The 280,587-nt window shown below is 39.6% G+C and overlaps 26 protein-coding genes across 40 annotated transcripts in view; 16 read left to right on the plus strand and 10 right to left on the minus strand.

Annotated features, from left to right (window-relative positions):
* Nucleotides 1-35,046: 35,046 nt before the first annotated feature.
* On the plus strand, nucleotides 35,047-43,727 carry anapc5 (anaphase promoting complex subunit 5). 2 transcript variants are annotated; one of them, XM_086074989.1, is made up of 17 exons: nucleotides 35,047-35,521; nucleotides 35,594-35,673; nucleotides 37,265-37,374; nucleotides 37,457-37,700; nucleotides 37,790-37,856; nucleotides 37,938-38,039; nucleotides 38,113-38,303; nucleotides 38,376-38,457; nucleotides 38,544-38,636; nucleotides 40,113-40,294; nucleotides 41,195-41,330; nucleotides 41,435-41,509; nucleotides 41,588-41,709; nucleotides 41,781-41,888; nucleotides 41,981-42,128; nucleotides 42,211-42,373; nucleotides 42,742-43,727. In XM_086074989.1, exons 1-17 carry the CDS (start codon nucleotides 35,324-35,326, stop codon nucleotides 42,963-42,965), a joined length of 2,325 nt encoding a protein of 774 aa, XP_085931115.1. In that variant the 5' UTR covers nucleotides 35,047-35,323; the 3' UTR covers nucleotides 42,966-43,727. The 2 variants fall into 2 exon arrangements, with proteins under 2 accessions (XP_085931115.1, XP_085931116.1); XM_086074990.1 differs by having other exon boundaries at nucleotides 42,745-43,727.
* Nucleotides 43,728-46,140: 2,413 nt separating this feature from the next.
* On the minus strand, nucleotides 46,141-52,028 carry ggt1a (gamma-glutamyltransferase 1a). Its single transcript, XM_086076860.1, has 12 exons — nucleotides 51,862-52,028; nucleotides 51,643-51,773; nucleotides 51,476-51,565; nucleotides 50,911-51,103; nucleotides 50,526-50,686; nucleotides 50,262-50,411; nucleotides 49,731-49,867; nucleotides 47,616-47,803; nucleotides 47,081-47,208; nucleotides 46,773-46,885; nucleotides 46,583-46,696; nucleotides 46,141-46,486 (listed from the first exon to the last, which is right to left on the minus strand). Exons 1-12 carry the CDS (start codon nucleotides 52,026-52,028, stop codon nucleotides 46,340-46,342), a joined length of 1,719 nt encoding a protein of 572 aa, XP_085932986.1. The 3' UTR covers nucleotides 46,141-46,339.
* Nucleotides 52,029-55,129: 3,101 nt separating this feature from the next.
* lrrc75ba (leucine rich repeat containing 75Ba) lies at nucleotides 55,130-69,272 on the plus strand. The gene is made up of 4 exons (XM_086076861.1): nucleotides 55,130-55,747; nucleotides 60,678-60,806; nucleotides 61,980-62,092; nucleotides 66,123-69,272. The coding sequence occupies exons 1-4, from the start codon at nucleotides 55,463-55,465 to the stop codon at nucleotides 66,715-66,717; spliced, it is 1,122 nt and encodes a 373-aa protein (XP_085932987.1). The 5' UTR covers nucleotides 55,130-55,462; the 3' UTR covers nucleotides 66,718-69,272.
* A 1,504-nt stretch (nucleotides 69,273-70,776) lies between these two features.
* On the minus strand, nucleotides 70,777-84,684 carry ggt5a (gamma-glutamyltransferase 5a). Its single transcript, XM_086076415.1, has 12 exons — nucleotides 84,400-84,684; nucleotides 82,967-83,094; nucleotides 82,777-82,872; nucleotides 79,505-79,706; nucleotides 78,701-78,861; nucleotides 76,639-76,785; nucleotides 75,134-75,261; nucleotides 73,302-73,486; nucleotides 73,132-73,223; nucleotides 71,371-71,477; nucleotides 71,172-71,282; nucleotides 70,777-71,091 (listed from the first exon to the last, which is right to left on the minus strand). Exons 1-12 carry the CDS (start codon nucleotides 84,567-84,569, stop codon nucleotides 70,945-70,947), a joined length of 1,674 nt encoding a protein of 557 aa, XP_085932541.1. The 5' UTR covers nucleotides 84,570-84,684; the 3' UTR covers nucleotides 70,777-70,944.
* Nucleotides 84,685-86,733: 2,049 nt separating this feature from the next.
* On the plus strand, nucleotides 86,734-95,586 carry asphd2 (aspartate beta-hydroxylase domain containing 2). 3 transcript variants are annotated; one of them, XM_086075864.1, is made up of 4 exons: nucleotides 86,734-87,059; nucleotides 88,709-89,861; nucleotides 92,213-92,326; nucleotides 92,448-95,586. In XM_086075864.1, exons 2-4 carry the CDS (start codon nucleotides 88,997-88,999, stop codon nucleotides 92,576-92,578), a joined length of 1,110 nt encoding a protein of 369 aa, XP_085931990.1. In that variant the 5' UTR covers nucleotides 86,734-87,059; nucleotides 88,709-88,996; the 3' UTR covers nucleotides 92,579-95,586. The 3 variants fall into 3 exon arrangements, with proteins under 3 accessions (XP_085931990.1, XP_085931988.1, XP_085931989.1); XM_086075862.1 differs by lacking the exons at nucleotides 92,213-92,326; nucleotides 92,448-95,586 and having other exon boundaries at nucleotides 88,709-92,205; XM_086075863.1 differs by lacking the exons at nucleotides 92,213-92,326; nucleotides 92,448-95,586 and having other exon boundaries at nucleotides 86,744-86,841; nucleotides 88,709-92,205.
* Nucleotides 95,587-97,210: 1,624 nt separating this feature from the next.
* Nucleotides 97,211-104,967, plus strand: cabp1a (calcium binding protein 1a). Of its 3 annotated transcripts, XM_086075861.1 has the most exons (8): nucleotides 99,654-99,795; nucleotides 100,116-100,203; nucleotides 102,957-102,987; nucleotides 103,116-103,259; nucleotides 103,336-103,445; nucleotides 103,527-103,601; nucleotides 103,688-103,760; nucleotides 103,853-104,967. In XM_086075861.1, the coding sequence occupies exons 2-8, from the start codon at nucleotides 100,162-100,164 to the stop codon at nucleotides 103,876-103,878; spliced, it is 501 nt and encodes a 166-aa protein (XP_085931987.1). In that variant the 5' UTR covers nucleotides 99,654-99,795; nucleotides 100,116-100,161; the 3' UTR covers nucleotides 103,879-104,967. The 3 variants fall into 3 exon arrangements, with proteins under 3 accessions (XP_085931985.1, XP_085931987.1, XP_085931986.1); XM_086075859.1 differs by lacking the exons at nucleotides 99,654-99,795; nucleotides 100,116-100,203 and adding an exon at nucleotides 97,211-98,098; XM_086075860.1 differs by lacking the exon at nucleotides 99,654-99,795 and having other exon boundaries at nucleotides 99,840-100,203.
* Nucleotides 104,968-105,986: 1,019 nt separating this feature from the next.
* On the plus strand, nucleotides 105,987-116,018 carry mlec (malectin). 2 transcript variants are annotated; one of them, XM_086077011.1, is made up of 6 exons: nucleotides 105,987-106,209; nucleotides 106,535-106,784; nucleotides 109,336-109,514; nucleotides 109,592-109,768; nucleotides 111,111-111,168; nucleotides 112,554-116,018. In XM_086077011.1, exons 2-6 carry the CDS (start codon nucleotides 106,574-106,576, stop codon nucleotides 112,796-112,798), a joined length of 870 nt encoding a protein of 289 aa, XP_085933137.1. In that variant the 5' UTR covers nucleotides 105,987-106,209; nucleotides 106,535-106,573; the 3' UTR covers nucleotides 112,799-116,018. The 2 variants fall into 2 exon arrangements, with proteins under 2 accessions (XP_085933137.1, XP_085933136.1); XM_086077010.1 differs by having other exon boundaries at nucleotides 105,990-106,209; nucleotides 106,516-106,784.
* Nucleotides 116,019-117,068: 1,050 nt separating this feature from the next.
* LOC147174145 (uncharacterized) lies at nucleotides 117,069-119,196 on the minus strand. Its single transcript, XM_086076687.1, has 3 exons — nucleotides 118,679-119,196; nucleotides 117,584-117,728; nucleotides 117,069-117,494 (listed from the first exon to the last, which is right to left on the minus strand). The coding sequence occupies exons 1-3, from the start codon at nucleotides 119,094-119,096 to the stop codon at nucleotides 117,191-117,193; spliced, it is 867 nt and encodes a 288-aa protein (XP_085932813.1). The 5' UTR covers nucleotides 119,097-119,196; the 3' UTR covers nucleotides 117,069-117,190.
* Nucleotides 119,197-120,801: 1,605 nt separating this feature from the next.
* On the minus strand, nucleotides 120,802-127,637 carry hps4 (HPS4 biogenesis of lysosomal organelles complex 3 subunit 2). Its single transcript, XM_086077160.1, has 12 exons — nucleotides 127,327-127,637; nucleotides 126,795-126,885; nucleotides 126,563-126,706; nucleotides 126,377-126,484; nucleotides 125,949-126,065; nucleotides 125,284-125,378; nucleotides 125,072-125,141; nucleotides 123,691-123,809; nucleotides 122,776-123,340; nucleotides 121,557-121,683; nucleotides 121,301-121,412; nucleotides 120,802-121,140 (listed from the first exon to the last, which is right to left on the minus strand). Exons 1-12 carry the CDS (start codon nucleotides 127,356-127,358, stop codon nucleotides 120,969-120,971), a joined length of 1,752 nt encoding a protein of 583 aa, XP_085933286.1. The 5' UTR covers nucleotides 127,359-127,637; the 3' UTR covers nucleotides 120,802-120,968.
* A 1,915-nt stretch (nucleotides 127,638-129,552) lies between these two features.
* Nucleotides 129,553-131,222, minus strand: LOC147174147 (uncharacterized). 2 transcript variants are annotated; one of them, XM_086076570.1, is made up of 5 exons: nucleotides 130,500-131,222; nucleotides 130,228-130,291; nucleotides 130,075-130,157; nucleotides 129,939-130,007; nucleotides 129,553-129,868 (listed from the first exon to the last, which is right to left on the minus strand). In XM_086076570.1, the coding sequence occupies exons 1-5, from the start codon at nucleotides 130,518-130,520 to the stop codon at nucleotides 129,731-129,733; spliced, it is 375 nt and encodes a 124-aa protein (XP_085932696.1). In that variant the 5' UTR covers nucleotides 130,521-131,222; the 3' UTR covers nucleotides 129,553-129,730. The 2 variants fall into 2 exon arrangements, with proteins under 2 accessions (XP_085932696.1, XP_085932695.1); XM_086076569.1 differs by having other exon boundaries at nucleotides 130,228-130,296; nucleotides 130,500-130,923.
* A 2,953-nt stretch (nucleotides 131,223-134,175) lies between these two features.
* cox6a1 (cytochrome c oxidase subunit 6A1) lies at nucleotides 134,176-136,353 on the minus strand. The gene is made up of 3 exons (XM_086076218.1): nucleotides 136,216-136,353; nucleotides 134,533-134,675; nucleotides 134,176-134,454 (listed from the first exon to the last, which is right to left on the minus strand). Exons 1-3 carry the CDS (start codon nucleotides 136,319-136,321, stop codon nucleotides 134,365-134,367), a joined length of 339 nt encoding a protein of 112 aa, XP_085932344.1. The 5' UTR covers nucleotides 136,322-136,353; the 3' UTR covers nucleotides 134,176-134,364.
* A 500-nt stretch (nucleotides 136,354-136,853) lies between these two features.
* LOC147174149 (C-type lectin domain family 4 member E-like) lies at nucleotides 136,854-138,732 on the plus strand. 2 transcript variants are annotated; one of them, XM_086077161.1, is made up of 8 exons: nucleotides 136,854-136,992; nucleotides 137,214-137,294; nucleotides 137,375-137,458; nucleotides 137,547-137,615; nucleotides 137,696-137,743; nucleotides 138,047-138,186; nucleotides 138,268-138,383; nucleotides 138,463-138,732. In XM_086077161.1, the coding sequence occupies exons 1-8, from the start codon at nucleotides 136,989-136,991 to the stop codon at nucleotides 138,614-138,616; spliced, it is 696 nt and encodes a 231-aa protein (XP_085933287.1). In that variant the 5' UTR covers nucleotides 136,854-136,988; the 3' UTR covers nucleotides 138,617-138,732. The 2 variants fall into 2 exon arrangements, with proteins under 2 accessions (XP_085933287.1, XP_085933288.1); XM_086077162.1 differs by lacking the exon at nucleotides 137,214-137,294 and having other exon boundaries at nucleotides 136,918-136,992.
* Nucleotides 138,733-141,692: 2,960 nt separating this feature from the next.
* Nucleotides 141,693-144,379, plus strand: pla2g1b (phospholipase A2, group IB (pancreas)). Its single transcript, XM_086076504.1, has 4 exons — nucleotides 141,693-141,839; nucleotides 141,911-142,067; nucleotides 142,176-142,303; nucleotides 144,222-144,379. The coding sequence occupies exons 1-4, from the start codon at nucleotides 141,773-141,775 to the stop codon at nucleotides 144,344-144,346; spliced, it is 477 nt and encodes a 158-aa protein (XP_085932630.1). The 5' UTR covers nucleotides 141,693-141,772; the 3' UTR covers nucleotides 144,347-144,379.
* Nucleotides 144,380-144,381: 2 nt separating this feature from the next.
* On the minus strand, nucleotides 144,382-149,945 carry prkab1b (protein kinase, AMP-activated, beta 1 non-catalytic subunit, b). Its single transcript, XM_086076503.1, has 8 exons — nucleotides 149,569-149,945; nucleotides 149,056-149,195; nucleotides 147,933-148,102; nucleotides 147,756-147,849; nucleotides 146,592-146,706; nucleotides 146,396-146,529; nucleotides 146,245-146,313; nucleotides 144,382-145,538 (listed from the first exon to the last, which is right to left on the minus strand). Exons 2-8 carry the CDS (start codon nucleotides 149,176-149,178, stop codon nucleotides 145,461-145,463), a joined length of 783 nt encoding a protein of 260 aa, XP_085932629.1. The 5' UTR covers nucleotides 149,179-149,195; nucleotides 149,569-149,945; the 3' UTR covers nucleotides 144,382-145,460.
* A 2,141-nt stretch (nucleotides 149,946-152,086) lies between these two features.
* msi1b (musashi RNA binding protein 1b) lies at nucleotides 152,087-177,096 on the minus strand. 4 transcript variants are annotated; one of them, XM_086075920.1, is made up of 15 exons: nucleotides 176,809-177,095; nucleotides 176,536-176,576; nucleotides 176,061-176,142; nucleotides 175,838-175,922; nucleotides 170,184-170,225; nucleotides 168,465-168,557; nucleotides 163,535-163,583; nucleotides 162,953-163,035; nucleotides 161,570-161,687; nucleotides 159,691-159,771; nucleotides 157,121-157,177; nucleotides 156,877-156,936; nucleotides 154,821-154,954; nucleotides 154,026-154,071; nucleotides 152,087-153,946 (listed from the first exon to the last, which is right to left on the minus strand). In XM_086075920.1, exons 1-14 carry the CDS (start codon nucleotides 176,865-176,867, stop codon nucleotides 154,030-154,032), a joined length of 1,026 nt encoding a protein of 341 aa, XP_085932046.1. In that variant the 5' UTR covers nucleotides 176,868-177,095; the 3' UTR covers nucleotides 152,087-153,946; nucleotides 154,026-154,029. The 4 variants fall into 4 exon arrangements, with proteins under 4 accessions (XP_085932046.1, XP_085932045.1, XP_085932048.1 ...); XM_086075919.1 differs by having other exon boundaries at nucleotides 154,821-154,975; nucleotides 176,809-177,094; XM_086075922.1 differs by lacking the exon at nucleotides 157,121-157,177 and having other exon boundaries at nucleotides 176,809-177,096.
* Nucleotides 177,097-182,063: 4,967 nt separating this feature from the next.
* hnf1a (HNF1 homeobox a) lies at nucleotides 182,064-189,657 on the plus strand. Its single transcript, XM_086076731.1, has 10 exons — nucleotides 182,064-182,594; nucleotides 184,189-184,388; nucleotides 184,488-184,668; nucleotides 184,993-185,195; nucleotides 186,543-186,685; nucleotides 186,773-186,914; nucleotides 186,991-187,173; nucleotides 187,247-187,359; nucleotides 188,650-188,734; nucleotides 189,191-189,657. Exons 1-10 carry the CDS (start codon nucleotides 182,314-182,316, stop codon nucleotides 189,319-189,321), a joined length of 1,662 nt encoding a protein of 553 aa, XP_085932857.1. The 5' UTR covers nucleotides 182,064-182,313; the 3' UTR covers nucleotides 189,322-189,657.
* On the minus strand, nucleotides 189,478-192,924 carry c5h12orf43 (chromosome 5 C12orf43 homolog). The gene is made up of 6 exons (XM_086076732.1): nucleotides 192,797-192,924; nucleotides 192,595-192,622; nucleotides 192,268-192,366; nucleotides 192,109-192,176; nucleotides 191,941-192,028; nucleotides 189,478-190,035 (listed from the first exon to the last, which is right to left on the minus strand). The coding sequence occupies exons 1-6, from the start codon at nucleotides 192,915-192,917 to the stop codon at nucleotides 189,717-189,719; spliced, it is 723 nt and encodes a 240-aa protein (XP_085932858.1). The 5' UTR covers nucleotides 192,918-192,924; the 3' UTR covers nucleotides 189,478-189,716.
* Nucleotides 192,925-194,876: 1,952 nt separating this feature from the next.
* Nucleotides 194,877-198,966, minus strand: unc119b (unc-119 lipid binding chaperone B). Its single transcript, XM_086076909.1, has 5 exons — nucleotides 198,463-198,966; nucleotides 197,681-197,794; nucleotides 195,972-196,080; nucleotides 195,679-195,851; nucleotides 194,877-195,576 (listed from the first exon to the last, which is right to left on the minus strand). The coding sequence occupies exons 1-5, from the start codon at nucleotides 198,695-198,697 to the stop codon at nucleotides 195,464-195,466; spliced, it is 744 nt and encodes a 247-aa protein (XP_085933035.1). The 5' UTR covers nucleotides 198,698-198,966; the 3' UTR covers nucleotides 194,877-195,463.
* pop5 (POP5 homolog, ribonuclease P/MRP subunit) lies at nucleotides 198,426-201,410 on the plus strand. Its single transcript, XM_086076910.1, has 5 exons — nucleotides 198,426-199,120; nucleotides 199,199-199,341; nucleotides 200,307-200,456; nucleotides 200,885-200,968; nucleotides 201,211-201,410. Exons 1-5 carry the CDS (start codon nucleotides 199,101-199,103, stop codon nucleotides 201,309-201,311), a joined length of 498 nt encoding a protein of 165 aa, XP_085933036.1. The 5' UTR covers nucleotides 198,426-199,100; the 3' UTR covers nucleotides 201,312-201,410.
* Nucleotides 201,411-202,143: 733 nt separating this feature from the next.
* On the plus strand, nucleotides 202,144-211,472 carry rnf10 (ring finger protein 10). The gene is made up of 17 exons (XM_086076775.1): nucleotides 202,144-202,701; nucleotides 203,765-203,949; nucleotides 204,076-204,281; nucleotides 204,361-204,451; nucleotides 204,538-204,722; nucleotides 204,808-204,944; nucleotides 205,143-205,297; nucleotides 205,675-205,812; nucleotides 205,904-206,138; nucleotides 206,307-206,440; nucleotides 208,129-208,246; nucleotides 208,608-208,709; nucleotides 208,792-208,929; nucleotides 209,321-209,409; nucleotides 209,944-210,001; nucleotides 210,414-210,575; nucleotides 210,669-211,472. The coding sequence occupies exons 1-17, from the start codon at nucleotides 202,551-202,553 to the stop codon at nucleotides 210,740-210,742; spliced, it is 2,358 nt and encodes a 785-aa protein (XP_085932901.1). The 5' UTR covers nucleotides 202,144-202,550; the 3' UTR covers nucleotides 210,743-211,472.
* A 797-nt stretch (nucleotides 211,473-212,269) lies between these two features.
* Nucleotides 212,270-242,084, plus strand: LOC147174158 (uncharacterized). Of its 3 annotated transcripts, none has more exons than XM_086076221.1 (13): nucleotides 212,270-212,595; nucleotides 213,708-213,870; nucleotides 216,482-217,703; nucleotides 217,792-217,882; nucleotides 221,051-224,851; nucleotides 226,064-226,189; nucleotides 235,726-235,832; nucleotides 237,883-238,030; nucleotides 238,134-238,296; nucleotides 239,978-240,111; nucleotides 240,219-240,355; nucleotides 240,424-240,509; nucleotides 240,578-242,084. In XM_086076221.1, exons 3-12 carry the CDS (start codon nucleotides 216,496-216,498, stop codon nucleotides 240,497-240,499), a joined length of 5,991 nt encoding a protein of 1,996 aa, XP_085932347.1. In that variant the 5' UTR covers nucleotides 212,270-212,595; nucleotides 213,708-213,870; nucleotides 216,482-216,495; the 3' UTR covers nucleotides 240,500-240,509; nucleotides 240,578-242,084. The 3 variants fall into 3 exon arrangements, with proteins under 3 accessions (XP_085932347.1, XP_085932350.1, XP_085932348.1); XM_086076224.1 differs by having other exon boundaries at nucleotides 240,424-240,499; XM_086076222.1 differs by having other exon boundaries at nucleotides 213,777-213,870.
* Nucleotides 242,085-242,348: 264 nt separating this feature from the next.
* LOC147174159 (beta-crystallin B3-like) lies at nucleotides 242,349-243,824 on the plus strand. The gene is made up of 6 exons (XM_086076961.1): nucleotides 242,349-242,467; nucleotides 242,633-242,723; nucleotides 242,799-242,917; nucleotides 243,046-243,178; nucleotides 243,239-243,381; nucleotides 243,453-243,824. The coding sequence occupies exons 2-6, from the start codon at nucleotides 242,649-242,651 to the stop codon at nucleotides 243,706-243,708; spliced, it is 726 nt and encodes a 241-aa protein (XP_085933087.1). The 5' UTR covers nucleotides 242,349-242,467; nucleotides 242,633-242,648; the 3' UTR covers nucleotides 243,709-243,824.
* A 1,729-nt stretch (nucleotides 243,825-245,553) lies between these two features.
* Nucleotides 245,554-249,351, plus strand: crybb2 (crystallin, beta B2). The gene is made up of 6 exons (XM_086076836.1): nucleotides 245,554-245,625; nucleotides 246,517-246,604; nucleotides 246,696-246,814; nucleotides 246,931-247,063; nucleotides 248,789-248,931; nucleotides 249,024-249,351. Exons 2-6 carry the CDS (start codon nucleotides 246,542-246,544, stop codon nucleotides 249,190-249,192), a joined length of 627 nt encoding a protein of 208 aa, XP_085932962.1. The 5' UTR covers nucleotides 245,554-245,625; nucleotides 246,517-246,541; the 3' UTR covers nucleotides 249,193-249,351.
* Nucleotides 249,352-252,010: 2,659 nt separating this feature from the next.
* Nucleotides 252,011-254,281, plus strand: ctu1 (cytosolic thiouridylase subunit 1 homolog (S. pombe)). The gene is made up of 3 exons (XM_086076480.1): nucleotides 252,011-252,181; nucleotides 252,814-253,314; nucleotides 253,409-254,281. The coding sequence occupies exons 2-3, from the start codon at nucleotides 252,819-252,821 to the stop codon at nucleotides 253,942-253,944; spliced, it is 1,032 nt and encodes a 343-aa protein (XP_085932606.1). The 5' UTR covers nucleotides 252,011-252,181; nucleotides 252,814-252,818; the 3' UTR covers nucleotides 253,945-254,281.
* Nucleotides 254,282-254,831: 550 nt separating this feature from the next.
* On the plus strand, nucleotides 254,832-274,472 carry LOC147174162 (uncharacterized). Its single transcript, XM_086076744.1, has 14 exons — nucleotides 254,832-254,983; nucleotides 262,653-262,855; nucleotides 263,915-263,997; nucleotides 265,093-265,232; nucleotides 265,309-265,495; nucleotides 265,634-265,748; nucleotides 265,839-266,990; nucleotides 268,441-268,707; nucleotides 268,815-269,201; nucleotides 269,316-269,474; nucleotides 271,652-271,825; nucleotides 271,903-271,984; nucleotides 272,060-272,208; nucleotides 272,301-274,472. Exons 1-14 carry the CDS (start codon nucleotides 254,971-254,973, stop codon nucleotides 272,565-272,567), a joined length of 3,378 nt encoding a protein of 1,125 aa, XP_085932870.1. The 5' UTR covers nucleotides 254,832-254,970; the 3' UTR covers nucleotides 272,568-274,472.
* Nucleotides 274,473-274,689: 217 nt separating this feature from the next.
* dgcr8 (DGCR8 microprocessor complex subunit) overlaps nucleotides 274,690-280,587 on the plus strand; it is a 13,027-nt gene continuing 7,129 nt past the window's right edge. Inside the window, exons 1-5 of one of the 2 annotated variants that reach the window (XM_086076157.1) lie at nucleotides 274,690-274,824; nucleotides 275,115-276,062; nucleotides 277,649-277,811; nucleotides 278,489-278,631; nucleotides 278,797-279,124. In XM_086076157.1, coding sequence (XP_085932283.1) covers nucleotides 275,388-276,062; nucleotides 277,649-277,811; nucleotides 278,489-278,631; nucleotides 278,797-279,124 — 1,309 coding nt within the window. In that variant the 5' untranslated portion in view covers nucleotides 274,690-274,824; nucleotides 275,115-275,387. Of the gene's footprint in view, nucleotides 276,063-277,648; nucleotides 277,812-278,488; nucleotides 278,632-278,796; nucleotides 279,125-280,587 lie in introns of both variants that reach the window. The other variant, XM_086076158.1, reaches the window with a different exon arrangement.

Here is a 280,587-nt window from a genome sequence, read left to right on the forward strand (position 1 = left end):
CAATATCGTCTTCGACATGTCAAGATATTAAAAGCAGCGCATCTGTTGAAAAGTTTAATTTACATTTGTGCAGGTCTAGCACCCTCTGGTGATGACAATTTTTTTTGTGCAGTTTAATTTTCAGAAGGGATGTTTTGGCCCATCTACGTTTAAAATCCACACTAAAGTGTGTCAACATGTGGAGGAACTCAAAGTGTGAAATTAGCATTATGCATTGCTGTTATGTACAAAAGCACAATATTGTTTTGGGGGGGATGGGTGGGGTCACGTGTCAAAAAACAAAAAACAAACACAAAACAAAAACACTTTTACATATGTTGGGGGATTCATCGTGAAAGATCTAATCAAGAGCCTCAAAGCTGAATAGAAGTCTCCCCTTGATCAAGTTGTATCAGTCTTTTAATCAAGAGTGGATTAAAACCAGACGGATTAAAAAGAGGATGCCACTATTAGAACTCAATCTGATGATGAGTTATTTGTGTGTGTGGGGGCGGGGGGGGGGGTCAGTTGTATTTAGTAAATCAGTACACCCGTGCCAAGGGAAATCCATTAGAGACATGGGTGCTAGGTGCACTAATGTCTCCGTGATCACTATTATTTGAAACCATTTTGAATGTCCTTTTCAACTGGCTACATTTAGCAACATCACTCTAAAAACAAAAAGTCATAATTCATTCAAAAATGAAAATACAATTTTTGTAATCAGCACATGCCTGCACATACAGAAAATAAATAAAGTTATAAAATGGTAAATATGTCATTTGCTGTTCAATTACATTGTGCATGATAATGTTTCGCCTCATTGTACTTGTATTACATTTTAATGATTTGCTGGCTTAATTAATCTATTGCCAAACTGTCGCTGCTGTGTTGACATGAGCTACACAATTAATTTATTTTCAAAAGATTGTTCTTTTATTTGACGTTTTCTTCAGACAACGCCAGCCCAATAGATATAAGTTCTCTTTTCAGGCTGTTAAATGTTTGTTTTCTCGTCTGTCTTTGCTGGAGTGTGTTGCTTGTTTGTAAGGCCCAGGGGCAGAGTGTGCGCGGCTGTAAAAACTGATGGATTAAATAGTTTTCTTCACAACAGCTACAAATATCCAACGCAATGCAAGAGTCGGTCTGATGGCACATAATGATGAACATGTTCTTTCACAACATGCATGGCAGGCATGACACTGACACATGCAGCAGACACGTTATTATTGATTTAACATCATTTGTTTTGATTAAGCAATGAAAAAAACATCTTGAATGGGAGTCAAGTGCGCACTTGCTCTTGATTACATTTTGCCGTCTGATTCTCCATCTTTTCTTAAGCGCAGGGGAGAAGATGATGAAAAATCCACACTTCACGACTTCAATTGATATAATAATGTGTGGCAAAACAGCGACTTTTTTAAGGATTGGAGTTTTAATCTAAGTGGCGTTTGCATTTTCGTCCCTCGTATCCTCTCATAAGATATCCGAATACCTGAATATTCAATATTACACTCTAAAAACAGTCATAAGTACCCCAATTATGTATCAAAAATGGACCGATCCAACTTTCAGGGTTGTTTTATACAAAATGACCCAATTTTTTTGACCCAAGTAAAGGATCTGGCCAATATTTATGAGTTGTTTTACGCTGAAAGACCCATTTCTTGACTCAAAGTTGGGTCAAATCGACCCAAATAGAGCATCGGTCCATTTTGACCCATGGTTGGGTTATTTTTGACCCAATTGTTTTGAGTGTAAGCATTTACAAACAAGCTTACTAAAATAACTAAAAGAGCATTGAGTGCAAAATCAAGATTTTGGAAAACATGATTTAAGAATTACAAGAAAAATTCGACAATATTAGTAGTTAGAGCTGTCAAAATGTATCGATTAATCGAATGGTAATCGACAACTATTTTAATAATCGAGTAAGTGTTTTTTATTTAAAATGGTCCAAATAGTCTGATTTCAGCATATCAACAGTAATTGTTGACTGATTTCTGTAGTTCTTAATGAAAGTAGACTGATTATCTTGTGTTTAATCAAAATAAGACATTTGCAAACATCTCTTTTTACTTTGTAAAACAATGGCCGAACCAAAATAAACACCAATCGCTGGTTACTAAACAGTAATCAGGGGGAAATGCTTTTGTAATAAACTTTAAAGCGAAATTAAAATACGGTAATCCGATTAGTCGATTAATTGATTGAATAATAGATAGATTAATCAATTCTAAAAATATTCGATAGTGACAGCACAATTAGTAGTGAACAACAAGTTGGCTTTACTTTTATTAAAGAATAAATGATGAGCATTTTTGATATCCTCAAATAAATCATCAATGAATTCATTGTCCCAAAATACTAGTGTTTCTCAAATTTAAATAAATGGAGCAGTCCAGAATTAATCAGAAACTAATATGACCATTTTATGCACAAGTAGAGAGAGAAAAAACGTCTTTTTAATGATGATTTTTGGAGTGTGAGTGCGTGTCATACACAGGATTTTAGAGTACTTGCAAAACCATATTTAGAAGTACAGTATGTCTTTGGCGGCTGAACTTTTTTTTTTTATTATTCGAAAAGACTAAATCAAGTCTCCACCAAATGAACGCCGGTGTCACGCAAACCGACTGATGGTCAAATATTTACTTGTACATTACAAACATGCGAGTTGCTCATTTTGTCCATTTTGAAAAGAGGGAAGAATAAACTAAATAAAAGAAAAACCTGCTCAGACAGAGGGAGAAAATCCCTTTGTCTGTTGCATTGTATAATCTATTAGGATGTTCCCACACAAGCTGCACTCTGACACCTGCCTGCTTCAGCGATCACCCACACAATATGTGCATTTGTCTGTCTGCCCTGACTAACAGCTCAACAGCTACGCGGCGGGCTGCGACTCTGCCTCCACGGCCACCCAGACCTATGCGCATCCATCATAATTATGTACTGCAGCGACTGAAATAGCAGCTCTTGGTTCTTGGAGAGCGAACGTTGCAGCATTCCCTCTCAATTATATTCCACACAACATTTGGAAGGAGGTACAAAACTCATCTGTGGCAAATGTGTTTTTCTTGTTACCTGTGCGGGAGAGGTCACCTTTCCTCTGACAATTGTACTCATCTTCAGAGGGATTTCAAGCTGGGCTTCCCTGCCAGCATCATGTCCTCTTTCTCAATTGCATCTGAGACTCAGTTAACCTACAGGCAGCCTGCACACATAAATCTCACAGCTTCTCACAGGTGTAAACACACATGGTGAGAATTGTTAGTACTCTTCCATTTCAGAAACAAAAAACTGTGACTTGCTGTGTCGGAAATCTCGGTTCTAATCATTTTCATCCATCCGTCCATTCATTGCGACCGAGTACCCCATGGACTGGTTGCAAGCCAGTCGTGGGGCAAAACAATGAGTTTGGCGAAATGCGCCGGGACCCGAGGCTATGTGAAAGGTTGCACAACATATCCTATGATACTTTTTACTAATGTCATATCAATGTTGAAGCAGTAAGTGGACTTTTTTATTTTTTTATATTTTAATAACATTTAATACTTCTGTATCATTAACAGCATTAAGCCACATTAGTTTTGATGTGCTCATCTATTTCATGTGTTTCTTGGCTCACGAATTTCTTTCTTTTACTTTTTATTTTTTTCAATAACAATATTTTTATCTTTTATAAAATATTCTGGATAATCTATTTTTTTTTTTGCTATTTTTAATTACATGATTTATTATTTTCCCTATTTCTTGTGTGTTGCTTTTATTCTGCTCTAGTAACGCATGGTAATAATCTTTCTTACTTGTCCGTATAATATTCAATAGTTTATTTTTGTAGGTCTTGTACTTTATTTCAGCTTCCATAGTTCTCAATAAAGTACAAGACCTACAAAAATAAACTTTTGAATATCATACGAACAAGTAAGAACGATTATGATTATGATTAACATACTGAGCGTGTGTCCAGCCCAGCAAAGCTTTTTGGGACAGTCTCTGTGGTTTATTTATCACAAAAATGTCCAAATCTGTGATTATGAGTTTTGCTATTTGATGTGTTTTAATGAGGCAAAAACATGCTAATTTGTACTGGCAAAATGTGATGCAAAACCACTTATTTAAACCTTACAGGGTAAAATGCCAAATAATCTGTAATTGTTTCCCCTGAAGATGGGATTATTGTCCATTTAATTTCCCTCTGATCCCTTTTTCTATTTCTACAAGGGACATACAGTTGTTGCACGAGACTCACGATTCGCAGACCGTCCCTGGCATCTTCCAGGATAACGTGCCCCAATGTTACCCTTGAGGCCACTTTCTGACATCGAAGGAAATGTAACGGAAAGGAAGAGGAGAATCGTAACCATAAATCATAAAGTTTTAACTCCTTGGAAGAGGAAGGCTGGATGAAACTCAGGGGAGATTAAGTGAGATTAAAAATGCTTAATACCTGGCAGGCTCATCATTGGGCAGCTTTCCATGAAGCAGTGACACCAAAGGTGACTTTGATGCGAAGAGCAGAACTGTGACACCCTGTCAAGAGGGAGCGGGGCTTTTCGGCCCCGTTCAGCATGAAAACAGAAGAGGACGAAGCATTTGAAACTCGGGTTATTTTGCTCGCCACTTTGAGTAGATATGGGTCTGATTTTTGTTTTTTTGTTTTTTTATTTATGTATAAAAAAAAGTGTGCTTTTTTGGTTCATCAACTTCATTGTGTGCATTCTGTCATGTGGAACATCCAGCATAATAATTTAGAAACATTACAATACAACAATCGTCTTTAAATGGTTAAATGAGAGCTTGTTTTCTACTCTACACAGTCTCACCTCAAGCAACAGATTTCAATAGAGGTGACCATTAGTGTATTGTTCACAAATCATAAATGTATTGTGTCGAGTTCAGCCTCTTTATCTCTTCTCAAGAGCCTTTTAACCAGAACACAAGGCTATTATTTAACATCTAATCATCATTTTTGCCATACTATTAATCCTGCTTACCCCCACCGTGGTTCCTTATAGTCAGAAGAAATAAATATTTCTCAAATGATGTCATTAATCCAGCAGAGAAGCAGCCTAGCAGATATCTAAATACATGAACGGAATTAAAGTGCAGTAATTCCCTTTTGTCTGACTCCTTTTTCCCAACATCTTTAGAGTAGCCGTCATTTATGTTCTTTATTCGATTTAATAAATCAGCAGTTGTAGTTTAAAAGTGGTTGCTCTGTACTGCCACGTCGTTTAAATGTAAAGTCGGCGTTTCATCGACTCGGGCAAAGCTCATCCATGTTCAATTTCCTTCTCAATAATGTGCCCTTGAATTGAATTGGCTTGTAAAATTGAAAATATAGGAAACCATTTGGTGCGATGAAATTATATTTGGTACACTGCAGAGCAAAGTCTGCGCGCGCTTCGAAGTGATTTCAGGGGTACGAAAATCAATATCTCTTTGCCGGCATTTCTGCCAACTCGATGGAGGCGGTTGAACTACAGGTGGAGGGAGCAGGATCAAGTTGGGAATCAATTCCGTTTCAAAATATTTCATCTAAAAGGCGGGGAAATGCAGGGCAGTGAAGGGAGAATGAGTCAACTTGAAAAGGTTCCATCGTGGTGGAAAAGTGTGCGTCATCTTGTTTGTCAGGTAATAGGAAGGTTGGAGTGAAAATGTAGAGGGAAGACCTTGGAGTTTGGAGTCTTAATTGCCAGTCTTCTATGTTGTGGATTGTCTTTTGAATATGATAAAACATTAGTCGTGCTTAATCGAACGGTACAGTTGGAATTAGGATTGAAATGGTGAAAGCCAGTGTTGTTGTTTTTTTCCTGTTGCAAAAGACAAGACAGATTTCTTGTCCATCTGTTTTGTTTTGTTGTATCTGCAACAAAATTTCATTTTGCTCATTATTCTTTGTGACCTCTATGCACTTTTAGAGGAACAGAAGGATACTTGTAAAATGTCACATTCCGGCCTTTGATGACTTCCTATTTTATCGCTGAAAGAAGTATTTATTTTATTTCATGCTACTTGTGTAATTATAACACACACGCACACACGCATACAAAATTCAATAATTTCCTAGGTAATTATCAGCATGCTGCACAACTTTTTCCCAACAAAAAAAAAACAGAACAACAGCATAGACTTGTACAAATAATTTGTGTATATTTATAGTCACAACAAACAATAACGTCTTTGAGGCGCTCCAGTGGCAGGATTGGCTGTTTATTTCAAAAGAAACAAAACACAAATAAAATGAGAATTAGTATAAATTGGTGCCCCGAAATTACAGACATTATAACTAGAAGAGATGTGAGTTAAATGACTATGATTTCCAAACGTCATCTTAAACAAAAGTCTCAAAGTCTGCTACGGCACCCAATTTGTACTACACTATGTCAACAACCACTAAATGATGCGACAAGAAGCTCACATTGCATAAACAAAATGGCTGTTTTTGGAAATGGATAATGAGCCCTGCTGTATTTGTGCAACGACATAATCGTCCCGTTACCATATCTTCCCAGGTGAGGTTATCGATTCTGCACTACTTGTGTCCAGAACTGCATCTGTGTCTTAAAACATGTGGCAGAGAAGACATCTGACTGAGAATGAGCTTTTCTTTGAATCCCTAAGTTATAATTAATTTTCAACATATTGTAAAAAAAAGAGTGCACTTTGAGTGCACTTAAAAATTGACTGTAGATAATCCTTACCCACAGTTTCAGTTCTAAGGAGGCTGGGGGCCAAGTACCCTCCCCCACCCCCAATCCCAATATATATGGTGTCCATAAAAGCCTGAGTACATGGTACAAATAAAAAGCATACCTCTTAAAACAAAACAATTTTATCCAATTGTAATACTCATTCAAATTATACTACATAAGAGAATGCATTACCAGTTAATGTGCTAAAATAGATGATAATAATAATAATATGGATACTAACAATTATTATTATTATTATTGTTATTATTATTGTTGTTGTTATTATTATTGTTGTTGTTATTATTATTGTTGTTGTTGTTATTATTATTATTATTATTATTATTATTATTATTATTATTATTATATAACATGGAATCAAAACGGTCGAAGAATAGCAACCCGGCATATTATTTAGGCATGCATTCATCCGAGTCATTATCATTTTTAGTACTCCAGATGTCTCATCCTCATACATTAGTGCTAACATCTCGCCAGTGTAATCGCTATAATAGAGACATATCATAAAACATAATAAGTGCAAACAAGTACGGTACATTATTTTTAGATATAGGCTTTGAAATCGCAAACTTATATACCAAAAACAAGAACCATCTGAGCCGGTGATTCCCAACCACGGTGCTGTGGCGCTCTTGTGTGCCACGAGAGAGCATTGGAGTAAGAAATTATCCAATTTGACTTCATTTGTTAAAAAATTATTTAGCAATTAAAAATATATCGTTGTTGCTGTATCTAACTGTGACCTGTAGTAAATGGCAGAACAATTAAATTAAGGTAAAAGCAAACCAGTGTATCCAACCATTATCTTCCGCCAATGTATCAATATTTAGTTCAATAACTAGGCCCAGATTTCACGTCATACAGGTCAATTTGTGAGTAAATTGAAACGAGATCATCATTATTTCAATACTCATACTTTTTGTGACACCTTTATTTGGTGTTGTGTCGTAAAATTGTTCTCACCGCAATAAAGTTTGGGCAACTGATCTGAGCTACATGGGGGTGAGTTAAGTGTGGACGTGTTTAAACTGACGGCAACATTGACATAAAAGAGCAGCCTTTGAATCACGTAATGTTTTAAAAGCCTTACACCTGCTCACCTTCAAATAATAGGCAACGATAATCTAACACCTGCTGCTGGCTTTTTGCTCAGCTGCGCTACTCGATGATTCTCACTGAGTGGCACACTAATATCCTCATCCAGGCATTAGCGCATGCATAAAATGTCAGCGTGAATCCCAACATGTGGAACTAATGTTCATGGCCAGTCTCTTTCATTTTATTTAATTACTTCCCATCCATGAAATAACTATAAGTACTGTACATTAGGGAGGGGGAACTTCAAAAGAGCATGGGCATTTCTCACTCATGAAACTTCAAATGTGTCTTCTTGCTTTAGAGGCCTAAAATTAATAACATGTTTCCAAGGCAATCCTGTTAGCACCATCTAATCCGGCTCAGACTGAGAGACTTGAAGACTGGTCTCATAGGCAGTTGAAGGATTACCCAACGTCAATCTTACAGACAACGTTTGTCTGTTGTGGCTGGAGACTGCAGAAAAACATATCAGTTGGAATGACAGACAGAAATTTTGAGGTCTGGCCCGGACTCTTCATTGTCACGTATTCAGGGCTGAAGTGATGAAAGAAGAGCACAATACTTTGCTACTAACACCTCAATGCATGCATAACAGGTAGAATGATCCATTCACTTGCAGTTGTGGGTTTTGTGGTCACGTACGTCTTCTAGCAACCTGTTATCCTTCAAGATTATCATTATTTTTGATTTTACTTTTACATTTCCACTGGGTGCTCAGCACACAGGCGTACACTTTTGTCTTCTCGAGCTTTGCGATGGTGGGTTTTTTTTTTTTTTGCCTCTACACTCCATTAGGACAGTTAAAAATGGCACAAAGTGCACCTGTCGTTTTGTCACTTAAGGCTGAAAGCCGTTCATAGGCAAATATCTAAAACTTCTTACACATACACAATATCACCATTTCTCTCAAATATTGTTCACAAACCAGTCTAAACCCAGACCCTCCCCCAAATAAAAGAAAACTTCATGTTTCAGAGTGGCCTATTATTGTGGGCAGTCTAAGGCACACCTGTGGTGACAGTAATGAGCCACACAAGTTCCACCATAGAAGTTTTCTCCATGTCTGGCATGAGCCGCACAACAAGTAAGATTTAGGACTCACACAAGTTATAAAAATTGGTAATTGTCAGAATCAGAGGTGCTGTAACAGGGCATGTAAACCAGGCATGCCCAAATACAGTTTCCCCCGTCTACCCCTCATATACACACACACACACACACACCCCCACACACACACACACACCCCCACACACACTTTTACAGCCATTGAAACAATTAAATTCCTTTATGACATGTCGTTCCACGTATTTTCAAGCTACTCTTGAAGGCATCATAAACTGTGATTCACACACGAGTAATCACACACATGGCAGATGTCTTGATGTACATTATTAAGCTGGTCACAGCAGCAGAGCTGATCAAATGCTCAAAAAACAAGCCATAAAAACTGAGAATAATTGTGACATGGTGATAACGAAGACAATTTATTAGGTAATGTAAACGTTCAGGGATGTCAAGTGAGTCATTATTATGGAAAATGTGTGTCAGAGATCCAGCACTTTAAACTATGGACATTTTGATACAGCACATTATCTATCATTTGGTTAAAATCAGAGTCTTACGCTCAAGCTGATTTTGTGACCTACCGACCTTGCTAGCTATTTTAATCATAGAAACTAAGTTCTAATTAGTTTCTGCTCATAATTTCTGAGCACTGATTTTTTTCTATTTATCCTAGTCTCATGTGCTGGTCAGGGTTGTGATTTGAGTTTTTGGAGTGCCTCAGGAGTTCAGTTTGGGCCTTGTCAATCGTTTGGAAATACCTAGGTTAATGTTTGAATTAAAACATGTCAGAAAATAGCAAAAAAAATATTGTATGTGTCACGGTGTGGTCACGGAGCGGCGTGGTGTCTGTCGGCATGTGAAGTGGAGGACCCAAAATGCAGGGAGGCAGGAGAACCACACCAGGAGTGCGAAACTGGGGTGCTTTATTTTACAGAAAACACTAACCAGGGTACTGGTTAATGCTAACTAAACAACAAACTGAAACGATACACAAATCAAAATGACAGACAGAACTCCGGTTGTGACCATGACAAGCAGCAATGATCCCACACCGACTGAGCACCACCCGGGAATTAAATACACTCACACTAATTGGGTAACTAGCCACACCTGGGGCCAGGCATAAGTGGCTGAGGGCCCGGATTGGTCAACCCGGAAGGGCTGGAACCCACTCAGGACCAATCGGGACCCTCAACCAAAACCAGATCTTCCCAGACATGACAGTATGCTTTTAGGAGTAAGGAAATCAGCAACAATTCACATTTGACTGAAAATCTAGGATTTTATTTAAATATTTGAAAACCTTTACTATTCCCTTCCATTTTGTGTGCTATAATCCTTCTGTCAAAATGTTGCATATTTTTTTTTTGGTATTCAGTGTTGCCATTGGGCATTTGGTTATCTGGTGACTCGTGCTTTACTGTCATTGTGTTTGAACTCTTTCATTAATGCATTTTCCCCTTCATGAGAATGGTTTGGTAAATTTGGCATTCAAGAGTTATAAATGCATTGTTGAGACTTTTTAACTGTATTATTGCACTACCGGATATGAGTGGGTACAAATATTGATTCATCAATGTATTGCAATATTCTCCTCCCCAGTTCAATATTGATTATGCAAATCCTCTCAATCAATGCAAGCTCCTGGCCAGTGAGGGGCGCTTTACTTGTGAGTCGGGTTGTATGGATGCAACTTTGCAACATAAGGTCATCAAATGTAATATGCATCAGATACATTGCTTTCCACCTCTCATCCACTTAGCAGGAGACATCGATGTGTAGAATGCATTAAAGTTAATTGAGCATTTTTGCCTTGTGATATGTATTAACTGAAAAGGCATCACTCCAAGACATGCACCAAATGAGCACATTAAATGTCAACATTATATTTGACGTACTTCCAGAAGGAGAAGTGCTTGACAAGGCCTCAGTGCACTCTTAAAATCAGCAGACAAGCACTGAGCTCATGTAGGTGGCCGGGTCTAAAGTCCAACAAAGAGTTGCTGGCACCGGTCCTAATTGTTGCCGAATGGATTTTCCATGTCATGTGATCCTATTTTTGTTTCTATTGACTTTCGTGGTCTTTTTTCTTATTTATTTATTTAACAAATTCTGAAAATATGTTTGTGGTCTTTTGTTAACAGGAAAGAAATAGAGGCGACAAATATGGAGCGGTGGAAGAAGATGAGGCACTTTAAGATTCTCTCCCATCAATCCCCCTTAATCTACAAAATGAATTAGAAGCATCCCGTCAATGAGATAAAACATCCTTCCTTCCTGCTCCTTTGTGTTAACCTGAAACTTGCCTCCATATTTGACATCTGCCAGGCAACCATTCACTCATTAAACACTGAGTAAATCGAATGTAGTAAGGAAGGGATTGGGAATAAGCTTTAATATCAGCAAAGTTTGAGGAAGAGGCATCACAAAGACCAGTGTAAGCAGAAAGAGTAAAAACCCAACTCTGGGGCAAAATGACAAAACACAAAAATACTGACTCCACATTAAATGCATGATAACAATAAACTCACAAAATCGAGTGTGTTTTCACATGAGTTGGAAAAGTGAAGTGCATAGCTGAAGCTATTGGCTTATGGCTATAATATTATAATAACAACACATATTGTATAAGGGCTTTCCAAATAAGCAGCAAATATGGATGTTTACTACTTACAGCAATGACTCACTTCATGAATCCATTCTAAGTCGATATCCTACAAATGCATACAAGTGTGTTCTGCACAAATGGTGGAAACTGTTGGAATCAAACTTAAATGGGAACTAAGCACAACATTTTTCATACTAGTACTTCCATACTAGTCAGAATACGGTAATCTGATTAATACTGCATTTGCGGAATAAGAATTAACAGGATGATTAATCAACTTCAGGAGGATGCCATGTTAAGTGAAATCATCATCAGCCGTAGACTGTAAGTGATGTTGGAACTAAAGTCACATTTTTTAATTCAGCACATCTGAGTAAGCCTGTTTTGTTGTTGTTGTTAAAAAAAATGGAGTGGTAAGGAACTGCAGCTGTGCCTGGATGTCAGCAAAGTGAGTGTGCAGAATAATTTTCACGTATTAAAAGGATACTTTAAGCTTTTCACTTTTCAGATTTTCAGCAATAAGATAATTATTTTGTAGCCAGTTTCAGCAGTAAACAATCAATATTTTGTCTACAATTAGTTCGATTAGTTGCTTGCCGCTCGCTAGGTCCAGACTGGACCTCGCTTGCAACAGTCGCCGGACTATTTTTTTAAAAGACGTTTAAAGGGATAACCAGTTTCAACAGTAAACAGTCAATATTTTGTCTACAATTAATTTGATAACTTCATGTCGACTGTAGATGACATCACCCGTGCTCAGGAAACAGTTAACAACCAATCATGGCTTAGTTTTCTAACAGGTGAGCCGATACCTGTTTCCTGAGCACCTGTAATGTCACTTACAGTCGACAGCAAGTGACAAAATGTGTTTTTAAAAGTATTAATTGTACATGGAAAATAATGATGCTATCAAATTAGTTGTAGACAAAATATTGACTGTTTACTGCTGAAACTGGTTATCCCTTTAAACTTCTTCTAAAAAATAGTCCGACGACTGTTGCAAGTGAGGTCCAGTCTGGGCCTAGTGAGCGGCAAGCAACGAATCGCTTGTCGCTAACGCAAGCTAGTGTCGACTCGTATTATACAATTTTAATCACTGATGGCATCCATAATTCATTCCATCCATCCATAATTTAACGTATTAATTTAAACCTATTAAAAGCGATTGAAAATGATTCAAATGGTGTTGTGTTGCTGAATATTTACCAACTTTGTCTGTTTTTTTTTTCATAAATACAGCTGGCAGAACTGGCGGATACATGTCACACTCACAAATACACACACTTGCGAGAGTGGAAAGACTTAAAAATGGCGCCCCCACCTGGGCAAGAAAATACAATGTTTTAAAAGTATATTCAGCAGCAACAGATAATGAAGATATCCACATTCAGACAAACAGTGTTTACATCTTGGGTTGATTTCCCCGTTAACAAGATGGTACTACAACATGATTTACAAAAAAAGCAATCAACTCTGTCTCACTTCACAATACCAACCAGTCCGATTGCTAGAAACTTGGGAACCTGCTTCTATTCTTTTTATGTCAACAACAGTATGTTATGCCACGGGGGATTTTGAAGCAGCTCTATCTTGTCTAGTGAATCCATCCGCTGCAAATTCATCAGTCTGCTTTGGGGCTGACAAACCGGACAACAGCACACCACAGCAAACATTTAAGACAGCATGGTAAAAAAAATATCATTGCTGCTCCGTGTCCAAGTGCCCAGACTTCAAGAGCTTGAATATTTCTAAGAGGAGGCGGGAATTGAGGATTCCGAACACAGGAGCAGTTTGTGTCCTTGTGTGTCACCCACATAGTAAATAACACCCCCAAAAAATCGGTGATGCAACTATTACTGTGATTTGTTCACCAAGCTATTACACTGATTCACATCACAAGGGACTCTACACAAGAGGCGCCGAGCAGCATGCTCTATTTCGTTCTAGTATGTGTTTTATAATTAATACAGAACGGTGAGTCAATTGCATAATCAGTATGAATGAACTCGCCTTGCATCACAGAAGGTGTGAGGCAACTTGCATCCTCCCCGCCTCTGCATGCTGCATGTTTTCAGTCATTCTCAACTGGTGGGTCGGACTCGAAACCCAAAATTGGTCGCGGAGTTGTTTGGTGGCCACAGTATGATGATGTGGTACTGCATCAAACCGCAATGTCCAACTCTCACTGGAGCGGTTCTCAGCCGAGTGTGAAGCGGTTGGGATGAGAATCAGCACCTCCGAATCTGAAACCATGGCGCTCGGTCAGGAAAGGGTGGGTGCGCTCTTCAGGTTCGGAAAGAAATCCTGACTCAATTGGTGGATGAGTTCAAGCATGTTGGGGACTTGTTAAAAAGTGAGGGAAGAAAGGAGTGGGAAATCAAGTGGCAGATTGGCGCAATGTCAGCAGAGATGCCGACTCTGTATTGGTCTGTCATGGTGAAAAAGCAGCCGAGGCTAAATGCAAAGCTCTCGCTAGAACAAGATCCCGGACACAAATGGCCGAAATGAGTGTCCTCCACAGGGTCTCCGGGCTCTCCCTTAGTAATAAGGTGAGCTCAGTCATCCGGAAGGTGCTCAGAGTCGAGTCGCTGCTCCTCTGCATTGAGAGGAGCCAGATGAGGTGGCTCAGGTATCGGGTTAGGATGCCTCCTGGACGCCTCCCTGATGAGGTGTTTCGGGAATACCTTGCTGGGAAGAGGCCCCGCGGACGACCCAGGACACGCTGGAGAGGTCACAGTATATCTCCCAGCTGCCTTGGGAACGTCTCGGGAGAGCTAGACGAAGTGGCTGGGGAGAGGAATTCCTCGGATAAGTGGAAGAGAATGGATGGACGGACCTGTGCATGTTCCTAACAGGTGGGTTTTTTTGTTTTGTTTTATAAGCATTCCTCAACTTTACCTTTTTTTTGTATGTATTGTAGGCATCAAATTGAAATCCAAAATGACAAAAATCCTTGCACAAATGAATAAATAAAGATTAGCATTTTGAACATGAAATATCTTGTCTTCGGAAATTGGCACAGCGGAAAGTGGAGGACACAATTTAAATAAAAAATCTTTATTCAACAGTGTTGTGAAAAAATGCAGTTTCTTGTTTAATTGTAGATAGTTCATTTGCATTTTTGCATATTTAGAAAATCTCTACAGGCATTATATGAAAGAAATTTACTAGTAGCAACTGTCATTTTTAGCATATGCCGCGGACCACATAAAAATGGACAGTGGTCCAACAACGGCATAGTATGGACACCACTGTTGTAGTGTATGCAATTGAATATTTGTTGAAAAGGATTTCCAAATTATGCAATATCCCAACTTCATTTGAATATGGGTTTGTTTGTATCACAAACTCAGCTCATCCATCGCTTCGTTGAGACTACTGACGCAATCAAATATTATTCAGGTTTTGAAAGCTGCACTTGAAAAGTTTATGTCACCGATGGATCAAATGGCTCTGAAAGGGGGGAAAAAATTACTCTGAGGTTGCAGTATCTCAGCTTTATAGTGGATTTTATTGTTAGGGTTTACTCATTCCCAATGCTCCCATCAACATTGTTTTCAGCGGTTTTATTTCCCCCCAAAAAAAGAAAAAAGAAAAATCCATATAGTATTAAAAAAAAAAACAGCTGGCAAAGAGTCAACAAACTCGTGGACATAATGCTCTCAAGAGTGAAGTGCAGTCCAAATTAGAGTTCAATAAATAAATAAGACACACATATGTTACTAGTACATCCTAAATAGTTGTAAAAATGGTCATCATACATATTGAGGGTAGCATATATGCCCCGGCATCAATGTACCGTGCCTGAATCTCAACTCCTTCCTGCATGCATTTTCTCTGGGTTTTGCAGGCTTCCTCCCACATTTCAAAGACTTGCATGGAAGGTTCATTGAAGATTCTAAATGTTTCATATGTGTGAATAGCCAGTAGTGAGTGTGAATGGTTGTTTGTTTACACAGAATATGCCCTGCAATTGGCTGGAGACCAATTCTTGCTGGAATAGGCCCCATGTCACCTATGATCCTAAATCAGGTAAGCTATGGAAACTGAATGGATGGATGTTTTTTATTTTTTATATTCCCAACCAAAAAAAAAGCGGGTCATTGCATTTTTTTTACCAACTCTGTATATGTGTTGATAAGGATAAGGATACCATTTGGGCTTAACAAAAAACACTGAAGCCAACAGAAACGCTGAGGTTCACAGAAATTTTTTAGATTGTAATCCGGTTATATCAGGCACTCTGCGCTAATAAATGAAATCATCTGCTGCAACTGGCAGGTTGCCAAGTTGACATAAATAAATTAAGCAACAGATTTACTCCAACCTCCTTCGGTGATTGCACCTGGTCTCTCTGAGCAGAAACCAGCTTAATTCCACTGATAAAGAGCTCAAAATAAATTGCATTTAGACTAAATTAATTGCAGCCATGTCCATGTATTTATTTGTATATTGGTAAATTGATCAATGAAGACTTATCCTCTTTATATTATAGCTGTGTGAATTTGTCAATGAATGACTGAAATTTGCCAGGACTAATCAAATGAATTAAAATTAAGATGACAGGCACTGCATGAGATACACCTACCCACTAACTCTAAAAAAAGACAACAGTAAAAGTATTTCAAAAACATACTGACTTTATTTGGCTGAATGAGAGGAGCCAAATATGAACAACCTTTGCTGTGATACAGTGTAGTCCTACACCATTGCACATATCAAACACAGCTGTATCTCTGCCATAATAAAAACAAATAAAAATACAAAAGGATATGTATGATGTGTGCCAGAGTCCAGAAAACCAAGAATATTGTGCTGCTGTTTTTGTGGGTCTGGCAAAGGTATTCAATTGCACTAATCATTTCATACTACTCATAAGATTGTGAAATATTGACCTCTGTGAGAGCTGTGCCAATTTCTTTAACAGCTACTACTCCGGGTGCATGCAATAAGTGAGGATGGGCTCAAACCTGTTGCCACTTGTCAAAGATGTCCCACAGGGTTCTATACTTGGTGCTACACACTTCAATATTGATACCATTAACAATATTCTTTCATTTTGGATTCTGCTGTTTATCATTACTCGCTACAAATACCGGATAATCTAGCTTCACATTTCACTTACATTTATAAACACACTCTCTCAGGTTAAAACAACATTAGTCTCCCTTTTTATTTTTATTTTTTCTGCCCCAAATGCCTGGAAAATCTTTGGCTGGATAAGATCCACCCGCAGTAAGGCTCTGGATGTTGTAGGGTTGTCCTGGTTGGCGTGCCTATGCAACAATGCGTGAACATCGAGGGCATTGCCTCTGGATTCGTAGATCAGGATAATGGTCCCACTTTTTTTAAGAAGGCTGTGTTTCAGTTACAACAGGATCACACTCCTCAGCCTCCTTGGTAAGGTCTATTAAGGGATGGTGGAGACGAGAGTCCATCAGGAGGTGGACTCTCAGATCCAGGAGCAATGGACCTGCTCTACACCCTTGGCAAGGTCCTCAAGGGTACATGAGAGTACACTCAAATGGTCTACATGTGTTTTGGGGTCTTGAAGAAGGCTTTTGACCGTGTTCCTTGGGGAGTTCTATGGTAGGTGTTTCGAAAGCATGGGTACCGGACACTATTAATGCGGTTGTTTGGTCCCTGTAAGAATGTTGTCAGGTTTTGGTCTGATTCATTGGGCTGGGTTGCCCTAGGCCACCAATTCTGTTCAGATCTCATATACATGGTTTGTAGGTGCAGTAGAGGCGTTGAGGGGTTCCGGTTTAGTGGCCTTAGTATTACATCTGTCTCCTTTTTACAGATGACAGATGGTTCTGTTGCTTCATCAAGCCACAATCTCCAACTCTCGGTTTGCAGCCGAGTGTGAAGCTGTTGGTATTTATAAGCACCTCCAAATCTGAGACCATGCTCCTTAGTCGGACAAAGGTCGAGTGCCCTATTTAGGTCGGAGAAGAATGGGAACAGGAAGGTGGATGCATCTGGAGTGATGCGGAGTCTTTATTCATCTGTTGTGGTGAAGACGGAGCTGAACAGAAAGACAAAGTTCTCAATATACTCTACCCTGACCTGTGGTCACGCACTGTGGGTGGTGACCGAAAGAACGAGGTCACGGATACAAGTTTCCCCTGTTGTGGGGTGTCTGGGCTGTTCCTTAGAGATAGGGTGAGAAGCTTTGTTATCTGGAAGTAGCTCAGACTAGAGCCGCTGTTCCTCCACGTTGAGAGGAGCCAGATGAGGTGGCTCGGGCATCGAGTTAGGATACCTCTTGGACGGCCGCCTGGTGAGATGTTCTGAGCACGTCCCACTGGCAGGAGGCCCCGGGGACGACCCACGACAATCTGGAGATACTATGTCTCCTGACTGGCCTTGGTATGCCCCACAGGAGCTTGAAAAAAATGGCTTCCCTGCTAAAACTGCATGCCGCGACCCCAAATAAGCAGGAAAAATGGATGCATGGATGGACCAAGGATTATCTTATTTGAAAAAGATATACACACTATATAAAGATATAAAAATTTTGCTGCCATCAAGATTCTTGAATACACATTGTTTGAATCATCTCTAAGTGAACAAAAGGGATGGCATGCTGTTAAGATGTTCACACAGCCTTGCACATACACGAATACACGCACAAACTCACGCTCACACTCGTCAGTTATCAAAGAGGGAGTACATAACAATGTCTGGAAGAGTTAATGAGCTTGAGCTTCAAGGCAGCTGCCTGTTTGAGCGGGGAGCGGTAATAGTGGAGGCTCTCTAAGTGTGGATGGATGGTGTTGTTTGATCGCTTGTTATCCAGGTGTTTTACTCCAAGGTCGCTGTGTTATTGCATCTAGTCTAATTATGTTAAGTCAAAACCAGAGACATTCCACATTTGAATACATTAAGTTTGGCAGGGACCCTTCCCCTCAGCAAGACCATGAAAGGGCTGAAAATTCCTTGCAAACAATGACGTTTACATTTCTACAGTTAAAGCCATAGTGTGTAATAATTAACGACATCCAGTGGTGAACTAATAATTTTAAAAACCCACTGTTAATTTCAATAATATGCACAAAAAATGTTCTACAATATTAACTCATTCACTGCCATAAATTCATAAAAATATATATATATATATTAAAAATTAGGGGTGACAGGCGATAACAATTTTGATGATTTCACTAATTAACTCACGAACTCACAAATGTTATGACTGTTCTAAATGTATTTGTTAACAAGTGTGGAAAAAAAAGTTGAACTAATAGAAATAGTTCAAATGAATTTTCAATGGCAGTGAATGAATAAAAAATAGATTAAAAAAAGATTATTAAAAATTCGGTGCGTCAGGCGATTACGTTTTTTTAATCGTAAGTAATCGCATGACTTCACGAGTTAACTCACGATGAATCGCAAATTTTATATCTGTTCTAAATGTACAATTAAAAAAATCTAGATTTTCATACTCTTGTTAACAAGTGTGTGGGGGGGGGGAAGTACTAACACTAATAGAAATTGTTTAAATAAATTGTTGACATTTATAGCCGTCAATGGCAGTGAATGAGTTAACATACATTTTTTATAGGTCTAGTAATCGGTAATTCTATTACATTGCTGGAGCCTCACCTTAGAAGAGGCTGACATGTTTCGCCACCATCTTCCTGCTACGGATGCCCAAAAAGACAACTTTGTGAACACAGTTAGCTTACTACCTTACAGCTGGTGTCCGACCCAATAGATCGACCGCCGCTTACCTTCCATAGCGGGGGCCTGCAGGTGGTCGTCGCTGAGTCACGTGATTCAGGCTCCCGCCACGGCTTTGCTTTCACTAGCTTCTACTAACTTCTTCTATTGCTGTATAAATAAAGATGGCTTGACTAGACTAGCCACTCTAGTTAACCGCTCGATCCAGCCCATGGCTCAGCTAACTCTCACTATCCGCTCTTGTTAGCTGCTCCGGCTAACTCCAGTTCGCTCAGTCTCTCGCCATTGCTTGCCGGGGTTCTCCCTGGCTGCCAAATCACTGTCACCCGCCGAGATGCTCCCTCGCTCACGCCAAATAATAATATTGGTGGTAGGCTGGTAAACTTTGGTCTTTCTGAGTCACCGTAGTTTGTGGGCTTTTATATTATTTGGTGACATCTAGTGGTCAATTATTACACACTGAAACTTTAAAGCATGTTACATTTCGTTGCTTATGTTGGGGGAGGGGGCTGGGGAAGCTGTACAGTACATGAAGAATTATGTCATGTGTTTATCAGGAAAATCATTATAAATCCTTCAGTAAACTTAATTTAAAACGAGAACTTTATTGAGAAAAGGATTATTCCAATTAATGGCCCAGAAATTAAAGGCCTTTCATCAAATGTGTGAAATGACTGTGCCGCGTCATTCCCTTCATGCAGATGGATGAGTCTTTTTCTGTATCAACCTCAGATTAATGCTCATCTGCTCGCTTGTCTTTCACTCTTTCATCGGATCATTTAGTGCAGACGAAGATAAACATTGCCAGAATAGCAGAGGAAACATTTGTGTCCTCCATTGAAATGGATGTTTGTGTGCTTGAAACGTGAACTTAATTACAAGTGTAAACACTTTTTTTTTCTTTGTCCTACCATGCACAACTACAGCAAACATGAATTAATGATCCCAAATGTTTTACATTTTAATTATGTTATTACCACATGCGAGTACAATTAGTTAATCTGAAGGAGTTGATGATTTCTAATGGCCTGGCTTTGTTTAATCATTCTGGGGCTGCAGGAAAAACACCTTGTATCAGGTGGATGACATTTAAAACCAGAAGCTATTTATAACTGTGATTGTGTGTGCAATTTACCTGAAAAGCCAATGTACTTAGCATAAATTTTGCATGGAATGCTGAACTAAAATATTCTCATATGAAAGATGAGCCTGCGAGTTAATTTTCAAGCCATAGTGCTATTTTCTTCATTGAAAACATGAAATATGAAATCAGCCGCAAATTAATTGAAGATTTGGCCGTGTGATTTAGCATAAACATTCCTGCACAGAGGTTCTAGTCAGGATGTGCTGTTTTATCACCTCCAGTGATGTCTTGAAGCCATAGGTTTGTTGTGATCAAGTGATGTATTGCTTTACTGATACCTATGCCGTGACATCAATACCTTTGACAGGTTCACGCTTGTCGGGACACCTCGGTGATATCCAATGGGTCAACTTGAAATTGGACAGGTGAAACCGTATGTCATCCTGACATAACGACAATGAGGACAGGATGAGCATTCATAGGAAGAAAAATTGGATTCAGGTGCACCCATTTTAGCAGATCGGAAGCAGCATTTTCAGGAAAATAGAATGTGCCTGTTCACTTTGTTGTTTACTTACAGGAGTTCATTTTGTTTGTGGAACTGAATAATATGTCAATGTGGTGAATGAGTTGTGTTAAAGGGTTATATGGTTAGGGATTCCATTTTCAACCACAGGACACATCTCATGAATTTATGGTTAGTTACAACAACGCCAGGACTCAAGTTCTAACTTCAGGATTTTTCATACAATAAAATAAAAAAAATTAAGCATGTGACTTTTTCTTTACAGCATCATGAAATGCTTTAATGCAAACCGTCTCAAATTCAGTGAACTTTTGACACATTACTATATTGAATAGGATGAGGAATAGCAAAGAGAATTCAGCTTTATATATTCAAATTCGAGCCAACTCACTGGCCTTCGCTTTCTCGTGCAGCTAAATAAATAAATAAACGGGACATATTGGGTGGGCGGATTACTTTTTAATGGGTTATATACAAACAGTTGAGTCTCTGGAGAGCCTACCCACTAGGGATGGGAATCTTTGGACACCTCACGATTTGATTACGATTCTGGGGCTACGATTCAATTATGAAACGATTATTGATCCATTTTTAATTTATGTATATTGATGCACTTTTTTACAACACACATTTCTATTCATCTCACTAAGTATTAATCGCTTAATTTATTTTATAAAACACTTGTTCCCATTAAATAACAAGCTTCAACTCAAATTGTCAAAAAAATTCAATTTAGAATGTATACGTACGTACACAAGCTATATTTGATTGACATTTTAATGGGTAAAAAAAAATTGTATAAAGAAAATGAGGATGAAAATGATTCTAATTATCTTTTCTTTGTTTTCTTTTTCTTTTAAGAAAGAAAAAAAGCCTCAAACTGCAATTTAAGGCACATACTCCTTCTACATGGAGAGTGAATGACAAACTAGCCGATGTTCACATCATTGAAAAAGAGACAAAGAAAGAAAACAAAGCCACAGTTGTCCGACTACAGGTACTTTAAAAGCAGACAGCTGTGCACTCAATGCTAGCAGCTAGCGACTAGCCGCTAACACCGGCCACGTATGCCCAATCACACAATGACGGCGTAATAAACTAGCGGTTTCTTAGCGCCCTAAATTAGCAATTGATTTGATTTCGGGATGGCGACGTGTTGATGCTGGCATGTTGTAATGGCAATGAAAAACTACGATAAGGCAAGTCAAAATGTGTAGAAGACAAGTCAAGCTTGCCGTCAGCCGGTCACGCCACCATGCAGGCCAACTTCAAAATAAAAGCATTCTAAGGCTATAGCATGGCATCAACGTAATCTTTCTTGAGCTTTATGTTGAAGTTAGCCTTTGTTCAGGCGGCATTTCACTTTACTGAATATTTGTAGCATTCTTGACAAGTTACAGCGGCAGCGCAATGTTGCCAAAATGCTCCCATACATGCTACTTACATGATTGATAAGGTTTTTTCTCTGCCATCACAATGAATGTGGACTGATCTTGTTGCGTCACGTGAACGTGCTTTTAAATTAGAAGCAGCTTTTTGGATCTCACGACAAGGTTGGCATCATCCATGTTTGTTTTCGTCTGTGCGCGGCGTGTGACGTGTGTGCTACCCAAAATGTCCGGGAGATGACGGTACAGCGCTTCTGAGTTCTGCAATATTTTGAACCTTCTGTATACCTTTATTAACATATTTTACTAATCGAAATGTGGACGTTTGTGGCTCAATTCATACTCGTCCATGTCTGAATCGCGATGCATCTAAGAATCGGAAATTTCCCCCACCCCTACTGTTAGATGGAATAAGAATTCCACTTTTGTTTCAAGTTCAGACCACTTTATTCCATTGCGCTCTGCTCCCACCACCTTTACAACCACCGCCCAACACTCGCTCTCCCTCAAGAGCCCACTTGGCATAAAAGAAGTAGCACTGCCCCCTTGCGGAGTGGCATGTGAAGGTTATTAAATTGAACAATTTCAGTCTCTTCAAATAAAAAAAAACAAGAAAACAATAACCATTATACACATGTATAACATAAAGATGTTAGATGCAAATACTGAACTGTGTAACCATTAACCAATAAATTGGTTGTTAACTCAATTTTCCAATGCCCTTCCTAGAGAGCCTTGAGTAACATTGCTGAAGATGCTCCCTTTTTAGTCAGACAGTCTGCCAGTTGATCTTTGGTGTCTGACCACCTTTTCAACCCCCCCCCCCCCCCCCCCCAATGAGCTCTTTAATAGAGCTGATTTCTAAATGAAGCCTTTTTTTACCAACACATTTAGTCGACTTCAGTGCATCCATAAGAATGATTATTAGTAACACAGATTATTGGTACAGGTTGCTCAGTACTACCAGCATAGAGTTCAGAGAATAATGTTGACATAAAAATGGCATTGTCAGTTCCCTCAGACATTGCTAGTGTTTCACCTGCAAGTGTACTCCTGACAATTCTCTTGATTCACATTGACTGCCAAGAAATAGGAGAAAACAGTCCGTTTTCACCCATCAAAACAGTGAAGTGGCCATCTTGAGTACCTCCATCTGAGAGATTTGCAAAAGATGCAAAAGATGACTTCAGGCTATCATTTTTCCCAAGGGGTTGAAAGTTCAACTCAACTGTCTTAGTTTTGATTTTAGACACAACTCTGTTTGCTTCGTGAATGGTCTAGATCATAGGTGTCAAACTCCAGTCCTATTATTTCCGTTCTCCAACACAGCTGATATACGATCAGCTCATCAGCAAGCTCTGCCTGATAACGATCCTGCTGATTGGAATCAGCTTGTGTTGGAAGAGGGAAACCTCCAAAACCTGCAGGACTGCAGCCCTCCAGGACCGGAGTTTGACACCTATGGTCTAGATCAGAGGTGGGCATCGAGGGCCGGAGTCCTGCAGGTTTTGCATGTTGCCCTTCTCCAACGCAGCTGATATATGATCAGCTCATCAGCAAGCTCTGTATAAGCCTGATAACGATCCTGTTGATTGGAATCAGCTTGTGTTGGAAATGAGAACCCTCCAACACCTGCAGGACTCCGGCCCTCGAGGACCGAGATTGCCCACCTCTGGTCTAGATGGTAGCACATTTGAGATTTGATGCCGGATTACTGGCATCAAACTTGACATCAGGTCTGCTTTGTCTAGCAACCCATAAACGTTGCCCTATCTTTGATCTGAGCTGATCCCTCTCTTCCTCCTGATGTATTTTCACTCTTTTGTCAGAAGTTACTAAATCGACACCGACAAACGAAAAATTGTCATGAGCTTCACGCCCAATGCTGAACCTTGCTTTGAGATCTGCCATGACATAATTTCAAACATTTGAGACCCACCCCAAATGAAATCATTAACATGATAGGCGGTTACATTTTTGTCACTGTCCTGCCAGTGGAGAACTGCTGGGTCTACTTTGGATATAATCATTATCAATCCATCATTATATTCTTGACTCAATACAGAGAGGCATCAGCCAAGCCATACACACACTTCTTCAGCTTCTGCTTCAGGAGGAGGTTTGACAAAAATGTCTCTAGACAGTTCCATACCCTGTAAAAAGACTGACTTTATGTCCATCGAATGAAGTTGACATTGTCTTCGACAAATCACTGCTACAAGAAGCCTCAGTGACCCGGACGCGCAGGTTGGGGAGTCTTTTTGTTGCTCTGTTACTTGCAGCTCCTCAAATCCTGTTGCAGCAAGCCTTGCTTTTGGTACTAATCCAGTCACTGTCTCTTTCAGAGTGCAGACCCATCGTGTGGATATGCGCTTTTTTTGTCCCTTGTCCTCAACTTCTTCAAACACATCATTTTGTCTCCAGTTTTGTATTTCACGTGACTTCGCTTCATCAAATGAGACATCTTTTGTCACAAGTATGTCCTCAGGCATTTCCCGAAGATCCTCCAACTGTGACACATCTGCAGATTCGTTGGCGCCAGCCACTCGAGCAGCTCCAAATTGTACCAGTTTATATATTTTCCTGTCACTTTTCCAGCAAGTCCCAAAACTTTTGTTGAATGCCATTTTCTGGATTTTGGAACGTTACAATCTGACCAGCCTTTAAATTGACACTGGCGGGCAATAGATCATTCTCACCACGTTCATCATGTGCCTCTACTTCCGGCTCATCTGTCATATCAACAGCAGCGGGTAATCTGAGAGTCGTAATCATAATCCTGAGTAACTTTTTCAGTCTGAGTTGATGAACTCGAACACAGGTGCCTCCATGTCTGACAAAAACAACTGCACCATTCTGTCCAATGACCACTCTTGGCCCTTTCCATTCAAGACAGTCCACTCTTTTGTAGTAAACCTTGTCACCGAGTTCAAACTTCTCATCTGTGTGACGCATCTGTTTCCATAGTGCTCTTCGTATTCTCTCCGAACATTCTGTTTCAGTAGAAGCCTTTCTTGCTGCGTGCACAGCTGAAATATGCTTGGCGACCCATTCACTTTTTGTGGTACCTTCTAGAGCAGGTGCTTGGTCAATCAACACAGAAGGTAGATTGGGATTCTGTTCAAATACCAGCGGATGTGGACTGTAGCCATTAACACTTTGCATGCAGTTATTTGCCATCAAAGCTCAGTCCATAGCAGTGCTCCAGTTGCATCCAGTGCTTGTTTTCACTTTGATTACAATATGGTTTTACAATATTTACAATATTATTTACAATATTATAATATTTTTGACACACTTCACATTGACTTACTACCTTCTGTAGCAGGTCGACACATCAAGTGTCCTTGTTGCCGGAACTGCTCAAAAGTCTTTGTAGCTTGTCTGCAGAGGCAAGTCCAAATTGTTTGTAAATGTATTTTGTAAATCTTCTCATCTGTTTTCATTGTTTCCGTTATTGTCAGTATTTCTTCCTCAGTAGCTGCCATGTGCTCCGTATCGTAAAATAATGTCCAGAACTTGTAAAATCCAGTTTGACAAGCTGCTTGAACATTACTGCACTGTCACGCTCCATGTTCAAAACTGTTCCTGCTCTTTTTAGGGATGTCTTGCTTAAGAGCAGTGGGATGTCAACAGGTACAACTTCAGCTTTCTATGTTACACTTTGTGTGCCCAATTTTAGCCGGTATCTTCACGCTTTTCACTGAGTAGACCACTTTTCCATCGCCAAACTTAAATGGCCTACAACTTAGTTTTTCATTCTCTCTCATAGCACTTTTCCGTCAGTTTTCTGTCGAGGAGACCTTTGCCAGGCTTTGTTTGTTTTTTCCTAGCCGATAGCTTCCGTTACAGAACTCACACTAACAGACAGATCTGCGATCAAAATTCTCAGCGCAGACTCCCGGTTGATTCCAAGCTCCTAACTTCGCTTGCTTGGGCTGCGGACAACAGAGTCTCTGACTGCAGCAACGTTGTGAGGTGTCCTTGATGATTTCGGTCGTCCAGAGTGTGATTGTCTGTTAGTGTTTTTACCATTGAGGTTATGCACAGTCCCATGGATTCTGAACTTGTTGACCCATCTGTAGATCATTGAGTGGACAGGAAATTCACGACATCTGAACCTTTCTTTGAATTGCAATTGAGCTGCGTGGATAGACTTCAGCCAAAAATATGCCTCAACTATAAATGTATTTTCCTCAATAGTCCATGGTATCTGGAAGGTCAAATTTGGTAGACTTTTAGAACACTAAATATTCTTGGTAAATCTGAAAAATTAAAATAATTGAATTATTATTTCTAAAGTTATTCAAGTTCAGGTGATGACCGTTTTTGTAGTTGGGATATTTGGAACACTTGGCTGACAGAGGCACGTTCAACTGCAAGCATGGTCGCAGTCAACGACGCATTGAAAACATGGACTGGATTTTTACTAAGGACGTTTTCGACATGATTAGGTGGAATGGATTGGATAATGACACACGAAAAGCGTGGATGACCTTACACTTGGAAGTAAAGGGAAACCAACAGATTTATGACTATATTTACATGAATAATGAGGTGAAGGGCCTGAATATTTAGTTCATTTCGCTTTTTGTATACTAAATAATCAAGGTTTTTTTATTTTTAGTAAAAAAAAGCATTTTCTTCGAGGCCATCTGAATCTAACCTTGCTCCCTGTTATTACTTTGTATTTTTTATATAAAGTCTCTGTTTCCCAGATCCCGTGTCTTGTCTGCATTTGGGTCAATTGCGCACCTCAAGTGACATCAAATGTAAAATTAAACAGCCAAAGAAATCTTCTTTTTTTTTGTTGTTGCCTATTTCAAATAATTTGTCTGTTTGGCTGACATTCGAAGTTTGGACATATTTTGATGTAGCAATAGCCAACATCATAATAGGGCACCCACACCAAATTTCTCAATCTATGACTTGGCAGCTACACCAAGCAAAAAATTCCGCCATTTTCAAACGACACAGCAGCACTATGATGTCGAAGCCTGAAGTGAGAATAAAATCATGCTTTTACCTCAACTTTACGGAGGCTCCGGTTTCTCTTTATACTCTGTTTGAGAACAAATAACTGCTCACCTAGTAGCAATGCCCTAGCGCTGACCCTAGTTGTCATGGTAACAAAATCCGTACTTCCCATTGTATAGACAGGTGAGATGAGCAGTGGCTTGATGTTGATACAGAAAAAAACCCTGGCAAAAAAAAGAAGACATTTCAACCAAGTATATGTTAAGTGTGTTGTAATTATTTGTCCTTTGTGCTATTTGATCGAGAAGGAAGCCCTATTATTAGGACACCCAGGACCTGTTTTCATTTATGAAAAAAAAAATGCATATGTTTATTTTAAAGCAGGGATAGGGAACCCTGGTCCTCGAGAGCCACCGTCCTGCCTGTTTTTCATGTCTCTCTCAAACACAGCTGACTCAACTGATCAGCTAATCAGCAAGCTCTGTAGAAGCCTGATAACGATCTTGTTCATCAATCAGGTGTGTTGATGGAGGGAGACATAGAAAACCGGCAGGAAAGCGGCTCTCTAGGACCAGGGTTCCCTCACTGCAAAAACTAAAATCTGAAGTAAGATATAGTTTCTCAAATTTAACCCAAATTTGCTTATTTTGATTTGACAAGTTATTTTTACTGAAAATGAAATTGTCAGGCAAGATAATTGTGCTTATTTTAATATACTTTGTACTTAATTATCTTATTTGATCAAGCAGTCTTGGCATTGAGTGTTAACAGCCAGTTTTGAGTACTGTGAGGATTAAAACAAGCATTTCTCACATTTTAAGATGACAACTAAACAACATCAAAGGCCCTGAACCGGGGTTTCATGAGTTTTCTTATTTTAATATTTTGCATTATCTAGTAATAAAATAAATGGGGAGGGGAACCGACGAGTGCAATATGGTTCATTTCGTTATATTTACTAAGCTCATTTTTCCTTGCTTTAGTGCCAGCTCATTAGTCTAGTGGTAGAGTGCCTACCGTCAGACTTGAAGGTTGTGGGTTCAATTCCTGGCTAGGTCATGACAAACAAAATGGGACCTGTTACCTCCCTGCTTGACACTCAGGCTAAGTTATCCAAGCGTGAAAAAAATACTAACATATTTTAGGAAAATAGTTATATTTATTACAACTTGAAAGAAGTACGAACAGCAGTGGTTGATATGGGCCTAGTATTATTTACTTATTTTTCAAAATCTTACAGGTGAATCTAAGTAAGTCTAAGTGGGTTTTTCTTTGTTATGGGTGTTCTTGTTGTTTTTGTCTGTGGTTGGTGTTTTTTGTCTTGTGTTCCTGGTTTCGTTCCTTGTCTCATTATATCTAACCACGTTCACTTGTGTGTGTCTTCCCTTCCTCAGGTGTGTGTCTCATTAGTGTTGGTGTAGTGTTTGTCCAGTCGGTGTGAGTGCGTCTACGTTATGTGTGGAAGTTCATGTGTCAAGTCATCGCCACAGCTAAGTAGCCATTGTCACAGCCAAGTCGCCCTCATCACAGGTAGCTTTCTTTCTGATTTGCTTCATATGGGAAGTGGCTATGTGTTGATAAATTATATTTAAAATCTTTGCTCTCACAATAATGCTCTTTGCTCTTCACTACTACTGAAATGATAATGAATATAATTGATAGCAGCAGATGAATTTCTCTGTGACAGTCCAACCAAAAATCAAAACTGGGCTTCTTTATTAACGTCATCAATGCAGACGTTTTCATACAGCTGAAATATCGGATCACATTAGAGTGTTGAGAAACAGGACAGTATCGTACAAAGGCGAATAAATTACTTCAACTCACTTAGAAATTTAACTTATTTCCCGTAATTTTTCAGGATTCCCTTGTGGCAGCATGTCTTTTTGGCTGCCTCATTTTGATCACTTTGAGGACTAATTACTTCTTTTTTTTTGCAGGAAGAGTAAGCAACATAATTCAGATATGCCAGGCATGAATAATACTTAAGTTTGTACCTTATTATAGTATAGTATTTTAATCAAACAGCAAAGCACATTCCATGTTCTCCAACTGTTCAAGCTCTTTGGCCTCATTATGTTTGAACATGTGTTTTCATGAAAACCAAACCTATCCATCCATATTCTATAGTACTTGTCCTCATAAAGGTTGAGGGTGACCGGGAGTCACTAACCACAGGTCCAGATGGAATACTTAAAAGGTACAATTTTAGGATTTTATTTAAAATCTAGCTATGTGTAATTATCTCATATTCCATACTCCACGAGGGATACGGTTGAACACGTTCTCCACTAGCTGCCTAACTTTGCTCCCAGACTCCAGTCACCTGCGGTCCCCTTTTGTCATTAAACGCTAGCTCAACTCTTATTATCCGCCTCTTCACTTTCGAGTCCACATAGAGAGAAATTAAGTCAGCCGTTATCGCTTGTTGGGAAATGAGTTGAGTTGCCTGCCACAATACAGCGCTCGTATCACAAGGTTTTGCTCACAAGACAAAGCAAAAATAAATAAAAAATCTGCAGATCAACAGCTTGTATCTTAAAAACACAGTTTGGTCACCCGTATCTCAAGGCACCACTCTAATTTGAGTGAGAGCTAAACCATCACATTTAAAGTGTTTATTGATCTATTATGCAGAACACTGACAAATAACATTTATTAAGACAGTGAAACTGGAAGAATCTTGTAAAAAAAAAAAAAGGCTGAAGTTTAGACATTTGCATCAAAGAATGTTGGCCTAGAAATAATTTGCCAGATGAATTTAATTGAGAAATATAAAAGAATATCAACAGCAAATAAAAACAAGCAATTGAAAAAGACAGATTGAATGTGACAAGAGCTCTCTAGATGAAAGGAGAGACCCTCATTGTTGAATATTAAACTTGGCTGCTTTCATTTCAAGTTTTGTCTTCAAGTACCTTGTGATGTTTTTCCACATGGACGATGGGAGGCTGCTTCTGTGACATGCAAATTTTCTAGGTTTTCAATGTCATTATGTTTCATGGATTGTTTAGTCATCATCAATGAAATGTCAACATTATCAGGTCTGAAAAGAAATTGGTCATGACTGAGGTCTGATAAGAAATGGGTCTGTTTAACTGACTATTTAAAAAAAAAAAGATTTAATTGTTCAAATTCAGATTTGGGCGTATTTGCCTACTGATAATCAAAGTTTTGTTTGTTTGTTCATTTTTACAAGTTCAAACAACTGGTTAATGGTTGCTTTGTTTTGTTTATATTAAATGAATTCCATAAGCAGTCTGTAACATCCATTTTGTGCCATTGTAGATACAAATCAACAAGTGGGCAGTTTGATAAGCAGCCTCTTGCTGAAGTGAGAGAGAGTGAAAAATATACGTCCATTCAGAAAAGCATTCTGTGCTCATCTTTTATTAAAGGACTATTGACGAGTCCTTTGAAATCTGTGGCTTGTGAGCATCCACACCAATCTCTCTTTAGAAGCGTTGACGCTTCGAAGCTCCACCTGACACTTGCAGCTACATCCTACGTCTACTCAGGAGATGCTGGCAATGCTGCATTTGTTGAGTAACCACATACATCTTGTAGCTTAACAAGATGGATTTGTGATTTTATATGATGTAAATCACAACGTCAGCTACTTAATAAGGTTGGCAAGCAGGACAAAGTGATTCCCTGAGTTGTGTCTCAGGCATCTATTATCAAATCACTGAACTCAATTCTTCAGTTAGTACTTGAAGCATAGAGATTGTAAGATTCACCCTAAACGTTTTCATAAGGTCTCTTAAGTCGGTGATGGTTTGGTCGTGCTCGGTTATTAAAATGGTCAATAGCATGTACCTTGAATATAGAGGGGAAATCTTTATGTGGCCGTTCTGAACTTCCAGTCTAATAATGCTGCCTTGAGTAATTGTCATAGCATGATCATGGCTAACTTTTTGAGACTAAATCAAAAGTGCTTCTGCTGGTTGCAGTCAAGCAGAAAACAGATTTTTTTTTTTCCTCAATTGCCATCCACCACCAATTCCACAAAAGATATGTTAATCAAACATTCCTTTCCCCCCAAAATAGGTTCAAAAGGCTAGTCAGAGGGGAAGCATGAGCAAATTTTACGATCCTCGAGGGCCTGAGTCCTGCATGTTTTCGAGGTTTCCCATGTTCCGCACAGCTGATTCATATTTAAGCTCATCAGCAAGCTCTGCAGGAGCCTGATAATTATCCTAATCATTGAATCAGGTGCGTTGGAGTAGAGAAACAATGAAAACATGCAGGCACTCGTGGACCGGATCTTGACACGTGCTCTAGAGATACTCCGACTTTTAAAAACATGCATGTTAGATGAATTGGTGACTAATGTTTTTTGTCTATGTTCCTTATGATTAACTGGCGACCAGTCCAGGTTCACCTGAGATAAAGTCAAGCTCAAACAGGATAAACAGTAGAAAACGGATGAATGGATGGTCAAGATGGTCATCGAAAAATCGTTTTATGCTCTTGGAAAAGGAATTTCCCCAAATTCTATACTGAAGTGTTCTTGTAAAGATAAATGCAACGATACACACATAGATATCAATGTGCGAGATTTAAGTGACATTCAAACTACTCAAAACTGTATTTATTACATAGTTCACTTTTTTGTCTGCATTTGTTTGCTGTCACAAACCGCAGTAACAGTTACACAGTATCCTCATGGTATGAAAACACCCACTCATCATCACATTTGAGGTATGCAGACTATGCAAACACACACACACACACGGGCACAAGTACACAGACTGATCAAACCCAAACACTCTCCCCAGAAGAGAACATGTGCAAACAAGAAAACAACTGACATGTTTTTTTTTTGGTCAGACTTCTCTGCTCCTCCAGCCCAAAGTGACTTCACAAAGAAGCACTGTGATTGAGATCAAGGTCAATCCAAAGAGAACTGGATCTTTGCTCTAAACACGTGGAGACCACGGCATGTCACTCATGTGCTTCCTCTCACGTGAAGTTAAAAAGCTTGTGGTCCTTTTTCTGTCTCTTTTCAAACCCATTAAGTCCTCTAGATTCACCAGTGTTTGTTTTTCATTCTTCTTTATCAGCCTTTGGTGTGGAGGAAAGAGAGGTGGGTAGATCGGAGACAACAATAGAAACCTGCCAAGACATTAAACTGGGCTTCTTAATTGTCCTACCTCCCATCTGTTATGATTGACATGATAAAATATAATTTTCACTTTGGAGTCCATTGAATCTATTTTTACTCACGCACACCTTAATCAGCGAGGGCATGACCATGTCCTCGATGAGAAAATGGAGAAAGAAAGATGCAATAAAAGCAAAGTAAATCCCTCTGATACCGCTTGGCAGACGGTGGCTTGATACACCTCAGGCTGGATATTAAAAAATCTCCGATGGGCCGTCCAACTGACAACTTAATCCATTTAGAGTCTCTGAGTAAGCAGCAGGAAGCTGAGTCAGGGTCAGCGTACACAGAGGTCTGTCATTTCTCACACGAGGCGCAATAAGTTTACAGTATCTCTGCTAATCTATAAAACACACTTGAGACACAAACAGCAGAGAGGCAGCAGGAGGAGAATGCAATCATCCTGTTGATATCATGATGATTAAAAGGTGCCCCGACGCACGAGCCCTCACAGATGGAGGTCACACAACAAGTGCTTGGAAAGAATGGCGCATATTTTTTACGCTTTCACACAGCACCAGGAACACTGAACTGTATATTATATTATTATGCAAAATGCTTCAAGTGGGTAAGGTAGAAAAGATGACCTTTCAAAAAAGTGAAAGTCAAAAAAATGTTAATTAGAAAGGCCATGTTCCAACCATGCAAAAGATCAGCGCAGGGCAGTGGTCTCTCTGACTTTCTTATTATCATCGCAGGTAGAATAGAAGGTGACATTTGCAATACATTTTAGAATAGAGTTCTGGTGTGCCCGTGACATGAAAAAAATAACATTTATGTGCTGTTAAGAGAGAAAAGCTATGTGACTTCTAAACAATGACTCAACTGCTGAGTGGGATGCCAGACATTAGAAAAGCACTTGAATCTGTTAAGTGAGCGCTATTTGATATTACTTATACTGAATGATAACTTAGCAAATTGCATTTTGCTGAACTGATCTTAAACTATAGGAAACCATCGTTTATTTATGAAGCTATAATATTATTTACTCAGCAGGACTTCCTCTTTGTGAGTTGAAATTTGTACTTAAACAATAATAATTAAAGATGTTCTGAAAACATCCAAATACACCATATGTATCAAACTGTTGAATCAGGTAGGAATTCAAGTATGCACTATAAGCCTCTTGATAGGTTCTTGACTGTTCAAATTCCAAAAAAATTTGTATTATTTAAAGATTATTGTGATTATTTGCAGTCATGTGTGCAGCTTTCATGAGCAAATTGTTGTATCTGTGGAGTTTTTGGAGGAGAATACATTGCCTTTTTTTTCTTTTTCTTTTTCTTTTTCTTTTTTACAATTTAGTAAAATCCTTAATATATCAAACCCTAGCAACTGCAGCTGGTACTGTTAGCTCACTGTGAGTCATATTGACAGAAGCATTTACAGACAGTTTAGGCTTTGCAAAGAATGTCAACTCTGACAGGTGTCAGCCTAGTCAACTGCAATGTGCTCCACAGACAGAGAAATGGAATGATGAATGCCCGCGCGTCCGTGCGCATGCGTGTATGTAAAAGCTCATTAAAGTAAATTAAAATCCAGACATTGAGTTGACAGTGCCATAGTGCCATCTCCTGGATAATTACCGTCCTGTCATCACGCCAAACCTGTCGGGCGTTCACAGTCATTATTATAGTCATTATTATAGTCATTATTATTGTCATTATTATTGTCATTATTATTGTCATTATTATTTTCTTCTTCTTCCTCTGAAGCATATTTTTGCCTTCTTAGCCTTTAATTGACATATTGTGATTGTATACAATTGTTGCTATATATAGCTCTATAACCTCTGCGGAACTGATTACTGTTAATTACTGTACAATTTATGATGATAATAAATATTGGTCAATAAATGGATAGAGTCCAGTTATTAAATAAAGATTAGATTATTCTAGATTAGTATTTGTTTGTGCTGTACCTTTTTGCATATGGAGCTTTTTGACTATTTCTACATGCATGCATGGACTATGAAGCAAGGGTCACCAAAGTGGTGCCCGCGGTTACCATGAAGCCCCCAAGGACCACATGAGTAGCTGGCAGGCCTGTTCCAAAAATAGCTCACCAGTGCTGGAGCATTGTCATTTTCTAGGAATGCTGTATAAATGATTATTTGAAAATGTAAACAGTTGAACAGATTTATAGAAATAAATTGTTGCATATTGGTATGTATCTGCTTCCTGATTATTGTGAGAAATATTTAACATGATCAGTGAATTTACATAAATAAATGTTATTAATTAGAAGTAACGACTAAGGCTGTCAAAAAAAAATTATATATATATATATATATATATAATTGATTATCCTATCGGGTAATTGCCCCCGTTTTGAGGCAGAAATGTTTGTGTCGAAAGATTTTTTTTCTCTCCTCTTAAACAATAACATACAATAATGTATAATAGCATTTGATTAAATGTAATGTGAACAAATTTGTTATTTCAGAAGTTTGTATCAAACTGGGAGCCCTTCTTACGTATCCAAGAAGTAACTCTCAGTTTCGTGTACTTTTTAAACTGCAATTATTCTTTTAAAAAAGAAAAAAAAAGAAAAAAAAGATTGCTTATACAGAATATATTTTTATAGACATTGTGATCAAAATTAGTTTATAAAATGAGTAGTGGAAATGTGTCAATTGCGCGTTATGACATTATTGTACTGTTATTCACGTTCCAACTGTCGAGAAATATGTTGTAAATAAAGTTATTATACAAAAAAAACATGCGTCACTGTGACGTATTTTTAAGTGGACTGAAGGAGGGTTGTTTGAAAGTACAGTAAATAGCTTTTGTTGCTGTGTTTATTATTCTAAGATATATGCATTAAATGACGAGATAAAAGTATATGATGCGATGCCTTATTTTTAAAATTAACACTCAGCTAAAAAAAAGTCATGCCTTTCACCCGAGCTAACGTTAAGAAGTCGCTTTGATAGCTTGCTAGCAAGCTAGCCACTGCTATCTGCTCGAAGGCTGCTCAGTGCTCGTTCGTCCTCACGGAGATATCGGCAAACATTTGGAAGGATGGCAAGTGTACACGAAAGTTTGTACTTCAACCCGATGATGACAAACGGGGTGGTCCATGCCAATGTTTTCGGGATTAAAGACTGGGTCACTCCATATAAAATCTCCGTTCTGGCATTACTGTACGAGATGACATCGTCTAAAATCACTCTGCCAGAAAGAAGACTCCTGAACAAACTCATCTTACCTCTACAGCAGGTAGTCTTGAATTACGTGGACATATTACAGTCGGCACTGGTGGGAATGTGCTTGTTTGATGCTGTGTTTCAGAGCTCGGACCTGTCTCTTGGCCAGTTCCTCAAGACCGTGGCAGAGTGTTGTCCAGACGCTGCAAATTCCGTCAAAATGAGGTTTGCTCCAAACAGGACAAACTGTCCCCAAACCTGTACAACCTTTAATATATTTAAAATATTTTGTCCCTATCATGTAACTCAATAGAACGTTGGATATGTAAATGTCTAGGATGCTTTGTTTTTTTTGTGTTTTTAAACAATAATAATTCATACAGAAACAATAATATGTAATACAACAAACAATGTAATGTACACAAGCTGTACACAACATTTACACAAAACACAATCGCACACATAATAATAATAAGTGGCGTGTCTAGGTGCGAATGTTAAGAGTGCATGGTTGTTTGTGTATAATATGTGCCCTGCATTTGGCTGGTGACCAGTTCAGTGTGTACCCGGCCTCTCGCCCAAAGTCAGTTGGGAAAGGCTCCAGCACACCCGCGACCCTAGTCAGGATATGCATGGGTGGATTGATGGATTTTAATAACAATATTAATAATAATACAATCATAAACAACCACACAAAATGTTTTTCTCCAATCTAAACACACCATAGCTCCCTTACACCAACATTTAGCTATTAGATGAGAGTGATGAGAGAGTTGTCTTTGACAAGTATGAGTGTGCTTGGATGATAGATGTCACAATGACAGCGTGCATGACGTCACTCACGCCAAGCTGAGTTTGAAAGTAAACAATCAACTGCAGTCCTCCAACAGCCAATATTTTGTACATTGGCGAGCAATGCACACACAGAAACATTAGTTCTAATTTGAATGTACCTAGACTGCATATTTTGTCAGAATAAGGTGTGAAAGAAGAAAAAAAACTGTCCCTAAACCTTAACCCCCTTTAATACAGTTATAACATTTTACATTAGAAACCTCTCGGCGCAATCCTGCAAACTACATTCACAATAATACATATTTTTTAGAAGAAAATAGAAACTTTTTGACAGTGTCAGTTATAAATGCGCATTTTTTTACTTTGTAAAGGCAGAATGTGCGGTACTGCTCTTGTATTGGACCACATTATCTCTCATATAGCGCTATAGTTATGTCGGTTGTAGGACAACATTTGCATCCTACACGGATTTATTTTTTATCTACAGTATACATGGACAGGTTTTGCACATCATATACACACTTCTACTTCATTTTTTGTCATTGGTCTTTTATTGTTGCAAAAAAAGCAATTTACTGCAGAATCAGTATATTTACTTCCATCCATCTACTACCCACTAGCGCTTGCCTTTGTTAAGGTCACAGGTGAGCTGGAGCCTCACAGTTGATTTTAAAAGAGATACAGGGCACACCCTGGTCTGGTCATCAAACAATTGCAGGCCACATACAATAAAGACAGAAACCATTCACACTTAAAGAACTTTGATGGATAATTTTATTGTCGTCAACCAAACTAACTTGAAGAAAATCCATGCAAAGCACAGGCACATGCAGAACATGCAAACACCACACAGGTGGGCCTGAGATTCAAACCCAGAATCTGTTGATTATGAGGCAGACATGTTAACCACTTGTCCTTTTTATAATTATATCTGAAAATCAAAATGTTGCTTCATGTCCGAATAAAAGCAAGATCTGTGTAAATATCTATCTTATATTGTTGTTGTTTTTTTCATTCGAAGGCTTGATGAAATGGTCGACGGAGAGCTGAAAGACATGGAACATTTCTTCTCTACTCTGCTCACTCCCTTCACGGCTTTTGATTCGGAGGCGTATAAAACCAGTGTTGTGGGTGGGTAGCACTGCAAAGCAAAAAAATAAAAAATTACAATGGAAGTTATCAAGCTTTCGTCTCTCCTTTTGCTGTGTTTTAGGTCTTTTCATGAGGCACATGCTCCTGGCCTATAACAAGCTTTCCTTCAGTCAGGTGTACAAGTTGTACAAGTCTGTCCAACAATACTACCACAACCTGTACTCCAAGCCCACGGAGGGCCAAGTGAGTTTGGTGTCATGTCATATGGATTTGGATAATATGGATCTCACCAGCAATGAAGATACAGTTGGAGACCGACTAGACAGAGAGGAAGGGGACAACTCTCGAGACGGCTCTGAGATTCCGTACGTGTTTTGACCTGTTTTACTCAAAGTATAAATTTGTGTTTTGCTGGAGATATCTGCTCATTTGCATCACTCCGATGTTATTTTAGGCCGGAAAACACTCCAAGCCGAGGTCCCCTGTCACAAAAGCAAGCCGAGTACTTTCTTGCGAAACAGGTGCGTTTCTAACTTGAGCAGTTCGTTTCAAACCAGTTTGCATTTGTGTGATGCGCATTTGGTGTGTCCGCGCGTCCTCAGGCGTACCTTCTGAAGAACGATGAGAACAAAGCTCTGAAGCCAGCATTGCTGCAGGAGGAGCTCAACAACATGCTCAAGTTTAACCCGGACTTTGCTGAAGCAGTGAGGCTCGTCTTCGTCATCATTCCAATTTCCACCCTTGGATCGTTTCATGGATCGTGTTCTTGTTCCTCAGCACTACTTGAACTACCTGAACAGCATCAGAGTACAGGACATCTTCCTCTCGGCCCACAGTCTCTTACATTATTTCGACCGCCTCATCTTGTCTGGAAATGAAGGGAAAAGCAGCGGAGAAGAAGGCTATGGCAGGAATCTTCGCTATGCCACTCTAAACTTGGCCAGCCTTCACTGTCGCTTTGGGCACTAGTGAGTCCAAAGCAGTTGAACCCAGCAGACAGCTCTTTGGACTACCTGAATGTTTCTTTTTCTGTCCTCTAGTCAGCAGGCTGGTCTGGTTCTGCAGGAGGCCATCCGCATCGCACAAGAGTCCAATGATCATGTCTGCTTGCAGCACTGCTTGGTAAAACCAACTTCTATTGTTTCGTGTATGTGTTTTTTGTACAGTTATTAATCATTTCCTTTTCTTCTTGTGCCCTGCATCATCAGAGTTGGCTCTATACACTGGAACAGATGAAGGGATGTGACAGCACTGCTCTAACGGAGGATTCTGTCAAAATGGCTGTTCATTTCTGCCTGCCGGTGGGTGTAACATGGCCCGAATTAGGAATGCTATAGTGAAGAGTGTCAGAAGCCTTATTTTAACTGTTGAATTTTAATCAGCGGCTTCAACAGATAAGATTTGAAAATGGCGGCGTCAATGTTTAGTCTGTGACTAAATTAAGTCACATTACTGTTCAACATTTTACACAACACTTAAAAGTTATAAAAAACAACACGGACCTGCTATATGGAACTTTTTTTCCCCCAAAATACAGTGGAACCTCGGAGTTTGAACGTCTCGGAAATCGTACAATTCGGACTTCAACCAAAAAAATCTGAGTAAAAAATGCCTCGGAGTTTGAACTCATTTTCGGAGTTGGAACACCCAAGCTCAGCCGAACGTACCTTGAAAACGGGTAGCCGAGCGAAGTCGAGCAATGCCGAATGCTCACGTTGCGGTAGTTGAGACGATGCACTGCTCATTTCCAGTCAGATCGTGAAGCCCCCAGAGGTGCTCCATACATTCATGAGTTTATTTTTATTTTTCCAAGACAATTTTCTTCACCAAGGGCCCAAAAAAAGACAACAGTGCCAGTGGCAGAAAAGAAAAACATACAGTGCTACGAACCACAGCGGAAATAGGAAGGAGATTATCGCGCAATTGTAATTACCGTGACTACTTCTGTAAGCAATGGCACGAGGATCCCCCCTTAGCTGGTCAACAACGTGCCTGACGTTAAACAACGCACGCAAGGACCGTTTAGTAGTCTAACAATATGCCCAATGTAAAATACACAAACTCAGCACTGAATTAAAGCTAGCATTAACATAGCATTTATCATCCACTGATGCCATCACACCACAACAAAAAAGGTAAGGTATTTTTTATTGTTTAAAATACTGTACATAGTGTACATGTTTTTTACATAAATAGAAATTAAAATGGGAATTTCTGTTTTTGGAGCTTTGGAATGAATTCATTGTATTTTCATTATTTCCTATGGGAAAAAATGTTTTGGAGGTTGAACAATTCGGACTTTGAACATTTTGCAGGAACGAATTATGTTCAAACTCAGAGGTACCACTGTATAGTCTTTTTATTTGACCATTTATGACTGAAACATCTTCTAATTAGCAGATTAACACCTTGGCTGTTCACAATGGGTACTCCTGCAAGGCTCTCCTCAATAGTTTTCAAACTGGATTCGGGTTTGAATTTCCTGCCCTCTGTCTGTGGAGTGTGTGCAGTTAAATTTTTCATCAACAGGTGGCGGTAGTGATTTGAAATGGAATATTTTACATTTAGCAGCTTTAAATACATTCTGTTTTAAAGCTTCTGAAAGTTAACAAAGATTAATGACAAATACATTCAAGAAAACAATGTCTGTATGACATCATCATCATCTGGTTGCTCTAACTCCCATCACTGCAAAGTATTCTGGGAGGTTGATCCCTTTAAGGCTGTCCTGTCCGTCCGTCCCTGCTGATGTTGACCAACTCCTCTCTCTGCTACAGTACCTTGCGTCGCTCGGCATCCAGTCTTTGGTCCAGCAAGGGACAACACAGGGTAAAACGGCGCACAAGTTGATGGACGCGCTAAAGGACACAGACATCCTGCACTGGAAGCACAGCCTGTCGGAGTTGATCGAGATCAGCTTGGCTCAGACTACATCCATATGGAGGATGTACGGCAAAAGGTCGGTTTTGTTTACCTTGGAAGGCCGGCACAAAGTTTACGGTGCACTTCATAGTAGAGCTGAACAAATAATCACATTCAAATCGACCTTGCAATGTAGTAGAATGCAATTTTCAAATCGTAAAGGCTACAATTTGTGGAGGGAAGGGCAGCGCTGCTTCATTTTGGCCGTCGGCAGGCTTTATTTATTTATTTTTGTTTATAGTGTGTAGATAACAAAAGCCAGTTGTGGTGCAACAAAGTATTAGTGGAGCGTTCTTTCTTTTTTTGATTCCATAATTTTTCCCTCTGAATCTTTTCCTTTCCTTGGTCTAAACAAGTAACTGTTACCGTGACTACCATCATTTTTCCACTTTTTGGGTTTCCTAAAATGTTTCTTAAAGCCAGAAAGTTGTCATTTGAAGTGACTGGTGATTTCATAATTTTTGCCAGAGGTTGTACTGGTACTTAGTTACTTTTCTTCATGCTAGACTTGTTTGGCAGAAAATTATTATTATATATTATAATTTTGTAAAAATGTATATAGTGAATGCTTAAAAGATCACAAGTGAAAGTGTTGAGTAAGTTAACAACTTCAATGGAAGCAGATAAATAAACTACTTTTCATCTAATTTGTGGTTCAACTTCATTAGCCTCTATTTTAGCATAAGCCTTACTTATAAATCCAAAACATGTATGTATAAAGAAAAAATGATATTGTAAAACAGATTCATCTATAGCTTATGTTTGGGAAAAAAAAATACCTGGGAAGAGGACCTTGAAAATATAATCACATATTAAATCAAAATTGCAATACATTTGAAATGCTCTAAATAACGTAAAATGAGGATTTAAATGACTCAATAACATCACAATCTCTTACAATGAATTGTTTTACTCCCATTGTGTTTCCAATGTGCAGCACCATGGCTGTGCAGCAGGCCCAACTGCTTCTCCACATGAGCAGCTTGGAGCCGGTCAATTATGGAGTCCAGCAGAACAACACGGAGGCCTTCGCCGTGGCTCTCTGCCATCTGGCTGAATTGCATGCCGAACAGGTTGCACTTTGGATCTTGTATACTGTACCTGTGATGATTTATGCCCTGCTGTTACATATCTGACGTGCACAGCGGTTCACATTCTTCCTTTGCTTGTGCTGCAGGGTCTGTACGGTGCCGTTTCAGACATCCTCCAGCATCTGAAAGATCAGTTTCCTGCTCACACACAGCAGGCCAAGGTGTGGGCTCTCACCCACAAAATCATTTCTCCATAAATCATGTCCTGCGTTCAGCTTGTTTTTCTTTTCCCAATGCAGCTCTGGATGCTGTGTGATCTGAAAATCCAGTTTCAGATGTACATGAATGAGGGGAAATACAATTTGGCAGATCAGCTGATCACCTCTATTTCTGCTTTAAACAAAACGGAGGGTCTCTACAGGTGATGCGTGAAGACACGCGTGAAGTTAGTTCTCCCAATTGGAGTTCAAATACTCTATCTGTCGTTGCCAGGAAAGTCCAAGTTTTAAAAGTTCTCAATCGAACAACAGAGGCTTACAGCATCTTGCAGCGACTGCAGCTGCACTGCGAGAAGACCAAATGCACAGAGATGGTCATCAGGTAAAAAGGCAAACCCCGTCCCAATGCAAAATTCTAACATTTCGGAAAAGTTGGTTTTGTTGGAGGAATCATCAGTGTTTTGTCTGCTGCAGAGTTATGCTTTCCACCGCTGAGCTCCACTGGGAGTCGTCCGGCTTCTCCACAGCACTTCCTCTCCTCTTCCAAGCTTTGGCCCTGGCCCGACAGCACCACCTACAGGCGCTGGCCTCAGAGACCCTCCTTCACCTGACCTTTACGCAGGTCAGTCCAGACCCATTTGCCCTCAATTGTAGTCAGTACAAACACACAAATGTGGTTTGGTTTTGTTTATTTCTTGCCGCAGTTGATGTTGGGCGTACCTGAGCAGGCTCTTCTTGTCCTGCATGAAGCCATCGAGCCTGTTCTGGCCCACGGAGCGCTGGTAGACAAAGGGCGCGCCCTGCTGCTGGCAGTCCGCTGTCACATGGCTGTTGCTGGATTGTGGCCAAATAGACGAGGACAAGCAGGTAACACTGTGCCTCAGACACATTCCTCCGGGAGTTGCTCTTCAGCCTCACACGCAGCCCAGTACCCTTCATGTCTGTCTTAGCAGGTGCTACTAGTTCACTACTACTGGTGACATTAGAAACTTCTCATGCTCAAATCTAGCACTTCACAAGTACTATAAGCACACAGATAAACTCGTGCACAGGTTTGCCTCACTTGTAATATTTTGTTGTCCTACAAATATGCCACAATTGTCCTACTGAAAATAAAAATCATACTAGTAACCTAAAAAAAAATAGCATACTAGCACATAGACCTTAAGTTTGATATCAAGCATTTCAAAATGGATACCCAAACTGCTTTCCATAAGCGGCTGATTGTCTCCCAGCAGATTTGCATGTTGCGTTGTCGGCGGTGGACATGCTGAACGAGGCTGCAGTTTATTTCTCCAAACTGAACTGCAAGGAGCGCATGCGAGAGGTCCACTACCTGCAAGCTCAACTCTACCATTCTCTGGGGCAAACAGCCCAACGCAACAAAAGTGCCATGCTCTTCCGCCTGTTGGACCAGGAGCTGCAGTCACCGGCACCGCCACTCTCCATGCGCCTCTGACTCTTTTCTCTCATTTGGATCTTTGAAAGGAAGCCCGGACTGGCCACTAGATGGCAGTAAGGCCCTGTTCTGCTTGGGTCTGCTTCCAGCGCCTTCACCTTGAACATTCATTTATACCAACTAGAGGACAATGTCAATCACCTTCTGTTGTGTTACTGCATGAAGCAAATACACTCAGCACTATCAGTTTCTAGCTCCAATTCTCAAACCACTATTTCTAGTGGTGTTCACGTAGCCTGCAGGTTTGAACGGTTGCACATTGCTAAACATAACGTGGTTTTGACTTGCAATGCAACAGTAGCCCAGGTTTTGTCAGACACGGCTAGAAATGACGAAAGTTTCATGAGCTGTCATTCTGCTGTGGTTTCTGTAGCGGCTTTTTGATGAATGGAGGTAATCTTACAGTTTCACTGAGCTGGATTATTCACAGTCCGCCAGGAGAATACTGATGATGAATCCACAGGAGGAGATTGTGATTGCATTTATAATGTAGGAGACCTGCCATGACATAACTAGACTGTCCGGATTCCACTCAGCTTTGACATGTGAAGACTAATAACACCTATGTTCTCTGACAGGACATCCCCCCACCACCACCAAAAAATATATGAATAAATTAGTTTGGTCAAATAAGGATGTTTTGTTTTTGTTCATCTAGTGTGAAAGATCTTGAGACCACTGGAAGCACTTGACATACACTATCCGCCGTGGAAAGGGTATGACATCAAACGAGAAATGCATTAAAGGCTTACACCTGCCTTATGCTAGGCTACTGTGTTATTGACCATGAAATGAGCTTCACTACAAAAAAAAAAAAAAAAGCAATTGTCCATTCCATAGCATATTTTTTAGAACAATCGTGGGAATGCATATACCACACATACAAATCTAATTTTCAGCCTACAAAAGAGCCAATCAAGTTATAAGGAATACATACATAGAGAATACATAGTGGTCATCAATTCGGTTTTCCTTGACTGTGACAGGTCCCCAAACCGTTCTGTTCCCACATACAATTGACTGGAAGGTCTTTAATTAAGATTCCGGAGGAACCAGAAGTCAAGCATCTGATTAGAAAAGTGTCTTCCTTTTTATGTCCGACGGTTATTTGTAAGTGAATCCTTGAAATGGGGACAAATAACAGCAGGTAGCTTTTCATTTGGCTCTATGGTGTTAGTGTCTTGTTCATTTAGGGCACTTGCATGAGTGAAAATAAAAACCCCACTATCAGCAGTAACCCAGCTAAAAGGCTGCTATAAATAGCCTCTTCTCATTGCTCTGAAATGTAATGAAAAAAGCAGCCTGACATTTTGGTGGGTGATGTTAGTTCGGAGCTTTGATTAGCGAGATTTATTCTGTGGATGAGCGATACGGATGACAGATTTCTGCTTTGAAATGAACCAAAGTGACGGTTCTGTGATAGTGATGAATCACACTGTAAGGTATTGGGAAAAAAATTAATCAGCCTGCACTGGCAAACTCCGTTTGTGACTGATGTGTTCCTTTTGTAAAGATTGTCTGGCATTGTGCAAAATAATGTAGGCAGGGCATTTTGACCTGGACATCTTGGTACAGTTTGAAGAGGGCATTTCAACAGCCAGCTCGGAACGTTAATTTCCCTCTCTACAAACAATCCAGGACACTGATTAAATTTACAGCAGTTTTAATTTTAGACTTCTTTTTTTTGTTTCCTGTTAAGGTTCATTTCAATCATTCTGACACCCAATTGTGCCTTTAAATAGTTGCAGTTTTTAAATACTGTTTGTGTGGCTTGTACTTAAAAGAAAAAAAAAACATCAAAAAGTTATTTTACTGTGTGTGCATGAACAGGACCATTCAAAAGTAATATTGTGATGGTTAAGCATGAAATACACCATATGTCATTTGCTAGCAAGCTTCACATGTTATTTTAATGGTTTCGGCTACATGCTATTTACAGTACAAACCTCAATTGCAAGGAAGTTGGGACGATGCGTAAAAAAAACTGAATTCAATGATTTGCAAATATTTTTTAACTTAAATTCAATTGAACACACTACGAAGACAAGATATTTTATGTTCCGACTGTTTCCTTTTCTTCACAGAAGTTACCCATGCCATGGGCACTAACACACGGCCATAACATCACAGATGCTGGCTTTTCAACTTGGTGCTGATAACAACATGGATGCTCCTTTTCCTCTTTGGCCCGGAGGACATTAAGTCCATAATTTCCCAAAACAAATTGGAATGTTGACTCGTCAGACCACAGCACTTTCCCACTTGTTGTGACTTTATGTATTGTATGTCCCTGCGTATATATACAGTAACCTCACCGCCACCATGAGCCACTCATGTTGACATCAGCTACTCAAGGAACCGTTTATCTCCTCAAAATTACCAAAACTTCACCATGATGGTGGCCACTGGCCAGTTTCTAAATTGCTTCATTAACGATTGGTTCTTGCTTACGTTTCCAATCCAAATGTAATAATAATTGTTCACAATCATTGTTTAAAAAAAAAAAAATAATAATTTGACTATTGGAAGACTTTAATGACAAGGCTGGTCACAAAGAGCATAAAAACAATGTGTTTTATAAAAAATATATATACAGATGTTTTCAGGATCGACAATACATCAATTTAAAAGCTAATCTATATAAAACATGTACAATTTATTGTAAAGTAATAAGTTAATGCTTCTGTTTGTGGTAAAGAAAGAACATGGTTATCTGTCTTTAGACACTCAGGATAACATTACAGATCTGATGGCAGACATTTAACAACCTGAGTTGTCTTTATTTTATGAAGAGAAGCTGCTTGCAAGTCTGGTTTTATAACCACTTGCAGCGTTAGATGTCTACCAATAAAAAAAAAATTAATAATAATAATAATAATAAACATTTGTCCAACATTCATTGTCAGTTATTTTGAGCAACACTTCACAACTTGTCACATTTCAACTCAACATATTCTATAACTGTATTTTCCATTATCATCATTTGAGATGTGTATTTTGAATATATATATATATATATATATATATATATATATATATATATATATATATATATATATATATATATATATATATATCCAAATCAAGTAAGCTTTACTCACCATCTTTTCCAAATATTGAAAACATCACCACCATCCTCTCACTTAAATACTGAAAAACATCAGTGGCAGTTTATAATAAACGTTTCATAACAAATGCAACTTCTTACTTCATCAAACAAAGTAAAAAAAATAAAAAATACCGAACTAAAAAGGCAGCAATGCTGGATATGTATAGTTTGTCTCACAGAGGTATTAAAACTGAGTCATTCCTTGATATGTTTTTTTTTTGTTTTGTTTTGTTTTTAGGGAGGGGCGGGAGTTCTGGAACCACATTCAGTATCCGGCAGGGTATCCTCCTTTCCTGGGGTCCGATTCTGCGCAAAGATGCTCTCCCTGTCGCATGACCACCTGAACCACAGAATCTGGATTCTTCTGCAGGTGCGTTACGTGGTTCTTCCAGATCAGGCCTTCTAAGATCCTCTGGTAATCACACACAGGCACGCAAGTCTCACCATGTGCGGTTGAGCAAGTGGTTGTAGGTGATTACCATTTTGCAATTCGCATCGCATCCCTCACCTTTTCAAAGTCCTGCTCCACTACTGTCATATTTGGATTGAGCTGATTGTGCACTCGCGGCTCAGTCACCGCCTTTCTCAAGTCGTACTTAAAAAACAAAGAGTTGAGGATGACCTGTGCACGGGACAAAAAAGGGACATGCAAGTTGAAAAAAGTAAATAAATGAGACTGCATGGGGGAGTGGTCTTACCAAGGCAGTAGCTGTGGTGATTTTTGTGCCCCCAGATGCTCCGACAACCATTTTAACTCTTTTGTCTTTATCAAAGATGATTGTGGGACACATGGAAGACAGAGGCCTCTTTCCTGTAACAGATGAACACAATGTGAACAAAGGTTTATTACAGAATGTCTCCCTCAGCTTCCCGGAGAAAACAAAAGCACAAAAAGTGTACAAGGACAGTCGTTGTCAACAACTGAGCCCCGTAAGTCCTTCGTAGCGACACGCTACAGTAGCGCGCGCACTCCATGATAAAGACTTAATGAGGACGCTGGTCTCACCTGGTTGGATGAAGTTGTTAGGTGAAGGAGGTATTCCAAAACCATTGGTTATGTACGGAGAGCTGAAGTCATCCATTTCATCGTTGAAGATGATTCCAGTTGATTGAGACATGACTTTTGACCCAAAGCTGGATGCACAAAAAAATAAGCATAAATTGAGCAACAAGCCCAACATTATTCATACATTGGCCACATTTTGATTATTATTTTTTTATGGATGTCTTTTGGCTAGAAATGTATATTTTCATATCCGTCCTTAAGAAACGCACATGCTCTAAATTTGCAGTTGATCAGAATGTGTCAGATTATGCAAATGATTCCTCCAAAATTGTCAGCTGTCACAACTTCCCAGTGTTTTCTTAATTCCGCCTAAAAGTTATTAATTCAACCATGTGAAATTCTGTATAACTATGTAAAATGTTGGTATTTACTGCATGTTCTACAAATCTATGGGCACAGAAACACTCGGTTGACAATGTAGGTCAAGTAGAAGTGAATGTTTGGATTTATTCCGACAGGCAGATAAGAATCTTACTATAGATTAATGGTGCTGGTGGCTGCCACGGCGCTTCCGTCTTCAGCTATCACCGACAGATGAGCTGTTCCGTGGTTGTCTGGGACAAAATAATCCGGCTCATAGTACATGTCGGGATGAGTGGTGTCGTCTGTAATTTTCTTCCTTATGCCTTCGGCGAAGAAGGCCGATGTCATGTTTTGGATAAGCTGAGAAGAGACAAACAATTGTCGCAGTTAAAGACTACGACGGAAGCAATAGAGCAATAGAATTCTCAATCGGATCAATGTCAAAATCAATCCTCTGATTTGTTGTCATAAAAACATTTTGTATGTTTGTGTTCAGGGTTTTGACATTAACACCCGCCAACACATCAAATGCATATCAATTTCGGCATTGTGGTTAACGCCACCAATCCAACGCGCCATACGACCGATGTCAGTTTGGTCCGCATTGCCGGCAGTAAGTCGAATTTGTTTCCTGTGAGGGTTGGACTCCGCCAAGGTTGCCCTTTGTCACCGATTCTGTTCATAACTTTTATGGACAGAATTTCTAGGCGTAGCCGAGGCGTTGAGGGGGTCCGGTTTGGTGGCCTCAACATTGCATCTCTGCTTTTTGCGGTTCGCGACCGAGTGTGAAGCGGTTGGGATGAAGATCAGCACCTCCAAATCCGAGACCAAGGTCCTCAGTCGGAAAAGGGTGGAGTGCCCTCTGCGGGTTGGGGATGAGGTCCTGCCCCAAGTGGAGGAGTTCAAGTATCTTGGGGTCTTGTTCACGAGTGAGGGTAGGTTAGAGCGGGAGATCGACAGGCGGATCTGTGCAGCGTCTGCAGTGATGCGGACGCTGTATCGGTCCGTTGTGGTGAAGAAGGAGCTGGACCGAAAAGCAAAGCTCTCGATTTACCAGTCGATCTACGTTCCTGCCCTCACCTATGGTCACGAGCTGTGGGTCGTGACCGAAAGAACAAGATCCCGGATACAAGCGACCGAAATGAGTTTCCTCCGCAGGGTAGCCGGGCTCTCCCTTAGAGATAGGGTGAGAAGCTCGGTCATCCGGGAGGGACTCAGTGGCGAGCCGCTACTCCTCCGCGTTGAGAGGAACCAGTTGAGGTGGCTCGGGCATCTGGTTCGAATGCCTCTTGGAAGTCTCCCTGGGAAGGTGTTCCGGGCATGTCCCACCGGCGGGGACGACCCAGGACACGCTGGAGAGACTACGTCTCTCGGCTGGCCTGGGAACGCCTTGGGATCCCGTCGGAGGAGCTGGCTGATGTGGCTGGGGAGAGGGAAGTCTGGGCTGCCCTGCTAAAGCTGCTGCCCCCGCGACCCGACCCCGGATAAGCGGTGGATGGATGGATGGATAAAATAAAATGCTAGCTAATGTTGTGTTTTAAAAGTAAACTCTAGCTAATGTGTTTACAAACTGCAATAAACAAACCTCCAGACTCTACCCCTTACATTTGTGAGGAATCGAAGTCTTTCTTACATGATTTAATTTGTCTATTGTCCTGGGTGGATGAGAAAACTTGGAAGTGAACTAATAGGGTTAAAGAAACTTTAGAAAGAAGACACAAAAAAGTAACACTTTCTTACAACAGGGCTGACTACCTGATTAACATTATTTATGTGTTTGCGCACTGTGCACATTTAAAAAGCCTGTAAATGTAGTTCAAATAAACTTTAGTATGCCATAGTTAGTCAGCTTTAATCATATTTGCGATGAGCGTACTTCTTGTGTATACTGCGATACCTAGCATAGCTATTGGCAAGATGGTTTGAACTCGAACTTGCTAAAATTTTGTTTTTTCTTTACATCTTTTATTTACTTATGTACCAAATGTGGTAAAAAGGAATCTTGGACGTCTATAGGCGTCTGTGGCAGTGAATGTGTTAACAACATTGTGGCTAGTGAAAATGCTCTGTCGATGTGTTTCAGTAATGTTTCGGTATCATCTTTCCTGGTTTTCTTCAGTCAAGTAAAAATTTACTATTTGCTCGTCACGACCCATTATGGCTCCATGCTATTTATATTAGCATTTGCTTGGTAAAAATCAAACAAAAAAAACGATAGTCTCCTTAAGAGGACAATTGCCACTCATTGAAATATCAGCTTGTGAAAGGCAACGAGTTGAAGGCTTACATCTGTGATATTGAGGAAAAGCGGGTCCCCGAGTCGGCTCCTCTTGGCGTAAGCAAAACGGAAAGCCTCTATGATGCGATGATACGTTAGGGTTTTCCTCTCGGTGGTGGAAACACTCGTGTCTGTGAAGTTGTACCCTGAAAAATATCCACAGAGACAAAAGTCTGCACTGAATAAACAATCACCTTTTCTTGGCCATATTTAATGAGGCTTCTCCCTCAATGTGTGAAAAGCCAATAGTATACGCATCCGCACATTGGCACATTATGAAAGTGTTCACTCGAGTCAAACAACATGGATGACCCAGAAAGAAAGAAAGAAAGAAAGAAAGAAAGAAAGAAAGAAAGGAAGGAAAAAAATGGATGAAAACCGTATACATTCAATTTAACTCGAAGTGGATTCTCATTCCAACACAAACTTGAGCAGTTGCTTCGTTTTCTGTGACCAAACAGAAGGACCGACCACGAGGAAAGCTGCCGTCCTTCCTTGTGCATGACTGCACAAGAGCTTGGCGAAGGCCAGGCTGCTCACCATTGACTATGTTGAGAATGAGCGCCAACACTGGGCCACTGGAGGGGGCGTCTGGCACATACATGGCGTATTCCCCAACACTCAGCTTTAAGGGGTTTTCATTCAGTACTGGCTGGTACTCCAATAGATCATCCAAGGTGATAATCCCACCTAAAATATTGATAGAGGAACATTCAATTGATAATGAGTAATTATCCTGCCTCGTGTTTTGCCAGTTGTGCATACGCATGTTTTTTTCATTTGTTATCGATAATTAAACCAGACCTGCTGCCTGGATGTCATCCACGAGTCTCTGTGCCATTGAGCCGTTATAGAACACGCTAGGACCCTCTTCTGCTATTCTCCGGTATGTGTCTGCCAGCTTTGGGAATCTTACGATGTCGTTTTCTCTGAGAATGTTTTTTTGTGAATCACAAAACACTTCACTGTAAGATGAGAGGAGAGGAAAACACGTTTAGTATAGAAAAGTTCAATAAAAGTCAAACAGGACTTGGATGCACAAAACGAATCACAGCCAAAGGACGTCTTGCTCAACGTCGCTTTAAATATCACAAGTTATTATACAGTATGTTCTCTAAAAAACAACGCAGCTAGCATTCCAGAATTAGCGCGCCACTATTTATGTCGGCTGGCGCCACATTATCCTCACCAGAGGTTAGCGTTTCCTTGAATGAAATCCTTGCTTTTAAAGATGGCATGAGCCAAGGCTTTCCCGATCGGAAAGCCTTCACGGGCCAAGGCGATGCTTGGCTCAAACAGTTCTTTCCATGGCAGCCTGCCATGTCGCTTGTGTGCCATCTCATAGCCGCGGATCTCCCCGGGGATGGCGATGGACAGTCCACCTGTTATGTACAAACATTATTAGCGTTTTGAATATCATGGCTGTTTTTTTTGTACCATTACGTAACATCATTACCGTACCAGCCATATTGTCGATTAAGTCCTCAGCCAAGTGCCAGGAAGAAAGAACACGCCATTTTGGATATCCTCTAATTTACTCTTTGTTTTGTTAAATTGCTGCTTTTGATTAATTCATTGGCAGGTTATACTGCCCACAAGGCTGAAGTGGTCGTTTCCATCCATCCTATACGTCCTGTCACAGGATGCCCAAATAAATAGCACTATTCCAAACCACATTGTGGCCAGTTGTGCCACTTTGTTGAAAACGTGGCCACCGTAAAACTCGACTGACCCCATTTGACTTGTGATCGCACCTGTACGGGAAAGTTGTGTGTTGTTGCCAAACATGTCCTCAGTGGCGTTCTTGGGTGCCGTCTCCCTTGCGTCAATGGTTTCTACTCTCCCTGTTGAGTAGAAAATGCGGTCAGTTTTGCTCACGAAACGTCACTTTGATTTTTAGAAAATAATGAGTCGCACCCACCCGAAGAAGCATTGTAGATGGCAAAGAAGACCCCTCCTCCGATGCCCATGCTGTGTGCATTAAAAAGGCCAACGCAGAGCAAGGCAGCAATAGAGGCATCCACCGCTGAACCGTTTTTCATCAAAATGTCCCTACGGACATGGGAGAACTTCATATTTATGTATGCACTCGTACAAACAGACTATAAATAGCACATTTGATAAACAAACACCTCCTTACCTTCCAACTTCGGAACACTTTCCAGCATCAGCAGCGACAGCGGCCCTTAAGTACAAGTGGCCTGAAGGGGGAGTCGTGTTTTTCTTCCCCATGCCTACGAAGAGCAGCAGACCCACGACAACCCCAAAAATGACCACCAGACCAGCAATCAGAGGTTTTGCGACCATTTTCCTGTGAATCAGACAACAACGATCATTCATTGTCAGACAGAATTTGGTGACAGAGACAGGCCCGAGATGCTACACGCGGCACTTTAACCCCATCATCGAGTCACCTTATTTGATATTGTGTATTTTGTGCTCTTTATTCTTATACTTTTGATCCTCTTTTAAATGTAATGCTGCTCATTTGCTCCCAAAAACATATTTTAAAAAAACTTTTTTATTTTAAATATTGCCTTGATCCCAAAAACGTATGTATAGGTTTTTTTGTTGGGGGAGTTTTTTGTGTGTTAGAGCATATACAGAAGGCTTTGATGCAGCCTCTGACCTGAAGAGGTCGCTTAAAGCAATGGTACTTATAACAAAAAAATGGCCAGAAGGTGGCAACAGAGTATAAGAGATCAACCAGGGCCATTTTGCAACAAGCTTTTTTCCCCAGTGTTTTGAACTTAGCTATATTCTAATGCTAATTACTGCAAAACTGAAACAAATATACAATTTTTTCCTGATGAAAGAAGAGACTCTAATCTTTCTTTTGGTGGGGTCCATGTCTTATAGCAATAGAAGAAAATATTCTGTGGGCCTTGCAAAATCTGTCAAAATCCAGTAAAACAGCCCGGGAGCAAAGGGGGTTGCTTCAGTGAAAATGGCTGGGAGTGAATGAGTTGCCTATAAGGGATAAATAAAGTTAGATTTAATTGATCAGATGTGCTGTGTGAAATGATAGCAGAACGTTTATTTACCTTAATCAAAGATAGATCTACAGAATTTAATTAAATTCAACAGTTCCGGTTTATAATCCTGTGACAATCTTGACCAAAATCAAGCGTCATTATTTTGTATAACTATTGGTAGACTGTGGTATCAGATCTCAGTAGATGTGCAAGTGTACCTTATGTGCTGGCCCATGAATGCATCAATGCCATCATTGAAAACATTTAATCTTCGTTTTGAAGTCAAAACGAAGATAAATGGCATCTGCTCACAAATGCAGCTTTTCCTTTGTGTCATTTCCTCAGCCAACAGAAGCATGCTTGCGATGTCACAGTCATTTTCGCGCTGATTCTGTTCTCATCACGCGCCAAGTCATACATGTTACGCTGCATCCTTCAGCCCTGCCAGGATTTATGACGCAAGCTTCTCAACAGCATATTCCCTTACGTGTTACCTCATCTATTCCCCGTTTGTACCTCATGCTGCTGTTGTTGCTGCTTTGATTGCATCCACGAGCAAATCTAATCACAATGGTCCTGTTCTGAATCTTCCAGGTTCAAAGTCTGCCACAGAAATGCCAAGGATCATTCAAGAGTGCAATTCGACATGAGCGTTACAGATGACCAAACTTCTCATTTGCCTCTTTTGTGCACATACCTCTGTCAAATGTTAGACCTTTTCTTTCCTCCACATGAAATTACAAATAATCCACACACAAAATACAGAAACATGCACAATTGCACTTGCTGTGTAAATTATAGTTGTCCTGACTCCTGAGGCAAACTGTAGCTACAATTTAAGTGACTCCTAAAGACATTATATTTAAAATAGCCAATAGCTCTCTCTTGATGATCAACTTACATATAGAACCGATAAAATAACCTTTCTGTCAGCCTTTCTTGGTACGATTTTAGTGGTATGTCTTGTTTTCGTGGTGATTGCTAAAACATTTTGTTTTATTTCAAAGTAGCCTACTCTGACGTTGTCTCTCAACATGCACGCAAACTTCTTACTAAAACCTTTCCAAGAGCAGTGATTCTCAACTGTTGTCACCCCGGCACCCGTGTTTCCCTTTTGTTGCAAAGTTGTGAACGACCCACTTTAATAAAAGTTAACTAAATGGAGTGTACTTTGTATAGCGCTTTTAATTGTGGAGCTAAAAAAACAACAACAACAAAACAACGCTTAATAAGAACAAAACATGTTTTGATTAAAATAGCCAACACATTTATTGACAATTCCGAACATCCGGACATTCCTGATATTTACATAATTCTTCATTTCCGTGGCGTATTGTATTGCTTTTGCCTATGACAGGCATATTGTTATAGTAATCAAAAAATATTTTATTACATTTTCAAATCTAAGCGTCCTTTCACCGAGGATAAATGCTGCATTCCATGAACTCTGACCCACTCGGATTGTGTCAATTCTGACCTCAAAACTTTCGAGGCAAATATAATTATGACATATGCTCACGTGACACAACGTGATTTGGAATGACTGTGTTAAGAACAACAACGAATGTATCGGAATCAGCCTGTTTTGTTGTTTATATTTGCCTCAAACGCTTTGAGAGCAGAACTGGGGCACTGCGAGTTGGATAAATCCGACTACAAACCTTCCACAAATGCAGCATAAGACCACCATTTCGACTTGTCACGTAAACTCGGAATTGTAGTTTATGGTTTCAAAAGGCAAATGAGTTTGCTAAACTGCGAAAAGCATAATAATAAAAACATCTCAAATCAAACGCTTTATATAAAGCATGTTTTGTTTAAAATAGCCAACACATGTATTGACAATTTCCGAACATCCGGACATTTCTGATGATTACATAAAGCTTCATTTCCATGGCGTATTGTATTGCTTTTGCCTGTGACAATATTGTTATAGTAATCAAACAAGATTTTATTACATTTTCATGTACATTACATGACCACGCCCACAAGACAGCCGAGGCTGAGCTGCACTATACTTAATACTGAATTAAAATGCGAGGAAGCTACACCTCCTGTTGCTTACCTATACAGGTAGGTAAGTTCCATGTGGGACCTTTCTGTTATTTGTCCGCGACCAGCGGTTGAGGATCACTGCATGGTTACTAGACTCTAATCAGTGATTGTCAACTGCTGGTCACTAATCATTAGAGTAAGAGGGGGGGGGGGGGGGGGGGAAAGTGAGATATGTGTCTCAGTGGAAATGACAACACATACCCCCCCCAAAAAAAATTATTTTTTAAATGGTCGTTTTTTGGTGGTTGACCGTTGTGTCTGATGTATACTGTCTGTAATTAATCAGACGGCTTTCACCATAATAGTCCTGCACTTCACGGTGTGGGTCGCGGAGGAGGGACAAACAGCGGGATACGTGTGCTGCGATTGGTCAGACGATCCACGCTGCTCAAACCTAAACAGCAGCGTAAAACAGCAGACTATTCCTGATAAAGCAGCCGGAGCTTTGTGTCCTGGTCGTTATCATCGCCGTCATCACCTGAGCTTCAAGCAAGGTGGGACACGTCAGAGCATAAATTGATTAAATGAGAGTAAGGAGAAAGTGTTTTGGTGCACATCGGAGGCTTTAGTGGTGACCGGCTGCAGAGGCAGACAGCACGACGCCGTTGTTAAAAAAGGAGGCTGATCATGGGTCAGCCCTGCTGCTAATCCGTTCGATTTAGAACAACAACAACAACAACAAGGCAGCCTGCACCTGCGCCACGCATCGGCATGGGCTCCAGACTGAGCAGACAGAATAGCTTGGACAATGAGAATTTCTCCAAAAAGCGACGCAGGCTCCTCGGTGTCGCGGCGGAAGGCGACAATCGAAGCGGCCGGGCAGGCGGGGACTTCCTTTTCGCCCTGATGCTGAAGACGGACAAACTGCCTGGGATGCTGCGTAGGACCAACCACAGCCCCTACATGAGACGGGTGGCGTGGATCAGGGAGATCCAGAAGCTGCTTCGCGATCGCCGGATGGAGCAGGCAACCGACGTGCTCAGATTACTGAGGAAGGTGAGGATGAAACAACACGGGAGACTTGCTGTGAGATATGTCAAAGCCTGCTGCTGTCCGATCTTGGGCCTGTTCTGTCCCTGATACAATCCAAAAGCAACAGATGGCCACCATGGACGGGATGTATGTTGTTGTTGCATTGCTGTAATGACCACTGATTTATTATTATTATTATTATTATTATTATTATTATTATTATTATTATTATTATTAACTGTTCACATATGGTCATTAAGATGTATTTGATTATGTACAAGTTGTTGTTGATTAGGGCAGCAAAGTTAATGTTGCATCCTTAATTTATTTTCATATACTGCATTTCTATAATTGATGGCAGATTTTTAATTTCCCATAGCAGGGAAAGTGAGTGTGAATTCTAACTCAGCAGGTCAAATGCTGTAGAACACGGATGGGTGGATGTTGGTGTAAATGTGATGCAATGCATGGCATATTTTTGTAATTGGTATTTCTGTGAGGAACCAAATTTCTGATTTGAAGTATTAAAAAAATAAATAAAGGGAAGCCCTCCTATATGAAACCGGCTTTACCATCCAACTTCATCCTCCTAATGATGCAATGTGCACACGTAGCCACTTTCTGATGTGTTTATTGTTATCGAAAGTAGGCCACTGACACAGTGTGGCGTAGACACATGGTCAAAGTAGCATACACAGCATGTGACTCACCACAGCGGTCACTTTCACTCTCAGTCAAAATGGCAGTGTTGAAGAAAATGCAGAAATGCATTATGGTCTTCAACCAGACAGTTCTCTTCTAATGAGGACAAGGTTTTCTCACACCATTACCCCTCCCCAGTCCTCTCTTGTTTTGTCCTGATTTCTTCCACTTTTGTTAGGCTTTTCCGACATGTCTGTCTTGACTTCAGCACTGCACGCGCGCCGTAATGGTCTGTACTCTTTGAAAAGAAGGTCACTGACAAGGGAATGCCCTTTTATACTGCTGTCTGCGCTGATGTAGTGATGTCAAATCATTGTCATTTGTGATGACCTATCCAGTTCTCCACCAAATGCAATATGTTTTGTAATAAGCCGTCAAAGTAACACACAACAGTAGTACACGTCAACATATACTGTTTGTCAACGTGTTGATGTTGTGGCATCTTCTAGCTTCTAGTTGGAAACAATTAGCCACTGTTTATGTGTTTGCTTCGCTAGCATCAATCCTGGCATTTCCCCAACCACCCCCAATTTATTTATTTTTGCTTGCAATATGGATTTCGACACATTTGTGCTGATGTCATGTGGTGGATCGAGACACCTCTGACCATAACTTCTACAATGTTACTTCAAAATGGAACAACTGCAGTCGTGTGATTAAATTTCTAATTTAGGGAAAATGAGGTCAGGCAACCAAAGGACTATTCCGCATCACGCATATAGTATTTGTAGGAGCAAGCCAGCTCATTTGCTTGCTTACAGTCTTTCCTTTCATCTTTTCGAATTGTGACCTATGAATCGTGATACGAATTGAATCGCCAGGTACGAGGCAATTCACACCCCTAATGATGATGAAATTCTGTATCTACGAGTAATAATACAATGAAATCTCTATGGATGCTCGGTTTTAGTGAAACTTAGCTTTTTATGAGCGAGACTTAGTGGAATGCTCCTTGAAGTTGTTGGCAGTGGGTGTCTGCCAATGTGTGTCTTGGGCACTCGATTGTTTTGCCACGCTCTGGGTTTTGCTTTCCCCAGTATGTACTTTATATTTATACGCAAGCAGCCGGATGCAACGACCACTCACCGCCAAGCGAGGCGGAAAAGGACACTGCCAAATGCCAGCAGGAACATAGTGGTCTGGCGCAGTGCATGAGACAGACCCAACACTAATGCAAGCTGATGTCAGTGGCGAGAAATATGCTGTAAAAATGTATCTATAATTGTTGATGATGGGCATATTTGGGCAAAAGTATGTCACAAACACCTGGGATCTGTTTTAAATTGTGAAAAAAAATGCATGTCTCCTGACGTCGGAGTGAGATTGCCCCATTGATTTAAAAAATATAATAAAGATTAGAATATGTTCAATGAAATTGATTAATTCCAAAAGTTTGATGCATGCTGTTGTCATATCTTTGAATGAAATACGATGTTCTCACCACACGTGCCCGTAGCTCAGCTCAGAATGTGTTTGCACCTCGATCAAATTCACCAAAATCATTACTCTACCTGCGCCACCACTTAGACTTGTTTCCAGATGGTCTGAAATGTAATCTACTTTTAGCCACCAAATTTGCAGGTGTGCCGGTAGCGTTTAAAATGAATGTCTTTGGTCTATGAGAACAGCCAGCACGGTGCAGGCCAGTCTACCAAATTCGCAAGCATGCTAAATGAGGCTTACACCCACACTAAAATCAAGATGCGCCAGTTTTTACACCTGAGCTTACGTGTGCCGTCTGTGCATATAGAGCCTAAGGATTTTTATAGTTGGAGAGGAATTGCTGCCAGAGGTTACATTACACCCCCCCCCCCCTTTTTTTTTTGGCTGGCCTATTTGGCTGGCAATCATCCGGGATTACAGCCATATAGTTCATCTAAAATATGTTTTGAGTAGCTCTAAAATGGCTCCCATTAACTTCTAATTAAATGCATTCTTTGACTGCAACCAATGAGTTTTATCAGCACTTGCACTTCTGATGAAAATCATTGTTAATGATATTAGATTCAGCCCTGGTTAAATCGTCTTAGTTTTCCAAACAAGTGGATAGTAAACAAAATCACCATATAATCAAAAGAATATGGTAAATACAAACACATTTGAATACAAAATGCTTGTATACAAAATTATTGAGTCTTCCTTCAAAATAAAATTTAACTGCACGGCTAGTTGTTGAAAAAGGCTCCAGCCATTCATCTACGGTGGATGGAAACAGGTTTTGCGAAAAAGAGACTCCAAGACCGGATATACATCGCACGTTTTGACTGATCTACGTCACACGCACGTTTGTAGTCACAATAAATGGCGGATGATAAAGTAAGATATATTTGGAGAGACGAAGAAACACGATTCTTTTTATGATTAATTAAATAAAAAAAATATTAATGCAATTTTAAAAGACTTTATTAACATCAGCTCTCAATGTAACGACACATTTCACTTACATGCGGGAGGAAAGCCAACAAGACAAACTACTTCCGTTCAGTCCGTCAAAACCAACATTCCCACCTGGAACTCCCCATTGTCCCACAGTTCCTTCACTACAACGTCATCTCGCGGCGCACATTCGCAAAAGAAGAGCGGATGGAAACGGGCAGGAAAAGTCCATGTCCGTTTTTACAAAATTCGCATACATTTGGATGGAAACCTGACTATTGTTACTTTCAAAACACCGTTGGCTTCTACTGCAATATTTGAAAAAACATTTTTTAGATATATTTTCATTATGTAGAGTTTCAGAACATATATCTAGCATCTATAAGAATATACCGCATATATTGTACAGTATATAGATGGAACACAAACAAATAGTGCCTATATATTACGATTTATCACTTTCTAAGGAAAAACAAAACTTTTTGGCTCATTTAGCATCACAAATGCAAATCCTTAATCTCACAGTCCTCACTCCTTGTATTTTGTCATTATTTTACACTGAAGACAGGGTACCAGTAAGCTAATAATAATAATACCGGTAATAATAAACTCACAGTATCTTATATATTATAGATACTAGGTTTTCACAAAGCTTCTGATGTAGTCAAAGCCTTCATGTAACATTAAATGTGAGACTAATGTTTGATAAATCCATCCTACTTTGTGAATCGGCCTTACTCGATTAGTCTGTCCTAGTTCAAAGGAATGGTAATTATCTTATGTTTTAGCCTGTCATTGTCGTAAAAGAGTGGAGATGAATGGCATTTTGTTGATGTTGTATATATCAAGTCTTTCTCCAAATACAATGATCCATTCTCCCGTCACGTGTGTGACATTCTCACAACAGTTCTTATGTTCATCTGGGCTTCAGGTTTCGACAATAATTGAGACCGTATAAATTGTAGGATATTTATTGTCTTTGGTTAGCTCTGTTAGCATATTCAAAGTAGTTTAGCTTTTTGACTTTTCTTTTCAGATACACTGAGGCAAATGTGCTTTGTCACGTGTGTGACCATGTGGACATTGACAGACTAAGTCGCAATAAATATCCTATAATTTATAAGATCTCAATTATTGATAAGATTGAAGCCCATCAGAATAGTTGGCAGAATGCAGGTTGTAATCTGTGGTTGACTTCTTCACATTTTATTCATTGGACTGTGACCCACAGTCAAAAGATAGCATATTGTATTCTGTAAACTCCATTTTGTGCAGATGCTGGAAAGATTCTTGGTTTCAAGTTGGTCTTGCACGTGGCATTTTTAAAATCCGTAAACTCTCTTCTAGTTCTGCCTGTGTACCGTTGCCCTTGTTAAGAGGAGCCGGTAACGTGGAGCTGCCAGCCTCCCACTCAAACTGTCTCAATGCAATCGATCCATTGTGCCATGGAGAAAACAAATGTGCGTGTATCTGTGTCTTCAAGGCTTACTTCTCATTAAAGTTGCATGCACCGCCCAAATGCTTGTCATTGCAGTTTGCCTCATTAGGGCTTGCTGATGAGGGCACTTGCGCAGCTGTGTCGCAACTGACTGTTGCTGTTCTCATTGCACTCAAAGACCACAACCTAACGCAGAGATGCACAATGTAAAATTCAATAGCAGTGTATAATGTATGTAGAATTCTGCTGTGGCAAACACTCCTTCATTTTGTATGTGTAATTAGTTTAATTTGTAGTTTTCAGAGGAGTGATAATTAATATTTATAATTTTTTAATATATGCACTTTAATCTAAAGTTGACAATACTGCTCAATTATTTGAGTTTTACCACACACTTTTGGCTGTAAATTAATTTATTGTTTTCCTCCTTTCTTTTAGGATCTGGGCCTAGAAGGTACCTCCCTAAATGACATCTTGTACAAGAACGCTGCCTTCCTCAATCTGGTGGATCCAATTTCGCATGAACTGCTGCTGAGCTTGGCCCGTGAGATGCAGAATCCTAAGAAGGTCAGCCCTTTTCCCCCTTTATAAAACAGTGCTTCTAAATTATTTTGTGTTACACCCCCCCCCCCCCCCCAAGGAAGAAGATACTATTTTGTGCCCCGTCCCCAACTCTCCAATGGACTACACAGTAAATAATATCAATTCCCTTTAAAGTTGTTCTAAGTACAACTCTGCATAACATTCTATCCTTATTAATGAAAAATGTAAATATAAATGAAATATAGATCAATTTAGAACAAAACATGTTTTAGTCTATAACAAAAAAAGATTTAAAGTGCACCAATTTGCCTGAAATGGAAAAAAATAACTTTATTTAAACAAATTTTTTTGAATGCCCAATTGAGCCATTTGATTATCACCGTCTTTGCACTTTTCATCTCTGTTAAACTTTTTGTCATGGTGTCTAAAGGATTTGTTAAAAAAAAAAAAAGATGGACTCGCCACCCCCCTGTCATCACACCGCGCCCCCTGTCGTACTATTTGAGAAGGACTGCTTAAATTAATGAACCCCGATGCAAAATCCTGTTATAGTTCAAGAACTTATTTATGGTCCCATATTGGTTTCCCATTGTTCATACTTATAGATTGACAGATACTGTAAATAGATCTAACAGAAATAGAAATTTCGTTTATCTGCTTATGATTAAAAAAAAAAAATACACTAATTCTGGGAGTCGAAATGTACCATAGAGAGAGAGAGAGAGAGACAAAATATTATCTGTCTAAAAAAAAACTCTTGAAAAAGTAAACCTCTCATGTTATACTCAACCTTGTCAAATGCAAAATGACCAATAGTACGAAGGCAGACATTTGATCTGGTAGGGTCTAGTCTTTACATTTATACTGTTTATACTAATTACGCTGATTGCGTCAAAGCCATCTATGCTATTCAACATCCAGTACAATATTTGAAGTTGACAGCTGCAAAGAAAATAAATCGAGTCCCCCAACTCCACAAAAATGAGGCTTTGTGTCGGCTTGACACGAGCTTCATGTTGGAATCGCTTGTTCTGATTACAGTGTTGTAAAAAAGTGACCATGAAAAAAAGTTTGCTGATTAAAGTGTAATAGTGAGTCGTTTAGTGCTGGAGATGAGGCGTATCGGCTAAATGGAAATAACATCAATTCCAAAACAGCAACTTGTGTTTGTATGATGTCTACTATTTTGGTCCACAGGATTCTGACACCATAAAGTCATCCGATAAAATTTGCAGACAGCTGATCTACCACCTGACCCCACATTCAAAGTGGCTGAGGCAGAGCATGTCCAGGCGGAAATCCCAGGCATGGTAAGCCCTTGTGTCCAGACATCCACTAATAATAACAGTGATAAGAAATCTGCAGCCCAGTTCAACACGTGGCAGGGCACGGTTTCATGTCGAGCTGTAGAGATTTCCATCTCCATAGCTGACATTGAATTAGGACAGAGCTGGCCACAGGCCGACCTGATGGGGAAGCCATGGTGACCGCAGCTGTCAATCATCTTTCCCTTTAAGCGCTTGATCACGTGCATTGCTCGTCTATTGCCGCGGGCTTCTCCCGCTCTCTCTGTCACACGCTCTTCAAAAATGGCACTGCAATACATTTTCTATCCGTCTGATGGCAGGGATCAAATCAGGAATACAAAATCAGCTCCTTTGTGTATGTGTGGCTCATGTGTTTTAATCATGACAAAGCTACTGTAAATATTTTGCACATTGATTTTTTTGAATCCGAGGATATTTTTGGTCTGAAATAAAGACACCATTTGACGATGGACAAATGCGATATAAGCCCTGGCAGGATCATGTAGTTCACTGCGAAATTTACTGTTGGTTTATACGGCTCAGAACAAAAATAAGAAAATAAAGAAAAAGAAAATATTTACATAACTCTTCTGATGAAACATCGACTTAAAACTAGTTGAATGGTACCTTTGCCGTGGCCTGATGGGGTCTGTATCATTTTTACTGCCACTAAGCAACTTTGAGGAGGATGGTGGGTAGGGGTGGGAATCTTTGAATGTCTCACGATTCGATTCCGATTTTTGGGTGTCCGAATCGATTAAGAAGGATTTTTGATTCAAAATTATTTGATTGACAGTGATTTTTGCTTCAATTTATAGATGTTCAAGGAATCGTAATGATCTACTCCCGTCTGACTTGCTAATGCTAACTAGTGCGCTAATCGCGGCACTTTTATCACTCAAAAAAACGGTTCCACGCTGCAAAAAAACAACTTTTATTGGAATAACTTCATCGTGACTTTTTCCTTCTACTCTCTAATGTGGTTATAACTTAAGTATATCAGACCGCGTGGAGCCACACTGCCCTTAAGTGGCCAAATCGGGTACAACATTAACAGCGCTCTCAAATAAAGGCATACACAAAAGTGAAGACAGTATAAAATAATTTAAATAAAATCGATTTGGGGACATTCAAAATCGATTCTGAATCATACTAAATGAGAATTGTGATTATTGTCGAATCGCTTTTTTGGGGCACACCCCTAATGGTAGGAACACTGACACACAAAAAAACTACAAATGTGCTGACTGCTTTATGGCCTACGTCGCTCCTCATTTCCACTAGTTGGTATGCTGAAGAAGAATGATGTCAACTACAGGATTAAATGTGGGGGGGGGGGGTTCTAGGCTGTCTACAATTAATATAATGTTTAATTAATCTTTATAGTTTGCTCTGTCCAAATGTAACACAATGCCAAGTTGGCCAACTTTCTGGGGTCCTTCACCACCTAAAAACAATAACAAGACTTTAGGAAGTCTCGCCAACCCCACAGATTCTGAATGGTAATCATTTTAATATCAGACAGCTGGCATGAAAACATTTGTGTTGTGCCTAGATCAGTGATTCTCAACCGCGGTCCTCGAGTACGCCTATCCAGCCTGTTTTCCATGTCTCCCACGGCCAACACAGGTGTTTCAAACAATCAGCTAATCAGCCAGCTCTGCATGGAGCCTAATAACGATCCTCAGATGTGTTGGCTGAAGGAGACATGGAAAACAGACTGAATAGGGGTACTCGAGGACTGGGGTTGAAAACCACTGTCCTACATAACTGCTAGTGCTAATGCAATTATGATGCAGAATAAATCTTATCTCTGGTCCGAAAAGATTAGACTGGATTGCCATCTTGTGTTTATGAAAATGTCGCATGCCATATAAAAATAAGCTCTCAAACTCCGACTCTCAACTGCATGGATACAGTTGTAATGCAACCAACACAACAAAACAGTCATGCATGTTGAGCAAACATCTATAAGACTCAAATCTTTGACATTGTCACGTCATGAAAGCTAAGCTACAGTAGTTTGATTGTCATCATGTTTTACGGTGCTTTTAAACTTGAGATGTACTATCAGAGTTGGCGAGTGTTGCGGTTACTAATTAATTTAACTTGGCAGCATGAAATATATTCGACTTTCGAGATCTGGTGTATATTTATGATAATTACCATGACAAGTGATGTTATTGATAAACAACAAATCCAGTTTTACCTTAAATTAGATTACTGATCCTCACATGGTTACAAGACCTGATTTCTTTATTATGGAATTTACATTTAATTGAAAGCAGAGTTATGTAATGGATGTTAAATAAATGACATCAATCAACGGGTAGTTTGCTGAGCATCAGTAATTCCCTTATAGCGATTATGTCATTTTTAATCTCACTTCAATTCTGTGATTATTTCCTAACCTTGAGATCCTGAGTTATATTGTATATACTACATACTTTCCTTTTATACCAAGTTGTGATCATTTTAAATAAACTGTATTGTGGTGTTATGAAAAGATTGCGAAAAAAAAGATCTTTGCAACACGGTCGTCTAACTGCAGAATAATCTGAAAGAAGGATAAAAATGGCTTTCTAACAGGATCACATCCATTTTTCATGCTTGCTGAGCTCAAAAAAAAGGCAGCGTGGGGGGTTGGAGGGAGCAGCGTGATCAAACACAATTCACTCAAAGGCCTGCGCCAGCGATGGACATTTTGCTGTGAAGTCCAGTAGGAAGTTGAAGAGCTTGTAATTTAATAATTAGATGGATAGATGATTACATGTTTAAAAACATGTTGAACTGATTTTTTTTTTATAGATTTTAATTTAATTATTATTATTTATTTTTTTACATTGGCCTTTGCTTTCTTTGAACGTGAGTCACTCAGGACCCATTTGCGAAGCTTTCCTTTGTCATTGTGGTCATGTGTCACTCGAAAGCATCAGAAGTGACCCGTACGGCAGCGATGAGTGTTTCAAAAAGGTGCTTACCATTTGTATAATTCAAAAGATCCATCGACGAGCAATGCTAGTAACAGCTTAAAATTAACACACTCTGGCCACAGTGAGAGGCTATGAATGGAAGCGGCCGTTTCTCAAAATAAAATAGTATGTATTTACATGAAATAGCGATTAAAAAAATAATAATTCTTTGTGGGCAACATAAATCGTTTGGGACCAAGGTTATTTTAGTTTACGAAAACTAACGAAGAAATTAAAATTCTAAAAACTATTTTGTTAGCAAAATGAAATAAAAATGACAATGCTTTTTTTTTTTTTTTAAGAAAAATGAAAACTAACTGAAGCTTTAGTCTTTGTTAATTTAATGCACGAGTCTTTAGGGATGACTTTACATGTGATTTTAAGTATATTTATTTCGGAATAAGGACGTCTGAAATCATGTCGCACAGAAGTGAAGTCATCCAGTAGCAGTCAATTCAGATGACGTCACTCCACCGTGCCGATTTTGCATGTTTGACTTTTGGCTCCAATGGCTCGGATCGCCTATTTTTTCATTTAACTCAGCCGAAATGCAACGCTAGGTAAGAAATGCATTACTTATTTCATTTGACCATGGTGTTTATTAAATATTGTGCACAAGTAATACATTTTTCTTTTAAAAAGAGAAGCAATACTAAAACGAATAAAAACGAACAGAATCACCCTGAAAACTAATTAAAAACTAGACTCAAAATGAAATAAAAAATCAACTAAAATGAAAATTCCAAAACTATAATAACCCTGTCTGGGACTGTGGCCGATTGATTGATTTGTGTATTGTCATTAGCCGCGTTTGCCATCTCTTGTGTCATAAAGATGATTGCGCTGTTGGCTGTCGCGGATGTTTTGGCTCATCTGTTTAGTCAGTGGCCGTGCTACAGTCTTAGTCAGCCGTTTGCCCCGAGCCCATCCATTCACTCCCTCCGTTACGCAACACAACAAGCACAACATGTTTCCGGATCAGTGGCCCAACGAACACTTGATTTAGTTTGCTGATTTGTCTTTACTTTAATCGTGTTCTTTCCGTTCCTGTCACTTTACAGTCTCAAGACAACCCTCCAGAAGAAACTGTCCAATGACACTGTGGACTTGTCAGGCATTCCTCTGTCCACCCGAGATGTCCGTCAAGTGGCCTTCTACCTCCAGAACAACCGAGACAGTGTGGTGTCTGTGGATATCAGCTTTACCGAGCTCCAAGATGAAAACCTGAAACTTCTCCTTCCTCTTCTTGCCTCACTACCCAAACTCAACACCCTGGCCCTCAACGGGAACCGCCTCACCCTGACTACGCTCAAGGACCTGACCGAGATGCTGAAAGACCCCAAGAAGTTCTCCAGCCTGGCCTGGATCGACCTTGGCAACAACGTGGATATTTTCACCATGCCGCAGCCGCTGTTGGTGGCTTTGCGCCGGCGCTGTAGCCTGAAGAGCAGCCTACCGACCATCTACGAGTACACGGAGGGGCAACCATACTGCTACCGGATGGAGACTTCCATCGAGGAACCCAGCCACTATGAGGAAGAAGAGGAAGAGGAAGATGCAGAGGACGATGCGGGTAACAAATATGAGCTGGAGCCGTGGGGCTTAGGTGAGAAGCAGCTCTCCAAAGACTTCACGCTTCACTACTGTGAGAGGTGATCAGGTGTTTCCCTCGGAGTGGCTGAAATGTTCTCACGCGGCAATCTGTTAACTTCCTTCGCTCCACCAACCTCACACCTTCCAGCCCAGTCACCCTTGAGGCACGAGGGAGACCACATTGTCCAACACCCAGTAACACCAAGATGTCTCGGAATGAACCGGCAGCGGAGACTTACTGTGTAGGTGGATGGCGCTCTTGGGAACAAAAAGTGGAGGACTGGATTCATCGGAGAAGCGTCTCTCTCTCTCTCTCTCTCTCGCCCTCTCGCTCCCCTTTACTATTTATCTGATTGTAGCAGCAAAGAAGCAAATCCAAAGGAGATTTCGGTCAGTTGTTTGGCTGAAGAAGCAGCATTTTGACAGTATTTCGAGTGGAAGGCGAGTTCGTTTGGAACCAGTGGATCCCCCCCACAGCCCCCCCCCCCCCCCCGAATTGTCGACCAGGACTGAGACGATCTCCGGCAGGCAGAGCCTCGCTCCGCATTGTGTGTTCTCTGTTAATCTCTCAACAAAAGCTATGACACAAGTTCAACAGACTACGCAGCCGACGACCTGTCACATGACCCTGGCAAAACTGCTAGGTCAAGACTTTTTCGCCCCTCCCTTTCCTAATGTTTACTTGTGAATGCCCATGCTGCCCTTGTGTCAATGTAAATGAGGAGACAAAACGTAGCTCTGTTGTATTACCGCTCACTCTTTTTTTTTTTTTTTTTGCACATTTGGTGAGCAAAGCAATCTTAGATGACAACAAGTAGGAATAAACAATGGTAGCTGTGACTAGTTGTTTATATTCTTGCTTAAAAACGTCACCTGTGTCACGCAATCATCACCACTGTCACAATTGAACAAACCTTTAATATGGGCTTCGGAATTCAGTTGTTCATTTCTTTGGTCATTGTCATTATAAGTAGAGGGTGACTATCTTCATTTCCAAGAAAATAGGATTTTGCTCTGCCTAAAGATACCTATATCATATGGATGCTATACATGTAGAATATTTGATTTTGAATCGCTACTGCCACCTTTTGACGAAAAATGAAATCGCCCATCTTCACATAACACGCACATGACGTCACATCCACAGACAGAGGGCGGGAAATTCGAGCCCGAATCCAGTGCAGCCAGAGACTTGCAGGATAACCCATTGTGAACATCTAAGGTGATAATCTTAGAAGATGTCATAAATGGTCAAATAAAAAGGCTACTGTAAAGATATTTTGGGGGGAAAAGTTCCATATTGCAGCCTTTTTTTGGGTAGGAAAAAAAACACAACTCTCCTTTTGAAGTCTCACTTAAATAATGACAATATTCCAAGCTCAACCTCCTTTGCTCCCATGATGGGCTATGTTATAGTGTTGTCAAAGTGTGAACTCATTGATTAATCATGTACATTAACGCAGATTAATCACACTATTAATTTTGTTATCGGTTAGCTTGACAGCGGATGGTTACGTTAAAGGTAGCACAGGTTGTGTTTGAGCAATAAACAAACACATGCATTAAAGTCAAGTATTTAATAAATGTTTGTGTATGACATTCAGAATACTTGTTTTAGTCAAAAAATGTGCAAGACATCCTCATAATAACCGTAGAAAGAATTAACACATAACAGGTGCTCTGTGATTGATTATGATTAAGCAAAATTCTAGAATGTGATTAAGCTGATCATTTGACAGCACTATTTTATTTTTTAATTGAATGGGGGGATTGAACTCACATCATGACTGTCTCCAGTTAGCAAGCGCAAAGCGTTACCAGTAAGCTAAAACTCTTTGAACATTATTTGAATCAAATACAGTAAATACTTATTTTCCTGATCCTCCACCCCGGACGCACAGGCAGGATGTAAAAATGGGTCACCCTACATTCATATTCATCTCCATGTGTTACTACCCTTCTTTGTTGGCTCTCTTTCTGTTTTTTTAATATTGCCATGACTGTTATCTCATGATGATTGCAGGGTCATGTACTTCGTAGTAGCACATAATGGTCAGGCAGGTTAAAAAAAAAAAAAAAAAACCTTCAATGCACTTTTCTGTTTGTATTTCTCCATATAGCAATCTCTATGGATAATTGTTCAATGCAGAAGCTGTCATTTTTACAATGCTGATCCAAATGGCTCATGATTGTTAGAAAGTTCCACAAAAAACTGCTGCTCCATTAGAATATGTATACCCTAAATGTCTAAATGTGCAACATACTCTATGTATATGTTTATCTCACTGGTTATTGTTGTAATTATGTGTTTTTGGCGTCTTGTCCTATTCTGTGACTATATGGGTCCAATTTCATCAAATTGGGCACAGTGGCCTTCTCGTGTATACTGAAAATAGACAGAGAACAAAGTGAATGTGGCAATTGGTACTTTTATTACATTAGCAAATAATGTAATTTGTGGTTACGTTGAGAGCAGGCATTATTTATGTTGAACGTTTCGTCTGGGGAAGAAGACTGTCCATTTGGTTTGTAGCGTCTGTTTCATGTCTGCAAACTTTTCCTTGTCGTAGTTCGTATTTTCCAAAGCCAAACTCTACCAATAAAATAATTGATCCAAACTGTAATTGATGTGTGGTTTCAGCTCAGAAGATTTAAATATTGCAGATTCTGAAAATGATCTGTGAGCTCCTTAGGCCAACTTTACATTTTTACCTTGCAGTTCCTATAAAGGTCATTTGCACGCGTTCATTTCCTTGCTGAACTCCAGTGAGTCACATTCTGTTTTCATGCGCAAGCACACATTTTAAAATGCGCTCATCTGTAAAAATACCAAAAGAAAGAAAATTCCACCCATGTGCACAATTACACCGCTCTTTGTGCTAGACTTGCGCTGGGCGAAATAGAGTCCTTTAAGTTGAATGAGCACGAAACAACCTTTGGTGCTCATTTGAAAACCACACCAAAACTGTTACGTGTCTCCCTGAGTTTTATGCCAACAACTGCAATTTTTCGGTCAAAAATAGATTTTCTACATTCAGTGTGCAAAAAAAGGTGAGAGTTGTACATTTGCTCACTATGGCCTGAGCATCTGACAGTTCCTGGCAGAGAAGAACCTTGGCATGCCACAGCAACCTCCTTACTTAAAGTTTTTAGGTTCTGGTGGGATAACTTGGAAGGGGGGAAACTTGTAGTCTGAAATTGAAAAACTTTCATGCCGTACCTCTGCTAAAACTGCCAAAAAATTGTAAAGCCTCAAGAGTCAAATTAATTTGGTTCATTTACAAAACAAATTTCTAATTTTGTGGAAACTAAATGCTAATGCTCGTGTATATATAGACCGTTTTGTGATGATATGAAAGAGGAAGTCAACCTAAACATTTTCTTAACAATAATATGTTCTATGCAGGCCCACTACTCTAAACATGGTATTTTGATTAATAATTACATTTGTGCAATATGAATAAATTAGCTGTTGTTTATCTCGGGGGCGGCCATTTTGCCACTTGCTGTCGACTGAAAATGACATCACAGTTGCTCGGTGTTCAGGTAACGACCAAACACGGATGACCTGTTTCCCCGAGTTTAGTCATGTGACGTTAGCGAGATGAACCGTGATTGGTCATTAACTAAGCTGAGCAACTGTGATGTCATTTTTAGTTGACAGCAAGTGGCAAAATGGCCGCCCCCTGAGATGGATAAAAACAGCTGGATTTTGCTGCTCTATTTATATTGCACAAATGCAATAAGAACATTTTGGGGTTGACTTTTTTTTTTTGCACCTCCGCTAACTTGTTTTTGTATTTCTAAATGTCCAGTTTTGTAACATATTCAATAATAAGTCAATAAACAGTATGACAATTAGTTTTTACTGGAATTTGACAAATTATGTATGTAAACTAACTGTAATATATTCTATGTGTTAAAAGAATAATTTATTTTATGCCACTATGTAACTGAAAACCAACAGCAAAAAAAAGTGCATCTGAAAATCCTCACAAAAAAAAGAGATATAAGATGTAAATATACATTTGTGGAGTATCTGATCATTACTAAGTGGTACGAGCCTTGCACACTGGCTAGTAAATACATTGGTTGAGTGTCATGACAAGAATAGAAGCACAATTCCAATCCAAATGATTTGATTTATTTTGAAAAAGGAAAAAAAAATGCACTACATATTCTGCATGAGTTTTGGTGTGCTTACGTGCATCAAATTGACTACATTCAACGATTGGTTGCATTAACTTAGCTCCAAAAATCTTTCTTCCGCATGTTGACTGATGCATAGCATCAGTATCCAGCCGCTTCACCCATTTTCCTCGGATCAGATACTGCACTGATGCATCCATCCTTTTTCTCCACGGCGTTGACCACAACAAAAAACTTCTTGGCATGCTTGTGTTTCTGTCCCCGAGCTTTCAGATCCTCGATGACATCCTGAAAGACGATGCAAACACTTTTTTTTAGATGCCATACAAGTTGGATTGTGCCAAAAAAGCATGCATCCCGTTCATTACCTTATCAAAGTTGGATTCGAACTGCACTGCGTTTTCAGAGTCGACAAAAAGAACTGGAGTGGCGATCGCCTCCTTCAGACTCTTTTCAAACCAAAGATTGTTTATGATCGCCTGGAAGGGAAACAGAATTATGCGTCTGCCAGATGATACACGTGAATAGAGAGCGCACATTTTAATGGCACATAGCATGGACACGCACTGAGGCCATTCCGGTGGTGATCATACTGCTACCAGTTGATCCAATAACCAGCACCTTTGACTTGGACTTGAGCACAGTAGGAGCCATGGATGAAGGAGGCTCCTCCCCTGCAAACAACAACACTCACTATTTAAACTAATATGAAATGGGAAAATGGTTACAAATGCAGTCAGTGGGCGTCTTTTGAACTTTTGGAATCACAGCTGTTCAACGATATCTACAAAGGGATATTTATAGCCTCTGTCAAATAAAGGGAGTCAGAGGGTGACAATGTTTTCACTCGTACCCGCAGCAATTGTAATTGTCAGGTTGTGGAGGAATACTAAAAAAGTTTGGCAGCACATTTAGGGCAGGTGGCATTTTGTCACTTCAGCAAAGGTTAACTCGACTGTAACTTTGCCATAACAACCAATCACAGCTCAGCTTCAGAAAACAAGTGAGCCGTGATTGGTCGTTGCTGAGCCCTGAGCGTCAGTCGGTAGCAAGTGGCAAAATGGCCGCCGGGTAGATTTTTCTGCTTAACTCAAAATGTCGTGTTTAGACTAGTGGGACTGCACAGAACATGATATTGTGAAGAACATTTTGGGGTGGACTTCCCTTTTAGCTCAATCACTGTCAGCCCAAGTAAAATAAATAAACATTTGGTGAGTTCCATTTCTCATTCACATGGGTTATCTCATTTTTCTACAGGGGAAACGAAAGAAAAAGTTCATCCTTTAGATGCTCACTTCAACTGAGGTATTGATGGTTGTTTGCATGACTTTAAAATCCTATTTTCTGTTAAGTTGAATTCCATATCCTGTATATTGTTATCAACAACTGATACCCCCACAATAGAAAACTTTCAAGATGATATTTTTATTGTACAGGAAACCAAACTGTAAAGTAAAATTCTGAACAATTTTAGTATGACGCTTATTATTCTCTGGCAGACTTTAAGTAAGTTAAGTTTGATTTTAGAGTAGTAACATTAGTTCTAGTAGTTTTGAGGTGTGTCATACCCATTGGAGATGTTGGTGCAACGCTTGCCCATCTTTTTCAACACCAATAAGTAGGGGTGTGCCCCAAAAATTTATTCTAATTTAGTCCGATTCAGAATTGATTTTAAATGTCCCAAAATCGATTTTATTAAAATTATTTATACTGTCTTCCCTTTGTTTGTGTGTGCCTTTATTTGGAGCGCTGTTCATGTTGTACCCAATAGTTATCCCAATAAAAGTTTGTTTTTTTTCAGCGTGGAGCCGTTCTTTTGAGTGATAAAAGTGCCGCGAGTAGCGCGCTAATTAGCATTAGCAAGTCAGACTGGAGTAGATCATTACGATTCCTTGAACATCTATAAATTGAAGCAAAAATCATTGTCAATCAATTCATTTTGAATCAAAAATCGTTCCTAATCGAAAATAGATTCTGAATCGAATCGCACACCCAAAAATTGGAATCGAATCGTGAGACATTGAAAGATTCCCACCCCTACCAATAAGGTTGAATCCCTGTCAAAAGGTAATTTTCGTATATCGCTGGCGTCGGTCCAAAACCTTGTACCTCCAAAATCGTCACTTTTCAGGAGACCCCAACCATTAACATATTGCATCATCAAAGAGAGCAAGCCATTTTCAATACTTTAGATTGGTCAATAATTAAAAAGTAAGTGTGAACAAGTTTAGATCTTTTTTTTTTTTTAAATATGAAAATTTGCAAATTGTGACTTGTAAGGTTTGCAAACGACCCCCGGGCCCTAATTTGGACACTACTTGGGCCTACCTGCGAATAATTGGTCAACTCTTCCACAGAAGTCACACAGATGACTGTTGAGGATGACTCCGGTGCTCGCAGACAAAACCCTGGAGCCAAATCTGTGAATAAAAACGAATCAAGTAACCTTTCACGTATAGCGGAGACGCAACATATGAGATTTCCTCGGCAATGCTGACACGTGGTTGATGCTGCTGGTGACAGATACAGCAGATCCGTCCTGGGCCAGCACCGACACGTGCGTGGTGCCCAAGTTGTCCACGTATGGCGTCGTGTTGTAATACTGCGGCTCGTGGGACATTTCGTCGTTGATTAAACTGCGGATGTGATTGGCGAAGCTGTCCTCTGTGAATTTCTTTGTCAGCTGTAAGAAAGAGAACGTTGCGCTTGTGTCACTTGAAATTTCAAGCTCTGTCCTTTCATCTGCCACCCCCCGCCCCCACACTTTGTCCTTCACAGTCAGGCGACCTTTGTGAGGCTTGATCTCATCAACTGGAGTTTTTATTAGCCGTGGCTTGTGATGAAAGCCATCCCCGTTTTCACTCAGCCACGTGAGCTTTGGATCAATCAGATCTTGGATTCACATGCTCACATTTTGTGTCACCGTACTGCACATGTACCCCCATTCGTCATCCCAAAGAACTAAAAGGACGAATGTAAAATGCTTTGATACTTGTTTTCTTGTTGGCTTTGTGTCTATCAAAAGGTTGACATGCATACAAAGGCAGCAATCTGTCATGTCTTGGTTTTCTCGTGTCACAATACAGATTTGCTTTTTATGGTGTTAGCCGCCTACACCAATGAAAAAAAGGGTCGTGCATTCATACCTGTAATTTTTTTGTTGTTGTTGTAGGCAACAATTACAGCTCACCATTTTTCTAAAACTGAGCAATACCTGAGCCACTGTGATGTCATTTTCAATCGACAGCAAAAGGCAAAATGGCCGATTAAAAACAAGTGGATTTTGATGCTTAACTCTTATTTCACAAATGCAATATCAGAGTGCTGTGTTTAAACTAATGGGGATGCATACAACATATTGTAAAGAAACATTTGAAAATGATCTCAACCATGGGTACTAAATTACAAGTTTTCAATGAGTCATGTGATCATACTTGTAAATTCTAAACAAAATATGAATTTGAGATTTCGGTCCATTTATTTTTTCTTGTTCTTCTGAATTATGCTGTTCCAAATTTTAAAAATCTTCATCACAGCTATCATCTGCCAGCATGTTAAGCGAAAGAGTCGTGCGCTGTTTGGATGGACAATAAATGCGCACTTTTCACTCCTTTTGTCTTTAAATTACCGATTCATGCTTGGAACACTTCATTTCCATATGAATAGGCGCATTGATTCAATGCAGTGCATTCAAATGGGTCATTTGGTTTACATCTTCACCTTATGCATGTCTCCATAATGGTGGGTCTCTTTATCACATTTGTTACTTTCAATATTGTTTTTTGGGACATTATTTTTTTATTTGACCAGGTATCAGTTTTTGTAAGTAAATCTTTTTTTTCAACTACACCTGCTCCACTGCCTCACCTCTCCTTCCTCCCTGCGTTTGGGTCCAAATTTTGCCTGCACAAGTTCATGTCACACGCGTCCAACCAAACCACACTAAAGCGAGTTTGATTAAAACTAACTTTTTTTGCTGAAACTGGAACTTTACCAGTTTTTCATAGGATACTCCTTTTTTTATTTTTTATTTTTTTACATCTAATTGTTGAACCAGATTAAATTGGCCAAAGTTAAACAGTTAGTGAAATGATGTTTCATAGCTTAGTATTGGTGGTAATGTGTTATAGTTAAATGTGAAGGTGCTATATACAATAAATATCAAATATTTTTTCCCCAAAATAAAATATATAAAATTATTGAAATTATTATGTTGCATCTTTCAGCCTGTCCCATCAGGGGCAACATACCGGTAACTGTAACTCAAATCAGTTCTAACTAATAAATATGACTTATTTGCATATTAAGAAAAGTTGAAATATGAACTTACTTCTGAGCTGAAATCAAGATCGCGGTTATGTTTCTTTAATCCATTAGCAAACTTGAGAGCTTCAACATAGCGGTGATAAAACAATGTTTTTTGTTCACCTCTCAGGGATGCTGGAGTCAGGTTATATCCTATTTAAAAAAACAAATAAATAATTTAAAAAATTAACTGGCATGCATATGTTGCACAGTGTAGCTGAGTCAGTATGTGATTTCAAAGTAAACTGCATTTGTGGGGGTTATTCCAGCAAGCAGGTTCAACACATTCCTTATCTAAACCCGAGTTCAGAGTTGACCTCTCCTGAACTAGTAAACTGATCATTCCGTTCCAGAATAGTTGATCTGAATTAGCTCAATGACGTCTGAGTAAAGCTTGTGCTAATTTGTTGGAATTTAGATGTTTCTGGGGTCGGTGAAAGATTCTGGTTGGTAACCCGGTGGGTAGTCGGTGATGTCTGGTCGGTGCTGGATTTCACTTTTCTTTCTTTTCTTTGATCCTTCCTCGGGTCTCCCGACAACCTCACGACTCTAGCTGGATTCTGAAGTATTCGGTTTAGGTGAACGGTATGGGATTTTTAATAGGTTTTAGATGCACACACTTACACGCACGCACACATGCACACACACGACCACACATGCGCATACAAAAAAAAAGAGAAAAAGAGAAAAAAATAACATTTAAATTAAAGAGAGAGAGCAATGACGATGACATGTCGAATCGATAAGATTACCGAATGAACAACCCTGAGCTCTCTCTCAAAAAGAAAAAAAAGAAAATAAATAAATAAAATAAAAATTAATGAGTAAAGCTCATGCATGGCCACAACCAAAAGGCATCAATACATCCCACATTCGTCATGGAAACTGTTAGTTGATAAGTTAATAGTAGAGGCTAGGATCGGAACAGAAGTGAGTATCTGTGAGAGACGGTATGGTTTCATTCCTCGGAGGAGTACCACAGATGCATTATTTGTCTTGAGGGTGTTGACGGAGAAGTACAGAGAGGGTCAGGAGGAGCTGCATTGTGTCTGTACTAATACTCAGTCTGGAGTTGCAGAGAAGTTTGTTAGAATACTACAGGACATGTATGAGGGTAGCAGAACAGTAGTGAGGTGTGCTGTTGGTGTGACAAAAGTGGTTTTAGGTGGAGGTGGGACCAGCTCTAAGGCCCTTCCTCTATAGTGATGGATAAGCTGGCAGATGCGCTTATCCTGGAATCCCCATGGCCAATGTTGTTGGCAGATGACATTGTGAAAGCAAGGAGCAGGCGGAGGAACATTTAGAAAGGTTGAGGGGAAGGGAGAGGAATCAAGATTAGCAGTCAATCAAGTAGTCGAGTAAGATTTTTTTTTTCACAACGTCTGTTGCCGCGGTGACGGAGTCGGAATTTCTCTACCAAGCTCTTTGAAATGGATTGTTTCAGCTTTCCCTCATCTCAGGGTCGACTTCCTCCAAGTTTTTGCAAAACCTGCTATCTGGAATACCCCGTGGTCTGCGTATTGAAACAACCTTTCATGATGTTGAGGACGAGGCTAAGAATGTTTCCACCTCCCGGGGGTGGAGCAGTATACATCTGATATTCTCCCAGAGGAATCATCCATGCATCGCTCACTGTTGCTCTGTAGGATGCCAAATCCTGCAATGTCAGTGACCCTCCTGGGCAAAAACAAATGGTTCTGCTTAACAAAATTGAACAATATATTCTCGCCTTGGAACGGGTCAAGGCAGCTCACCTACCCATATGGGAAAGGTTGCTATACAATACTGCTTTAACTCATTCACTGCCATTGACGGCTATAGACGTCAAAAATTCATTTGAACTATTTCTATTAGTTTCAATATTTTTTTTTCTACTATTGTTAACAAGAGTATAAAAACCTAGATTTTTGGGGGGAAATACAGATATAAAATGTGTGATTAATTAAAAATTGTAATCGCCTGACGCGACTTAAAGATTATTAGGGCGTCAGGCGATTATATTTTTTAATCGTGATTAATCGCATGACTTCACTAGTTAACTCACAATTAATCACAAATTTTATATCTGTTCTAAATTTACAATAAAAAAATATAGGTTTTCACACTCTTGTTAACAAAAGTAGAAAAAATGTTAAACTAATAGAAATAGTTCAAATTCATTTTTGACATTTATAGCTGTCAATGAGTTAAAGGCAAATGAAGACTTCCAACGCAAAAGCAGACATCTCCATTTTGTGTATAGAGCAAAAAAAAAAATCTTATTTGTAGTTCCTGGGTAAAGATTATTATTAGGGCTGTTACAATTAAAGCGTTAACTCTGGAGATTAATTCAAATGTATTAAAGCGTTGAAAAAAGCAAAATTCTGTGCTCAAGTTACGTTCACGGGGCCTCGCAAACCAAGTGCGGCGCTCGTGAGCAGAACAAAACCTTTAAGTGAGAAGTTATGAGATTTGCTTGTATGAGGAAAAAAAGAAGTCCATTTAGATCATTATGTTTAACAGCTGTATTTTACAGAAGTATTCTTTTCAAGGATCAAAGAAAGTATAACAGTCTCTGATGATAAATATACTTTGTATTTGATGATTTTACATTAATTCCAAGATTTTACTCAAGTAAATAAATATCTGTTACTAGCTTTTGAAGAAAAAAGCTAAATCACAAGTAGAAAAATGTAATTAATCATGATTAATTAGTTGTTGTTTTTTTAAATCAATTGACAGCACTAATTATTATTATTATTAGTAGTAGTAGTATAAATGAATATGTATGAATCAATTAGGCTAATTAGGAAGAAAAAAATCTTGCTGTGATTAAAAAGGTCTTTCAAAGAAGTCTTTCATGCCCTTTAATGTCAAAACCAAACAACTCTTAGAAAATAGATGTTCACATAAATATAGATTTACACTAAAATGGAAAGTATTGTGCTTTCTGGACAAAAATGAATCATTGGTAAATGTACTAGAAGTGAGCTTGAACTAATTGAAATGAACACCTAACACTTTAAACGAAGAGACAAGTCACAAAAGTCAGTTATCTTTTTCTTTGCTACTATCCTTCAAAACCGTTTAGCCCACTTCATTATATATAGCAGTTATTTAAAAAAAATAATATATATATATATATATATGACAGTTTCAAAACCATGTAAACCTTCCCTCATGGGAAGGAGCTGGGTTTTTGTTTGTTTCATTTTTTCAGTTCTCAGCAGGATATGTCCCACTTAATATGATTGGCTGCTGTAAACAGGATTCGTGATGCCTGTGGCAAACCAAACTAGGGTTGGATCTATCAGTGACGACAGTCATCTCCTGATTGGGAGCTTCTTCTTTTTTTCCCTTCCCCTTCTCGGTCACTTTTTTTCCACCAGCCATTTACAATAAATCCTTTGTTTTCAACAGGTTTTACGTAGTAGTAGTTTGATTTTGCAGGGTTAGGAAATGCACCATTGAACGATGCTGTAATAGCTTGTCTGCTTTTGCGTTTGAACTCTGCAACTATACAGTATTTGCTGATTTATAACGACATCATTGCGTCTGTCAAGCATAATAAATGCTTGGAAAACAGATGATGATTGAATTCATCTGACAATACCTGCCTCCTGTGTGTCTCGGATTAAATCTTCTGCAATGTTTCCAGTGTAGAAGGCATCCGCTCCAAGATGTGCAATTGTCTCCAGTGTGTCGGCTAGTGTTTTAAATTTCACAATATCTCCCGTTTGCAGCAGGTTTCCATTTTTATCTGAGAACAGCTCACTAGAGAATAAATACAGTATATGGATCATATTCATCATGCAGATGTTTAACTCATTCACTGCCATTGACGGCTATAGACGTCCAAAATTCATTTAAACTATTTTTATTAGTTAAAAATTTTTTCCACTTTTGCCAACAAGAGTATGAAAATCTAGATTTTTTTTTTTGTAAATTTAGAACAGATATACAATTTGTGATTAATCGTTAGTTATCTATTGAAGTCATGTGATAATTACAATTTAAAAAAATTATAAAAAGAAGGGTCGTTTAATCGTAATTAATTGCATGATAATTTTATATCTGTTATAAATGTACAATAAAAAAATTCTAGGTTTTCATAAAAAATGAAATGGAAAAAAATGTTAAACTAATAGAAATAGTTCACATGATTTTTTGACATCTATAGTCGTCAATGGCAGTGAATGAGTTAAAGGATGTACAGTAGACTAAGTAGGTGCACAACCTAATATGATATTGGCTATAGCTCAATGTCAACGTGTATTGTAGTTCAAATAAGACAAGTCTCGATTAGAACGGAACATCAATGTAAGGGCAAAATTGATGGAAGATTTTGTCCTGGTTCACATGCTATTGTCAAAAATGTGTGTTGCAATTGCTTCTGTGTGTTGGGTGTGTGTCCTACCGCAGTGGCCGAGACTCGTTGGTATCACTAACAGGCAGGTAATGACCAAGGATTTGTGGAATAGGAAACCCCTGTCTGGCCAGCTGAATGCTTGGCTGGAAGAGGGTTGCCCATGGCAACTTGCCATAAAGCCTGTGCGCTTCTTCATAGCCACGGAGTTCTCCTGGGATTCCAATCCACAGGTTGCCTGGATGAGGAGCGACTGAAATACAATGCGTACAACATGTCACTATTCGCAACAACTTTCAGCATGATGGAGTGCAGTCACTGCAAACTACAATTATGATGAACAAGGTACAGTAAATACATATGCTGTATGTTATATGAGCTGTATTTTTGTTATTTAGATTGAAGTTTGTTTTCATGTTATGCCTCTTGTGTTCCATGATCGTGTCCTGTCAAACTCGTTAGATTTTCACTTCCACCTGTTCTTGTGAGCTAGTTGTGACTAGCAATCAGCTGTGTCAGCCTCTCGTGACTTGTCCAGGTGTAGCTCGTTGTCTTGTCACGTTGATTGTATTGATGCCGCGTTCGAGGAAGTTGGGAAACCGCTATAATCCCACTTAGATTGTCCCATTCCGACCTCAAAGCGTTCGAGGCAAATGTGAACTACAAAGATGACTGATTCTGATCAATTGTTTATTGTTCTGGTTAACAGTCATTCCAAATTGCGTTGTGTCAGCTAACTACATTAAAGTAACATTAGAGCAAAATAAATATCTGTTTAAAATCTTGTAAATTATGTTTTGCCATTTATGGTCTGTCTCCAAGGTGATTGCCATTGTTGAGTGACATCAGAGATGATTGACCCTGTCTTCACGTGCTATGGGAAAGATGGACTTCTCTCGGAAACTCCTAATTACGACCAAGTTCTGTTCATGTAATTTTGTTGTTATAGCAAAATTGTGTATGCTACATAATTGTGTAGATGCTAAAACAAAACAATATTAACGCCCTTGTAAGTGTTAATAATTCATGCCATTCACAAATCCTTCGGCGCTCTCCGCCATGTTGAAACTTGAATGGTTCTCTCAATTCGGAAACTAGGGTATCACAATAAATTCCCAGTTGTCCAGTAGAAAATACGACATGCGAGGGCGTTCACGTGCAATTTTCTACTGGATGTGGTATTTATCATAATTTCGATACCACATGCAGGCAGCTCAGCCGGGCAGTCAGTGAAGTCGGGGTCCTTTTTTTCCCTTCTTCCCCCAACTGAACTCGAATCTCGGAATTCAAAGGGGCGCTCCCATGCACACTTCCTGGAATGGAGTCAGAAAAGTCTGACTTCCTACTTTCCTCGAATGCGACATGAGTTCCCTATTTTCTGTCTGTCTGTGTCGCTTCATTGTTTCTGTGGCTTGTAGTGTAGTTTTATTTTTTTGTCTGGACTTTTGTTGTTGTTTTTTTAGCTTCATCCTGCTTTGCCTCTCTGCTTTCCTGCGGTTCAGTCCATCTTTTGTCTTCCAACTTCACCAAGCATTCATCCCCAACAATACTGTATATCATTAAATCCGTACCTCTCTTAACATTAAAAACTGAACATTATTAACTTTTTAAAGGCAGAATATTTCATATAACTCTTGCATTGGGTATCATTAAATTGTGCAAGTGCTGATAATGATAATGCTCTGTCTGGTCAGGAAAATTCCAAGATTGGTGTCACAAAAGATATAGAGGTACAGTATAACTGTGACCGCATGCTTTTATATACAGTGCAAGTGAAACAACAAGCAGGGTGAGTGATGATGAGAACCATAGGACCAGACTTTCTAAGGAGAATTGTCACCGGTAATCATGGACCTCATGGATCTGACCCAGACGCCAGAGTCCGACAGCAGCATGGCTGGGTAAAGCAAGAAAGTCCAAGTCCAAAGTCAGAGTCATGTTGATCCCATTCTTGGACATGAGGAGCATCGTTCGCTACAAGTTCTTGCCACAGGTCAGCACAGCAAAAAAAAGAGATCTGCAGCGTTCGCTTTCATTTAAGTGCTTGAGAAGTTGTGGCAGGACAACTCGTGCTGCATCACCATGACAACGTGACTGTCTGCAGTGCCCTAAGCATCAAAGAGTTCTTGGCCACAAAAAAAATCGCATGAAGTAATTGCCATGCGGCAAAGAAGGCTGGGATAGTGTGTTACGCAACGTTTTTTTCTGAAACACCTTATGTGACATCATCAGACAGGCTACAGCCAGGTGCTGCTTGCGGCAGCACATCTAGTAAACTATTGCAAAAATTGTCTCTAAAATACATAACAGAAAGGTCAAATTAACCTGTAGGACTTGAAATTTGTAGTTTGGATCTGAAATGTATCTTTTGTGACACCCGACCTGAAATGTCTTACTTTGATTACACTGAGCTGGCAACAATAGGATTTTACAGTTTTAACAATAGCTCAATGCAATATACATATTATTATACAGTTTGTAAACAATTTTACCATTTTCACTTGGGGGTGTTGTCACTTTTGTTGCCAGCGGTTTAGATATGAAAGGATTTATAGTTGTCATTTATAGAGTGTTGTCCCATGAAAAGATAAATATTACATAATTGTGTTAGATAATTTAAGGTATAGAAAGCTGATCATTTATATCTTTAAAATCTAAACTTTTCAAAATGGGAATACATCTATAATTAATTTACCGCCATAAATTCATTTGAAAAAAGATTATTAAAAATTAGGGGCAAGAGGCGATTTTTTTTTTTATTGTAATTAATCACATGACTTCACTAGTTAACTCAAGATTAATCACAAATTCTATATGTCCTAAATGTACAATAAACAAATTATAGGTTTTCATACTCTTGTTAACTAAAGTGGGAAAAAATGTTAAAATTTTTTTTACTAATTGACTAATTGACGTTTATAGCCTTCAACGGCAGTGAATGAATATAATTTTTTTTATTTAAAATAAATTACTTAACTAATTATTTAATTACAAATTATTTTTAAATATATTAACTAACTTCTGAAAAATGACCAAATTTTTTCAACATATATTACAGGACATTTGATAATGTACATATCCCGGCAGCCGAATTAAAGACTATAACTGAATGTGGCCTGCGGTCAATACTTTTCTCATCCCTGATTCATGGGAATTAGAGACACCTTTTGTGAAAAGGATGGAAATCACTGCATTAAGAAGAATTCAAGTGGTTCCTGTGTGATAACATAGAAGGACATCTATGGGCTGCCCAGGTAAGAATCTGGAAAATTAAGCACTGCGTCTACCACTGGTGCACGTGATCAAAAGACAAAGTGGCATACCTGAAACAAACGCCCCAGGATTGGGACATGACTTCAGTGTGTCAGCATTAAACTTCTCAGGGACACGCTCTCTGGAATTGATGATTTTGACTTTCCCTAAGGAAAGAGGAGACACGAGTTGTTTTTCAGCTCTCTCAGTTCTGAGTTAGGCCCATTACAACTTGGATGCGTGAGTGAATGTGACTGGCACCGGTGCTGTCCATCACTGTGAATATGGATCCGCCCCCAAGGCCCAAACTCTGAGGGTTCAGGAGAGAAGTGCAGAGCAGAGCAGCAATGGCGCCATCTACCGCTGAACCACCTTTTTGAAGCATATCCCTGAAAGATTACAACCAGAATGCACCGGCATTACTAGTTTCGATTTTGAAATCATATTGGTTAGATTTAACACTGTTGCACTGTTAAAGTAAAAAATTAAGAGCCGACTAAGCCCAATTCTAGAATCTGTCCCCGTTTTGAGCCTGTTCTAACTCGGGTTTTTGTTGTTGTTCTTTTTTCATGAACAGTCGATGCACACAGACACACACGAATGTTCAGCAAACCAGCCTGCAAGAGCCAAAAAAAAAACGCGCATTGCCGTCTTCCAAACAAGCAATGAAACCTGAGTTGAGCAATACTGCTACACCTTGGTAATGTAGCCGTATTACAAATTAGCAGGTAACGTTAGGGCAATAACTTGTTGAACCACAACCACTTTCTAACTGTCAGTAAGGTACCATCAAGCTATAATTATCAGCAAAATGTAAAATACATGTTTTCAAGGATGTGCAATTAATAATTCAATGTTCTTTTATTTATTTATTTACTTACTTACTTACTTACTTACTTACTTACTTACTTACTTACTTACTTACTTACTTACTTACTTACTTACTTACTTACTTACTTACTTACTTATTTATTTATTTAATTATTCACCCATTAACACATGTTGATCTTTGGTGTAATATTGTAACATTTACTGTATGTGTATATTTTCAATCAGCCAGTCAAAATACTTGCTTAACATTAGAGTATTTATGTATTTCTTAGCATTTTATTCAGAAATTGTCAGAAAACAAACAGCAGTCCAGTATGTCGATGTCTTGTTTAGCTTAAAATGCACAGATAAAAGAAATCTGAGATTGTTCACATTTGAGAGGCCAAAATCAGAGGGCTTTTGTAGTAAAAATAAAAATTTAAAATAAAAATATATATATATATTTTTTTTTTAATCTTACTTTCTTAGTTTGTGAGCAATAGGTTTATTATCAAGAACAATGTTTACGGAATTGTTGTGTTCAGTGTTGTCTTCCTTGTGCATATAAGTATCTGGCTTCTTATACTCTTAAAACTGCTGGCTCAAAAACAACCCAATTTGGATCAAAATTTTGACCACCCCGCTAACTTGAGTCAATTTGACCCAACTTATATATTCAAAGTTGGTTATTTAGCTATTTAATCACTGGGAGCAGTTGAATGTGAGAGGAGGATCATTTGCTCATAAAAGTTTCTGTTACTTCTGATTCTGAACATGTATTGCCCCTACTTTGGCTACCTGCTCTTGTCCCAGATAGTTCTGTCCGTGTGTCAGCTTCCTGGCCACGCAGATCCTGTATCAAAGTCAACAGAAATTCCTCTTACCGTCCAATTTGCGAACATGTCCCAGTGTCTGCAGCCACAGCAGCATGAGAGAAAGAATCTTGTGGACACTTGCGCCTCCCAACATGACTGATGCACACAGACAGGACAATGACGCAGAAGACCAGCATCAGTGCGCAACATGCATACACTCGCCCCTTTGACCTGGCCATGGTTACCGCTCCTCTCACCAGTCATCAAAACGTGATGTATCAATTTGTAAATGCAATATGTGAAAAGTGTGAATGTATGCGTCTGTGTGTTTGTTTCTCTGTGAGATTGTATGAGTGTAGTGGTCCATAAATCTTCAGAAAGTGGGCTGAACTGCGCAGTTAGGCTCCACCTCTGCCTGGAGTGCAAGAGGGGGAGCAAAAGTTGTAGAATGAAAGTCAAGCTAATTAAAGTCTGTTGATCCCCCCCCCCCCACACACACACACAAAAAGGGTAAAAGTTCTCTCAGAGCTCACAAACCTAATTATATAATTGTTTATTACTGTTTGAAAACATAATATATTTAATATTGTCCATTAAAAAAAGATGTTGGTGCATAAATTGTCCTCCAATTCAGGAATGACCCATACAACCAAACTGGGAATGTCAAAGGTATAAATGCAGTAACTTTCAGGCAAAACACTAGTCAAGTGTGCCCCCCCCCCCTAATTTTCATTGAATCCCCTTGTTCATATATTTCTTTCCTGGAACAAAGAGTGGTGGAAACAAATGTCAAGAAGACCATCAAGTCATTCATTCATTCAGTTCCCCATTTGCATATTCTGAATCAATCTCTTTCAATTTAAATTGCTTGGCTCCAGGGCATCCCTTTGTGCTTTATTACCCCTTTAAAAGCCAATAAAAATCAAACATTTGACCCTATAGTGTTTAGGGCCTCACGGGAATTTGCTCACAAATTATTTATGCCCAGATTTTAAGATGCCCATATAATCATTACAGCTGTGGGCCTGAAGAGAAACCCTCAAGAAGCTTTAAAAAAAAAAAAAGTGTGCTGTGGAATAGTATGTGGCACAAAAGGTATGATTAGGCTACCTCTAAATAATTACAGCATGATTAAGATGTTATACGAACTCAAAAAGCACTAGCTAAAATGCTCCAGCAGACTAATTTTGTTTTGCTTACATTCCAAAGTACATACATATTTATGCAACAATAAACGTCATGATTGATTCAGTGGCCTCTGACTCTAATCTTTTTTCTTCTTTTTTTTTGGTCTACTGATTTAAGTACAAACCTTACTAAGAGGAACAATTAAATGGCGCCACTGCGGATTAGTGTGGCACTGACATGTGCAGGGCCACGTAATTGTTCAGAGTCTACTGATGTGGTCAACTGCAGACGAGATCAAGATGTGGTCTGTCTTCCTACAATATTCTAATGCATCACGGGTAGTGAAGTTTACAACTGTTTTCAAATCTATGGACAAGGATGAGCCATACGGAAGAGGAAGTCTTTCAAACGATTGAAACAGATGGCGTCCGGATATGGCAAAGCTGCACTTTCAGATTAAAAGCACATTTAAGTCTGAGTGATAAAATGATAAAATATGTTCACTCTCTACTTAAGTAGAAGTAAACATTCTTAGGTAGTAATAATAATAAATTAAAAAAACGACTTCTAAAAGGAGAAGTACTAATTCAACTTATGAATTTACGTTTATAAAAAATGAAAAAAAAAATACAAAAAAGAAAGTACAGACACTGAAATGTGCACTTAAAGTGCAAATATGTTTTTGTTTTTTCTGTCTTGATAACCTGTCACAATTTAAAAAACACCTCTTCACATGAAATACATTCCCTTTTGTATTGCATTTCATAGTGATCCTACAGAGTAACGCTAGCTGACTTTGGTCCATGCATTTTTCTCTTTTTGTTTTTGTTTTAGGGTCAAATGTATGGGCTCTCATAGCTTTGTAAATAATGTAAACTGACTAACAAAATAATTGACAATTTGATTTGACCAAATACTGCCAAATTATTTAATGATGACAACAGAATGCTTTTGGGTCACATTTCCAAAAATATGTTGCGTCAGCAGAGATTGGGGTGTGTGTGTGTGGGGGGGGGGGGGTACAATTTATGATGACATAAGGAATGGAAAGTACAAATATGTACATTTTCAAATGTAGGGGGCAATAGTCATCAGAAAAGTAAATACTCAAGTAAAGTACAGACACCTGAAATATCTACCTAAGCATAATAACTATTTGTACCCCGTTATTGGTGGCAACAATACTAATAATACCATACTCGCTGAAAACGTGTTTGCGAAGTTTATTTTGAAACGTTTAACCGGATGTAGTTGGGCATATTTATCTTTCGTTGTCTTTACAGTTTGTGTCTTTCCGGGTGGATCTTTAGTATTTATGACAAAATTATCCTGTTAGCGGTTGGTTGCCACTACAGACTCAAAGATAAAAATGTCAAATTGTCGGTAAGGGAGGGGGGTATTTTTATTATTTTTAGTAAAACATAAGTGTTGTGTTTGCCTGCTTGGGAGTTGGATTTCCATCGTGCGTTTCGAAGAAATGTGTTTTTATGTTGAGTGATATCCGTCTGCGTGCACTGCAGTGGTGCGCAGCTTGCCCAGGAGGGAACACCTGTGTGCCTTCTCTTCTGCTCTCCTGAGGTCACATTATGAATGTTGAGCAGGTATGGACGCACGATTCAACGTGTCTTACATTCAGGGGGCGGGGCGCGGAGGGGACAAAGAAAAGACTGACGTCAACTCGAGTGTTTTGAAGTGAATGTTGTGGCTTATTGTGGTATGTGTGGCGATCCTTTCTGTGTATTTGTAGCTGCACTCTGAAGATATGTGTGTGTGTTGCAGGCTGTGATTTGACGCTACCAGCCAGTCTTCCCCAAACGCAGTGGGTGGGTGCGCGAGGGCGGGATGCGGGGGCGTCTTGAAGCTGTCAAGACAGGATGCTGGGGGTGGGTGGGGAGGTTTATCACAGAAGGATTACCCGACCATTTTTGGTGAGGCATCGTGTGGAGCTCTGATCGCAGTTGACACGATGCACTCCTCAGGGTTTGGCTGTTGGGTTATTATCGTTATATAATCACAGAACCATGTATATATTTTTGTTATTTCAAACAGAAATTACACAGACTTCATCCCACCGCTTTGCTCACCAAGAGGATCTCTTTGTGGATCTCCTACTGAATCTCAATTATAATTGTGTGTGGGCATTTACATTGCTTATATAATGTTATTGTTTGGTATGTGTGCTTGCGTATGTACCAAGGGAGAAAATACCCTGGGAGAGATTTGGGTTAAATGCAGCAATGTGCCAATGACTCATGCAATGTGTGAATATTAGGTGTACTGTGCACAGTAAGGAAAGTCTTTCAAATAATGTTATTTACTGACAGGTAGCATCGTGACCTAGTGGTGAGCACTTCTGCCTCACTCTTCTGAGGTTGGAGGTTCAAATCTCAGCTTTTGGCCTTCCTGTGTGGAGTTTGAAACGTGACAAAAACATGTACATCAAGTTAAATGAATACTTGAAACAGCCTAACTATTTTGTTTTGGTCAATAAATATATATGAACAGAGTGCACACCGCCTCTTGCCCAAAGAGTTGAGGTGTAGGTGCTTCTAATGAAGAAATGCAGAATAGGAAATGGATGGATTTATTCATACTTAATTGTGTACAGTTTTCTTTTTCTGAGTGAAAAGTTACCCATTTTTCGTATGGGTATGAGGACATTGGAATCTGGATTATAGGAGGGCTTGGACAAAACAAAATGAGGGCACAAAATTACAAAAGAAGCAAACAATGGAAAAAGTATTGATGTGGCTTAAATATTCTGACTTGTGGTTGTTCTGACGTGTTTTGGTTCCCTTCAGCATTCCTGGGTTATGCGCAAGAACTAGGGTGGCCCTTGAGGTTTAAAAAAAATAAAAATAAAATAGGAGAAAGAAAGAAAGGCCAATGTTGGTTCTGAAATAGCCAGTCTGGAAACAACAACCATGTTAAAAGTCACTATAGATTCCTTTCCCATTTAAACGTCTTGAAATGCTTGAAAACATTAAGAGACAGTGTGTATAATGTAGTGCCATCTAGTGGTGAACTAATAGAATGCAACAACCTAAACTTTGGAGCACGTATGGTGCCTCAGAAAGACTAAACTTTCCACGTTCGCAAAGTTCTTCTCATTTGGGTGTCCCGAGCAGATGGACGGATGGATGGATGGACGGACGGATGGACGGATGGATGGACGGATGGATGGACGGATGGCATTCCCCTGATGTCACTTCCTCCTCATCGCTCTTTCTGTCTGTCCTTGTTTTTTCAGAGAGCGGATCAACCCGAGGCGCAGCATCTGTCTTCATTTGTGTGAGAGGAGGAGGAGGAGAAGCGCAAACACCACAAGCTCAAAAGCACACATGGAGAGACCATCCCTTTTTTGTCACGAGCTGAAATGTTAAGATTGGAGAGCAAGGGTGCCAAATTCAATCAGCAGACTAATTATTTTCAAGTCAGGGGCAGAAAGAGCTGCTGGATCCAAGACCCTCCGTGTTAACTGTTAGCAAAAGCTCCCCTCGCTCCTGTGAGATTGAGCCTCGTGGAGCAGAGCGCCCAGATGGAGTGGTCACTCGAGAGTGTGAGGGAGATGGTGGCCGGCGGGATGCAGTCTGTGAGGGAGTGCGAGATCTGTGCTTGTGCCACAGTGGTGTGTGTCCTGCTGCTCTTCTTGTGGTACTGCTACAGGGTGGGCCGCGATCATAGCTCAAGTCCAATGCGGGGAAGGTATTTGACTGGTTCCAGCAGGATCGGAGGGGTGGTGGGGGGCTTCATCGGCTCGGACTGTCGTAATAGGGGCAAAGGGAAACCTGGGTCCATGTTAGAGGAGCAGAACGGCTTTACTTTCTGCCAGTCGTCCGAGTGTTTCCGCTGCACCAGCGCGGGAGAAAGTCTGAACCAGAGACTCTATCACAGCCTGCAGGAATACGCCAAACGCTACACCTGGTCAGGTATGGGCAGGGTGCACAAAGGAGTTCGAGACCAAGGCCGATACCTTAACAGCCGGCCAACCATCCAGCGGCCTGAGGTTTTCTTCCTCCCTGACCTACCGTCGGCTCCTTTCTTCTCCAGGGAAATTCAAAGACACGATGTGGAACTCCTGGAGCAGAGCTTCCCCGCCCTTCTGGCTGAGTTTGAGGGCATCTACAATCAACCCCCGGCCCGCAGCGGCTCCCCGCTACCACCGGGATGGAAAGCCAACAAGACTCCTCGTGGCCAATGGTGGACCTACTACCTGGTCAACCAAGGCGCCCCTCTGGTAGTTAATGTCAGGAGGTGTCCCCGGGCTTGGAGGGTGCTGGGCCAGCTGCGTACTTTCATCGCCAACAACGTGTTTGGAAACGCATGCTTCTCCGTGCTGTCGCCAGGAGCGCTAATCACTGAACATTATGGTCCAACAAACGTGCGGCTGCGCTGCCACTTGGGTAAGAGCTGGAACGGGTCAGCTAAAACGCTGTGCAAAAGCAGCAAATTATTTCAGGAGGGATATGTAGATTACATACAAGGAAGTTCATCAGAGTCGATTATCACGGAGCTTATGTTGCAAAAAATAGCTGCAATATGGCAAAATCCGTCAAGTAGAGGTTGGCTTTTTGGGGTTGCCACCTCCTGTAGCTACCCTTTGGGTTTTGGGGCCAGCAACCTTTCCTGTCAAAAGAGCCATTTTAGGCCAAATAAAGAACCAAAAATCTGTCTGGAGCCGCAAAACATCTGAACATTGTGATGAACGAAACAGTGTCTTGGTGTTAGTTTAATGTACTGAGGGCCCAAGAGATACTTAGAGCTGCACCAGAACAGAAAAATATTAGGGGTGGGAATCTTTGAATGTTTCACGATTTGATTCCGATTTTTGGGGTCTGCGATTCGATTCAGAATCGATTTCCGATTTAAGGTAAAGATTTTTGATTCAAAATGATTTGATTGACAATGATTTTTGCTTCAATCTTTAGATGTGCAAGGAATTGTAATGATCTACTCCAGTCTGACTCGCTAATGCTAATTAGCGCGCTACTCGCGGCACTTTTACCACTCAAAAGAACGGCTCCACGCTGAAAAAAAACCAAACTTTTATTCGAATAACTTGATCGTGACTTTTTCCTTCTACTCTCTAATGTGGCTACAACGCGTGGATCCACACTGCCCCTCAGTGGTCAAACCGGGTACAACATGAACAGCGCTCCAAATAAAGGCGCACACACAGACAAAGGCAGACAAAGACAGTATAAAATAATTGAAATAAAATCGACTTTGGGACATTTAAAATCGATTCTGAATCGTACTAAATGAGAATTGTGATTCTTATGAGAATCGATTTTTTTTACACACCCCTAAAAAAATATGCAGCATTCAATACATAGAGCTTCATTTTCTTCTTTCTTTCATCTTCGTTTTCTTTTGGGGGGGTTTTCTAACAGTACTTTATTTTTCATACATTTTTAGACTTCTGGCTTTCTGTCAAATTTCTGACATTTTTGGCAAATTTATGGACATTTTGTGGTAATTTGGGGGCTTTCTTCTTTTTGTTTTTGGACATTCTGCGGTTATTTTTTAAACATTTAATTTTTTGCCTTTTTTTATTCGCTTCTCTGGCATTTTCGGCAATTTCATGGACATTTTTAATGCTAATTTTCTGCTTTTCTTTTTTGGGCATTTTATGGTCACTTTTTGGACATTTTAGGAATTTTTTAAAAACGTTTTCATCTACTTTTCATTTCTTTTTTTGACAATTTAAAAATGTGTACTCTTGACATTTTTTGAATATTTCATTATTCATTCGTTAATTTAAATAATATTTTATCTAAAAAAATTAAATAAATATGTAAAAAAAATATTAATTTCTACAACAAATTTTAGAGATCTACAGGGAGCCACACAAGAGGGACTAAAGAGCCACATGTGGCTCCAGAGCCGCAGGTTGCAGACCCCTGATTAGTGGAAGATTCTTAGTATGTTTGCTTCCTACTCCTTTTCGGACTAGAAGTTCATGTTTTCACTTGGAATGTTTATATGGATTTTGCTTCTGTTTTGTTTTTTTATTATTATTATTTTGTTCGTTTGTTTGGTTTTTATGATTTCATGTTCGAAATAAACTTCTATTTGCTGCCCAAGTCTTATCGAGCCGCCTTAGCCAGAACCAGAAACTTGCCTTCTCTGCTACCTCTGGTCACCCTGTGGAGTTTGGCTCCCAGTAACCCAAAGTCTTTGAGGAGACGGGATGTTGACACTCCCACAAAGCCTCATGCTCCTTCTTCTACAGGGTAGAGCTTTGCCTTCCATCCGTTTCCCCGACACTCTACCAGCAGGTCTGAATACTTTACTCGCTTCCTCTCGTGAGCAGCCTCACGAAGTGGGACTCTTTCCAGGGCGCCGTCAGCCCAGCGAGGAAGCACAGTTTTCCTGGCTTGAGACGACAGCACGATAGATAATGTGGTTTTGGTTTTATTTATTTTTTATTGGCCCAACTCAGAAGAAAACTGCAAAAATAGCAGTAGATTAAATTATGGTTACAAGTACCGAATTGCGATGGAATATTGTACTTTCTTAATGTCTGGTGTGCATTTCTTAAATTCCAATATCTCTACAAACTTCGGTGTTATTAGTCACAAAATAAGAAATGATTTCAGCTGCTGCACGCATACCAAATCGCTCACATGATATAAACACTCCTGAACTCTAATTTAGGTGATTTGTGCAGGACAACAAAAAAGCAATACAGTAATTATTATTGGTGAAAGTTATGAACTTATATTGTGGTGGGGTTTTTTTGTGGGGGCAGGTCTCCGAGTGCCCCCCTCCTGTGAGCTTGTAGTTGGCGGCGAGCCACAGTGCTGGTCCGAGGGCAGCTGTCTGCTTTTTGATGACTCTTTCCTCCACACGGCCTTCCACGAGGGTAAGAAGAATTGATCTTTTTTATCTTGAAGACTGATTGACAAAAACGCATCACGTACAATCAACTACAAGTGGAAAGCAATTGAAATATTTTGGGATGACTTTCCGGATTGTGTTTGTAGGTGGTCCAGAGGACGGCCTGAGGGTGGTCTTCATGGTGGACCTCTGGCACCCCAATGTGGCCGCCGCGGAGAGACAAGCCTTAGACTACATTTTCACTCCAGGCCGCTTAGAAGACAAGGAAGGAAAATAGGTGAACATGTCAGAAGAATCGTGTCCAAGCAAGAGGTAGAAGGGCGTGCGTATGTGCCGGAGAACAAATGTCCCTCAGCTTTCAAGACCAGCTCTCACATTCACTGTGTGCTTCATTTTCTTTCTCTTCTCTCAGAGCTCACCTGAGAAGCAGCACAAATTTTTGGCCCCGTGTCTGTGTTAAACACGGCCACATTTAACAGCACATTTTAACTCATTCACTGCCATTGACGGCTATAGACGTGAAAAATTCATTTGAACTATTTCTATTAGTTTCATTTTTTCCCACTTATGTTAACAAGAGTATGAAAACCTAGAATTATATATTTTTTTGAAATACAGATATAAAATGTGTGATTAATCGTGATTTAACTATTGAAGTTATGCGATTAATTACAATTTTAAAAAAATAATCGCCTGACGCGACTTTAAAGATTATTAAAAAATCAGGGCGTCGGGCGATTGAATTTTTTAATCGTAATTAATCGCATGACTTCACTAGTTAGCTCACAATTAATCACACATTTTATATCTGTTCTAAATAAAAAAATATATAGGTTTTCATAATATTGTTAACAAAAGTGGAAAAAATGTTAAACTAATAGAAATAGTTCAAATTAATTTTTGACGTCTATAGCCGTCAATGGCAGTGAATGAGTTAATATATTTACAGTGAGTGCCAGAACTATTTTGCACAGTGACAGTCGTTTTAGGACTTTGGCCTTTATAGACCACTACAAAGGATTTGAAATAAAACAATCCGCAATCAGTATTTTATAGGTTTTGGGGTTTTCAAAAGTATTTTTAATCAAATGATTGGAAGAGAAAAGTATAGAAAAGTCAAGGGACATGATCCAAAGTGTATGTTGAACATGGTGGAGCAATGTTTTAACATTGGCATGAATGGCTACTGATGGAACATAATTAGTGTTTATTGATGATGTGATTGCTGTCATAGATGACATTCATTATAAGGCTGTAAATGACTGCTCACATTCAGACACATGCTGCAAAAGTGGTCAGCTGGCATCTTACAGCAAGTGTAACATTCAAGCACAAATGTTTCTGTTCGGAGATGCAAGTAAATAACAATAATTCAACATCATCAAGGAATAGCGCCGTCTGCCATTTCTTCCTCTTTATTTTGTAACGCATAAAAGACTGAATTTAAAAATACATGGATGACAACATATTTTAGCAGCAAAATTGTCATTTTGGTGCAAGAGTTTCTACATCCTAATATATTAACCTTCACACAAGCAAAGTTTGGTTTTTGGGTCAAATACATTTGTTACATACTGTATATTCTGTAATGATCAAGCAAATGGGCTGATCTCAACCCAATAACGCTGCCTTTTGTTTCACTTGCTGATGACAAAACTAAAGGCAAAAAAGTGAAAGATGTCCACTCCGAAAGTGGAGCAAAGCATCTCCAGGAAAGAAAGAAAGAAATTCTTGCAGACGGAATTCTTGGCGACATCTGGATTGTTTTTATTTCAAATCCATTGTGGTGTTTGTGTTCTCACAAAATACTTTGGAATCTTCATCATTGGTCATGCACAGTGTTGTTTGCTTATTTTTACAAACATGATATATATTACACAACCTGTCAAAACTGTCAATTTGGCATTCATTCTGTAAAGCTGTGAGAGGAGCCACTTATGGAATGTATAATTACACATGATGTGGTTTGATATTTAACTGATAGAGCTGATGTCAGATATTTCTACCAGTGGTCTCGTCCATATATGTTCGATAACCACGTCAGTCATGACATGAATGTTTACAGAGCTAATGCGGCTGAGGTCATGACTCCTGCAACTTTAGTCGCTTATTGTGCTCAGACTCGCCACCTGCTTGTACAACACGGTTAAATAAGCACTTTTTTTTTTGTTCGATGGTGTGAATCAAACTGTGCAGATACAATGAAGAATCCCGTTTTGTTAAATTTGCTAAACTGTGGTGAGTTGGATGTATTTGATATTACATTTGTATTCTTGTAAATATACGGGGGTTGAGGTTAAACCGGGGGAAAAAAATGGTTGGATGTGTTTTGGAACAATGGTCTTAAATGCTTATAACTATCGTGTTGTTTTGAGTTATTAATTATCCGGTCCAAACACTATGTTGGTTGCAATTTATAGATCCTGTGGCATACGTATGACGTTGCTATAAGCTGTTCTTGAGATATGTATTATATATTATATTTTTGTTTTTGCATGACCTGCAAACATCCATGAATATGTTTGTATAACCTGAATCCATGTTTACATACACCGTCCAGTGTGTATGCTGTTTAAAAGGGCCTATTTTTTTGCACATGAAAAGTAATCTCAAGCAGCTTTGCGTGTTTTGTGCAATCGAACACTGATGTTTACAATGTCGAAGAACAATGGCGCTCACATTGAGCTGTCTGTTTTTACATTTTGATTTACGGATGACGGTCATCAACGCAAAGATGAGCATAATCATCGAAGCGCGTTCTTTTAGACTTCATGGTGGAAGAACAACATTGTGTTTACATTTAGATTTCAGACAGTAACAAAGTAACTCGCTCGTAGAGGCTACAGCGACCTCTGCTGTCTGAAATTGATAATTACAGGACACTGGTGCCTACTGCTGTTGCCATCCACGGCGAGGAACTGCAAAGAGAAACTATTTAAAGGACTGACATGTTAAGGTGATATTTTGTAATGCTGTAGTGCAGAAATCTTTCTGGCTGACTTAGTAGGAGATGTCGAGTAATGCATGTGTGAGCTTAGATAGGACAGTGACAGTGCCTTCAGAAGTTCTTACAAACAACTTTTGGAATTAAATATCTTACGATGTTACTATGTGGTGAGTTTTGGCCAACAACAGTTTGGTGGCAATATCAATAATCCATGAACCATCAACATTGTTGTTTTTTAAATGCTGTTCTGTAAAAAAAAAAAAAAAAATCCCAATATGTTGCTTCCTTGTGTACATTTTTAACAGTGTTTCTGTATATTTAATAAATGGTCAACAACATTCATGTTGTGAGTTCTTTCCTAAAGGGCACTTTAAAAATGGTTGTGGATTTACAGTCATACAATGATTGACTGTTACACGATATTGACTTTGTTCATATTTGAAATTACAGTGAGGAACATTCTGACTCATTGCTAACAATGAATACAAATATATATGTTTTTTTTAATTGAACATATAAACCAGCAACAGAAGTACTACAATTAAAATAAAAAGATTTAAAAGAAAAACATTTTTTTTTACATACATAATCATCATTAAGCACAGCTTACATGTTTAAAAGGGAGTAGGAAGAAGTAAAAAAAAATACAAAAAAATAACGTATTGAGTCCTCCTACCCCCTTACAAAAGAAAAAACACAAACTTTCATATTTATTTGAAATTATTTACATATAAAAAATTATGGTATCAGTGTTTTTTGCAAACTTTCTTGTAATTGGCTGGTGACCAGTGCCTTGGTGAACCCTGCCTCTCGCCCCAAGTCAGCTGTGGGTCCAGCTCACCGACCCTAAAGAGAAGCACTAAAATGAATGAAAGAATGTAAACAATGTTCTGTCAATGAATAATCAATGCAACTATACAGGACAGTCACTGCACGAACATTCTGTACCTGCCTATTCCCCTTGGTTAAGCCACTGTTGTCTGTGACCTTTAACTTCTGCATAAGTTTGTATGTGCACATTTCATAACTGCTTTTATCTGTTCACGCATGCAGTGTGGCTGGAGATTTTGAAAGTGGCCATCATGCTTTAATTGGCTTGACGAAACCAAACAGGCCCGATCATAGAACTCAAAGAAGTAATATCACGTAGCAATGTAGCACAATGATTATATCAATAAGTTTGTCGACCCATGGAGAGCCCAAAAGGACCACATCTTCAACAATGCAGTTTTAACATAGTACAGGTATGTAGTGCCAACAAACAAATGAAAAACAGATGATCTGACTTTTGATGATAGGGACTGTAGAGGATGAAATCATCCTTGCTTGTGAACAATGAACCTTTCAGGGATGATGATGCTCGCCTGTTTCCAATTAACCTGTACCTTAATTGTGGAATGTTTCGAACAGATGTTTTTGGAGTGTTACTACATTTTTTTTTGCAAATTGTGCAGAAATTTGAGAAATTCCAAACTGTTCACCTACTTTTTGAGGTAAAAATAAATAATAAATAAGAGGAAAAACAAGAAATTAAAATAAAATTAAATTAAATAAATGAAATTATTAAATTACATAAAAATGTGGGATATGTAAAATAGTTTATTTTAACATTAAAATACTAATAAGCCTTAATGAAAATGGATTGATGGGCCATGGGGGAACAAATATATACTGCACATATTTTTGGGGGGGTTGTGTGTGTTTTTACAATTATAATACATTTAATTATTCATTAAAATAATGTGAAATAGAAATGAATAGGCCACATAGATGCAGTTGAAATCTTGGGCAGGCCGGATTAAAGAACATTTGTGGCCCGCGGGCCATACTTTGCAAACCTCTCTATTGGGAATGAAATAATCCTAGTTATCGTTATAAAATAAAATTAAAACTGAAATAACGGAAATAAAAGACCGTATATGATGCACTGAGGCAGTGCAGTCAACATTATTCCTGTGTTCTCTGGACCTATTTGCTTGCCATACACGTGTGCCATACACGCACACGAGCAGGTGCTGCTACTTATCGCGAGCAGGAGGAAAACTAGTCGACAATGGAAAGGAAAGGACGCGTGATGTTGACGATCAAGCCACCGTCACACGCCAGAGCAGATCCGCAGCAATGAGCTCCACCTTTCCAAAATCTGACTCCACAACCTCATTGCTGAAAACATCCTCGAGAAGATCCACGCACGTCCACGAACGCACGGCAGAGAGCCGGAGAAGTCATCATCAGCACCATCACCACCGTCCCGCCGCCGCCGCGCTCCAAAGCAATGGAACCGCGGAGGAGGCTTTCTTGTCGGCAGAGAGCGACGTCAGCGCCCGTAGACCACTGTGCCACCCTTCGCTCACTGGCAACCGGGACATAGTTGAATCCACTCGGGTCAAGTGTCGACCCCACGCGTCTGACAGCCCCCTTCCGGACACCCCTGAGCCTCACGGTGAGGCCGGCTGTGGCGAGAGGGAGCGCGGCACACACCGACACCACCACCGCCGCAGGAAGCACAACCGCGAGGAGCGAGCGCCCACAGCAGGACCGCCCGAGCCAGAGCCGCCGCCACCGCCACCGCCGCCGCCGGAGCATCGCCGTCGTTGCCGCGCACGCCCTCTCCCGAGGATGCCCTCGCTCTCGGACAGCCATGACGACAGGACTCCCCTGTGCGAACCGCGGGACCAGAAGAGGGCCGGTTTGACCAAAAGCGGTGGCCAGGCCAGTAGGTCCCCGCCATCTGCCAGCTCTCCGGTGCCGCTGTCCAGCACCTCCTCTCGCCGCTCTCGGAGGTCCAGTGCTGCTTCTTCTGCTTCGGATGTCAACCTGCGTACTGTCCTCAATTCACTCTTTGGCCAGGTGAGACCTCTTTGAAAGTAGCATTTACACGTGTTTACCTATATAACTAAACTCGGCCAAAGCATACATTTTACATTAGAAAATGTCAGTGGGAAGTAACGCAGGCAGTACTTCGTTACTGTACTTGGAGATTTTTCTGTACTTGCGCAATGGGCTATTTTTCTAATGTTTTTTTTTACTTTCACTCCCTATTTGGAAAACACTCATCAGTACTTTTTACATGTTTTTTTGTCAAGATAGGTTTGTTACCTTTTTATCCTGAATATATAACATGAAAAAGACAAATTGAAGGAAGAAAGTCAGCTGTGGTTGATTGATTGAGATCTGACTTGGGGTCTTATAAAAAAATAAAAAAACATTATTACAGCAATGACATGGAGGAATGGGATTCAGGCAACAATACTGACAATGATGCAACAAACTCAGAGATGCAAGATATTTTCCATTGATGGCCTTTTTTACGGTTATTATTTGATGTTCTGTCGGCGACCAGAATCATTCTTGACAAAGGCGTTGTTCTACAAATCACCATTCCAAATACAAATAAAAGAGAGAGAGAGTGTAGCCTACATGAATTAACATTTTAACCAATATAAGCGCCCATAAGTTATCTGAAAGGCTATTTTTCATTAGCAGTCGCTTCATCTGATGTTATTGGGCATCCTGGAAATAAAAAATAATAAAAATAAATGTACAATAGGTAAAACCTTACATTCTTGGTCAAAGGATACAATACAGTTAAAGACATTTTGCAGACAAAATCTACAATTATATTACATAGATGAGGAATGCCACTATCAGTGTTCATATCTTTGCCATTTCTTGACATTAAAGTTGCTGAATGCAGAAAATTGAATGTCCTTAATTTTTCTTGAGGGTTTTTCAAGGTTCTAAACTGACGACAGATCAGATGTTAAGTTTTTAACCGTGACTTCACACACATTTTTATGTTTTGTTAATATGCAAATATGCATTACGCAGTCTAAACACAAAAAACATTTTTGGACAGACTACAGGCAATCCCTCTTGTACAAATTTCTTTCTTATGTAATATATCCTCCTACAGGCCTTCTGAATGAGAACCCTTCCAGTTGATGTGCAGATCTGTATGCGGCCAAATTTAACTTCCTGCATGATTTATTGGGAACTCTTTGCAGAGAACTGATTTGAAAATGCCGCGGGCTCGGATTCACAGAGCCTTTATCTTTTTATGTTTTATTGATTACCTTTATGCATAGATTAGCAAGGGGGGGGGGGGGATTATTCAAGTCATTTCTAGATATGAAGCAAAATGTATCTCAAATATGAAACTGGCACTGGAAAAGAGACATAAATATGAATAGGGAGGCTCTTTTATGAATTTATATAATTATTAAATTGATAATAAATCTGTGTTTATTTCATGCTCTGGCTATAGATAGTGCATTGTTACAATCCACGTAACATCCAGCACTGCAGTGTATAGCATTTAGATGCATGTGCTGCTCTCACAATCTTTGTGTGCTCCTCTACAGGGAGCGTGTCTGCTGTAGGTCAGAGTGACCTTGTCTCTCCCTGCAGAGGGCAAAGGATGACATGTAGGGGGTAGGCTGCATCTAACATGATGCATGAAATGTGGATGAAATTAACCATTTTGGAGGGCAAACACTGCTCGTCAAGAGAGTGAATTAATCCAGGAATTGGATTGTCAGAGCCTGGTAACACTTTACAATTCAGTATTTATTGTCAGCATTTTGAGGCATTATCAAAGAGAGAACTCTTTCAGCTCATCGTCCTGCTAATTTAATCTTTTGGTGATTGTGCATCTGTACTGGTTGTATAGCTTGGTCAGTGTGACATGGAAAAAAATGGATCACCGCCCCTTTAATAGGCGTACAGTCCTTTGCCTGCTTTCGTCTTTCTTAGTTGGTCTCACTCAAACACCTTCTAGCACATACCGTATCAGTAAGGAAGCTTTTAGTAGTTCTTCAGTCCAAATGGGTCTTGTTGAAACCAGACTTTATGCTCCTCTCAAAAGTCAAGCTTTAGATGTTCCGGAGAAAAAGTCCTCCTGGTCCTTTTTAATGCCATTTTTCTCCTTTGGTATGGGCAACTGTCTCACAACGGTAAGAGTCTTCTTGTGTATTCTATTTTGCTTTCCTTTTTAACTCATTCACTGCCATTGACAGCTATAGACTTTAAAAAAATCATTTTAGCAATTTTTATTAGTTTAACATTTTTTCCCCCATTTTTGTTAACAAGAGTATGAAAACCTAGATTTTTGGGGGGGTACATTTAGAACAGATATAAAATTTGTGATTAATCGTGAGTTAACGAGTGAAGTCATGCGATTAGTTACGATTACAAATTTTAATCGCCTGATGCCCCTAATTTTTAATTATCTTTTCTTCTAAACAAAAAAAACATTTAAAAAAATAATTTTAATAATCTTTTTTTTTTTTAAAAAAAGATTATTAAAAATTCGGGCCGACAGGCGATTACAATTTTTAATCGTAATTAATCGCTTGACTTCACTAGTCACAAAATTTATATCTGTTCTAATGCAATAAAACAATTCTAGGTTTTCATACTCTTGTTAACAAAAGTGGGGAAAACAATTTAACTAATAGAAATAGTTCAAATGAATTTTTGACGTCTATAGCCGTCAATGGCAGTGAATGAGCTAATAAATGTTGGTTTGGAACTGAAACATGGACTATCATTTGAAATTATATTGTGCCGTCTCTGTAATTGAACTTCTGTCTGTTCTGTTTTTGTAGTTGTAGTTGGATGTGCACATCTTAGAACTGTTTGTGTTGGTGCTCCTTCCAAATGAACATGAGAAATGTTTGTCTCCAGCTACTTTCTGAAAAGCACTGTTGTCATCATGCTGTCTTTGTGTGGTTGTGCGACTGTATTGGATTTTTCCGCTTCTGAGCATGTTTATTGTTCCTGTGACACAGTTGTAAGGTGGCAGTCTGTACTGTGCAATCTGTCAAGTAAACTGTTGTGTGCGTGATGAATGGAAACTTGGCAGGCTGCCTTTTTATCGATGCTTTTAACTTGTTTTCATACTGTGCATTCTCTCTCAGATCCAAATGATGCTTGGGGATACAGTACTAACATGAGATGTAAAAGAATAATGTCCTGTGCGGAGGTGGGCACGGCAGGTTATCTTGGTTATAATTAGAAGGTCATTGTAAATGACATCCTCTGTTACATTCCAATGTTTTGAGTGAGAAACGTACTTGGAAAAAGTTGAATGCAAACCGGGTCATTATTTATGTTCAAGACACACCGTCGAACAGGCAGCTGTTACAGTGCCACCTGTTTACATTAAGCCACTTTTCCACCTCACATCTTTCCGTTTCCATTTGTTTGGTAGTAACTCAAAACTATCTGCAGGAGCTACCATATAGAACTGAAACATGACTGAGCCTGAAAAGTGAACCATTGCACGCATTTGACAATATTAGATAGTTCCATTCTTATTGTCCTACCTACACTGCATCCTGTCAAAGTCAACTTACAAGAAGAAAAGCTATGACAGTGTATCTAGTGTTTCTTTCAGTGGTTTTTATTCTTAACCTTGTTGGAGAAATTTAACTGCACCAGTTTCCTATGTGCACCCACTGAACCCTTCTTTATCGAAAACTAAGATGTGATCTTAGATAGCTCATTGTGCTGAACTAGATAGAATTGCTCAACTTGACATTGCAAATCATAACAGTTAGGACACAGACTCCCATCATTTATCTCAACTCTATATTTATAGAAACAACCACCACTGTTTTCTTATGATGGAACCCAGATACAATGAAAGCAGTAGAGGAACCAGAATTGAACCCTGTGGAGCACCATCATATAAGTCAGGTGTGTGTTTTGACCGAACCCCCGAGGCTGACTCACCGGACCCCTGGGGTTCGATCGAACCCAGGTCAAGAACCACTGAAGTATGACAATCAATACAATAATTTATTAAACTACCGTGTTTATGAGTGTAGATGTCCTTGGCCTACTTTAAGTGCATGTCAACATTTTTTTTTCTAGTTCACCTTATTTAGCTTCATGATAGGGGCAAAATATTAGGAACACCTCTAAATATGACGCAGTCCAATTCTACAAAACTACAAATGACACACTATGGGAGTAAAACACACTTCTGACTGTGTCGGGTAAACTTTGTCAATACTGAATTCTTGATACAAACCTTTAATTAGATTATTTATTTATTTTACCACTTATTAGTGTCCCTAATGAATGATCTGGTGGGTCTATGTACATATGGGAGTATGGTGTCACAAAATACATAAAAAACACAAAGGTACTGTATATTATACACCCTCTTTCATTATCACATATACTATATGTATGACTTTCGGAATTACAGCTTGCAATGCAGTTCATGTGAACAATTGCTGTCACTGAATGCGCTGATGTTTGATGACCTGACAGTCATGGTGACAGGAAGTGCTGATGATACGTATTCAATTGTCTGCCGTTGTGCTCCTTTCGTCCTCGCGCCTTTGCCGTTTCCAGCTCCTTCAGACGTCAGACCTTTGGCTCTGACGTCAAGACACGATGTTGTGTTTAGACTCCACAATCCTTCGGCAGTTAACCCCTCAGGCTTCTGGGATATGTCTGTCGCCGTCTCTGCCCTTTAAAGGTTGCGTTCATTGTAAGCAAGCATTGGGGTGGTTGGGGGGGGGCACGTTCACATTCTTATGTTAAGACTGTATTATGGCGTGGAATGATGGGCAATTAGAGCACATTCAAAAACGAAAATAGTTTACTTTTATTTACGTTGGGGCATCATGGCGTCATGTTTTGTTTTTTCCCGACTTGCACTGACAAATGATTTATTGTGTTTTCTCACTAGGACAGAGAGCTACGTCCAGAGGAAATGGATGGTAAGTTGATTTGTCCTCAACAATAAGTCACCAAGAACAAACACCCAAGGAGTGAAATAAAAGCATCGGACAAGATGAATGATGAATGTTTTCGAAGGCACTTTTGCGCATTTGTCTTTCCTTGACAGAGTTGCGGGACGCGTTTAAAGAGTTTGACAAGGACAAGGATGGTTTTATCAGCTGCAAAGACCTTGGAAACTGCATGAGAACTATGGGATACATGCCGACTGAAATGGAGCTGATCGAGTTGAGCCAGCAGATAAATATGAACTGTAAGAACTTGCTCGGTTTGATGTGTATTATTTATTTATTTGTTGCTGTGAAATCATATTCCATGTTTTATTTTAGTGGGTGGCCATGTTGATTTTGAGGATTTTGTGGAATTGATGGGTCCAAAACTCCTTGCCGAAACGGCAGACATGATAGGAATAAAGGAATTGAAAGATGCCTTTAGAGAGGTAAGAATGTCACTTTTATATATTGCTTTGTCTATTTGCCTGCTCAATTTATGTGTCCCCCTGTATTTTCTACTCTGCTAGTTTGACACAAATGGAGATGGTGCCATAAGTACGTCCGAGCTCCGAGATGCAATGCGTAAGCTTCTGGGCCATCAGGTAATATTCGCATGACATGGCGTCTTCTTTTAGAGATGCCCGCTTTGCAATTTTGCTCCGCTAACAACCGCAGCCTGCTTTTCCAGGTCGGGATGAATGAAGTGGAGGATATTCTGCGGGAGGTCGATTTGAATGGGGACGGGCTTGTTGACTTTGAAGGTAAAAACACTATTGAAATATTGATAGTGGATGATGCTAACTGATGGTAGTGCAGCTGAGAACATGCGCTTTCTACTCTCTTCTCCGCACAGAGTTTGTACGAATGATGTCTCGTTAAGATCATAGAATGATCCATCTTGAATGTGAAGCCTCACATCTCGCCATACTTGATCCAGTAGAAGAGAGGACACGGCAAGATTTCTGAGCCATTCAAATTTTGACTGACACTGGAATTTCAACTCCTTGAATGTCCCGGAGTGAAGAGCTTTCAATTGATAAGTGTTCTTCCTGAAATGTCTCCAGTCCAACTGAGGCACAACTTGCTGTAGCCTAGCTGACGATTGTACATTTGTTTTTGCACTTTAACTCTCACTAATAACGTCCTGTGTCCATAGATTGCTGGTGTTAGGTGTCATCTTCTACATGGTGACATTATTAAATGTCTTGCAAAATGTTGCCTTCTACTATATGTTAGACAAAGTCAGAATGTGAGATGAATTGCTTGTAGATACGACTTAAAGACTGAGTGCACTGTTAAATGTTTTCACACTTGATGTGTAGACCATTGTTTGATGAAAAGTGTATATTTGGGATGTCCTTTCTGTGACATCGATGCCCCACTTGGGAGCCCTTGTAGCAATACTACATCTGTATCAGACTCGTGTGTGACTAGACGGTCATTTGTGCCATTCTAGTGCTATGGCATCGCTCAGACAGCCACACGAAATGTCCTACAGCAGAACTGTGAACTATCATGAATGTTATTCCTGCAATCGGACTACAAGCAGTCGATGTAACACATCTTGATAGAAGACTTTCAAATTTGATTTCCTGTTAAAGCTTAAATCTAGACGACCAAAGTCTCCGTTCTGTTGTGGTTTTCAGCATGTGCCACCGTGAATTTAGAGCAGTTTCACGTCACACAGTATTTCCATGCTCACAGTCCCCGAGTTGTCAATCTGGCTTCCGTCACACGTAATGTTGGAACCACATGCGTGAGCAGTATTTACAGTGAATGTTAGTGTCAATATGATTGTAATTGTGGTAAAGTCTCTCAAATCTGTGTTGTAGAAGCAAAATCTATGCATGCCAAAGAGAGAATTCTGTTCCGTATGCACATTTGGATTGTGGACTCACAGAATAAATATACACATATTTTGCCAAGTGCAGTGTGCAAAATAAAATGTCATTACATTGCAGGACGATATTATGGGTGCACTTGTCATTGTGAGCTATTTTCCCTTGACCTTGAACTATATACAGAAAATTGAGTCACTCGTCTCAAGAACAGTGGGGATCTCGGCCAAAGCTTAACATTTTTAATCTGAAACCATACCAACATCTGAAACCTAGTTTTGCTTTGGGCCCAGTTGAAATTGTGGATCTGGATTTAATTGTCTCATCACAATTTGGGTGAAAAAAAATTATCTAATTGTGTTTAGCCTTAATTTGCTAGTTTTAAGTGCTGCCAAACGCTCAATCCGGATCATAACCTAATCAAATTTTGATATTAACAGCCTGATTTTTTTTTCAAGTTAATCATAAACATAATAAACAAAAGGTATTATTTTACAACAACAACAAAAAGACTCACAGAAATGGTAAAACAAATACACTATGGAAAGGTTCCCTTTAGAGAAAGGTGTACGTAGAAAGAGTAGCAAATGTTTACACAAAGTATTAACTTTGTTAAAACAATTAAACTGTATGCGAGCTAGCTATAAATGTCACCTTTTATTGCATGACCCCGTGTTTGCTTCATTATAAGGTTGACGACGGGCGTGACCAGATTTGTTGGCCAATGGTTGTGTTTAATAAAACTCCACCGTTAGAGACCTGCCATCTACGTAGCTGATTAAATGTTACCATAGTAACCTGTTTGCTCACTCATCTTTGCCCAACCCTCTCGTGTGCCGTGTGCGAGCTGCGTTGGACTCTCCTGATTGGACAAGAGCTCAACCATACACGGAACGATGATACGGTTCCGGAAAAGGGGGCGTGGCGAATACGTCAAGGCCACGCGTATATTATTACTGGATGGTTTCATTTCTTATAATAAATTCTCACAGCTTCTCACTTAGAAAGTCGTTCAAGAAACACAATTATTACCATATGTGTGCATACACATAGCAAATGTAGAAAACGTGGCTTGGGTTTCATGTTCGAACGAAGCTGTGAAGGACGTCGTTGAGCCCGCCTGCGAATTCGGGAGGATGTGATTGGTCAAAATATCTGCCACTCAGCCGCTGCGTTACGTTGCACTGCAGCTAGCAGCCAGTGTAGATACACACATTTTGAATGAAAGTCGTCAAGTGTTCCAGACTGAGACCAACACCATCTGACAATATATGAACACTGCCAACACTGTCATTAATCGTCGGTGCATGTGTCTAGTGAGACTTCATCACGAGTACTAGGCATTCACTTTGACAGCATTTCCGAGGAGAAGGTAAGACACATGTTAGCCGCGCTCCAGTAAACCACGTATTTCTGGTTAGACAGGTACGTTAGCCCGCTAGCATAACTGGCGACTGTTCTCGTATGTTAATTGCGATTTCAATACCATTACTGCCCGACATACTAAGCACGCGCTATAAGACGTATGCGTCTTTTGTCTTCGCTGTCGTGTGTTCTTTTATGTTACCGGGTGGCACTGCTAGCATCCTGGCTAACTTACTCCTATCATATTGCATGTCATCACGTCAGGCTGGCTAGCTCACTTTAAAATCCTGCTGTTTTCCTACGTTACTGACAGAAAGTGTGCCGGTTGACAGTGTCCGTCTCCGTGACGAAGACCGGGAGTGAGTGTGGCGATGCAGCGGCTCACGGCGCAGCTCTTCGCCGGGCTTGTTGCAGCGGTGCTGTCCGTGCTGCTTGTGCAGTGTTGGGCTGACGGTGGCGGCGGCGGCGGCCCCAGCCTCGCTGAAAGGGTGATCTGGGCTGTCAATGCTGGAGGGGAATCGCATGTAGACGTGCACGGTATTCACTTCAAAAAGGACCCTTTGGAAGGCAAGCTCGGGAAAGGTGAGTCAACAGTAGTGCTGCATGAGTGTGAACCACATGCAAACGAAAGAGATGATTAGGACAAATAAAGCATTAGAAATAATGTTGAGAAGTGACGGTAATGGCGTGCAGATGAATAATAACACCACTGGTGTGTGTTTTGCAGAGGCTACCCTAGTGTTTCCCACCATTAAGGTGTCATATTTTACCTTGAAAAATCTCATGGCAAGCCACCAAACAAAAATGTCAGAAAGCTGACACAGGTAATTTATGTACCTTCTGCCATCTAGTGGAAGAGCATTTAGTTGTTATGCCTATAACTATTGGTCACTAGCATCGATGAACACAGCTCCACTATGGCAATAATAACACCACCACTCGTAACTGATTATGCAGTATCAGGTCCATAAACATTCTCAGTCATCTTTTTGGCCCTAATTACCACCACAATAGATTTTAAATGGCGCGTACAAGAAGTATTTTAACTGTAGACTTTCAACTTTCATTCAAGGGCATTTACATCCAAATCAGGTGAAAGGTGAAGGAATTACAACATTTTGTATATGTGCCACCCATTTTTGTTAGAAGCCAAAAGTAATGGGACAGTTGGCTCTCCGCCCTTCCATGGTCGGATGTGCATGTGTGGCCGCAAATGGAGCTATTGGTGATGTAACTGCTAACAAAAGCATCAGGATGGATTCTAAATGTTTTTTGGCAATTATCTGCTCATATTTAGCCAAACATCGCAGAACTCAAATCATACATTTTAATTGTTTATATTTTGCACTAAAATGGAGAATAATGTCCTGTTTTTTAAATGAAAGAATGGGAATTTAAACATTTGAATTCAATTCATTGATTTAACAGATTAATCAATTTAATTAAAATAATCATTACTTGTCTAAAAAATGCTATTTTTCTTTTAGGAATTTTAATGTTTTTTTGCTCATTGATCTCATATTGAGTCTCATTTTTTAATTCCTTCTATTTACCAAAACCACAACTTTTCAGGAAATCTTAACTATTGCCATCTTGCTTAAGCTCCTAAACACCATTTAAAGTATTAGGATATACTGCTATTGTATACTATTGTTAATTCTCATCAAAACGAACCACCCCCAAATTATATTCAATCACTAATTTAATGAGACAAAATCGGTCATTTATCACATTGTTACAGATTAAAACGGTACGAACATGGTGCCAACCAGGGTTATTATAGTTTTGGAATTTTTCATTTTAGTTAGTTTTTATTTCGTTTTGAGTTTTGTTTTTCAAATTTAGTGAGTTTTAATTAGTTTTCAGGGTATTTCTGTTAGTTTTTATTAGTTTTAGTTATTACAATTCTAATTGATTTTTAAACATACATTTTTGATGGGAATATTCAACAAAATGTCTTACTTAGGGTTAGGATTCACACATTAAGCATGGAAGAATGTTATATTAATGGAACATTAAGCCTTAATATTTTATTTCAGTGCTGTTCAAACATGAAACAGACTGCAACCTGTTTGTTAAATGCAGTGGCTCAGTTATAAGCCTGAATTTTCAGATAAATAAATACATTTTCATACTAATCTTACAGTGTACATGTATAAGTTTACTGATTAGTATTTTCTAAATTTGAGGTTTTTTTTAAATCTATAAAAAATTTATAGATTTGTATCAGGATTAATCGGTATTGTCAAGCTATTTTCAGCACTTTAAATTTGTGTAAAAAATAACAGAGTGAGAACAGACCAATTAGCATTGATTTGTGTATATATACACTAAATTTACCATATTTTGACTTTTGGGGTTTCCACCTGACGGCAACGATGTATTGCAAAATGCAAATGAGTCTTTATCTTTAGTTGAGCAGCTAGCCGTTAGCATCTTATCATTTGTAAACTTCTATCACTGCCGTTTGCAATCTTGTCCTTTTTGTGCATCACCTTTCAAAGTTTATTACTCTGATCTGATATCTCCCGTGCCAACCGCACAAGCCGCCGCGGCTGTCAGGCCTCTACTGAATGCTGCGGTTTGCTGTACCCCTCCGTTAACGTTGTCCTCCTAACATTTTAACTTCCCACGTGTTGATCGTGAGCGTCTGTGATTCCTTTGAAAGGCGATATTGTATATACAGTAAAGCTAAGGACATAATGACATATCAGAATTTTCTGTGAATCGACTTGAGTTTCCTAGACTAGTGACAAACGCATAAAAGCTGTTACCCAGTGTGACAAAAGTCAGAACATCCACATGGTGTAGCTTCTGCAAACAGAATGAGGAGTCAGCAAATTGCAATACAGTACATGAACGCGTTCCGCCCTCCCCCAGCGGCCTGTCAAGCATGCATAAAAGCGGCTGATGATCTAATTGTCCCAGGGGAGCATTTTATATTCTGCGCATTGCAAGTTGTGGCGCAAACTTCTGTTGTAACTCGCCATTTGACACGGTTCCAGCAAGGACACAGAAAGGTCAGAGCAAGTGAGCACACATGCAGTGTGGCGTTTACTGTCCGCATGTTCCATAGACTGCAGCCGTGTACGATCGTTTGCGAGTGCAAATATGGTTTCATTTGTCTCTGCAGCGTCTGATTATGGGATGCGTCTGCCGATCCTTCGCTCAAGTCCCGACGATCAAGTTCTCTACCAGACCGAGCGCTACAATGAAGACACTTTTGGATATGACATCCCCATACGAGAGGAAGGCGACTATATACTTGTCATGAAGTATGCAGAAGTTTACTTTGCCCAGTCACAGCAAAAGGTAACCATGAAACTATTATTAACCATTTCATGAATGAATGTAAAATGTGTCCCTAAACGCACCTTGTGATTGGACAGGTGTTTGACGTTCGACTCAATGGCCACGTGGTGGTGAAGGACCTGGATATCTTTGACCGAGTGGGTCACAGTACGGCGCACGACGAAATCGTGGCCTTCTCCATTCGACGCGGCAAGCTGAGTGTACAAGGAGAGGTGTCGACATTTAACGGCAAGCTCACGGTGGAGTTTGTAAAGGTGAGGGAGCAGCAACGCTGGAAAAAAAAGGACGTTTATACGCTCCTTCTGTGACTTGTGACATACCCAATTGAAATGCTGCTTTTAAGGGGGTGTGGCCTAGTGAGTGATGTCACACTGGCCGTCACCAGTAATGAGCTCTTCTAATCAGGGCACAAAATGATTGGCTCCTTACTAGATGTTGAATAAACAAGCCACCTCTTAGAAGTTTATGGCCACCAGTTAACTTTTTTTTCTTGTTCTTCTTGGCGATCAGAGGGAGGTTTAGACGAAAGAGACGCGTTAGTTGCACAACTGCCTTCTGATTGATATGCATTGTCCTTAAAAAAAAAAAAAAGAAGAATTAATAAAAAAAAAAACATGATGCCGGCATGTACTTGTTAACCCCAAAGAACCACCTGAGTATCCCATGAGTCTGTTCTAAAAATAGCTCACCACTGATGGGACAAGAATTAAAACAAGAAGAATTTTAACATTTATTTACTTAAACTTAACATAATACATGTTTCTTAATGTACCAAAGATTCAATATTTTTGCCTAAAAATTGTGCTAAAATAGAAAAAAATTATTATAATAATGCGACTTCTGTTGCACTTTTCAATGTCTAGTCCACAATAGCACAAGCAGTTACCTTAAAGTGAGCTTTTAGAAAAGACAGTCTGAAGTCAAATGGACAGAGAAAAGTTTGCCACATTAGTTGACACATTGTGGACCGTGTCTCATTTCCATGAGACATGACCGCCCCCTCAAAACAGGTTATTGTCAGGGAAGATGGGGAAATGTGTAAAAAGTGACAATTGTGACAAACACTTGTAAACAACATAATTAATTTCATTGAATGGCTTGTCAGATGCGTTCTAGTGAGTTTGCTGTTGTGTATTGGACACTTGCAATCCGAGTAAGCATGTCTTTATTTGTGGCCCGTGCGCATACATGGCTAATCTTAGCACTGAAGAGAAGAGAGTGTGTCTTTAAGTTTGAGAACAAGTGGCAAATAGTGTCCAGCGAGCGACATATGGTCGGCCAACAAATGGAGGATTTTATCTGTCGATCACACAATGGTAGCGTGAAATAAAGCCTCCATTCTATTCTGCCCATGTGCTTGTAGCTCGAGGAGTTCTTCGAATTTCGTTTATGACCGTCATTCATTTTGGTCTCGCTGTACAAGTGGGCCAACCTTTCATTGGTTACATTTGTAAAGCTCTTTTGCGATCCTGATAGTTTCATCTTTCATCTACACAGAGGTCATCTTCATGTGGAGCGTTGTATCTTGTCATTTGAAACTACCTAACAAGTGTTTTCTCGCTAGCGAAAGAAGCCTTGACCTTTTCTGTATTTCAGGGCTATTATGATAACCCGAAGGTCTGCGCTCTCTACGTGATGAAGGGAACACCAGAAGGTACATTTATTGATTCATATGTGCTTAATTTATTTGTTGTTGATTGCACACACATTGACAAAAATGTTGGTACACTTTTGTTACTTCTATTATTGGGGGGGGGGGGGGGGGGGCGACATAATAGTCACGGAAATAAATAACTTATAATCTCACCCCCCAAAGCTCTCACTTCATCTGGTCCATGTTTAGTGTGGTACGCACCACATCACCAACCAGCACAGTTACTACTGATAGTTACCTTTTAAATAGGCTGACTGACTTTTCATGAGTGTTTTTCTTTTTTGTGTTTATGTTGAAACCACAATTGAAAAGCATTGTCTGATTTTCATTCATTTTCATCACATTTTTATTAGTATTTTTTTAAGATTACATTTATTTCTGCAAAAAAAAAATTGACTTTTTTTAGAACTTATTTCTGTGACCTGTGGGTTTTTCTTTCATTAACAGAGATGCCAACATTTTTTTCCCACGTGCATACTTAAAGGATACTTGACTCATTTAGCCATTTTCAGCAGTAAAAAGTCAATATTTTGTCTGGAATAAATTTGATAACTTCATTATTTTTCACGTACAATTAATGCCTTTAAAATCACTCTTTCCCACTTGTTGACTGAAGATGACATCACACGTGCTGAGGAAATAGTAAACGGCCAGTCAAGGCTCAGTTTGCTGACTAAACTCAGAAAAGAGGTGAGCCATGATTGGTCGTTACCTGGGCATGCGTGTTGTCATCATCAGTCAACAGCAAGTGGCAAAATGAGTTTTAAAGGTATTAATTTTTTAGTCATCACATTAACTCATTCACTCATCATTTAAAAAAGATCAAAATTGTTAAAAAAAAAATATATATAAAATATCACTTCTAAATTTACGATAATAAAATTCTAGGTTTTCATACTCTTGTTAACAAAAGTGGGATTTTTTTTAATAGAAATAGTTATAATGAAATGTTGAAGTTTTTAGCAGTCATTGGCAGTGAATGATTTTATTAATTTTTTTAAGAAAAGATAAAAAATTCGGGGCTTCAGGCGATTAAAGTTTTTAATCGTAATTAATCGCATGACTTCACTAATTAACTCGCGATTAATCAAAAATTTCATATCTGTTCTAAATGTAGCCCAAAAAAATCTAGGTTTTCATACTCATATAAAAGTGGAAACAAAATGTTAAGCTAATAGAAATAGTTCAAATGAATTTTTGACGTTTATAGCCGTCAATGGCAGTGAATGAGTTAATTCTAGGAAAAATATAATCTTACTGTTGAAAATGGCTCAATGAGTCAAGTATCCCTTTTAATTCTAATCCTGCAAATTGAAATGAACTCATCCCGAAATGACCACAAAACGAAGCTCACTTTTGTGTTTCGCTCTTTTTCTTGTGAAAAGATGTACCGAAACTGCAGCCTCACCCTGGCTTGGAGAAGCATGAGGAAGAGGAGGAAGAAGAGGAAGATGGAGAGGGAGGAGACGACGTGGGCAAGAAGAAGCTCCCGCCGGATTCCAAGCCCAGGGTCCAGTCGGGACCCCGAACGCCGAACCCGTACGCTGCTGACAACAGCAGCCTAATGTTCCCCATCCTGGTGGCGTTCGGCGTCTTCATCCCCACCTTGTTCTGCCTATGTCGGCTGTGAGACGACTGGACGGACATGAGACTATGACAGGTGAGGGGAGGGCGGGGGTGTTGAGGAGGTACACACGAGTCTGAGGAACTATGGACCACGGAGGACAATACAACAAATGCAGGAAGAGGCGCGGTACGGCGAGCAGAGTGAATGTTTGCCTTTGACATTCTTCATCCATTTCATTTTCCAAATGAAGTCTTCAAACGCTCAGCTTGGCAAGCACGTGCTCACCGCTCATCACCAGGGGGCGCTGTAGCAACTTTTCAATAGTTTGCATGCGGAAAGACATATTTTGTCTCACATTCTCCTCGTCATCTGGCCACACTTGGGATTAGGAACAGGCTCCGTATGGAATCAACCACAAGAAGAATTTATTGGAGTACAGCCACCATCTTGTTTTCCGCTACTTGCCGTTATGTCGAGTTCTTCAACTGAACGTGCGGCGAATGCCGTTTGAGCATTTATTCAATCATTTCCAGCTGTAAATCCATGTGACAAGACGACACAATTCAGTGCACTGTGACATTTGTACATTTCAGTTGCTTAGTAGTTTGACTAGTGCGCTGAATTGTGTAGTGTATTTTACATGGACAAGATGTTGGATATACATATAAATGTTCCCAAAAAATCAGAAGTCATCTTGGCGATTAGGATGGATCCATTTGAAAAGCCGCACGTTATTATGCAGTCTTTTTTTTTTATTAGTTTGCCATCCACACGACTTTTAGATTTGACAACTAGCTTGACAGTAGCTAAAATTCCAACTTTGGCTAAGTCGGTGGCAAAACAAGAGGGAGTCTGTATTCCCTTCCATGTTTGTGTTTACGATCATGACGTTTTGTTGTCTTTTCATGGCGAAGCCGTGCCGGTCGTTGCGCTCGTCTTCCATCCCTCGAGTGGGTGCTGGTGTGTTTTTATTGACATGAAGAAAGCACAACAGTCTGTTGGTTCCAAACAAATGTTTACTCCACATCCTTTGAATTCCCAGCAGCCTTTTAAAAACCTCTTGTCTTAAATCTTACCTAATGTAAGCCTTTTTTTTTTCTTCTTCATACCAGTGAGAACTTTTAGGTTTTGTTCAGCTGTAGTTTGTGGTTGTTGAGCAAACATTTGTATCTCTGCAACATCTTTGATAACCATGGCCTCATTGCCAACCTTCGGCCTAAAAGTGTTTTGTTGTTGTTTTTTTTCAATTAGTAAATCTTAACATGTCAATACCTCTTGCATCCAACCCAATTACAAAATCATGTTCTGTGGTTCCTTCCTTGCTCCTCCTCATTTTCTTTGACTGATATCAAAACACGGAGTTGTTCATGTGGTGCCATTTTCTTCTTTTTTTGCCTTTTGCAAACGTCGTTTGATTTAGCATCAACGTCACCGCGCTTGATGATGTCCACGGTCACGTGTGTGTGTGTGTGTGTGTGTGTGTGTGTGTGTGTGTATATATGGTACAAGATCACGTCTTTTCGTTCAACGGTTCTCTCCTCACTTTTTTGTCGGAACTGAGGTGCTGGTGGTTTGTTTGTTTTAGTTTTCTCTTAAAGAGACCTGTGGCCTTTCTTTCGGAGAGGAACGGCTGTTAGGACACGGTGTGACGTGACAGACAGACAAATGAAATAGCTGTCACGAAATCAAATAAATTAGCTTCTAACTGCAATTGTGGACTCTTCCATTTGATTATGTGTAATTTAAATATGAGTGGGGCTGATCTGGAGATAAGTTGTTATACATTTGGATTTAGTGTTTAAAATGTTGCCTCAGGATGTCTTTTTGTTTTTTGTTTGGATTAGTTCAACATGATCTTTTATTGGTGTGACGTTTTGCACTGCCTTGTGTTTCGTTGTTGTTGCCTTGAATTATTGAATACATTGTGCTTTACCATCATTAGCCTTCGTTTCCCTCTTGTGCTGAGTTATCATTCCACACAAACAGCTCTTGCTGGAGTGAAGGAAGCGTCATCTGTCAGCGGAATTTAATTTATACTTGGTCATTTTGTTCCACAAGCAAATATGTGGAAAATGGCAGACTTATGTGAAACCGCGTTATTTTTAGACATCGGTCCCGGTATTGTTAGTTCATCTCACTCATAAAGGCACTGGAGTGGAATGAAGATCTGCTCTGTGTCTTTTCACAAGAACCAAAGACTTGTCGTCACAACATCCACACTCTTCTAAACGTATTCACTGCCATTGATGGCTATAGACGTCAAAAATTCATTTGAATTATTTCTATTAGTTTAACTTTTTTTTTCCCCCACTTTTGTTAACAAAAGTTTGAAAACAGGAAGAAAAATATTGTACATTCAGTACAGATGTAAAATTTGTGATTAATCGTGAGTTAATTAGTGAAGTCATGCGATTAATCATGGGGGGGAATAATATTTTCTTCTTTTTTTAAAGTAATTTTAATTATTAAAAATAATTTAAATAATCTTTTCTTTAAAAAAAAAAATGATGAAAATGTTACTAAAAGTTACGGGCATCAGGCGATACATTTTTTTATTCATAATTAATTGCATGACTTTACTAGTTAACTCGCGATTAATCACAAATTTGATATCTGTTCTAAATGTACAATATTATTTTCCGTAGGTTTTCATACTCTTGTTAACAAAAGTGGGGAAAAATGTTAAACTAATAGAAATAGTTGATTAATTAATTTTTGACATATATAGCCGTCAATGGCAGTGAATGAGTTAAAAACACGGCATCCTATCTGATTCTTGCTTACCTTTTAATAAACGTTCAATAAATCAGGGAAGTAAACCCCAGCCATGTTCAAATTTTATCGCTCTCCGCAAATCTGATTCTTTGGAAATGCTATATAATTAAGGGGAAATTGTTTTTCTGTTCATTTTGTGATATACTGTAACCCATTTAGCTGAATAGCTGAAAGTCCTGCCTTGCCCCCAAATCTGTTTTTTTTTCTCCCCTTCCAATCACCTACAGCATATGTGAGGCAAATCTAAATGGAGACAAATGTACACAGCAAAACCTCAGCCAGCGTCTCCACCGTCCAGGTGGCACTAAAGTCTGCCGCCAACCTCAATGTGAGTGTAAGATGGCCCATGTATGATCCGACTGTATGCCATGTCCATGGATTCACAAAATGAAATCAGCAGTAGGTGGACTGAGAAATGTGCTCAAGTCTTGCTCGCGTGTCCTATTTCTGCAAAGTGACAAAATGCTGATAAATGCTGTCTCTTTTTAATAAATGTGCTATTTTATCAGACTGTCGCTGCTGTTTTTTTTTTCTCACTCTGTCATCAAGTTGCTTTGCTGGCTTTCAATCCGGTGTGGTTTTTTTCCCTTTTTTTCCTAACCGGTCTGTTTTTAAAGACTGTTCCCGAGGGGCTGTCCACCGCTAAGTTCAGCATGCTTTTGTTTGTACAGGTGTCGTCTTCTGCCCCAACAGCTTTGAAAACGTCTTTTAGGCTGCATATGTTAGAAAAGGTAATAGGAGACCGCTGCACAAAGATAAATGAAGCCCCAATATAGTGGACCAACGATTCAGCGACCTTCTCATGATGTGAGCTGTCAACCCCATTTAAAAAATAAAAATAAAAATTCACAATATGTCCCCTGCAGTGCCACTCATATGGACATGGTACAGTATTCTGATTGAGTTGTGGAATATGAATTGAGCAGCAAAATCCACCCGATTTTTATCCAGCTCAGGGGCGGCCATTTTGGCGCTGTCAACTGAAAATGACATCACAGTTGCTCAGCTAACGACCAATCACGGCTCACCTGTTTGAGTTTTTTATTTGGTCATGTGACATTCACAGGCCTCACTGTGATTGGTCGTTACCAGAGCCCTGAGCAACTGTAATATAATTTTCAATTGATGGCAAGAGGTAAAATCTAGTGATGGGAAAATTAAGCTTCATGAAGCACTTGCAAAACGTTTTTTTACTCCTCTAGATGGTGCTCTTGGTTTAAAGATAAAGGCTAGTGCAATGGGAATTTATTACATTTCCACTGCATCTTTAAACCAAGAGTGTCATCTAGAGGAGTAAAAAAAATAATCAAATGCTTCATGAAGCTTCATTCGTCCATCACTAGTAAAATGGCCTCGCCCTGAAATGGATTAAAAACAGGTGGATTTTGCTGCTGAATTTATATTCCAAAAACACAATATTAATCAGAAAACCGTAAGTGGAGCTGTATAGAAAAGATTGTAAAGAACTCTTCTTCTTTTTTTTTTTGCGTTATCTGCTTTAAAATAGGGGAAAAATGCACAGAAAAAAGGTTCATGTGTGTGTATATATTTATAGAATTTGTACAAACCATAATATTTATAAGTTAATAGATTTGATTAGGAAGTGCATCATTTCAGATCAGTCTTGACAGTTAGAAAGTGAAAAGTCTCAGTGTTCATGAGTCCAGTGTCAGTTTGACCTCATCGGTAGTAGAGGGCCACAAAAGGTGCATGTAGGAGTCCAACCCCGCTGCTTTGGCAGAGCACACCGACTCCGGCTCGACTGCAGCCTAAGGCTAAGCCCAGCTCCCCCCACACGTCGCCATCATTATCCTGGAGATCCACTGAAGCCATCTTTTTATGCAAAGCTGAAAACATGACCTTCCGCATGTTCGCCAAGAGATGACCTCTTCCGGGACCGCCCGCCGCCGCCTGAAGACTCTGGAAAAGGAACAGCAGATCCACTCGCAACTCCACAGTGTTACCATGGGACTTTGAAATAAATCTGCGAGAGGGAACAAGATGGAGGCTTGAGGAATTAATCACTGCCTGTGTTAGGAGTTCCATGAACACATTACAAAAATGTGGTATTACCTTGTCGGAAGGTTGCGTTTTACCCTGGACAGAAGCGCAGGATGGATGTCCACCTGGTGCGGATTTGTAAACTGAAGGTGAAGCTCAGCTCTCCTGATGCTCAATGAGAAGATCTCCCTGCTGAGGAGAAACTCTACATCCGAACCTGAGGACGAGGAGACAATTCTCATCAGTTTTCGGGACCAGTCCAGTCTTTTACAGCATTATTCTCAATCCAGTGGATCAGAATGGCTTCACGGAGGTGATGTTTCCACTCCTAATGCTTTGTTAATCCGTCAGCAGGATATCTCAACAACTGTTGGAGAGAACATTAAGCCTGCTGAGGGTCATTTGTATGCAGATATCATTGTCTCTTCTGCACAACTGAATTAATCAAGCCACTAAATGTGCCTTGACAAAAATAAACGCTGAGCTTGTAAGGACACTTGCCATTTTTTCAAACAGCTGCTTGGGTTTCGTATATATTTACTTTAAACTTAGGGAAAGTACTGGTGGTTTCTGAAGAAGCAAAAGTGGATTATTCAGATAAGAAATCTGCTCTGCATCAAAATGTAAATATGTCAACATTAAGCGGTGGTCAAAGTATGGCCCTGGGGCCTTATGCGGCACACAGAGCATTAGCAACTGTCCTGTTTTACATTAAGCAAGCCTTTTTCTCACCAATTTGTTGATTATTTGACCACTTATTCATTTTGTTTCAAATATGTGTTGTTAATATTAGTAAAATAAACAATAATTTTCAAAATTATTTTACTAATATGCCTTAAATGGAAAATTTTCCAAACGTGTATTTCAATGTTTCTTCTATTTGAATAGTTCTTCATTGGCCCCCACCCACCCCACAGTTTTTGCATAATCCTACACATGACTGTAAAAATGTGAAGTTATATGTACTTGAAAAAGTCTAGTAAAAGTTGATGCACTCCGAAATTCTAAGTACATTTTAAAAGGAGTTTAACTACAATTTCTGATGTGAAAAAAACGTTAGATTTTTTTTTCCAAGTAAATGTCAATCCCCCTTTTTTTTTTTGTGCACAAACGAACTAATGGCGATCAAATAAATAAAATAAAAACGTTTCCTATATACCGTCTCACCTCGTCTGAAACGTCCCTGGAGCCCTTTGACGCTCCTACAGTCAAGTCCGTCCTGACAGCAGCGGTAGATCCGCCGCACGAAGCTGAAAAGCGGTTTCTCCGGGAACACCAGGCCCCGGGAAGCTCCAGCAGACAGAGGCCTGACACTGAGGCGCACCACGGTGGAATTTTCCCGGGGATTCCGATGCCAGCTTTCCTGCCAGGTTGCCGTGAACTCCGCGCAGCGCTCCCGTTGAGCCTCCGCGGCCCCTCGCCTCCAGCGCCTCAGAAGGTCCGTGCGTCCCCGAGACCACCTCCCCGGTGACGGTGCTGCGAATCCGTGCGCGTCCAGTGCGCGGCCCCGTGCGCTGAAATCGCTAATAATCACCGAGATAAGAAGTAGTAAAGCAATCCAAGGGTGTGAGTGAGTGGAGGCCATGTTGGTGTTTCTGTATCCGAACTGCTGCTTCTCTCTTGCGCCGGGTTGGGTGCCTGTTTTATATTCCCGCTCACAATGGGAACAACTTTTGAATTTGAATCCCGACCCTCGACCCGATCCCTGCCCCTCTTTTTGTTCGTGCCCACTTGAGCCCCCCGCTGTTTTCTTTTAATGCGCTTGCATAATGAGGCGCCCCAACGAGCGCCAACCCATCCATTCATATTCAGCTACTTAGCTAATGACTCTAATTACTCCATATTTGGACTATCGGCATGTTTGCGAGGCACACAAACACGAACAATGTTTTATAAGAACGAGTGCGCTTTCTAAACAGCTTGATTCTTCGCGTCATTCTTCAAGCTGTTGTAACATTTGACATCAAAATGTTCAAGTGGCGCTGCAAACAATAGAGGTCGATGTCGGCCTTGTTGCCCCTGTGGTTCCATACAAATCGCTCATAAGGCATGATCACATGTGCCTGTTCTCTTCTGTCAACTTCCACTAATTATGGCCAGCACACCAATAAGCAATATTTAATTGCATTCATTTGTATAAAGGCAAAGTTTTAAACAAACACGAACGGTGGGAAGTAGAGAAGTACAATCATTTTGGTAATGGACTTTTCTGTACTTGAATATTTACTTTTCTGACCACTTTTTAATGTTACTGCCTACTTTAGAAATCTGATCTGTACTTTCTATTCCTTACTTTGTCAAAATAGGCTTGTAATTTTATTTTAAAGAAAGAAAGATCCAATCCATGGCCTTATTCAATGGAATTGTTTGATGTTGTGGTTGTGACTTGTGCTAGCCTAAAAATCTCCACTTTCAAGTCTAGTCAGTTTGCTAGCATTAGCCAATGGATTACTCAGATTGGCTAGCAACCAGCTAAAGATTTACACGCTCCAGCTCGACCGTTATTGCAAATCAATGGAGTTCAGTAACACGTTGTTTTGATAGCATAGAAATTGAAAGAACGCTAGCTAGTTCTTAGCATGCGACTGACTGCATTCTTCTCAGAACAAGCATTGTGTAAATTACCGCAAAGTAGAAATCAACCACCAAATTTTCTCTACAATATGTTCTATGCGGCCCTACTAGTCTAAACACAGTATTCTGATTATTATTGCTTATCGAATAAGAGTAAAGCGGCAAAATCATCTTAGCTTCATAAACCAGGTGAGCCATGATTGGCCGTTACTTGAGCAGCTGTGATCTCATTTTCAGTTGACAGCAAGAAACAAAATGGTCGCCCCCTGAGATGGCTAATAACAGGTGCATTTTGACGCTTAACTCACATTCCACACACAATACAATATACAATATTATCAGAATGTTGTGTTTAGGTTAGTGGGGGTACATACAACAAATTGTTGCAAAGAATAATTCCCTTTAATAAAAGAAACTATTTTGTGCCCAGACGCCGCAGGTCATTTTTTGTTGCGCTGTTATCAAAACAGATATTGTATATAAATGACAGTAAATAAAAAAACATTTTTAATTATGCACTTGGGTAAATTTCGTCTACTTTTAAAGTACTGGAGTTGAATCAGTACTTGGCAGTCTTTTTTTACACAACTTACAAGCATGAGTACTTTTTCAACCTTAGTAATTGTTTTTTTTTTTTTATCCCAAAAGCTGTGTAACTGACGATCTTGTGTGCTTGATTATAAAAAGGCTACACAAAAATGTACTTGAAATTGTGACTCACTAACTAAACAAGTTTAATATAATTGTTTTCAATGTTGTTAAATAAGAGGAGTGAGAGTTTGAAGACATACAGAAAGAGTCTAAACATGTTCACTAAAACATGTTGAAAAAGGCTTTAAATAATATTTGAAGTCCTGCTGCGAACTGTAGCGGCGCTGTCACGTCAGAGTAGGTTCACGCCATGTTTGAGCAGTCTGTGCCGAGCCTTGCTAGGCAAGGAGAATGCGCTGTCCTGGTGGTTGGGGATGCCCGAGTTCCTCAGCGCGACGCCGTGCTGCAGGAAGTACGTCTCGTGGGCCACGTTGCGCGCCCCGTACACGGCGCTGGAGGCGTTCCTGCAACAAAAGACATACAAGTGGGTGAGCATCAGTTTGGGAATGCTGCGTTGCGATGATAGACTTGATGATGACAGATCCTTACCCTGCCCCCTACCCTCTGTGAAAGGAGCCAAGAAAAGCCCCCGCCCCCACCCCCAGCAGTCCCTGGCATACTGACCTGATAATAGCCTCCTGCAGAGTTTCAGTGTTACAGAAATGCGAGTGAAGAAGTGATGCGGCTCTGACAAAAGGACGCTCGGGGGCTGCCCCGGCTCCACCAGACAGGTTGGCTACAGAGACACACAATAACGGTGTCAGTGCCACATTAACCTGGACAGGCTTTCCTGATGCACAAAGGAACACTGATAACAGTCCGGAGTGGCACAAGCCCATGATTCCAAAGCATTTGCAAAAGGAAAATGGTCAGGCCTCACTTATTAGCGTGCTCCGAGTGCAGTCGAAGTGGGCGAAAATGTAGGGCCCCGCGGTGCCCGGCGGCCCTGGCGAGATGCTTCTCAGGTGGGCTTCCAGTCCGTTTAGCGACGCTAAGCAGCTGTGATACTGGATACAAAGCAGAAAGGCAGAGCTGACTGGCTGACAAAAAGCGAAAATTAGCATCACAAAGGCAAGTTAGCGCACTCGTGTACTTTTCAAAACCGCCAGCGGCATTTTTCATATTCAAATTTGGAGGGTTATAAATATTCTAATGCGACATGTCATTAAGCTTATTTACCTTAGCCTCTGCCAAGAGGTCATCAACTTTTAATGTGAGGGTCCGACATTAATGGTGGCCTGATGGCCCTGGTCCAGTATGGTACTATTATGTCAGGCCACCACGTACCGTACAGCACGAACGTATGGACTATCAATAGGCTTGAAGCCAGAGGGCAGCCATCTTACGTTGCCACTTTACTAACAACTTGTTTTTGGTGTTTGTTTGTTTTTTAATAAAAATAAAAATAAACTTAACAGTATCCGTTTTATGCTCGGGTCTCAGTATGGAGAAATGAGAGCCTCTCAGAGAACAAACTTCACTGTTTGCATCGACCATTCAGATTACATCATCTGAGTAACGTGAATTGTGATTTACAGAGGTTAGGTTTACATTTTGCAGCGAATTTTGTCCTGATGTGTTTTGCTCTCATTTGATTGTTGATGGCTCTGACAACATGATGCAGACAAATCTTTGGGTAGCACTCAGATATATATTATAAGAAAAAATTAAAATCACACATTTCTTACCAATGAAATTTGCATGTAGCACTATACAATATGTGACCGGCTGAGGCAAGGGACTAATTTATTTATTATTTTGAGGCAGGTTTCCAAGACGCACTGCGATCTTAAATTGGCTAATAATACGTTGGCTAAAGATGCACTATGGCATTTGTTCTAATAATTGCTTATTTTCATACACTTCTATTACAATATTCACTTTTGTGCTGCTCGGAAATGAAACTAGAGACCTCAAGGAGGCTGTTTGTGGAGAAATCTCAAAATCGACATACATTTTTGTGTCTAGCTCAAAACGTTGCCGGAGCGAGTCACATATGTTATACGTGGTGCATTTTTGGTGCAGAGACAGAAAATAACATGAAAACACCACAGCGAAATCAACATATTCAAGTTAGGTGGGCTAGTGTTGCTTCTTACCACTTCCTCCATGGCAGCTTGATCACATAAGAAGTGGGGCTCCACCAGCAAAGCCAGTACAAGACCCTTGACCCTGTGCAGGTACAGTGTCAAGGGAACCAGGGGGGTGTCGTCTGGATCGACGGGGGTAGTCTTGGACCCCCTTCCACCTTCTAATATGTGATGGTGTGAATCTTCATTGCAGTGTTCTGTCGCTCCAGAGTCGAATACCGTCCCACAGTATGCGCCTCCATCCTCTCCATTCAGGCTCGAGGTTGCGTTGCGCTCCGAGTCGCCGCGCTCCCCTCCGCTGCTGTGTAAACTATCATAGTTGGAACTTTGGAGAACTTCCTCCTCGGCTTCACGGGAGGCCTCGCCATTTGGTCTGGGGCGGACTGGATCAGTGGTGCTCTGCGATTGAACCGGGTCGGTAACGGAGTTGTCCGATGCAGAAAAGCCAGGGCTCAAGGTTTCCTTTTGGGAGGAAGGTGGATCTGAAGGCACAGACTCAGAAGAGGTCGTATCCGACGGCGTCCTTGACAGGTTCTTACGTAGGGAGGGGTCTTTCACTGGAGTAGACTGGGACCTGGGGAAGAATGAAAGCTATTTTCTGAATACCTTCCTTTTTCTTTTTTAATAATTTGGTATTTTCAAGGTTACCATTTGATGTAAAGTACTGTACTAGTTTTAGCTAGAAATGGGCAGGTACTTGAATAAGTATCAACGTCATGACACCTGAATGTGATTGGCTCATCTTGCTCCCTTTCACATTTTTAAACAGCTACTGCACACAATAGACAAATGACATACTGTAGATGTCAAATTTAAACCAGGTGACAGACTCCTTTTGACCTTAAATAGAAGTGTGTGTGTGTGTGTGTGTGTGTGGCAGCATTAAAATGACATACAACTGAAATGTGCTTTATATGACAGTACCAAGATTCCATGTCAACAGGCGCCGACTGCAGGTCCTGAAGTTCAAACATGGTGAGGAAAACAGAAGTAGAGCTGACGGCATCACCAAATAAGCTTGATGGGCCTTTGGGCGATTGCGCCTGAATAGAAATGTAAAACACAGGCGTGGCTCTTTTCTGTTAGAAAACATGACTAGAAATAAACTCATACAAAGTGAAATGCTCTTTGCATAAAAGAGGGCAATGGTGGATACATTTAAACTAATTTGGGCAGAATTGCGTGTTTTATCACATTTTAAACTCGTACACTGTGTGCAGAAACATCATTTGGTAATGTTATCCTTTGGATTGAATTAAAAATGAAAACATTATTTGAATTGTGTGTATATTTTTGTTTCTGTTTAATGGTTGTTGGTCTACACATGCCCTGTAATTGGCTGTCGACCAGTTCCGGGTCTACAGTAGTTCGCCGCCACCTCTTACCCAATTAGCTGGGATAGATTTAGCTCACCTGCCACCATAATGAGGGTAATCAGTATAGAAAATTGATACATGGATGGATGCACAGGTGTACCTAATTAACTTATTCTCTGCCATTGACGGCTATAGATGTAAAAAAAAAAAAAAAATCTTTTGAACTATTTTTATTAGTTTTGTTAATAAGAGTATGAAAACCTAAAAATGATATATTGTACATTTAGAACAGATGTAAAAAATTGTGATTAATCGTGAATTGATTATTGAAGTCATGTGATTAATTACAATGAAAATGTTATTCTGACACGATCCAAAAAAAAAGAAGATTATTAAAAATTAGGGGCGTCGGGCAATTCAAATTTTAATTGTAATTAATCGCATGACTTCACTAGTTAACTCTTGATTAATCACAAATGTTATATCTTTTCTAAATGTAAAATAAAAAAATCTAGGTTTTCACACTCTTGTTAACAAAAGTGGAGAAAAAAAAGTACTAATAGAAATAAAATAGTTCAAATGATTTTTTGACATCTATAGCCGTCAATGGCAGTGAATGAGTTAAAGGGCCAAAGAGTGTACAGTATGTCAGTGGACTTGTAAAGTTCCAAGAGAAAACAACCAAACAATAGCTGCCAAAAGGTCGCCGGTCAGATGAAGCCCATCTCACATAACTGGCCGAGAGGCCGATGACACCCTTGACCGGTCGACAGTCAACCACAAGGCACATAGAGATAAACAACCATTCACATCTACAGACAATTCCGAGACTTCAGCTGACCTAACATGCATGTTGTAGGAATGTGGGAGGACCCGGAGAAACCCACACAATCACAGGGAGAACATGCAAACGGCACACATTCGAACCTGAGCAGAACCAACCCACCTGCCATGTTAATGTCGGCTAATGAAAATAATGATTCATTCACCTTGAAGGTTTCACTCTCATGAACCATAACTTTCATGGTAACATCTGGGGACATCTGTGTGCTCACGACTCTGTGGAGGAGAGGTGGCGGCATGTTTATGACAAAAATCCAAACGGACAGCATATCTTGAGATTAACACCATGCACTATGCACAAAAAGTAAGGGATCTGTGTCTTTTTGTGCATAGTGTATTCTTGGTAATAGCTTCCTACCTTCCTCTGAAAAGAATGCAGCCTGCTAACACTAGGGGGCAGCGCTGGCATGCCTGGAGAATGAGAGCAGCCTTAAGCAGCAGAAGAGGGTCAACCTGAGGACCAAAATACTGCTCATCACCAGATGCCGGAACAAAAACTCAAGTGAAAACAATTAGTTTACATTGCAATAATATCAGCAGTACAATGACTACAACAAGATGTGTGCCATGTTTGTAATTACATCATCACGGATATCATGTGATGTTTGTCAGGGCCGGTTTTGCAAAAGCTTGTGGCGTGGCCTTGGTTAACCCACGGGAGAAAATTTGCATGCACACTTCACTCTGGATCAGATATGATCAACGCAGAAGTGTGCCTTGGTATTGCGCAATAAACCAGGAAATTGTGACAGTCATATCCTGTTTCTACTCATGCATGAGCAGCAGCAATACACTTCAAGGGCATCAACACTTGCATTCAAATAAGACAGATGTCCTGTGTGGAATTTGTTTGTCTTTCAGGCAATCTTTCTCATCGCACACGCCAAAAACATGCATTTTGGGTTAATTAAAGACTCTAAATCATAGGTTTGAATGCGAGTGTGAATTGTTGTTCATTTTTGGCTCCAGTTCACCCACAACCCTAAACAAGACAAGCGGAATAAAAAATGGCTCTTGACATACATTTGTCGAGTCAATAGTGGTCAAGGAGCTGAAGACATGATGAAGCTCAGAAGGTCCAGCGAGCAGGTGAGACAGGTACCGTGACCACCGAGCAGCCAAGGTTTCCCGGCTACGAAGCTAAGAAGAAAAGAAGAAAAAAAGGTCTACAATAACATCAATGGTAAATGCTGATTGTAAACTGCACCAGATGATGTAACGCTTGCGTCCTATAGTGGTGGGATTAAGAGGTGGATTAAACCGAGCATGTACCCACTGAAGGCCCCTGTACCAAATCTCACTGCCAGCGACTACTTTCATTACTTCAAGATTGTCGTGCACTATTCATAAAAAAAAACTCTTGAGTCACCCCAAAAGATCACCATTAATGTCTTTCTTTTATTCCGTGTGCATTAGGCTCACATTCTTCAAAGGTCTACTAAAAAGAGTACCTGGTAGCTCTGGCGTACAGAGCCATTGTAGAAACAAAAGAGGTTTATTATCTTATCCAGCAGCTCACAGACACTGACAGTGGGCGTTTCCATGGAGCAGCCCAGAGCCTGAAGGAGGAAGAACAAGAAAAGGGTCGTCTATCACAGACTAATAACTAGGTCTTGAGACATCATACAGACACTCACCCAAAAGAAATCCTCTTTCATGTGGATTGCAAATTTATGGCGACGCAGTGTCAGAAGGCGCACAGGGGAGGAAGAAAGCTCCGTAATGCAACGGCCCACTCCGGCAAGTTGGCCACAAAGCAGCTCCTGTTTATCTATGGGGGTCTGCAGCGCAAACATGTATGTTATGGTTATCATCCTTTGAACAATCTACTTCCGACTGCATTGGGCAACAGTTTTCCAGGAGTCAAACCTCTTCCGGGTAGAAGTAACAGATGCCCTTGCTAGTCGGATCTCCCTCTCCCTTCACCTTGGAACCATCATATAAGAAAAAATAATTGCACCTGCAAAAGAGCGTGACAAGTGTAAAAACACCTCATTTTTTCCCCACACAAGAACTTTTAATAAAGTTTATTACAATATAATCTACTGTAAATATGATTCATACATTATTGACGATTTGACAGTGATATCGAGTATAACGATTGATGACTTGTAGTACCCCCATTATGTGTATAAAACTAGTGTTCCTAAATGCAAACAAAAGGGTGAAACAGTACATACAGTATTGGCTCATTTTACATGTTAAAGTATTCACCGTGCAGTAAACCGCTTTCCACACGTTATGTCCTCAACTTCTAATGTCCATGTCAAGTTTGTAAAACGATTTTCAGTTTAACGAGTAGAAGAAAATTGAGACGCAATATAGTTAATGTTAACCGGCGTGTGTAACAGCGAGGTAAAGAAGAGTAGAAGAAAAAAGTGTGGTAGAAGAAGGGTCTTACCTTCTGGAGTCCGGCGGCGTGAGCTCCGCCATGGTCTAAATTGATGTACAGTATTACTCTGTCATCAGTCCTCCTCTCGCCTCCACTACCAAAACACAAAACGGCGATGTCTCAATTCGCGTCAAAACAAACTGCCCTGAAAACCCAATGATAATTTCGTGAACCGCGAGGGGGAAACGTGTCATTACAACTACGACGGGTAGTTTCAAGTTCTGTTGTGGTCAATCCGCCGGTGAAAAAAATGGTTATAAGAGGAACGTAACTGAAGGAATGCAAGTTAGTCACACGCAAAGAAAGTCATGTGAAAGTACGGCATGCGGTGAGGGACAAACTAATGCAGCGTTCAGTTGAATCGGTAAAATTACTAGGCTGGTTTTGAATGACCAAAGTGGCAGTACAGTACACGGAATCGTTACATAGTTTGATACAAATATAGCTGGGAAATATTCTGCACATGCCGTTGAGATGCACGCAAACGTAAGAAAAACTGATTTTCATTGTAATAATATTAGTATTTATACAGAGATAGGCCTATGTGAGTTTTGGTGTAACTTGCACTTCATCATATTTGGTGCAGTGGTTGCTTTACATAACAGTGACAGTGCCGTGCCACGAGAGTGGGAAACTATCCAATTTCACGAAGTGGTCAGAAAATGATTTACTTCGTTCATCTATCCATCCCAGCGTCATCGAGGGGGAGAGGCCAAACAAATGTTTTTCCACTAGATGGCAGAAGAAGGTACAATTGATCTTCTTGGTTATTGACTTCCAGTTTGATACATCTTAAATAACAAATTTGCTCAACTTGCCTACGATTTGATAAGGAAAATATATGTTTACCTATTTAAAGCCAATTATAATTATCAACACTAAATTCCCATGGTAAGAAACAAATAGCAAAATGTAATACTTTTGAAAGTTTTCAAATAATCACAAGTCCCACTTTCACCAATTACTGCCACTCCCATTTGACAACTGAGCTATTTGATTTACTCATGTTGTGGTCCTTGAGGGAGGTCATCACAAGCACTATATTTGGGACCTCTAAATTAACTATCTACTGTATTGCCGAACAGAGTAATAACAAACAGAATCGATTTCATACTGAGTAGATAAATTTGACTAAATTGAGAAAAATAGCTCGTTAGTTCAGTAGCTACACATATTGTTTGGAACTTCCTTTTTTTGGTGCGAAATGAGATTTTCCTAATGTAGTAGAAAAGTGTTCTTTTATTGACCCGGTATCGATGAAGGTGATGTTTTCTAGACCTTTGAAAGCCATTTTGGGTTTTCAATCACAGGGCAGTTATGCTTCCTGCTAGCAACTGAAGCCAACCACATGAATCACTATTTGCCAGGCCTGTTTAGTTGAATACAAAGTTATTACAAAGTAAATTACTCTGTTGCATGAAGTCAAAAATGGGATACTAAGCCAATTGTACCTTCTGCCATCTAGTGGAGTATTTAATTGTCCTGCCTGTCAATGTCAATTGGTTTAGAGATGAACAGACATAAAAAATAATAATAATATTTTGAGCATTTACTGTAAGCAAAATTAAATAATTTCCCACAGCACACCAGGACTCTTACAGCAGTGGTTGAGGATTGCTGCATTAATGGGGGGTGGGGGGATACACAAAAGGTTGAAAACTTTATTTCATTGATAAAAATATCCAAAAATCTGTAACAGTCTAACAGGTATGGGAAACTTAAATGGTGGGGTCACATAGGAGTGTGCACTTCCTAACCCGATGTATGACAAAAATAAAATGCCTTTTTAAATATTGACAAAATATGTGCATTTTTTTTCTTTTTTTAACAATGTACTTCACAGTATCTTAATTAACAGTGGACTTACATCTGTGTTGCGCTTTGTTTGCTTGAAACCCTGACTGAGTTGTGTGCTATAAAGTAACCATCCCGTCAGTTTTGTTGAATGCCAAAATAAGCTGAGCTAAGTGTTACCTGGGGCCTCCTCAGATTCTTGTTTTTGCCAAGGAAACTTCCTTTCCTATCCTGGCCAAGCGAGATGACCCGGAAGTACTTGAAGGATAGGATCGTTTGAATACTACAAATACTTAGGAAAGGTAGGAAACTTTAAGCCACCTTTAGCGAAGGTTACTCTTGACCACCCTTAATGAACAGATATTACCCACAATTCTTTACGGCAGCAATATTTAAAGCAACAGGGCACCAATATAGTTGACAGACTACATGAAGACACTCTTGTTTCACACTCTAGACTTTAAAAACATTGTTTTAAAAAAACACTTGTAAAAAAAACTAGAAAATAATCAAATAAAAATGTTTCCCTTAAATGTGGATGTGTATTTGCAGACACACACACTTCACACTAACAGCAGAACACTTCATTACAGTAGTTATGACCCATAGAGAGTCCTGGTCACATCAGCTGCCTATCTAGTAGTAACATTTCCTTTTCCAACTTCCTCATTTTCAGAGCTCTGTAGGCCATCTCTTGATCACGGCTCGCAATCTCTTTTTTGAGGTAGGAGCAGTAAAGTGTTCTTAAATCTTCCGCCTGTAAAAACAACATGCATAACATTGATATCATACTTAGTGATCATCACCGATTGACGACCTGACCTCACCTCTTCAGTTCTGTGGACAAATGAGGCACGTGATGAGCTGTTCCCCCTTTGGCTCCTCCTTTTCGCCTTCTATAAACAAGTATGTTACAGTCTGCCCAATCACCAGAAAGATACCAGTAAAAAAAAAAAAACTGACCTCTGATAAATTAACATCACTAACATCGGTCTCACCACTACTTGAGCTCTGTGGTTCAGTCTTGGTTACAGGTAGGAAAGGCACTGCAGAGAAGATATGGTAGCGTTTGGTTGATGAAATAACTGCAGAGATGTAATATGCAATCAGACTTACCATTAACAGAAGAACTGTCAGAAGAACCATTAATGATCCCAAAACAAGGTCCTCCGGGTACGACCTTTTCTTCAAAGCAAATGTAAACAGTTTAGCAACAAACACCAGCATTTGGACAAATCCAACATTAGAGCCTAAAGATAAAATAATTCATTAATGAACCATCCGCATACGTTGAACATCGTAAAACTTGTGTTGACTTGTTAGCTAGCGAATGAGAAACGTGTGTTGTGGGGCGAAATGGGGAGAGCGTATGAAAGAGGGAGTCTTACCTGGCTTGCAGTCGCCACCATCAACGGCGTTTCTTCTTGAGCTTCTTAGTGTTAGCTTGGAGTGTACAGCTTTTAGATGCTTCAAAAGATTCGAGTTACTCACAGCGGATGTGGACAAACATTTGTCTCCGGGGCATAGCGTACACTTCACACGTATGTTCTTGCCTTTACACTCAAGGATTTTGAAGTAGTGTCTGTATTTCCATCCATAAAAAGCCAGTCTTACATCGACACGCTGATTCTCAAACTCCATGATGCTAAAATGTAACGTGTGGCTATTTGCCAACTTTGCCGCGCGTTGTGGTTTGTGGCAAGACCTTCCCTCGCTGAACTCTCGCACATGATTGGCTTACCATGATATTGTACGCAACCTTTAGCCAATCATCATTACCTATGTGCCCTCCGCCCCACCCCCAGAGGAAGCCATTACGAAAAATTTCCCCTTTTTTTAATTTGCAGCTCCTCGTCTCATGTGCCTAGTGCCTACTCCCTATGCCTACCTGTTTGAGTATGTGAGCGAGCCAAACGCGCCTCGTTTTACTATCAGTAATGCTAACGACGTCATGTGTCTAATCTTCCTCTTTTGCTCATAACAATGGACAAAGCAAAGCATCAACCCAGGAACTATGCAGCACAAACTGGAAACTACCAGTTTAACTAAAAGCACGATGAATCCAGTTTACATAATCTAAGAGGCAAATATAATGAGTTAACTCTGCTTCAACAGTCATCTCGTGAACCACTTCCTTATGTTGTTACTTTTAATACTGTCTGTATAGTGTTTTTTTGTGAGATTTGTTGTTTCTGTTCCTCCCAGACTGCCGTAGCTTCTTTGTCGTCATACCGTTGACGTAGGCGGAAGTGAAAGGTGTCAACAGTAAACACTGCATGGTTTATGCTGCCCTTTCATTGTATGTAGATAATAAAACCATTAAAGACATAGACCAGATGCTTTTCAATTTTTTTATGAAAGAATAAAACTGAAACTAAAAAATCTGTGGTTATGAATAGGTATGAGACTTAACTTCTTAAAATTTGACTCCTTAAATAATAAATTTATAATTAACTGGATTAGGTATTTTCTGAATAATCCTGACTCAATTTGAAACTATATTTCGAACTATGTTTTTTCCAAAAATGGTGGATTAAGATTTCTGTTGTCATGTAATTATAAAATTGAATGAATCCCCATTCGCTTATCTAACTTCCATAAGCAGGCATTGCTTCTACAAGCATAACTTTTCACCACACCGCTACTCTATTTGGAATAACCAAGACATTTGTTACAAGAACAAATCCATTTTTTTAAAGACTTGGTTTGATCATAAAATCATCTGGGTGAATCAATTATTTAACAGCAGAGTGCTATTTACTTATGAGGAATTTATTCTACACTTTCTGATGCCTGTGACGCCTAAACAATTTTCTGTAGTTTTTGATGCTATTCCTTCTGGTGTATTAATGCTGTATAGGGGTCACATTGGTGTTGTAGCTGACACTCCTATTGCTGATATCACTGAATCACCAATTGGTAGATTATGTTTCAATCCTTCCTGTCATAAAAACAATCGCAAAATCCGTGCTCTTTTCCAAGCTGATATTGTGTCTGTGTCACCTGCAATATCATCATGGAACTGTCGTGTAAAGAATTTATGTTGGAAAAAAATGTGGAAAAAATATTTTTTAGTGAACAAAGTAAAGGAAGTGTCTTTCAAAATTATTCATCGTTGTTTTCCTGTGAAATCCTTTTTTTGTAAAATGTGGTTACGATATGGATCTGAACTGCTCCTTCTGTGGCTCCCAATCAGAGACTCTTGTGCATCTGCAAGACATTTGCAAATTTATTTTGGACAATATCTTTTGTAATTTAGAGTTTTCCTTACCGAATGTTTTGTTTGGATTTTTGAACCATGACAATTCATTTGAAAAATATTATTATTTGATTCATCTTTTAATTTATCTTGCTAAGTTTTAGTTTCATAAATGTAAATGTGTAAAGTCGAAAACCAATTTTTTTATTCTGTTTTTGAAAAAGATGGATGTATATTTACGGTCCATCTCTACTTCCTAAAATAAGAAGGCTATCAAGACCTTAAATTTGTGTTCTCATTTTGGTGTTTTTAATATTTCTTAGTTTAAGAACCCTGGCATATTTTTTATTTTACTTAATTTTTTTATTTAAATTATTATTTTTCCTTTATTGTTATTGTGAGATTGTTGTGTAATGTGATGATGTTTGCCATGTTTGGCTTGTGATTTCAATTTGTTAAATAAAACATTAAAAAAAAAACAAAAAAAACACTGCATGTGACCTCAGGGGAATGTGTATTAGCTCCTCAGCAGAAGGGTACTTGTAACAATTTTATAGTCAAATGATAGTCATGGTAGAGAATTGGGAGCCGGGGGGCACAAAATATTTGTTTCTTCCTTTGACGGGGTGGGGAGTGTAACAAAAAAATAATAATTGAGAAGCTCTGCCCTAAATCCCAATAAAGGAAAAATCCTGGATGCCTGCCCATTGTTGATTTACAGTTTTTTTTCCCTCGATTCCATAAATACTAAAAACAAAAGAATTACATAATCAACACCTCACACTGAAACAAAACGGACCAGATTTTCACCAACACAGTCAAGGAGCCTCACACTTTTTGCAGAACAATAAACACACTGATTTGCAAAACACTGAACACACTTGTATGCATTAGACACAGAAGTATGTCATAATGTCACTTCCTTGCAATTCCAAAGCACTGACTGACATAAAAAACATAATACTGTACCTACAATACTTTTGTCTATTTTCTGGCTTACAGTGTTGGGTCACGTTTTGTTTATATTGACTGACTTCAGTTATATCAGATAAATCTTATTTTCAATTGTGTGTAGCATTGATCTTGTGTTTATTTTAATACGTTTTATAATTGCGCTTTGTGTACTCCGCTTAATGTAACTGCAAAAAAAAAGAAAAGGTTTAACATAGCAGTTCAGTTAAACCTTATGAAACGTGTGTATTTCATATGGTAGCATAAGATGGTTTATATACATGTTTAAGTTTTTACAAGAGTGATTCATTTTGCACAATGGGACATGTTCTGCATCTTGCGAATTGCGTGTATTTTGTTTAAAGTCCGAGCGCTGCTTTCTATTTCGTGCTTAAGCAATCGTAAAAAAAAATGTAAAATGAGGGCACTCTCCACATTGCTCCACTGGCTGCTTTCTACAAATACTTTCTTAATGCCTACACCTAAAACGTACCAAATTTAGACCAGGCTTAATGGTCTATTGCAATGTGTTCTGTATTGTTTGAGCAGACACATACATCACCCAGCAGTCTATTTTTACATCAAGCTTACATTGATGGTCCGATCCGTCACTCACATTGGCATGGCTGGTACCTGATATACAGTGGATTTGCAAGTGCCCCAGTGAGTTCTTTTGGTTAGTTTTTTTCTTTTCAGCTATACAGATATTTTCGCGGGCCAGCCCTGTCCATATCCCACACAAATAGTACATTGGATTTGTATCCACATTTGGAACCGCCCTGCTTTCTATCTGGTCATGATGATATGCAATTCCATGAAAGATTTTCTTCTTTTTACAATGCAGACTGATATATCTATATAAACAATACATTAAAAGTGGATCACAAACTACACAAAGAAATAACATCCAAAAATAGTAGTTAAGTTACTTTATTTCAGTTATTTAAGGTGACATTTTGCTTAATACAGAGAAAAGGACTGCCGGCTCAGGTCCCTCGTGTTCAGAGGAGTAATCTGTAAAAGAGAGTGGTGTGGTCTTGGAAAGAAAAACCTATGGAGGGAAAACTGGTCCCTGCACCAGTTATGAGCTGTGGAAAGAGGATCTACTCATCGTGATCCTCATAGCCGTCAGGAAGGGCATTCATGTGGGGATTGTGGAACAGCGTTTTGTTGCCATCTCCCCAGGGGAATCGCTGTTTACAAATTTTAAAAAAAGGAACAGTCAGAGACACGAAAGACAAGTAAAACCAACGAAATGATGTTAGACCAACCTTTGTCCGCATGCGGAGGTGCGAGTAAGCGATGAACTCTGGCCGTTCATCGCTGTGCTGTTGGTGCTTCAGGTACACGTTTAACATGCACACAGCAACGCCAGGCAGGGCAACCACATAGGAGAGTATCTCCCATGTCCTAGCTGGAGAGATGGAAAATCAGGATCAGACAGAGGAATTTTACATGCAAACAAGGTGTGTTGGGAAAAAAAAGATATTGATGGACGGTGCTATGTGCCGTTATTTTAAAATGGATTTTAGGACCAATGTAGACATTCAGAATGAACATGACTAATCAAAACATTACACTTATATAACTTTATTTAAAAAAAAAAAAATGCATCGTTGTGTCTTTATTTAACATAATGGCATCTGCAGGATAATGGAAGTTTAAGAATTTCAACGCCCTAAAAAAAGTTCACTTGAGCAAATTTTGTAGCTCCCTTTTGAATGTGACGGTTAGGAGCAGATTTAAACAGATTTAAATTGATGTCACAACATGCAAGTCTAATCAATAGAAGCCACGACTATTATGTGTATCTATTTATTTCACTCACTACCCACACCCTATCTTTGCTATTATTTGAATTATTTGAATATTTAAGCCAACTAATTGTTCTGTACACTACATCCTATGCTATTTTCTTGAATTTACAACAAATGCCTCCTAACCGTGTTTGTTCCTTACGGTGTATATCAACAACCTATTTGTTCATTCTAAAGTCTCAACAAAAAATGTTTTATTCTGAAAATGATGTACAAGTCATTATTTTATTTGCTGTATTTTACTACATTCTATTACGTGACCTGCTTTACATTATATTTTACTGAAAGAAGGCTTCAAGATTAAAGTTAAAATTTCAATGTAATATTCATTGCAGTTTTCAAAAGTATGATGACTTATTACACCAAGAGTTATCTATTGGTTTGCATAGTGACTGGTATTACTTCATTAGCTAATTCATTCTAAATAATTATTATTGTTACATTTTGTCTGTTTCTGCAAGCGTTCCAATTATCTAAGTCTTTTGAAAAAAGCATAACGATTAAGAATATTATGGAAGTCTGAACCTTGGATTTGACAAAAACGTTCACACCTAAAATCTCGTTGACCAGAAATTAATGCATTTTCACTGCTTTCAAAGAGTCGTAATTTATCATTTGTCAAAGGAAAACAACAGTTACTGGAATAATCTCGTCTAATAATGATGGCTTCATGTTAATCAATTAATCTGAAATCTTTACACACATAGCTATACAAAGTAATTGAAATATTTGAAATTATTTGAATGTTTTTGAGACAAATGATTATTCTATACGCCATTATTGGACACAGTATTGTAGTGTACACGTAAATAAAGCTGCCATTGCACATAGTAATGTATACAGTTACTTACAGATAACGTGCAGCATAACATTGCATTTGGTCATCCTAGTTTAATAGACGAATTCAGTCTTTGGTTATTTCAACGGGTGAATACAGTACTATGGATCACATATTTACGTCTTCGCGTAATTTGTCCTGCATGTTATTGAGTCAAGGATACAAGGCTAATGCTAGGCTAATGTTAACGTAGCTGGCGCCAAAGCAACAAGGTCACTGTGAAATCGCAGCCCCTTTCTCGCAAAAAAAGTGAATGGCATTAAATCAACGTGTAGTCTTCAATCAATTGTCACACTCACCGGAACTCTTGCCATGACCACCACTAGCAGCAGCAGAAAACGGGCGACGGGTCTGAGTCAAATAAGACCTCAGCAAGGCTTGAGTCAGTCGTCGCATGGACGCCATCTTCGTTTCAAATAACTCGACTCGAGACAGACCGGAAGAACGTTAGGACGAACGGTCACGTGACAGAAATTCATTTTTCGTACCGCCCTTTCACATTACTATTTATTTTTTGTTTTATGTCATTTTGAATCAATGTTGATTATTTTTGTAGTCTGCGGTGTTCTGTTTTACTACATTGAAATGTATGTTAAATTGCTTATGTAAATGAGGGGCTGACAAATTACAACGCAACTAATTCTGAATTACTGTGTTTTGTTTTTTGTTTGTCAGAGAGGGTTTAAACCCTTTCAAATACATAAATGGATTAGAGAAATGATTTATCACAATTGCTATGTTTAAATGATTCTTCTTTGATATAATTGGCTTTTGCAAACAAACCAGCTACCGCCATCTACTGGACTGAAACGTTGAACTGGAGCTTGTGCAGGCTTATTTAAAACAAAATACAAAAGTTATACAATAAAATGAATTCATAAGAGCATTCTTAATGTTTCCGTCTCTGTATGTCACAGGCCCCAGAGACACAAGCAGATCGATACTAGTTGGCTTTATTTAAAGAGGAGGCCTTTCCGTCAGTCCATGGTCAGAGTCCAACCTCAAATGCTGTACAATAGTACATTTTCTGTTTGACCAAGATTTGTGTGTGGGGGAAACCCACACACTTCTCATGGGTAAGTACATAAACATATGTGTTATATGTGTGGAAAAATATTTAGTGTTATTTTCATAAAGAATAAAAAAGCCCATATGTTCATTATTCTTACAGCTCTTAGACCTTACCATGAATTGTTGCTATATTAATGATGCTTTGCGCTAATGAAAAAGTCAAAAACTGAGCATTTTGTGATAATTGTGAACATGCCCATGAAAATGAACATGAATGTTTTTCAAGTGATGGAAGCTCGGTATAACCAGTTTGAGTCAACCTCTGAGAGATTTGAGTTTGCAGATCAGAATGTGACTTTGCAGAAAGGTACAATGCATCGCAAGTCATATGATTGGATTATTCCAGAGGTCTCTCTGTTCTATAAACATGCCATTTGTCATTTATAGGTATGAGGAGGATATTGTTATATGCCCTCTACGGCATCCTTGTTGTCCTGCTTTTAATTCAGCTGATGGTAACTGGGATCAAATGTATGTCTTTAAAGTAATTGACCTCCAATAATATTCTGGCAAATTCTGATATTAAGAAATGTCTTATTATGTTTTCCTCTGCTTAAAGTCACGCAGTTGAACACAGAAATCACTGACGTCAAACTTCATCTTGAAAGATTCAGCCAGCGAGCCTCGGGTAAAGAAAGTAAAGACGGACATAAGATAGGATGTAGCAATACTGTAAGTAACTTCTTTTTTTTTACTTCACAATTGAAGGTGGCAGGATACAAGATGTTCATTTGGAAAAACGTGTCCCAGTTAGAGGTAAACATTAAGGTTTCTCAATAACATATATCCATCCATTTTCTGTACGGCTTACCCTGTTCAGGGTCCTGAAGCCTTTTGGCAAGCTGACCTAGGTCAAAAGGCAAACTACCACCTGGACTGGTCAAAAATGAAATTCAATTATCCAAAATGAAGGCCTCAAAAATGACATAATCGTGAAGACACAATAAACATCCATCCATTATCTGAACCGCTTATCACAACTTAGGAACTGCCATATTTGCCACACATAGTTATTTCCGAGTTATCAATGTTTGACCGTATTACTCCATATCAAACCAGGAACATGTAAGGAAGGATGGGTCTCTTTCCAAACCAGTTGCTACTTGCTGTCTACCACCATGGCCACCTGGAGTAAAGCTGAGCAGCAGTGCCTTTCACATGCAGCACATCTGGTGGTTGTGAACGGTGTGGAGGAACTGGTGAGCTTCATGTTCAGCTCTTTCATCCAGCACAGCATAAACAGAATTATAAAACAATCACAATAACCTAGTATTGTTTAGGATTATCTTTCAGAAATTTCTGAAATCACGTATAAATACTGGATTGGACTGGTGGAACGAAAACACAAGGACGAGTGGAGTTGGGTCGACGGAACTGACTACACTATAACCCCAAAGTACGTGTCAGTTGCAAAGGCTATTCCTTAAAAGCACATGCACATGCTAATAGATTTTTCTTTCTGCTTGTGTTCTTAGGTTCTGGGACGTCGATCGGCCTGACAATTGGGCCTTCAGAAAAAACAATGAGGACTGCGGGCAGCTTCATGCTACCGACGCACGCATACGCCGACGCTGGAATGACGCTGACTGCAATATATCATGCAACTATATATGTGAAATAGGCATATGAATCCGTCTTCTTACAACATGACAGCCCAAAGAAGAGTATATTTTGTTTGAAGAGGTTTTCAAGTACAAAAAATAATAATAAATAAAACATTTTGTGTGTCCAGTGTTTCAAATGAACTATAAAAGTGAAGTGTCTTTATATTACATAAGACTACAAAAACATTTTATAATCTATAATTTTCTCATATAGCCTAATGACCAAAATAAAAACTGCTGTGAGTCAGCATCCATCCAATTTCTACACTGTAACGGTAACAGGTGAGCTGGAGCCAAGGTGACTTTGGGTAAGGGCCCAGGCCAGTGGCAGTGCAAACAAGCATTCACATTCACAAACCTATGGCCATTAATTAGAGTCTTTGAGGAAGCTATGCGAACATGCAAATCGACGCCTTCTTAAAATAATCACTCAAGTCATTTTATCAGATTTTCCAGGAAACACAAAAAAATTAACCATTTGCATCATGAGGGGATGAATTACCCCCCCCCCCAAAAAAAAAAAACTTAGGCAATTATTCTAAGAGGGTGACAAAATGTCACACTGATGGACTGAGCCAAGCTCCAAAACCAGAACCTTTCAAGTGAGAGGCACATTTAGCAACCGCTTTATTTTTATTTATTTTTTGAATCAATAAAATAATTTCTTTGTATGTTGTGTGACTATATGTGAGACTGCATGCAGTCACTGAGACCAACATGGACCTCATGATCTTTCGAGATCCGTTTGGTCCACCCTGCTAACGATAAAGGACAAAATTGTTGGAACACTTGTCTATTACAACAGGAACAGCAAAAAAGAAAAATATAGAATTACCTGGTTTCCTTTTTTAACTCATTCACTGCCATTGACGGCTATAGATGTCAAAAATTAATTTAAACTATTTCTATTTCCACTTCTTCCACTTTTGTTAATAAGAGTATGAAAACCTAAAAAATATATATTGTACATTTAGAACAGATTTAAAAATATATATTAATCGTGAGTTAATTATTGATGTCATGTGATTAATTACAATGAAAAATGTTATTCACCTGACGCAATAAAAAAAAAAGATTAAAAGTGACAGGCGATTACGATTTTAATTGTAATTAATCGCATTACTTCACTAGTTAACTCACGATTAATCACACATTTTATATCTGTTCTAAATGTACAATAAAAAAATCTAGGTTTTCACACTCTTGTTAACAAAAGTAGGGAAAAAATTTTTAACTAATAGAAATAGTTCAAATGAATTTTTGACGTCTAGAGCCGTCAATGGCAGTGAATGAGTTAAGTAACTGTATATCAGCTTTTGGAAGATTTTGGAAGTGATAGTTTGACACACAGCAGCAAAAAGTTAATATTTTGTCCAGAATGAATTTGGTAACTTTTAACATTTAAATACTTACAACCCCCCCCCCCCCCCCCCCCTGCTGTCGACTTAAGATGGCATAACCTGTGCTGAGGAGGTAGGTAATGACCAATCATGGCTCAGTTTGCTCACCAAACCAAGAAAAGCACAGGTGATGTCATCTTCAGTCGACAGCAAGTGGAAAAATTATTTTATAAAGTTATTAATTTACAAGAAAACTAATGACGTTATCAAATTCATTCTGAACAAAACATTAAAAGTTACATATATCAGGTAGCCTACTGATGGGGTTGAGGACCCAAAAGCAGGGAAGCAAGGCAGCGAGGATTTTTTATAAAGCTTATTTCATTTACCAAGAACCAAAACGGCAAACAAGAGTACTTGAGTTAAAACATACAATGGAAGTCTAAAAAACAATATTCTAAGTAGAAACAAACACAGGGATACAAACTATACACTTAACTGGAGATAACAAACAACCAACAAGGACTTAAAGAAAGCAGGGAACTAAATACAAACTGACGAGGCAACGAGAGACACCTGGACAAGACACACGTAGCTGAGAGGGCTGATTGGCTGACACAAGGGACTGGGTTGACAAGGACAAGAGGTCACTAAAAGCGGTCCTAGATTCAGACCAGGCAAGATACATTTAACTGTTTTGTACATTTTAACACAATTTAATTCCCACGTTTATGTAGGTGAAGCATAACACTTTTTGGTCTTGCGCATCCATTAGCTTGTCAGTCACATCTTGGCTTATACAGCTAGCTTATCTTGTCCTGTGATTTTTCTTTTTTAAGACAAAAAAAAGAGGGGTTTTTTTGTCTTAAAAAAGAAAAAACACAGGACGATATAGATTTGTAGACAAGATGATTTTTTTTTTTGCTAGCTAGCTTATCTCATTCCAATTCAAACAGAGGATAGTGGTGCTGATTCTGACCACCTGAAACATTTCCTATCTTAAAAAAACCTAGCCAAAAAGCTAGCTAACTCCTATACCTAACAACATGCTGCTGTAATATTGTTAAAATATTATATTTCAACAAAATCCTGCATGTTAACACACTTCTCTAGCGTGTTTAAAAAGGACATATAGTAAATAATATAATTAAAAAATAATCTCTTAAATTTGGGCGGTGCTGACATTCAAAGATGTGCTAAAAGCGCTAATGTTGGACACAATAAAACTTAACAAGACAGACAATAAAAACAGGGACACAAGGAAAACATAACAACTAAAATCTAAAACCAAATAAGCAAAGCACAGATCGTGACAATATACTCCATATGTTTTAATAAATCACAATATACAAAATTTCCCTTTCCGCAAAACTTGGTTTAACAATATCAGAAATGTTTGGTGGAATGATTTGGGAATTGTAGCAACTGTTTGCTGTTTACACAGCTGTGCGTAGAGCAAGACTAAAGTGCAGGAGAGAGAGAGAGAGAGAGATAGAGAGAGAGAGGGGAAAGGTCATACAATTCAAGGAAATCCTCATGTCCTTTTGTGTCTACTTCTTTAAACATGATCAAAGGACATAACTAAAATGATAAGAAGTTAATCATTCAGTTGTTGATATTTAGTAACAATTATTCATGAGAAATGGCTGATTTGCGCATATTACATCACATCAAATGAAACCATGTTTTCATTCATGCTTCAACAACTACTTAGAAGAAAAAAATGTTGGATGTGAAAGTTGAGAAGTTACATAAGATTCCCAAGTCAAAAAAAGAAATCCACTCCTCCCCATGTACTTCTTATCTGAATCTCAGCTGGTCTATAAGTACAAGCTGAGACAATGTTGCCTGTTTCTCTGCAGGCAACCATGAACCTGACAGCTCCTCTGCTGCTGCTGCTTGCCACGGGTGAGACTTCTTCATTTAAAACACAACAACAAAGCTCACTTTTACTTGATTCGCCTGTGCCATTTTACCAGCTTGTGTGGTCAGCGGGGCTCGACTGCCCAAGGCCTTATGGCAATTTGGGATCATGATCGAGTGCGCCCAGCCAGGAGTTAACCCTCTCAAGTACAACGATTACGGCTGTTGGTGTGGCCTCGGAGGCACGGGAAGCCCACGGGACGACCTGGACATGTGAGGAGGAGAAGCCAAGAGTTGCATTCAAATCATAACCAAGAAAGACAGTTCAGTGAAGAGGCTAATCTTTATTTATTTTTTTAAATGCTAATCTGCTCATTTTAGGTGCTGTTACGTCCATGACAAATGCTATGAAAGCAGCAGAAAAATTCCTGGATGTACGGCCATTAGTGATCTTCCATATGTTCAGGTTTATGATTTCACCTGCTCAGAAAACCAAGTCACCTGCTCAGGTGAGTCTGCGATACTACGCAATATTTTTATTACATTCATAAATACAACAGAGCAACGAGAGTGATGAACGCAAATGTAGAAGTTTAATTTAAAACACTCCATCAATAACAAGCATTTTACAATTTAACAAATGTCAGTTAGAGCAAAACCAAGGAACTTTTCAACCTTTTATAAAATATTTTCATAACTCTTCTGATGAAATATCAACTTACAACTAGTTGACTATTACCTTTGTCATGGCCTGAATGGGTCTGTAGCGCTTTTACTGGCACTAATCCCAGAAAAGAAATGGGGAAAATTCACAATATGAAAAAATATTGAAAGAAAAGGAAAAAAAAACTTAAATGTGAATCCGCAGGTACCAAATTGCGAATATGCAGGGGGTTGACTGTAGTTTTAACTTGTAACAACACCGCTCACCACTAGATGGCACATATGGCTACGTTCATACTACAGGCAAATGTGTGCCAAAATACGACTTGTATCTGACTTTTTTTTTATGTCAGTTTGAACGGCTCAATTCACATTTTTCCATATCCGACCTGGGTCACTTTCATATGTGGTCCTAGGTCGGATACGTATCCGAATTTTTGCAATGCGACCGCACTCTGAACGGCCAGGTCGCATAAATCCGACCTCGACGTCATCAAAAGTCCAATATGCGCTCCGCGCGGGCGAGGGCATTAAGCTTGATTTATGCTTGACGCTTCCGTGAGGTAGACGTACGTGAATCGGCAAAGTTGTTTCGAGTAACATGTGACTTTACATTTGACTTTAATTTAATCCCATTTGAAACATGAAGTATAAAGATGACATTTGTGGTGGTGATATTAGTAATTTAGCCACGCAGACGGCTCATTTATTACGCGTGGCAATGACGTGACGTCATCGTGAGGGAGAGGGGGAAAAAAGGAGGTCTCCGTGAGTTGAGGCGCTGAACAGGCTCGCCTCATTTTCACAAAATATTATTTCTACCTGCTCCTGCATCACTCCTCTGTAAATATGAGATGGTAAAAATATGAGCCCCGACGACGGACTTATTATAAAAGTCCGTGGCCCTGACATGCTGGACCATACGTATTTACTTCCGCAAACACAGCGTTGTGAGTGACGTATCTTCTTCTGCGCATGCGGATCACTTTGGGGCCGCATTACATCCACACAGCAGACAGACTGAGGTCGCAATTAATAGGTAATGTGAACGCTTACTCAAAAAAAAATCTGTTTTCACCCAAAAATCGGAATTGAGCATTAAGAGCCGCAGTGTGAACGTAGCCTTAATTAGTTGCGCTTACACCAGGTCTTATACTGCCATATGCTACAACATGAATAGGCCTAATAACTTTGTGAATGTGAAATGATATGCAGAGCATAGTATCTAAATACAGTGTTCCCTCACTTTTCACTGATGATACATTACAATCCCCCTCCCCACCATCATTTTTAACGTTAAAATGGCTTACCTTAAAAGGTACAGTGTGTAAAAGTTCACCAGTAAATGTCGCTATATCATAAGAAGCAGCCGAAGCGAGAGCATTTCGAAGCACGCGCCCTACAGTGACTCAGGGAGACCAAACCTGGCAAGCATACCATCAATAATGGAGTTTTTTTGATTAGTTCGCCACTAGATGATGCTAATTATTACACACTATGCCTTTAACCCAAAAAAAGTTTGTTTTGTGGAAAAATGTATAATGTAAATATAGAGCATGCATTTGATCCATATCTAAAATTAATTTTTGTCATACATCTGATTGGGAAGTGTGTGGGCCTATGTAGCCCCATATAGCACTGATGAAAAAGTGTGGCCCCCTCCATCATTTAAAGTTGCTCATCCCTGCATTAGATTATGCACGTGTACCCTCGGGTTGTGATATTCTTCGAGATTGATGACATGTTTCTGATGTGTCTCCATAGCAACAAATAACAAGTGCGAGGCGGCCGTGTGCGAGTGTGATCGCGTGGCAGCTCATTGCTTCGGAAAGGCCAAGTTCAACGCTGAAAACAAGAACCTGGATCCAAAAGTCCACTGTGTCAACTGAGCGACATCATCAATAAAGAAGTTTTCACACACAGCTCTTATCAAAATGCACATTTATTTATCGTTTGCACACAACAAAATGAACATTTAGAAATTAATCAGGATAGATTAGATTGAAACTGAATTATTGGTTCCCAAAAGGCACTACGATTTTATTGCTTTGGTTTGAACTCAGGGCAACTTGGACTAAATGTGGTTTACTGAGACGAAAGATTTACACAAAAGTTCTCGTACAATTGCACGAGGATTTTAACACCTAAAGAAAATGTCATGGAATGTAATTGAATGTCTCACCATGTGGCATAATCTGTTGGTCACACTTGAAGACAAATTGGAATCGAGCAAAATTGGAAATAAAAGCTACACAACATTCAACATTATAAACAACTTGCAAAAACACAATGGGCCTTATTCACATACACAAATCCCTGAATATATTGTTAATATAATTTGTGTATTCTACTCACAAATTTCGAACCTCCTCAGACCATGTGTACACATAAATAATGATGCTTTCGGGGGGCTAACATACATTTGACCCAAAATGCACAACGTATAGCGACAGTGACTTACATTTGCTAATGAGCTGACTAATGTGCTAAATAACCATGAAGGAGACTTTTCATCACCCTCATGCTGCTCAAGTGCATGTATGTGCGTATATGTATGATATAAATGGATCTGGAATTATTTAACAATGATTGATATCTTTATTATATATTGTCAGTTTGTGTGTTCAGCAAGCCTCATGATACCGTTACCAACTTTTTGAAAATTATGATAAAGATTCAGAAAGTTCCGTCTTATAAACCCTGGCTGAGACGCCGTCAAACGGCTTTATAGTCAAATATGGGTGTGGCATATGCAAATTAGAGCATGAATGAATTCTAATTCATTAACATATGCACAGATTAATGAGCTGATCACCAATGTGTCATGAATTTGACTTTACGTATACACTCAAGATGTTCGTAGAGTAGAAAAAAAATTATACGCATTAGTGAATGAAGTCCATTGTGATCAAAAATCAAATTATGAATTTAAAACAACATCAGACGGGAATGGGCATTTATTCTGAGTTCCAGCAACCATGACAATGAACTCAAAAACTCAAACTATACAGGCTTGTACAGAAGAGTAGTCACATATTTCTTTTTGTATCTGTGTGTTGCACTCAGAACCATTACGCCATCCTGGGACAAAATAAAACGTATATTACTTAGGGAAAGGGGCGTGGGGGGAGTTGACCATGTCAGCCATTAACTCATTCACTACCATTGATGGCTAGAGATTCATTCATTTGAATCATTTCTATTACTTTAAAATTGTTCCCACTTTTGTTAACAAGAGTATGAAAACCAAGATTTTTTTATTGTATTAGAACAGATATAAAATGTGTGATTAATCGTGAGTTAACTAGTGAAGTCATGCGATTAATTACGATTAAAAATGGTAATCGCCTGACGCCCCTAATTTTTTAATAATCTTTTCTTTAAAAAAAAGATTATTAAAAATTAAATAAAAAAATCATTACAATTTTATTAATTTAAAAAAATAAAATAAAAGATTATTAAAAATTAGGAGTGTCAGGTGATTATTATTATTTTTAATCGTAATTAATCGCATGAGTTCACTAGTTAACTCACGACTAATCACAAATTTTATATCTGTTCTAAATGTACAAAAAAAAAATATATATATATGTTTTCATACTCTTGTTAACAAAAGTGGAAAACAAATTTAAATAGTTTAAGTGAATTTATGACGTCTATAGCCGTCAAAGGCAGTGAATGAGTTAATAACTTTGATTGCTCTTGTATTGACTCTCATTACATTGTGCTGTAGCTAATGTTGTGACGTGTACAAATACAACAATGACCAAGCGGATGTTTGCGTTACCTTGATGGAGAGGGCGTATAGGTGATTGAGCATCACGTGGTTGGGTTCAGGCAGCAGGGTCGGGTCACACTGGGGAAGGCCAACAGAAGATTGACTTGAACTCATGTTAACTACAAACCTTGACATTACAAATGGCAGCGGTTCGGCATACAGAGATCCCCGTGTCTTTGTTGAGCAGCACTTGCAGCAAGTGTGGAGGTAAGATAGGAGGATGTTTGAGTTTGTCTTCTGGCTTGACCGTGTATGCGTCCTGCTGGTAGGGACCAGGAGGGGAACTGGACAAGTCTGGGAAAAAAATAATCAGCTCACTAAGAGTTGCTCAAAACAAAAACAAAAGTGATTAGTACCGTAGATGTCCGCAGAGTCTTGAGAGTCAATTCGGAGGGCATCAAAGACTTCAAAGTCGGTCGTCTTCACCTGGATAACGTTATTTACAGTCCCGGTTTTGGTCGTAATCACGGCCTGTGGGAGCACATGGAAGGAAGGAAGTACTGAAATACAACCAAAATATGACTTTTTGTGTAAACTTTTAGTGTGTTTTTTTCTTCAAGTAGGGATGTTTAATACCGATTTTTTTCCCCAGAAGGAGTCAACTCTTGAGTAGTCTCCAATACCGATACCACTCTTTTGATACATAACATTTCTTTTACCCTAATGACAGATACTTTTAAAGAAAGCCCTTTATATCCCAATATTAAAAAAATCCTTAAAATTGCATGAAATAAATGGCAATTTTCTATGAACTATTTTCCATTTAGTCATAAAATACATATTTTGTATAGAACGCAAAATAAAATGAATTTAAATGTAGTGGCCAGAAAAAAAGTCCCTATCAAAATATGTGGTTGTACAACTCCTTTCAACTGATACTGGTATCAACTACCGTTGCGAGTACCTTGAAATAAAGCTGGTATCGGCCTGATACCTGGTATCAGTACTCGCCCATAACTAAACAGTAAATTCTGTAGAGTAAATTTGACTCATTTAGAATACATTTAACTCGATTTAGAGTGGGATCAAATATATTTAGTTTTAGCGCAATATTTACACTTGGAAGAGAGTAAAATAAAGAATTGATTAAAAAAAAGTCACTCAAGGGTTGAGGAACGAACTCACGACCTCCATCTTGGGACACTGCCACACTACCACCGGAGCTATGCCCCTCCTACTGTTTGCTTATATCCCAGAGGAGACCATAAACATTGTTTGTTTGATCCCTTGGAGTTACGAAGATTCCAGCAGACACGAGCGATATACTGACACACAGCAGGTGCTTCGTGGCTCAGGGAGCAGATCAACTGTCTCCCAAGCTGAAGGTCGTGAATTCGTTCCTCATCGCTGGATATTATTTTACTCTCTTCCAAGTGTAAATATTACTCTAAAATTGAGTCTATTTGGTCCCACTCTAAATACGAGTCAAATTTACTCTACAGAATTTACTGTGTAGTGTAAAGTGATTAAAAAAAAAAAAAAAGACAGATTCTGAATACAGATCATATTCATTTCCTTACCCCTGTTGGATCCAACGTCCACTGTCCATCTACACAAAACTTGTACTGGTGTTCTCCCTCAGGCAGGTCCATGATTGACACAAAGTTGTTCTTACTGAGTGAGAGGTAACACACGTCATCATTCAAAAGAGTTATTCAATTATATCTCAAGAAGAAGCTGCAAGGTTCAATCCCTACCTTCGATTGAGAGGGATCTTGGTGGCCCAGTTGTTAAAGGATCCAGACACAAAGACCTCTTTGGCGTTTCCGGCCCAGCGGAACACTGTCGGCCTGGCAAGGGTTGGACATTTGTTGTCGCTCTCCAGGTCCTGCTGCCAGGCCAGAAACTCCTGATCTTCCTGTGGCGCCTGTACACAAGGTCGTTTCCATATTACTACGCTTCCCCAACTTTACTTGCTGACTTGATCATGTGATAGTAGCACGTTTTGGCACTGAGCACTGCCATGGTACACTTGAGCAAGGCATTGGAATCCCATGGGCTCAAGGGTGCGATGACTATAATTAATAAATTAATTAAAATTCAACTCAACTCATTCACTGCCATTGACGTCAAAAATTCATTTGAACTTTTTTTTTTTGTTGAAAAAAAAAACGAATTGCTATTAGTTTCACGTTTTTTCCACTTTTGTTAACAAGAGTATAAAAACCTAGGAAAAAATTATGGTACGTTTAGAACAGATATAACATTTTTGATTAATCATGAGTTAACTAGTGAAGTCATGCGATTAATTATGATAAAAAATAATAATTGCCTGATGCCCCTAATTTTTTCTAATCTTTTCTTAAAAAAAAAGAAGAAGAAAAGATTATTAAAAATCAAGGTCCTAATTTTTTTTGTAATTAATCGCATGACTTAACTAGTTAACTCGCGATTAACAAGTTAATTATTGAAGTAATACAATTAATTACAATTAAAAAAAATTATCATTTGATGCCCTAATTTTTTCATGATATTTTCTTTTTTGTTTGATTACTTAATTATTTAAACTCAAGATTAATCAAAAATTGTATCTCTCTTCTAAATGTACAATAAAAACATTTCTAGGTTTTCATACTCTTCTTAACAAAAGTGGAAAAAAAATTGAAACTAATAGAAATAGTTCAAATTAATTTTTACGTCTGGAGCTGTCAATGGCAGTGAATGAGTTAATTGTGGCCATGACACTAAAATCACTTTCAGTATCAATTTATTTAGCGCAGCTGTAGCTTTTAGCACAGCTGTTGCTTAAATGAGCTAAATGCTACACCTGATTTGATCATTGGCATTAATTGTATTGCACAGGCTCACGCTTGTTGTTACCTTTGTATCTTCCCTCTGGAAAATATCTGCATCCTCTGTGCTGTCCATCAGGATGTTGGGACGGGCCTCCTTCCCTCTTTCACCCTGACTCCCGCTGGCTCTGTCACTGCTGCTGTTCCCCATTCTGACAGCATCTAACGCTGGAAAACACACAAAAACGTACACCACTACATTAGGCGTACTTTCACAATCGAATTAAAATCGCTTTACTGAAACATCTACCTTCACAAAAGGTCATGTTTAGCTTTGTTTGACAAATTGTAATTGTAACTTGCAGTGGAGCATAATTTAATTGACATTTTGTTTGGTAGGGTGCTGTGAGATATATTTTTTTCCTCGTGTAAAATGATTTTATGCATTGTTGACAACATTTGTGAAACAACAAGCGTCACTGTACAGCACATGTTCCTGGGCTGGCCATTAGGGGCGCTATGAGACGCTCCTACTGCAAAGACAAGACAATAGTGAACTTTGTGTGCTATTCTACTTTCGTTTATATAGTATGTTACTCACCTAAAATTCTTAGATGACGTCTGGATATTTATACTCTTGGGCCAGGGAGATCATGCGGTCCTCTGCGTGAGTGGCTGGAGACGATAGGTCTTTTTTTCGCCGTAGTGTCTTTGAGCAGCAGTTTTCTCGTTTTGATGACGAAGCGGACGTGCAAAAGTCACCTTAAAAAGTAACTCAATTCTCTTTTTCCCAACCTTTTCCTCAATTTCGATTAGACCTTTAAACGCCCCGTGATCGCAATCAGACAGATTCGTTCCTGGGGGACCTGCAGTTGTGTGTTTATGTGTGTCCAGTCGAAAACACGCCCCTTCCGCCTCGCTTAATTTTTAACCCGATTTCTGCCGAGGATCGGTCGTTTTTGCTAAACGACAGAAAGAGAGTGAAAGGGTGTGAAATAAGAGCAATTTATGTTGATTTGAAAGTTTAACCCCCCCCCCCCCCCAAGTTTGTTTGTTGATTATGGCACACGAAGACATGTATGTCGATCGCGTTGTTCCTACCCGGACCGTTCTTGTTGCTCATTTTAGAGCTATAATTTATTAAATAATTTAAATCAGTATGCTTTTAAATTTTAATTAGTTTGAAGTACTAAGATTTATATTTATTTTCTTTTTTCTTTTTAAACGGTACAAAGTTCATTTTTGTCCAGCTATTTAAGAAAGTGAAAATCGTTACGTTATTTAAAAAAAATAATCATGGCTTAAATTTACAGGAAGTTATTGCTTGTTTTTGACTTATTTGTAATTTACTTAGTTATACACTTCAGTAATGCAGATGATCAAGTTTACGAATGACAACTGTACAAAGTTAAAGTAAACCCATCCTCATACTTCTGAAGTTGGGAGTTCTAATCCGACCTATGGCGTTTGCATATGTTTCATATGCTTGTCTGATTTTTCTCTGGGAACTCTGAGTTGAAGTGATTTCTTCAATATTACAAAAACAGCATGTTAGGTTAATTGAAGACTTTGAATTGTCCTTAGGTGTGAACGGTTTTATGTGTAAATTACATATATGAGCCCTGTGGTCGGTCGCCTGACAATATTTTTTAGGTACTTGGCTAGTGGCAGTGACCAAGGCACCTCTTGTGCAACTTAGATGTTCAGAATTAATTAAATACATACATTATACAAATTCGTGAGTATAGCTACCATCCTCATTGGAGAGTGGTGACCTGGAGCCTATCCCAGCTTACTTTGGGTGAGAAGTGGGGTACGCCCTGGAGTAGTTGTCGCCTGTCAATGCCATGGTTTAGCAAAAAAAAGAAAAGAAAAAAAAGTCTAACCTTTGAACATCTGTTTTAAATGTCTAATGCTTTAAAAAGTTTCTCCAACATCAAACACTGAAGAGTGAACAATTGTGCAATTGTTCATACATTTACAGAGTTTTGACAGAGAAGTGTGATTTACTGTAACTATAGAGCCCATTCAGACTAGTAGGTTATTGTCCTTTATCTGATTTCTTTGTGTTCCCACGACTATCAACTGTCGCCACTGAAGCCTGTTACCAGACACTACTCATGAAGATGCCATGTCATCAGTAATGCACTTGTAGTCCTTTCTTTGAAAAAGAAACCTGTCGTCAAACTATAACATGTTGTAATTGGGTAGCATTGTGGCCAGATGTGTTATCTAAAATATTAGAACTTCCATGAAGCACATTCATTCACTAATGGCCAGCTGCAGGTATAATGACCAGTAGCAGCCTTCATCCACAGCTTGTGGTGGCAAAACATGGCCGACAACGCGTCCTCCTGCAACACACCAACTCCACCCTCACATGCAAAGTGCTTTAGACAGATGCAGCACAAATTCCTGCACACAGTGTCTGTGAATGATCTTGCAACTACCGCCTCCACCTGCAGGTTGCGCCATGCAGACATCCTGACTGAGAGGCCTTCAGGAGCTGAAGCATCCCCTGAGACATGGAGGAAGACACGGGAAGATGGAGGCTGGGGAGGCGAGCCAATGGAGCAATACTAATGTGAAAGAGAAATCACAAGCAAGGAGGCAGTGAAAGGGGCACAGGTTGGGGAGAAGCAGACTGTACATGAAAACAAGCTCAGAAACACGGAGACTCTTGTAGTCACAGCAGAACTGCTAATATTCGAAGTCGACAAACATTACAGTTTGTAATTAAAATTACAAGAGAAATTGAAAGTTTTGTTGGGCAAAATCTGGAACTGGGTGAACATTTACTAAAATTAACATCCTGTGGAAGCACAACCTGATTTGACAGAGGTAAAATGTTAAATAGGATAAACAACAATTTGTCTTCCGAAAAGTATTTCCCTGTGCTTAATGAATCTAGATAATGCAGAAAAAAATAAAGTTCTGTATTTTTCTTAAATGTGGATGTTTGGATTCTCACCAAATGTATTGGGAATATTTTAGAATAGCACCCAATGCTGTACAAAGACAGATTTAATATTTTAAAAATGTCATCTTCAAATATTGTCTACAAAATAAAAATTTCTAAACATTAAGAAAAAAGTTGATGTGCAAAAATAGCCAATAAGTGGAATGTTTTAAAATAATTTATTAGGAAATTTTAAAAAGGTTTTTATTTTCTCCAAAGAAATAACATGACAGGAAAGTGAAATTCTGAAAAGGTTACAGTATTGACATTTTTTTTTCATCAAAGACAGCATCAAAAGTAGCTTGCAGCAGTTTGAGTGAGTGTATATGAAAATATGACAATCATCTATTAAATGTGGAGTGCTTTGTTCTTCTGCCCTTTAAATATTGACCAGCCAGTGCAACATCCTATTCACTTTGTTCATAATTGTTTTGGTCTAAAAACAGCCGTCACATTGCTTTAGCTGTGACCTCCAGTGGATACGCGTGAGGGATGTAAAGGTGACTAGGAACAGCCACCTTTAAAAAAAAAAAAACTTTGACAAATCTGTTGATGTAGTATTAACTCATTCAATGTCATTCACTGCCATTGACGGCTATGTATAACAAAAATTCATTTGAACTATTTCTATTAATTTAACATATTTTTACTATTGAAGTCATGCAATTAATTACAATAAAAAAAGATTATTAAAAATTAGGGGCGTCATGGGATTACATTTTTTAATTGTAATTTTATATCTGTTCCAAATGTACAATTAAAAAAATTCTAGGTTTTCATACTCTTGTTAACAAAAGTGGATTTTTTTTTTTTTAACTAATAGAAATAGTTAAAATACATTTTTGACGTCTAAAGCCGTCAATGGCAGTGAATGAGTTAATTAAAATTTCACATTTGCAACAGAGGTATTTCCCGCAACCAAAAACAGCATATGGTGCATATTGTATCTTAGCTCAACGTTTCGGGAATCTCCTGTAACACACAACCAGCAGAGAGAAGCGGCAAATCAGCATGTTTGTGTCTGTGTGTGCGTGCACGGCTGCTCAACAGAATACTCCTTCATCTTTTTTCGCAAACAATATTCACATCTTAAAAATCACAGTTCAACAACAACATGACCAAGTAAGAAAACAGCATGTTTTTTCTTCTCCCGCGTAAGGAGCATTTTAACGTGCATGCGTCCCCACTCCTCCCCAAAAATTCCAAGAAAATAAAGACACAAGCTCCCTCCGCTGATCTCACAGCAGCTTTTCAATGAAATAAGACTCGAGTGACAGAAAGAGAAATGCCTAAACAAATGTATGGCTGGTCTAACAATGACAGACGTGTGTGGAGTGAGATGTTCACAAAACTATAAAACCGTCAAAGTTGCCAACATGTAAAGATTGACGAGAAGAAGCAAACTTAGCGCTTCTCCAAAGCCTCCCAGATCCTAAAAGTAGCTGCCCCCGCCCTTGAAGCCCCCAACAAAAGTCATATTTACACTATTTTACAACATAGTGCAGCTCAAGTCGGTCAACTGTGTAACTGCGACCAATGACCTGCTTACTTGCTTCATGTATAACAAGATTTTGTTAAAACCTACCAAGATATACACGTTGTGACACATTTTCAACAAATAGAATTGATCACAAATTAGTTGTTAATATTCATTATGAACTTCGGACAGTTTTTTTTTTTGCAGTGCAGTTCGTAACCTTCACTTGGAGATTCAGGTTCAGAGGTCAAATAACCTGGTAAGACAAATTGCAGCCATCGCTCAAAACGGCAACATAAAACATCGTCCCAAAAAAAAAGTAACACTAAAATACAGCATCTGTGTGTTTTTGAAACATTTCAAAGAAGGTTGATTTTGCTGAGGTGCCAGTAGTTGGCTGGGTTGCTGTGATGTGTGTGCGTGTGAGTGTGAGAGATGGGGGTTCAGCTACCCCCGCCACGACAAGTGGACAGAGCTCGGGCCAGATCAGCTCCAAAGCACCTTCAGCTCTCTCCAGCTCTCCGTCCGTCAAACAACTCTTTACTGAAATGCAAACAGGCCGCATTGGTCAGAGGTCACATGCAATCACCAGGCCTCGTTACGTGTACATACATCAACTCACATTCTCAGTGGTAGCCGTTAGTGAAGGCCGTGGCGATCAAGGGGCCCTGTGGGAGGAAGCATGAAGGGTTCACGTTCACTTCTTTCAAAGCTGCAGCATTTGGCTACGAAGGACATTTTGTTTTTCTGTGTTGTGTCAAAGTATGAGTTGTTTGAAGGTTTAAATTACCATAACCTAATTTACGTTTGCCCATCAATGGCTTTTCACATTATATGTTGGCATTACGCTACCAGGCTTTCATTAGATTAAATTAAAATATATGGTTTAGTTGACCATCGTGTTTGAATATAAAATGTTTAATTCTCTTTTTTAAATCCATCCATCCATCGATAAATCGATCAATCAATCAATCAATCCATCCATTCATCAATCAATCAAAAAATCAATAAATCCATCCATTCATCCATCCATATATCCATCCATCCATCAATCAATCCATCAATCAATAAATAAATCCATCCATCAATCAATCCATTCATCCATCCATCAATCAATAAATAAATCCATCCTTCCATCCCTCCATCAATCAATCAATAAATCAATAAATCCATCCTTCCATCCATCAATCAATAAATCCATCCATCAATAAATCCATCCATCTATCATCAATCCATCCATCAATCAATAAGTCAATCCATCCATCCATCCATCCATCAATCAATAAATCCATCCATCCATCAATCAATAAATCCATCCATCAATCCATCTATCCATCCATCCATCCATCCAATCTCTTCACTGCTCATTCACTTGTCCAAACTTGACGGACGGTTTGTGATGTCGGTGGTATCTCACCCCAAGGCCATGGCTGAATCCAGTGCTCGGGGCGGGACTTGCAGCACTGAGGTAACTGCTGACTGCCGACTCCTGAGCGGCTGTTCCATAAAGGTCCGCCATCGGGCCCGGGCTGCTGGTTCCCAAAAATCCAGCTGTGCGAGATGGGGTAGAACCTGAAGGTATTGTAACAACAACAGAGTCAAGTTGCAAATGACTTTTTTAAAGGAGAATCAGACTAAAATGTTTTTTTTTTGTTTTTTTGTGTGCACATTACTATTTTCAGGGAGGGAATGTTAAAAATCAAATCATGGACGTTGTGCGTGTCGTGTGTTATCAGCGCAAAGTTAAAAAAAAGCCAGCATTTGTGATAACTTGCAAATCTGTGAAGGCACACTTCATGCTGAAAGGAACGTGCAGGTTGCTGCCATCCAAATAACGTCTGTATCATAAGAATGTGGCTTGCCAGCAGTCCAGACAAGTCTCCCATTGAAAATGTGTGGCACATTATTTAGTACAAAATATGACAACGGAGACCCTTGACTGTTGAGTAACTGAAGTACATCAAGCAATAATGAGAAAGAATTCCACCTACAAAGCTTCAACAATTAGTATTAGTTTTAGTTGCCAAATGCTTATTGAGTGTTGTTAAGCGGAAAGATGACGTAACCCGGCGGTAAACATGACCCCGTTCCAGCTGTTTTTGGAATGTGTTGCAGGCATCAAATACAAAATTTGTGTATACTTTTTTTTTGGGGGGGGGGGGGGGGTTGAACAGGAAATATATTGTGTTTTTAGTGTATTCAACTATATATACAGGTAGGTTGGGAAGGATTTGCAAAGCATTGAATTAAGTTATTATTTAATGTTAAAATATTCCAAATTCATTGGAATTGGGGTTTGTATAATGTTATGGGAGTTTTCTGAATGTATTGATGGAAGATTATCCCTCATAATTGCTCAAACTGCTGGAACAAGGTTTCTTGTTAAGTGGATCCTTTGGTAACAATTGATGCAGGTGTTGAATTAAAGAGGCATCTTATTCATTAGGGGTGTACCCAAAAATCGATTCTCATAAGAATCGTGATTCTCATTTAGTACGATTCAGAATTGATTTTAAATGTCCCAAAATCGATTTTATTTAAATTATTTTATACTGTCTTGCCTTTGTGTGTGTGTGTCTTTATTTGGAGCGCTGTTCATGTTGTACCCGATTTGGCCACTTAGGGGTTCCACGCGGTCTAATACACTGTTAAGTTGTAGCCACATTAGAGAGTAGAAGGAAAAAGTCACAATCAAGTTATTCCAATAAAAGTTGTTTTTTTGCAGCGTGGAGCCGTTCTTTTGAGTGATAAAAGTGCCGCGAGTAGCGCGCTAATTAGCATTAGCGAGTCAGACTGGAGTCGATCATTACAATTCCTTGCACATCTATAGATTGAAGCAAAAATCATTTTGAATCAAAATCATTTTGAATCAAAAATCGTTCTTAATCGAAAATCGATTCCGAATCGAATCGCAGGCCCAAAAACCGGAATCGAATCGAATTGTGAGACATTCAAAGATTCCCACCCTCTATTATTCATCTTAATTTCAGTGTGAATGTATAAATGCATAAATGATCAATGTTCGATCAATGGTCTCTACCCTTATAGTGTCATGTAAAAAGAATTAAAAAACAAATTAAGTCTATTGCTCAAATTATGGACAAATTTGGCACTGAAGCACTAAGGACCATGCTAAATTAAAATCTTTATTATTTTATCTCCTATTTTTGAGCCCATGAAATTTGAGGTAATGTGCACAAATTGCTCTAATTCCTAAATTATAAATGACCGATGCTTGTGAAAGGAAATATATAAAAATAAAAGTCCGAACTTCACATCTTAATTGAGTTCAAATCCATTCTGGCGGTGCCGGCAAAATAAGAAAGGAACCTAACCAAATGCTTCTGGAGATAGTGTTTTCGTTTAAAACAAACTAACAAATAAAACCTCGCCACACATAAAGGCAAAGTGAATACTTTACAATGATATGAAGTAATTACGGCCAAAATGGCAAACATTTTCGAGACTCTTACCTCTGACTACTGCTGCCGCTGCTGCTGCCGCCATTGGTCCATACGCTGTGAGGGGAATGGCTAAAGACAGAGAAGGTCCACATTCAAAATGTAAAATAAATATTAAAACATGACAGTGTAAAAGATAAAAGTGCATGTGTGTGTGTGGGTGCGTGCGTGCGTGCGTGCATGTGTGTGCGCTAGTGGGGTGTGTACCAAACTGGCTACGTGCTGCTTGTAAAGTCTGAAGGAGGGATTAACTGACCTGTGAGTTCAGGGGGGTGGGGTGAAGTCAGAAGGGGAGTCCTCTCTAAGTGGAACTCTAAAACAGAAACATCAGAGTGATTTTGAGTCCTAGACTCCACCTTGGAGAGGCACGCAAAGGACAACACATGGGCTGGAATACACCCCGGTGGCGAGGGGTGGGAAGTGCGGAGAAGTCAAACTACAGCATGCAGGACTTGAGGAAGGAGAAGCAGGATTTAGTGGATGGTTCAAAAGTACATATTCAATAAGTGCAGTTGTGCTCATAAAATTTGTTAAAAGAGGATTCAAATCAACTCATTCACTGCCGTTGACGGCTATAGATGTCAAAAATTCATTTGAACTATTTCTATTAGTTTAGCATTTTTGGTACATTTAGAACAGATATGAAATTTGACTTAACTCATGATTAATCACAAATTTTATATCGGTTCTAAATGTACAGTAAACAAATTTTGCTTCTGGGTTTTCATACTCTTAACAAAAGTGGGGAAAAAATGTTAAACTAATAGGAATAGTTCAAATTAATTTTTGACGTCTATAGCCGTCAATGGCAGTGAATGAGTTAAACTATAAGGCCGATCATTAAATAAAAAGCAAACAACGAAAAAATAAAATAATGAGACATTGTCCATTGAGTCATCAAGTCATATTAAAAAAACATTAAAAAAACAATATTTTAAAAATGATGCCATGGTATATAAGCTTAAAAGCAGAACTGTACATATCGTACAATTCACTAATACGGACTGATGATTGATGTGTGTGGGAAAAAAAAGGGCTAGACAATACACTGTACCGCCTTTCATCTCAAGGGATATGTTCCAGACACACCCGGAATAGGTGAAAATCCATAACAGACAGTAGACAGGCCATGTCAAAAACTTTTCTTAGTTTTACCCAAATGTAAACACATTTAAACTTACAGTATTAAAGCATTATAACACATTGTCCATGTATTTGCACATGCAAAAAAAAAAATGAAGCAAAAATGTGAACGATTTGTAATGTCTGTGTGCCTTTAAGAGGCGGGGCCAGCCCTGATAGGGTGGCATGTGACGACAGCAAATGTGCGTGTGAGTGTATAGGTGTGAGCTGTGGCTGACAGCAGTTTCTCCCCGAGTGTTGTCGTCGTGTTTACGTATTTTACTGTACTCACAGCACTCAATAAAAAAAACGGACTAGTGCATCAGCAACCGTCACTCTCCTTTCCTACATGTAAGGGCATTACAGTAGGTGGGTTCTAAACTAGGCTGTAAACTGTAAAAACGATTGCTTACAAAAAAAGGGAGCAGGGGTGTGCACAATAGATCGCCATATAGCGAGGGAACACTGCACATGTCTGAACACTTTGTCACATAATTCTAACACACACGTTCACAAGCAAGCGAAGCAGATGCGAATCCACTCCCTGATATTTACAAGCAGCAATTCACACCCTCGGTGTAACTTGTTTCTGTAAAGGCATGTTTTTTTCTTTTCAGGAGACGCCAACATTGGCGTAGTTGTTCAACCATCAAGATTGCATCGTCAAAGAGAGCAAAACATTTTCAACACTTTAGATTGGTCAATAATTTGTAAATAAGTAACACCCGTGCATGCGGACTGACCAATAGAATAGATTAGAAACAAAATATTAGATTTACAAAATTGTGACATAATAGGATTCGGCTATACGACAGCGATATGTGACAGTGTATTGCTTACACACTACACACTATAGTAAAAAAAAAAAACTCTTGAAAAAATTAGCACTATTCATAATGCAAGCTCAACTAATTTGCTGCCTAAAGAATGTGCAACGTCAGCTAAGGGAATCGGAACGCTAACAAATCCTACAGGCAGCATCAGCATGCTTATATATGACACTGGCATAGAAAAAAACACAACATTTAAAGAGAGATTAACGATAATATATATATATTTTTAAATCGTCGATTAACTCATTCACTGCCATTGACGGCTATTGACGTAAAAAATTAATTTGAACTATTTCTATTAGTTTAAATTTGTTTCCACTTTTGTTAACAAGAGTATGAAAACCTAGAAAAAATTATAATTATATAATAGTTAATTACTTAAAAAAATAATCACCTGACGCGATTTAAAAAAAATAAGAAAAGATGAGTAAAAATTAGGAGCGTCAGGTGATTAAATCATAATTAATTGCATGACTTCATGAGTTAACTCACAATTAATCACACATTTTATATCTGTTCTAAATGAATAATAAAAAATTATAGGTTTTTATACTCTTGTTAAAAAAAGTGCAAAAATATTTTAAACTAATAAAAATAGTTTAAATGAATATTTGACGTCTATAACCGTCAATGGCATTGAATTAGTTAATTAATTGATTTTCTTTTACTACAATCAATCAAGCACATTTTGTCAAATGCCTTCTGAGGGTTGAATAGGAGTTATCTTGCTTTTCTTTCAAATGAACCCTCACCAAGTGAACCCGAATGTGTGCCGAATCACTCTTTTCTATTTCAGTCCTGCTTCCCACTGAACGGTTGTGAAAATCAAATTACCATCACGCATCATGATGTGAGTGGGTGTTATGTTTACCAGGGAACTGGTAGGTATATCCGGGGGTGATGCCTGCGTAGCTTCGACTGGTGTAGGTGGCAGTCTGGAAGCTCGGATAACCTGTGGAGAAAACATCGGGGATGGAATTGACATGCAATAACATTCACAGTATGAGATTATAACTCTGCGGTACACGATCAGAAATATGAGCAAGGCACTGCAAAATAAAATATAAAAAAAATAGATGGGCTAGTGGTAAAAAGAAAGAACGATAATAATAATAAATAAATAAATAAATAAATAAATAAATAAATAAATAAATAAATAAATAAATAAATAAAACAAAGATGATCAGAGTGGCAGCATCTCAGCTGACTTTGTTCCAGAGGTGGGTGCACTTACCAGCCAATCACAAAGGCACATACAGACAAACAACCAATAACAATAACATTCACACTTAAGGACAATTAAGTCAACAAAAACCCACACAAGCCCACATGACCTTTACACAAAAAGGCGGAAACTCCCAGCTTGTGAACTGTAAGGCGGATCATGTGCCAAGGTCACCATGCCGCCTTAGGAGAACCATTTCTCCCTAATTTGTTGGAATTTAGATGTTTCTGGGGTTGGTGAAAGACTCTGGTTGGTAACCCGGTGGGTAGTAGGTAATGTCTGGTCGGTGCTGGATTTCACTTTCCTTTCTTTGATCCTTCCTCGGGTCTCCTGACAACCTCACGACTAGCTGGATTCTGAAGTATTCGGTTTAGGTGAACGGTATGGGATTTTTAATAGGTTTTAGGTGAACTAATGAGTACACGCTCACATGCACAAACATACACACGCACATGCATATACTCACGCACATACAAAAAAATATATATTAAAAAAAAAAGAGAGCAATGATGTGTCAAATCTGTAAAATTACCGGATAAATACTGAGCTCTCAAAGAAAGAAAGAAAGAAAAAAAGGAGAACCATTTCATTCAAATTTTAAACGGCATTCTGGAGAATATATTACACATTATTTGTATCTATAAGGGATTTTTTCCTTTGTTGATACTCCACAACCTTTGATGGAAATTGGAAGGTGACGAAAGATGGATATTGTTGTCTTGTTAATCCTGGTACATGTGATATTCTATACCTGTCACTTGTTTCTTCACAGGATAGTCATACAGCTAAGCTAACTGATTTGAAAGCAAATCAGTAAATAAACTGCAGTTATCTAAATGAACAGTAGGTGGTAGCATTAGTATGTCTAGCTAAAAAAACGAACAAGACAGCCCATGTAAACTCTGAGATCAGTCATTTTGAATACTTTGACTATGTCCCAAGACTTTATGTTCTAGGTAGGTAGTGTGAGGAGGCAGAAATGCTAAAAGGCTATTTAACTACTTTTAGACATTCATGCATGTTTTATAAAAGATTTACAGTAAATGTGTGTCACTCAAGGGACTTTCTAAGCATTTCAAATGTGGGGCATATTTAGGTCAGATGATGTCCTGATCCTGACTTGGCATTCATTTGAAATAATGAAAATGTTAAAATGAATGAATGGCCATTACTATAAATTCATATTGATTTGGTGTTATATAAATGACATTGAATTGAACTGTATAATTTTTCCGCTATAAAAAGGCATCCAGGAATCACTAAATGAAGCCGAAACTCTTCCTATAAAGCAGTCTATCTTGGCACCCTTGCCACCTCACTGGGTGACTTCTGAAGTTCACATCAAGATGATCTAAGCTGCATGGTGGTGAAGCAGAAGAAGTAGTTAAGGAACCCAGCCTCCTTTTCACAATGTCTCACGTGACCTTCAAAGCAGCTAAGGTCACGAGTGCAGGAATAGCTTTTAAGCAGCACAGATGAGAGAACAGCTACGAGATCCTTCCTGTTCTGATCAATAGGAACCTACCCAGCATACCAATCCCCAGCATGAAGGCGTCCATTCCATAAGGCATCACCCGAGAGCGCCCCCTGGCCGAGCCAGTGGGGGACATCACCTCCTTGGGTTGAGCTTTCTTGCACTCCACCTGTTTCCAGGGAAAACACAGTTAGGCAACTTGTTGACACTAAATTGCAAGTCCAAATTAGTGTTAATTTTGTCAACGAAAACTAAACAAAAATAATTTCGTCAACACACTTTTTTCACCGGACTAAAACTAGACGAGACTGGAGTAAAACCCTCATTCATAAACAATAGGTGGGACTAAATAAGTATGCATTTCCGTCGACTAATGAAGACGAGATGAAAATGTACTGCACTGCATAAAAACTGGGCTAAAATATATGGACATTTCAGTTCATGAAAAAAAACGAGACGTAAATGATCTCTCTGCTAATCTGTCACTGTGACACTGTCGTGTGACACGACCTTTCAAATCTGCAGCTAGCGAGTGCAACATGCACAAACACATGGGACAGACAGATGAGGTGGATTCATGCTGAAAGGTAAAAAAAAAGAAAAAAAGAAGGTAAATTATAGTTATAATGTAACATTAATCCAACGCCTATAACATTCCAACTATTACCGGTATGTTAATAATCCGTCCGCTAACTGATCGCTAACTTACTAGCTCATAGCATGGAGCCATAGTAGCCACTTGTTGATATACTGACTAAAACTAGATAAATAAAGCGCTGTCAAACGATTACAATTTTTAATCAGATTAATCACATCTTAGAATTTGGATGAATCACGATTAATCGCTTAACAAAAAAAAGCTTTTTTTATCAACATTTTTCCCGCCAAATTTGAAGAGCACCAGGTTATGTGTTAATTGTTTTGACATTCAATGTTATGAGGATGTCTTCACCATTTTTTGATCCACTGCACTCGCTCATCCTCCTCTCTTTCTAATCAGTTAATTAATTGCATAATTAAAAATGGGGAAAAAATGACCTCAATATTTTGACATGAATAAATATTCTAAATGTGATACGCAAACATTTATTAAATGCTTTACTTTAATGCATGTAATTATGTTTATTGCTCAAACACAACCTGCGCTACTTTAAATGTAGCTATCCACTGTCACGCTAAAGGATCATCTATGGTGAAAATTAATAGTGCGATTAATCTGCGTTAATTCATGATTAATGAGATAATTTTTGGTTGATTAATTAATCAGTTAACGCTTTAACAGCACTAAAAATTATGTTTTCTTGGACTAAAATGCTAGCTTTATAGTTGACTAAAAATGGACTAAATAAAAACGGGGTGAGGTTGACTAACTATGATGAAACTGGACTAAAACTGAGACTAAATTTAAAAATGGCGTCCAAAATGAAGTCTCACCATTTTGTTGTTAATCTCATGGAAATGGATCTCGCAGACTTTCTCCACCACATCCTCGTTCTCGAACGTCACAAAGCCGAACCCTGAGGAGGAGGAGGCAAATGCATGAGGGGGAACATTTCACACAATAATAGAGCTCAGACAGTATGCCTTTATGCACACTGCTACAGCTAATAGTCCAGAGTAATCAGTTGTAATAGCTGCTTAACCCCCCTCAGTCACACGCACGCGCATATGCGCGCGCACGCGCACACAGACACTCATCCACCCCTCCCTCCCTTCCTGGCCAGAAGGCCAGGGCAAAGCTGGTAGGTAGGCTGTCATAATCGATCAATCCCAGGGTGGGGAGGAGGTGCTTAAGGAGGCTTTATCCTGATCCTGATTAACGGACTGGCTAATTAGACTAGCCCCGTTTGTCTCCTCTAGCTCAGCCCACAGGAAGGAGCTCTGCAGGGTAGGAGGGGGTGGGATCAATAGCTATCCAGGAAGGACTGGAGGAAGAGTAGTAACTTGAGGAAGAGGTTAAAAGGAAAGGTAGGAGTTGTGGGGAGTGAACAGAGTGAGGAGGTCAGCCCGTCTCACCTCTGTGTCTGTTGGTGGTCTTGTCGAACATGAGCATGGCATCGTCGACCTGGAGGGGACAAACAAGACGGTCAGTTTTACATGACGCTCTCGCTCCCCTGCCACACGGCATATTGCCTGACCTCAGCCCTTCTCAAGTTCTGCAGGGAGGCTCTGCAACAGATGGACAGACGCAAAGAGAAAGAGGAGGAGGAGGAGGAGGAGGAGGAGGAGGAGGAGGAGGAGGAGGAGGAGGGGGGAATGGAGGCAAGCGGCAGGTTATGAAAGAAGAAGCAAAAAGCGGAAAATATGGAAGGCCTTGCTGGGTATGTGCCCAACACACATAATGGGTGGCATGCAAAAGCTGGAAGTCACTGCTAAAGCGCCTGCTCACAATCCTCCTCACAGAGCACATAATCTGCCCCCTTTCTACCCTCCAAAGTTTGACATTCCCATAGCAACTGTGCAAAAAAAGTGCTCATGAAAGGGCCCAAAGCCGACATCAAATATGCTTCATGAATGCAGTAGTGGGAGAGTGCCGGTGAGACAAAGCGGGACACAAAGAGAGAAACCAAAGGTGAATTTTGGAGGCAGGTGGAGCCTCGATGAGAGAAGGGGGAAAGGGGGGTTGATAGGGAGAGGAACAGGTGGAAGAGAGTACACAGAGCTGTAAGAGAGTCGCAGGAAGGAAAAAAAAAAGATTGGGTCAAAGTGGAAAGGGAGGAGAAAGAAAGGACAAAGGGAGAGGGAGAACAAAGAGGCCTGGAGGTTTTGTTTGTTGGCACACTCAGCCATAATTCCTTCTCCTCTTCTCTTTTTGACCTCTCCCACCAGTCCGGCCTCTCTTTGTACAGCATAGACAAGTACAAGTACAGGTGTCTATTCTATTCATACACAACCAGAGTTTCTGATGTCAAGGTCGACCTGCACCTTTGCTACCTGTTTGCGTTCACTCTAATCTAGAATAACCTTCTTCTTTTTTTTAAAGCGGACACTCAGCTTGGCCTCAAGATACTTAGTTTACTCAAAATTGCTATACATTTTTTTGTGTATAGATCTTTTTATTCAGAATTTTCGAAAAACAGCGATGTACAACATACAACAGGCAAAAACACCAAAAGATGACCCACATTGTAACAATTTTAACGTATGCCTCCTTATATATATATATATGGGTAGAAAATAAAACCCAAAACGTAACTGTCTAAGACTTCAAAATTCTTACTTGACGCATAAGTAAATAAGAAAAAATGTTGTTCCCGTGACCAGCTTCTTCTTTTTTTTAAATAAGTTGAGCCAGGATCGACCCTACACCTTTCTGGTTTGGCAGCGCAGAACGTTCTAAGTGAACTAAAGATCAGGGCCACCGGCACACCTCAGGACCATATTTGAACGCTTAGGAAATGATGCACACAAAACGCTGACCTACTTATTCAAAAAAAAAAAGAAGATATATATTTTAAATATAGCACAATATTAATACGCACACACTAAACCCGTTTTTTTTTTTTGCCCTACACACCTTGCGATTTACTTCAACCTAAAAAGAAAATTTCTGCACAGTGATATCTTCTATGCACCCCACTAGTCTAATTCATGTGTTTGTTGAATATGAATTAAGCACCAAACTCCACACGTTTTTATCCATCTGAAGGGGCGGCCATTTTGCGGCCCAGGTAACAACCAATCACGGCACACCTATTTTCTGAGTTTGGTTATGTGATGTTTGCAAGCTGAGCTGCGATTGGCCATTACCTGACCAACTATGTCATGTTCAGTCAACAGCAAGTGGCAAAATGGCCGCCCCTGAGATGGATAAAAACAGATGGACGTTGCTGCTTGATTTATATTCCACAAACGCTATACTAACCAGAATAATATGTTTAGACTTGTGTGGCTGCATAGAACATATTATTGTACAGAAAATTCTTCAGTTGACTTCCCCTTTAAGTCTGCGCATGAATAAACATTTGGTAAATGAATCAAGAGTGTGCTCTTGATCTATAATAAGTGCACTGGATGCTGCAGTGGGTATGATCCATACTGACGCGTACTGTATGTGTATGCCAACAAAGAGCGGGCGGGAGAGAGAGAGTGTGTGAGTGTGCGTGGAGCCCCAATGGCAATTTGCCTGCAGAAAGGTCAAAGGTGAGTGAGGAGAGTTAATATGAAAGCGGACCTCAAATCATGGCATCCCTCCACCTAAATGTTGGCCTATCACGTGGAGCAGGGGTGCTCAAGTTGGGTCCTCGAGAGCCCCTATTCCAGCCCCTTTTCCATGTTTCCCTCCTGCAGCACAGCTGAATCTAATGATCAACTAATCGGCAAGTTTTGCAGAAGCCTGATAACGATTCTGATCATTAACTCATTCACTGCCATTGACGCCTATTCATTTGAACTATTTCTATTAGTTTAAAAATTGTTCCCCACTTTTGTTAACAAAAGTATGAAAACCTAGAATTTTTTTATTGCACATTTAGAACAGATTAAAATTTGTTATTAATCGTGAGTCAACTAGTGAAGTTATGCGATTAATTACAATTTTTTAACAAAAATCACCTGACGCCCCTAATTTTTAATAATCTTTTTTTTTTTTTTATCGTGTCATGCAATTAATTACGATTAAAAAATTAAATCTAAATCACCTAAAAAAAAAATTTTTTTTATTTAACTCTTTCACTGCCATTAACGGCTATAGGCATCAAAAATTGATTTGAACTATTTCTATTAGTTAAACATTTTTTTCCCAATTTTGTTAACAAGAATGTGAAAACCTACAATTTTTTTACTGTACATTTAGAACAGATATAAAATTTGCGATTAATCGTGAGTTAACTAGTGAAGTCATGCGATTAATTACAATTAAAATTTTAATCGCCTAACGGCCCAAATTTTTTATACCTTTTTTTTTTTAAATTGCGTCAGGTGAATACAATTTTTCATTGTAATTTATCACATGACTTCAATAATTAACTCATGATTAATCACAAATTTTATATCTGTTCTAAATGTACAATATTTTTTTATAGGTTTTCATACTCTTATTAACAAAAGTGGGAAAAGTGTAAAACTAATAGGAATAGTTCAAATGAATTTTTGACGTCTATAGCCGTCAATGGCAGTGAATAAGTTAAAAAAAAAGATTTAAAAAAGAAAAGATTATTAAAAATTAGGGCCATCAAGCGATTAAAATTTGTCATTGTAATTAATCGCATGACTTCACTAGTTAACTCACGATTTTATATCTGTTCTAAATGCTTTCATACTCTTGTTAACAAAAGTGGAAAAAATTTAAACTAATAGAAATTGTTCAAATTAATTTTTTACGTCTATAGCCGTCAATGGCAGTCAATGAGTTAACCATGTGTGTTGGAGAAGAGAAACATGGAAAACAGGCTGGATAGGAGCTCTCGAGGACCGAACTTGAGCACCCGACATAGAGCATGCTCTGCCTGTTTCATCGACTCAAACAAGTTTGAGGCCAAACGAGGTGCCTCACATCTGTGTCAAGACATCCACGACACACTTTGTCAAAGAGTTGTGATCTCACAGTAAACAAAAGAGAGGCCAGAAACTCCGCAGTAACAAGCGGGAAAAGCATCCCGGAGTCTCTTGTTTTAATGCCGCAAAGTGTGTTAACTTGCACATCATTGCTCAATATTTCAAACTGTGAGCACTTTAATGGTGTGCCGCCGGACAATATTCCCTCTTCTCCTTTTTTCCCACCTCTCATCTTCCCTGTTATCCCCTGCCCATCCCTCTCCGCACTCCTTTGTCCTCGCCATGACGGGACACAAAAGGTCCAGTGAGGCAGTCTAATCAGGAACTTCCATGGATGGCTGGAGCCCACATTTCACCGGCCATCCCTCGATATCTCTCTCGGCGAAATTCATCTCGCCGCTATGATTGAGATGGGAGCTAAGGGAACCAGGAGGCCGTACCTTTGGCACCGAAAATAATGTGACACCCTGTTGGAGATATGATGGATAGCAGACAGTTTTCACAGGTTTGACTTTGAAAAAGTTTGGAAGATTTGTGTCCACCTGTTGGTGAAAAGTTTGTTCAAATTCCCGTGAAAGCGCCTGTATGGCGGGAACCTAAATTCATAAAATATTAGCCTGTCTTTGTCGTGAGCTTTTGTAAATCTCCCCCACACCCCATCTTTGCCCCACTTCCCTCTTTTACGCCTCCACAAACCTCTCAATCGAGCCCTCCCTCTCTTTGCGGGCCCATCATCTATTCTGCGCACTCCGCTTCTGAAAAAACACCACTTTTGTGTGGAAAGATATGAAAAGTCACCAACACTTGTAAAAAAGTAGCCTCTGGTCAAACATTTAGCAAAATGTCAAATGAATCAACTTTATATAAATTATTTCTCAACTCAAGTTGACCCCCACCAAACACACACACGCATGCAAACACCCCCGAACTGCACCTCGTCCCTCCTCCTTCAGAACAAAACCCCCTTACCCACAGAATTACTTAGGGACAATGGGCAAGCCAGGTCACCACGGTAACGGGTCAGGAGGGGGTTGTGGGCAGGAGCAGCTGTTACATCAGATTAATTCAGATTCTGATAATCCCTCCTCCTTCCCCACCATCACCATACACTGGCCACAAAACTTTTTCACCCCCCCACCTCCTCCCCTCTGCACTCTTGCAGGATCCCCCAACTTCGCCTGCTGCTCCCGCGGGCCCTGAGGAGCCTCTCAGCCTTTTTAGTTTTCCCCGGCGAGCCTCTCCAACAAGCGCGCTTTTTTTCCCCCCCGCCAGCGTTCTCACCTTCCACTTCACAGTAACTCCTTCGCTTCCAAGCACTCGTCGGTTTTCTCTGGTGAATTCATTTGCGATAACTGGCCATTGTGGCGGAAAAGGTGATTTGCATTACGATGACTTTGTTCACCTCGGCATATCGACCAAGGCTGCGAGAGCAATTCCAGCAATCACTCACCTTCCCAAACTGGTCGAAGTATTGCTTGACATCTTCGATGGTGGTGTTCACCGACAGGCCTCCCACAAAGATCTTCTTGGTGCGAGTCACTAACTGTTAAGAAATGATAACAAGAATTCGCTAAAATCTCTTTTCACTAACTTCTGTTCTGTTATTGCATTTGATAATGTCAAGGTCAATTCTAATTGGAAAATACATTTTGGGAAAAGGAAAAGCTTTCTTATTGTAACACGTCCTGGTGTTGTAATTTAAAGTAATTTAAAATTTTCTCAACGCACGATTAATGCTTGGAAAGCCTGTACTGGAAGAATTCCACACGTCCACATGAAAATTTTACAGTAATACATTTAATAATAACGCATATATTTGTGGAGATTGGAGTTAAGTCGTATTTGATCATTTAAAAAATGTGCAGAATTTATTTCATGTTAAAGATGAGATAGCTCTTGCTATGAAAAGAAAAATGCACCGAGCTGTCACCAACATCTTCGATTATGCCATCTGGTGGCAGAAAAATGACCTCGACACAAATCAATATCACACTCGTTTTTACGAGTACAGTACATCTTTTTAATTTTAATGAATTATGAAATTATTGTATCAATGACTAAAAGTTGCAGCCATATTTCTATTAGTTTATCAATTTTTCTACTTTTATGTTAACAACAGTATGAAAACTTAGGGAACTTTTTTTATTGTAAATTTAGACCAGATATAACATTTGAGATTAATTGTGTGTTAACTATTGAAGTCATGCAATTAATTACGATTAAAAATGTTAATTACCTATAAACATTTTTGAACAACAATTACATATCCAAAACCATCCTAAAAAAAAATTTATTTAGCTTTTTGGTACAAGTATATGAGTACATTTCAGCCTTAACACACTCACTGGAAGAAAAAAACAAACATCTCACATACTCATCCGTTACATCAGTTTTGTATGTGAGCTGATTTAATTTGGAAGCCACTTTGTGTGTAGCAGACACAAAGGCCTGCTTGGGTACAGCCTGCACTTAACACCTGTAATTATTTGGGGCTTTTCGAACAGGATTGGTCACACGGCAGCAGGACAAGCAGCATGTCACCAAATAATCTATTTTCTTTTTGTTAGACTGATAAAAAAAAGAAAGAAAAGAAGGTTCCATAGAGATTGTTATGGCTTTTAAAAACATCTGACCAGAAGTTGGTTGCCTGGATGCATTTCTGTTGGTGCTTAGTGGGAAAAGAGATGAGCCAGATTTACAGCTATGACACCGGACAGCATGTTCTCACCACGGAGCTTCATTACAAGCTCCTGATAGTATTAAGTCACACAGTCTGCATAAGAAGTAGTGCTTCTCTCAATACCATTAATTCAGCATTTTATTTAGCTCATTAATGATTTAATCTAAAAAAATATTTATTTATTAATTTTCACATTCCTCCAATGGTGCAGATTTTCATAAAGTACTATGTACTTTATTTATTTTTTTTAAAAGAGAGAGAAATAAATGTCTCTAAGTTATTCTTAACTTAGTCAGACGCCAACTCGGCACGCCACAAAATCGTTACGATGAGGCGTAGTGCACTTTTAGGTGCTATTACTAAAAATAGATCACCAAAGTTGTGAGACTTGATTAATGAACAATCACATAACGGTTCACATGACGTGCAAGCTATAACCCAAAATAAGTGCCTGATAGCTCCATGAATTTGATATTGCATTTAACTCACCTTAGGCTGAGCCCTCCGGGGAAATGCGACTTTAGGATCAATCTATAAAAGATAATACAGAGACAGAGAGGTCTGTTAAAAAAAAGTGACGTGTCGTAAAGGGGTGTTGCTGGCCTGCCGGGTGCACACACATGCACCATTATCATTTTGATAATCTTATAAATTAACATTTCAATGCAATACCTGTTTTGTTAATCAGTGACCAAAGCCATGCAGGGATGTCCTTTTTCTGTTTCCAGCCTTTTTAATAAAGATAACCTTTGGCGATGGAAATTGATCAGATTGAATTGATACCATTATCGATTCTGCTTATCATGCTATAACAAGTAGTTCTTGAATAACCAGTACTTTATTGCAAACAGTCTGCTGGTAAAACACAGGTAGGTAATATAGGAAGAAAACACCATACAATTTATATGACGTCGTTTTGAAAACACGGGTCGTCTGTGGAAAAAATTTGGAAGAAAAATAATTTTCCTTTCTATCGTTCGGTCTTGTTCGAGTTCGGCACTGATTGGCATCCAACAGTGAGAAACACAACAATAACAATAATAATCTTCTTCTTTTTTAATGGCTACATGCAGAAAAATGGAAGAAAGCAAGGGCTACTTTTATTCAACATTAATGTGTTGATAAGGCAAATAGTAGTAGTAGTAATAGTAAGAGCAGCCGAATCACATTCAGAACCAAAACATTTGCATCCTATAGTAAGCTGCCAAATTTTAAAAGAGTGACCTCAGGATCACTCATGTGATATCTTCATTAATAAGATCTTTAGTCACTACATTGTTTTGAAGAGAAATGGCACTATTTTAGCCGTAAATACTTTATTTGCATCTTTGCATATTTAGAAAATCTCTAACATACATAAATGTATTGCCTCGTGAGCAATGTCAATTTTTATTCATTTATTTATTTATTGGTCCACTGAAAAATGGATGGCAGGCCGCAAATGGCCCCCAGGCGGTAGTTTGGACACCACTGCTCTTATCTAATCAAACAATTTGTTGCCTGTTTTTGATGAACTGCCTGATATCAAACCAAATCAAGTTGAAATAAGCACAGGGTACATTTTAAAGTTTAAGAAATTTAAATCCAAACAAATTTTAAATTTAAGTTTGGGATGCCCACCAAAGTAAGTTATGAGAAAATCATTACAAAAAGCCACAAATAATGCAGAAACTTTTGAATGCCATAGACAAACCTTGATTGTGCTTTTTTATCCCTATGCGTGTGTGTGCACGTGTGTGCGTGCGCGTGTGTTGCGGCGCTCAGGTGGAAAGCCTGGGAATGTCCAGCGAACCCCTGCCTCTCTCGTCACCACCATGTGACATGTGAGCTCCTGGAATCTCACACGGGTAGCACAATCACAAACCCGCCTCACCTCCGTGAGGAGAGCCTGAGAGCAATCGGGGGAAGTGTGTCAAGAGAGAGAGAGCAAGCGCGAGAGGTGGCCAGGTCGAGGAAGACAGGATAGAGGAGAGGGAGCTGTCAATCACACCACAGCGACAGTAGATCCACCACATTTTGTTTGTTTGTGTTAGTTTGTTTTTGCCTCCTTCAGCTTGTGACGAAAACTACGCATGGCTCGTGAGCATCTTCTGGGTCCATTTATTGTTTATTATCCCCCCCCCAAATGTTAGAGAGAGCATCACACCATGCCATGAGAACGTCAATATAGACAGGTTGCATTTACGTACGTCTATACTGATCTAATAAAAGGTAGAGATCAACTAGACTACTCCACACTGTACCGCCGTTACACTAACAGATGGTGAGGCGGCACAGCGCTAAGATTAGTTTGCGACCGTGAGAGGGTAAAGTTAAACTACAGTACAGTAGAGAGCTAGAGCCTCTATGGTAAATCACATGCGTTTACCAGAATGAGGACGACAGCGTGTTTCTACTTGAATACGACTCGAGATTGCCACAGGTTTTTTGTTTCTCTTCTAAAGAGTGAGAAGACTAAAGGCTAAGACTGGAGGACCAGATGCAGAGTCTACTGTTTAGTTTCTATAGTGGCTAGACTACTCTGATAGTCACCTCCGGTCACCAACCCTCCTGATGGCCAACACTCCTGTGCACATTCAAAAACAAACAGACACACACAAACAAACAAAATCAAACAGGGCAGCACACAGCACATGAGCGGGAAGGAAATAGTGGACATTAAACAATGACTGTATTAATGGAAGTGATGTGTGTGGTGGGGGAAAGTGTTGAGAGATGAACGCAACATTTAAAAAAAAAAGAAAGAAAAAAAGTAGCACATTTTTCATCCCAAATAGTGCAAGCATGCAGCTTGAAGCCTCACACGTGCGGAGATGTGACCTTACTGCAAGGTAGGAGAGGTGAAGCCGGACGTCGTTGCGAGAGGTTTAGGAAATCAGAGCAATCCCCTTTTGCCATCTCAAATACACATCAAAAGGACGACACACACACACACTACAACTGAAATGCCAGGTTGTGTGATATACAAATGTATGGTAATTGTATGAAAATAATTGTAAAAAAAAATATATATATATATATATGTATATACAGTATATATAATTATAATAATTATTATATTAAAATAAATAAATAGTTGATAACAGATCATTTTTAATAATAACTCATTGTTAATTAATTAATAAAAAATAAATAATTAGCTAGTAATTAAAATAATAATATAATAAATAATTAGAAGAATTGTAAATTCAAATAAAATATAATACATAAATACATATTAAATAAATAAATAAATAAATATCAGTCCCTCTAAAACGAAAGCCAATTAAAAGAAATGGATGACGTTATCGGATTGAGCAGCCCAGAATTACGCAAATGTCCTTGGCACGCTGGGGGGGGGGACGGGGAGGCGGTGGGGGGTTCAGCCTACTAAAACATCTGAATTTTATTTAGGGTTAATTGGAGGCACTTTAAATGGTGGCAGGCGTGTGCTGACTCCAATTTAACATGAGTTTGAATGTGATTGGTTAATTCTGAACACAGCCACATGCCCAGTTCTGCTCTCCAACCATTTTATCTCAGTTGTTATTGTTCCTTCCCCCCATTTTTTTTTATTTACCCGCCCCAATTGTACTTATTTTTACGTCACATTATTGGTGGTAAACATTTGTATTTATTTATTTATCTTGGTCTCATTTTTTTTTCAAAAACCTGGCATTTCAAAAGGGACTTTCCTATCCACTGTACATCCTGGCAAACGTATGCAATAGTTTGGCCTGACATAGGAACACACTCCACGCAGCATGCTGATTGGGCAGCTCTCAAAATCTCTCGAGGACCAGCACAAGCCTGTTGACGACAATCCTATTAGTTAGGAGAGCCACGCTAATCGCAGACAGGGGTCGCTCCCCCCCGTCGCGATTCTGCCATGGCGCTGAAATTGTTAACGAGACCTCAAACAGAGCGATGTGACTGGAAACTTTGTTCAACAAATGTGCAGTTAGCATCGGGCTAACCCGTTTTAGAGATGGCAGGAAGCCGAGGGCCAACTCAAAGGGTAGCGGTTACACGATCTCCGCATTACACTTGCCACTATCTGTGCCTCAACACCAAGAGTAGCAATAAATTGTGTATTTGCTCGGCGGCTTCTCTGCTGTGCAAAGGTCCGCTCATTCCAGCAGCGCCCGAGCGATTCAGTCGGTCACAGCATGGCACATTCTTTGTGTTACCACTGGAGAACCTTTTCTCTCCCCTCGCTAACAGGATAACCTGTCTGTCTGACGGAGGGGGCGGAGGTAGGATGAGCGGCCTCCGAAAAAAGTCCTCCTCCAACCCCTTTGGCTGGCCTAGAGTTCTCTAACTTCAAAAGGTTAAACGGCTCCAACTACCACCATCCACTGCTGTGTCTGACGGAGGTTAAGCAACATTAACACTGCAAAAAAATATATAATAAAATCTTCCTCAATGTGCTTATGGTGAGACAGCAGGACTTAATGACCTTCACTCTCCTTGACTGTGCCTGTTTATACTGTCTTGCGGACGCCAAGAAATAATTGTAAATGATGTGCATTGTTATCGGCCTCTTTTTCTTTTGTGACAGAGCCATTCTTCAACTGTGGGGAAGCAGGGGGGGTCACTATGGAAACCAACCCCATGGCGATTTAGTGGCGTCCAACCATGGTGGCACAGCCCTTGTCCCTGCAAGTGACACTATAGAGCCCAAGGGATAACCAATAAAAAAAAAAAGGCACTTTCATTCATTTTAAACACATTTCTCTAGCCCTTCTTGAAGTTTCTGCCGCAAAATTTTCTCTCTAATTTATTCACTGTAAAAAAATAAAAAATAAAGTTTAAAAAACTCACATTTTACAAGGAGATTTTTTTGGACCAGTTTATTTAAATAAAAATAAAAAGTTACTCAAGCATTGAGGAACGAACCCCTGACCTTCAGTCACAGTATGTCGTTGATATTTGTCAACTGTGCGCATGTGAAGCCTTTTGAGACTCTTGTGCGATCAACTCATTCACTGCCAATGACGGCCATAGACGTCAGAGATCGATTTTAACTGGGCTGGCAGTGAATGAGTTAAGCGCTATATAAATATACTTGACTTGACTTGACTTGAGACAGCCACTCTACCACCTGAGCCATGCCACTCTTGCTGTTTGCCACTATACTGCATTGCTGGTGTGTCCAAAATGAGACCAAAAACCGGTTCCTTGGAGGTACAAGGATTCCGCCCGACACCACCAATATAGTAACACACAGCAAGAGTGGCATGGCTCAGGTGGTAGAGTGGCGTGTGAGTCTCCCCACATGAAGGTTGTGTGTTTGTTCCTTGAGTAGCTTTTTTTTAATTTTATTTTTTTATATAAACTGGTCAAAATTGACTTTGAATTTCTGAGTGAAAAAACGTGACTATTTCTTAAAGTAAATATGACTTTTTCTTTTTTGCAATGATTCGGAGCACATTAAGGGGACAAGAAGTACCCTCTCCTTATTTCAATATAGTGACCAACTCGCCGCCATCACCACTCCCACTGAAGAGAGAGAGAGAGGTGGGAGCAATGGTCCCTATGGCGACCAACGGAGTCGCATTGTTCCCAAACTGGCCCACATTCATCACTGACACACACATACACTCTCATGCGCGATTAAAACATCCCAAGTTAGGGTTGTGCAGGTGGAATAACCTGCCATCACTTTGGAAGTGTTACAAGGAGTTTATTTGGTGCAGCCGTCACACCTTGATGGTCTCAGGTTGCATTTGCCCGTTCTGCTGTGGAACTTTTATTCTGGAGGTCATTTCCACCCCTCGGGACAAGAAAAGAAAAGGCAAGACAGAGAAGAAAAGTTTGTTTCCCTCTGCGGAGAAGCAAATGCAAGAATGGCAAAGGGGGAAGTCACCCAGCTCAACTCCCCTTGTTTCTATGGAAATTGACACCGGGTGACATTTTGCTGAATGTTTGGCAGAAAGCAAAGAGATTGTCCCAAGTGTCTCCGCTGTCACTTTATCATGCAAAGCATCCCAATCTGAGGAACGGCGGCAGTCAGTCACAATGAACACCGAGAACATCGACCCATAGGAAACTTTAGTAAACATAATCAAATGCATGAACTTTAATAGCACAGTATTAGAAAACCCACTAATCAAACAGCGGCCAACGAGATTAGCCAGGGAACGTAAAGACAGAGAACTCACTGTTTTAGAGTCCAACTCATGCCTGGTTTGGGCCAGAACTTTATCCACGCCAGCCTGATCCACAAAGGTGACAAATCCAAAGCCTCTGCGGACATCGGGAGGGTTGCGGGGGGAGGGAAGCGTATTAATGACATTGAAAACTATGTCGACGCGTAATGATATGTTATGAGCAGTGAGGAATCACGGACGACAGATAAACTTTCAGAGCAGACGCCAAGCTCACCTCGAGCGCTTCGTAACCGGATCTCGCATCACCATACACTCCTTCACCTCGCCGTACTTGCAGAAGTACTCCTTCAGACCCTCTGGGACACAAAGCAACAACAAGGGGACACATTAGTGGAGGGGTAGTGCTGCAGAGAAGGAAATATGAGACCAATTTGTATTTTTCACCAAACAAAAGTAACCAGGGATTAAAAGGGATTAAGTTAAAATCACCAGCAAGATTCCTGTCATATTTTTTTTTATCGCATAATAACTAAATTAGGAATAACTCATTTTCACCAGTATATAAACCAACATGCAGAATCGTTTTTTGCCATACTACTTGTTAATAGGTGCATTCATTCAAGTCCAAGGAAAAAGTGAAAATAAACAAATTCAGCATTAGCAAGTGGAAATACTAAGAAATGGACATTTTCCAACAAGTTCATGAGTCGTTGCCTTAATCCACGCAGACATTTGAGAAGATCATGTACCTTGTGTTGTTTGCCAGCTGAGTCCACCTATGAACATTTTGCTGTGGAAAGAAAGAGAATATTCACATTTGCAAGCAGTGGGACTTAGTAAATTGAATATTTGTGTGCTCACACAGCACAAACAAAGTTGTTGATGAAACTGGAGGTCGGTGTATGATCAGTAAATGTGACATGAAGCCTCCCACTGTGGAGGTGTGTGCTCCTCAGCCTCCTCGCAGAATGCGAGGCTTGTTCAAAAACAACAACAACAAAAAGTTTTCTTTTTGAACTTACCAGGGGTCGTGAGGGGAGTCCGTAGTGGACAGGGTGCCCTGGCTCCCTTCCGTGTCCATTCTGTGTCCTGGTTGTGTGTGTGCGGTGCGGGTGCTGCGCCGAGGGTGTCCGGGGCCGAGGCGTGCGGGGGAACAGGCGGGCAGTGAGTGAGAGGCTCAGAGCGGGTTTGGCCCGTGGTGTCAGAGGGGAGCGGGCCAGATGCGAGCTGGGACAGACTCCACCTCCTCGTCGTCCTCCACTCCGTCCACGCTGCTGTCGCTCCTTCATCCCTCCGCCAAGGGACGAGGCGCCGCCGCGAGGCAAAGCTAGAGTGAGTGAGAAAGCCACTTCCGGTGTGAACTTGAAAATTAAGAGCATGTTCACGCCGTTCCACAGGTTGAAATATATCTCGCTTTATGAATTGGGTTTATAGACATTGCAGCAGTATTAGGGGTAGATATACTGTAAATGTAAATTACTGTAAATGTACTGTAACTGATGAGCTGTCAGGGTCAGCCGGCCTAAAAATTATCAGAAATACACGCCTAATTTTACAACCTAAATTCTTATATTTGTACCATGAAATTGTATTAATTAATTCCCAATCATCTGTTGTCGTCATTTATTTTGTAGCGTCTCTCGTGGCTTTGCTCTTTCACTGTAAGCTACTGTATGGGATGTTTTTTTTAAAAAAATTATTATTAATTATGTTTCGTTTTCTTTAATTGTTCTCTTTATATTCTAGCCTCTATGACGTTCTGCATTGTCTATATAATCTGCCAATGGAATTCAAATCCGCAGCAACATTCTACTATACTCTGATTGGTTGGTCAGACCAAGCCAAGTTTTACTGTCATAGCACATCTATAATGATTTGCACACAATAATGCATACATTGAATAATCAGCGTCTTTGGTCAGTTTAATGTATTTTTATTGAAATCCTTTGTTTTTGTTATGTTATAAGATAAATATTGATTTGGAACAGCTCCAAATTATGTACACAGCACCGTTATATGCTGTTATATATTACATTGTTGCATAGTATTAATCCATTCATGTTCTATACGGTTTATCCTCATTTTTGGGTCACGGGAATAAAAAATAATGAATGGTTTCTATTGCTTGCAAGGTGAAAGTGTTGGTATTATGTTAGGAGTCGGATTAAGTCAGGTAAATCCTTCGAGGGCCCATGTATACCAAATAAACGGCCAACCACTGAATAATTTCAATGATCAACACTCCCCTACCACAGTATTACACAGAGTTCCAAATGATTAAGCATGCACTTTTTTTTTGTTTATTATGCAGAATACCATTACAACTTAAAGTCTATACATTTTTTACCACCAACAATTATCTTAGCTTCTATAATAATGGGGATTTTGTTGGACAAAATGGCATGAAGTATTTTCTTGGCCAAATTACTCCGAATAGTGTTCCAAATGCATACACATTAAAAAAGAAAAGAAAGAAAAAAACGACTGTATGTTGTAAAATAGACTGCCGATCAAGTTGCATGTTAACATCGGACCAATTCCTCGATATCACTCAAGTCGCTCATCGATTCATATTTTAAATCCTTACATTTGACAGTTTCTGCATGCCTGCATCTCATTCTAGGAAGTAAGAATTCTCCCTTTTGAGGATGCACCACATGTTCTCAATAGGGTTGAGGTCAGAGGATGATGCTTGCCACAGCATGATTTTAAATGTTTAAATTACTTAAATGTTTAACGTAGAGATGGAACACAGTATAAATACAGTCAATATAAAAGCATCCAATCTCATGTTAAATGTCATTTTAAGTTCCTTTGATTAACCCGATAAAGTTCAGATGTTCCAGTAGGATTTTACTGAAGTTATTAATTTGTTTTCTAGCAAAAATTAAGGCTTTGTGCTCATTTTCGCTAACACTGACAAGCATGATGTACGTGTATCTTTTTGCAAAATGGTAGTCAAGCTTAGATATTTTTCTTTGTAAGAAAATCTTTCTGTCTTGTAGCCCTACCCCATAACGCAGACATAATTATGAATATGATGGAAGTTCGTCGTCATATGTACTAAAAGACGATACTTGCCAGAAATATATTGCATTGACAGTATATAGTGTATCCTTTAATCACAAGAGTCTAAACTTAGGGCTTGATAGGCCCACAGTTCACAAAAATCATCGACATCCTGGTCTCATCCGTTTTTAAGGGATGTTCAGTTCTTGGTAATGTAACACATCTCACCAATGTCAGTTTGAAAATGGATGGACAGATTAACTTTTGTCATGACATTTGCGTCAGACTGATATTTTAATATAGTATTTAGTTACTTAAACCGAACTGAGAGAAGCAAAAACATCGCTCTGCCTCTCTGACATTGCCAATCAAATCTGACACAAAGACAGAACTCCTGTCACATTTTGTATTGTATCTAATTAGATTGTGAAGTTGCACAATATGTATCAAGTTATCAACAGCGATTGAAAACCGACCTGAAGGAAAAACGTGTTCCAATGTTCACTTCCACTTGTTTTCAGTTGGGGGGAATTAGCTTTTATTGTGAAGGCACACCGTGTAAACTTCCAACCGTCTGCTAGTGGATCTTGACAAACTTTACTATGTTTTGATTTCAACCGCAGTTTTACTGTTACAGTTGGTTACAATTTCATTAAACTATGTTATGATCATGAAATCTCTGATTAAACTTGCGATTCCAGAATTTGACTAAACTGAGTCGAAATACTACACACACATTTTTTTTTTCAAGTTGCTTGTAAGGAAATTCAATTGGGCAGGAAACATGACTATAACTAGCATTGTTCAAAGGAGATCTATATATGTGTGTGTTTCTGTAGACACATACATGAACATCTTAGCAATGTTGCAATAAAAACAAAATAAACATGGCGCTGTTTTATATTTAAAAATAAATAAATAAATCGATAGTCCTTTAGTGGTGTTGACAGTTCTGACTCGCTTCTGAGGTATTTCTACGAATCGCACGGCAGTTCAGTTTAAGTGCATCAAGGCGCTGCTTTTTAAGGACACTTCTGGGAAGCAAGCATTTCAAGGTTTTGGTCAGCTTCAATTGCTACGTTTTAAAACTCCCCCTAATGCTGCCAACCAGCTGATGCAGTGTTCTCTAACAGGAGGCCTGTGTGCTGTGCTCATTCACTGCTGGACTTTAAGTATTTAATTAGTGCCAAAGCCAGCTCCAGCTAATCTTCTCAACACTGCTTCAACATGTGACCTGGTAACCAATGTTAAGACCAATCAATAGCCCAAGTAATTCACACAAAGACAATGGCAGCTTTGACTCGCTGGGTGTAAGGTGCAAGCAGTTGTATATATATATATATTTAAAAAATAAAATACAAACTTAGCCTTTTGAGGCAATTTGCATATAGCTAAGTGTGAGGATGGACTCTATGTCTTCGTTTTTTTTCCACAGTCATAAAGTGTATAGTTAAGGATGTGAAAGCAGAGAATTTGTTTTATGGTCTTGCTATAGTGCACAGTGTCCACTCTGCTAACTTGCCTGCCCTTCACAGCAGATGAAGCTCTAGAAGTGGGACAAGGGCCATTTGGACATGAATGAAGGGGTGGTTGAATTTCTGCATGCATGATCAATGGGGTTGAATAGTGGTGTGGGGGTAGGGTAGGATAGGGTAGGGTGGGAGGGAGCCTAGGAGGATGTAGAGACAGAGAGCTTGACGCGAGTACACAGAAGCAGCCCCGTAAAGTCTCACTAATGAGAGATGGACAGTGTGGATTGCATCTCATTACCAATCAGTACCGCTTTCGGCTCTCTGGGGAAGGAAAAAGGCGAGCCCATACATGTGTGTTGCGTGTGGCCAATCTTGATCAACCCAACTTGCGCACTGGAGAATTCGTCACAGCAGTGCCTGAAATGTCGGTTATACGCACACACTGCCCTCCGTCCGCTTTTTTTGTGTGTGAGGAGTTTCCTCTGTAAAGTGACAATGGGGCTTAATTACAGGTCAGTGGCAAGCCTCGGAAAGATAGAGAGAGCTCTGTTACCCATCCAAATACAGTATAATGCCATTTTCCCAAGGGTGGGGTGGGGTAACAAAAAAAAAAGTGCTGATGGGCTTAACCTGAGAATGGTATAAGGTGATCGAGGCAGAGAAAGTGAATGTTTCACGGTGAGAGAACAAGAAAGATTTGTTAACTCTCAACGGCATTCTCTCGTTCCATTTGCCCTCTTTTTATTCCACGCTGCTTCTGACTTTTACACTTTCTCTGGCAGACTGACGAGCCTAGAGATGATGAAATCTTGAGTTTGCAAATCGCAGCATCGTAAGATTTGGCGAGAAAGTGGGAAAGTCTACAACAAGAGGAATCGTATTACCAAGCAACTCGCGAAAACAAGTTGGAGGCGTGACCGATTATTATGATTGTTTTAGAAAAGAAAAAGGTGAGAGTTCAGAGAATCAATGGCATGAGCGTTGGAAAATATATTACATTAAGTACAAGGTACAGTATGTGAAGAGTGCACGAAAAAAATATAAGTAGTGAAATATAAGTCAATGGATATTAAATTGTCACAAAATTCAGAATTAGAGCATGAAGAAGAAAATTATTGGCAAAAGCAATGGTACTATTTCAGACGCTATATGGTCTTACAAACCCGGGCAAATCCCCTGCTACAGTAGTTTTTAAATGTTTATATTTCAATTTCAATACCAATAAAAATAAAATAAAATATCCCTCTCGTTTTCTTTAAAGAGTGGTACACATCTTACAAATTCTGCTAGGTTTAGGCCTAGTAACCTCGATATCATGTGAAATTGAAAACGTACTAACTAAGGCATGCAGAAATACTCAATACGCATGAATGGCTCAATAGGGCCCCCTAGTGGCAAACAGGACAAATCAAATCTGCTTTCTCAAATGTTTTAAAACGCATCATGTAAAAAAAAAAATTCCCGCAACCACCATAATGTTGAATATTCATAGCTAAAAGAAAAATGGCATAATGGCCCCGGTGTGTTACGCAATTTGGTCTTTATTGTAAAAAAAAAATAATAATTAAAAAATACATTGCAAGGATGGATAGAGATTCATTGTTAAATCACTTTATTGCATTGGGGGGGGGGGGTTGCTTCCTCTTTAATTTAGCTGGAGACTGTATCATTGTTGCTCCCCCCCCCCCCTTTGAACTAATTGTTTGTTAAAATGCACTTTGGTCACCATTGGGGAATGAGGGTGAGGGGACAAAGTTCAAGGCAGGGGGAGAGGCGGTGAAGAGGAAGAAGGTTCAAAAAAAAGAAAATTGACCTTTGAAAGCTAAACAGCAGGTGGAGAGCTAAAACCAGGCAGCTCAGGATTAATCGAGAGGAAAGTAAACATAAAGAAATAGAAAATATCTGGTTTTTTTTCTTAACCTGAAGAGGGATTATAAATATGATGGCAACTCGCTTTGTCCATCTGTCCAAATCTGTGAGTGTGTAACCGGCACATGAGAGCAGAGAGTTTGTTTGCAAAGCGGGAGCAGGTAAGGCATCAGAGTAATGGAGGGTGAGGAAAGGGCGAGGTCGAGCCGTCTGACGGCCCTTCAGGAACAGCTGGTCTGGGCCCTGCTGGAGTCGGGCCTGTCCCGGGACGTCTTGATCCACGCGATGGGGGAACTGGAGCGAGAAAGGGCCAACGGAACAGACAAGGCAGAGCGGGGCGACGGGGAGAGCTCCGAAGAGGGAGAAATGGATTACCCACCACCGATAGTCAGAGATTTTGAGAAGCTTCCTCCCGAGGAGGCAGCCAAACTGAGGTCCGAAGTGGAACGGCTCCTGCAGTAAGTAGATCCCGCCGCACAGGTGTTTCCTCTCAATGAGTAGAATAAGAAAATGTCTTGAAAATGTGGTGACCACCACCTTGGTGACCACACTTGTTCCCCCTTTTTGACCTGAGATCATAACCTGCAAATGTTCATTGTGGGACACCTCCCAAGCTTGGTTCCCCTTCTCTTCCCAAACGCTCCCTCCTTCTCCTGCTCGTCTGTCTCACTCTGGCGTCTGAAGCCAATTTAAAGAGGGTTCCTCCTTTGCTAGTTACTAATTACCCACTCCCATCATTATTCTGTGGCCAATACTTAATAAATAAACGACAAGCATATGTAGGTGAAGATTAATGGAGAAGGGCTGGTCCTGAGTCAATGTTTGCAAAGCGACACGTGAGCTATCTCCGCATTTGAATAAGCGATTTCTAATATGGTATCTGATTGAAATAATGCATTTTTCAATCATTTAAAAGTCAATTGTTGACAATAAAATTATACCCTATAAAGGATAGATGCCATTATTAAACCACTGATATATGAGTTGGTGTTACTAATACATAAATCAATAAAAATCTATTACAGATTTAAATTTTAGAAACTTTAGAATAAGATTTTCCATGCTCAGTATGTTTGACCATTTTTGTCGCTGCAGCAGTTGGACTTTGCTCCTGTGTGCTTTCTCTTATCGCTCTCTGTCAATAATGCCCCGAGACGCTTCTTTCCAAAGGATCACGCCTGACAGCTGTTGCAAGACCTCACTTTAAGTCTATAGATACCGAGTTATTCTTATCAAATAAAACAACATTCACCAATATTTCGGATTAGAGTATAGGACGTGCTTTAGCACATGAAAGGTGAATCAAGTGAAATCTCAGTTACATTCACAAGTCAATTGTAATTCTCTCTTAAAATCCTCAGTATATCTCGCAAAAGTAAATATTTGTGTCATTGAACATGTCAGTGCAGTGTTCGGTCAAAAATGCTTAGTCATGTTACATAACAGTGTACTTAATTGACTTTTACTTAATTAGCAATTTTTCCTCTATTAGGGATGGGTGATTATCGATATGATGTATTGGTATCGGACAGATTCCTGGCCTTTTTTCAAGGTGTCGGTACTCGCGGCAATCAGGAACTAGAAATGAGAAATGAGAAGAATAGAAAATTGCCATGAATTTCATGCAATTTTAAGGAAAATGCTATATAGGGGTATACAGGTCTTTATTTAAAATGATCTGCCATTGTTTTTTTATTTGTTTTCTCATAAATATTAGTGGTATCAATACTTGATATCGGTAACTACTCAAGAGTTGAGTACTGTCGATCTGAAAAAAAAAACTTGGGTATTTAACAGCACTATCTTACATATTTGATCAACATTCTAAATACATACAGTATGATGAACATTTTAAAATTATCGTTCTGGGTTCAAATTTGAGCCCTTTCTGTGTGGAGTGTGCTTGCGTGGGCAAAACGTTATGCAGGTTAATTAAGGTCTTAATTGCCCATACTGTCACCCAAAGTCAACCGGGCAAACTTCCAATTCATCCTTGAACCCGAACAGGATGAGCTAAACCAATGGTCTGTTGTGTATGTCTGCTTCCAACAGGGAAGACTCGTGGCATGTTGCAAAAATGGTGAAAAGCTACATGCAGCAACACAATCTCCCTCAGAGAGAAGTGGTCGAGTCCACGGGCCTCAATCAATCGCACCTCTCCCAGCATCTCAACAAAGGCACGCCTATGAAGAACCAGAAGAGAGCCTCACTGTACAGCTGGTACGTCAAGAAGCAGTGTGAAATCAGCCAGCGTGAGTACACAAGCAGCTGGAAAGCTGTACAAATGAATTGAAAGGAATATTAAATCTCTGTGAGTGGAAATATAAAAGTATGCCACCATTACCTGCTAGAATTCACCAATGCCAAACATGGCCTCACGTCTATGGACGAGCAAGGGGAGGACACAAGGAGGGGTCGGAGGAACAGATTCAAATGGGGTCCCGCATCTCTGCAGATCCTTTTCCACGCCTACGAACGACAAAAAAACCCCAGCAAGGAGGAGAGAGAAAGCTTGGTGGAGGAGTGTAACAGGTGGGACACAAAAGTGGTGTTTTCATGCATCCTGGATTTACTTGATGTCATTTCATCTCTTCTGGAAACATAAGGGAATATATTCATAAAACTGCGGAAAAACATGACTTTTCAGGAAAAAAAGACTATGTCGAGCCATTAACATTGCATCTCCAAAGAGAGCAAGCCATTTTCAATACTTAAGATTGGTAAATAATTTCTAGAAATGACCAATTGTGCTGATTTATGAAAAAGTAGGCCACAATTGACCATATAGGCCTTTAAATAGCTGCAACTTTTTTTTTTATTATAATTGTTTTAACTTTGTCTTTCTTCCTCCCCCAGGGCAGAGTGTTTGCAGAGAGGGGTGTCCCCGTCACAGCTCGCTGGCCTGGGCTCCAACCTGGTCACTGAGGTCCGAGTGTACAACTGGTTCGCCAACCGCCGAAAAGAGGAGGCCTTCCGGCACAAACTGGCACTTGATGGGCCTTACACCAGCCACTCGGTTTCTTCTTCCAACCCCAACCTTTCTTCAAGTCCAGAGCTCAGTAATAGTCTTAAATATGAAATATATTTTCATCTTTACTGTAAATTAGTTTTTGTCTTTCTGACAATACTGTATTCAAGTGACTATACCAGGGGTCTGCAACCTGCGGGTCTGGAGCCTCTTCTTTAGTCCTCCTCCTGTGGATCTTTAAAAAAAATAAAAATAGTAGGAATTTATATTTATTTGTTTTTTTAAAGATAAATTATCATTTAAATGAACTGATTAAATTCCTTCATCCATTAATAAAAAAATAAAACAAATCAAAAACCACATCATCCCTAAGAAACCTAGCAACTAGCTCACTATTATATATATACATATATATATATATATATATACATATATATATATATATATATATATATATATATATATATATATATACATATATATATATATATATATATATATATTTCTTAACCGCTTGTCCTCACAAGGGTCGTGGGGTTGCTGGAGCCTAGCCCAGCTGGCTTCGGGCACCATGAACTGGTTTCCAGCCAATCGCAGGCTGATTAAATAAAAAAATATGTATAAAAAAAGTCAGAGTCTACATTTTAAGTTGTTCGAAAAAGAGAAATGAAAGGAAGATGATTTTTTTTTTAATTACCTAAAAATGTCCAAAACATGAGCGTAGAATGTCCAAAAAGGAAGACGTAAAGCAGAAAATTACCATAAAATGTCCATGAAATTGCCAAAAATGTGAGAGAATTTATTTAAAAAGGCAGAAAAGAAAACAAAAAAAAAGAAAAGCACAAAATTGCCATAAAATGTCTTTGGAATTGCCCAAAAAGTCAGAAAATGTATTTAAAGCAAACAAACAGAAAACGTTTAAAAGGTAACTATGAACTATACAAAAAAAATAAATCCCCAAAATTACCATAACATTTCAGCAAAATCACAATTAAAAAAAAAGTTTAAAAAACTGATAGCAAAAAAGGCACACAAAAAAGAGAGAGGCAATATTAGCCATGAAATGTCCCAAAATGAAGAAGAGAGGCAGAAAATTACCGTAATGTGTCCATAAAATTGCCAAAAATGTCAGAAATGACAGAAAGGCAGAAAAGTCTAAACATGTAGGAAAAATGAACTATGAAAAATGACCGCCCAAAAAATAAAAATAAAATAAATCTCAAAATTAGCTTTTGGGCCATCTGTACATTAAACTAACACACTTTTTCGTTCTTCACAATTCTCAAATATTTTGTGGCTCCAGACAGATGTTATTTATTTGGCCTAAAATGGCTCTTTTGACAGTAGAGGTTGCTGACCCCTGGGCTATGCTGTGTAGAAAACACATGTGGCAGATTGACAAAAGATATTTGATTATTCATTTTCTGTTCCATCCCAGGTGCCAAATATAGCCATCAAATCCAATGTGACACCCTGAACTCAGCCAGAGGGAGTGCAGGCGAAAGTGTGGGCCGTCTTGTGGCCAGTCCTATCCAGCTGGAGCCAAGCCACACACTCCTTGAGAGCCACCATCCCAAACTGGTGAGGGAGCGTTCTATTCTGTGCCCCTACCCTCGATATCGCTGACTAATTGGGGGCCATCATGATCACGTTGCCATCTGGTTTTAGGTTTCTAGTGGAGGCCTGCTGCCACCTGTAAGCACTCTGACCTCACTGCACAGTTTGTCCTCCTCCCCTGCATCCTCGCAAGGCCTCATCATGGCCTCACTGCCCAGCGTCATGAGCCTAGGAGAGTCCTCACTTCTCATTGGTAAGTAAATACTACATTTCAAGTTTGGAATTACATTTTCGATTTTTATTTTTTTTCAACATCTGCTCATTCTCAGGTCTAGCTTCAACGCAACCTCAAACGGTACCGGTCATAAACAACATGGGAGGCGGTTTCACGACTCTGCAGCCAATCTCATTCCAGCAGCAGCTTCATGCCCAGCAAGCAATGCCGCAGCAGCTCCACAGTCACATGGGTGCCAATCCATTTATGGCTACCATGGCACAGTTGCCAAGTCACAGTAAGGGTGCAGCAATACACACAATTCTGCATCATTTGAGGAAAGTGGCGCTTCATTCTGCTCTTACTTGTAGTGTACAAGACCGAGTCACATCAGTACCCTTCGTCTAGTCTGCTGTCTCAGGCCATGATCATCACTGACAGCAGCAGTCTGGGGACACTAACCAGCCTCGCATCTGTCAGACAGGTGACTTCAGGGAAATGTTGTACGCGCCCCACTAGTCTATACACGCCATTTTGATTAAAATTTTGTTTGTGGAATATGAATTCAGCAGCAAAATGCACCATATTTTTTATCCATGTCAGGGGGCGGCCATTTTGCCACTTGCTGTCAACTGAAAATGACATCACAGTTGCTCGGGGTTCAGGTAACGATTAATTGTGAGAAAACGGGTGAGCCGTGATTGGTTGTTACCCAAGTCCTGAGCAACTGTAGCTGAAACAGACCCCCCCCCCCCCAAAAAATCAAATATTGCAAACAAGTTTGTACGCTCTCATGAGGTGTTTTTTGAGATGCGTCAATCTAGAGGTGCTGTATCACAAAAGTGACATGGAAACGCATTTCTACATGTCATGTGACCCCACCCAGTACTGCCTCCGGAGGGGAGAACAAGTCTTTTTAACCACAAAGCGAGGCCGCTAATTTATTATCATTGCATGAGAAAACTTGTCATGTCTGGAAGAATGTTGTTTATTGAACAATTTTTCTGGCTTTTCAAAATTTAGACTTTTTTAAATCTTAGACAATAGACATACTTTGAAATTTCTCAGAAAATGTTCAGGGAGCTCCCAAGGTTATCAGCACGTCTTAAAAATGTAATGGAAACTTAAACAAGTAAATACCATAGCTGTCTAGTTTTCTACAGTAACTAGTTTTTGCCCCCAAAGTTAAAAATACCTGAAAGCGTTCACATTTCTCTGTTTTAATGTGTTCACAGTGTCAGCAGCATCTCTCTTCATAAAGTTAACTGAAAATGTAAATAAATAGTTCCCTGAGGCTAAAATGGTTTTAGCTTTACACCTTTTATCGACCATCAGATTTTTAGACAAGGCTGATACCGATATTCATCAAAATGCCCAATATCAACGGTGATAATTGGCCAGGCCAGGTCAATAATCTGTGTATCCCTAAATCAAACCTCAAGGTAAGAACATTTCATGAGCTCTTACGAGAATTACAAGATCTCGCAAGACGGGATGTTACGAGAATTAAACCTCAGAACCCCAAAACTCTTCAATGGAAACACTTACAAGTCGAAATTGTACTTTATTGAAATTGTAGAAATATCGCTTTTATTTAGCAAAATGGCCACCCCGAGATGGATAAAAAAAAATTGTTTTTGAATTTTATTGCATAACTGCGAATTCAGTGTTGAGACAAGTGGGACTGCATACAACCAACAACATGTACACAAAACCACACAACATGAATGATCCCTGTATACTGGAATATCGCCAATATTTTCTTTTTGGATAGATTCTAATGGCAGACCCCGAGGAGCAAACAGATCCTTCCCTGCAGGAAAATTCTCTACACCTGCAGGCTCACACACCTGTACCAGGTACGCAGCAGTGAATGCAAGTTGGATAGTGGCCTGTAAAGCTACTGAACGTAGAATATTCCATTTCGAATCGCGACTGCCACCTGCGGACGAAAAATGAAACTGCACATACCGTTCTTCACATACACACCACGCACATTACGTCACATCCGCAGACAGGGCGCGGGGAATTCTAACCCGAATCCAGTCTGAAAACTATTGGCCAGAGGCTTGCAGGAGAACCCATTGTGAACAGCTAAGGTGTTAATCTACTAATTAGAAGGCATTTCACTCATAAATGGTCAAATAAAAAGCTTATTGTAAAGTTATTTTGGGGGGAAAAGTTCCATATTGCAACTTTAACTGCAACTGTAGCAGAGGCGTAGTCATGATTAACTATGACAACTTTTCCATTCATCTTCCACGAATGTATAAAATTGTGGCTCAGCGAAGACAAATGTCGTGTTTTGTCAACAGCATCAAGCCAGAGCCCAGAGATGTATCCGACCTCCCAGACAACAGACGGCCACCAGTCGCACCTCCTGTCCCCGTCACCAACAGACATTAGCGCTTACATTCCCACACAAATGGTCTCTCCAGCACAGTAGTGCTGCGCTCCAGCAATGCCTGCCCAACACCAACGTGACCAAGAAAGGAATGTTGGTTGAGGAAAAGAGCTTTTAAGATACAACATGGCTGTAACATGAACAAGAAGCAGGGTCGGAGATCATTTGCTTTTTACACAGAAAAAGAAAATCACCTAATTTTACAACAAAGCGTATTTTATTTAAATACTTTTTCTTTTTTTATAATATTGAGAAATTGTATGCTCACTTAAAATGTGAACTCAATATTATATGCATCTTATAAACACACTGAACATCTTTTGTGACAAACTGTGAGCAAACGTATTAAACGACATGATTTTACGTTGCAGACTTTGACTGTAAACAACCATTTTTTTATGCTTAAACATTTGTAGAAAGAAGCATTTCCAGTCCCATTAATCGCTTTCTGCCACTTTCTTTTTCCGTTTGACTTTGTGTTGTTCCTGCTTTGAACCTGCGTTCTCACCATTGTTTTGAGCGCAAGAAGAACCTTCGCAGTCCGCATGCTTGCTTCCTGCATCTTCTGCCCTCTTCCTCTTCCTCTTCTTCTTTGCAACATTTTCCTCTTCTGTCTCCGATGATTTCTTCTTTTTCTTTTCTGAGCGGAGAGGTGCCGATGCCGTTTGGGAGGAAATGAGTGACGATGAGGGTAAGAGATCTTTCAAAGACACAGCTGCCTCCTTCAGCCTCGTTTCCATCTCACTGTCGCTCTCACTGGACCAAAAAGAGTGGAAAGTGTTGCATTAAGGAGCAGAAATCTTATTCAGTCGGTTCCATTCTCTATCTCACACAACATCCCCACGATAGCGACTCTCTCAGAATTGAGGTCCTTCCTCCGCACATTCATCAAGGACTCTTTCCCTCCATTTACTCTTTCTCCAGTCTGCTCTAACAAAATTGTTGCAGATGCTCGTTATAGCATCCATGATGTTAAACAGATTAATGTGAGTTCAACAACTATTGAGCCGTAGAGGGACAGTGAATTGACAATGGCGGCCTGTTCCTTGGCAGCGCTGACTCCCCTTTCCATGTTCCTTCAACAGGCTCCCTTTGCATCCATCACATTACTCAAGTGTATCGTCAGTTTACATACAGAACCTCACCTCTATTGTTCTGACATATGGGGAAAAAATTGCATCACATCGCAGTTGTCTAGTAGAGACTAAAAGGCCTCTTTGGTTTAACCCTTGATCATCTTGTTGAACCCATCTTCAGGGTTGCATACAATTCATTCCAGGATGCTTTGATTTGTTTGGGGCAATTTTTTTGGGACATAAAAATAATCTGTAAAAGAGTCAAACTGTTGCTATCTTGGGGCACATAACAGAAAGCATAAAAATAATAATGATAATATTGCTAGGATTCATTCGAGTGTGAAAATGATTTATCAACAGTTTAGAATAAGACAGAAGACAAAAACAATAAAACAAAGATGAATGACGACAGAATCATGAGTTATGTCACTGAGGTTCATTGTAATTCAAATGGTATTTATTTATAATAATATGCACGATCAAAAACACTTTTCACTTCTATAACAAGTGTCACTGCATATGCGACAGCGTTATCATAGTTTTATTTCCTTTTTACTTTCGTTCTACAATTTTTAGAGCAGGTTTGTTCATTTTTATTGTTCCTTTTTTTTTTCAAAAAAGGCTCCATTTTAGTTCAGTTTTTAATTGTTTGAGAATGTTTTTTTTTTAATAGTTCACTTAGTATTGTGTAATAAAGTAAATCGCAATTTTTTATTTTTTTTTAGCTACTTTTGTAAACGTAAAATGCAATCTCGGTTTTGTTTTACTATTACTTTTATTAACTTTTTTGTTGTTGTTTTGTACATTTTTGACGTAGGAAAACTGGAGTCTTGCTGCATTGAATTCAGCCAGGTTTACCCACTTACGTTCCTCTATTAATAACTCCTTGTTGAGACTGGCCACTTGCATTTGACAAATAAAACACATGAAGAGTTAATGCCTCTAAATTCACTGACCTGTGTGAGATATGCTAAAATTTCTTGTGATGCGTTTGAACCCTGAATATTTGTGGGATTTTCGATTACTTAACGGTCTTAACCAGTGTTGGGAATAACAGTGTTTAAACTAACGGCGTTAGGTAACTCTGTTTTTTTCCCTTGCATAAACGGACTAATCTAACTAATTATTCTCCCCGTATTTGAAACGCCGTTATCGTGTAATTATGAGCGCATATTTCTCTTATTTCACGAGTGCTAAACACGTGAAAGGCGTTGAAAGAAATATCCAGTCTCTGCAAATCACACTGAAGGAGGCCGATGGAGTTGAGGTCTGTCGGGAGCACCGAACTACCGGTAATTAAAGTGAGAAACGTAACGTTGCGCAGTTGTGAATGATGCAAGCCTAGATTTGGGCAGTTTTCTGACGTAAATCAATCAATTAACATCTCGCCCGAAACTATCATAAAAAATGTCCGTGAAATCCTGGAGGGACTGTCTACAAATTACCTACACACACATATGTGTCACAAATCACCATAAATCCAGTATTTTATTTTATTTTTTATTACTTATGCCTTTGCTCCATTGGCAACAAAATATGTTGCTACAAAAGTGTGCTCTTTCAATGACAGTGTAGTTATACAAACCTTGAGCTGGGAATAGGCCTTCGTCTTACAGCAGGAGGGGGGTCATCTGCTGGCTGTCCTGGGACTGATGTAGAGAACAAAAGGAACCCTAAAATAAAAATATAACATTTAAACAGATACAAAAAAAGAATAGAACGATTACAAGAATGATTAAGAAAGGCATCTCACCTTCATCATCTTCACATTTTTCTTGTGCCTTACAGATAGATATGTCAGTCTGGATTTCTGTCAAGCGACTAAGTCAAATAAATGTGGATTAGATTTATTTATTTATTTTTACTGTAGTGATTAGAAGTTAGGAGGGGGAAAAAAGCATATTTAGGTTACCTGTCAAGAAATTGTCCCAACTTTTTGGCAACATGAATTTGAAACCCTTGGGTGACCTGGAGCTCGTTGCCATCATGTTCATGGTCAGCAACTACAACACTTTCCCCCAACACAGTAATACAATAGTCATCATCACATATACTCAGACTGCAACAGTAGGTCCAGCTGTTGAGTTCCAATACAAGGATTACGTGTTTGTCAACAATCCTTAAATCATGCGTCATTTTGAGGCTCATTGTGTACGTGACGTTATGATGATTCGGGAAAGCTCGCCATTCGTTAAAATTAGTTTACAATTAAGGACAAAGTAGTTTATGATTAACTTACCGTTTTGACTGGTTTGTACTGCCATTTCCTGAAAATTGAAACATTTCCGTTTAAATTAGACGCAAATAATGACGTTAGGTTAATTGTGAATCACAACCAAAATTTTCAAATTTTCATCCGTGACAATGTTGCTGAAGTCAACTTATACTTTAGTACGTGTAGTCGCATTGGAATTTGTATAACGTTTATATTGCAAAAATACCATTGGTCACACTTTTCCGTGCATCCCAAACAGCTTCTTGACATCGTTTCAGCTCTTCGTCGTCGCTGCTACTGGAATCCCTTGCTGAACAGACCATCTTCTTTACTGCACTGCCCGCCATGATTAGTTGTAACACACGTGCCGAACTGTTTCCTGTTTTCTGCTGGGGATTGTGGGTAACGTAGTTTGTAATCACAAAAAACACCTCTTCTACTGTGCAAACGTTTGCGCATTTATCACTGTAGTGTTATTAACATGTATAAGACATACAAGCTCACGAATATATAATTAATAATTGGACTGAAACAATTATGCTGTTCAATAAGTTACAAAAAGAAAGAAAGAAAAGAAATCCCGACGAAATTGATCTGTCACGGTGGCAAGCCCATTACAAATTACATGTAACGGTTTTGATTCTGGCATCAACAAAAAAATTGCAATTTATATTTTTGACACAATAACACGAAAATGTGTTGTGTTATATAGAATATTGCAGCTGATCTTGGTTATGCCCCTACCCCAAACACTAATGCTATTAAAATTGAAGACCCCGATGAATGTTAATTGCAAAACCACTTCGTTATAGCCTACTACTGAGACAGAATGGTACAAATTGAATCTTTTTTCAGCTGTTTTAATATGACTATTGACCAATATATAAAAAGCAATCACTATCATGTGAAATATAATTGAAAAATTCTTCCCAATTCATCTACATTACCAGAGCTGTTAACCAGCAATTCAACCACAGACACCGCATATCACGTTTTTGGGCATTCAAAACAAAAAACATCTCCTGTAAAAATCTACAATGCTTTTAGCACAGCTCATTACTGCTGCACCAGTTTAGATAATGCAGTGAGTTTAGGAAACATATTGTTCATTTATGAGCGCATACAAGAATATTTCCATCATGAGATCGGATGAAAGACAGCCCTCTACAGTCTCGTCACACAGTTGGTGACAATTTGCAAAAGTCTTTTCACAATGAACATTGGGATAAAAGGCACATAAAGTTGTTTCAACAAATGCTTAAAAAAAGTTCTAATACTTTGCTAATCAAATGAATTCCACAACTGCCATATGCATTACTAAACATTTCCAGAGTGGGAGTCAGTATTGCCTTACAAGTAGACACTGACTTTAAATTTGTGTAGCTGAAATTGGGTGGAATCACAATTTTTCAAATAGTAAATAATTAATTTCAACAAATATGACAAGACACTCTCAGGCACACCATGATCAAAATAGAAGAGTGGTTTATAACCCGGGTTCAAAGGTTTTAGTTGAATGAGCACACTCTCACATACTAAAAAAAAAAAAGAGAGAGAGAGCAATGATGATGACATGTCGAATAGGTAAGATTACCGAATGAACAATACTGAGCTCTCTCTCAAAAAAAGAAAAACCTGGGCTCAATCGAATCCCAGGGGTTCAGTGTATGTCAAGATACACACCCGACTCAAATGATTCATGATGATACACCCCGCTTGGCCATCATTGGCTGCAGGTGATTGCGCTACATTGCTTGGCCCATCTGTGCTGCAGAAAATTTGGTGCGCTCAGAAGTTGACTTGTGCCTGTTGTGATGGTACGTCATGCCATTTCTTTATTACTGTAATCCCTTCATACCATCTATGTTGAGCAAAAAAAAGATCAAAGTGTTCGTACGAATATGTACAATATGAATTCACAATCCCGTACAATGTTCCACAGAGTTCAATGCTGGGGCCTCTGCTGTTTTAAAGTGCTCTTTACATATAGAGTTGTGTGACAGGAGTCAGGGTCCTAACTGCATGATTTGCAATGCCAAGATGAGCAAGTCTAATCCAGCACAACTAGCTCTAAAGGGACACTTCACTTCCTTCATTTGCATGGAGATGGAGAATACAGTACAAGAACACAACGCTTTCTGAATTCAAGGTGAAGCAAAACAGATTCAATGAAAAGGCTACTCTCCCTGTTCATTTTTTCACTAGTGAACCCTATACCTTTGTCTATACGAGAAAAAAATATATATATATATATCATATTTTAGCATAAAATGCTATTTTTTTTCCAGGATGAAAATGAGACCTGATGTCAAGAAAACTTTATTTTAACTTAAAGATGGTTATACTAGCATGATATAAATTATCCAAGCATGTTATATCAAGCACATCCATCTTAAATATTTCACACAACAGTCCCAGCAATATAAAAATGATAATCAATATGAGTGGATGAAAAAGACCTATCACTATCAATACTATACAACTTCTACTCAGTGCTCCTTATTCTTGAAGAGGAGCAATTGTCACTTGAGAAAAAATGGTTGCAGTCAATTTATTGGAAAACTATTTTACAATACCAAATCGAGTTGTAACAGAACCTATGTCACTCGAGTTCTGTGATTGTCCCTTTCCAGCAGAGACGCAAACTAAAGGCAAACAGTGCACAAAAAATGTAACATTATACTTATGTGACAAGCTTTAACAGAATTTTCCTCAACGTCACAAATCCCTGTAAGATTCTTAAGAGATTCATGAAAGCGCCGAATGGCAGATGTGGTTTGTTGATTTTGCTGATGAAGGAAGAATTCATCTGTCTCAGAAAATAAAACTAAATCTAACAAGATTGGTACAAAACAAATTGGGTGTATTACATTTCGTTGTCCTCCTTAAGGCCTTACTGACCACCATTATAGGCATAGTCTGCCTTGTTGTGCATGATGAGCTTGTTGTCCACAAAGTAGAAACTGTCTGATCTGGTCTCGTAAGGATGCTCCACCATTTGGTGAACTGAAAAAAAAAAAGAGAAGAAAATACAGGACAGATGAAGTATGCCCAACAGTCAACATGACTTATTATTTAGGCAGAGTAAAAATACAAAACAGGACCTACTGAGGTCATCTGGAAGTTGTGGAAACTCATAAATGTGTTCGCACGTGTTACGGCTGTTGGGAATGCAAAAGCCGAAGTCAAAGTCAAAGTTCTTGAGAAGGCGTCCCTGAAAGTAATGCCTCTCAATCATACGGAAGTTGTTGATAGGACGATCGCCAACGGTGAACTCCACACTGACGTTTGGAAACGGAGAAAATAAGAGTTCACGCGTCAGTTGTGCACAGACTTCTTGTTCGAATACTGGCAACAGTGTTCTCAGTTGTGTGAAACAACGTTAAGGTCCATGCACTTACGTTGCACCTACAGTCTGTAGTTTCAGGAACGCTGGTGTAAACTGATATCGCACAAAGCGTCCAGCACTGACGTCAACATCTCCGCTCCCCTCTTCAGCCTCGACAGGACCTGAAAGACAAAACCAGTTTAGCTGCTAGGAAATCAAATTGTAGAGGTAGCGGTGATCGTCATTTTGCGACAACAATAGCTGCACTAAATGAATCATGCAACTATCATCAGAATACTGAAACACATCTTCTCTGCAATTCACATTTGTATCTGTTAAATATAAAAAATAATTTAAAAAGAAACAAGTTTATTCAGTGAATGGTTGTATTGCGTTGGTCAAGGAAAATTGAGAAAATTATGAAACTTTGTTATCACAAGGCATTTATTTGCCAAATGTGTCTCAGGAAGACATTTGCAGTTAAGTATCTCATGTGTAATTTATTATTTGACTTTTGAAAAGATTCTTCCCCTGCTGTTTCAAAGGGTCAGTACGCAATTTAGGTGAATTGAAATGTAAAAGATGGAAATAATTCTCCACTCTAAATAAATCAATCAATCAAAACAAACAATTGAAATAAGTAGACATTGGTAAAATGAAGGCAGCGTCACAGTATTTTTACAGTCCTTCAAAAACACCGCATCTAAATACAGTGAAATACCCAAAGTCAAATTCCACATACACAAATTGCTAATTCCACATATAGTTGGGAGTTACAAGTAGAAAACGCCTCCAAATGCATCACGTCACAAAAACATGGAGGCTGAAACCATCGACATTGGCATATAACATAAGATTCAATGAGCATAGTTTCATGTTGTATTGTGACCTAAATTATTGTCTGTATAATTAGAATGAATACATGTTTTAAGATGATGAGAATTTGACTTTGTGAATTTACGGTACAAATTACTTGATTTCAACATTTTCACAATCGGAGGTCACCTATCATCGTGGTGGAGGTTAGTGATGGGATGGTAAGGTTTGATATTCTCTGCAAGGGACACTATGCCTTTATGGACTGCAGTTCTTGACTTTTTTGAGTCACTTTGCATTGACCCCAGCGTGGGCGGAAGAGTTAAGAAACAAACAAAATTGAAGCAACACTGGCTTCGTTCAAATTGTTGGTGTAGATTGATTTTGGGTTTAACATTGAACACGTTGTAGACATTTGACTGTCTACGAGTGTTACTTGAAACATGTCCCTAACGCAAATGTGTCTTAATATCTTCAGACTAGAGTAGGATGAGGAAGCCATTTTTTTCCCAGCAAAATAATTTTTTATTTTGGGGATATTTATAAATTTGTGTCGAAACAAGTGCATGTCTTTTCCGTTATGACTGTAGAGAGACAAGATTGTAATGGATTTGAGTAGTTTGGATCATATATGCACTTGCATCCACAGAGTGTGCAGTTCCATCAATGAAACTGCTACAAAAATTCTGCCGTTATCATTGTTTATGATCCCCCCCGGCCCCTTCAAGTTTAAGAAATCTGGTTGTTCAGATTACATTTGTATTGGACTGCCATAAAAATGTATGTATTTATCGCTTGATTGTCTTAATTATTAATTGTAAAGAATCAATAACCTTTTAAAAATAGGACTTTTCACATGCCTTTACCGTTATTAATCAAATTATATGAATGTGTACGCGCGCACGCACAAACATACACACAAAACTAAATGCGTTAATTGGTAGGTTCAATTAACACATCATTTACCACTGTTGGGAGGCTTGGCGATCTCAAAAAGTACTGTGCCAGTCTCAAGATCTCTGATCTTGAAACGGGTAAAGTCGATGTTGTAGATATTATCTTCAGGTTTGCAAAGATAGTCTGCAATAAGAAACAAGATATTTGTTCAAATGTTGACATAATGGACAAGTGCAGCAAGTTTCTCCTGTGCTGTCACAACTGTGGCTCCAAGCTCTTTAATGACGCACTCTGATTAAGGAGGGAAGTAACGCCATTGTTGTCTGGTGCAGGAAAAGGCCAAAACAATGAGAGGCATTTAACATTGGCTGCAGCTCCGATGACAGACCCCATGGTTGGAGCCACAGTGTGAGTCAGACTCAGGTAGCCTCATGCGCATAGTTCCTCCAGTGTCTCATAAAATGTATATACAGTATAAGAGTTCATGCATTGAAATACAGTAGTTACGTTTCACCATCAAAAATGGCACAAAAAATAAGTGTGATGCTGAAGGGATTACTACTGGCATCAAACCCCAACAGGCTAACATATTAAATTTACAATCCCACTTGTATGGATATAATTTAACAACGCATGCCACCGCCTACTTACACTTCCTACCTAAGAACTTAAAGTTTTGCTCGTTTAACTTTAACATTAATTACAAATATTCAAATTCCCATTCCCATTGTGCACCTGTGAGAAAGCTGACCAACTAGCATACAGATCGGTTAGCAATGCATACACCAGAAACAATAGTGGTGCTGATCTCTAGCGATACATTTAGGCTCGTAAAGCTACCGTTCACGTACCCTCCGTGACAGCACGGAGTCCCAGGACGTGATCCGGAGAAATCTCTCCTCCGAGCGCCCGAAGTTCATCCTCAGTGACCACGGGCCACTTATCCGTTTGACTGCGCCTCGATTTGAGCTTTTTTAACATCCCTCCAACTGCTTTTCGGTCTCTGCGGTTCGACTCCGTGCCAGCGTCTGCGTCCGTGTGCCCCTTCCCGACTGTTGGTGCCGCTTTGTTCCGAGAACCGTGCATATTAGGCACCGTGGCGGCGGTAGGAGGGAAAACAAATAGTTGTGCTTTTTATTTAACAGCGCCTTGGCAAATAGCGGCTGTAATTTCAAGATGGCGTAAAGCGTGTATGGGTGACGGAAAAGTACGACTGCGGTTGGCTAAGAACGATGTGCGTTGTCATGGTTACCAAATAGGTATAAGTGATTTGTTGTCCGGGTCCTCCCGTTTTATTTTAACTAGGTGGCTACTCGTAATTACTTGCTTCAAATCGGTTACATTAAAACAGCGCTTGAACAATTAACACAAAAGTAGCGAACATTCTTCTTCAGTATCATTAACAACCAGCATGCGGCGCTAACGTGTCTGGCAATTTAGACGTTTTGTTGACGGAAGTTGGGGTTCGTAGAAGAAGAAATCAGCAACGATGGTGAGAGTAAAGTCGAGGTAAACTGAGAACCGTTTCATGGTTTACTTATAACGGTGTTATTGTGAGTTGGTTTCTGAAAGTGTATTTGTTGACAGGTATTTACTCTGTGAGATAAACGTGACAGACAGGAACAAACTCTTCCTCCTGACAGAGAAAGATATCTACCTGGCGGTGAAAGAAGCGGTGGCCCGCATACACGGCGACTATGGGACGGCCATGTGCAGCACGAGATTCTGTGGTATACATACTGTATTTATTCGTATTAGCCAGTTTGTTACATAATGACTTATATTCAAGCCAGTATCATGAAGGCGAAGGCTAAGCCAAGTTTGGTTTGATAATATTCGTAGAACTTCTAGTGTTTCCCAAACTTTTTTAAGTAAAAACAAAACATGTTTAGCTTAAAATAATAATAACAATAATAATAATAACGCATCAGTTTCCATTAGTCTTTGTAGTTGTGACACCTTAATTTGAATTGCATTGAACCAACAAACAATATTACTTTGGATGGAATAACTTTTCCTCTGAATTAAAAGATGATCTTAAGTGCTTCTTACTCATAAGGACACATTTTTAAGTTAGTAACTAAAAAAAAAAGTTTTTGACAATTGACAACTGACTTTTCCATATTGTCAAGTAGGTACATTAGTTTGTTGTCTTATTAATTACCAGTGATGTCGGTAAAGCTTCACGTGACTTTTTCCAAACAAGTAATCAGATTTCAGTTACTCTTCAAATGGCCCCGATAGTTGCTCTGCATAACACATGCGCTTCAATGTACAAAAGTAGCATTCCAAACAAAGTTGCATATTATACCACTTTACAGGGTTTCCCCTGGAGAACTTGCTAAACTTGGTGGTCTGGACAAAATTCAACCCGGTTGGGGGAGGGGGTGTTGACCGACTTGACATCCAGTGTTTACTATTTATCGTTTGTTGCACAAGGCTTGGAATTACTTTTTTTTTCTTTGCGAAGCAGTTTTGCAAATCAATGACTTCATTTGAGGAGCAAATTTCATATTTTGTGGAGCAATCAGTGGCCCAGTATCCGTCTGTGGACCATTGTAGCACCAGTTTTTAAAGCAGAACATAAATGTATATACTGTAATCTATGTTATCACCCAGATGGCAATACTGTACAGTATACACATCAAAGTACCTTAGGTAAGTTTCCATTCTGTAATTTTTGTTTTCTTTTCAGTGAAATACCTGAATGCCCAAACAGGAATGGTATTCTTGCGATTCCCGAAAATGGGCTACAAACTGCTGTGGTCAGCACTACCTTTCATCACCAGCATTGGCACCCGTCGCCAGAAAACTCCATGTTTTCTGAACTGTCTGCACGTAGGAGGTGAGAAAATAATCATCATGTATTACGGTAAACATTTGGAATGTTTGTTAAATATATGTTTAACTACAATTCATATTCTTTTTTAGACTTAAAGAATATCGCTGGCGTCTGGCTGAAACCTTGTACCTTTAAAATAGTCAATTTTCAGGAGACCTCAAAAGCGGCATGTTTGTTCAACCGTTAACATTACATCATAAAAGAGAGCAAGCCATTATCAACACTTTAGATTGGTCAAATATTTATTTTAAAAAAAAAACGTGTGGAGTGTGGACTGACCAACAGAATAGATTTTTGGGATTTTTTTTTGAAATTGACCAAATTATGAGGTTTTGGCCTGATGCCAGCGATATGAAAGATGACACATTTGATCATACATACATTTTTGACCCATTTGAAGAATCAATTAATTCAATTTATTATTTTCTAAGGAACAATCAGAACTTGTCAGAAGTTTCTGATACGTTACAACAAACAGCAGCTCAATCGAATGCTCCCAAGTTGTAAAAATAAAGGTAAGTCTTATCATTTAAGCCTTGAATAATTGTGTACTTGTTTTAATACATGACATGAGTAACAATGTTTATAATACTAAATATGCTGAATAAATGTATGTGGTGCATTTATGAGTTGTCTATGATGTCAGATTACAACGAGAATCCCAAGGTTTCAGAACCACTCAAATGTTCTCACACGCACTCGTGCTTTAAGGATTGTCAAAGATAATTTCCATTTTGTTTGTTTTGCTGAATTGCAGAAGACGAGAAACGGGTTCGCAAAGCTATCTTGAGTTGCTCCGTAGTGCCGGGAGCATTTGAAAATGAACCCGATGATGCTGATGACGATGAAGAAGCGTGACCTCACCATGCGAGACCCCTGCTCCCTGTGTTATATCGAGTTTCATTCATTCTTGCCTGTTCTGTGCATGTTTTGTCAAATAAAATGAAAATTGTTGGATGTTTAAGTTTATTTAATTCTTAGATATCTATTAGATAGTATCCTTTTATTGTTGTTGTAGTAATGTTGAACTACAAATCCAGTGAACCTGGCCAATACACACCAACTAATAAGTAAGGCACCCAGTATTCCTCTTTCCTGGAACATATAATTATTTGATTTGAAGTGTTTCTACACATGGCAATTTTTAGCCACCCATCCATATTTGACATCAGGGTTTTTTTATGTTGATTGGCTAAATTTCTTCCCCCTCACATGTTCACATTATAGATAATAAATAAAATAAATAATGTCTTTAATTTACAGAAACAGTTTTACACGTTGTGAAATTAGCACATTACCATACAAATTGCAATAATGTAACTTCCCAGATTGTAATGCGATGTCAACGTTTGTATTAATTATTGACCCCCAAAAATTAATTTAAATTATAGAATTCAAATAGTTCATATCTAGAGCTTCACTATCGGTACTAGTTGCAAGCAGATGACACGGCGCTTGCACGTGATTGTTAAATACAGGAAGCACTACACCGTTCAAAATTTACAATTTGTTAAACCACTGCAATTAAAGACCATGATCTGTAATTTATCAATCCAATGACGAGGAAAAATAAGCACAGTCGTAGTTGGAACTGGCTTTATTGCGTGATAACGAGTAGAGGTAGTTTCAGTTAAGACAAGCAAGTACAACTACATTTCCCAAGATGCCCTAAAACGCCTCGGATCAACATATTTGCTGCGTCGAGAAGAAACATCCGGGTCTCTCAGGATTCTGACTGGCGACCCGTCGCCATTCGTGCAAGCGAATACAAATATATTTTGGAACAAAATATTAACATTGATAAAGTCGTATTATTAGGGAGCGTTTAATACATCGGATTGGCTAACTGTTGGCCTGCTCGAGAAGGAGCTTCATTTTTGGGGGTCTTGGCCCCGTGCGGCGAGTTTTCGTCCTCTCTTTTCAAAGCCTCCATAACTTGAGACGCCGATATCGTGTCTCTTGTTTTTTTCTCTGGGTTATTTTGTTGTAAAGATGTCGCCGTGATGGGTTCTCCGCGTTTGTACGATATGAACCGGGGCCTTCGCCGCCTGACCCGCACTCATTGCAGCCCAATTTATTCCTTTGATTGTTCGTTTAATGCTAGAGAGCTCAGTAGCTCTCGGCTCGAAGCTTGGCCTCGTTCACTGCACGGAAACAAACATGGAGAAGAACCCGAACAGCAATACCAAGGTTCCACCTCGTTCCAACTCCTCTGGGCCAACCCCGGGGGAATCTAAACCCAAAACAGGTAAAATAAATAAATGCATTCAGTATTGAAAATATCAATCGATTTTGAAAAGACGATGTCTCTTGATGCGTGGCTGCCTGTTAAGGCCTCGTCTTAGGGCATGACTATTTGCAACATGGCTGACATCGCTGTCAAAACATTTGACCCGCTTTCCAAAGTTAACACTGACATGCTTGTAGCACACGTACGTCGGATCATGCCGATTTATGTCATTTAGTACTTGCGTATATTATTACGTGAATGTTAGCCTGGTAACTAGACACTTAATTGCATTCTGCTAGATAAAACAGCCTCAAATGTACCCATAATGTAAAGTTCACCAACTATATTTTCAGCGGGTTGTGCCGCTGGTATTACGATGACAGTACTTGCTCTCTATTATGTGCAGATAAGTAAAACAAAATTGCATAATACATTTTCATAAACTGAAGACAGTGAAAATATCACCGTGACCGGCAAATCTCCTGCTCGCGTTATTTTGCCGTGAACTGCTGTGATTGGACAATAACCGCACCGAGTTATGCACTGGGCGTGGTTCCTGCATCGTTTCATTTACTTCTGTGTCTTTTTTCACAAAGTTTTCATTTTGTTTTGCAACCAAAAATAGACTATTATCTGCGTTGCCAGCCTAACCATAACCCCCAAGAACATGGCTATCAGGCAGTAGGACACTTTGCATCTTTTCAAATGCAGCAATTCATCTTCTTTGTTCTCTCAAATAAACACATGAAACAAAATGGCTCATTTACAACTCCCAACTGGCTGTGAGAAATGATGGTTTAAAAAATATATGGAAAACGGGATTCAAACCTTTGGGGCGACCACTCTAACCAGTATGCCACGAGCTAGTACACATCTACTGGCGCAGAATTCTTACTTCTAGTTCTCGTAAGACTCAAGTTGCGAGTTGCCGGGCACAGCAAAATATCCACTTGTAAACTAAAATACGGTGCTATTTATGCATGTTAGAATTGATTCGTCTACGAATTCTGCAGTGGAATGATGGCACTTTGATGATCACACATTTTTGCAGCTCACACATTTTTCATTTATTTATTTTTAGAAAATAAGAATAATGGAGGCACCAAGCGTTATGGCCGCAAGCGGGAGCCCTCCTGTCCCAAAGCAGAAAACTTCTCTGGCCCACGTCGCACCAATCCACAGAAAAGCAAAAATTTTGACAAGAGACCCCCCCAGAGAGGTGGAGGACGACAGTTTGGGGTTGCAGGTGGAGGACGACGGGAGGAGGTTGATATTTTAATATCATAATTATGTATTTAAAATCTTGTGTGTATAATGTGTCAGCACTTTTGTCATGACATCTTAATTATAACCACAGTCCTGTGTAATTGTCCTTCACCTCTGCCTGTTCAGGTAGCAGAGACGCGCCGGGCAGAGTTTAGCCCGGCTCAATATGCTGGACCGAAAAAAATAAGCCTGAACCACCTGTTAAACTTCACCTTTGAACCTCGTGGAGGAAATGGTGCTGTCGGAGATGGAGGCTATTACTGTTGGGGACGCCGAAATAAATGGGGTCATAAGCACAAGCCCTTTAACAAGGAGCTTTTCCTGCAGGCCAAGTAAGCAAATGAAGTGTAGAACGAATGAGTCGGCAATATCATATGTTCTCAAGTTTGACAATCACTGTGTGTATTTTAGTTGCCAGTTTGTGGTGACTGATGACCAGGACTACAAGGCTCACTTCACTGATCCAGATACTCTGGTCAACTGGGACTGTGTGCAGCAAGTGGTCAGTGCCTTCCTATACAGTATCAAATGTGGTCTTTGTCTAAGCCACAAACATTTAAGGAATATTCCTCTTATTTTTCCATGCAGCGGATTTACAGTCATGAGGTGCCATCTTGTCCCATTTGTCTCTACCCACCTGTGGCAGCTCGCATTACGCGCTGTGGACATATCTTCTGCTGGCCTTGCATACTGCACTACCTGTCTTTAAGTGACAAGACTTGGTCAAAGTGCCCCATATGTTATGAAGCTGTTAACACCGTGGATTTAAAGAGGTAATACCTACAGTTTAAATATGATTTAGTTTACTTTTTCAGTAGTATTTTAAAGTTGTAAAAATGAAATTGATTCTTGTTGCAGTGTGGTTGCTATGGAGACCAGGCAGTATGTGGTTGGTGATGTCATCACCATGCGCCTCATGCGGCGGGAAAAGGGGGCCGTGGTGGCCCTGCCAAGCTCTCAGTGGGTCAAAGTGGAGGAGCATGTACGGTTTGGAGGTGAATAGTCAGATATTACTATGGTTCAGTATGTGCTTGCTCTTGTGGTGTGGTTCAATCACAAAATCACTCATGTATAGACAAATCTTCTTTTGAGACCTCTTTTGTAGGTTGATGTGCGCACAACTGCTGGGAAGAAAAATGAAAAATCAAGGAACAAGATGCCATTCAACATGGATCTTTACTTTTGTTCTTTAGATGCTTCGTTGAGCCCGTATTCCAAGCTGCTGCTCACCTCCTCCACCCAGGTCCTCAGCCTTGTGGAAGAGGAGAAGGCAGTCCTGCAAGCTCAGCTATGTCAGGAAGAGGACTCACAAGGTTGCTTCATCCAGAGCGCACTTTGCCATTTGCAGGTAAAGGTTTGCGTGCATGCCCTAGTCCTTGTGCCAATGTAATGTTTCTGCACGAAACATGAGGCTGTTATGAAGCCAGTGTAAAGGATCAGCTCATATTTAAAGGCGCATGGTTCAAAGCGTCTTATATTACAGAAATTACAGTATACAGCATTTAACACAGTAGTGAGCACAGCAAACCCAGTTAGTGGCACACAAAAAGAAAGTAAACAAATTTGCCAATGATAATCTGGGAGATCTGTCAGTGCTAGCAACATACCACGCTAACAACGTGGCTCCTGTTGGGATTATTAATAGTTTATTTTGACAATCCCTTTTATTTGTGGTTTCACAGTAATACAAAAAAAAATGGGTAACGTTCTTTATTTGTGGTTTAGGAGCAAGAAGAACTGTTGCTGAAGCAGCAACAGCAGCAGCAACCAGATACAGACAACATGTTTGATTTATCCACTCTGGCTCTTGAGGAATCTGCTTCTCCTGCAGACCAAGTGGTGACAATTAACAGCTCTATCAAGGTATAATTGAAAGACAATCTCCATGTTTTATTGTAATTTAACCCTCCTAGCTTGAGCCACAGTCACCATTAATATGTTCTCTCGTTTTTAGCCTGTGCTGCAATACTCTTCTGCTTTTGATGATGAAGTAGCAGAAGTGCCAGCTGCTGAACTGGTACAGGGGTCTCCTGAAGATGCTTTAGAAAGTGTGCTTGAAGAATCTCCTAATGATGTGTTGGATCGAGCCCCGGACCACATTTCTGAAGCTGAAAACTCTGCCAAAGAGTCAGAACCAAGTCACGCTCAAACCAGCCAGGTGCACAGACCCTTCTATTATTTCTACCAAGGTTGGTATTTTCAAATTCTTTTGTCAAAGCCATAACAGTGATGTTCAGTTTAATGGTTGCGTGTTTAAGGCGCAAACGTCATACTTATGATTACTTGGCCCTGAAATCAAATATACTGCTGAATCACCAACTTACCTTCTTGTAATAATTCCAATATTTTACCTCTAGCTGAGGACTGCCAGCAGATGTTCTTGCATCCTGTGAATGTACGTTGTCTGTTGAGAGAATATGGCAGCTTGGAGGCCAGCCCCGACTCCATCACTGCTACAGTGGTGGAGATCGAAGGACACACAGTCACTGAGGTCAGAAATGCTGAAGCACATACAGTACAATGCTTGTTTTGGTTAATTATAGTAATTGCATGTATAGTGGAACCTCAGAGTTCGAACGTCTCGGAAGTCGTACAAATCGGACTTTGACCAAAAAATCTGAGTAAGAAATGCCTCGGAGTTTGATCTAATTCTGAAGGTTCAAACACCCAAGCAAAGCCGACCAAACGTACCGTCGACGGGCAGCCGAATGAAGCGCTGCTTATTTCCAGTCAGTGTGAACACTCTCGGGGGTGCTCTGTACATTCATGAGTGTATTTTGATATTTTTCATGACAATTTTCTTTGACATGGGCCCAAAGAAAGACAGCAGTGCCAGTGGTAGCAAATAAAATGTACAGTGCTACGGACCACAGTGGATTTAGGAAGATTATCGCGCTGTTGTAACTACCGTGACTATTTCTGTAAATACTGGACGTTAAACAGCGCACAAGGACACCTTAGTAGTCAAACAATATGCCCAATGTAAAATACACTAACTCAGCACTGAACTAAAGCATGCATTAACATAGCATTTATCATCCACTGATGCCATCACACCACAACAAAAAATGTCAGGTATTTTTTTATATTTAAATACTGTACAGGGTGTAAATGCGAAAAACAAATAGAAATTAAAATATAAATTTGGAGTGGGTTTGGAGCTTGGGAACGGATTAATTGCATTTATATTATTTCCTATGGGGGGAAAAGTTTGGAGGTTGAACATTTCGGACTTCAAACACTTGACAGAAACGAATTATGTTCAAACTCCGAGGTACCACTGTATTTAATTTTCTTTTATAGTGTACACTTTATGATGATCTAAATCAGAATGTTTAATGAAATTGAACTATATAACCCTGATATGTTCTATTTACAAGATGAGAGGATAAAATGTATTTTTGATTTTGATGTTTTTGTAATTTCAAATTTTATATCTAAAGCCTGGAAAAGAAGACAGACTATTTTTGACATAGTTTTTGTTGCTATGTTGTGCCGGGTCGTTTCGATTGTTTGGGGTTTTAAGTCCATGCGGGCTGGGCGTATTGTATGCATGACACAATAATACCAAATTGGCAAATGTAATGAAAAACTCTTCTCATCTTTATAGAGCTGTGTCATGTTTAGGGCAGTAAAGTGATCAAGTATGATTTCTTACTAGTACGTAATCAATTAGCCATGATTATTTCAACTGTACACATAACAATACTGATTATCTAATCATATGAAGCTGGATGAGTATGATACAAATACGGAACTCGGCATCGGGTACAAGTTTCATAAAAAAGTGAGCAAAACCAAACTATGAAATTGGTGTTTAGATATATTACTCTCGATGTTATCTAGTCATTAATATATTTCATATATGGTTGCTCTGTCTGTAAGTATGATCCTGAGGTCGTGGCTTGAAGGCTCTGAACTCCAAACTTCTTAAGAGTTTGACCATGCTGAACTGACCACTCATTCACTCCAGATTAGTGTAAATGAAAATGTCTTTTGCGGGTTAAATAAGGAATTTTATATATATTTTTAAATGAACTTCCCAGTCCCTAGTTCAACTTACTGTTTGCCCAACTCTTTATATAAAAATAAAATAAAAAAATGCGTACACTGCTAAGTCAACGCTAAATCAGTTTGAGAAAGGGAAAAACTATCAATAACTGTCTTCATTTATTACAGGAGATCCGCCGTCGACATCGTTACTTGTCACATCTGCCGCTCACATGCGAGTTCAGCATCTGTGAGTTATCGTTGCAGCCACCAATCCTGTCCAAAGAAACCATGGACACATTTGCAGGTTTGTATATGTAATATGAACTACGTGCTACAGTTTGGGGATTTTTCTCCCAAGTGGCACAATTCAGTTTTGTGTCATAGCGGGGTAAAAAATGTATATTTATTGTCAGTGTGATTGCATTATGAATGGACAAATAGAACGTAGAGTGAATGTTAAGTTTTCACACCCCTGTTAAAATGCCAGGTTCATTGTGATATAAATAAAATGAGACCAGTGGTATCGGATACGCATTTAAATGTGCCTGTAATTAAAAATAATAAGAATTAAAGTTGGAGCTAAATCGAAATTGGGCACTAGTTGTACAGGAATTCATTTGTATTTGTTTAACTTTTGGCGAAATGCATTTTCAAACTACCCAAAGATGAATTGGAGAAAAGGAAGCGCCTGAGACAGAAGAAAGCGAGAGACGAAAAGCGCAGAGAAAAGCGAATTGAAATGGAAGAGAACAAGAAGCAGGGTAAATGTAAGTAGAGCCGCTGCTTTGAAAGTCTTCCACTGCAGGCTTCACACCAGTATCTACATTGAATATATGCTCCTGGTTTTAGATCCTGAGGTGCATATTGGGCTAGAGAACCTTCAACATTTCCCAGCATTCGGCTCACCACCTCACAACAGCAGCCTTCTGGTCCATCCTGATTTTACTTTAGTTCCTGCATCTCCCATTAGCAGCAGTCCTTCCTCGGGTAAGCTCGACCATTTTAGTGCTTATTCTGGTTCTATAGCTGAACTCATCAGCTGTGAGCATTATGCCTGAAATTCTGTTTCAAACTGGAGACAAAACCGTATTGAAATTTCATTTTGTCAAACAAAAAAATACAGAGAGCATTGCATCAAATTTAGCTTTGTTTACAACAAGTATGTTTGTAGTGACTTTTTCCTACATTGTCTGCGTACGGGATAGTTATGCTCTATCCATTTATTTTTCTGTCTTAAAATATGCAAACGTGGTGCCACCTCTATCCTGGTCTTTGTAGATAAGAGAATATTGCCGTCAAATACGTTTTGTCACACGACAGCATACACATCTGCAAGGGATGATAAGTAACCAATTATTTTTTTTTTTTTGTATTTCAGACGGGATGACATTCCCAAGTCTGAATGGACAAAGCTCTCCTATTGTGGGAAGTGTGGATGATGACTCTCACTGCATGTCGTTTGCACAGGTGTGTTAGTCATAATGATAAACTGAAGAACACCTATTGGAATTGCACTGTTGTTGCATATAAAAAGATAGAACGGTGTTTGAAAATTCCCTGTCATGATATATTTACCACAATGCTCACACTGCCCCTAAAGCATTGCAACTCTTATTTCAAATGTGAAATATGTCAGCAACGTGATGTAATGTACAGCAGAAACTAAAACGCAGAATCTTTGATGTCTCTTCAGCCGAAATGAGGCTGACGTGTAATGTTTCGTATCCTTCTTTGAATTTCTGCAGTGTCATACACAATACTGTGCTGTGAAAGTGTAATTGCACTCTAAAATTTAGTTAACTGGACGAAAAAAAAATCTATGAAATAGCAGGACCGTGAACCCAGAACCTCCGAGGTGGGGGGTCCAAAGTAGGCCTAGACCTCTCAATGTAGTATACAGTCTTATGCTTTTGGCGTAGTCTTTGGGAGAAGCCATGATTTACAGAAACCTTTTATGCAGCAATCATAAAAATTGTGCGACATTTACTGTATTCCATATAGATGCTGAGAGATGGGAGAGCCAGAGTTGATGGGCCTAGAATCACCACAACAAAGAAAGGTACTCAATTGCAAACAAAGTAAATCTAACAATGATAATTTTACAATGCAGTTGAATCCTGCTGGCTGTAAACCTCGTTATTTATTTCAAGTTTTAATTTCATAAAAGTAGTGCGACCTAACCACAAGGTGCAGCCTTAACAGATTGGTCTCAAAAAGCAGCTTTTCAAATGACCATCATTTGCAGAGCTGATGTGTAAGAACTGCAAATTATTCAATTTCTACACAGAGATGACCTTGTCAGCCTAAGTGTGCTTTGGTTAATGATACAATACCTACTGATGGGTGTGTTTGCAGGGTGAAATAATGGTTTAGTTGTATTGTATTTCACGTCCTGTAAAACCTGTTTTGTAACTGTTGAGGAGTGTCCTGTAAATGCTCAAGACTGTGTGTGTGTGTGTGTTGTCATGCAGATACGCTTTTAGCGCCGCCGGCAGCAGACAGCGATGGAGAGAGTGACGGGTCAGACCGTGCTCCCGTGCCCAACTTTCAGAATTCTTTCAGCCAAGCATTTGAGAAGGCACTTCTGCAGCTGGACAGTCCGGAATCTTCGTCACAACCCTCGGTTGTCTCAGGTGCGCCATCTCTAAAATCGATTTTTGAAAGGCTCAAATGGCTTTTTATTTTTAAGTAACCTTGTAACAAAATGTGATGCTTTTCTTTTACAGATGAGAAGGGAGGAAAGAAGAAAAAGAAAAAACAGAAACTTCTCTTCAGCACATCCATGGTTCACACAAAGTAGACAACACTGAAATCAGTGACATGATTTGTTTATTCGGATAACTGCTTTGCTTCCTTGCAAACCTTTCTGGGAGTTCAAAATTTGGCAAAGGATTTAAAAATTTACCCAAATGTTAGATGGTGTCAGTCGTATTGACAGAAGCAAACCCCGCCCCCCCAATTCACTCTCTCATTTTCATAATGTGTGCAACTTCTCCTGGGTCTTGCTTGGTGGGAATGAAGATATTTTACTAACACTGGATAAGATTAATTTTCGGTGCTTTATATTGTGAGTAGCAGTCAGCCAGCTGCAGGTACATTGCACCTTTGAAATCTTTCCAGGATTCTCAGTGCTCAGATAAACTAGAGCTTATACTCACATTAAACAAACTATAAGGTTTCCTTTTGAAGTACATTTGGGTTTCAAATATTGATTTAGTATTTTGTGGCAGTTTGAATGAATACACGACCGTTGTGTGGAATGACAACAGTATTGGCAATAAAGAGATACGAGCTTAGTTTAAGCAAATGCCATCATATTCTCTGAGTAAACCATAAACTAAATTTCCTCTTTATTGACTTTGCGGTATAAATCTAGTTTCAGTGTTGCAGTTGTGTGAAGCTGGAGAATTTGTGCTGTTTTTGACTCAACTAAGGGGGTGGAAGTTTTGTTCGAGGGTTCTTGAATTCACCTTTAATTTTGAGCAAATGCATAGGCAGGTATAAAATGAATAAACAATTATGCACAATCACATGAGTGACTGTTTTGTTCACTAACACGTTAATGCCAACATGAGTGACTGTTTTGTTTACTAACAAGTTAATGCCAAAGACAATCAAGAAACATGTTTTGGCTATATCAATGTCTAGTTCTGCTGGTGTCAATTTCAAATAAGCAATGCCAACCATCAGCATCAAATACAATGCAGTAAATCTTGCTCCACGAGGGTACTAATAGGTATAATCCTTAGGTGTTGTGTTTCAGATTGCCGAGATGCTCAGCCTAACATTTTATTTTGAAATGATTAACAGCAGAATATACTTTGTTATAGAGTTGAATCAAATAGGGCAGTGATTCCCTACCAGTCTGCCCTGACACGAGCGTGCTATGTAAGATCGTGTATGTCCGGAGAAACTATTCAATGTCAATTATTTGGATGCAAATGTATTTTCTATTTAAAAAGAAAAAAGTTTATACCAACCAAGTATAGTAACAGAAGGTACATAATTAACACGTATTGTATCCACTTTCTATTAATCGTTTTGTTAAGTGCTGTGAGATCTTCCAATGTAAAATGTGTGCCTTGGCTTAAAAGTTGGACTGAGAATAACATGCCAAATGTAAGGAGGTCAAAATTTATCAATATTGATGAGAAAAAAATAAAATAATTAGCAATGGCTCCCTCCAGTAGAAGGGTACTTTTCTCATCCAGGTAAATACACCGGGGGTCCATCTCTACACGTGCCTTTTAATATAGTAATGTCTGGTTTCAATAGCTAATAGCTAACTACCGCAATACATTCCACAGCGTCAAGTTGATATTGAGAGGAAGTCGCTGTCGCTGCTGTTTGTCATCAATTTACGCATTGTTCTGCCAAAACATGTATTTTGGAAATACTAAGCGGAAGCACTTTGTATTGTAATTTCACTCCCCAGCCAGTCGAATCGTCGAGCGCTGTCTCGTCCTGCTTGTCAACAACACCGCAACCTGAGACAGGATAGCAGCCTCTCGGCTAGCAAAGTGAACCTGCTAAGTAGCTACGACCCCCATTGTTACAATTAGATTTTTTCCTACTAACTTGTACATTCTATGAATAAATAGTATGTTTGTAAATCTGTTTGGACTTGGCAAGATGAAGAACGGACTTCGTTAGGTAAGTTCCGTGAGTTTCGCATCAACAGCAAAAGACAGGTTCAGTCTGTTTCCATTTTGATTAGTTGGCTTGTATTGAGGTAGTTTTCGCTTGCTCACTTTACGTTTACTTGGCCGCGTAATCTAAACTGTATTTTTATTTTTTTACTCTTCTCGTGTAGTACTTTTAAACATATATCAATATCTGCGTTACTTTAAATTGTATTTGGAGCAGGCCAGCACAGACTTTTGTTAATCTGTACCGGGTGTTGAGGCTCTATTAGCTCATACAGGGAGATTTAGCACTTGATGCACATTTTCCACATCTAAATACTTAAAGAGCCTCAACTTCAAATACACGTTAATGTTGGACTTACGGCGATTGTTTGTTCATTGCTCATTGTTTGAGACGTTCAGGTGTTAAAGCAAAAAGGTTAACAAGTGTCCCAACTTTGGACTTTATGCTGATAGCCTACAGAAATTACTTTATGAATCAATGTCGGTTATTATGCTTGTTATTCAAGGAGTATAACAACCCTGGAAATAATTAAAGTATTTTTTTTTTTTGTGGTGATGGTGGCGGCGGTTATGTAATGTGTTTTAATTCGACACTTCTGATCTGTTGTGTTCTCACTGGATAACTTTAAGAGAATACTGTATGACTTCTTGATTATTACACTTAAAAAAAAATCATTTTGAACAGGCACTACATCTTGCTCAGATAAATCACCGACTTGTTGCTATAGACCAACGTACAAGTAAATGTTTTGCATTCCACTGTGGCGGAAGAGTTTCCAGTCTGTCTGAAGTGTTGTAAATTAATTGATTATATAAAGACAAGATAGGAGCTCAGAGTTAATCAACATTCAGAAATTATGCAGTAATTTTCAAAAGATGACAGATGAGCAGCGTCTCCAAGTACAAAAGGAGAATTTGCTTAATTACTTTTTTCATGTGCGTAGTTTGTTGTTGTTTTTTGACTGGATGTGTGCGCAAATGTGTGGGTGTGACTTACAGCCCAAGTCTGTCAGTGTAAATGCTCTTGTGTTTGTATGGCAGTGTGCGGATATGGAAAGAAGCATTGTTGTAAAATTGAAATAATCCAGTTGTTCTGCTGTGATTTATCTACCGCAGCCCGAAGAACAACAGTCGTCACATGGTTGTGCGCTCAGATAAAATCTTGGGGTTTTGTGTGGCTCATAGGCTGCTTCAACACCTTTCTCCTCTGTGATATGACATCACTGCTGGTTTACGACAACAGCCAGAGGTCACCGGCATACAGTTGACATCTGCTCAGGTAAAATGTTGTTGAATTTACTCCCTGCCCTGTCATAATTTCTCAGTTTTTTCCCCCTAGGATAGCAACATTTATAGTGATGTTTTTCCACACACAAACATTTGGAGCACATTATCCAATTCAAAGAGTACTTTTAAAGGTCAAAAAGGGACAGCTTGTCTCCAGTGAAAACAACATATTATATTTGATTCTGTGTATTTCTGTCAAAAATTTGGATAGTGGAAAAAGTGAAAATAGACCATTGTTATCTGGAATATTATTACCTCTCTGTCTTCCCTTTTCCTGCTGCAGCCGTTATTGTACCCAAAAAAAAGCAATAATTCAGTTCAACATTGTTTTCAATCATGCACAGAATTAAACAGTCAAATTAATGCAAGAGATGTGACAAGTAGGATTGTAAAAAACAAACAAAAAAAAAACGCTTCATGAAATGTGAATTACCTGGCATCTTGAATATTAAGTTCTATAAAATAACAAACTGTATTTTTTTTTTTTTTGTGACTTATTTGGAGATTGTCAGTTGTTCCTGTCGCTAACTGTGATTGGTTGACCAGTACCATTGAGATTAGCGGCGTCGGTCAATGTGCTGCTGGCTTTACATACCAATGTGGCCTTAAGTTTTGAAGCAACCTACCATGGCCATCGAGCTATCTTTCAAAATCAATAAGATTCAGATCCCAATAATTTTGCATCCTGTAAGTTTATAGAAATTAAAACGGTTGGCTTGTAGAGCGTTGAAAATATTGCTCTGCTTTATCTTTTGACTTGACTCGTGTGCCCTAATATATTTTCTCACTAAATATGAAGCAATTGCAAGTTTTTGACAATTTGTCTGAAATTTGTTTGACAATAATTTTTGGACAAGTCTTGTATGCAGACAACCCAAATGTTATTCTATTCAACATAATTGGCCTTAATGTAAAAAATAATAATAATTGAGTCAGTGATGAATGAAATTATTAAAGTATTCATTGCAGTACACCGCAAGCATTGAACTTTTAAAGTGCTGTATAATGCAGATGTGTCCCATCTGCATTTTTATAAATTTAATATATTAAATAACCTTTATGAAAACAAACTAAATATTTGCAGATGGTTTGTCATCCATTTTTACATGCTACATACTATGTAATGGTTGAAACCTGCTTTCTAAACATTTACACATTTGTTAATGAACAATAGTTATAATTTCTAATACTCTGTGATAGGTGTGTTAAAAATAAATCGATTCGGCAATATATCACGATATTACAGCATGCAATTCTCATTTATTCAATATGCAGCCAAATCAATGATTAAACATCAATTTTTGATGGAAATATTCAACAAAACGTCTTACTAAGGTTAGGGTTCACACTTTAAGCATGAAAGAATGTTATATTAATGAAACATTATTTATTGTTATTATTTCAATGGTATACAAACATGAAACAGATTGCAACCTGTTTGTTAAATACAGTGCTCGCAGTTCTAAGCCTGAAGTACATTTTCATACAAATCTTACAGTGTAAGATTTGAATCTGAATGTACAAGTACATTACATTACAGTACAGTATATACAATGTACATCTGAATGTACAAGTTAAAAAAATTTAGAAATCAAAAACAATCGACTTATAGATTTGTATCGAGATTATTCGGTATCGAATCGGGATACAGATCGAATCGCCAAGTACTTAGCAATTCACACCCCTACACTGTGAAATGTTCGTTTAAAGTTATCATTAAAAAGCACAATTATTAATGAAAACATTTTCTTGCTGTGAGAAATATCAGAATGTAGAAAGTCATGATCTATTACAGATTATTAGCACTAGTCCTTATTCACTTGTGTACACCTGTGCTTTATTGCTCTGGAGTAAATAGTGCCTTTTTTCCTGTTGCCACTTAAGACACTCCCTATGCAAAGTCCACAGTAGTGGCCAGATAAAATTAATTTTGTGTGGCTTTTATATTGCAAAATTAAAAGTGGCCATCATCTTTTTTGGACTTCAAAAAGCAATGAACGAGTAATTCAAACACTTCTAACATCCTCCATAACAAATATGTTGACAAATTGAAAAAAGAACAACAACTAAAGTACAGAACATATTTTACAGCCCACATGGCTCTTTTTGATGTTAGTGTTCCATTTGTGCCTTTTAAGTCGAGTTTTTCAGGCATTGACGCTGTTTGAAACGTCACAGTAACCATTTTGATGCATCCACTTGGAGGACTCCTTAAGATTTTGGCCACATGAGTTTCTTGGTAAATATTTTTAACTGAAACTTTTCAGCCAATCAGTGTTCCCGCGTCACAAACTAAACTAAATGGTTGAGAAGAAATATCTTGCGATGTAATCAAGTTGTAGTTAGTGGTTTAGTCTAATTAAAAAAAAAAATAATAATTCTTAAAAAATGTTCCTCCACACAAAAAACTCAGATTTCTCCTGAGCATGTCATCCAATTTTTCAAAATTCTCTTGTTTATTGTACTCAGGTTGAAGTAGCCATTCCAACCAGACACAGCATTATGACAGACTGTTATTTTGGGGAAATCTTGTCATATCGCTGTTTTGTTGTATTATTTCTTCTTCTTTTTTCGGCCATTGAGAATAATGTTTGTGTTCATAGGTGCTGTTAAGAGGATGGCTGCACAGGTGGAGGTGCAGAGTGGGGAGGTTGGTAGAACAATGACGGGAGGAAGACCTCACTTGAGTCCTCTGACTGACTCAAGCAACACAAGTTCGTCAATTACTCCGTTGCATATCATCACTCCTGAACCCCAAAAACCTGCCCCTGGCCCCAAACCTCGGCTGACTCCAAAACCCTTTGCTGTGGACAAAAAGAACACTATCAAGCCTATACTTGCCCCAAAGCCGCAAATCAAACCCACACCAGAATCCACTAACACCACTGGATACAAACCGGAGGCTCCCAACAGTCCAGATCCACAGCAACCAGTTGCCATTGTTAAACCAAGGCCTGTGTCCACCAGTTCCAGTCGTCCTGCCTCAACCTCATTTAGAACATCCACTAAGTTGAATACTGGGCAAACGATCAAGCCTGTTGCCCATCCATTTAAACCAGCCCCTCCTTTTGACTCTGTGGACACCAACAAAAAAACACCACCTTTGCCAGCAGAGAGACAGAAACCTAAGATGACACCCGTTCAGGGAGGTGCGTCCATTGCTCGAGCCAAGTCATTGGGGTTTCTTCATCAGATTGAGAAAGAGGATGAACAAAATAAATCTGTGACAGTTGTACCACCCCGACCACAACCCCGGGGCTCCAGGCCCAGACCTGTGTCGGCTGTTTTTCTTAACAATCCAGAGATACCGGTTCCTGCTCCACGCTTGGCTGGCGGAAAACCTCTTTCATCTGATCTTACATCCAAGTTTGAGTCTATTGGTCTGTCATTGCACCGTAAAGCGGCCAAAGCCAACGTTAAGGAAACCACTCCAAAAGAGAAAGAACTTCCACAAAAGACACAGCAGGAGAAAATCAGTACCTCGGGGCAGAACAATGGTATCGACAAACAATCGGATTCAGACGAGCAGAGCAACGACATTTCAGACAAAAAGGGCGTAAAAGAGACGAACGAGGATCAGCGAGGGACAAGCATCAAGTCACGAATTAATCTCCTGCTTGATTCCTCTCCCGCTCCTCCTGAGACAGTGTCGTCTGGCCAAACATCAGCTCTTCTCTCTCCAGAGCAGACAGTCCCTGAAAGTGAACCACAGGTGGGGGTTAAACAGCTCATCAAGCAGCTAACGGAGGACATAACTTCAACTCAGAGTCCCGTCATGAAACCTGCGCTTAAACATCGCAACCTGCCCTCTGAGCTCACAAAAAAGTAAGATCTGCCATCAATGCATTAGTTTCATTTTGATGGACATTTTTGTACATCATTTCCATTTTTGTTGTCTGATTTTGTTTGTCAGGTTTTCATCCGAGAAGTTGTCTGAGTTGGATAATGTTTCCCTCAGCGCGGCTGCAGAAAATCAGGAGATCAGCAAAGATCCTCAAGAGATGGTAAGAGATGTACAGGTTTTTTCAAGAGTTTGGGTTGGGCATTGTCAATAATTTGCTGTTAAATGAGAGGATGACATTGAAAGTTCTCAGTAGATATTCGCAAGTGAGCAATGATAACATGAGGATGTTATATGAGTAATTGCGTTTTTTAATACATGAAGATAAATACCATTGCATATTTCAATAATTGAAGAGCTCTTTTCCAAAACACAGTGATTGCCAAATAATGAATTGAAATGATTTTACCATCATATCGTTCTAATGCAGAGGTGGGCTATCTCGGTCCTCGAGGGTCGGAGCCCTGCAGGTTTTGGAGGTTTCTCACTTCCAACACAAGCTGATTCCAATCAACAGGATCGTTATCAGGCTTATGCAGAGCTTGCTGATGAGCTGATCATATATCAGCTGTGTTGGAGAAGGGCAACATGCAAAACCTGCAGTACTCCGGCCCTCGATGCCCACCTCTGTCAGGTTTGGGCAAACTCAGTCCTCGAGGGCCAGAGTCCTCCAGGTTTTGGATGTTTCCTTTTTCCAACACAGCTCATTCATATGATCATCTCATCAGCAAACTCTGGCGAAGCCTGATAACAATCCTCCCTGGAGGAGGGAGACATCTAAAACCTTCAGGACTCGAGTCCCCACCCCTGGCATAGGTTGAATAGAACCAATCACTTTATAAAGAAAAACGGCTTTCAGTTGATGGATAGATTGTAGCGGTGGGGTGTGTTTGAATGTGTTTTGAATCCTTTCAGTTCTTCAATTTTACTGCACTGTAGCCTTGATGCTTAGCTTGTTATACTGGAGGGCTGGGTTTAAAAAATTGAATAATCAATATTTTCCTTTTCGAGACCAATATCGATTCATGGTTTTATGAATTGATATTTAAATATCTCTTTTTGCCATAAATTGATAAGAAAATAGAATTTTAATGGTCCTTTATTTGTATCTGACTGTTTTCTTAAAATTTACTGATCACATACATTTAAAAGTATTTTCTTACATTTATGAAATACCTGACTTAGTGGACTTTAAGCAATTCCTAATCTTTTTAGTTTATATTTACAATTGTTGAATTAGAATTCTGAAATCATCTCATCATTGCCGATGTCAATGTTTGTGTAACACTTAAGCGACACGTGTTACTTTCATTAATAAATATGCATTAGTATAACTAGTATAATGTAATGATTTAACTTTATCAACAATGTGTGAACTAAGTGTGATTGTTGGGGTACTCCTGTCTAAGCTCAAAACCCAGAACCTCGGAAACACAGCAGCATTACTCAGCCACGGTGGCAGTTAGTCAATCCTCTAGCAGGGATATGTGAAAATATCAACACTGGTTTTTAGCGCAACTGCCACACCACACCCACTGTTAAATGAAGGTAGAGTAGTATAAGGGAATTGTTTCTCTGGTACTTTATCTCTTCTGTTGTTTGAAGAAAAGAAAAAATCTTTATCGCCAAATCTTAGAGTGGTTTCATTGGGACAGTAATACATTTCTCCATGTGGTTGGAAGATTTTGTTGTGGTCTGATGGAAACGAGGTTAAACCTTTTGGCCATAATTCATAAGGGTGTGTTTGGGGCAAGCACAAGAATGCTCATCACCACCATGCCAACAGTGATGACAGTGACAGTATTTTTCTTCAGCTGAACCTGGGGCCTTAGACATATTGGAGGTAATGATCAAGATTTCAATATGGCAGTCAGTGTTAGCACAAAAGACTCAGGCTTACGCTAGATAGCAAAATTCATAAATTCAATTCAGGGTTATCATTGCTTAAAATTATTATTAGACGTAAATACAAGCCATTTGTGTAGCTACTAGAGCTATTTTGTTTATTACATTTTTTAATGTTATTGTAAATTATGTATTGTAGCTCCTCTCCCGGGACTACTGGAGTCCACACAGTACCCCCCCACCAGTCAGATGGTTTAGTTGAGGTGTTGGCTCTTTCAGATGGAACCTGCCAGCTAACTTTTCATAAGTTGTTCATTTACCATTTTTATTTTTTTTTGTTTTTCATTTTAATGATACGGTATTGGATAAGATTAATTAATTTGTACATTAACATGATAGAATTAACAGGGAGTGGGACTAGATAAGTTATTGTTCTTCTTTCTAATCCTTTTGAACTTGTAAATTATGACATTATTAGTGAATTATTTTCTTTCTTCAATTTTTTATTTTAACTTCAACTTATATTTTGTAATGTGTTTATATGTTCAATACACCAACCAATCAACAACAACTCTCTGGCCTGTGGTCGCCTCTTCGCCAACAGTATCCGACGATCTCTGCCTCGTGAATATTTTGAAGCAGATATAATGCCTCTACTGTTAATTTTTTTTGTGTCAGCCCATGGTGACATTTCTCTTAATGCCTTGTTGAAAAGTGGTTGCTATGGAAATCCGACAGCGTTGTCTGCGGTGCAAGAATAATGACTCATATAAATATTTTCATGTTTTTTAGTACAATAAAATGGAAGCATAGGAATAATATACATACAGGCACATGAAAAGTCAAAACGCCAGAAGGGCATAAACATTAAATAATTTTGTAAACAGAGTAACAACACATCAAAGTTTAAGCTTCAAAATACAGCTCTGGTTCTACTGTCAACAAACGGTGCCCTTGTGTGGTCGACAACTACAGAGTTATGCCTGCGAATGTTAAATTACAACAAACTCTCTCCGGTGGTCAGCATAAGAGAAAAAAACCAAGGCAGAGTTACAACTTGTCTATCTGGACACACAGCAGTGATCGCTCAGTGTACTGTTGTCACTCCTCTTCTTCGATGCCTTGACAAATGCACGCAACCACACTCATAAAAAGTAAAATACTCCCAAAACTCTGACAACTGATCGAGGTCCTCTGAAAAAAAACAAACGATGACGGCCACTACCGGAAAAGTTGGTGCAATATGACATTTTCCCGGAAATACGTCACAGCTCTTTGTACATAGAGTCCATAGGCCACATTAATGGTGGAAAAAGCTTTGAAAGCATTTATTTTGTTTCTGTTTTGTTTTTTAATCACAAAAACCTTGCATTTGAACAGGCATATGTACGAGGCTTTTTATGTCCGCTTTACAGCATATTGTATACCGTAATTAATCTGTGGTTTACAATATACATCTTATTTTTTTTATTTTTTGTTTTTTAAGATTGACGTCATCAACCCCAGTGGCAAGATGGCTGTGGAGTTCCAACATCACCTCAAAAAGATCAGCTCAGTGGCAGAAAGTCCGGAGGCAGAACATGTGCCAAGTGCTACCAGCAATCAAAGTGGTCCCAGTGTTGAAGGGCAGACAATGCAAGCATCCATATTCGACAATATTGTGGAGAGATCCAGTGTGACCAATGGTACTGACTTACTCAGTAACCCATCTTGGAGAGGGGGAAACAATGAGGATGAAGGAAGTCTGGTGACTGTCATCTATAAAGATTCTGTATCTCCAAGTCCCCTGCGAGTGAACCATGCCATGGAGACTGTGCAAGCAATGAGTGAGAGCAGGGTGGTGAGTGAGAGCATTCCATCTGCTCAGCGGGAAGATAAAGCCACGACCTTGCGCTCCAGACGCTCAGAAGGTAACAGACCACTGATGGAAACAACTGGTTTAATAAAAGGAGAACCACCTTCAACAATGCCAATGGAGAAACAGCCTCGATACTTGCGAATAGGATCCTTGCACAAGTGGCCGACTACAGGTGTAGCTCAAGACGCTGATGCTGAAAATGCTACGCTAAAGCAATCACGAAGGGGAAAAGAAATGGATTTGAGTAAGGACAAAGACAGACAGAGAGAAGCAGACCACGAGGAAATAGCTGCAGCTCCTAAACGCATGAAAACACTGCAGATAGATGAAAAGCCAAAACCCAAGGCAACCTATTTTGCCTTGACCGGACAGATACAGGAGTCGGATACTGGATCGGATATTATAGATTCAGCAGCTTATGATGATATAGATTCTGGACAGGTAAGCTCTCAAGGTAAGGTAGATGCTATTAAGCGGAATCTGTCAGTAAATGCAACTTTGGGGAAAACTCAAGAGAAATATGAGAACGTAAGGAGGACGAGCCACATTTCAGCCAGGCATGTGGTATTAGCACTGGATGGGCCGACATCAGAGAAAATGACAGGAGTTGTAAAAACAGGGCAGACAGAGGAGGATGAAAGGCAAAATGGCAAAACGAAAATTATTGATTGGGACAAACAGAGACAAATGGAAATTGAGAGACAAGCCATTTTACAGTTTTCACAAATGAAGGAAAGGGAGGTGCAAAGAGAATTTGAAAGACGTAAGGCATTTGAAAGGGAGAAACAAAAACAGAACGAGATTCAAAACCACAATCTCCAAGGACTAGAGTATGAAAATATGAAAGAAATTGAAAAGCAAAGGCAGTTGCATTTCAAGCAAGAAAAGGCAAATCAGCAAGAACAAGAGATGCAGAGGAGGCAGGAAGTGGAGAGGCAAAGACAGTTAGAAAAGCAGAGACAGCAAGAAATGCATAGGCAGAGGGAACAAGAACAGGAGAGACAACAGAAACTGCAAAGGCAGAGAGAGCAGGAACTGGAGAGGCAACAAGCTCTGATGAGACAAAAGGAGCAGGAAATGGAAAGGCAGCTAGAACAGATGAGGATGAGAGAGCAGGAAAAGGAGCGAGAGCGAGAAGTTGAACGGCTGCAAGAACTCATGAGGCTGAAGGAGCAGGAAAAGGAGCAGCAGAAGGAACTTGACCGGCAACGTGAAATGGAGAGACAGCAAGAATTAATGAGGCTGAGAGAGCAGGAAGAGGAGCGGCAGCAAGAAGTTGAGAGACAACAGGAACTGATGAGACTGAAGGAGCAGGAAATGGAAAGACGACAAGAACTTGAGAGGCAGCAAGAACAACTGAGGCAAAGGGAGCGAGAAATGGACAGACAGCGAGAAGTTGAAAGACAACAAACTCAAATGAAGCTGAGGGAGCAGGAAATGGAGAGACAGCAACAACTTGAGAGGCAGAAAGAGCATGAAAAGGAGAGACGGCGAGAACTTGAGAGGCAGCAAGAGCAACTGAGGCTAAGAGAGCAAGAAATGGACAGACTTCGAGATTGCGAGCGACAGCAAGAACAGTTGAGGCTGAGGGAGCAGGAACTGGAGAGACAGCGAGAACTTAAGAGGCAGCAAGAACGTCTGAGGCAAAGGGAACAAGAAATGGAGAGACAGCAAGAACTTGAACATCAAGAACAAAAGAGACAGAGGGAGGAGAAAATGGAGAGACTCCGTGAACTTGAGAGGCAGCAAAGGGAGCAAGATATGGAGAGACAGAGAGAACTTCAGAAACAGCAAGAAAAGTTGAGACTGAAGGAGCAGGAAATGGAGAGACGGCGAGAACTTAAGAGGCAGCAAGAACGGCTGAAGCAAAGGGAACAAGAAATGGAGAGACGGCAAGAACTTGAACAACAGCAAGAACAGGTGAGGCTGATGGAACAAGAGTTGGAGAGACAGCGAGAACTTAAAAGGCAGCAACAACAGCTGAGACAGAGGGAGCAAGAAATGGAGAGACAACGAGAACTTGCACAACAGCAAGAAACGGTGAGGTTGAAGGAGCAGCAAATGGAAAGACAGCAAGAATTTAAGAGGCAACAAGAGCAATTGAAGCATAGAGAACAAGAAAGAGAGAGACTGCAAGAACTTGAGTCACAGCAAGAACAGGTGAGGCTGCTGGAGCAGGAAAACGAGCGACAGCGGGGTTTTCAAAAGCAGCAAGAACTGGATCAAGAGAGGCAACTTGAATGGGAAAGACAAAGACAGAGGGAAAAAGAGAGGCAGACAGAGCTCGATAAGGAGGCACTTCTTTTGGAAATGCAAAGAAATAAGAGAATGGAGGAACTGGGGAGAGTTAAAGAGAAAGTAGAAGGAAAGCTCTTAGACCAAAAACAGAAGCAGAAAGAAAATGAGAGGTACCATCCTCATGAGCTTGAAAAGCAGCGGTACAGAGAGAATGCTGAGAAAGCTAAATTAATGGCATCAGAACAGGAAATGCTAAGACTGAAAGGGGTTGATAAAGAAAGGGAAAAACAAAGACAACTGGAGAAAGAGTATGAGGAAGAGTTAGAGAGAGAAAAGTTTAAAGAGCTGGACAGACTGAGAGACTTGCAAAGGCAGAAACAACTCCACGCTGAGAGACAGAACCAAAAGCTGATACAGCAGGCCTCACAGAGTGAAAGGCTTAGATGGGAGAGAGAGAAGATGCAAAAAGCTGAGGCAGAGAAAATTAGACAGATTGCCAGACTTCAAGAAGCAGAACGACACAGACTAAAGGACAAACAAAGGAAAGAGGAACAGGAGAGAATGAGGGTCGATCAATTGAGGCCCAAAGTAGTGGATGTGGACTCTTTGCTCAGAACTGCCACCACTGAACACATTGACCCTGCACTAAGATGGAAGGAGCCCTCTCCCAGAGTCGAAGAGCCCTACAAACCTTCCATTCTTGATGTGGACTCTTTCACATCGCAGTCCCAGCCATCCTCAAATCAAACTTTACTGTCCGTTTCCAGTATTCAAGAAGTAGACTCCAACTTTGGAAGTATATTACGGCCTGGACCTGAAAGAGATATTACCTGGAAGATACCCCCACAGATTTCAGTTGATTTAGCTAGTCCAGTCTGGACAATATCCAGCCGTGACCCACGGGAGCTACAGCCAACCGAGATGTCTCACAACAAACCTCTTCACGAGCCTAGAAAACACACAACCAAAGTCAGCCCAGAACAACTGCTTTATAGGCACGACGAACATTCCCTGGCCTCACAGAGCCATTGGCGCCATAGGGAAGGTGAGCCACTTTACTTGGACCCTTTTGTCCAAAAAGAGGCAACAATCAGCAGTGCTCCTGTTGATCAGGTCTGGTTGCCCAGACAACTAAAATCCCAAGACAAGCAGGAGGACATCTGGAACCATAGGAGATCCCAAGGATCGCAGGTAAATTGGAGGGATTTGGAAAATGTGGATATACTGGAAGACCGGGGTCGTTCACTTGAATAGATCTGGTGGGGAACATTTTTGCCACTGTACATATGAAATTGTAACTATGGTTACATATTTTTATAAATTACAATATATGAAGCTTAAAAGGGAAGTTGAAGTCAACCCTCCCAAAAAGCGGCCATTTTGCCACTTGCATTCCATTCATTCTAGCATGACATCACAGTTGCTCAGGTCTCAGGTAACAACCAATCACAGCTGAGCTTCAGAAAACAGCTGAGCCGTGATTGGTCATTGCCTGAGCTCTGAGAAACTGTGATGTCATCTTCAATCGACAGCAAATAGCAAAATGGCCGCCCGCTGAGATGGATAAAAAACACTGGATTTTGCTGCATAACTCATATTTTATCAATGTAATATTAATCAGAATGTCATGTTAAGACTAGTAAGGTCACATATATTATTGTCAATAAATATTTAAGGTCGACTTCTCCTATAAGTATGAGGGCAACATTGGACTGTTTCATCGGTCCACTGTGACGTGTTCGTCAATTTCATTGGTCAGATGTGACAAGACTGTCGGTAAATGTCCTGGCAGCATGAGGCTCGTTAGTAAAAATCTGTTAATCAATCCATTTTAAGGCGCAGGGTTCAAAGCGTGAGAAAAAAAAAGTAACGGGTTGTAGTCCAAAAGTTACGGTAGATAGAAACTGTTTTATTTGTGGCAGGATTCTTAAAAAAAAAAAAAAAGCTTCCAGACCTAATATTTTGTTGCACACACTTTTGATGTAATCACTGCAATCAACCTATTCATTGAAATGTTTTTTTTGTCCTGACCCTCAATAAAAAATAAAAAATAAAATAATGTACATAAAGGTGGTCCCTAAAGCAGGGTTCACCAATTCCGATCCTGGAGGTCCGGAGTCCTGCAGGTTTTAGTTGTTTCCACCCACTAGCACACCTGATTCATATAATCAGCTCATCAGCATGCCTGATAACAATCCTGATCTTTAGTATCAGGTGTGTTGGTAGGTGGAAACATCTAAAACCTACAGGTCTCCGGACCTCGAGTAACAGAATTGGTGAACCCTGCCTAAAGCGTTATAAAGTTTGAGTGCTACCAGGTAAAGAAAAACAAAGTTCTCAGGACAAAAAAATATCCCAACTATTGCTTCTGCTCTATTTTCTTTGATTTCTTTGTGTTGCAAGGAGCTGACTAGGATGCGTTCTCGCAGTATGTCACGTCGATCAGCCCCATCTGGTGCTGCTCTTGAGAAAAGTCTTTCAAGAATACGGAGTCGTAGCGCCCACAGAGAGCAGGACCACCACAGCTGGGTAAGTTTGATTACAGTGCATACAATACATTGTTTTGTTTTTTAATATTTCAGGAAATTCTTAATGCCAACATGCTTATAGCACAGCCCTGAGGAAAGAAAGTGTTTCCAGTCTCTGTAAGATGGTAAAGAAACATCTTGAGTTCATGCACAATCAAAACATACAGTATTCCATGAGGGAAAATTATTTGTCCTATTGGCAGCTGAATGCACCTGGGATGATAATCAGTGACTGTTGGGTGGATAGATGTTTCAGGCATGGCTTCAAAGGCCTCATCCATCCATCTTACCACATGTCAAACGGTGGCAAATGCCTTCTCTTGCCTGCAATTCAAAATTGGATTAAGCAAATTGTTTGCATGTCGTCAGAAGCCTGTTAGTATGGCTCAGGGAAAGCTGTGACATGAGATGGCCTGCAAGTCAAGTGTGCCCTGCAGAGATGTTTCTCCTCAAAAAATAAATAAGAAGAAAGTGCTCGGACGAATGTGCAATGTAGATTCACATACATATCTATGTCTTGGATTTTAAAATAATATTTGAAAAAAAATAAGGTTCGGTGAATATGAAACTGGTGGTTTGACTAGTGGTTATGAGACTATTTTAAATTCGCAGTTTATGGTCACTACCACCATCTAGTGGTTGACTGGGGTTAAATGTGTAGTACTGTACTTGTTTAAAATACAGCCTTATTCAACTGGCACAGTTTGACCATAGACTTAATTTGCGCTTTAAAAATGATTTAATATTTAGAACAGGAATAACTCTAAATAAAATGTGTTCCCATATGCAACGTTGCCACAGTTACTTTGAAAAAAGTAACTTTGTTACTTTACTGATTACATGATTTTAAAAGTAAGTTGTGCTACAAGTTACTCTTAGTTACTTTAAGCAGACACCAACAACTCCACTTAACATAAAAAAAAGTTAATATAAAGTTAGTCAGTCATTTTTGACCTGACATATTTTTAATTTCACAAGACTATATTGATAGTTTTAAAAATGTATTTAAAACCTTTCTTTTTAAAAGACATTTTAATTTGTAAATTTGTTTTGTGTGTTCCTGCGACCTTTACCTAGATTTTCTTGTTTTAACATTTTTATTACTGAGCAGTAAATTTGATGTAATTTTTTAGCACGTGTACAGTATGGAGTAGGGCTGCACAATATATTGATATTCTGATATTGGCCAATGCAATATGCATATCGCAAAGACATGCAATAAGTTTAACATGGAAATTTATGCTTTTATCTGAATTTGACCAGTCAGACGTTAACTAAAATGTGCACCGCCATCCAATAGTTGAACATTATTAAAGGTAATTATAATTAATTGAGAATGCAGTGAGTTTGCTTATTTTGCCGCATGAAAAAATTGAATTCTTTCATTAGATGATAAAAATGTAATTTCTTTAGGTACATGGTAAAGCTACTGAACGAAGAATATTCTATTTCGAATCGCTACTGCCACCTGCTGACGAAAAATTAAACTGCACATACCGTTCTTCACATACACACCACGCACATTACGTCACATCCGCAGACAGGGCGCAAAGAATTCTAACCCGAATCCAGTCTGAAAAATATTGGCCAGAGGCTTGCAGGAGTACCCATTGTGAACAGCTAAGGTGTTAATCTACTAATTAGAAGGCATTTTATTTATAAAGTTATTTTAGGGAAAACAAGTTCCATATTGCAACTTTAAATATCACAATCGATATCGCTATATTCAGCAACTATATCGCATGTTTTTCCAATATCGTGCAGCCCTAGTATGAGTGCTGTCACAAACTCAACATAGCGACATAGCGATTTCCAGCTTTAAAACGCAAACGTTTCTACTTTCTTCATTTTTGTATACACATGAAATCTCAAAGTGCTGAAAACATGACTTGGCGCATACGTGACATCACTCCCCCACAGACGATAGGGCGTAGGTAGATGACCTCATCCCGTAATGCTTCACGTTTTAAGGTGTAATTCTTTTCCCTTTATTACTTTTATTTTCCCAAAATTCACACTTGTTTGTTGTGTGCCTGTTGTTTTAGTAAAAGGGTGTGTTTCACCACCTTTATTCTATTATTTTTATTTTATTCATCAATTAAAATTCCTTTCGAGTGTCCTCCAAGTGATTCAAAATGCACAAATTGGTCTAGTTTTTTGGGGGGCAAAAAATATGCATGACCAATCGAAATAGTTGTTGGCATAAAAACCTTTGGTGGGGGAGGGCCCTCAGAGACACACAGATGAGGTGACGATTGTGTGCTGACATCATGGGTGTTGCTCGAAGGGAAGCCGGTGAGTGAGGCAGAGCAGAGATGGGCACGGGACTGAGCGCTTTGTTGTACAATTTATACTTATGGTCATGTTGCTTGAGTCCTCGCTACACCTGGGTAAGTAATACCGCACCAGCTATACATTTTTCTAGGAGGCTGTTCTTTACATATCCGAAAATATAATTGAAGAACAGTTTGTCTTTATGCTACTTGTCATGTATGTGTATTTGTGTGTGATCTCTGGTTGGGTTTCCGCTTGGCTACTGCTGTGCATTGAATGACATCATCAGAAGAGGGGAATTGATGAGCAGCTGTGAGTCACAACTGGTCGGATGGTTGTTTGAGAGACAATGCAGAGCAACTTGTCGTAGTCAATTTTCCTGTGCATACATTTGGTTATTTCAAATATAAATGCAGAAAGGAGAACATATTTTTGATAAGCTCTTTTCTCCTATTTGCTAAATGAAGTGCTGGTGACCTTTTCTTCACATTTAGCCACATTTAGAAAAACAGTCATTCATATACTGCATCTTGGCCACATTTACCAAAGTAATGTTAACACCAACAGAAGTGGCACATCATTTACACGTTGAGAAAATGTGAGAAATGAGGACTTTTAAGCTGTTCACAACAGAGAATACAATAATTAATTACTCTGTCGTTTTCCTGGAAGTGCTGCTTCCCGGTATGATACGAAGATTTCCAACAGAGGGCGTATTTGGACAGTGATGCAGCATTTTAGCTTCTCTTTACTCTAACATGATGTGTGAAGTGTGTATATTGAGGTGTTTTTTTTAATTTGGAGTTTCTTGCACACTACTTACATTAAAAGTTAAAACATGTTTGATACTTTCTTATGGCAGCACTGCTGACTAATTGGGTAATAATTCCATACAACGCATAGTTTTGTTCTTTCTACATGCCTCAAGCTATTTTTTTCTTTCTTTCTTCAAACCAAGCTTGATCACACACCCGTCAACACTATCTGATTATTATTCACATTTCATCATGTCATTTTTTTTTTATTCTGTGCTATGCTGTTACACCCTATATTGACAACCATTTGTATTTGCTCCCTTATCCCTTCTTTTGTAGCTATAAGTGTTCTTGCACTGCAATCAAAACAGGCCTGAGCAACTGCACCGCAGAACGTTACCCTCCCCTCTCCCTCTTGTTTGGAATCAGGGACCTCCCATTCTTGCTCTCCCCTCTCTGACTCTACACTCCCTCTCTCCACCCAGTTTCTCCTTGACAGTGAGTCCTAACGTCCTGAATACAGAAAGGAGCACCGCTGACGCATTTACTCCTACCTGCCTGTACCTGCAGATTAAAACAAGGAAAGGGCAGACTCTTCTTTTTTTTTTCTCCCTCCTCCGGACTTGACTTTGCTACCGCATCTCTCGCTCCTGCCAGTGGTTGCTCTCTGGATTTCTTGGTGGAATACAAATTACTACAGCAGCTTTCCTTTTGCAACTATTTTGTCATTTACCGTTTCTTCTTTTTGCCAGGATAGCACCGCCTAGTTGCCATGGGAGGTTAACCGTTGATGGATTTTTCAACCTTTTTAACCTTGGCTTTATTCCGGAAGCAAACCTGGTAGAAGTGTCTGTTTGGCTACAGTTGAGGCTGGAATCTGGATAGATGACCGTACACCTGCTGATTTGGCGAGAGCTTTTAGAAATCTAATTATTACTCGGTTTTGTTTGCTCTGTCATCTTATCTCGAAACGTTTGTCATGGCATGTATGAGTAGTTGTTACTTTCTGCACTTAGAAGCAAATAAACATGGTAAACAGCGCAGTATTTAGTGGCGCACTAACCAAAAGTAAATATTTGCTATAGAGCAGTATTACATCACATTTACATGCCCAGGCATTGGCTCATAGCAAGCATATCTTGTGTGAATCAAAATAGACATTAGAAATGTCACAATTCACTGGCTGAGAGCCTGAAGTCTTTCTTGACAGTGATGAGCTGAAACGTAGCCCTTGTGGCTCCTCTGGGACTGCGCTGCAGAGAAGACATTAACAAGTGAAACCAAAGAGATCCTTGCTCTTCTTACAGTCAGACTGGCTTGTGTTATAAGCTATAAGCATCATTAGTATATCAGACCACATGGGCAGTTTTGTTCCGTCACCTTCCGCACTGCTGCAGTATTGACCCAGCAGCCAGCAGCAGTGAATAGGACAAAGTTCCTGCATACCTGCACTCTTAATGATTCCTTGTTGCTGTGGTAGCAAGTGTCACAGCTCAGCTCAGAGACGATCGTGACCAAGCTGGTTTTGTGCGGATTGGACTGCGATGGAGTATCTAGGGGACAAGCTGACCGTGGCGCATTCTCAAGTGTCCGGATGGGTCGGAAATGTCCGTCGCTCCTTTCATGGGGCACTCGGCTTTTTTTCCGGTTCGGTGGACAGAGAACGAGGAGAGGTCAGGGCCGGACACTTCAACAGAACCAGCTCCTTGCGCTCGCTGGCTTCCCGCAGCAGGGAGTCAATTCGCAGCTTCTCATTGCGCAGCCAGCAACGTCTGTCCTTACGCAGGCGCACCGCACCCAACACCCCCACTGCTGTAAGAGAGCATCCTGAAATCTGATTCTTTTTTGCAAAAACGTGCATGTATTGTTTACCCGTTGCACACCTCACGCTGCCTCTGTCGCTCATTTTTTTACATTTCCATCTTTATCCTAGTGTCTATTTTTCTTGTTAAGTTATTATAGTAATTTTTAAAATGTATTTGAATGCTAAACTGTATCTTCTAAATGAGTGTCAGAAACCGTCTTGTGTTGGTAAAAATATTCCGTTTATTTATTTATTTTTTAGAAGCTCTGAAATGATCAGTGGTTGACTCAGACATTCATTTATGCTCCCTTTACCTTAATTGTGTGTTATCAAGGGCATTTGTTCAAAACAGTTTGGGGAAGACCCATTTCTGTTCAAGCATTATTGTGCCCAAAATCTTGTACTCAGTTTTCGAAAGACTGCAAGCTGTGCTATAATGGCTCATTCGTGTCGGTGTAATGACGAGATGCATCAATACTTTTAGGCCTGAGTGTTTCTTGTAAGATTGTCAAATGTTTGTAGCCTTGTGACGAGATCTGCTCCATGGATGGATTTAGAAAGCCATGTATGGATACATTGCAGGAAGTAGACTCACTCCTATCTTTAGGTAACACCTGTTTGCTGTACAATGCTTGATGAGTCATAACAGCTAAAGATAAATGTTTTCATTACATACAGTATTTGTGCCTTTAAGTCAACTTTAAGTGCATCTTTTGGTCTTACGGAGGTGGTTGTATTTTCTGGGGGCTTTTCCAATTTGCTTTGTTTTTCAACATTATTTGACTGTAAAAAAAAGATTGAAGTCGGTGTAGTGCAGAACTGTTAAACCTGGCACACACATAATTAACATGTGAAACCCACACACATGTTGTATTGCTTTTATAGTGTGTGTGTGTTACCTACTCACCACATCACACACTTGACAATCCTCTCAACTGTCAGGCACCCCTAACCTGGTGTAGTACCTGACCTGGACTGACCCGTGAGCAATATGGTGGCACAGGAGGACAACCATACTGCCCAAAAATATATAAACAAAAATAAAGTGTAGTACTGTATAAGAAAAAGTGGAACAAGCTAAGCTAGCTGTAAAGCTTATTCGGTAACTAACGGCATTGCACTGCCAATATCTTGCCAACACATCTCGTTGTTTATTGTGATTATTGATGTTTAGAACTCACGCATTATACAATCACTCCACATGCATAAGAATTGTCCACACACATAAGGATTTGTTATTGTAAATATTGAACTTGTTTAACATTTATAATTATCAGCACTGACCATTTTTAGAGCATAAAAATGTAACAATTTAACACACCCCAATCTACAGAATAATCAGCCATCATCAATCATCTTTAGACACGCATCCAACAATTGGGCTTTTGCTGACTTTGGTTATGGCAGTGGGGAGGAATTTAATCAAACTCACCCAACTCAGTTGACGCACACTTTGAAATGGGTATTATTGCCACCTACAGGACTGTTGCCTGTCATAATTTTTTTAATGTAACCACTCAGACAGAGCGGAGGCAGAGGTCTGCACTCTAGTGAGTGACATACTAATTTTGTATCAGTTTGAAACTGTGCTCAGAAATGTCACATTTTGATCAGTAATGTTATATTCTTTTCTATAATTTTGTTGTTGGTATGGTATGATTTCGCCTTTTTTAGTTTAGGAGCGCAGGGCGGGCACAAGGTTGCTTTGCTGAAAACAAAGGCCATTCAATACATTTATTGCCAATATGCATTGCTAAAACATTTCAAATGTGTGATGGTTACAATGTACCTTTACCATTAAAGGTAACATACAAAGTTAAATGGGGGTGCGGGGGGTGACTAAACTCCAGACTCCTGGTAATGTTAGTAATCCCTTAAATCTCTTTTCTTACCGGGCCACATTAGAATTAAGCTGATGTCAAATCCGACTCTTTCTATGCTAAATTCTTAAGCCAAGTCAGATTTTTACATTCTTCTACTCAGTTTCTACGAGATGTTTTGTTCACCTTTGAGCCCTTTTGTGTTTGCGTGTTGAAATGTATATTTACATCAGGAAATGCTTTTCTGACACGTAGCAAGAATCTGTTTGATTCTCTGGAAGGATGATGGCAGGTTCTGTGATTGCAAGCAGAGCATTCTACAACGAGATCTCGTGCACATTCCTGTCACAAGTCTTCAAAGTTGAGGACCTTTTTGTAACATAATTATATTCCATGTTTGTTACTACAATGCAGTCTAGTCTTGCCTTGTGTCATGGCACATGAGTAGAAGTCAACTGCAAAATGTTCCATTACAATAATATGTTGTATGCGTCTCCATAGTATAAACACGGCATTCTGATTAATATTGTGTTTGTGGAATACAAGTGAAGCAGCAAAATCCACCCGTTTTTTATCCATTTTAGGGGGCGGCCATTTTGCCATTTGCAGTCAACTGAACATGAAATCAGAGTTGCTCAAGGCTAAGGTAATGAACAATCACGACTCACCTGTTTTCTAGGATTGGTCATGTGACAAACTGAGCCGTGATTGGCCGTTACTTGAACCTTTAGCAACCGTGATGTCATTCCATCGACAGCAAGTGGCAAAATGGCCGCCCCCTGAGATGGATCAAAATGGGTAGATTTTGCTGCATTATTCATATTCCACAAACATAATATTAATAAGACTACTGTGTTTAGACTAGTAGGTCTGTATTGAACATGTTATTGTAGAGAACATTTTGGGATTGACTTCCCCTTTAATCTGTGCTTATCAAGTTAAAATTGCCTCGTTTTTTTAATTCTTACCACTTCCCCGGTAAACTGTTAGTTGAGCCTTTTCAATGATCAGCTCTCTCTCCTTCATCCTTACATTTATCCGCTCTTTGTGTTGTTTCCTTGGCACACCCCTTTTGTCCTCAAGGGGAAGATGGCAATTGCTAATGTTGTAAAAGAAAGAAAGAAAGCCTGCCTTCTGACAGCTATAAATCACTGCAAGCAGCTGAGCTGTGGGCAGGCTTTATTTAGTAAGCACGTTTCCATGCTTGTTCAGCAAATATGTTCACTGTGATAGTAGACACTTCAACTATCATAAAAATATGTTGAGTTTCTCACAAACACTTCCAATCTCAGTGGCCCAAATATTTGAAGTAGAATAGAATAGATTAAGTTTATAGAGACTAAAGTACAGTATTCTGAATTTACATGTGATCTTATCAACAGGAAATTGGCAGCTACTGTAGTTCAAGAGCCACATAATTTGTTCCTGTGACTGTGGCAATAAAAGTTCTATTCTATTTTAAAATATGTTCAACAAAACAAAAGTCGTAAACTACTGCGGAATAAAAAATAGTTAGGTATAAATTTGCTTTGGGCTTTCACTTGTTCTCCTCCAGATGTGTGTTGATGCAGTAAAATGGTGCAGTGACTGTTTTAGTAAAAGCAACAAGCCTCTTGCATACTGTTTTTTGGGTGTGTCTTTATACAATGACTCAGACTTACGTATAGGACAGGAATGTTTTTTTGTTTTTTTATAATCAACCAGGCCTGGAATTAAGATTTTCTTTGGCATTTTGACAACAGTGATAGCAGTGTTAGAGGGTGATGAAATAATTCCAAAGTCTCCATCTGGAACTGAGGCTAGCAATTACATGGTCCACTTGCAATGATACCCTATACTGGGCCTCTTGAGTCAGCCTTACAACGCTTCAAACGTAAAGTGTGTTCTACAACCACGTCTGTCAAACATGTTTCTGCCCTTGAAAGTGGTGCAAAATGCATTTTACAGTGAAGACTACACCAGGATGATTTGAACCACTTCAGGAAGCTTTTGAGTAAAAAGTGATAATTATACCGAGTTCCACAACTTGACATAACTGGTCATTGCAATTGTTCCGAGATAATTTTTGACTTCTTTTTTTTTGATACTCGTTGGGGATTTTTTATTTATTTTAACGATACTTGCATATGAAACCTTGGCAAGGGGAAAATGTGTTACCCCAACACAAGGAGAGCCAATGCTGACATCACTTTGTTTGTCATTATTACTCGTTTCCTATCAATCACTTTCTTCACACTCTCCTTCCAGACATCATTTTTCATGTTGCCCTCTTACGTTTTTAAGTTCTCTACAGTCACTGCTCTGCTCTCAGTATTGGGAGTGCAGGGGTGGTAATTACAGAATCAGGTGTATCATGTTTCCCTATCCAGCCCTCAGGCAACATGTGAGGACAGAAGGATTTCCTATTGTGTTTTCCTTATATAGGGCAGGTTTATCAGTTCATGTGCAGACACGCCTCTGTTGGCTCTGTGTGGTTCTGAGACAGTATGTCCTCTGTACCAGCCTCATTAAAAGAACCATGGTTCACTAGATGGCAAACACACACTCGGTCACCCAACCATCTTTATCTTTGTCTTTGCTCTGGTTTTGCCTCCATAAACCAGACGCTTTGCCTTTCATTATCTTTACGATGCCGATTAAAAAAAAAAAATTACATTGTGAGATCTTCACTAGCTATGGAGTTATGATGTACGTTTGCCATACTGTAGTTTATATACTGTATTATTTGACATTGCAAGAATGTATGGGCAGCTTTAATAAAGGCTTTGTTGTCATTAAGGCCAAATTGCAGTGTTCTCTTCGACCCTAAAGCCGCTACTTTTAAACATGTAGAGGTTTTCTTTCTCACTATTCCGATTTTATCCTCACTCTGTCTCACCCCCAGGAGCAACAGAAGCAAGATGAGGATGAGAGAAAGGACTCTGAGACTCCTGTGGGTGAGACGGATAGTCAGTACGGAACGTGGGAGACAGGACTACGCACGGATGATAGGTAAACACACGACTGCATCTTACATGGAGCAATTATTCATCATATCACTCGCGTCATCTTTATTGTCAACATGTGCACAATACACACAATTTATGATAGTGTGTCATAACTGGCAATAAGAGTACATGAGGCAAAAATGAATTGTGTAATGAAATCAATTACATTGTAATACACAATTAAGCTAACAGGACACAAACTAATACATGTGTTGATTAAAAACAGCCTTTGTGCAACTTCGCTTGAGCTGGTAGCATTTTAGCATACAACATAATACAGTACGGCTGTGCATTTATAAGCTTAGACCCGCTGACTCGCAGTTAGTAAAATTTATCTTTACTACTCTAAGTTTTGGAAGTGCTCAAACTAAAATGAGGCCACCTCAAGAGAAAACTGCTGAAATGGTCAACTATATTAGATGTAAGTCTTTATATGCTTCACTTATTAGATAATGATTTTAAGGACGTTATTTATCTGACAGTTAAAGTTAGCCTACAAACTTTTAACATGTTTCTCATCTACTAATAAGGGTGACTTTGAAGGGGGGGGGAAACAAAAAACAAAAATATGCTTCCTTAGCTACAGTCCTTTAGATCCCACTTGAGGATTTTGATCTAACAAGTGAATAATCTAAACTCTTTTACTGTAATTGACAAGAACATTAATCAACATTTATTCAAATTTACCATTTCAACTTTTTCCTCTTGCAGTGGCTTCATTATTTAACACTTCCAAAACTTGTTAGTAGAAAGAATATTTTTTATTCCTCATTCACTGGTTCAAACGCACAGCCATGCACCTCCTGTATTATGTTGCATTCTAAAATGCTAGTTGCTCTAAATGAAGATACAAAAAGGTTCTTAAAGCCTTTTTTTAATGTTTGTTTTTGATACAGTTTATTTTTAATTGACATTTGTTTGAAATTTACCCATTGAAAATGTTTCTAGACAATAACATACAGTTTGCTGCTATGCACAAAGTGAATTAAAGAAAGAAAAAAAACTTGCTGATTGTATAAAAAAGTTGTTTCCACGTTAATGCCCAGCTTAGGTGCGGTGAGTGTGTCAGAATTCTTGGCGGGAGAATATGCACGATGAAAAGTGTGCAAGCCCAAGCATGTAGAAAAGGAGTTGGGTGCAAATGTGAGAATATGCCTTTTCGTCATTTGTGGTCATTTCAGAAATAATTCAAAATAAGAATAAGTCAAAGAATTTGGAAAGGCTTGTGGTTAGAGTTTGTATTCCATTCCAGAACACTTAAAAAATGCTGTTGGAAATCACAATGAAATATGAACAATAGCTATTTCTGTCCTTAAGCTTGATGTCACACTATTTATGCAAGCGACTGATGTCTGAATGTAGAAGGTGATGTCGCTTTCATCAACAGACCATCCAGGTCAATAGTGCCAACGAGGTGGCACATTAGACAAGAGTTGTAATACTTTTTACTTGCATAAAGGTGTAACAATCAAATTGAAGGTACGAAAAGACCAACTGTGTGAGAAGCCTACTTTTAAATATTTTAATAAAAATAAAAAAATACTCTCAGACCTTTGTTTGTAGTTGAATATTATTCATGAACAATGGATGTATTTTAGTGGGGAGGTCGATTGGAATACAGAACAAGGATGTTTCACTTGATTTGAAGTTTGAGGACATCTCTGTAAATGTTGCCAACAAATCTCAAAAACTGTAACAAACATTGCTGATTAGAACAGTTGCAACACAATGTCAAGTCCATTTTAAGAAATCTTGAGAATGTATTGAAACGATGAAAACGAAAATAATTCTGTCTATACTTTTCTTATGATCACTGTGTGGGGGAATCCTGAGTAAATGCAGTAACACTTGCTCCCTTTTTCTTCCAAATACTGACCATTACTGACCTCTTGTGGTTAATAAAATAATATTGTGATGTGCACAGAATTCCCTTTAATTTGTTTGACAGATTCTTTTCTGAAATAATTCTTTCAAAATGCATATCTATTTAATTTGGAGATAGGTGGTCAATCTCCCACATCAGGCTCAAGTTGATTTTTTCTCTCCTTTCCTAGCCTAACTCCTGCCACACCCAGTTCAGAAAGCAACCTCAGCCCTTCACCAAGAAACACAACTCCTTCACACGCACAAGGTGAACACGACAGCTTTGATGGCCTGCATCCACCCTCTAAATCTGAGAACGAACCTCTCTTGTTCCCTGATGTAAGTGTCAAGTGTAAATGTACCAAGTTCGCCAAAAAGGAATTAATGTATGTATGTATGTGCTGATTGTGAAATCTATTTTCTTTGCATCTGTGTTACCAAGGCCCCAACCCCTCTGTTAGACACGGGTGTCCTCCGGTCCAGAGTCCAACTAGGAAAGAAGCGTACGCCCAGGACACGGCCCTCCAGGGCTGCACGTCAAAACACTGCTCAAGATGGGGGAGACGGGGCCACGTCTGACGACTGGTTCTACAGAGACTCCACGGGTTTGTCTTTGTTTGTTTGCTTTATTAAAGAGCTGGATAGAACATATTGAGTTGCTAGTCACTAAAAGCTAAAGCCAAGTACGGCCTACTCTGACCTATATTTATAGCAACATGGCTGAATTTCACAATGGAAAGAAAATTCAAAGTCTGGCTACTTCAACCTGAGTACATCGCAGCAAGAATTTTGAAAAACGGTTGAAGGGTTCCGGAGAAGTTTTGAGGGAACGATTTTGTGTTATTTTGCCTTTTGAAAGTCTGGGCAACTTCAAATTAGAGTCATACAGTATAATTTCATTAATTCACAAATTAATGTACTTGCCAGTGCTGAATGCGACTAAACGTATTTCTTATGAAGATGCTCATTTAAAGGCTTAAATTAGCATAAATGAACAATGACTTTTTTTAAAGGAACCCTGACTGTCATGACAAGTTTGCTCTATATTATTTATTTGATTGTTACTAACGTAACTATGAGATTCATTTTTCAAAAATAATTTCCAGTTTTAATACATTTTGTAGAAACTTTATTTGGACGTACGCCGCCATTGTTGTTTACGTCACAACGCATTCTGTGCGTCGGCTGGCTCTCTGCCGAGCAATATGAAACGCCTATAAAGAAAGCAAGGTAAGTCTCCGTAGCGTTCCTAATGAAACGACATGCGATCGGGAGAGTCACCCTCCCCCACTTTGTGCTCTCGTCATTCACCAGACGCATTCAAGAGTTTTGATCGTCCCTTTAGGAACACTAACGGAGGCTTACCTTTCTTTTTTTTTTATACGCGTTTCACATTGCTCGTCAGAGAGCGAGCCGCCATTCTATGTCACCACCCCTGCCTTCACCTGCTATGGGAAAGATGGACCTTACTACTAGGAAACTCCTAATTACGACTATGTTCTGTTCATGTGCTTTTGCTCATGTGGTTCGGAAAATGGATGGATAGATATATTTGCCTTAAATTGTAAGACAACAATATTTTGGGAAATAGCCATTATAAATGGTTGAAAATTCTTGAAATTTGCATGAAGGAAATTATCATGCAAAAGCTGTGAATAGTTAAAGTAAATTTAGTAATGACCGCTTCCACACACTCTATTTTAGGATTATGGGCGAAAAATGTTAACCAGTTTAAAGAAAATAATCATATTTATCATCAGACATATTTTGCTTACATTTTAATGTGTGCCTTCGGGAGCATTTAGACTTATTCGTTCCACTGTACTCCTGAAAACTGGAACAGTTTTAGCCACAGCACAAAAGCCTGCCATGCTAAAACAATGTAATCTATTTTGTGGTTACACTCACTAATAGAATATCCATTATTAATGTTGTTAATTCCACCAATGTTTTTCCTGCTGCCATGGAGCCTAATGCTAACGGTGCCATCCCATAAGTGACTTTTTACATTCTTTTATGATCCTTATATATTTTTATTGATTTTGCAAGGTCATTTGAGTTGGTCAGAAGTTTCAGTGATTTTTGAATCAGCCATTTTTCCATTAATATTCCACATGATTCAATATGTAAATAACATGGGCGCCAGTAATTTGATGTGCAAAAAAAAAATGTTTTTTCTGTGATTGCTAACATGTCATTTACTCATTTTGACATAAAAAAAAAGAAAGGATTATGATGGAATGTCATTCTACTCACAAATCGTCTTACATTGTGTTTCCCTGACAGAGGAGAAGGTTGAGCGCAAGATGAATGAAGTGGATTCTGAAAAGCAAGCCAGAGGAGCGGACGCCGCTGCAACTGTTGCTTCTCAGCCACAAAGGGTTGCCTTGTTCCCTGGGGTGGACTCTCAGGCTTTAAAGGTCAATATTCAACTAAGTGGGGGGAAATCCACTAAAAGGATTTCCCCCACTTAGCCTTGTCTGATCTAATTTTGTCGAGCCTAAATATGTTTAATTTCTGCTGCTAGGTCCAATTGAAGAAGAGGAGCGACTCTGACAATCAAAGTGATGCGCCTTCTCCTTCCCTTCCTTCTCGCTCACCCAAATCGCCCTTCCTGCCTCGGGCTGCTCGTGTGCTCCCCCCAGCTGGCGGGAAAGAAAATGGGTTAGCAACGCCAGCTTTGAGGAACATGTTTTTGTTGCACCTCTGACTTGTGTTTCTGTTTTTGTCAGTGAGGAGGAATCACCCCAGTGGTTGAAAGAGCTCAAGTCTAAGAAGCGTTTGAGTCAATACGAGAACGAGAGCTAAGTAAGAAGAGGTGAGAGAATGTGTTCTTTTTTTAACATGCTATTTTATTCATTTTTAACACTCGTCTCTCTCCCCAAGATTGCCTTCTAAAACAGAGGCCTTAACCTTCGACTTAAGAGTTGGAGGGGAAAATCTGCTGCTGAGGAATTTTGTCTTCTTTTGGTTCTGTCTGTCTGGGTTGATCGTCGTGCATGGTGCCTTTTTTATAGAGAATGTCCAAAATACAAACAAGAAGGGGGCACAAAAACAAAAACGCACCCAAGCTGCTCTGCTTATACTTGTATATCCCTTTCATCTCCGTGTGTGATCTCTGCTTAGAGTGACACTTGGGTTAGGGACCAGAAATAGTTTGGGAGAGGAAATGGTTAACTTGAGGGACCACTGCACAATTCCCCGCATGCTGAAGAGCCAGCTAGTACAATACAAGATGTTGATATTTGGTTCCCCGAATACGTACAAGTCAGCGGTTGTGCGTATGTCCTCTTTTTCTGTCATCCATCATTGATGGAAGTCACACAAGCATCGCCATGGGACAATATTTGACACACTAATGGTTCCTTGTTGAACTTTAAAAGCTGCTTACCACATTGTTAGATGGAATGTATATCATGTAAGTAATCATAAGATGTTATATTTGTATGTTTTACTATGACAGAGAGCTAGTTTTTGGGAGAAAATATGTTGTTTCATTACAAAAGAGGCTTCCAATGCCTTACTTTGATACGCTCCTCAATGTTAGTATCACTTTTTTTTTTTTCTTTGTGGGACAGGGTAGGGTGCGGGTGGGTGGGTTTGGGCAAGTGACTTTGCATCATGAACACTCTGTAAGAGCACATACACTTTTTCAGTTTTATATAAAAAACACTAATCATGTTCACTCCCTCTTGATAGATTGCAAGCATTCATAAAGAGCCATAGAGCACCTAAATGTTGTCGCACACTCAAATGATGCTCTGCACAATCTTTGCCGGCAAGATTTGCTTAAAGTGGAAGTCAACCTTAAACATTTCTTGACAATAATATGTTATATGTGACCTCACTAGTCTAAACATGACATTCTGTTTAATAATACATTTGCGGAATATGAGTTAAGCAGCAAAATCCAGACATTTTTATCCATCTCGGGGGCGGCCATAGAACATATCAATGGGAAAAAAATAATTCAATGGGTTGACTTCCTCTGTGATGCAACCGGCCTACAGGAAGTTCGAAGCAGTCGGACAATTCAGTACATGTGTAGGGCGCCATACATATAGGACTGTGCGCACGCCTGCCACATAATGTTGCCATTGACTCATTCACATCTCTAAAGCACTTTGTCACTTGATGTATGGCACCACCACTGATCATCGTTGGTCATGTTTGGCCTCATGCATACAGGTGAACACATTCAAATGTCCCTGCTAAGCAAGACAATGTGTGGGGTGATTGTAATTTTTTTTTTTTTGTATGTACTGGGATTTCTTTGTTTATCTTTTTTTATTATTATTTGAAAGTACAGATGTATAATACACTGTTGTCTGGTTCAGTGTCCTCAAGTGAATCAATTCTTAATAAATAAATAAAATATATCTGTTTACAACAATTTTTGTGTGGTTAGTCTTGATCTCTCTCATTTGGGCTTGATAACGCTTTCGATTTTGTCAGTTGCCTACTTGTAACCTTGCGTGTTCATGCTGAGTGAGGCCGTTTGTGCAATCCTCTTGGCTTTCTCTCCCCATGCCTCTGCACAGTGTTGCTTGGCAGGCAGGCAGGCGGACAGGCAGCGCAACCTGTGCCAACGCAGCTGCCCATTGAGAGGCAGCGTGATGGACACAATGTGAGCGACAGACTTGCTGTATCAACAGCTCCCCCTTTTCTGCTGCTGTGGCCAGAAATAAACCATAAATACCCCCTTGTCCCTGCCCTCTAATGGCTCGACCACACCAAACACCAAGTGGCTTTGAAAAAGAGGGAGAGCATCACCAGGTAACGTCTCCATCCGGCTGCAGTGATCAATAGTAGCTGGGTAGTCATTCTAAAAAGTTGATTGAGTCCAATTAAATTGATTTGATAAACGCATATTAACTACGTAATATCAGGCATGATCCACTACACATAATGGCAATTTGTTTTATTGTGCTAACTAAAAAGTGGAGGAGCGATTGAAATGTCAGAACAGCAGAATGCCCCAGACCAGCTGGCTGCAGGGAAGAGCACGGGTGGAGCCGGAGCCACATACAAGGTATTATATTAAAATACCAGGATGGCCAATGTATGCCATGCAAAACGCGTGAACTCACATTTCTCTATAACCTAGGTCGTGCTGTTTGAATTTGAGAACTTCCAGGGAAGCAAGGCTGAGTTCTCAACAGATTGTAAAGATGTTCTAGAGAAGGGCCTCCAAAAGGTTGGCTCGGTGATAGTCGAATCTGGGCCGTGAGTAATCGAATCAAAATTCCTCATATACTGAGCTCTCTCGAAGACAAAAAAATAAATAAAATCATCATATACATGCTATCAAATGTGTCGATTTAATCCCATTGTTGTCATTTCCCCTCCCGCAGATGGGTGGGTTATGATCGGCACGGCTTGACGGGGGAGCAGTTTATCCTGGAGAAAGGCCAATATCCTCGCTGGGACACGTGGACCAACAGTCAGAACAGCTACTCCCTCTTGTCTCTAAGGCCTCTCAAAGTGGTGCGTATAAATGGCAATACATTGCCAAGCGAATCTTGATTAGCATTTGTCCACCTTCAGGATAGCGCTGACCACAAACTACACTTGTTCGAGAACCCTGGATTTACCGGTAGAAAGATGGAGATTATTGACGACGACGTCCCCAGTTTATGGGGCCACGGTTTTCAGGATCGCGTAGCAAGTGTCAAAGCTCTCAATGGAACGTAAGAGCTCTCCTTACTATCGCTTCACATTCTCTTGATAGTCTGACGGTAATTTTGCACTTCTTCTCCAGATGGGTGGGCTACATGTACCCGGGCTACAGGGGGCGCCAGTTTATCTTTGAACTAGGGGAATTCAAGCACTGGAACGACTGGGAGGCCCCCGTACCACAAATCCAGTCTGTGCGACGTGTGCGGGACATGCAATGGCATAAGCGGGGCTGCTTCTCTGCTCCTGACCCGGCTCCGGCTCCGGCTCCGGCTCCGAACCCAGATCCTGCTCCTGCTCCGGCACCTCCTGTTCCTACTACCAAAAGTGGGGCCAGCTAACCTGCCTCTCCCAAGCTCCACGTGGAGCCGTCGCCAACCATGACAAATGCTGCTTGTCCCCACAGAGGAGTGCCATTATATGTTTCCATGGCCAATAAAAGTTATTTGACCTGGAATTGGTGGTTGTTAATAATTAGTCAAAGTGTAGGTGTGGTGTCATGTAAACATTGTAGAAAAGTAGCTAGAAAATGAATGTATGTGAAACTATTCCAGTTTTCCACTTTTTCGTAGCATAAAGAGACCACAAGGTGTTCTGTTCGTGTGTGATTAGCTTCTAGTGGACAGCATGGAAAGTGTATCAAACTGTATGTAAGCTTGATATTAAAACATAGTGCACCACATTCCTCTCTATAATCCTCATTGACTCACCAACATTGTTATGTCCTCTTGTAAGCCAATCATCAAAATTACAATTTTAAAATGTGACACCCATTTTCTAACTCGAAAAAAAAGAAGAAGCATATTACCTGAGCCTGCATTGAAATGTATTTCTTAACTATAAATGAAACTGATCAAATAAAGGCCAGACCATTTTCGAGGAAACCTTGGATCTGATATAGTAATCCTGCATCCACGATACTCATCATACTACCAATTATAACATCCAAGGATGGAATATGAAACCTTGCTAATAGAATTTACGCTACCTCAATTATTACAACTTTTCCATCAAACTATAGGAAACAACAGCCAACACACAAACCTTTGTAAACAATATCTACATTGAACAACAAAATCAGTCTTTATTAACAGAGAGGAATTATGGCAAAAGTCTAATATAAAAAAAAAAGATACAAAAATATGTGTTAATGGGGAAAATTCGCCTCCAATAAATATTTATTAACCATGACTCAACATCTTACCTGATGAAAATAATGTTTTGTTTTGACTACAGCATTGTCAAACCACAAATTAAGAAGGAGAATCCTCAATTTGCATATGTATTACGTACGTATTGCATGCACAATTACATGTATGCATCTACTACTTTTTATTGTGTGCTTTTATTGCTTTTATTGTTGCCTGTGCTGTGCACTTTGAGATTTATTTTATAAATGTAAAGTGTGTTACAAATAAAATATATTATTATTATTATTATTATTATTATTATTATTATTATTATTATTATTATAAATAAGGCTTCAAACAGAGATGCGTACAAAACCACACAACAAATGTAGTAGCGCCCCGAGAAGTTGGCAATTAAATGCTTGGTACGATATTCTGAATATGGGATTTATCTCTCATAATTTAGCATACATTTAGCATACAACTGACTCTAACACGGCACAAAGTCTTTATGCGAGATTTGAGCACTACAAAGGACTTATCGCTTAGTGCGCAATACAGCATGTATACGAACGTAAACAATACAAATGTATATATATCGTTCAATTAATTTGTTAACAAAAAATACTGAGCAATGAAAACCATCCAGCAATTGTATTGTTATTTAGAGGCTAAATACATGAGACAATATCCATTTTATAATCAAATCACAAATTGGACACAGCTGCTTCACTTTCTTTTGTCCATTTATAATTATGAAAAATACATTTCCAATGGCATATCTTCCACAAGCCCCATCACAGGAATGTTCACTCTCCTCTCGCTCTCTCTCTTTGTGGGTGGGGACATTTTGGCACTGTTTGTGCTGAATCATGGGGATATTGAACAAAGACTGGCTGGATAAAACTGACAACTAATGAAATTACTTTGTGGGGGTGTGACACCCCAGTGTGGGGGGAGCGAGTCTACGCAGTGACCCCTCAACTCGGTCTGCCTGGCCTATGGCAGGCCTTTCTGCGGGCTGGCATGGTCACGGTGGGTAATGTTGGCAGAGTTTCCACCCCTGCCTTTCCAGTATATATTGAGCACAGGGCACCATCACAACCACACTGGCACAGACTGGCACTGGTAAGGCTTCATCTCTATTATTTTTGTATTTTAATTGCCATTTTTGTGATGATTTCAGCTTAGACTAATTGCTGTTCTTTTGATTTGACACATTAATGTGTTGCACTCACAAATGTTCATACTTTGGACTAAATTTGAATTTAAGTGAGCTTTTATTTTGTTAACAGTATCTTTTTATTTGATGCGGACACAAGAAAGCAGAAAATGTAAATACTTTCATGTCCCAAATGATGCGTGCTGATCTTCTGAATGTGTAGTTTATTAGAATGCTTTCGATCACGGAGTCTCGACTGGCGGATCGTAGAAAGCGAATCAAAAAGTATGATATAGTCAAATATAATGTGTGTCTACTGTCCAATGCTGGACTTTTATTCTAGAAATAAAATGAAATAGCTAATCTTATTTATTTTGTAAATGTTGACACTTAATTGTATTTTTTGTATGAAATTATCATATTCCTCCTCAGTTCCTTAATCATGTGTAAAAAAAAAAATATATATATATATAAAAGTGTTTTTTTATTTTTATCTATCCTCGTCCTTTTGAGTGTGATCTTAAAATGAAATTAAGAATATCGGCTCATATTCAGATGAAGTTATTAGCTTTGTACACTCTAAAAACAGTTGGGTCAAAAATAACCCAAATATGGGTCAAAAATGGACCAATCCTCTTCTTGGGTCTATTTGACCCAACTTTGAGTCAAGAAATTGTTTTTTTAGTGTAAAACGACTCATACAACCCAGAAAGTTGGGTCAAATTGACCCATAATGCGGATCGGTCCATTTTTTATCCATAATTGGGTTTCGTTTGACCCAACTGTTTTTAGAGTGTATGTGCATTTCCATCTACCAACAGTAATACAAACAGAGCTTTGGTATGTTTTTGTTTCAGTTTCATCTTTGCCAATCAGTTTATTATGGCCACAGACCACCAGAACCCTGCATCCAAGCAGCAGCAGCCAGGCTCCAGTGCACTCAAGGTAACATTCATTTTCAGATAAAATTATATATTTTTTAAATCTCTTCACTTTATCATTCAACATTATTTCTCCTTTTCGTCTGTTTCCACAGCTGGTTATCTATGAGCAGGAAAACTTCCAGGGACGCTGCCATGAGCTGACTGGACCCTGTAACAACCTCCAGGAAGCAGGCGTGGAGAAAGTGGGCTCCATACTGGTGCTTTGTGGACCGTGAGTGTGGGTTTAGAGATGGACTCTAAGTAGAATTCAGGAAGAAGAAGACTATTAAGTGGTTTCATCTCCACACAGCTCACAACCCTGCTTCTCTTTCTCTTAACTCCTCTCAGATGGGTGGGATATGAGCAGGCAGACTGCAAGGGCGAGCAGTATGTGTTTGAGAAGGGGGAGTATCCTCGCTGGGATTCCTGGACCAACAGCAGGCGCAGCGACACCATTGTTGCATTCCGACCAATTAAAGTGGTGAGTAAGGCTGTCAAAATTAAAGGCTTAACTCTTTTAATTCTTTAAAGCATTAAAACTCAGTTAACTCACTTTTATTTACTTCCTGTTATGTCCTATAACCTGCCACCAAACACATGTACAAACACGGACTACTTTCCAGTTTTTCTTGATGCTTTTTCAAGAAATTTCTGAGAATTGTTTCTATGAGAAAAAAGATGGCCTGTGAAGCTCAGTCAATTTTGATCATTTACATCATCACATTTTTTTTTTTACAGAAGTATTCTATACAAGGATCAAAGAAAGATATTGGAACAGTCTTTGATTCTAAATATATTTGACGATTTTACATTCATTACAAGATTTTACTCAATATCTGTTACAAGCGTTGAAGAAAAAAATAGAAGCAGAAAAAGAAAAATGTGATTAATCATGATTAATCATGATTAATCACATGATTAATCACATGATTAATCATGATTAATCATGATTAATTGCAGAAAAGTTTGCGATTAATTAGTTAACTAATTTACTGCCATAAATTCATTTAAAAAAAGATTATTAAAAATTAAAGGCAGAAGGCGATTAAAATTTTTAATTGTAGTTAATCAAATAACTTCACTAGTTAACTCATGATTAATATATTTTTTTTACATCTGTTCTAAATGTACAATAAAAAAAAATCTAGGTTTTAATACTCTTGTTAACAAAAGTGGGAAGAAAATGTTAAACTAATAGAAATAGTTCAAATGAATTTTTGACGTTTATAGCCGTCAATGGCAGTGAATGAATAAAAAAAAGAAAAAGAAAAGATTATTAAAAATTCAGGCCGTCAGGCGATTAAAGTTTTTAATCGTAATTAATCGCATGACTTCACTAGTTAACTCGCGATTAATCACAAATTTCATATCTGTTCTAAATGTACAATTAAAAAAATTCTAAGTTTCATACAATTATTAACAGAAGTGGAAACATTTTTACACTAATAGAAATAGTTAAAATGATTTTTTGACGTTTATAGCCGTCAATGGCAGTGAATAAGTTAAAAACATTTTAATCGCTTGACGGCACTAGTTTTTTTTCCAGATGTGATTCCCCCCCCCCCCTGAAAGATAACATAACACATATTCCCTTCCATTTACAGTTTTGTGTCATATAGCTGTGCTTAAATTCATATACAAGGTGTTGCTCCTCATGTTATTCTCTCTGAGAGCATCAAATTAATCTTTCTAGTATAAAAGTTTTAAAGTTGTCTTTACAATAATGTGTTCCATATGGCCCCACTAGTCTAAAGACTGTATTCTAATTAATATTGGGTTTGTGTAACATGAATTGAGCAGCAAAATCCAGCCATTTTTATCCGTCTCAGGGGGCAGCCATTTTGCCACTTGCTGTCGACTGAAAATGACCTCACGGTTGTTCAGCGCACAAGTAACGACCAATCACGGCCCGGATTGCAAACGTAATGTGCCGGTTTTAGAAAACAGGTGAGTCATGATTGGTTGTTCACTGAGCCATGAGCAACTGTGATGTCATTTCCAGCAAGTTGGCAAAATGGCCGCCAATGAGATGAATAAAAATGGGTGGATTTTGTTGCCTAAAATCAGAACGCTGTGTTTATATTTGTTGGGGAACACCAAACATATTGTTGTGAAGGAAAATGTCCCCTTTTAAACCAAATTCATCATAGTTGCTAATCTCAAACTCACTGACTGTGCACTGCTAATGCTTTGTTTTCTTCCCCAGGACAGCCAGGAGCACAAGATTGTCCTTTATGAGAACCCCAGCTTCGCGGGGAAGAAGATAGAAATCATCGATGATGACGTTCCCAGCTTTCACGCGCACGGCTACCAGGAAAGGGTCTCCTCTGTTCGGGTTCAGAGCGGCACGTGAGTCCATCGATAGCTTGTCAGCGTCCTCAGAAGCCTTACAGCCTTAAACTAATCCTCGTCCGTTTCTTCTTGTGCTACTGACACGCCAGTTGGGTGGGCTACCAGTATCCGGGCTACAGAGGTTTCCAGTACCTGTTCGAGAAGGGCGAGTATAAGGACAACATGGAGTTCGGCGCCCAGATCCCACAGATCCAGTCGGTTCGGCGCATCAGAGACATGCAGTGGCATCAGAGGGGTGCTTTTCACCCCGTCAACTAAGCTTATGAGCATTTCCTAGTATGAACCTTGACCTCTGCAAACTTACTCCCATCCCGCAATGACCATTTCCCTCATTAGTGGCAAACTGCACCGATATTATTGCAGCTGTTGCAGAAGTGAATCATTTGAAGCAACTAAATAAATTCCTTCTTGCTTACATTTCTCCAAGTCACGTGAGTCCGTTTTGTGAAAATGACCGGGATTTGCCGCACCACTTCAGATGCTTTTAGCTGTCACTTGTCCTCGTCGTGGTCTATCACTATGTACATCAAATATTTGTAAGAAAAACACTTAAAATCAGAAAGTAATTCATTTTATTTTATTTTGAGGGTTTGGATTTAACAACGCATGAGAATCGTAAAATTGTGAAAATGTCATAAATGTGTATTTTTATGAAACAGATTGTACTGCGGAGGTTAAAACAGTTCCAAGAACTCTCTGTGTTTTCCACCACATTTGCACAGGTTCCATCGGAAACACGCTCCTGTTGGTCTTTAGTGCGTCCTTGCAGAATCTTACACTGTTTAGTGTGAAATTAAAACAGCCCAAAGTAGAGAAATCATACAGAGGCCAGAGGGGGGCACTGACACAGGCAACGACAAATACTTGCAAAAATACAAGTTCCCCTTTCTCAGAAACACTGATTACAGATTAATCATCCATGTATTAATGTCAGACAGGCTGCTAATAGATTTGGAAAAGATCAGTAGTTCAGCATTTGATAAAGACAATTATTATGAGGATGTTATTGGAGTTTGCTATGGGGCAACGCAAAACGATGACCTAAGTGCAGTGTGAAAAGGCCATACACTCTTCAGGGCAAACCAGTGGATTTTTATTTGTCTTCTATAAAAATGTGAAAAAGCCCACCATTGATAATGATTCCTTTGGTACACCTGTAGCCAAAGCAGGGAAAGCTTGGAATTATTTAAGTATGACCCCCCCCCCCCCACCCATTGCCCCATATTTAAGTGACATGTTACTATTAAATTTTGTATTTATTTTTTAAACCAGTACAGACCATTGTTTTCTTGTGTAATGTATGTACAGGTCGTCCAAGTAGCTAGAGTACATTTCCTAAGCACAGTTCAGTTGTATTTATCTTGTAAGGAGGCTAGCTGCATTTGCATTTTTTATGTTTGAGCACTATTTCTTTTGAAACTGTTTTTAAGTAGAATATGTGTTTAGCTTTTATTTTCAATGAATTTTTAATACAATCTTTATTTCAGTATTTGTTTGTTATCGTAGTGTTATGTTATAGTGGTTGACAATAATAGCAAATAAAATTAGGAATTAAACCTCTGCCTCGTTTATAATGGAAACTTCGCCATGCTACGCTAATGTATTTAAATGTTGGTCATGGTGGGAGTTGTTGGACTTGGACAGGAATTATTTTGAGAGTCGCACTTGGTCATTTAAAAAAAATTATTATTAGCTGACACAATTTTGTACAAGCAATCAAAATGTCAAATTGCAATGTGTACAACAATAACAAACAACTACAATCATTAACGGCATAGTGCCGTTTAAAAAGGTAACAATAAAGCTTTTTCTACATCATGCATGCTCCATCAAGAGCCCTGACTGTTTTATTCTGACTGCACCTATCAGCGTTTATCTTCCCTTCAAAGTAGAGTGTGCGGACCCTCACACTCCACCGTTTCTTTAGGGAGGGGAGGGGCGGAGTTTTTCTTACCTCATTTGAAGTCATGTCTTGTCAACTGTGGCTGTCGCTTTAAGATCGTGCGCGTACTCGCACGTGCACCATGAACGAGCCTGACACCGATGTTGCAGTTACGCTTTGGGCCAGAGGTGGCAGTCGCGAGTAAAAAAAAAAAGAGTCAATTTTAAGGCCAGGCATTAGAATGCTAACTTTCTGATGTTTTAAATAAGATTTCATCAACATTAGTATGCCTGTGGGCAACGTTTTTGTAACAGAAGAAATGCCTTATACATTATTGGGAACATTTTGACTTTTAAAAAGTTCTCATAAGTATAGCGATCCAACCTACTTTGTATAAACTTTTTTTTACCACTTGTAATATCACAATTGTTCCAAATAATATTCTTGTGTGGTATAAAATTGTGAACATAGCATAATTTCCATGCAAGCAAAGCCTGCTCATAGAATTTGGAGACCGCAATGAACCTGAATATTCAAAACAATTATTGAGCCATTTGACCTTAAAGGTATAGTTATGACTTTCAGCGTTTCTAAACCACCTTCAGGTCTCTCCATACAAATAATTTCCTTTTAAAGTAATTATGCTTATTTCTCCACACAAATCTAATAAATAACTTATCAATCTCTACACATTGTGAAGGGCTAACAAAAAGTGACAAAGCAGGATACACCAAGCGTGATATGCATTCCGTCTTAGTTAATAGCACTCTTGCCACAAATTTTGATGATGTCTGAGAGCCCTATTTTTTTATTTTTTTATTAAAATGCCAATATATTTTATACATTGTTTAACTGGAATATTGCTAATTAAATTTTCATCAGTTTCATATAAACACAAAATCTCACTTTTATTTACATTAAGTTTAAAACCTGATGCTTTAGAAAATTATTTTGTTACTGCTAACACATTTTGGACCTGTTCTCTATCCTTAAGAAACAATACAGTGTCATCAGCCAGCTGGGATATCCGTATCTCTCGATTAAAGATAACTAATCCTTTAGGTCGCACTTGGTCATTCTCCATTCTCCACTTGGGGAAAAACGTTCGAGTGGTATTTCATGGCGTCAACGATAGGGTGCGCTATGTGGAGATAGTGGATGTCACTTCCTGTTTGTCAGTGAAGAAGAGCCGATGGAAAACAGCTGCGGCAATGGCTAGCTAATAGCTAGTCGCCATGCGCATGCGGCTCACAAATGTGACTATTTTCTCAACTGCTGTTTCATTGAGTTACACAAGTTGACATTTGTGCTCTTTTTCTTTTGTTCATCTTGGCATTCATTCTCAATCCTGACTCCGCTTGAATGGTATGAAACACCAACGAGACTTGCTTAGTTTAGTCTAGTAGAAGCTAACCGTGGAAGTGAATCGATTCGAAACGTAGCTTAGTGTTACAACTTAGTGAGACTCCAAACCTTATCAGTGAATGTTTTGTTGCTTACCATTTTACATAGCTTGCGGGGAAGTTGTTACACCGTTTTTACTATGAAGAAAACTGCTTTATTTAGTTTAGTCACAGTGATAACATACAAATGCCGTAGTACAATATTTTATTATCACATTCCTGTAGACCTTTTTGTACACAGGAATAGTTTAAACAGTTTTTTTTTTGCATGCTCCTGTTAAAAAAAATACACGTCATAAACAGTGTGTGATTTAATTTTTTATTTTTAATATATGTCTAACGCAGTAATATAAAAACTCATTTTACAATGATGATGATATTTTTAAAGTTGAAAGTGTCAGTGAGGCACAATAGTAAAGATGTTTGTTGGTACATCACAAATGTAACTGTTTAAAATGGGGATATATGTGAAATATGACAATAAAGGTAGTTTTATTTGTTGATCTTTATTGATATTTAAAAAAAAAAGCTTAGATGTTGAAACGAGTGGTAACTTATGTTAGTTGATTGTAAACACATTTAATCTCCTAACAGCAGAGATGCCTGTCCAGTGCAGCAGCTGTGCTGAAAAGCGTGCCATCCTGAAACGTCCAAAAACGGGCCACTCGCTGTGTAAGGAGTGCTTTTTCTGGGCCTTTGAAGAGGAGGTGCATCAAACGATAGTGGTGGCTAATTTATTCCAACCCGGTGAGATCGTCGGGATCGCCGCATCTGGTGGCAAAGACTCCACGGTTCTCGCGCACGTGATGAAGCTTCTGAACGAGAGGTACTCGTACGGCTTGAATCTCATGCTCCTTTCTGTGGACGAGGGCATCACCGGTTATAGGGACGACTCTTTGGAGACGGTGAAGAGGAACCAGCAACAATACGAGCTGCCGCTGAAGATCGTGTCATATGAGGAGCTGTACGGCTGGACTATGGATGCCATAGTGAAGCAAGTGGGACTGAAAAATAACTGCACCTTTTGTGGCGTGTTCAGACGACAGGCACTGGATAGAGGAGCTGTCATGCTGAAAGTGGACAAGATCTGCACAGGTAACGCCAAAACAGACATGTAAACGATACCCGCTGCAACTCCTTATAATGTGGGCTGTGTGTGTGTGTGTGTGTGTGTGTTGTTTTTTTGCAGGTCACAATGCAGATGACGTCGCCGAAACGGTGCTGATGAATGTCTTGCGAGGGGACATAGCCCGTCTGCGGCGTTGTACTGCCATCTCCACCAACAGCGAGGGCGACGGGGTCGTACCGCGCTGCAAGCCTCTCAAATACGCCTATGAGAAAGAGATAGTTTTGTATGCTTATTTCAAAAAGTTGGACTACTTTTCCACTGAATGCATCTACTCTCCCAACGCTTACCGTGGCCACGCAAGGACTTTTCTAAAAGATCTGGAGAGCATACGTCCCAGCACCATCATTGATATCATCCATTCGGGGGAGAATCTTTCTATACGGGAGGGAGTGAAGATGCCTGTGCAGGGGACTTGCAGCAAGTGTGGTTATATCTCCAGTCAGATACTGTGTAAGTCCTGCGTGCTGCTGGAGGGGCTGAACAGAGGCTTACCCAAGCTGGGCATTGGAAAACACCACCGCTTGCACGATAAAATTGTCAACAATCAGCCACTTACTGAAAAGGAGGAGAGGAAGTTGAAAGTGTTTGACATTTGACAACGATGGCACAAATAGATTAGATGACTTCTCTCTGAAAATGAACATTAATAACTTGAATTGATCACATGATTATGTCAAATCTATGGATTTTTAAAGCTTGCTTTCATTATTAGTAGCCATGATAAGTTAATGGTGTGCTATAACATGATGCGTGTATCCAGGTTAAAAAAAATGTTTTTGTTGGAGTTACACCTGAAATTAAAGCAGTAGATATTTTTTCCAGTATGTTTCCATTTTACACCTCCCTATGATGTAATGTATTACTTTCACGCTAGGATATTCTATATGAATTGCTTTAAATACACTTTAAAAAATATATCTCATTTGATTTCTATTTTTGTGATGATGGTCTTTTATTACATCTGTCGGTGGATGTTGCCAAATGCTCACAAAACCATAATTGGTTTTTAATTTTGATAAGTGCTTAAGGGTTGTCAGGGTCTTTTGCAGCTAAACCAAAACTTGCTAAACTAAGAAAATATGAGGTTGAGATGTTTCAAAAATAATTTATCTTTAGGACTATGAGAAGCTGTGTTAAATGTCTTCACCGTTTTTTTGTTACTTTTGTATTTTGTCCCTTGAGTAACTATAAATGCTAAACCAGTTAATCATAACGTAAAAAATATGTTACTATATATATATATTTGTTTTTGTCCAGATGAGACCAAATTTTAGACCGTCAGACAGCTGCTGGGGTTTAAGCTGTTCACGTTCGGGAATTAAAGTTGGGGGGGTGGGGGCGTCAGGAAACATACTGAATCTGAAAATCTACTTTAGTACCGTACAGTAAAACGTATATGTGGCATTTTGGCCACTAGATGTCGCTCCGAGATCTATGCGCGTTGAATGCCAGGTGCGCGCTCTGGCGAAGTACACGCAGTTCGCGCGTTCACGTGAACGACCCCGACCAACTTCCAGGGCGAGAATCAGCGGTGAAGTTTGCGGAGGAAAGCTCACACTTGGTTCATAGCGTTTGAGGATCTGTGGAGCATAGAGTGACACGGGTCGAAGCGGGCACTCAGCATGGACGACCTGGGTGAGTAGCAGCCTAATGTTGCATTGCAAAGGGTCGTGCTCGTGATTGTAGCGGGGAAAGCAGGGCGGAGGAGTCAACGTGACAAGGAAAAGTTTCTCCCTTCACTTTGAGACACATTCCTGTGTTGAGGCTAACTTTGCCCTGAACGTAATAATTTATGCATTTGACTATTTTCATATTTGAGCTCGTTGGTGTTTCTTCGGCAATCCTACCAGTGTTACCCTAGCGGCTGGTCATCGCTAGCATTTACCTTTTAAAAGTCCCTCACGTTAGGACGTCAGCGGGTTTCCATTTTTAATAATTCGTGCAATGTATTTATCAAGATAGACTGCAGGTCTATTTGAGCGGCCTTTTGATGACTAGCGGTCAACTTTTGCTTGACCAAGTTGCGGATTGTGTGCGTAGAGGTGGACGATCCAACAGGCCTGATTGTCCCCTTATTGACTGTCTTCACAAGAAGAAAAGACAGAAAACACATGATACACTCTACAAATCCAATTGATCACATTGTCAATTTCAACATCCAGGCAATGATACTTTATTAGCGAGCCTCTGCAAAGTGACATCAAGTAATTCTCACATAGCATTGACACTACAGTTGTCAATTTGAGCATTAAAAAAACCCCACATGACCTATCCTCCGTTATCGCTGAAAGCTCGCCCATTTTTGTGTGTGTGCTCAGAGCAAAGCAATGACAGTACTGCTTTGTTGCTAAGGAAACATTTGAGCAAAAATAATTTAGACAAAATGAGTCATTCGCCTGTATTTTTGGTTTTACAGTCAATTACAAGCCCTTTTTGGGGGGGAGGGGTCAGTCATTCATGGGGTTTCTCTAATGCTTGGCCCATGAGATGTTTTTTAATGTATGAGCACAAATAACCACCACCTCCTCAATCTGTAGTTGTCCGTCTGCTAATCCATGCTGTGGAATTCGCATTTTAGAAAAGCTGTCAACAAATGCTACTTAAATCATTTCAATGGTGGGATGTTGAACCACTTTGCCTTATTGTTGTGAACACCTCCAGGATTTATTTGGAGTCGTAGCCGCCTTGGCTTCGTGAAAGGGCTGATTGTTTGTTAAAAATGAGCCTGCAGTTTGGCTGAAGAAGCCCAAGTTTGAAGGCGGGGGCGAGGCTGCAGAAGAATGTCAAACATTGCTCTGATGCAGGCTCCAAGGCCAAATACTTTGTGGGTCGTGACCTGTCGCTACTCTTGGCTCCATGCTTGTTGCCCCAAGAGGCAGAGCTGTGCCCCCCTTGGTAATTTGCAAATGGGCGAGCTTTCAGCTTCCCCAATGGCACACCGTGGATATGTAAAGACAAACGGTATTTATGTCACATCCTGTAAACCACACAGCCTTGCGATGGTTAACTGTAAGTCTTTTGCGCTATATGTAATGCATAATACAGGTGCCACAATGCCACATTTTTCTCAACTAGTACGGGTACTTGCATATGATTATTCAGCAATACTTAAAGGGATTTGTTTTGGCCGGTCTGAGACATTTTTGGGCTGTTTTCCTTCCAGCCAAGTTGCGGAGGCAAGCTACTATCAGTGGCATATGCAAATGTTCTTCTTCTCCGGACAGATTGAGCATTTTTGCGTCTGGTCTGCATATGCAAATTCAGCTGTGCGAACCCCCGCTTTTGATTGATTCTACTAATAAGAATAGTTCAAATGCATTTTTGACGTCTATAGCCGTCAATGGCAGTGAATGAGTTAATGTGTAAATCCTAACCCTAAATAAGACGTTTTGTTGAATATTCCCATAAAAAAATTGATGCTTAAAATCGATTTGGCCGCATATTGAATCGATTCGAGAATTGCGGGCTGTAATATCGCGATATATTGCAGAATCGATTTTCTCTAACACCCCTAGTTCACGCAGCTGTTAACTACTAAAGTAAACTATTTTTACTTTATTTTGCTTAGTAAGTAAACAAAATACAGCAAAACTGACAGAGATGCATCAAGTTACAACACAGATGATTTTGAACATGTTCCAAATTTGTTTGCGACAAGAAAAAGTGTTTCCGAGGAACGCCTTTGTAACTTTTGCAACCTTGAACGAAACCTGCCAAAAACAAAACAATCGCTACATCACCAAAAACAACCCTGATTGACATTTCAGCTGGAAAAAAAACAAAAAACGGACCTCATGACGCATTAATGACTACATCTTGCTGTAGCAAGATTTCATGTTCGCTGATTCAAGTAAAGACGATATCAGATGTACTGTGGTTTGTTCGATTGTAGATGCAGAAACCGCCTTTCTCCACCCGCAGCAGTACTCGGCTATATCAGCTGATTATGTTCCTTGTTGCCGGAGTTTGAGCCGACGTGCTCTTGAATGGCATGTTAAAAGTCGTCTTCACAGTGAGCGTAACCCGACTCGCTATCGTCACCCTATGATGGTCGCACCCCGGCAAAAAAAAACGCCGGGCTCACCGACGGAAGCTCCTGGCTGTAAATCACTTTCGTTCCCGAACTCCCCGCCCATCCTGTTCTGGTTCTGGGGAAGGGAGAGCGGCATGGCTGACCTCATCGCTTAGGCAACAGACCCTGCCCCACATCCTGAGGAAACAGGAGTCAGCGCTGAAGGCCACTGTTGGAAACGCTGCTGGGAGTCGACAGCTTCGGGCTGACGAGTCTGTCTTTCGACGTTCTCTCTCGTCTTCTTTCTTCTTCTCTCATTCTCGCTTGTAGTCTTGGTCCGTTGATCATTTTGTAGTAATTTGTTGAGTAGAAATAGATTGATATGATTTTGTCAGGACCAATACCGATTTTTTTATTTTTTATTATTATTATTATTATTATTATTATTATTATTATTATTATTATTATTATTATTATTAGTCACGGAAGCCAATAACCGATATTTGGAGCCGATATTCATTTTCACTAAAAAGGAAAATATTGGTGTCAAAATTGAAAGAAAAAAATAAATAAATACAAAATACAACTCTTTGTAGAATTTTAGATTTGCAAGATATTGTAGTTTGTATTTATTTTTATCTTGGTCAATAGACATCTTTGTTTTACAATTCTAATTAAAAGTTCAGGGACCTTCCAAGGTTCATCACCATATCTTAAAGTTAAAGACTTAAATGCGTAATCTCTATTGTGTGTGTGTGTGAGGTCTTGTTTTTGTTACTATATTTGTCAAAATGCTGAATGTCGGCGATGATAATCAATTACACCAATGATTGGTCGATCTCTATCGTTGCAATGTTGTGGTCCCAGGGAGACTGCAATTTTTTTAGGGGGGGGGCTATGTTTATTGTTGCAATTGCAATTTCATTCCATTTTCTTAAATGTGTTTTATGCTGGAGGTCGCATACAATTTTTTTAATTTTGTTTTAAACTTGATTCTATTAGTTAATTTTTTTTCTCACTTTTGTTAACAAGTGTATGAAAACCTAGAAAAAAATTACTGTACATTTAGAACAGATATGAAAAATTGTGATTAATGGGGAGTTAACTATTGAAGTCATGCAGTTAATTACAATCAAAAATTGAATTTAATTAAATTTTTTAATCGTAATTAATCGCATGACTTCACTAGTTAACTCATGATTAATCACTAATTTTATATCTGTTCTACTGTACAATTAAAAAAAATCTAGGTTTTCATACTCTTAACAAAAGTGAAAAAAAAGTTAAACTAATAGAAATAGTTCAAATGAATTTTTGACGTCTATAACCGTCAATGGCAGTGAATGAGTTAATTGGTCCGACATTACAAATTATTATTTTTTTTACTTTCCAAATTTGTCTCGCGGGGCCGGATTAAACCCGATCCGGCCCGTGGGCCGTATGCTTGACACCCCCGGTCTAAGGTTTCATCGTGGGTCCGTAAACAGGTGAGCCGTGCACCCCGGTGACCCATCCCCATGGCCCATGTGTTAATAGAAAGGATTAAACGCCGTACTCTTTGCTGCTCTCTGCAGTAACTACAGTACGCTGTTATAGCATGGACAACATCGTCCTCACTCTTGTGGAATTCAAAGTATGCACTAGTTAGCGGAGCGCATCTTGTAATTGTCAAAATTGTTGTCATTATTTTCATTTTCAGCACGATCGAGTCCGCTTTCCTGTCAAGACAGGTGTGGGTATGAAATGACTGGATAGGGCTAATTATACATTGCCTTCCGAGCCTCGTTGCTTTCTTTCGGCACATTGGACAAAGGAATGTGCGGAATGCGGCATCAACCTTCACATCTGATAAAAGCTGGAGGGCTGCGCGGCGGCCGAGCCTCGTGCGGGTGCACGGACAAGACCGGACAAGACCCGCTGCCGCAAGAATGTGTACTGTTTGTATCCACGGACTGACTGTTGGTTAGCCCAGTCAGACGCAGATGCTGCATTTGACTGATGGATTCGAGTTGAAACGCCGGCCGTAAATTTCTGGCTGACATGTTTTCTCCAGAGGCCGCACAATGAACGATTGAGTCCGTTTACTGTTGGAGCAGAATTGGACTTTGTCCTCTGGCTTCAAGTCCCCGTTTGGAATGGAAACGATGAGTCTGTGGCTTGGCTTGCAGTGCCTGTTTTCAATCTGACTGCTTCTATCACTTTGTCAACCACATTTGGGGACACAGGCAAACACACGCTGTCATCCTCATGCAACACTCAATACTGCCCTCTACTGGGAGAAATCTTCTTTGCCTTTTAAAACAGGAAATTGTTGGCCTACAAGAGTTCAGCGTTCAACTGAACGTGTGTTTAGAGCAGGGGTCTGCAACCTGCGGCTCTGGGACCACATGTGGCTCTTTAGTCCCTCACCTGTGGATGTCTTCAAAAAATTGGTAGAATACTTTTTTTATTTTTGTCAAATATTCTTTAAAGATGCATTGTACAGTTTATAAAGGTAATTTTAAAGCTTTTTCTACATCATGCGTTCTCCATGAGTATGAAGAGCCCTGACTGCACCTGCGGACAATCACACTCCACAGTTTCTTTGGGGAGGGGAGGGGAGGGGCGGAGTTTTTCTTACCTCATTTCAAGTCATGTCTTCGTTTGTCAACTGTGGCTGTCGCTTTAAGATCGTGCGCGTACTTGCACGAGCCCGACACAGATGTTGCAGTTACACTTTGGGCCAGAGGTGACAGTCGTGAGTAAATAAGTGACAAACTGCACAAAGATCCTTTAAATGAATTAATAATTTACATTCAAAACGGAATAATTAAATATTTTTACAAATGTCATTAAAAAAATTTAAGTTGTCAGAAAAAGAGAGATTAAAGGTAGATGAAAAGTTTTTAAAATTACCTAAAAATGGCAAAAAGGGAAGACGAAAAGCAGGACATTACCATAAAATATCCCTGAAAATGCCAAAAATTTCAGAGAATCTGAGAGAAAAAACAGAGGGGGAAAAAACTTTTAAAAAGTAACTATAAAATGGCCAAAAAACAAAAGAAGAAATCTCCAAAATGTCCATAAAATGTCAGACAAAAGTCAGAAAATGTATTTAAAAAATGTCAGGAAAGAAAATGTTTAAAAGGTAACCCTAACATTTCCAAAAACAAGGAATGCCCCAAATTACCATAAAATGCCAAAAATTTATTGCAAAAAAACTGATAGCAGAGAATTAAAAAAAATATATATATATAAAAAAAAAAAACTAGCCCATAAATGTCCATTCAATTGCCAAAAAATGTAAGAAATTTGACAGAAAGAAAAATTATGAAAAACAAAGTCTGCAAAAAATTATAATAATAAAAGAAAATAAATGATGAAAGGTAGAAGAAAATAAATCTCTTGTAGTATTGGATACTTCATATTTTTATGTTATAGTTTAATTAATTTGATAACTTCATTATTTTTCACATACAATTAATACTTTTTAAAACCACTTTTTTTTCCCCCACTTGCTGTTGAGTGAAGATGACGTCACTTGTGCTGAGGAAGTAGCTAACATGTGCTAAGGAAGTAGCTAACGACCAATCGTGCTCAGCTATTTTCTGGGTTTGGTCAGCAAACTCAGCCACGATTGGTCGTTACCTGCTTCCTCAGCACAGGTGAGGCCATCTTCACTCGACAGCGAGTTGCAAAATGAGTTTTTAAAGATATGAATGAAAAATACTGATCACTCACATTAATTACAGACAAAATATTTTCTTACTGTTAAAAATGGCTCAATGAGTCAAGTATCCCTTTAAACTCTGACGTCCGTTCACCCTAGTTTATTTTCTTGTACTCGTGTGTAATTTTATACAGTTTCTTCCGTCTTTGTTGGGTAGTTATGTAAATGCTAGTCCAAATTGTGATTTCAGAAAGTGGCACAGTATTTTGAAATGAAGTAGGCTTTCTTTGCCAGGGTAAGAAAGCTTTCTAGGAACAGGTTACCAAAATGAGTTATGTGTTGACACGGATTCCATTTTTATTTTATTTTTTATATATTGAAGGTGTGAGGCAAGTGTTTACAATATGTATAAAACACACAGTCAAATCCAACACTGGTATTTTTCCTTCCTCGAGGCTTTGTGTTTAAAGCGACGGTCAACGTCAGCGAGAGCTTGTTCAGCGTGTCAGCGCCAGGTGCAGATTATTTTGAGAAGGCTGTGATATTTCCGCTCATTTGCGCAGACACGGGCTGCTCACTGGGCTTAGCGCTTTAAATAGGCAGGAGGTCCCATGCGGTTTATGGTAAAGCCGCCAAATTCAACATGTGTCCCATGGACAGGATGCCAAGATGCATATATGTGTCAGAACATGTGCACCCGGGATTTCATCTGTCGCATATTGGTAGATTGTCGTTTCAAATCCTATTTTTGCCACCACCATTTAGTATCTTGGATTGAGATTTTGATTTCTTTATTGAATCTCATGATTTAGATTATTGCGATTTAAGGGACACTGTGGTGCAAGTTGGGTGCAGACCCCTCCCCCCCTGTAGCAGTATATCATTGCTCTTGTTCCCTAACTATCTTTGTCTACTTGACGCATTGCTGTGGATGGACACATGCAACAGGTGCAGCAAGAATGTGAGTACGGATTCGGACCTTTTTATGGAGCCCAAGTTTAAATACGGAGGTTGATGTATTTGTTAACGTTTTTTAAAAAAAACTATTTTATTGTACCTCGACTGAGTTTGTGTTGACTGACTGAGATGAGGGATTCTTTCTCTTGTACATGTATTGTAAAAAAAAAAAGATTCATTGTAAAAGCAGATGATATTCTTTGTATACATATAATCATCGATCGTCGTCCTTTCCTTGTGATTCAAATGTGCCATAAGTGTTCCAAGTGTCAAAGTATGCAGCCGCTGGACACGTTGTGTGATGTAAGAGTCTATTTTATTCTTGCATTCCGTCGGCCACTAAGCAGTGTGACACAATCCCTGCCCTGGAAAGGGTTCAGAAACACGAACAATCACATGGATCCAGATCCACGTTTCTCAAAGGTGGAGGCTAATTGGAGGACAGGTAGCGAGCCATTGACAACAGGGTTGTATTTATAGTGACGGACTGATGGGCAAAGAATGTTGGGGATGTTTTTGAAAGGTCAGTATGTTTAGTCATGATGGTGGTATTAAGGAGTGAATTGCTTTTTGGTGACAGGTTGGAATGAGAACACAAACACGAATATGCAAATATGCAAGACCATGATAATGTACAGTATGTATTCCTTTGGCAAAAAAATGCTAATGTGAACTTTATCTTGCAGACGCGTTATTGGCTGATCTGGAATCGACCACGTCCCACATTTCCAAGCGACCCGTGTTTTTGCCAGACGAGACCCCCTACTCCATCCCCAGCAGTGGGAGTTATTACCAGGATCAATCAGTTCCACCTCCAGTCCCTCCTCCGCCCTCAGCTGAGGCTCTGAATGGTTCGCTGCAAGACCACTCCCACCATTCCTCTCAGCAGGTACACATCCTATTTTACTAAAACATTTCTCAAACACAAACGCATGATTTTAAAGAAAAAAACTAAGATGGATAAAAAAAAGGGGAAGATTAACATTGATTCTTTATCTGTGCGTGATGTTACAAATGGATTTGCATCAGAAAAGCTTTGAAAATGCTAGGGATAGACCGGTAATCGGCCCAACAGATAATCGGCGCCGATATTCAGCATTTTATAATATCGGCATCGGCCTATTTTTTTGTTTTGATGGCCGATATATTAAAATGTTTTATTTTTGCTCCGATGGGCGCTTTTCTCCTCCGTCTGCTCTGAGTCAGCAGCTTTCCCTGCAGCATTGGCCCGCCTACAGCACCACCTGATTGGTTGCTCGTGCAGTGCTAACAGCCAATAAGCTGCAATTAGCGGTTATTAGCTCGCGAGCTAGCCGTTAGCAATTAACGGCTATTAGGTTAGCCACTGTTTTTAGCGGCTATTTGGGAGTTATAACAGAGCTAACAGTTAGCTCGTGAATTAGCAGCTATTTGGGAGTTAGCGTGCGGGTGAATGGTTAGCCCACGAGCTAACCGTTAGCTCGCGAATTAGCGGCTATTAGATTATCCCGTGAGCTGATGGTATGACCTGATAGCAGTTTTTTTAGCGGCTATTTGGGAGTTATCCCGGGTTTAGGGTGCGGGTGAATGGTTAGCCTGAGACTTAACAGTTAGCCCGCAAATCAGTAACTATTTGGGAGTTGGCATTATAGTTGGTGCAAAAGCTGATGGCAAACAAAAAACCTTTAACATGTTGCAAATCACAAAAGATGCTTAATAAACATGTGTTTGAAGGCATTTAAGCAGTCAAGTGCTGGAGTTTTTATTATTATTTTATTATTAAAAATTTTGACACCAATTTTTTTTCTTCCTGCAAATGTATATCGGCTTCAAATATCTATCTATCTATCTATTTATCGATAATCTGTATCGGTATCGGCCCTGAAAAAAGCATATCGGTCTATCTCTAGAAAATGCCAAGTCCTTGCTTTGGAGTCCGTGCGTATAACTGGTTTTAAAATGGCTGCAGTCTTTAGGTTCCGCTCAGAAGAGCTCATGGTCGAGGGACAGTAGCAGCTCTCCGTCTCATATTGAAGAAGACCACGTCTACAGGTTAGCATGCTGCTCTCTTGGCATCATTGTTGTGTTTTGTTGCTTCTTGCTTGCTTGTTTTTAACTGGTGTAACTTATTTAAAAAAAAATCATGTGATGATATAATTCTAATAAAATATAATTATTATTAATTATGTATATTAGGTGTGTCAGAAGATTTTTTTTTTTGCGTAATTAATTGCATGACTTCAATAGTTAACTCATGATTAATCACAAATTTTATATCTGTTTTAAATATACAAGAAAATGTACAATAAAATATTTGTTTCAGTTTTCAAACTCTTATAAACATAAAAATGGGGGTGAAATTAGTCATTTATAAAGTAATTTCTTGATTCATATAACTGAGTTAAAATTAAAAAGATACTGTACTGTAAAAAAAAAAAGCAAGTGTGATATTGATTTGTGTTGAGGTCATTTTTTTGCCACGAGATGGCATAATTGCATTTGTAAGACATTGGTGATAGCTCAGTGCATTTTTCCTTTCATATGAACTCATTCACATCCAGCCATTTTCACAGAATCAACCCCCTTCACTCCCGGCTGGATTTCGACTGATTTTGCAAGGCCCATAGAATATTGTATTGTATTACTATAAAAACATGAAACCTACCAAAGGAAATATTAAAGCTCTAAGTTTCATCATTATTCATAAATCTATTTAGAATTCTGATTTTGGTTTTTCAACATGGCTCTGCTTCATTTCCTATGCTCTGCTTCCACCTGCTGGCCGTTTGTGTAATAACTACAATTTCTTCAACCGTTCTTTGCAGTTGAGAGGCTGCATCAAAGCCTTCTGTATACTCTAGCATAAAACAAAAAAGCGTATAAATACGTCTTTGGGACATTTAAAACAGACCGTATTTATACGTTTTTGGGAGCAAAGGAGTTAAGATCTAAGTAACTTGTGAAATTCTTGACCCCAGTCTCCACAAATATATGCATTATTATTACATTTATTACTGCTAATTTTTGACGTGGACATGTCTGCTGCGTTGCCACTGGAATTCCCCATGTACAGGCTATTATTTATTTATTTATTATTATTAAATTGTGTTATTTTTTACGTAATAACTTCTTACTTCTCTTCCTTAGCTTTCCAAACAAACAAAAATCATCAGACTCATCAACAGCAGCCATGACCTCTGCCCTGGGCAGCAACTTGTCGGAGCTTGACAGACTGCTTCTGGAACTTAATGCGGTTCAACAGAGCTCCCCTTCATTCCCCACTACAGGTATGCCGTTAACAGGTTTGGACTTCATCAGACCTGTTAACATGGACCGGATTAAGTGGTGTCCATGTTTTCACAGAGGAGAGGGCCCCACCCCTACCATCCACCAGCATCACCCACTATGAGAATGGCAATGCCCCTGACATCAGAGTGAGCCCTCCCCCTCAGGAGGAGGAGCCCAAGAGGAAAGGAACAAGGCACGATGAGGTCCGACCCACAATGGAGAGTCTTCTGGATGAGCTAGAGGGTTCAGTGCCTTCAACCAGGTTAGGATGTCTTATTGAGGGTCATCATGTCACACATGTCAGGATTTTCTTTCTGCTCCCAGGATTACATTTAGAACAATTGCTATTTTGGCAGTCGTTTCATTTTTAAAGGTAACGACTATGTATTCTATCTACCAGCCCTTCTCCTCACCACAGTGATATGGACAGCGCCTCTCAACAGCAGGCACGGATTTCAGCTTCATGTGCCACAAGAGAGTTAGATGAGCTGATGGCCTCTTTGTCGGACTTCAAGGTATAAAACAAGAGTAAAAAAAATCCCGTCATTTTCCGGATGGTTCCTCTGTGCCCGCGTTCTGGCTTACTCTCATTTCTGTGTTTCTAGCCCAGCTCTTCTTCCGCCCCTCCTCATCCTCCAGTCTCTACCTTCGTCAGCTCAGTGGCTTCTCCTTTCCTCAGTCTGTCCCACCCGTCTGCCTGTGCCTCTCCTCTCTTCTCTTTGCCCGCTGCTTTAGAACTGCACATAGATGAGGACGGAGTGGACCGAGGCTCGTCAGCGGCCTATTTGAACCGTCTCGCTTGTCACAGTCCCATATCGAGCCTTTCTGCCACCAGTGATCTGGACTCTGTCGCAGATGCGTTTGCCGCTTTTCCGACAACACCAAACAATTCCCTGCTCGTCCTCACTGCTTCCGCTAGGAACAACCAGCAGAGGAACAGTTCAAGCCCATCCACTACTCCCTCAATGACTTCGGTAAACACAGTCTTGGACCACAAGACTTCCAAATCACCGAGTCCGTGTGTAGAGCGTGTTTCACCCCCGGCGGCTGACAATTTGATCAACGGCTCCGTTGCCATCCACGATTCGAGCATGAATCTCTCAGCCTCACCCCTTCACTCCCTCACCCCTCCTGTGTCTGTACCAAAGACTCCTTCACCTCTCCCTTGTACTTCCTCTGTGTCTCCGCCCCTCACCAATAACTCCCTCAAACTCTCCTCCCCGGTCTCTCTGGCCAATATTCCCTCACCTATGACTGCCAGCCCCCTCCCTCTGCATCAGCTCCCTGTACGAGAACCCTCTCTAGATGAAGCGCTGGACAAGCTGCTGGAAATGAGTTTTTCACAGAGCCAATCAGCAGCCAACGAGAAGGATCTGCAGCTGCGCATGGAGGCGCACTGCCTTGGCAGAGGAGCCCCCGAGGTGCAGGAGGAGCTCATCCTGCCCATGGACAGAAACAGCGTGCAGCCCGACATGTTCACCTGCACCAGCGAATCGGTGGACGGAGGTACCGACACCAATGGAGATCTGGATTGGGCTGATGAAGAGCTGTCCATGTCCCTCCATGACGGACTTGATGGCACCATGACGCCTTACACCGAGAGGCTGTACACAGACGGGAGCGTGACTCCACTGACGGAAGCTAGCTGGATGGACGACTCCATGACGCCGTCCACATGTCCCGGGTCGCCAGACGTCGGCCTGGACCTGCTTTTGTTGCAGCCGCCCAATATGGACAGAGTGTCGGCCTCGGGACACGTAGGAATCTCGCTTGCTCAATGCAGGATGGCCTTGCGTTATTCACCTGTAACGTTTGCTTATTGGAGCGTTGACTAACGACCAGCTCGTGCCTGCAGCTGCACCTTGCGCTTGTTATTTGTGGAGAGTGAAACACAGCAGATGAAAATCCCTCTCGGCACATTTTCTCTAATTTATGAATGAATACCTCAGTCTTGATGTTAGGCTGTTAACTAATTTGCTCCCATAATGTTTTTTTGTGTGCTAGAGCATACAGACAGCTTTGATTACAGCCTCTGACATGAAGAGGTGGCTTAAAGCAATGGTAGTTATTACCAAAAAAAACGGCCAGCAGGTGGCAGCAGAGTATAAGATCAACCAGGGCTATGTTGCAAAAAGCTCTTTTCCCCACTGTTTTGAACAGGTTTGTGAATAATGATGAAACGTAGCTATATTCTAATGCTAATTGCTGCAAAACGGATACAAATGTACTTTTTACTGATGAAAGAAGAGACTACTTTTTCTTTTGATAGGTTCCATGTTTTTGGAGCAATAGAACACAATATTCTGTGGGCCTTGCAAAATTGGTCAAAATCCAGTAAAACAGCCGGGAGCTAAGGGGGTTGCCTCAGTGAAAATGGCTGGGAGGGAATGAGTTAACATAGATTGCTTTGCTGTTTTACTCATGTGTTACCTAGAAAGGTTAGCTCAACACACAAAAAAAAAGTGGGGGGGGGGAGTAATATTTACTTAAGTAATTTATTTACTAAAAAAAACCTAGTTAGTTTTTTTTTATTGTAAGTACATTTTACAAGGAAAGTTTTGAGTACATTTGACTAGTTTATTAAAAAAAAAAAAACTATGAAAGCATTGAGGAACAAGCTCATGACCTTCAGTTTGGAAGATAGACACGCTACCACCTAAGCCATGCCACGCTTGCTGTTTGCTACTACACTGCATTACTGGTGTGTCCAAAATGACACCAAAACCAGTCTCGTGGAGGTATGAGGATTCCGCCTGACTCCAGCAATATACTAACATACAGGTGAGTGGCATGACTCAGGTGGTAGAGTGGCTGTCACCCAAGCTGAAGGTCATGGGTTGGTCCCTCAACACTTACATGGCTTTTTTTTTATCTATAAAAAACTGGTAAATAGTTCTTAAATTTCTGAATGAAAAAATGTTACTAGGTTTTTTCAAGTAACTATTACTCTTCTTCTTTTTTTATTATTATTTTTATTTTTTTACAGTGAAGTTATTTGTGTTACTCAAGGGTTTGTGAAGAATATAAGGGTTTGCCACAGCATGGAAGAGTATGCCACTTAAGCCCCTCCCCCCTACTACTGCACGCCTGCCTGTGGGTGATTGGAAGCGTCATCATGTGACTCACCTGCTCGGTGTGCTCTTGCCGTTCATCACTGAGCCGCGGTTACCGTGGATTGACGCCGAGCCGCTCGGCATTCCTGTTTAGATCAAATCTGTGATCAGGCGCACTAAGGAGACCCCCAATGTGCACCCGATGTATCGAGACGGTCTCCTGCGCAGGAAAATGGGGTCCGTCATTGTCAACAAGAACTCCTCCCAGGACCGCCTCATAGAGGAGCTTCAGGGCAAGTTTGGCATCAACCGCTGCGAGCGTCGACGTAAACAGTCGGATGACTGGCTGACGGACGGGGTCGTCGTCACGTCCAAGCCGCAACGCTTCCGTCATGATGGAACGCTCGGCGAGGTGGACAAGGTTGGCTGCAGTGAACCCCCCCCCCCCCCCCCCCCCCGCAGTTGATTCACCCTCAGTGCACCGTTTCTCTGTGTGCTCCCTTTCTATGTGTGTCTCTTCCACTTTAGATCGTAATTGCGCCCGATTCACCTGTTGCCGTGACGCGGGTTCTCCCGCCTCAGTCACCTCCTTTTCCTCGTCATCCTCCTATCACAGAAGAACCTAAGCAAATGCTCCCAGTGCAGCAGCCTCCTGCTCCTTTACCTCCACCCCCTCTACCTCCGCCTCATCCTCCTCACAGCCAAGAGCAAGTCACAGCTCCGCCTCAGCACATATTAACAGCTTCACCAGCACCCGTTCAGGAACCACCTGCCCGCAAACTAGAACCCCCTCTGTCTAGTCATAAAACCTCACATCGACCTACACCAGTGGAAAGTGTTCCACCAGTTGCACCGAAAGTCTTGGTATCTGTCGGCTGCCAAACTGACTATGACCCACTCTTCTCCTCAGTGCAGGCATGAGCCCTCATCTCTTTTTTTTCTCCACTTTCTGTCTGCTGCACCTTTTTAAATGCTTCCCATTAACATAATGAGCTATTAGGTGTATTTTCAACCTTTTCGCCTCCTCAGATGGCTCAAGGTAAAGGGGGTGCTCCTGGCGGTCCGCAGACACAGGTCAACAAGCTGGACAACATGCTTGGGAGCCTGCAGTCGGACCTCAACAAACTAGGCGTGCAGACGGTGGCGAAAGGAGTTTGTGGCGCCTGCTTCAAGCCAATTGTGGGACAGGTGAGATGATTGTAGCACACTATAATGTCATAATTGACTGAAAATGACGTCAAATTGGCTTTTCACTTGACCAAAATGTAATAAAATAATTCTGACTGATATTGTAGTAACATTTTTACTGCTGATGTAATACCATATTCGATTTTTTTTATCATATATATTATAACATATCCCAGAAGTCTTTGCGGCAAAGCAGTTCTCATCAAGTGGGCGGAGTTAGTTTAACACTAAATAAATCAACACTGTAAAATAACTCCAACACTGACCTCCATTTAAATCTGTGTTAAAAATGCACTTTGGGGGGAGTGAAATAAACTCAAACACTTAATACTAAAATTATAATAGTGTTAGATTCTCAAACCACAAAATGTAGAACTAAATTATGTCATGTTATACATTGTAAGTTTTGGGATAAAAACACCCACCTTAAAATGTAATAAATCCCCAATAATGGAATAAGGTATTACAGTCCTGCTCACTGTTATTAGCACCCCTTCATTTTTTGCATGATCTTGACAATATATTGAGAAATCAATGGAAATGTACCAATTTTATATCATCAGGATGTCCAAAGTAATTCAACAAAGGAAATTGTTTTTCAGCGTACATTTTGTAATTCCAAAGAAAAAATAGAAAACACAGCATGTTCAGCAATGATGGCACCCCTCTTTGATATTTGGCTGCACACCCTTTGGCAGTGATGACAGCTTCCAAACGTTTCTTGTAGCCATCCTTAAGCTTCTTGCACTTCTCCGCTGGTATTTCCCCCCACTCTCCCTTTGCAAATTGTTCCAGCTCTTGAATGTTTGCAAGTTTCTTTTCCCAATGGCACATTTCAGCTCATATCAAAGATTTTGAATCGGATTGAGATCCGGAGTCATTGCTGAATATTTTAAAACAGTACTTTTTCCTTTTTAACCATTCCTGTGTGCTTTTGGATGTGTACTTTGAGTCTCTGTCTTGCTGGAGGACCCATGACCTTCGACTCAAATCAAGTTGTCCAACACTTAGTAAGACATTTCTCCCTAGAATGTGTTGATAATTCTCTGATTTCATGATTCCTGTGATACAATCAAGGCCTCCAGTACTACATGCAGCAAAGCAGCCGCACAGAATTATAGATCCTCACCATGCCTAACTGTAGGCAGGGTGTTCTTTTCATTGGAAGCTTCATTGCGCTTTCTGTAAACAAACTGTTAGCGTGCGTTGCCGAAGAGCTCTATTTTTGTTTCATTTGTCCACAGAACATTTTCCCAAAAGAATTGTTGTTTGTCCAGGCAGGTGCACCTTGGCAAAGGTTAGCCATTCTATTTTATGTTTGTCTCAGGAATGGTCTTCAACCATGAAGCTCTGTTTTTGGCTCAGTGTGTGGCATATGGTACTTCTTGAAACCATGATCCCAGACTGTTCCAGGTTGGCTTTCAGGTCTTTGGATGTTGAATGTGGTGTTTTTTCCACCATTCGCAACAAACGTCGAAGATTTCTGTCATCAATTTCTCTCTTCCCCCCACATTCTCATTTCTCTCTTGCATGGAGATTCCTGACAGTTCCGTGCTCGTTAAACTTCTAAAGTACTAAAGTACTGATACTCCGCTTAGACGACTGTTGCCAAGTTAATTCACAATATAAACAATTGACATTCACATTAAACGCATGATTTAAACTAGTTAGCATACTAGCCGTAGCCTAAATAGCATAAACTGATGTGACATCACACACGTTATAATTACAATCATCTCCTTGACTGAAACGTTTAATAAACACATAAATATAGTATAAATATCTGACTATAAATATAGTATTATATAATAATGGCAACGTGAAGTGACATCATCTTTACGAATTCGGCTGGTTCCGCCTCTTAAGCCAATCATAGCCGGCAACAAGCCTCAGGAGCAGAGATCCTTTATTGGACACTGGAGTAGTCACTCTCACACATATATTCAATGTAGTCCTCTTTAACAAAACACATGAACAAACAAATGCGAGACACGCAGTGCGTGCTTCCTTCAGTCGTCAGCAAAATAGGCGTCTATCTGTGAGGGTACGTTGGAACGTTACAGTTTCAGGAAATTATTACATTATAGGGTGCTACAGTGGTTACTTGAATATTGTGGTCCGAGGCAAAAATTCTTCGGTGGTGATGATGACTTGTGTATTCATTTGTGTTTGTCTAGTTGGTGACCGCCATGGGCCGCACGTGGCATCCCGAACACTTTGTGTGCACGCACTGTCAAGAGGAGATCGGCTCCAGGAACTTCTTTGAGCGCGAGGGACAGCCGTACTGTGAGAGAGACTACCACAACCTGTTCTCTCCTCGATGCCACTACTGCAATGGGCCCATACTAAATGTGCGTCCGTGCTTTTGTGTTGTTGAACCGTGCTACAACGTGAACTCAACCTCCACAATGTGTTCTCATGTTTACAGCAAGTTGTAACTGCGCTGGATCGAACATGGCACCCTGAACATTTCTTCTGTGCTCAGTGTGGATGCTTCTTCGACCCAGACGGTAGTGTGGCTTCTTGGTGAAACGCTGTCTCATGAATACATGAACGGAATTGTCTGATCGTGATTTTCCTTGAAGGGTTTCATGAAAAAGACGGCAAAGCTTACTGCAGGAAGGATTACTTTGACATGTTTGCACCCAAGTGTGGTGGTTGCGCGAGAGCCATTGTAGAGAACTACATCTCAGCGCTCAACTCGCTCTGGCACCCGGAGTGTTTTGTTTGCAGGGTGTGTATCTGACGCTGGTTTATGCACTTGTAAGATGCGATGTGAGAATATACAGTACAATACATCATCTATTTTACGTTCTTTCTCTTCAGGAGTGTTTCACGCCGTTTGTCAATGGAAGTTTCTTTGAGCATGACGGCCAGCCCTACTGTGAAGTCCACTACCATGAGCGCCGTGGTTCCCTGTGCTCCGGCTGCCAGAAACCCATCACGGGTCGCTGTATCACAGCCATGTCCAAGAAGTTCCATCCGGAACACTTCGTCTGTGCCTTCTGCCTCAAGCAACTTAACAAGGGCACGTTTAAAGAACAAAACGACAAGCCCTACTGTCATGGATGCTTTGTGAAGCTCTTCAGTTAAGGAGGGGGGGGGGGGGCATCTATTTGCGGTACTGCACAGAAAAGTGTCCTTAGCATCCAAGGCACAAATATAGTGTAGCCTTGTAACCTTTTGAAAGTGTGTATGGATTACATAACATGCATAGGCTAACCTACATTCATCCCGCTTGGGATCGAGTCTCCAAACTGTTGTAGATTTGACCAACATTTAAGAACAATGGGTGAAATATCAGTTGCATGTTTCGACTTATGACTTCAGCTTTCCTAATAGTTTTGTTTTCTTTGCATTACATTTGCTAGTTCATTCTTATCGGGTGGCGATGAAAGACTGAGGAGTGAAGAAATCATAAAAATGTGCATTTTAACATTCTCACTGGTTGAGTATGTACTTTTTAGGAATACAAAAAAAAAAAGAGTCAAAATCAAACAATTAGAGCAGGGAGCAGGTGACCTGCTATTGTGTGATTACACATCAACTGATTTTGGGCCAGCTGATAATGTAGCAGTGTTTTATTGTATCATGTTTGATCAAGCAGAGGCATTCATGTAAGTGAAACATCAACTGGAATTTGGCTGAGTGAGTAATTGGTCATTTTGTGGTGTGTGATGAAGTTTTGTCTTTTCACTCTGTGGATTTATCATCCACACATTTTAGACTGAATTTGTTTATACCAGCATGTTGGAAAAATGCATTTGATGTACATGAGTCAGATATTTTTAGCATAACGTGTTTCTAGAATTGATCATCTGAATATCTTTTGTCATTGAATAATTCCAATTCAGTGTCCTTGTTCAGCAGTAGAAGCAGTTGTCTTGAGTTAGTGGAAAACGAAAGCACACACTTGAGAACTCTTGTATTTCGAAATGTTTCACTGCCAAATCATTCCTTTTGCTGATGAAAATAAACACTCAGTTTCACCGTTTCATCAAAGTGGAACTTTTCAAAGATTGTAGTGATTCCTGACGTCTCCACTCTACAGTTTTATTGTACAACAGTTAATCAAAAGTGCATTTTGTAAACCTGCAATTTTAAGTGAGGCACTGGGATGCTTACCAAGAATATTTTAATAACCACTCCCACAAAGATGGTGACAATTGGTGGGGCAGTGATGCTGGACTACTTGTTCCTATGTCAGCATCGTTGGTCAAAAAAGGACAGTCCGTGTCATTGTATTATCAAAAGAAATTTGTATCTGCATTTGTGTCTTTAGTCCAATGTGCGTTAATGTATTAAGATTGTTGACCTTGACACCTTATGACATTTGTTGAACAAGAGAAAAACAAGATGAGTCCTATGAGCAGCATACACAGGGTGATTCAAAAAGAATGCGCCAAAATCATCTCGCAATATTTCAAAAATGAAAAACTGTAGCTTGGACACGAGCTGTACATACCTTCAAGTCCCCCCCCCCCCCCCCCCCCATGTTTTACGACGACATCAAGCCGATAAGGGAGGAGTAGAGGAATGATATTGTCCGTGCTGACGGTGGTGGCCACATTAAGCACTTGTTAAACATGAAATCAAAACATAAAGGTATGTACAACACATGTGTCTAAGTTAAAGATTTCTATTGTTTTTCGGTTTTGAAATATCACATCATGATTTTGGTGTACAGGTATTATTTTTGAATCACTCTGTAAGATCGCTACTATGAGTCTACCGTACAGCACATAATCAATCAAAAAATATATATTTTATATCTTCCATGAAGTCATGTAACAAATTCCAATACAGTACAGTAGGCTATTTAGAATTATTTTAGCTAGGCTTACTGATAATTTAACCAACACAATGCTCTTGTGTTAATTTTTATCTCAGATTTTTATCTTTTGACTTTGAAACTTTGAGTTTCAAATGTGTACTGAAATAAATTATGTTTTGGCATCAAATGTTTTCCTGGGGCAGAGTTTCAATGAGAATTGAAGTCAAAACAATATACCGTATTAATTTATTAAAAATATTGGACACTCCACGAATAGGAAAGCAAGTGATATATTTTTGGAGGGCAAGTTTATTTTGCCTTTTATTTGTCTCCCCCTGGCTGTTGCACTGCATAGAGAACTGTTTTCTGTTCAATAAAGCAAAAAAAAAAAAAGTGTATCGGAAGTGGAGGTCATGTGTTGCCGGTGGAGCTCCATTCGTCGCCGCCAGTCTGCAGCAGCCCCTTCTCGATTGCGGTTGTGCACCTCAAGATGGCGGGACTACAAATGATTCTGGGTGAATAAGGCGCTCAAATAGGTAGTTAGGGACTGACGAGATAGTTAAATCATATTTATTGGTGAGTATTCACGCAAGACCACGTAAGCGCGAAAGGCTTAGGTATTAAAATGATTACAGCATGTGGACTACTCAATGGTCGCTTGTTCGCCACTTAGCATTGATGCTAATGCTAGTAGGGCCCTGCTACTCCTATGTAAACGATGTGGATAACATGCATATTTTTCCTCAATAGTAAATTACTTTGATAAGTGTTATAGTAATTGGCTCATGATTACCCTTTTACAACATAGACGGTGGTCGAGACCAATTGTTTTCTGATTATGCTCTCGCTGTGAATGTTTTCCCTAGCTGCCAGAGGAATCGCAGGAGGATGGTGATCACTGTCTTGATCCCCACATTAGGCTGAATGCATTGTGATTTCCAATAATTGAGACAGTGATTCTGAAAGCTGTCTACATTAATGAAAAGAACAATGTAGTCAGCTTAGCATATCCATCTCTGATACGGGCTCTGGAATGTGCGTCTGCATGCATTGTACTTTTAGATAAGCACAAAAAAAATCAGGTTAGTTTTTAAGCTAATTCGTAGGTTTTTAAGAAGTTTAAATTCCGAGTAAAAACAATGGAAATAGATGACATTCTGCCACCCCTCCCTTTGGAGCCACCTAATGATTTTGGCCAAGATGAAGGCAGAGCACCTCCTCCACCTCCCCTGCAAACGTCCAGTGACGCAGAGGTAATGGACGTTAGCTCTGGTGGTGATGGATACATATGCACCCTTGGGCATGGGGAAGCAAAGCCACAAGAGCCCCTCAGCATTGGCACAGTTGCTTTCTGTAGCCAGCTCTCAAATGAGGCCAGTTACTCCAACCCACTGTGCCCCAGAACCGCTCGTCACGCTCCCCCTGTAACCAAGTTGTTACCAGATATCAAGCTGCTTAGGGATGTTAAGGTTCGTGTTAGCTTCACTGAAAGCAGCAGCAGGAGAAAAGACAGGAAGGTTTTGTATACAGTTGAAGAGCAAGAGAGAGTTGGTGATGATGGTTTAGACATTAATGGTGAGTTGGATTTCTCAAGTGATCTCAAGCTAGCTGAATGTAGCTCGGGGACAGCAAATGGAGAAGGTAGGCTTGAGGAAGCAGAGGTAGAGCTTGAGAACAAAGTAGAGTATGCTGTCTTGGATGAGTTGGAGGACATCTATGACAATTTCCTGGATGAAGAAAATGGTGGCTTTAAGTCCGAGGTCGCAATTCCGCAGGAGCAGGCAGATGGCGAGTCCATGGCTTACACATATGAGGTAAGTCGGTCCTCCTACCACTGTCAACATGTCTTGTTTCTTAAAATTTCCACCAAAAGCATGGTCATTTCAAGGTATGTGTTCCTACTGACTCTCAGATCTCTTTAAAATTATGGTAACCATTCATCAGTAGCGGTGTAGTGGTGCACTGCAGTGACATCCTGTTTTAATATAAAGCTCAATGATGGCAATGGGATTTGCAGGTGAGATAACCCCTTGAATCTATACTGTCCCTCAAGATTCCTCTTAAATCTTCACTGTTCAATATTCATCAATGCACAAACTCCAAAAAGTAAACTGCTCAAACATGTCAAGTCGGTAGTTGGTTGTGTGATTCCGCTTCGGTTCCTTCCTACTTTAATAGACAGCCAAGCAAATATGTGGCATATACCTTAATACAGTGGGTTCTTGAACGCGGGTACGTGTACTCCTGGAGGTACGTGAAGGCACTCCAGGAAGTACGTGAGATTTTAAAATGCATTTCAAACGCAGAATGGTTCAACCCAAGCTGTTATATGCCGCCTACTATCACCTGTCAGTCATTTATTTTCAACTTTACTTAAAATTAAGTGAGTGATTTCTTATTGAGAACAGATCTTTGTTTTGACCCCAAAGGAAGTCATTTAGTGGTGATGATTTTAATACATTTTAATTTATAATTTAATTATTTCTTTCTTTTTTAGTTATTTCCAAAAAGTTTGAGAGATAACTATACAAATGAAATTCCAAAGTTTGATCAATCAAACAATGATGGCACAACACTGTATTTTAAGTGTTTTCTCTTTTTTTAACCAAAAATACTTTGCGCTGGTTAAGGGGTACTTGGCTGAAATTTTTTTCACACAGGGTACATCAATGAAAAAAGTTTGAGAGCCACTGCCTCAAAAGTTTGCTACCATGTCAGTAACTGGTGCTTCACACTGCAAATTTTCTACTGTTAATTGAAGAGGCCATTTTGTGAGGAGTGCTAGAGCTGTAAATTCTAAATGAAAACGATGGCAACAAGTGTCTGTCCATGTGAGATGGTAATCACAAGTATGCAGAATATTACCAATTCCGATCATCCGCGCGTTTCTGATATTTCCTTAAATGCAACACAATGCAAATGTTTCCTCTATACGGTGACAACAAGCGGCGTGTTGTGTTGCTTTTGCCTGTAGCTAGCGTACAAACCAGGCAGTTTGTTACAGTAGTCAAATGACATTTCATCACATTTTAAAATCAAAATAATCCTCACAAACGATCCAAAGTCCAATGCTTTTCAATGAGTGGAGCGCTTTCTTTCACCGAGTTGGCCGCCATTTTGACTTGTGATCTAAGCTCGTAATTGTCAATAGTTAGAGAATTTTTGAAGAGGGTGGCTAGATGATTCATTAATTGAATGGTGACTAAATATATATAAATTGTCTAAATCTGGTAGACATCCAAAGGTTTCGATCTAACACTCAAATGATGACAGTAAATGTCACTAATTCATTTATCAACCTCAATCAAGTGGAAGTTGTACATATCCCTCTGATATTTCTGACTGAATTGTTTCGATATTCTTCATCTTGAAACTCTTGGCCAATCTTTAACTCTTGAAGGAGGAATTCGACAATGATGTTGACGCTCTGCTCGAGGAGGGCATGCCAGTCCCAAAGAAGATGCGTCCAGCGGAGGACAAATACAGCGGCGAAAGTGATCACCAGTCAGACGGCGAAAGAAGTGTTCAACCCATGATGACCAAAATTAAAACTGTCATGAAAAGTAAGTGGCAAATGTTTGCTTATTATGCGCTGTTAAATGTTTTTTATTGTAACATACAAAACCTTAAATTTTATTGACTCCATAAGTTGTCGATGCAGTTATGCATACATCAAATCAATCAACTTTATTTGTATAGCACATTTAAAAATCCACAGGGGAACCAAAGTGCTGCACAAAAGTATATCATTCGATACTCTCGGGAGAGCAGACGCTGTGCTATGAAGAGCTTTAAAACCAGACTGAAACAATTCAGTGATACCAAAAATGTTAACAACTGAAATTTCCAATATTTTAGAAATATATGGGAGATTAGAGATGGGCGTAAAAACTAGAACAGAGAAATGGAATCAAGGCCTGGTTTTTTTTTTTTATAGTAGAGGACATACAGTAAAAAGGCTATAATAAATAATATCTATGACACGTGGTCCAATAGTGTCAAATACCTCCTTGAACAAGCGAGGAGGGATGGCATCGGTAGGGGAACCTGATGGCTTCAAATGGCTGACTATGTTTTTCAAAAATAAGAGGGACACTGGCTCGAATTGAACAAAAATAGATGAATAGTGCATGGAAACAGAAGGATCATACATATATCATCATACATATTCGGCTGTCCGCACCCCTAAATGGTCCAGAATCACTGCTAACTTTCTCTGTGACATGTGTGTACATACTAGGCCGGGGACGTCCACCCACCGAGCCACTTCCTGACGGGTGGATCATGACATTCCACAACTCGGGCATTCCAGTCTACCTGCACAGAGAGACCAGAGTAGTAACTTGGTCCAGACCCTACTTCCTTGGTTCAGGCAGCATAAGGGTAACTCTTCTATATTTTGGCTCTGCTTCATCACAACAATACTAGCTTCATGTTATAGATATAATAATAATAATAATAATAATGTCCAACAAATACATTTTTAGGTATGTAATGTGCTGCTTCCCCTATTTGTCTTACAACTCTTGGTTTGCCACTGTGATGTAGAAACACGATCCTCCAACCAGCAGCATCCCTTGCTTGCACTATAAGAAGATGAAGGAGAAGGAACTGAACAGCGTAGAAGCAGAAGCGTTCGCGTTCCCTGTAAAACCCAGCGAGAAGGCAAATGGCGACGACCGTGTCGAGAACGCAGACAGCACAGCTGAGGTTCATGAAAATGTAGCTGCTTCCAGTGCTGCTGACTGTGGCCTAGCGGCTGAAGGCATCGCCACCGAAAGCCAGCCTGGTAAAAACGCCTTGCCGTGCGACTTTGCTCTCGGCGCCCTAGGACAAGTCAGGGCCAAAGTGGAAGTGTGCAAGGATGAGTCCATTGGTAAGATCTTTTCCAAGGTTTCCACAAGTTTTGTACAAATTAAGGCCTTCAATTGCATTAAAAATGAATTACATTGTCCAGAGGAATTAAAAAATGAAATGCAATTGATAGCAAAACATTGTGACTGGGTCAGACGAGGCACAGCCCATCCGCCACCACACAGAAGGCTCGAGCCCGTTTGTCACACAGGTCGGGTTAAATCTTTCCCGTTTAAATAAATATAATAGAATGCCTTATTTGTCAATGTAAATCATGTTTACAACAAAATTGGGAACGCTGCTCCGTTTGGTGCGTAGGTAAAAGTAATCAAATATAAACAATACAGGGTTTCCCCCAGAAAACCACATGCAAATCCTATTTGTCGAGGGGGAGCCACCAGGCTTATAAAACACTAGGGGAAATCCTGGAATAAAGTTGAAGTGGCAAATTTTGGTAGAACAAGAAAAAAGGTAAAGTGGCTTTGCATATTCAGGGACCAACATGTTTAAAAAAAATAATAATTGACTGGAATTTTTGTAAGTGTGACTATTATGTGTTATTTTAAGCCATTTATCAACAATACTTGAATGTTGAGTCTTACAAAACGGCATCATCTTGAAATACGGTTTTAACAAATACACCAAAAAAAATTAAATTAAAGTAAATAGATCTTGTTTTCACAGTATTGAAGAACGCAAGTCTGTTCAGTTAGATTAATCAGATATGAAACATAACGTTGCTGTCAGATTGAATTGGATGGTTCATGCAACGTTTTGTGCAATGCACTTATTGTAATTCCAGTATATCTACTATTACTTCTAATAGAGGTACTAATATTTATTATATAACTAATGTAACTGTTTGTGTTGCGTAACTGTATTATTTACTTATAGTTGCTGGCTATTTTGCTGTTTAAAGTTAGTTACTAGTCTCCGCTGTAACGTGGTTCCAACCAGACCTATGTGACAAGTGTACTGCATCACACAAGCACTTATTTCAGTGTTTTGTGATTGCATTTCGATAGCTTAGCAATTAGCATGTCGTCCAGGCCGTCTCCCCGTCTCCTCTTTGTCTTTGAGCGCTACTTACGGAAGTGTCGCTTTTTGGCTACCATGGAGGGTTTATGCTGTGTAGACTCCAGATGCAAAGCCAACTTTTGCCATGTTTAGCCACATTAGTGATCCAGCCGCAGCTCGTGAGTAGCGGACGCTTGGAAAATAGTGTGTAACAAGTATACCCAATACAAACAGCGAGGTGATGCGGGCGTGCAATTTGGTAATTTCTGCCAAACTGAGCAGTGCGCACGGAAAATAATACAAAGACAACGTGCATTACTGCGATTGGACGGTAATGTCCAAATCTCTACCGTTGGCCAAATTCATACCTTATATTGAGACCTCTGCAAGATTGAAGCTAATTTATGTGCAGGATTCAAGTTGGCTTCTAAATAATGCAATGTGGGGAACATGTGGTACACATCTCCA

The sequence above is a fragment of the Leptonotus elevatus genome, chromosome 5 (assembly GCF_054856555.1).
Source record: "Leptonotus elevatus isolate MCC_2025b chromosome 5, RoL_Lele_1.0, whole genome shotgun sequence".
NCBI classification, from domain to species: Eukaryota; Metazoa; Chordata; class Actinopteri; order Syngnathiformes; family Syngnathidae; genus Leptonotus; species Leptonotus elevatus.

Excerpts from the sequence above, each read along its gene's own strand:
- lrrc75ba (XM_086076861.1), top strand. The coding sequence starts at position 55,463 with ATGGGCTCCAGACTGAGCAGACAGAATAGCTTGGACAATGAGAATTTC. Across the intron at positions 60,807-61,979 it reads AGATGCAGAATCCTAAGAAG|GATTCTGACACCATAAAGTC; the intron begins GTCAGCCCTTTT and ends TTTGGTCCACAG. Across the intron at positions 62,093-66,122 it reads AGGCGGAAATCCCAGGCATG|TCTCAAGACAACCCTCCAGA; the intron begins GTAAGCCCTTGT and ends GTCACTTTACAG.
- crybb2 (XM_086076836.1), top strand. The coding sequence starts at position 246,542 with ATGGCCACAGACCACCAGAACCCTGCATCCAAGCAGCAGCAGCCAGGC. Across the intron at positions 246,605-246,695 it reads CAGGCTCCAGTGCACTCAAG|CTGGTTATCTATGAGCAGGA; the intron begins GTAACATTCATT and ends CTGTTTCCACAG. Across the intron at positions 247,064-248,788 it reads CATTCCGACCAATTAAAGTG|GACAGCCAGGAGCACAAGAT; the intron begins GTGAGTAAGGCT and ends TTTCTTCCCCAG.
- anapc5 (XM_086074989.1), top strand. The coding sequence starts at position 35,324 with ATGGCAAGTGTACACGAAAGTTTGTACTTCAACCCGATGATGACAAAC. Across the intron at positions 38,304-38,375 it reads CACTGTCGCTTTGGGCACTA|TCAGCAGGCTGGTCTGGTTC; the intron begins GTGAGTCCAAAG and ends TCTGTCCTCTAG. Across the intron at positions 41,710-41,780 it reads AAAACGGAGGGTCTCTACAG|GAAAGTCCAAGTTTTAAAAG; the intron begins GTGATGCGTGAA and ends TGTCGTTGCCAG.
- c5h12orf43 (XM_086076732.1), bottom strand. The coding sequence starts at position 192,917 with ATGGCGGGCAGTGCAGTAAAGAAGATGGTCTGTTCAGCAAGGGATTCC. Across the intron at positions 192,367-192,594 it reads AGTACAAACCAGTCAAAACG|TGTTGTAGTTGCTGACCATG; the intron begins GTAAGTTAATCA and ends GTTGGGGGAAAG. Across the intron at positions 192,029-192,108 it reads AAAATGTGAAGATGATGAAG|GGTTCCTTTTGTTCTCTACA; the intron begins GTGAGATGCCTT and ends TTTTTATTTTAG.
- hps4 (XM_086077160.1), bottom strand. The coding sequence starts at position 127,358 with ATGGCGGAGCTCACGCCGCCGGACTCCAGAAG. Across the intron at positions 126,066-126,376 it reads CTGTACGCCAGAGCTACCAG|CTTCGTAGCCGGGAAACCTT; the intron begins GTACTCTTTTTA and ends TTTTCTTCTTAG. Across the intron at positions 121,413-121,556 it reads CACTCGGAGCACGCTAATAA|CCAACCTGTCTGGTGGAGCC; the intron begins GTGAGGCCTGAC and ends GTGTCTCTGTAG.
- LOC147174158 (XM_086076221.1), top strand. The coding sequence starts at position 216,496 with ATGGCTGCACAGGTGGAGGTGCAGAGTGGGGAGGTTGGTAGAACAATG. Across the intron at positions 217,883-221,050 it reads GCAAAGATCCTCAAGAGATG|ATTGACGTCATCAACCCCAG; the intron begins GTAAGAGATGTA and ends TTGTTTTTTAAG. Across the intron at positions 224,852-226,063 it reads GGAGATCCCAAGGATCGCAG|GAGCTGACTAGGATGCGTTC; the intron begins GTAAATTGGAGG and ends TTGTGTTGCAAG.
- prkab1b (XM_086076503.1), bottom strand. The coding sequence starts at position 149,178 with ATGGGGAACAGCAGCAGTGACAGAGCCAGCGGGAGTCAGGGTGAAAGA. Across the intron at positions 148,103-149,055 it reads TCCAGAGGGAAGATACAAAG|GCGCCACAGGAAGATCAGGA; the intron begins GTAACAACAAGC and ends CCTTGTGTACAG. Across the intron at positions 146,314-146,395 it reads ACAAAGACACGGGGATCTCT|TGTGACCCGACCCTGCTGCC; the intron begins GTATGCCGAACC and ends GGCCTTCCCCAG.
- asphd2 (XM_086075862.1), top strand. The coding sequence starts at position 88,997 with ATGGAGTGGTCACTCGAGAGTGTGAGGGAGATGGTGGCCGGCGGGATG.
- ggt5a (XM_086076415.1), bottom strand. The coding sequence starts at position 84,569 with ATGGCCAGGTCAAAGGGGCGAGTGTATGCATGTTGCGCACTGATGCTG. Across the intron at positions 75,262-76,638 it reads CGTCCTCAACATCATGAAAG|GATATAACCTGACTCCAGCA; the intron begins GTTGTTTCAATA and ends TTTTTTAAATAG. Across the intron at positions 73,224-73,301 it reads ACCAGCAGCATCAACCACGT|ATTTGGCTCCAGGGTTTTGT; the intron begins GTCAGCATTGCC and ends TTTTATTCACAG.
- cabp1a (XM_086075859.1), top strand. The coding sequence starts at position 97,370 with ATGAGCTCCACCTTTCCAAAATCTGACTCCACAACCTCATTGCTGAAA. Across the intron at positions 102,988-103,115 it reads ACGTCCAGAGGAAATGGATG|AGTTGCGGGACGCGTTTAAA; the intron begins GTAAGTTGATTT and ends TTTCCTTGACAG. Across the intron at positions 103,446-103,526 it reads TGAAAGATGCCTTTAGAGAG|TTTGACACAAATGGAGATGG; the intron begins GTAAGAATGTCA and ends CTACTCTGCTAG.
- hnf1a (XM_086076731.1), top strand. The coding sequence starts at position 182,314 with ATGGAGGGTGAGGAAAGGGCGAGGTCGAGCCGTCTGACGGCCCTTCAG. Across the intron at positions 182,595-184,188 it reads GAAGTGGAACGGCTCCTGCA|GGAAGACTCGTGGCATGTTG; the intron begins GTAAGTAGATCC and ends TGCTTCCAACAG. Across the intron at positions 188,735-189,190 it reads GGCTCACACACCTGTACCAG|CATCAAGCCAGAGCCCAGAG; the intron begins GTACGCAGCAGT and ends TTTTGTCAACAG.
- LOC147174162 (XM_086076744.1), top strand. Across the intron at positions 269,475-271,651 it reads TCAAGCCAATTGTGGGACAG|TTGGTGACCGCCATGGGCCG; the intron begins GTGAGATGATTG and ends GTGTTTGTCTAG. Across the intron at positions 272,209-272,300 it reads CGGAGTGTTTTGTTTGCAGG|GAGTGTTTCACGCCGTTTGT; the intron begins GTGTGTATCTGA and ends CTTTCTCTTCAG.
- pla2g1b (XM_086076504.1), top strand. The coding sequence starts at position 141,773 with ATGTTGCCTGTTTCTCTGCAGGCAACCATGAACCTGACAGCTCCTCTG. Across the intron at positions 141,840-141,910 it reads GCTGCTGCTGCTTGCCACGG|CTTGTGTGGTCAGCGGGGCT; the intron begins GTGAGACTTCTT and ends CCATTTTACCAG. Across the intron at positions 142,068-142,175 it reads CCACGGGACGACCTGGACAT|GTGCTGTTACGTCCATGACA; the intron begins GTGAGGAGGAGA and ends TGCTCATTTTAG.
- pop5 (XM_086076910.1), top strand. The coding sequence starts at position 199,101 with ATGGTGAGAGTAAAGTCGAG. Across the intron at positions 199,121-199,198 it reads ATGGTGAGAGTAAAGTCGAG|GTATTTACTCTGTGAGATAA; the intron begins GTAAACTGAGAA and ends ATTTGTTGACAG. Across the intron at positions 200,969-201,210 it reads CCCAAGTTGTAAAAATAAAG|AAGACGAGAAACGGGTTCGC; the intron begins GTAAGTCTTATC and ends GCTGAATTGCAG.
- msi1b (XM_086075919.1), bottom strand. The coding sequence starts at position 176,867 with ATGGACACGGAAGGGAGCCAGGGCACCCTGTCCACTACGGACTCCCCT. Across the intron at positions 163,036-163,534 it reads GACCACCAACAGACACAGAG|GGTTCGGCTTTGTGACGTTC; the intron begins GTGAGACGGGCT and ends CCTCCTCCTCAG. Across the intron at positions 156,937-157,120 it reads CCACCCCCCTGAACTCACAG|CCATTCCCCTCACAGCGTAT; the intron begins GTCAGTTAATCC and ends CTCTGTCTTTAG.
- unc119b (XM_086076909.1), bottom strand. The coding sequence starts at position 198,697 with ATGCACGGTTCTCGGAACAAAGCGGCACCAACAGTCGGGAAGGGGCAC. Across the intron at positions 196,081-197,680 it reads CGCCAAGCCTCCCAACAGTG|GTCCTGTCGAGGCTGAAGAG; the intron begins GTAAATGATGTG and ends TTTGTCTTTCAG. Across the intron at positions 195,852-195,971 it reads CTACAGACTGTAGGTGCAAC|TGTGGAGTTCACCGTTGGCG; the intron begins GTAAGTGCATGG and ends TCCAAACGTCAG.
- rnf10 (XM_086076775.1), top strand. The coding sequence starts at position 202,551 with ATGCTAGAGAGCTCAGTAGCTCTCGGCTCGAAGCTTGGCCTCGTTCAC. Across the intron at positions 206,139-206,306 it reads CTTCTATTATTTCTACCAAG|CTGAGGACTGCCAGCAGATG; the intron begins GTTGGTATTTTC and ends TTTTACCTCTAG. Across the intron at positions 210,576-210,668 it reads ACAACCCTCGGTTGTCTCAG|ATGAGAAGGGAGGAAAGAAG; the intron begins GTGCGCCATCTC and ends TTTCTTTTACAG.
- ctu1 (XM_086076480.1), top strand. The coding sequence starts at position 252,819 with ATGCCTGTCCAGTGCAGCAGCTGTGCTGAAAAGCGTGCCATCCTGAAA. Across the intron at positions 253,315-253,408 it reads AGTGGACAAGATCTGCACAG|GTCACAATGCAGATGACGTC; the intron begins GTAACGCCAAAA and ends GTTTTTTTGCAG.
- mlec (XM_086077011.1), top strand. The coding sequence starts at position 106,574 with ATGCAGCGGCTCACGGCGCAGCTCTTCGCCGGGCTTGTTGCAGCGGTG. Across the intron at positions 109,515-109,591 it reads TTGCCCAGTCACAGCAAAAG|GTGTTTGACGTTCGACTCAA; the intron begins GTAACCATGAAA and ends GTGATTGGACAG. Across the intron at positions 109,769-111,110 it reads TCACGGTGGAGTTTGTAAAG|GGCTATTATGATAACCCGAA; the intron begins GTGAGGGAGCAG and ends TCTGTATTTCAG.
- cox6a1 (XM_086076218.1), bottom strand. The coding sequence starts at position 136,321 with ATGGCGTCCATGCGACGACTGACTCAAGCCTTGCTGAGGTCTTATTTG. Across the intron at positions 134,676-136,215 it reads TGGTCATGGCAAGAGTTCCG|CTAGGACATGGGAGATACTC; the intron begins GTGAGTGTGACA and ends CCATCTCTCCAG. Across the intron at positions 134,455-134,532 it reads ACCTCCGCATGCGGACAAAG|CGATTCCCCTGGGGAGATGG; the intron begins GTTGGTCTAACA and ends ATTTGTAAACAG.
- ggt1a (XM_086076860.1), bottom strand. The coding sequence starts at position 52,028 with ATGGTCGCAAAACCTCTGATTGCTGGTCTGGTGGTCATTTTTGGGGTT. Across the intron at positions 51,566-51,642 it reads CATCTACAATGCTTCTTCGG|GGAGAGTAGAAACCATTGAC; the intron begins GTGGGTGCGACT and ends TCTACTCAACAG. Across the intron at positions 50,412-50,525 it reads GGATGACATCCAGGCAGCAG|GTGGGATTATCACCTTGGAT; the intron begins GTCTGGTTTAAT and ends TCAATATTTTAG.
- LOC147174147 (XM_086076569.1), bottom strand. The coding sequence starts at position 130,752 with ATGGAGTTTGAGAATCAGCGTGTCGATGTAAGACTGGCTTTTTATGGA. Across the intron at positions 130,297-130,499 it reads TGGTGGCGACTGCAAGCCAG|AAAAGGTCGTACCCGGAGGA; the intron begins GTAAGACTCCCT and ends TTTGCTTTGAAG. Across the intron at positions 130,008-130,074 it reads GTGATGTTAATTTATCAGAG|AAGGCGAAAAGGAGGAGCCA; the intron begins GTCAGTTTTTTT and ends ACTTGTTTATAG.
- LOC147174159 (XM_086076961.1), top strand. The coding sequence starts at position 242,649 with ATGTCAGAACAGCAGAATGCCCCAGACCAGCTGGCTGCAGGGAAGAGC. Across the intron at positions 242,918-243,045 it reads GTGATAGTCGAATCTGGGCC|ATGGGTGGGTTATGATCGGC; the intron begins GTGAGTAATCGA and ends CCCCTCCCGCAG. Across the intron at positions 243,382-243,452 it reads GTCAAAGCTCTCAATGGAAC|ATGGGTGGGCTACATGTACC; the intron begins GTAAGAGCTCTC and ends CTTCTTCTCCAG.
- LOC147174149 (XM_086077161.1), top strand. Across the intron at positions 137,295-137,374 it reads GAATGTGACTTTGCAGAAAG|GTATGAGGAGGATATTGTTA; the intron begins GTACAATGCATC and ends TGTCATTTATAG. Across the intron at positions 137,616-137,695 it reads ATTCAGCCAGCGAGCCTCGG|GTGGCAGGATACAAGATGTT; the intron begins GTAAAGAAAGTA and ends TCACAATTGAAG.
- LOC147174145 (XM_086076687.1), bottom strand. The coding sequence starts at position 119,096 with ATGGCCTCCACTCACTCACACCCTTGGATTGCTTTACTACTTCTTATC. Across the intron at positions 117,729-118,678 it reads CCAGGGACGTTTCAGACGAG|GTTCGGATGTAGAGTTTCTC; the intron begins GTGAGACGGTAT and ends CCTCGTCCTCAG. Across the intron at positions 117,495-117,583 it reads AAACGCAACCTTCCGACAAG|ATTTATTTCAAAGTCCCATG; the intron begins GTAATACCACAT and ends TCCCTCTCGCAG.